This window comes from Mercenaria mercenaria, chromosome 6 (assembly GCF_021730395.1).
Source record: "Mercenaria mercenaria strain notata chromosome 6, MADL_Memer_1, whole genome shotgun sequence".
NCBI classification, from domain to species: Eukaryota; Metazoa; Mollusca; class Bivalvia; order Venerida; family Veneridae; genus Mercenaria; species Mercenaria mercenaria.
The window spans coordinates 52,950,206-53,238,563 of NC_069366.1; the positions used below are offsets into that span (position 1 = coordinate 52,950,206).

Sequence of the window (288,358 nt, forward strand, 5' to 3'; positions counted from 1 at the left end):
ATGTTCACACTGTTACGGTGTGTTACTCAGGTGAGTGACCTAGAGCCATCTTGGCCCACTTGTTTATAAAAGGATATTACTAATGAAAACCACTTTTCCATTTGTTGGAAAAGTTATCTTAAATCGGACATAAAATGTTAAATCCTATTTTCTGACATTTAAAACTGCTTACACAAAATGCAACTGATTTATTAGGCACCATAAGTTCTCACTCAGGAGTACATGAGGATATTACCAAGTATGCACTGAGGTAATTAAGTGTTTCTTGGTCTGAGTATGCTATGACCTTGACCTTGTGATCCTCAAAGAATAAAGGTCATGACCTACTAACCTATATTTTATGAAGATCATGTAAAGCTCATTGAATACATTGACCTCCAAAACAAAAGGTGCATCTATTGATAACTGGCAATGATCCTGTGGCCAACCATTCTCCAATTATTAATCAGAACCAAATTTTCCATAGATGGGCAATAAATGGGAGTAGCTCTTCAAAAGGGACATAATAAAATCAAGAAAGTGAGATTTTCTGCATACTCCAAAATGTAGTAATGCAATACAATGGATTTTCTGAAAAGAAACAAGGCCATTTTTTCTTCAGTTATAATTTTAATAAAATTTCTGGCTCATTACATATTATGAAATTTTACATTGTAAACAGTAAAATATGAATGAACACAAAAATTATTATACATTATTTTTTTTTTGTTTTGATATTGTCCGTATTATGTAAACATTTGTCTGTTTCAAGACAAATGATTTTTTTAAAATGCAAAAAGGAAAACGTAGGAGGACAATATCAATTACTCATTAAATTATAGTCAAATGCAGTATTGTTTAGCATATTTTCAATTTCAATAATAATACATATTTTCTCAATCCAGTATTTGTACAAGATCATTTCAAATAATTACACAGGAAATGATCGAATATGAAATTAACAAAGCAAAATATATTAAGTAAAACAAAAATAAAGAATGCTAATGCAAGATGCCACTTTATACATGAAATGCAAGAGTCTTGTACTAATTACTGGTTTCACAGTAAGGTGAATCATTAATCTCAGGCAAGACTAGAGTCCTATTTCCAAGTGCTGTAGATCTGGATTGTTATTTTATGTGACACACAGAGCTCAGACAAATTGCCTTGTGTATTTTTTGAGAGGATGAGTTGGTAATTATGACAAGAAAACTGCCCTGAAAAGGTCATTTTATATTAAAATCTATTCCATTTATTTAATGCCATCTACTATAAACTGGATAATATCATCTAGGGTTTTACTTTTTCCACTAATATTTACAAACAATGTAACTCGCAAATTTAAGCTCTTATACACTTGCAAGCTATTCAATAAATGTTTTATTACATGACAGAAATCAGTTTACAGTTTTTTTTCTGCTTTTCAGAAATTAATTTTCACAATTATTTTACAATTTTTCACTAACTAGCCATCATGCATTGAATATAGACCTGTCATATAGCACAACCTATGAACTGGCAATTTGTACACAGAGTCGTGTAATAATTGTGAATATAAAGCTGCATTATATACAAAATGAGAACTGGCTGAGAGTTGAGTTTTTAAGAATTGGCTGAGAGTTGAATTTTTAAGAATTGGCTGAGAGTTGAATTCTGAAGAATGGGCTGCGAGTTGAATTTTTAAGAATTGGCTGAGAGTTGAATTTTTATGAATATGTGCATTATGTGATAAGGCTATTTATCATCATTTCAAACACTACTCAATCTTCACCATTCTGCAGAAAATAACCACTGCTAAAGAGCACAGAAGATACTTGTGATAAAGTCATTTGATCAGCAGACAGTCATTTGATACAATATCCTGCTGAAGATACCGATGATGGAGAGTAGCAGACAGTCGTATAATTAGCAGACGGTCATGTGATATAGAATTCTGTAGAAGATATCGGTGATAATGAGTAGCAGACGGTCATGTGATACGGACTTCTGCGGAAGATATCACTGACAAAGAGTAGCAAATGGTCTTACGATACAGAATTCTGCTAGGATATCACTGACTAAGAGTAGCAGACAGTCATGCCATACAATTCTGCGGAAGATATCACTGATAAAGTGCAGCAGACAGTCGTGATATAGTATTTTGCAGAAGACACCGATGATAAGGAGCAACAGACAGTCATATAGTACAGATGTCCTGTTATTACTGGTGTAATATATCTTCTATATCTTACTCAATTAAATGAAAGAAGATGAACAGACTGAAAGTTAAAAAACCTTCATGTGATCTACATCCTTACTGCACTATAATAATGAATAATAACAAGAGCTGTCCATAAGACAGCCAGTGCTCGACTATTTGAATCGTTGTCACAATAGAGTTTCAGCCAAAACTTTAACCAGAAGTTTTCTAAGTCCAAAAGGGGACATAATTTGCCCAAAATACAAGTCAGAGTTATGAGACTTGATGCAATCAACTAGTTTTATAACCCCAAGGGCACATGTGAAGTTTTAATTTGATATCTGCATTTGTTTTGCAGACGCAAAACTTTAACCAGAATTTTTTAAGTCCAAAAAGGGGCATAATTTGCCCAAAATACATGTCAGAGTTATGGGACTTGACCCAGTGAGGTTGGTAACTGACCTAGAAAAAGAAAAAATAAGTTTCAAAGCTATATGCTTTTAAATGATAGGCATATGTACTTGCATGCAAAACTTTAACCAAAGTGTGACGCCAATGCCGAAGCCAGGGTGAGTAGAATAGCTAGACTATTCTTCGAATAGTCCAGCTAAAAACAGGAATTCTGAATGAAACAAATAATGTTAGTTACATGGACTCAATCTCCTATCCATTGTACAAAACGGCATCTTCGTTTTAGCAACTTCATTACAGTATTTGCTATATACAATTGAAATAAACACTCCCCATCCAGGAACATGTAATCCCATAGAAATACATGTAAAACATCAATATATGCTTTCCCGACCATACTTGTCAGGACTAGGTGGACCAAATGTTGAGCTCTTGAGAACTGCTAAATTTCAGTCATAATTTAAAAAGAAAAGTTTGTTGATTATGGTAGGGAGTTTTAATGCTTTTAAAGATGATTCCGTCATAAACGATTCAGTTTTCCCATTTTCCGAACCACTTCTTCAAAAGTAAATGACCACCCAATTGAAAATTTTCTGCTATAAATTTGACAGAATATGTCCCTACCAAGGAATATAATTTTTGACTATGACAAAAAGAAAAGGTTTCAGGTTTCATCAAGAACAATCTAAAGATATCCTACAAATAAAATCCAGTTTTAAGAAATAGTTTACATCTCAAGTTTGAATTTCTGCATGACTTTCAGCTGAACTTACAAATACGTTTCTAGATTTCTGACAAAGTGTTTGCGTAAAAGTGTAGCTTGTGTATCCAAAACTCCATATACACATATGCGTTCCTGTGTATGACATAATTAACCCTTAGCATGCTAGATAAATTGTCGTCTGCTGGAAATGTCGTCTGCTAAAATTGTAAAGTTCATTCAATTTGCTCCAAAATTGGAAGAAATGGCTGTTAAATTCGCCTGCAGCAGGCTAAGGGTTAAATTGTATAATACATGTAATAACTGTATGCTGTGTACACTTGCACACAACTCTTATTTCTAAATGTACAAAATTTTCTTTAAAAGGAATCAAAATCTTACATAATCATTCATAAAATATATGAGCACATTTTCATTCATACAAATGTACAATTAATAATATAATAATAATAAAAATCCTTAATAGGGATTTTTCATATGCACCATTCAATAGAATAAATAAAACTTTTTATACATCTTTGTAAGTTTGGGCGGGCCCAGTTATGACATACGATGAAGTCAAGCCAACAATTTTCCATGTTTGCATCCTATGTGTTCACAACAAAACACAAACCTAATTTACTAAAATGAAAGAACAAAATTTAAAATACAAACATGATTTTTGCCAAATATATCAATTTTTCGGCAGCTGGTTCCCCCCCCCCCCCCCCCCCAACCGAAATGTGAGACTTAACTCAAAATAAACTTGGCATGGCCTTATATGTAACAAAACAAATGCATTCTACAAGAAAACATAAAATAATATACAAAAGATAAACAAATAAACAGGCAAAACAATACAAGGACGTAACTGTTGTTTCAGCCAAACAAAAACAATATTTTCAACTGTCTAACTTTCTTAAAATGAAATGCATGTTAAAAGTCATACATCAACCCTTATTTACTGGACTTTTTTTTTTAATATCAACATCACTACCAGGTATGCAGTAGCTGCTGACAAAATATTTCCTTTTTACAAAAAAAATCAAAATAAATGTCTTTACATTAACAGCATTTCAAAAATCAAATTAAGCTATCTTTTTCTATAACACATGGAATGAAATATTGATAAAATTACTTGCACAGTACTGGTTACACTTATCTAAATTCATTACCATGGTTACTGAGAAAGAAATAAAAAAAAATCTGTGTGAAAAAAAACATGACAGAAATGTTAATTTAATCTGAATTATTCTTTAAGGTAATATTTTCATTTACTCATCTGCGGCCAAAAATATAGTTTTGAAAATTGCCATGTGTCAGCAAATTAGTTATAAAAATATTGTTTACATTCGTAAATTAGAACATGATGAAAAATTTCTGAAATAAGTTGTAACAAAACACACAATAATTATTCTTAATATCTTCTTTAAAGATATCTGATTACCAAGTTACTTTCAAGACCAATGTAGATTGGTTGTAATTTATATGAATTACAGAAGAAGATAAAACCATTTTGCATATGTTTTACTTTCTCCACAAACTGGGAAAATGCTGTAAAATTCAACAAAAATAAGTTGTTTTTCAGACTTTCTGCAGAAAAACTCAAGGTTTTTCTCCGCTATATAGAACAATGGCACCTGGAGGTTTCTCCGCTATATAGAACAATGGCACCTGGAGACACAATACAATGCCACCTAACCAATTACATTCAAAGTTAAATGCTCTTCAATTTATTTCTTTAACATGACATTGCCATAAATGTTTATAGAACACAATCAAACACTTTCTAGATCAGATTATTATAGAAATACTGGAAAATCATAAATATTGGTGGGTGATGACTAATTCTTGTGGACTTTGTTGTTGTGACAAGCCACAAAATTAAATCCAAACAAACATGTAAAACTCTAATTTACTGCACCTTAAAACTAAAACTCCATCAACTGATGCCTAAAACCAGTCATTATTAAATTTTGTCAAAACCATTTAATCTTGTGCTCGAAGAATTAATATTTAACATAACTGTTTGTTACATTAAATTGCTATATACAATTATAGAACAAACATAATTAAATACTTAGAAGCAGTTTTTCGACTTAGGCATACATACAGACACACAAATTGATTATGATGAACTACCTATGTCAGAGCAAACATATGCTATCCATCTTTTTTTGTACATATGCAGATAGCACCTTTTTACATTATACCATAGCTCAGTCGATAGTAGAAACTATGGTTTTTAGAACACTTCGATAAAGCAAATTAAATTAGCAATTTTGCTTTACCAGGAATATGTGGCAAGACATAACATTAACTGCCCAGTTGCTAAATTTCTATAATGAACTTGTCCACCTTTCAATTTGGACAGTACCATTAACTGTTAAAAGGGGTGCTTACCAAAAGATACTGACTGAATGGCGAACAGTGCAGATCGTGATCTACACTGGTCGCAAAGGCAGAATCAATCGTGTCCAGCATGATAAGGGTTTATAACTGCGTAGGGTTACCATTACATTTGTCTTTAAAATGTTTTAGATATTTTTTTATAATTATAAGATATGCTTGTCATTTCTCTGCTGAATTTGTATAGTTTTTATAATGTTGTCTACATTTAAACTTTGAGGACAAACAATAGTAATCAAAGTGACTCAAGCATCTTGTGTCTCCCTTAACGAAATTTCTACCACCAACTCCCTCCAACCTGCCAAATGTTTTTTTTTTAACTGAATAAAAATTCAACATCATGATCTGAAAGATCTGAAGTACTGTTTTTAACAGTCAGACACTTCATTAGTACATGATTTTATTTTAGATATAACATTATTATCTGAATCAGGCAAAACTGTATGCAAAAATAAGGTAGAATTTCCAGATGAAACACTGATGCAAGAAAATTTTCAATGAAACTTTCTTCATTTCAAATACTCTTTGAAGATTTCAGCACATGTACTTCTCATGTACTGCTGTCAGAAACAAAACATCCAGCTCTTAATATCATTTCTATGCCACAATGGCGTACACTGCTTTCAATCCTTGAGTCAGTGGGAATGTCTCATATAGAATGACAGCTGCCTCGAGTTCATGAATCACTTCACAGCAAATGCGTTAGAAGGAACCTGACGGTTTGCAACCCAGGCTGTGAACACATCTCTGAAAAAAACATCAATAAATATATCTTCAATAAGACTGTATGTCAGGGCTAATTGCATATGGGTTTTAGTTCATGAATATTGATTGTCTACACACTCATTAATATTCATGGGAACAAATTTTTGTGGATTTCATGGTTGAATCAATCCACAAAACAAGAGCTGTCCGTAAGACAGCCAAGCTCGACTATTCGAAATATTGTCCCAGAAGCAGGAAAATATTACCCAAAAAGGTTAAATATCAAAAGAATTTTAAGTTAAAAAGGGGGAATAATTTGACCAAAATGCATAATTATCAGTTATGGGACTTGCTGCTATCAACTAGTTTTATAACCCCGAAGGCACATGTGAAGTTTCAATTCAATATCTGCATTAGTTTTGAAGATAGAAATTTGCATGTAAAACTTTAACCAGAATTTTCAAAGCCCAAAAGGGGGCATAATTTGCCCAAAATACATGCCAGAGTTATGGGACTTGACCCAGTGAGGTTGGTAATTGATCTAGAAAAAGAAAAATTAAGTTTCAAATCTATATGCCTTTTAGTAATAGCTGTATGTACTTGCACGCAAAACTTTAACCAGAATTTGCTAAGTCCAAAAGGGGACATAATTTGGCCAAAATGAAGGTCAGAGTTATGGGACTTGTGCTATCAACTAGTTTTATAACCCCGAAGACACATGTGAAGTTTCAAATCAATATCTGCATTAGTTTTGGAGATAATAACTTGCATGTAAAACTTTAACCAAAATTTTCTAAGTCTAAAAGGGGGCATAATTTGCTCAAAAAACCTGTCAGAGTTATGGGACTTGACCCAGTGAGGTTGGTAATTGATCTAGAAAAAGAATAAATAAGTTTCAAATCTATATGCCTTTTATAAATAGCTGTATGTACTTGCACGCAAAACTTTAACCAGAATTTGCTAAGTCCAAAAGGGGGCATAATTTGGCAAAAATGAAAGTCAGAGTTATGGGACTTGCTGCTATCAACTCGATTTATAACCCTGAAGACACATGTGAAGTTTCAAATCAATATCTGCATTAGTTTTGGAGATAGTAACTTACATGTAAAACTTTAACCAAAATTTTCTAAGTCTAAAAGGGGGCATAATTTGCTCAAAATACATGTCAGAGTTATGGGTCTTGACCCAGTGAGGTTGGTAATTGATCTAGAAAAAGAAAAAATAAGTTTCAAATCTATATGCCTTTTAGAAATAGCTGTATGTACTTGCACGCAAAACTTTAACCAGAATTTTCTAAGTCCAAAAGGGGGCATAATTTGGCCAAAATGAAGGTCAGAGTTATGGGACTTTCTGCTATCAACTACTTTTATAACCCCGAAGACACATGTGAAGTTTCAAATCAATATCTGCATTAGTTTTGGAGATAGTAACTTGCATGTAAAACTTTAACCAAAATTTTCTAAGCCCAAAAGGGGGCATAATTTGCTCAAAATACATGTCAGAGTTATGGGACTTGACCCAGAGAGGTTGGTAATTGACCTAGAAAAAGAAAAAATAAGTTTCAAAGCTATATGCCTTTAATTGATGGCTGTATGTACTTACATGCAAAAACTTAACCAAGGTGTGACGCCGACGCCGACGCCGACGCCAGGGTGAGTAGAATAGCTAGACTATTCTTCGAATAGTCGAGCTAATAAACCCTTACCCTGCTAAATTTCTATAATGAACTGGTCTATCATTCAATATGGACAACACCATTAACTGTTAAAAGGGGTGCTTACCAAAAAGATACTTACTGAATGGTGAACAGTGCAGGTCATGATCAGACTGCACGGATGTGCAGGCTTACCATGATCTACACTGGTCGCAAAATTTTGTGCACTCTAAACTAACTTCTTTTCTAGAAACATCTAAATGAGGCTTGTAGAGTCTTCAATTCAACAAATAGCAGGAAAAAGATAAAAAGTATCTTCCATTCTCTGCTCAAAGCCCAGACATCCACACTCCACCTCCCCATCTCAAAAAAAAAAAGATGATGAAAGAGCATACCTGCAATGTGAGACAACACATTCGTTGCTGCAGTACTCACTGTCCCAGCCTATGTTGTCTATTGCCCTATTTCCACAACCATTTCTGATACACATACCGCCTGCCATGATACGACCTGCATTGCCCTACAATATTACAGTCATATTGTTAAAATCATTACGTCAATCAGGCTGAACCAGTCCCAATGCCCTACAATCAAAATCAAGGGATGCAACTCAAGTGGGGTCTGGCATCAAGTTGTTCTATGAATGAGTTGTTTGAAGGTTTCTATCTTTTTACTCTCATGGCCCCTAAAAGGGATCAAGGGGATACATTCTTTAAAACAGACAGTGGTCCACACAAGGATGCTAAAGAAAAAGTTTGTTGAAGATTCATCCAGTGGTTTATGAAAGGATGTCAATAAACACTATTTGAATAAAATTTAAAAAAGAACATTCAAGGATTCTACAGACAAAGACTAATGAACATCGATTCAGTGGTTCATGAAAAGATTTAAAGCTTTTTCTATTTATAGTTCTGGCTGGCCCCTACAAGAAGCCAAGTAAAACTATCTGAAACAAATATAAGAGAAAACAACACAAAGATGCCACAGACCAAGATTGGTATTGATCAATCGAATAGTTAATGAAAAGAAGTTTTTCAAACTTTTTTACTATTTTCACTTCTGGTGGCCCTTAAACGGGGCCAAACAAAACCAATCTGAATAAATTAGAGAGAGAGCCATGTCATGATGCTACTGGCCTAGTCTAGTGCAATTCTGACCAACAGTTTAAGTATTGAAGAGAAGATTAAGATAAAGTGAAAATGGTGATGTGGGACAACTGACATCAGGCCATCCACTTAGATATACAGTTCACCTTGAAGAAAGCCCAGGTGAGCTAAAAATGAAATAATTAAGTATTGCAAAGCTCTGGTTATATGTGAAAACTATTTTTTAATTCAATAAACATGACTTTGTTGCTCTAAACTACCATATAGCTGCATAATATCAGTTTATGGAATATAGGTATTTATCCGACACTGAAAAAAAATGGAACACAAAAAAGCTATTTACCCTTTTAATGCCATTTTTATTTAATATTGAGTGACATATGTTTTCAATATTGAGATAATAATGCTAATGAACAACTGCATTAGTAAAATCAAGATTTTTTTGTGTTATAATGTCAAACATTAAAATGATTTACCGTATAAGTACTTTATTCTGTGGGAACTTTATTTCTGCGTTTTCTGCAGAAGACAGTAAGACCGCAGATTTAAAATCCGCAGAAAATTTTGTCCTGAGATGCTGTGATACGACCATACAAGCCGCCATTATAATCCGGTTAAGTATAAGACAATGTCTGATAGTGTTATCGACTTTTGTCTAATGCCGACGAAGCAAGTTGAAAATTTAGTAGTAACGGTAATGTAATAGAACCGTTTTATTATTGTTTTACTGATAAACCATAATAAAAACATAGAATTTGTTTTGATTTTCGTTCACCATTTAGCAGTCAACTGTTAGTTTTAATTTTCTTTAATTATGTAACAAACACAATCTATTGCATCTTTTGTGTCTATTGTCAACCGATCCGTCTGGCGATGGTCATGTTTATCGTTATTTGTATGGGACTTTAAAAAGGCGTGATTAACAAAAATTATCATACCGTTACAATGCACAGATGAGAATGTTCGCAGTATATAGATTCAGAGATTTTCTTGTTTGGCATGATCGTATTCATAAAATGACTGTTTCTCCTTGCATTTAACACGTACATTATGTGATGAATAAAATCTTGTTTTAAGTGTCAATAATTCATTTCATACAGTTCTTTTTTTTCAAAAATGAGTAAAACATTTTTGACATCCTAACACATAGTTTTATGTTATACTGACAAATAACAAAAGCAACAAAAAATTTTATTTAATAAAGTAAAAAATCCTTCACAGAAAATCAATTCAAAAAATATTTTTTCTTTATAAAAAATCTGTGAAAAAGCAGCACTAAACTTGGTGTATGTAAAACCTACCCCAGTTGGTGGTAGTGGTTGAGAGTCAAACCTCATTCCACCATTATCTACCATGTCCATAGATTGACCGTTGTTATATCCACCCATATTATACTGTGGAGGCGACTGCGGATTGTACATGGTGTTGTGCTGTGGACTAGTCACATGGTGACCCATCATGTTCTGCGGACTAGGGACATGATGTGGACTTGTCATGTGATGTGGACTAGGGATATGCTGTGGGCTCTGAGGTACCATTTGAGCCGGGCTACCCATGTGAGCAGGAGAGCCCATGTGTGCAGGTGAGCCCATATGAGCTGGGGATCCCATGTGTGCCGGGCTGCCCATATGTTGTGGGCTGATACTATTCATGTAGCCTATCATGTGCTGTGGAGACGTCCCCGTTGGTGATCTATGTGGGGGTGAAGGAGATTCTTCCATTCGTGTCTGAAATCAAAATGGCAACATATTACAATCAGAGCTAACAAACATTAGAAACAAACATTCAGGCATTGGAGATTGTGGCTGGTCTCCACTGATTCAGATTGATTTCAACACATTAAATTCTAATATCTATTATGTTCATTAACTGTTTCAAGTGACATTTAGATCAATCAGGAACATTTCATATTTGATTGTGAAGAAGAACATGTACTATGTTCCTGGGTCGGCCTTCCCAAAATCAAGTTTAACAACTTCCTCACATTAAAGAATCAACCTAAGTGAAAAGAGGCTCCTACAATGTCTACCCTAGCTACCTAAGGTGTGAAAACAGATTCATACTGACCATCTTACCTCAATGTGAAATGCAGAAGATAAGAATTATTTGTAAAACGCTTTATTTTCAGTTTTAGTTGTGGACTGCCTAACTGGACAGCTTGTCACATCTTTTCATTTTGAAGCAAGATTTTCTCTCTTTTGGTAAAATGGTTTCTAGCCTACATAAATTACAAAGTTGAAAAATTTTTCCTGTTAATGTGTTGTTAACCTTGTATAAAACTATGATCAGTTTCTGTCCATTAAACCCAAACTTGTCATACAATATATCTATTGATATAAAATATCTGATGCCCCTCTCCTGATAAAGAATTACCTCGGGCTAATGTTTTCGTGCAAAGCATCAAGTTGCTCAAAACATGACTGATGGCACGCTTTTATGTAATTGTAGCACGCGTTGCAAAAAGGTGACCCTTATGAAAAAAATAGGCAAAAGAATTTGCTAAACTAGAGGGCAAAGTTAAAAAGTAAAGACGCACCACAAAATAACTGTATTCTTTTTAGTTTCCATGAAGGTGATTATACATGATATGCCTTGAAAAACATGAGAAATATATGTTTTTACATTTATAAACTGCCAGTAACATATAAAGGCCAAGACAATGTAGTTGATGTCTAAATATTTTATTGAATTAATGTAGCAGTCTGCACACTACTTATTGTATTAGATCATACCATTTTCCACTGTGTAAGACAGTTTTATAGCTAACAGATAAGTTGTGAAAAAAAATGATTAAGGTAGGGCCTTAAATTGTTCACCTGTAATCTTTTAGTATAGCTTATTTTACTTGTATTATCAGAATGATTTTCACAGTGTGTGTGTGTGTGTGTGTGTGTGTGCATGTGCGTGTGTGTGTTTGGGAGGGGGGGGTGGGGGAGTAGGTCACTAGGTTGTAGCTGGTCTTTAAGTTCTAATGTTGTATTGGGTTTCAAGTCAAACCGAAGTTATATTATATGGCGACTTTAAAAGTTGATGTCCCCAAATCCCAAAAAGGCTGAGTAGATTAATTTAAACAAAGTCAATGTGATAATTACAGATCAACTTCAGTGATAATCAACATAGCAAAAACTGAGCAGGAAAGATTAAATAATATCACTATTGGCCCATTCAAACAAAGTAAATCATTAAAACAAATTTGAGACACTTTAAATGAGAATATTACAAGAAAATAGAATAGACAGCTTTCCTAACTATTTTAACAGCTCTTCATGACACTACAGAACTGATGAATGCGAGCGAGCTTACAAAAGACAAAACAAACAAGGCAAAATGACATATGCAGAAAAAACATATAGCAAATGTATTAAAATTACTCTTAACTATTGCATATAATTTACTCAAGACGTAACTTTATTCTGGTATAGTCACCTAGGATCTACTTAAATTGTAACTGAAACATCTTATATCACAAAACAGGTTATAGATTTACTTGAAATTTAAGGATTGACTGTTATTCACCTCGGAATTTATATGTATAACACATATTAGACTGGGACCACACAAAATTTTGCAATAAAAAAAAAATCTGTATATTCTTTAAACAGTTTATCAAAAATAAATATTTAGAGAAACTTGAATTGTGTCCATATGTGTCCCCACATAACTGTGCCATGGTCTATATTGCAAAAACTATCAAAGGGCCATAACTGCAGTAAAAATATTCACAGAAAAAATTCCTTCCTTAATGGTCATCTGCACATCAAGCTTGTTCATCTGTGAAAGTTTTAAGCAAATCAGGCTAATAATAGTGCGGGAGGAGTTGGACACACAAGATTTTTCTCTATATTTCATACAGCAAAAACTATCAGAGGGCCATAACTGCAGTAAAAATATTCACAGTAAAAAATCCTTACTTTATGGTCATCTGCACATTAAGCTTGTTCATCTGTGAAAGTTTGAAGCAAATCAGCTAATATTGTGGGAGAACACACAAGATTTCGGTTCATATGGACAGACGGATAATGGACAGGAGCAAAGCTATATGCCCCCAAAATAAATGTGAGGGGGCATAAACAATTTATCAAAAATACAGTTAAACAGGTAGCACACTAATAAGCTGCATCCATGCCATTGGATAAGGATTTCAACTGAGTATGGTGAATACACTAAAGCCTACCCTACATTTGGCAGTATTTTAAGATTTGATCACATTTTAATGCTCTCACATCTTTCAAGTAAATGCATTTAATTCACAGAAAAACTTTGAATTAAGAAATACCTTAGAGCGTCATTTTATTGATGAAAACCTCCACAACAGAATTAATATCCATTAATTTCAGCACCATTTCAAAAAGTAGATACCTATCTCACATTAAGGATAATTTCAATTAATCTTAATTGAATTAAACCTTTGTTCCATTAAGGACATTAACCTAATGTTTGATTGTTTTAAGACACTTTCATCTTAAATAAGATGTTTGTAAAACATGTGACAAAACGAAGAGAAAATCATGGCTTTTTTGCTCATGGGATCAGTGCAAATTTGTTCAATTTTCTGAAGTCCTAGACTTTTACCAGTCATAGTTGCAAAAAAGAGAAATAAATGCAAAATGAAAATAAATCAACAGAATGATTTTCTAAATTCAAAGCAGACTGACCATAAATATCATAAATGGTTTTTTAATAGCATATTCTTTATTTTACGATATCGTTTAAGTGTGTATGCGGTTGTCGATTCGGACAGTTTATTGATAACTCAAGCTGCTTTGTTTTTCACCTGTTACTCCATATTTCTGATAAATTTTGATTGGCTGAATGTGAACAAACAATACTATTATTTCAGACAGAATAAATCATAGTAGCTACTTAGAAACCTGTTGAAAAGTTTCAAGTTCAATACAGAATCATCATTAGCCGTCAATTAGCCATATTCAAAGTATCATGCCGTATTAAACACGGGACTTTTCGTGAAAGTAATAAATCAAAATTTCTACCAGTCTGTAATTTCTTGTACTTAACAATAGACGATAAAATCGTCCTGTTTCAAGGAGCTGCTGACATACATTGACTCTCGGATAACTTCGTCACATCTTAATGTTACTTTATTTTCATTGGAACATATAATTAGCGTTCACGAATGATAAAGCAGCCAATATTGAGACTACCTAGCGACGATTGTCACCTGTCGTACGCAGCAACTGCCTCAGGATCAGTTTGCAGTTTGCCCGGCCAAGCGAGACAGCCAATTACTACCTCCTTTTGAGATACAAATCAAAACTTAACAAGACCTTTTATGGAATAGATTACTTCTAAAAGGTTATTATGAAATTAATGCATATTTTCTTGCATTAAAATCGATTTTTGAAAATTAAGTATTCACAGACAAAACACTTCCCACAGTGATCCACCAAAAAAAGAACATTTGAATCTTCTATGAATAAATTTTGTTGTGTTAATCAACAATTTCTATACTAACATGTAGCGCTCATGGTGACATTTTAGGTTAATTTCAATGTATTCAGGTTTGGGTTTTTTACTATGAGGGGAAGGAGCCCATGACAGTAATTTGGGAGAAAACTAGTTCAAGATTTGGGCAAAGGTGGATAAAAAAAAACCTGATGTGAGTCAAAGTAAGGGGAAAATTGCATGATTTGAAAGGATCTTTTCTGAGGGAAAGGCCTAAAAATTGCCCCTTTTACAGAAGAAGAAAATGCCCGGTATTCAAGAGATACATTAAGGGACGATTTACCCATTTTTAATTAATCACACCACACCTATAATATACTTATAGTGAAGTTTTTTTCAAGTAAATTTTAAACTGGCAGTCTTTTATTTACCAACAGTTACTGTAAGTTGAAAAAAAACAAGAGCTGTCACTAATGGTGACAAATGCCCCCACAGCACCTTGACCTTTGACCTGGTGACCCCAAAGTCAGTATAGGTGGTGTACTCAATAAGTACTATCAGCATGTGAAGTTTGAAGGTCCTGGGTGAAGTGGTTCGCATGTAAAAGTGCCTTCATGCAAAAAGTTAACGTTGGCCCCTGTGACCTTGACCTTTGACCTGGTGACCCCAAAGTCAGTAGGGTTGGTGGACTCATAAAGTTCTATCAGCATGTAAAGATTGAAGGTCCTTGGTGAAGTGGTTCGCGAGTAAAGTGCCTTCATGCAAAAAGTTAATGTTGGCCCCTGTGACCTTGACCTTTGACCTGGTGAACCCAATGTCAGTAGGAGTGGTGTACTCAATAAGTACTATCAGCATGTGAAGTTTGAAGGTCCTGGGTGCAATGGTTCGCGAGTAAAGTGCCTTCATGCAAAAAGTTAATGTTGGCCCTTGTGTCCTTGACCTTTGACCTGGTGACCCCAAAGTCAGTAGAGGTGGTGTACTCAATAAGTACTATCACCACGTGAAGTTTGAAGGTCCTGGGTGCAGTGGTTCGCGAGTAAAGTGCCTTCATGCAAAAAGTTAACGTTGGCCCCTGTGACCTTGACCTTTGACCTGGTGACCCCAAAGTCAGTAGGAGTGGTGTACTCAACAAGTACTATCAGCATGTGAAGTTTGAAGGTCCTGGGTGCAGTGGTTCGCGAGTAAAGTGCCTTCATGCAAAAAGTTAACGTTGTGACTAACGAACGAACGAACGAACGGAAAGTTGAAAACTAATATGTCTCCCTTCGGGGGCATAAAAAACCAACACATTTTGTATTCAAAGTGCTTAGAATTTTGCAACAACCTAATTATTTTTTAAAGAATTGTTGGTAAACTTTACTAGTCAGAGTTGTTTTCCAAACTGAGAAATAAAACTGAAAGAAAATTTAAGTTATTTTTCAACACGTTCGTGTATAACTACAGGTCTGAAAATTCCTATTTATGATATCGGAGTAAAATGTAATTACCTCAGTTGCTATAGATACCATACGCAATATTAAATAGCATAATTTTAAGACAACTGTTTTTTCTGATGCAAAATTACAGACATATTGCTTATATGAATGAATTTTGTAAAAGCACACACAATAATAAGGGCTAAATATGCCCCCTTATATTTTTGGCACATTACATTTTTTTTATAGTCTTTTTTTTTTTTAGACAATATTATTTACTGGATAAAATGAGTAGGTCAACAATTACTGGTATTTTGAAATATTGCTGGAATAATGAAACTCAGTCTATACAATGATCAGTATAGTAATCGCTATGATAAACTTAAAAATTTTAAGTCCCAACATGAATGCAACAAAATATGAGAAAAGATAAAATAAGATTAACAGTGAATATAAATGAAATGGTTAAAGGCTGTGATCTTTTTATTTCCTTTCTGTACAATTACTGGCAGTACACAACACTGAATGCTTACCTTAGACTAGCCACTAGACTGATAATTAAGATATTTCTATGTTTTTTTTCTTTTTTATGTTATATTGGACATGGGATATAGACTGGCTCAGTTCACTACATAAAATCATAAAAATGGGGAAAAATATATCATAGTCTAGGAGCTAGTCTATGCTTACCTGAGAGATGAGACTAGTCCTGTATGCTGCCAACTGGAGTCCCCCCAGAATGCTTACCTGAGAAATGTGACTAGCCCTGTATGCTGCCAAATGGAGACACCCCACCACCCCCAAGAATGCTTACCTGAGAGACGAGACTAGCCCTGTATGCTGCCAACTGCTTCAAATATTCTTTCTTTGCCATCTCTGTCTTCTTTTTGTACACCTACAATTAAAGCAGGAACAACTGTGAGATAATTTCTAAAATAGACTGGTCTATCATTCAATTTGGGTAATACCATTTATTATTTGAAGGGATGTTCACTGAAAATTTACTGACTGAATAGCAAACAGTGCGGACTGTATCAGCCTGCACGGAAGTGCAGGCTGATCTTGGTCTGCACTGGTCGCAAAGGCAGAATCACTTGCCGCCAGCAGGCTAAGGATAAACTTAATAATACTTGCTTTTCCTGAATAATGAATTCGAGGGTTCAACGCAATAAGGGCATATCTACATTATGATTATTATATGTAGATACGCCCTTATTGCGTTGAACCCTCGTGATGAGATTTGAATGAAAAAACTTATTTCAGATCTTAATTTGAAACATTTAGCAATCAAATATAAAAATATTCATTCTGATAAAGATACCATACCGGTCTCGGTGGCACACATAATATGGTGTTTACCTATTTAACTTCTTCTTGTTTTGAATTACTTTACATTTTTAATATGTTACTGTTTTTTGTAATATTTCCATTTTTAATATCCTATATACCCCTATATTTATTACTTTGCTTTTTATTAAAATAATAATCTCTTTTTTTACCATCTAATATTTTCACATTCTATGGATATTAACTGTTTTCTATTTTGAATATTCTGATTTTTTTCTTTCAATTTCAAATAATATCCTATGGTTTTCAACAATATTTATATCCTGTGAACTTAAAAGTTTTTAGTAAAACTTATACAATATCATATGTTTTTCAATTCATTTATAATTCTGAAAGTGCCAAACTTTTACATTTGAAATATCCTACAGTTTTTAGCATTGTTACAATTTAATTTAATGTCAAATAATCTTTAATATTCTTAATATTTTCAGCTTTTTTTTTCAAAATGGCTACATACTGCAATATCAATTTTACTCAATTTTTCTCAACACTATGTCAGTTAAGGTAATGCATCCATAATCACATTTGGCAATTTCTGTTTGGGTATGTATTCTTCATAAGCAATTTAAACTTTCCCTTCAGGTATGGAGAGCCAAGTAACTGTCGGTCAGCTACATGACTGAAGAATGCAAAAGTTAGCATAATATGGAAAATACATAATCTCACAGTAATTGCCTGATTTTCACAATCCGTCCGCTACCTTAAACTATTAATTCTCACAAACTTACCAGAAAACCTCTTGATTTACTAGATGGTTTATGAGTTTTGTAGCTTTTTTAAGTTATATCACCACCTAACCCTGTCACAATTCATCAAATTCTTTATTCCAAAATAATGATCACATTATCATCCTGGTGAAATTAACAACACATTGTTACCATGGCAATGAAAAAAAATAGATGAAAACAAATATTCCTAATAATGAAGAATAATTTTCGAGTCACGTCAATGAGTCATTTATGAGCTAATGTAAATTAGGAGACACTTTGCAAATAAATCATCAAAATGATCGGCAAATATTTCTTCTTCACATTAAATATTCATGGCAAAAAATGTGTTAATTAAAAATATGAAAGTGATTAATAATTTCTAAAACAAAATGTCTTCATTTTGTTCTGATTTCTCAAAGCTTGACTGATTGACACGTTTCTTTTCTCCGACTTAGCACTAAATAACGTTTTCATATAACATTATTTTAACAAAAACTAAAATGTAAAAAGCATTTAAAAAATAAACTTTGAAACAAGACTGGCAGAGACTTAATACACACAACGTCTCTAGTCTCTGTTTTCTTTAATGATCAAACTACACCTGTGAATTCACAAGTTCAAAGATTTACACCAGGATTATATACACACAGACATTTTTTTAAAAATATTTATGTAGAAACAATTTTAAAACAAATAAGTACCCTGTAAAACTCAGCAGACTATTCATTTGTCAATAAATGCTCCCCACCATCTTGGTTTGAAACTCACTGGGATTAGTTTTCTATCATTAAATGAAGCCGTCCAGCTGGCCTGCAGAAGGTTGGTAGTCCTACCCAGGTGCTCAGAAATCATGTTCTGCAAAGCAGCTGGGGCCTATTTTATGGGGGAAGTTTCTACGATTCTTCCCCAGTTCTCACCTAAATATGGATTTCTGTAACTCATTTTCCTAAGGTTGTTTATCACTTAGCACTAAAAATGCCTAACTGCAATGACAATTGAATAGAGAAGGACTTATACACCTTCCGCACTGTGGTGACAATGTTACCTTTTCCAAAATATGTTTTCAAAGTAATGGTTAATCAAGTTGGTTGTATTTTTATTTCAGCAGCTAAACTGCTCTGAAAACCCTTTCACTACATATATATGTTCAGCAGGCTGTGTCCTGGACTACTTAACATTAAAACTGGAAATCTGTCTGATAACTTTCCTTGTTGGCGTAACTTTAAAACACAACAAATTTCTTTCTGTAACTTCATTAGTGTTACAGTTGATGCAATATAATTAAGACCTGGATAAAGTGGAAAAAGATAAACACTGACACTGCAGCTGATTAAAAGCGAATGTCAATGTCTACTTCCGCAAAGTATATTGTCATGTCAAATAGCTACAGTACTATGACAATGCTCCAATACGCTTAATGGAGAGCTATTTTAAGTTTTACAGTAAAGGTCTGTGAGTAATGGTGTTTTTCACCTCAGACCCTGATAAAAATGTGATGTATTATTGCACTTTTAGACTAATTAACTTTCTGCGGTTACAACCAACAAGCAATAGAATGACTGCCAGGAACCGCTTATGTGGTCGTAAAATTTGCGATCTACTGCCAATTTCATTGCAGCAAATTATGCATATCTCACAAAATATACATATTTTCCATAAACTATAATGTCATCAAATTGCTTATTTATTATTCTATCATTGTAAGGACATCATCTGCCCGGTCTGAATTGTTCCGAACAATTTCTGCCTGAATAATCGGCCCTATTATCGTCATGTCATTTTAATCTGCACAATTTATTTGACAACAATAATCACTCTAGAATTTCTATGCAAGCCGCACTGAAAATAATGCAGAAATTAACATGATTGGAAAACAGTCGAGAGCGCACATTTGCCAGCGATACAGGTCTGACAGGGCACGTATACTGCAAGGGAAAAATCGTAAAAATGTTATTACATAAAAGTTACTGTCAGGAGCAAGTCCTATATTGCAATAAATAATTGTGTGAATATATATCCTGAAAAACGTGTAAAACAAAAATGCCAGAAAAACAAAATGATAGAAGTTTAGGTAACTGGATATTAATTAGTATATTAACATCAAATTTGGCAGATTAAAGGTATTGGACTCGTAATGACACTGGGCAACATCTGTGGTATTAAGTATTTTTCTGTATCTTCCTTTTCCATTAATCTCTGATCGTAAATAGATAGCTCATAAAAACCACAAGCCACTGAATTGTTGAAATGAAATCATATACAGAGGATATGAGCTGTGCCATGAGAAAACCAACATAGTGGCTTTGCGACCAGCATGGATCCATGCTGTTCGCTAACGGTTTCTGTAATTGCAATAGGCTTTGAAAGCGAACAGCATGGATCCTGACCAGGCTGCGCAGATGCGCAGGCTCGTCTGCATCCATGCTGGTCGCAAAGCCACTATGTTGGTTTTCCCATGGCACGGCTCATATGTATATATTAGTCATCATCCGTACTGTTTTACGGACAACAGAAAGATTTGACGGAAGCATCAGTGTAATCTAACAGCAGTCATTTCTTTTTAAATCTGCTATTTTTTCTGCTTGGATGAAAATATTGCTCAGGCATAAAAACATGATAGAATTGTATTGTTACATTATGAGGTATCTATTAAAATTTGATATGCACCAAAGAAATCTTTCTTTTAAGAAGTATTTCAAATTTGCATGTTTGTGTATCTGCAGAGAAATATTTTTCATATCAAATACTGCAGGGATGAGCAGGGATAAGAGACTGTACTTATTAATTTTCAATTGCTTTAACTTTTTTTTAATTAGACCTTGAAAAAGTAATATGATACATGTAGAAAATATGAGATCGCCCCACGTATCAAACGTATAACAGTAACTTGAAATAAAAAGGCCAACTACATCAGAAAGAAGAAAAAAACACGCACACTGAAAAAAAAACAATGCATTAGTGACAGATCTAAATCAATAGGAGCTTGATTGAAGTTGTTTCAAATTCAGTGGCATCATGAAATTATAACACGTTTTTTTCATTACGTAATTGCATCCATCAATAATTAATGTAATTTGTAATTTATAAATTAATTAGAATAGGGTTGTAAAGCAGTCCCACTGTGAGACATAAAGTTTTATTATGAATAAATCAAACAAAATTTCAGTTTTCCTATTAAGAAGAATCACTTTTATACATGTTCATAAACTTGTAAAAATTTTCTTGCAGCTTTAAGTTAATATTGTGTAATAATTAACACGACAAACTGTTGTCAAATTACTAAGTAGTCCCATGGACTTTCGGAGAAGACTTTATCACATAACATAAATGACACTACCCATTGCCATTTTCCGTTACAAGACTCCAAGCATGAAACAAAGGCTTAGCGGGTTGTGAAAGTTACTGGGCTGGTCGCACGAAAAAAAGGGGCTGGAGACTGATTTGATATTTTGCCCTTTTTTCTTACATCAAATCACCATGTTCACATAAGTAACAATAGTTTTTTTGGTCAAGTCAGGCCAAATTTGCAATAGCGATCAATAGTATCCACAGGAGTGCATCCAAACTAAAACACGGTCAAACTTGTTCTAACAACCACCTGTTAAAACAAATCACATGGCTTTTAAGACCCTCTACCTTCAATTCAAGTGTGTCTCCTCACTGTGAATAAATATCATCCTTATCCTTTACCCTGCTAAATTTCTAAAATGGATTGGTCTATCATTCATTTTGGGCAGTACCACTTTATGATCAAAGGGGTGTTCATTGAAAATTTACTGACTGAACAGCAACCAGTGCAGACCATTATCAGCCTGCATGAATGTGCAGGCTGATCTCGGTCTGCACTGGTCGCAAAGGCAGAATCACTTGTCGCCAGCAGGCTAAACCATTTCATTTGTACCATAACCTCATAACAGTCAGCTGCTTATAAATTTGAACAAATACATTTAAGTATTACAAACAGAATAATTGATTCAAATATTTTGACGTGCAAATTGATTCAAATATTTTGACGTGCAAACATTCTAAATCTAATAATTTTCCTCTTCTTGAAAACAAATTTATATCAAGGCATAAAACACCTGTATTACAGTCAAATAAAATTTCAGCAGAAATTTTGATAGTAAAAATTCAAGATAAAAAGAATATAGCATTTCACTGTTCAAATGAATTTGTCTGAGATCTTCTTGAAAATTGCTCAATTTCAATCCATTTGTGGCATTATATTTGTATTTCATTTCTGCATAAGACAAAAGAGTTCTGTAGGATAAGCAATTCTGCTAGCTAAATTAAAATCTATTCTTCTGGACTTCAAAAGAATTCTAATGTAAATATATTTACAGTAAGATATGACATTCTATATTATCAATAATTCATTGTTATCAGTCTTACTTACTATTTTATAATTGTAAATAACTGGAAAAAATAATAAAATGCCAGTTTTTACTATTTTCGAGAAAGTATTATGTTTTATTTTTTTTGGTTTCTACCAAGTAGTAGAGGTTTATTTGGATTAGTATCTTTATCTTCATTTTTTGTATGGGGATTTGATAAACAAATTATCACGGTCTTCAAGCGATCTGTCCCCTGATTTATCACGGTTCAGAGTTCATATGCGCAGGAATTGAACCATAAGGGTGTTGGTCGAGTGACTAAATATCTAAGCATCTGTACGATGAACCCTGGCAAAATAGATGATAAATCACAAGGAGATCTGGACTTTTTTCATTCTTAGGAGTTCGCTGAAATATTTTGATAAACATTAAGCTTGGTTTCATTTCTCTGAGTAGTGATAAACCCAACATCATGCAACAATTTGAAGTCATAATGCTTTTTTAACCACACTGCTTGTCAAAGTTCCGTTGTTTGTCACAGAATATAAAGAGCTTGACCTTTTTTTTAACAGGCTGTCAAATCGAACCATGTTAGGATTTATTACAACACTAAACAATTCAGTTTAACGAATAATGCAAATTGGTAGAGAACTGGTTATCCAGGCAAAAATATTATTTTTCATTTAAAAAATACTATCAGTGAAAGTTATTGGATCGTAACTTTCATCAATCCGGACACTAAAAACAGAACCATACTCTGATAATTTGATTTACTGCTACACCTCTACAAAATGGATGTGCTTTTAACACACTAAAAATCAGTATTTCTTAACAGCCATGCTGTGAAAGCTATATATTTCATTAATAATGGACTTCATTTCATCAATTTCAATCCATAGTAATCTGTATAATCAGGAATATTTCCATGTTCATCTATATCTAATGGAAAAGCAATCAATCAAGCTGGTACTTAATCTTTTATAGTAGTAAGACAATGCTTTATAAAAATTCTACATTTTTTATTAAAGGGGCACACCTCCAGCTGAATGTCAGAATTTCAAAATGTTTGATACACGTAGCAAATCTAACCAGTATTCAAAATCAACTAAATTCTCAAATTTTAAAACTTCAGATGCACAATTTCACATACTGAATGATATTCTTAAAATGTTTTCATGACTGTTAGGGTCAAATACTTATTGAGTTTGAGGTACATGCTACAGTTTAGGCCCTCTATGCACATTTTTTACTAAGTCAAGGGCTATCATTCAGATTTTACTGAATGAATTCTAAAACAAAACCTCGGGTTCACAACTTAAAGGTTAAATACTACGTATGCGCAACACAAACTGTCAGATGGGAAGAACTAAATGAAAGACCAAAATCTTATGGAAGAGTAATAATGTGACTACTCTTTTGTTCTTTTCTTTTTTAATTCATTTTAGCCACAGTTTTTATTTTAGCCACATAAAATCAACTGAATAGTAAGAATTCACTGCTATCTTTTAGCCACTACTCTCCTGTATGTGCGGATGGTAAGTGTAACTAAATTTCTGTTATATCAAATTTTTTCTGCCTGATTTTCTCTTCCGAGTTGTTGTTTTTTTTAAACCAATTATACAGATTACGAATATGTTTTCATTCTAGTACAAGCTTAAGCATTTTCTAAATTTTGAAATAATCTGATATACTGATATATATCAGTCAGCATGCCCCTTTAAGCTAAACAAATATCTTCTAAATTTCGAAAAATTTGACACACCTCTTTAACACTGCACACCACTTTACTATATTGTAGCAACAAAATTTTAATTCTGGCATTACGATGGTTAAAAAATGAACATCATAAAAACTTAAAATATCAATTGCAATAAAATACAAAATCAATGCTTGGTCTTGTAATATGATCGCTAAAATGCCAGGTACTCCTAAACTCCTGGTCCCAGGGCACATCATTTAATGGATCATCTAAAATTTATGAATTGTGCATTTTACAATTTTTCAAATAAGAGAAAGAGGCATCTGTAGCAGATCGGTGCATTAATCTATCCTTTCAATGAGCAGATAAATCGCTATTTAGTCTATCAAAAACCACTTCTTCGTAAAGCAGATAATTACGAAAATACAGTTCCAAGTGTCTATGCCAAATTGACTGATTTTTTTATGTGTGCCCCGGTAACCAGTTTGTAAGCAATAAATTATTTTTTTGCAAGAATGAATTAATGATAGGTGATATTTCGTTCCTTAATTTATATAGATGTCACTTAAAAACACCATCCCTTACGAATGCTGTTGAAAACTGGACAGTGAGTACTAGTGACTGAGCCATTCAAACTGCTTTTAAAAATGTTGAACAGAATTGCTAATATCTGTGATTTTTACATTGAAACTTGCATGAGCATTATTTAATATATTCGAGATATCAATTGTGTTACATAACAAACTTGTATTAAGTATGGCAACCAAAAGCCAGAATTTTCAACTAGCCCTATAAAACTGGGTACTTACATTCTTATGATCTGGATCGAGGCCTTCCCACATAGAAGCAACAATCTTTGAAACTTCTCCAAATGTTGCGTTTGGGTTCTGTCCTTTAATGGCCGCTTGTGTGTCTCGGAAAAACAAGGCATATGCTGACACCGGCCTATAAGCACAAAATCGGAAATATTTTCTTTAAATTCTTTAAGCAGGCAGGCAATGTGATCAACAAGAGGACCATGATGGTCCTGAATCGCTCACCTCTTCCCACATGACCCAGTTTTGAGTATGACATCCTTTTTTCTATTATTTGACATAGTGACCTAGTTTTTGAGCTCATGTGACCCAGTTTTGAATTTGACCTAGATATTATCAATATAAAAATTCTGACCAATTTTCATGAAGATCCATTGAAAAATATGGTCTCTAGAGAGGTCGTAAGGTTTTTCTATTATTTGACCTATTGACCTAGTTTTCGAAGGTATGTGACCCTGTTTTAAACTATACCTAGATATCATCAAGGTGAACATTCTCACTAATTTTCATGAATATCTCATGAAAAATATGGCCTCTAGAGAGGTCACAAGGTTTTTTTATTTTTATACCTGGCCTAGTTTTTGACCGCACGTGACCCAGTTTCGAACTTGATTTAGATATCATCAAGGTGAACATTCAGATCAATTTTCATGAAGATCATTTGAAAAATATGGCCTCTAGAGAGGTCAAAAGTTTTTAATAATTTTAGACCTACTGACCTAGTTTTTGAACGCAGTTGACCCAGTTTCAAACTTGACCTAGATATCATCAAGATGAACATTCAGACCAACTTTCATACAGATCCCATGAAAAGTATGGCCTCTAGAGAGGTCACAAGGTTTTCTTTATTATCTGACCTACTGACCTAGTTTTTGAAGGCACGTGACCCAGTTTCAAATTTGGCCTAGATATCATCAAGGTGAACATTCTGACCAATTTTTATGGAGATCCATTCACAAGTATGGCCTCTAGAGAGGTCACAAGGTTTTTCTATTTTTAGACCTACTTACCTAGTTTTTGACTGCACATGACCCTGTTTCGAACTTGACCTAGATATCATCAAGATGAACATTCAGACCAATTTTCATACAGATCCCATGAAAAATATGGCCTTTAGAGAGGTCACAAGGTTTTCTATTATTTGACCTACTGACCTAGTTTTTGAAGGCATGTGACCCACTTTCAAACTTGACCTAGATATCATCAAGATGAACATTCAGACCAACTTTTATACAGATCCCGTAAAAAATATGGCTTCTAGAGAGGTCACAAGGTTTTTCTATTATTTGACCTACTGACCTAGTTTTTGATGGCACGTGACCCACTTTCGAACTTGACCTAGATATCATCAAGTTGAACATTCAGACCAACTTTCATACAGATCCCGTAAAAAATATGGCCTCTAGAGAGGTCACAAGGTTTTTCTATTATTTGACCTACTGACCTAGTTTTTGACCACACGTGACCCATTTTCGAACTTCACCTAGATATCATCAAGGTGAACATTCTGACCAATTTTCATGAAGATCTCATGAAAAATATGGCCTCTAGAGAGGTCACAAGGTTTTTCTATTTTTAGACCTACTGACCTAGTTTTTGACCGCATGTGACCCAGTTTCGAACTTGACCTAGATATCATCAAGATGAACATTCAGACCAACTTTCATACAGATCCCATGAAAAATATGGCCTTTAGAGAGGTCACAAGGTATTTCTATTATTTGACCTACTGACTTAGATTTATATCGCACGTGACCCAGTTTCGAACTTGACCTAGATATCATCAAGGTGAACGTTCTGACCAATTTTCATGAAGATCTTGTGAAATATATGGCCTCTAGAGAAGTCACAAGGTTTTTCTATTTTTAGACCTACTGACCTAGTTTTTGATGGCACGTGACCCAGTTTCGAACTTGACCTAGATATCATCAAGGTGAACATTCTGACCAATTTTCATGAAGATCTTGTGAAATATATGGCCTCTAGAGAGGTCACAAGGTTTTTCTATTTTTAGACCTACTGACCTAGTTTTTGAGGGCACGTGACCCAGTTTCGAACTTAACCTAGATATCATCAAGATGAACATTCTGACCAAATTTCATAAAGATCCCATGAAAAATATGACCTCTAGAGTGGTCACAAGCAAAAGTTTATGGACGGACGGACGGACGCACGCACTGACACACGGACGGACGACGGACACCGCGCGATCACAAAAGCTCACCTTGTCACTTTGTGACAGGTGAGCTAAAAAGACAGAAAATGTGTTAAGCAGACAGAACAATTAGATACATGGTAAAGTAGATAAGGTGTTTAAGCTTAGAGATGGGCACAGACTATTTGTTCATCATGACATTCGGTAATTTCTGGTATGTATGGTGCTTTGGCATTGTTCTGACGTTAACATGTCTGATACAAGACCATGGCTTTCTGCTGCAGAGAATACTAAATTTGCATTCGAACAATACGTAACTGCGCGGAAATTTTCATCTGTCAGTACTGGTCCGCTATAGTAAGTAAACAAGAAGTGTTTACTTAGAAAGACAATGTGTTAACCTACAGAAAACATGAATTATAAGTACTGTTAAATCATCAAAAGGTCATTTACTGATTGAATAGCAAACAGTGCAGAGCATGGACGTGCAGTCTGCTCTTGGTCTGCACTGGTCGCAAAGGCAAAATCACTTACTGCCAGCAGGCTAAAGGTTAAAGATGTTTAACTTTTTACTTTAACCTACTGAAATTATCTTTTTTAATTTCATCAAAGGCACTGCAATGTACTGACACGGCTCTAATAATAAAAATGTTGATTTTGTTAAATTTTCATTATCAAACATATGAATACTTACTTTTGTGGTTCATTTGGATCTTTCTTCTTCTTTTTCTTCTGCATTCTTGATTTCTTAACCCCTGCTGGCTTGGGTGCTGGCTTTGGCGCAGGAGGGGCCTCATCTTGAGCTTGTCGTTTAACCAGCTGAAATGATATACAATCAAACCTGTCTAAGTGGTTTCAAGCAGCCACTAGCATTAAGCAGCTTAAAAGTCAACTAACTTCCCAATTCTAATTGTAACAGCCATTTGTCTCATGCGACTAGAATGGGTCATTTCCTATGGTGGCTGTTTAACACATGCTTGATTGTATTAAATACCCATCACCTATGAGTCTACCTTAATACAAGTTCAAGAAAATTAAATAAACAGATACATGAGATTTTCTTTAAAAAAAAACTCATTCAATGTCATATGTGCAGTGACAATCTTTGCATAGTATAAAACATGGATTAGGTATTTCCAGACATCTCTATCATGTCTATTTCATGTTTTAGTTTGCTGATAATTTCTTCTATTGCACCTTCAAGGAAACAAGGTCAGTATTTCAGTCAAACAATTCTGTGTTTTTTTGAAAATAAACATGCAATGTTGAAAAGATACTTTTTAATCACACTTTTACAATATTATAGAGCATTCTGAAGGGGCTGAGATGGTTTTCATGTTTATATTCAAATGATGGCAAACTGTGTATATCTAAGCCAAAATTAGGGATTTAATGTGCAAATCGGTGACCCTTAGCATATAGACCACCTCTGACTCTTATTTAGGAGTCTTTTATGAAAAGTATATAGTAATGCTAAGAACAAGCAAATTCAGTGAACTGGTATCCCCTGTTGAAAGGTTTTATTCTTGAACACTCTAAGTAATGAATTTCTATTAATTGGCTACACAGTTTATGTCAGAATTTAAGGATTCTGAAATAATTCAAGGGCAATAACTCTAGAGTAAGTTAAAACATCCTGATAAAAATTGCACATACACAACAGCCCTTCAATGATCTATATTGTGATTTAAATTTAATCAAGATCCAACGATGGGTTACTGTCTTATATGGGAAATTACGAATTTTAAAAGAATTAAAGGGCAATAACTGTACAGTAACAGTAGAGATCCTAATAAAGTTGTGCAAGCACCACTGCCCTATAGTGACCTATATTTATATTAAGTTTCATTGAAAATCCATCAATAGGTTAATTAAATACTGTCAAAAATTCCTATTTTTTTACAAAATCAATGGGCAAAAGTTTGCTTTTACTGGGTCAAGGGGGATAATACTAAATGTGAGCATAGGTCATGTGGTAATTAGTAAGTATGTGAGGTTTGGTGATTCTAACTAGAATATGTTTTTTAATTATAAGCATTTTTATTTCAGATGGAGGCACAGACAGTGCAGACAGTCTCAGGCACGGATGGACAGCCAGATGTACAACACCAAAGCTTTATCCCTTTGCTCTCAGCAGGGGAAAAAGGTTAATATGTTCTCTAAATGTGAAGTGTAAAGCAGCTCTGAAATGAACTATAGGATTTTATTTAGCGGCCCTTAACTTAGCGATAATGTCCTTTTTACACAATACTGAAGTCATGTACTCCAATAAAGTCATATAAACATTTCTTCCCCAAAACAAGACTTTTTTTATAAAATTCTCTAAGACTGAAATACGACTGACAATCAATAATACAAGAGCTGTCCGTAAGACAGCATGCTCGACTTTTCTCAGTCTTGACTCTGAATTAGTGCTTTGCCAGTAAAAGGGGCATAAATCTGTCAAAATTGTTTCTTATGGTGTAGCCTTTGACAGTAAATAACTACTTTAAGTTTCAGTCAATAGCTTTGATAGTAACAGAGATATTGGACGCTATATAAAACTTTAACCAAAAAATTCTAAGTTAAAAAGGGGCATAACTCTGTCAAAATTCAAATCTAAGTTATGGGGATAATGTTTCACCTGGTGTAGACTTTGAAAGAAAATAACTATTTCAAGTTTCAAGTCAAAAGCTTTGATAGTAACAGAGATATTTGACTTTATCAAAAACTTTAACTAAAAAATTCTAAGTTAAAAGGGGCATAAATCTATCAAAATTCAAACAGAGTTATGGGGATTGTTTCTCCTGGTGAAGACTGTGATAGTAAACAACTACTTTCAGTTTCAAATCAATAGCTCTGATAGTAACAGAGAAATTTGACTTTATCAAAAATTTTAACCATACGTGCACCGGCTACGACGACGCCAACACCAACGCTGACGCTGGGGCGAGTGCAATAGCTCTACATTTTCTTCGAAGTTAATAGCTCTATATTTTCTTCGAAGTCAATAGCTTTGATAGTAACAGAGATATTGGACATTACAAAACTTTAACCAAAAAATTCTATATTAAAAAGGGGCATAACTCTGTCAAAATTCAAATCTAAGTTATGGGGATTGTTTCTCCTGGTGTAGACTGTGGTAGTAAATAACTATTCTAAGTTTCAAATCAATAGCTCTGATAGTAACAGAGATATTTGACTTTATCAAAAACTTTAACCAACAGGGACGCGGACACTGGGGCGAGTGCAATAGCTCTACATTTTCTTCGAAAAGTCGAGCTAAAAAATAGTTAATAATAAGACATTATCATCGCAAGTTTCAACATTTTCAGTCGTCAGTTCTGCATATTCTTTTGCACAGACCATACTCCTACTTATAAAATCAGTCCATGTTTCAGTTCATGTAAGCAGATTATTTCCGAACCATAAATGTCAGAAATTTTACAGAAAACTTGATAGAACTGTGAGACAGTAAATTAAATTTTTTCCAAGACATCACTTCTGATTTTCGGAACGTCTTGAGAACAAAACATGCATTTCTTTATTCTATTCTTCTCCAATTATCATCTAAATCAGATGAAATGACAACCCCTCAAACATAATTTTCTGTTCATAAAACTGATTACATGAAGATATTGATCGGAAAACAAAACAAGAAAATTATGAAATATGGTGACTTTTACGGAGATGATATTCCAGGAATTTGTTTCGTGAAGCTCTAAGTCATAGTACTGAAAACAAGCTGCAGCAAAGTAACACCTTAACATGAGCTTATAACTTATAAAACCTGATTCTTTTTCTTTCCTCTACTGTTAAAGTATATTTTTAATGAAACTTTGTATGAAAGTGCATTCTGCAACTAAATATAGCTCAAGAAAATTTCATTATTATTATAACTTGCTCAACAAGAGCTGTCTGTAAGACAGCACGCTTGACTCTGAATTAGAGCTAAGTTGCCAATAAAAACTTTATAAAACTTTAACCAAAATATTCTAAGTTAAAAAGGGGCATAACTCTGTTAAAATTCAAATCAGAGGTATGGGGATTTTTTCTCATGGTGTAGACTTTGTTAGTTCTTTGTCAAGTCAATAGCTTTGTTAGTAACAGAGATATTTGACTTAATCAAAAACTTTAACCAACAGCGACGCAGGCGCTGGGGCGAGTGCAACAGCTCTACTTTTCTTTAAAAAGTCGAGCTAAAAACGTACTATGGCATATTGAAAATTTGGAGTTCTTGAGTCTAATGAATGATGAACAAAGACCCAGGGCCCACATTTGTCAACATTTCAGATATGGTCTTTAACCTTTATCCTGCTAAATTTCTAAAAGTGACTGTTCTGTCTTTCAGTTTGGATAGTACCATTTATTACTTGAAGGGGTGTTCACTCAAAATTTACTGACTGAATAGCAAAGTGTGCAGACCAAGATCAGCCTAAAAGAGACTTTATCACACATTTTAGGCCAAAATCTTATCTATCAAAAATCCATAAAATGTGGGTACTGTGAAAATGATATGTGGTACAAACTTATAGATATGTGATTTGTGCACGATATCCTAAATAACCAAAAATACTGTGCAGAAGCGAGTAAACCATTGAAAAGCTTTCAAAATAATGGAGAAATCCACATTCATCCTTTTTTACCAATAATTAACTAACACTTGTTTTCACTCACTTTACCATTTTTCAGTGTTGTGTACACATTTTATGCCAAACTTGATGAAAACAAACTCCGCAAGTAACTGCCAACTTCCCCACATGAATTATCAGAGGTGGAGGACTAATGATTTCAGACACAATGTCGTTTATCAAATAGTCACGGAGAACATACGCCCCGCCCGAGGATCGAACTCGCGACCCCGCGATCCGTAGACCAACGCTCTTACCTACTGAGCTAAGCGGGCGGGGTTCACATTGTTAAAGATATCAAATTCAAACTGAATTAACCCATATCATACTGGGCATGATTGATTCTGCCTTTGCAACCATTATAGATCATGATCAGCTGGCATGTCCATGCAGTCTGATCATGATCTGCTCTGTTCGCCATTCAGTCAGTATCTCTTTTAACAGTTAATAGCACTATCCAAATTGAAAGATGGGCAAGTTCATTATAGAAATTTAACAGGGTAAGGGTTAAGTATTCAAAGCCAGCACAAAGAAAAACTGCAAATCTAAAAGTTCTGAAATTAAAGACAAAATTTATTTAAAGGTTAGCATAAGATCTGGAAATTTTTTAAACCTGTTATTTGAGAACTGCATTTCAATCTTTCTTGTCTTTGACATTTACACAGCCACATGGTAATATACTTTTGCAATGCAGGTGTGAAAAAAAATCTGCATCTTTCTGTAGTCCAGGTGTTGTCTGCCATAATTGTTGCCATGGTTACAAACATGTCATAACTAAATTATAATGCTTTTCATGCAGAAATTTTAAGGCAGGGGCTAATTACTATTCCAAATCAAATACTTAAAAGTACTCAATTAAAACAATCAATATCCTGAATCTCCTAGTTTTGAAATATTTAAATTTATATGCATTGAGGAGGCAGCAACAAGGTCTCATTATGTGTAGGTTCGTCTTGACATTTGTATTTAAGACTTTTTGGGGGTTTTTTTTTTTACATTTAATACAAGATATATTGTGGCAAACTGGCAAAAATGACTTTTTCCAAAAATTTTAGGCATAAAATACGTAGTGTTTTCATTCTATGAAAGTATGGGAAATTACTAATTTGATAACATCTTCATCCTTCATTAAAAGAACATATAGAGCAAAGGAGGCAATTATCGACCCCTTAAGACCAAAATCTATCGTACATATTCTTACTTTCACTTTCGGAGACAAAGTGACACATATATTTGAGACAAACTATCATTGGTCGATTTCAACCAATAAAAACACTTGTTACATTACAGAATACGGTATGGTCTAATATTCTGTCTCGTGACATGTGTCTGCCATTATCGACCCACTTCTGCTATTATCGACCCCCTAGTTGTTTTTTTTTTAAATTGAAAACACTGAAAATCAAGCATAATATTATTATTAACTTAATACTAAGTTAATTTTTATTTGTCCTTTATTGTCATAATTGCAATTTGAAATTACGCAACTGAGCATATAAACAAAGCATAACTTTACTACGATTTCATGGAAAATATTATTTCATGTGTGTTTTTTTTTATTTATAAATTTGGTCTTTCATACTATCACAGTTTCATATTTGGTCTTTTGACTGACAATTGTAAATGTTAGATAATAGTTATTTGTAATATAACATTAGCCACACACAAGAGATAAATAATTCAAACATTCAAACAAAGTTGATTATCCATTATTATCTACAGCCTTAACAACATATTTTAGCACTCAATTTTTATACATTTAAAATTAACTTTTTTTAAGTCCTCTGGAGTCAACAAGTGAAGTTCTGGTTGCTTAGTACATTTAATGTGCCACCTTCCTGGGCATTCGTCACAGCCTTTTCACTCATTTGGCTTCCCATTAGACTGACCACACCCCTGACATTGGTCTAAGCTGTCTGCACTGTCCATCATCATTTTGTCCATCAGAGGAATCGTCAAAATCGTCATAACTGTCACTATCATCATAAATGATAGAAACATCAGACTATGACGAACTTTCAGAGACTCTGCGCTGTTTTTCTTTTTATTTTAGGAGATTTTTAATCCTTGTGATCAACTAAAATGTGCATTCATAACTTTATCATGAGTCATCACAGAACATTAGGGTTTCTAACTGACCAATCAGAGAGCTGCATTTTAGAGTACCTGCCAGTTTCCACTTTGGTATAACAAAGTATATTTACAATGAACATAATAGTGACTTTAGAAATAAATATCACACTATTTTAAAAATAAAATCAAGATTTTTCACTGCACATGCTTCAGATGATGCTACAAACAACAAAACTTTGAAGTTTCATTGAAATGTTTTATTGATTTAATACCTTTATTTTAGTTAAAAGTTTGAAATTTTACACTGAGAGTCTATGATAAGTCCGAGTAAAATTTAATCAATACCCAAGTGAAATAAGTATCATTCCACAATGTTTTGGACATGTTAAAGTTATGAATTAAGTGCTTTTCTCAAAGCAACAAGAAATTATATAAATTTAATTAATTGGGGGTCGATAATAGCAGAAGGTCATATTTTCAATCTGCTATTATCGACCCCCACATAATCTTTCCAGAAGTTGCATGAGACTACAAAAATGGCTGATAGAAATGAGTTCTATATGTGTATAGTAGGATTAAATACAAAATTAAACTGATTCGATCCATAAAAACGGTAAATTTGATTTAACAGAAAGATACCTACCTTAACGGACGATGTAGTGGTTGGCACTGAAATTTATCTCATGCAGTCACACTGTATGTAAACATTCAAAATGGCGCATGAAGAAAATTTGTGACGTAAAAATGACAGTGAATGACATGATCACATGATTTCTAGTAATAAATGTGATTAAGTATCAATTAAGGGTGGGGGGTCGATAATAGAAGAGGGTCGATATTAGACTCCTTTGCTCTAGTGAGCTTATTTTTGAAAAATTTGTCATTCCTGATTTTTTGATAATAAATGACAAATTGTCTCACATAACAATATTTCTAATGATGTAATTAACTTTTATATGAATTGTAAAACTGTCACAATATATGCCTGTCACAACAAATTTCTTTAGACTTTTAAAATACTCTACTAGTAGTCATTTTCTTTTTAGTTTGGGCTTTAATATTCAAGGGCCATAACACCTGAGCAACAAAGTTATCTGACCGGTTATCAAACTTGGCCTAGATAATATACCCATAAACCTTCTAAGTTTTATGAACACTGGATAACTACTTAAGTTGTTTTTTTATCTTACTTGTCTGAGATATTATACCCATAAACATTGTGACAAAGTTTGGTAAAGATCAGACACTGTAAATTTTTATAAACTGTTGGTAATGCAAGTGCTGTAACTTCACAGCCACTGAGACAATCTGGCTGGTTATTGAACCTGGCTGACATAGTGTATTCATAAACATTGTGACCAAGTTTGGTGAACATTACATAAGAACTACACAAGTTTGAGAGCAGACACTGTCAATTTTTAAAACTGAGTTTGTTTGTTTGTTTTGGGTTTAACGCCGTTTTTCAACAGTATTTCAGTCATGTAACGGCGGGCAGTTAACCTAACCAGTGTTCCTGGATTCTGTACCAGTACAAACCTGTTCTCCGCAAGTAACTGCCAACTTCCCCACATGAATTATCAGAGGTGGAGGACTAATGATTTCAGACACAATGTCGTTTATCAAATAGTCACGGAGAACATACGCCTCGCCCGAGGATCGAACTCGCGACCAAGAGGTCCGTAGACCAACGCTCTTACCTACTGAGCTAAGCGGGCGGGCTCTAAAACTGAGTGAATAAAGGGACATAACCCCAGAATGATTTACATAATCTAGTTTGTTATCTAACTTGACTGACATAATATTATGCCCATAAACATTACGACCAAGTTTGATGAACATTAGATAAGAACTGCTCAAGTTACCTGAAAGCAGACAATGTTAATTTCTCGATTTTGAGTAATTCAAGGGCTACATCTCCAAACAGATTTAGAGGATCCTGCTAGTTCTCGAGCTTGACCTAGATATTATACCCATAAAAAACATTGTGACCAAGTTTGATCAAAACTGGATAAGAAATGTACAAATTAAAAAGTAGACAACTTCTGCAAACGTAGCCTGCCTGTTCCCATATATGAAAATGTATAATACTGCATTACAAGCTGAACCCCATAATGCATGCAAAAAAAGTGTCTGTGATGTTTTTCACAAATATGAATTTTCAAATTATAGCACACAAAGATTTTTTGTTATTTCTCAACACAAAGTCATACTCTGCATAAATGGCAATATTCAACTGTCCACAAAACGGTTAAATTTATCTTTTTTCTCCACATCCTTCATTGGATAAAAAATGTCTTTGCCCCAAGTATCCTTTGGATGCCCTTTCACACCATTAATCATACTAATTAAAACATGTATTCATGACAATTGAAAATATTAGTTTGGCAATCTGTTTACATTGACAAATATAGGGGATTGGACAGACAATATTAGTGGAGCTGTCATTAGCAAACCTGCAAGAATGTGCCATAACTGTTATAGCTCCGTTATAGAGTTACAGATCTTGTATATGTGTACTTTGAATACCTAATATTTTTCTTAGTAAAAACTTGCTAGAAATTAACGCTTTTAGCATGCTGTAAGTATTACAATATATATATTTGTTACTTTTTGGAAAAAAGAAAGGGATATATAGACCTTTCTTGCCAAACACTTCTGACCATTGGAAAAAACACTTTCTTCCTATTCCCTAAATTTTTGCAATTTGATAATTTTTCTTGAAATACTATTAAATCACAATATGAAAACTTTTTTATGTAACAGAATTTTTAGTTACTAGCCCTGTTCCAATGAATCAGCAGCCATTTTTGTAAAATTTTACAATGTTTACAACTCTTTTTATTGCTGAACCAATTTAGAACTTTATCTAAAAGACTATACTAGGCTTAAACAAGGTAGTGGTCAGCCAGTTTAGACTACAATCCTTGTGACCTCGGTTCGAATTCCTTCTTGCGACTGATACCCCGACTACTGTGTGATTACTTAAACTGTTAAGAGTTTCAAATGGTATTGGCCAGACTGGACACTGGCACAAATGACATTTGTGCTCGGCTCAACTGGAAATAAGCTGTCCAGCCCATTCCATACTAAATAGAGTTGAAATCAACAAGTTCTGAAGATACTTAAGTAATATCCTTCATGATCTTTTGCTTCATTAACATCAACTGATTATCAAAGGAATTTTCCTTGTGCATCAAATAGAATAGGCTGAAATGTTGACAGCTACCTGAACATTTTCATAATAGAAAATGTTAAAAGACTCTTCACAATTTACAGTCAGGTCTTTGATGTCTGAAAGTAATATTCTGATGTCTGCAAATGATAGTGGCACCATTTGATGGATTAATAATTGATGATTCAGAAATAATTTACGTGGACAATATTTCATTTTTGATAATCTACCTAAAGGGCATGTCAAACATCTGTAGAAGACACAAGAGCAATTAGACAAACTGTAAAACCTGACTTCGCAATATCAATGGATCTTCTAATCTGATTTCTTGGTAGTGTGGAGAGCGTTGGCAATGATGCAGTTTAAGGAAAGAACATGCTTCTATGTGCATTTTTATATTTAAATGCTAGATGTAATTTATGCAAAATATTTCGAATAGGTCTGTCTGCTAGATGTAATTTAGGCAAAATCTTTCAAATAGGTCTGCCTTATCTTTTTTATTAAAACTAGAATGTGTCTGTAGGACTCAGGGTGTGACCCCACTGGTACATTTGTCACAAATAAGAGGCAATAACAAATGTCTGCAGTCTTAAGGGGGTATAGCCTCAACAAACATTTTATATAAAAGATTCATTATTTTTTGAGCTATGAGAATAAAGAAAAAATCACTATTTTGGCTATTTCAAAGGCCATAACTCTGTAATAAGTGCTAAGATTCTCAAGAAGCATGCCAAGTGTGCAAGGTCACATCATGATATAGACTCATGCCAGGTTTCATGAATTTACATAAAATACTTTCTGAGCTAGGCACATCATTAGGTGAAAATGTGCATTTTTACTGTTTCAGGGGCCATAACTCTGAAAATAGGGGGGCGGAGCCAGATGTAAAATAGGAGGTGCACAAGTTCATATCATGATAAAGATTCATGCTAGGTTTAATCAATTTATATGAAATACTTTTTGAGCTAGGCATGTCACAAGGTGAAATTGTGCATTTTTGACTATTTCAGGGACCATAACTCTGGAAATAGGGGGCAGAGCCAGACGAAAAATAAGATGTGCGCAAGTTCATATCATGATTAAGACTCATGCAAGATTTCATAATTTACAACAAAAAATTTTTTGAGCTAGGTGTGTTAAAAACTTCGGATGGACAGACTGACAAGACCAAATTTATATGCCCCCACCTCTCATGGGGGGGGGGGGGGGGGGGGGGGGGGGGGGCGCGGGACGGGACGGGACAAAAACATGCTTTCCTGCCCTTTTTCTTTTCTTTTTTTTTTACCTTTTAGGTTGAAATTTCTGCAGAATAAACCTAGCTTACAAGTTAACTGTTAGCTTTGATGAAAATTTGCTCCCTTAGAAACCAAGTTGAGAAAAAGTCTCTAAATACAAACTAAAATAGAATGCCAAACATTCACTAGAACCTTCAGCTAGTAAGGCTGAACACTTCCTCCAGAAAACTGACTTCTCACCTGAGCAAGTGGTACACTATCATCACTATCTTCGCTACTTTCTGCTGGTACAGATACATTAGATGTGTTTGATACGGAGGAACTTGTCGGCGACATCGTTGTTGTACGCGCAGGCAACACTGCATGCATCCCAATATCTGGATGAGTCCTTGGTGAAGTGTTCATGTTTGATTGACCGTACATCTGACCGGACGAAAATCCTGAACTTAAGACTGATGACGATGTTGTTTCCGTTCCGTTAGCAGAACTAATATCTGGTATATCTACATCCTGCGGCGGGAACTTTGGAGTTATATTTTCTAAAGATTCAAAAATAGAATCTCTCTGCGATGCCATTGTGTAAAGTCTTTGATTATGTGGCACCGATGTTTTCAAATCATATATCTGCTGTTGTAATGTTTGTTGTTGTTGCTGTGGTGGTCGACAGCTGACCGGCTGTGAATTACTAATACTGTTGGTATACTGTGACCTTGACACTGTCGTCAGAAACGTTGGCTGTTGCTGACGGAAAAACTGCAGATTTTGAGAGAAGTCAAAGTCAAAACTGTTTGAAAAACTTGACGTGTCTGTTACATTTATTTCCTGACCAATCGATGGCTTTAAACCAATGACAGGTTTCTCCTGAAGGAAATCGTAATCCTCTTCACCAAAACTAGGTGTATGGAACATCTGGAAAATATACAAAATACTTTTTTCTGATTCAGATTTTGTTTGTGCTAGCCCCATTAAAATTGTCATAGGAACAACACTGAGTCATAAAGAATGGACTAAGAGAAAAAGTTCAACAGGTAAGTTCATACTAAATATTTAGATAAGAGATATCAACATGTGACCAAATGAAGTTCTAAACTTAACAGGAGATGTTTATACTGGATATATGGAAGACATCAACATGACTGTGTGCACTTTTTCTTATCCAAATTAAGTTCTGGAATTTGAGTAAACTTGCTAGAAAATTCATCTAAGGGTTGGGAGAGAGAGCTTTTACACAGCACATATGGTAGATTTCAACATGTATTAAATTTTACTTAACCAAATAAATTTTTAAAATAGTATAGTATCCATCTGTCTCGCATATTACCGTTTTGTTTGTCTTGTAAGTTAAATGCCATTTCTCATCAAAATTTCAGATATGTAAGGCAGCACAGTTCCTTGATTCCTTACCACTATAAACTTATTTTCAGAAAGAAACTGCATGACAACTTCTCTACATAAATCAAAGCAGAGGACCAGCAAAATTAGACTTAGTGTCTACAGTCAATCATCACAGAGAACAGTCATACCCAGTCCAGAATTTTAACCCTTAACCTCCAAACAGAAAAAAGCTTTATTTTGTTCTACCAATAATACTGACTGAGATGGCCTAATCAGTAAACTGACCTCCATACCTGGCAACAAATGGAAGTTAAGAACAGATTCCATTATACCATCGATTGTATACATGTGTTTTCAAACAATAACAACATAAAACTGCACAACATGTAAAATATTCATGCAAAAGCATCCATAATGATTAATAATTAATCAAAATTGGTTTCAGTCCATTACTTGACAATATTGTCAGGCTTAAATCAAAGTCTGAAGCCAGGTGCAAAGGCTTTTTAGAAACTTTGAAACTTACAATGTTTGTCTGTTTGTTTACGGTTTAATGCCGTTTTTCAACAGTATTTCAGTTATGTAACGGCGGGCAGTTAACCTAACCAGTGTTCCTGTATTCTGTACCAGTACAAACCTGTTCTCCGCAAGTAACTGCCAAATTCTCCACATGAATCAGCGGTGGAGGACGAATGATTTGAGACACAATGTCTTTTATCAAATCGTCATGGAGAACAATTACGCCTCGCCCAGGGCTCAAACTCAGGACCCCACAATCCGCAGATCTGCACTCTCCCTACTGAGCTAAGCGGGCGACTAAACTTACAATGTACCCGGTTTCATCTTACAACATCACAACTCAAATAATTACTGGTAGGCAGTGATGCAATTGTTGTCACTTAATTCCTATTTACTTAAGGCGGCAAACTACTCTTAATATATGTGATTACCTTTGGGTAAAATCAAAGTCACACATCACCTGTTGATGCAGTTTCATCAAAATGTGACTAGTCATAGAGGAAAAATAGTGTACTGCATAATTGAAATTATCAAAGGGCAATAACTCAATGATAAATTATCAGATAGTATGTGTGGTTGCATATCAATGCTGTGAAGTTTCATCAAAATATCAAAATTAGTTTGCTAAAACTGGTCTGAATTTATAATTGTACTACTAATTTATAATAATACCTATGTACCAGTAAAAAAGACATGATAATTATATTATCTGAAGAGTGTTAAACCTAAAATATAAATAGAAGGATGAATTGATATTATGATGGAAGCTGGACAGACAAGACAAAAACAATATAACCCCAATCCTGCCTCTACCTCCAATAGAAAGGGACATAAACACATTAAATCTGATTAAAATTTATACAAACATATTCTAAGGTGACATACTTGCTTGTAATGTTTAATATACATTTTTTTTGGCATGCTCTGTTACAAGAGTTACAGAATCCGGTTCTTCATTTATCAGAAATTAGTGTAAAACAATTTTTTTTTCAACAGTATTTCAGTCATGTAACGGCGGGCAGTTAACCTAAACAGTGTTCCTGGATTCTCAACCAGTACAAACCAGTGTTCTCCGCAAGTAACTGCCCGGGGATCGAACTCACGACCCCGCGATCCGTAGACCAACGCTCTCCCTATTGAGCTAAGCGGGCGGGCTGAAGTACTTCTTAGTACAAAGCAAGACGTGTGTATAAGCATATTATTTCATCTGTAACACTTTTACAGGAACTCAGTCTTTTTATCAGAAGCATAAATATAACATTGTATGCATAGTTTTATAGATCTCTTTTGTACTACAGTGAAATATATCTTGTAATTTCACAGAAAGCAAAAGAAATATATTTTTCACTGGTCATGTGGGCCAAATAGGTAAAATTTGGTTAAAACCATTGTAAAGACATAGAATAAAAAGAAAATGTAAATATGTTAAGTTTTACATGTATTACATGCAGGTCAACATATTTTTCATTGTATATTGTGTTCGATTTTGATCTTCCAATGAAACAAACAAATATCCTTCATATAATACATATAAGTTGTGTTTTTTTTTCCTTTTTTACTGTTTTTGGAAACCTTAAATTTCTGTTACATGATAACAGTTTCAAAATTAAAATTCTCAAATAAAAGTGTAGCCAAAACATTTTTCTCTAACAGAAATTATAGTTCATATACATTAGAATGAAGATGAAAAACATTACATGCCATATATTATATATTTCTTCAAATGAAACAAAAACTGACTTTTAAATAAAATCTTTATTTCAAGAACTATACAAAACCTTTAACATTAAGCTGACATCTTCATTTTACTACTAGTATACTAATTACATTAAGTTTCCTTGCAAAAACTCCTTCTTATTATCTAAATTAATATCCTAATATAATAGAATCACTTCCGCTAATTTTGTGTTTTCAGGGTTTTCCTATTTCGTATTTGTGGTCGTAATTCATCAATGATTTATCCCATGGCAATAATTTTATCCAGGTAAAATTATACATAAAGGCAATAAAAAACACCAAAAAAATCAACACACCTGTTCACTTTGAATATTCCTCCAAATTTAGAAACATACTTATTCTCCAATAACTATTATAAATGCACTTTTTGCAGCCAGCAATGAGAGAAAACAAACTTAAAACTATTAATACAACACCAGCCCTCCAAACAAGGTACAGTGTTTATAAAAATGACACACCAATGAAAGTCAATATGATGTTCAATGCCAGAAATAAAAGCCAATAAAATCCCGACAGAGATTCTCCGATACAACCAAATTTGAAGCTATGTCTTAACTTCCACTGTCAACTTTTAAAATTCAATATGATAAAATCCAGAAATTTATAAATCCAGAATATTTTCTGTGTATCTAATTTTATCTAAAAAGTTCACCAAAAAAAATCCTCAAGCTCAGAAATAGTTTTTTAACACAAACTTCCACCAGAAACAAATTAGATATGAGATTTCAAAAGATGTTGACCAGTCACTGCTTTTCTATATCAAATCAAGATTTTTTTTATGATATCAAACCTAATTTTAAAGCTATTAAGAAAATTTCAATGGTTATATTTGGCCAATTTTCCTGGGATGGTACATTAAGCAATCTTTAAACTAGTGAAAACAGTACTGCATCTGGCGTGTGTCGGTCGCGTGGCCAATTATTGTCGCCTTTGTCCCATTCATTCACGATTCACTCCGTCGCACAAGAAGTCATTTAAAATTGGTACAATTTATATGTTTTTAACACGGGGTAAATAGTTACTCGTGATCATTTAGTGCCAGAGTTTCTTCTCCGAGGTATAAAAATAACAATAAAGATATATATGGATTTACTATGGAATGTTGCTATAAAACTTTACTGTCTTACAACAAGCATGTTATTACATATTTTAAGTATACATATGAATATAAATTATGGTATTAAAAACATTTTTCACCAGTATCTACAACAAATAATTTTTCATTGAAAATGCATCTACCCTTATTCAATGCCTAAATACAGATATACATACAACAACAAGAGAGGTCTGCAGTAAGAGAGAGTACCCTCAGAGTGGAGTGCCCTAAATTGCCTTTGGGTTAGGGCTTAGGGTTAGGTAAATTGCCTGTGACCTTGACCTTGGGAGTACAGACCTTCTTGTCAAGCATACCGTTTGTGCAAAACAAAAACATAACATCTTAAAATGTAATTCTACTCAACCTCCATTAGAAATAATTTTTTGATACAAGCTCCGGACTTTCATCTTAAACAGAAACGTCTAATAAAATACAGAATAAACTAACCTTTTCTTTTTTAGAATGTCCTTAAAACCTTTAGATACATGTATACTTTTATGTAACAGAACATGGACTAAATGTTACAGAACAGATTTGGACTAAATGTAACAGAACAGATTTGACTAAATGTTACAGAACAGACTTGGACTAAATGTTACAGAACACATTTGAACTAAATATTACATAACAAACTTGGACTAAATGTTACAGAACTGACTTGGACTCAATGTTACAGAACAGACTTGAATGAAACTTGGAGTTTTTATGTTACAGAACATGGACTAAATGTTACAGAACAGACTTGACTAAATGTAACAGAACAGACTTGGACTAAATGTTACAGAACAGACCTGGACTAAATGTTACAGAACAGACTTGGACTAAATGTTACAGAACAGACTTGGACTAAATGTTACAGAACTGACTTGGACTGAATGTTACAAAACAGATTGAACGAAACTTGGAATTTTATGTTACAGAACATGGATAAATGTTACAGAACAGACTTGGACTAAATGTTACAGAACAGACTTGGACTAAATGTTACAGAACTGACTTGGACTGAATGTTACAGAACAGACTGAATGAAACTTGGACTTTTATGTTACAGAACATGGACTAAATGTTACAGAACAGACTTGGACTAAATGTTACAGAACAGACTTGGACTACTAATGTAACAGAACAGACTTGGACTAAATGTTACAGAACAGATTTGGACTAAATGTTTCAGAACAGACTCAGACTAAATAACAGAGCAGACTTGGATTAAATGTTACAGAACAAACTTAAGCAAATTTGGACTAAATCTGAACAAACTTGGACAAAATGTTACAAAATAATAAACTTGGACAAAGTGCTACAGAACAAATTTGAACTTAAACTAGAGATGCTTTTGAGAAAAGCGCATATCTCCCACAACTGCCTAATCATCTAAATAGTAAGTCAGTCTTTATATACTGTTTAGTACTTAATCCACATGTGCATGTGCTTTCTTGACACCAAAAGGATGCCTATACTACTACGGCGCCGGTTTGGGGGCAAAACTGCGCAAGAAATCTGAGTGTTTTTGGTAATTCAAAGGGCCATAATTCCGAAAATGCCTAGGCCGATTTTTGGGTAGTTATCGAACTTGGCCAAGCACTTATTGGCAGACACATTTTGTTGAAGTTTTGGGGAAGATCGGATGAGAAATGTTCGACTTAACGGACAAGCTTTGTGGAGTAAATCAATATGTCTCCCACATCACTGTGTGGTGGGAGACATAATAAGCTTTATTTACATTCCTTGTTGACAAATAAATCTAGCCATCAACCTTAACCACAAATATTGGGTACCTGTTCCAACAACATCAAGTATATTTTCCAATTGTTCTATATCAAGTTAAATATACTGTTAAAAATAGTGTTACCAAGTAAGCTGAAAGAACTGCTTTAGCAACAAGTTTCATTCTCCAACTGTTCAACATCATTCTTGCTGTTGACTACAGGGTAATCCGGCAACCTAAAACCTGCTTCTTGCTAACAAGAGACTGTATTTACCGAACTCCTCGAGTTGACAACAGATTCATCAGGCAAGCTAAATGCTTCCTCTACATACAAAAGCTTCTGCTTTAAATGGAACACTAGCAGATGATTTCAAAACAAATACATGAAACTTTTAAACAGAAGACAAGCAGTGACAAGTATATTTACCAACTGTTCTACATCATTCTCCTTGTTAAGTACATTATCATCTGCTGAGCTAGAAACTTCCTCAGTAACAGCAATGCTAACATCGGGCTCTTCGTCTTCACTTATCTGTAATAATACAAGTTAAAATTTATCAATACATAGCTCTTTAACAAAACTGAAATTAATTATTAACTTTATCTGTTCCATCCCATTAAAAATGTCTATTCAAGTTGATTTTATCATTTTTGTTTGTTTGTTTGTTTTGGGTTTAACGCCGTTTTTCAACAGTATTTCAGTCATGTAACGGCGGGCAGTTAACCTAACCAGTGTTCCTGGATTCTGTACCAGTACAAACCTGTTCTCTGCAAGTAACTGCCAACTTCCCCACATGAATCAGAGGTGGAGGACTAATGATTTCAGACACAATGTCGTTTATCAAATAGTCACGGAGAACATACGCCCCGCCCTTTATCATTTTTAAAACACCTGGTTTTAAAATTTTCTCAATAGAAATTATCTGTAATCAGTTTAGATTATGTTAAATTATTGATATGGTAGGAGGCATGCTATGTTTGATAAAAATACTTTTTGAACATTTAATGTTGATTTTAACTAAACTTTATTGGAATGATCAGTGCCCAACCTACTTTTTTTGCAGAATTTTCTGGCATTTCTAGAATAATGCTGTTGGCAGTGTTATATCCCTCTATATAAAGGATCCTTTAATGGCATTACTTTAGCTTGTTGAATTTCAAAAAATCTATTTTTGCTTATTGCTGGTATTTTCTAATTTAATGAAATTTAGTTGAGTTATGGTAATTACAGTTCTTTGTCAAAAGGTTTTTTTACGCTGTACTTATTTGGACTTTAACCTGCTGTACTTATTTGGACTTTAACCTGAGCAGTAGTTTTACATATATCTCTAGTTTATTCCTGTTGAATGATTTTTTTGCAGAGTTTAGTTCTGAAAAGACAAGAAACATATCACAAGTACGAAACAGAATAGAACTAAAGAAATCATAGAGCCTTGAAAGGCTTGTTTACATATAGATCTCTATTCAGACTAATATACCAAACCTTACTATGGATATTGGTATGGAAATATTTTCTATGCAAGCAAGTGTAATGTCATATTCCACTGAAGAGAAAGTGTTTGCTTAAGTGTGCTTTTACTGAAAGCAGGTTCTTTTGTCATTTTCATCATTTAAAGTGAAGTAAAGGTTGCCTCTTAAACTTCATTTCCTATTTCCAATTTCATCACTGTTAAAGAGCCTAAGCCTAAATTAACAGCAGGAGAATCTAACAATTCAAAGAACTCATCCTGGTTTATAACCAACTACAATTTAAAGGTAAGTACAGAGTTCCTCTTTATGAAATTAATTTAGCATTTCCCTGATTTTTTTTGTTTTATTATGTATCCAAAATTTAGTTAGAAACGTTCTATGCCGTATCTTACTGGTAAACACTTACTGTAAAAGGCTGTTACTAAATATATGTACAAGTAAATTTGTGAGGATGAATGATACAATGGTAGGAACCTACATTCCAAACAAAACTTCTGGCAGAGTTATTATGCAATCTAGAAATAATGTGATTGACTTACTGATAATATTCGTGATTGACTAATTGATAATTATCTTAAAATCTTAGATCTGTAATCAACAAAACAGAAGTAAGTTGTCATCTGCACTGTGTCCCTCCTGAGAAACACAATTATTAAAGCTATCAATTAATTAGAATAAAATGACAAATAAAAAAAGAAATATCTGTGGGTGTTTTATCAAGATAATTCATTTGATTACCTCAGCCTTAATGTACATCCCAATATTTTCAAAAAAGGCAACACTTTAATTATTCAGAATCCAAAAAAATAATATTGATCAGTTAATTATCCACATTGAAAGAAAACACAACATATCACAGTGAGTTAATTAACTGCACACATGAATGCACCTTCACGACATTGACCAGCTGTCTTCTGCAGTGCAAGCACCTGGATAACCTCGATCAGAAGAGAGGTCATGTGATCAAAGTTGTGCACTTTGGAGTTGTAATTTAGTCAGAAATTTGCCAGGTGAAATAAGGAGATTGACATGTTGTGATTTTGACAGGTTTTGCCTTAAGCATTTATCAATATTGTAAAAAAAAGTTGTTTCTTGGCTAATGGTTGATGCTGTTGATCTTTATGATTTTACTGATGTTTTTCTTCCATTGATATTGTTGGTTTAGACACAGTAGATTAACATCAGCTAACAGAAAAGTGTTTTTTCTCCTACAAATTTCCCATTTAAGACAGTAAAAGTGTCTATTAAAGCACCATTACAGAAATACTGAACAGATTTTGTTACTGCAACACTTGTTCTTGAACAGTGGTGTTTGAATGATGGTGACTGATCTGGTACGCTTACACTCAGTATGTGTTATGGTGCACACCTCTATTGGAACTGTTTTATTTTGTTTACTTTCAAGTAGCACCAAAAATTAAGGTGACTTTTTAGAATTTTAATGGTGAAGGAAGTCTGTGATATTCCTCATTAGGAGCAGACATCATGGCACATCCATGGATCTTCCTAAGCCACCAGGATGGTTTCCTAACATTTAAAGGAATAATTCCTTGTAAGACTAAATTAACTCATGGCAAAAGATTGGAGGTCAGCAAACTTTTTGCTCATAAACATAATTATGTATAATAATATATATCAAAGAAGAATTTTACCCTCTCTTGTGAAATTAATGGCTATGTCAATACTCACAGAGAGGAATACTGGATTTTAGAAATCTATGTCAATTATGTCCTCTGGCAATGGCCTCTTATGAACTCTGCACTCAGAGGTCAATGGATGACCTATATCTGTGACAATATTATATAATATCTGTCAGCATAGAAGGTTCATCTGTCGGTTTACTAATTGGACATTAATTGTTGGCATATTAATATCTATTGCATGACAGTAATTTTAATAAATTTATTAAATTTCTTAGTACAGAACACTACTTAAATCTGTACTTTCCTCATAAATGGCGAGCTATAATTAAGCTAAACTAAAATGCATTACTAAATTGCATGTCATGCTAAAATGCCCTAAGTTGTCTGGATATTTTTGTTATAATACGTATTCCTTCAAGCACTTGATAAAAGAAGATTTTGAATCAAGAACTGTCACAGGACACAGTGACTATTTTGATGCTAGATAGTGAAACTAAGGGCACATCTGAGGAAGCTGGAGCTGTCACTGAAGTGTTTAATGACTCCAATGTGGATGACGATATTGGACAATAGCTTGAGTCTGTGTCAAAAGTATTAAATAACTAGAGCTATCACTAAAGGTGATGAATGTACCCCCCGCATGCACTGACACAGTACATTGCAATTTGACGCACACAAGATTGCATAATTATGTGGACTGTATGTATATAGACTGTATGTATACAGTATAGTAACAAAAAACAAAGTCCCATTACTATGCAGAATATTTATCTAAAAGAATGTAACATGCACCATGCACAACTAGGGTTGGTACTGATTACTTGTGTGAAGTTTCATTAAATTGTGTGTAAGGGTTTGGTAGATTAGGCACGCACAAGATTGCATATGCAGACTGTATGTACATAGTATGTTAACAAGAAACAAAGTCCCATAACTCTGCAATTTTTGTTGCTGAAAGAACCTAACATGACCCATGCACAACTACTGTTGTTACTGATCACTTGTGTGAAGTTTCATTAAATTGTGTCAAGGGGATGAGGAGAAATGGTGCACACAAGATTGTGTCTATGTATATAGTATAGTAACAAAAAAACAAAGTCCCATAACTCTGCAAAAATTTTTTCTGAAAGAACCTAACATGCCCCATGCACAACTACTGTTGTTACTGATCACTTGTGTGAAGTTTCATTAAACTGTGTCAAGGGGATGAGGAGAGATGGTGCGCACAAGATTGTGTCTATGTATATATAGTATAGTAACAAAAAAACAAAGTCCCATAACTCTGCAAATTTTTTTTCTAAAAGAACCTAACATGCCCCATGCACAACTACTGTTGGTACTGATCACTTGTGTGAAGTTTCATTAAATCGCGGGCTTAGCGCAAAACGGTTGTAACTCCTTCTTTATTTCATATAAGTTACAACCGTTTTGCGCTAAGCCCGCGAAATTGTGTCAAGGGGATGAGGAGAGATGGTGCGCACAAGATTGTGTCTATGTATATAGTATAGTGACAAAAAAACAAAGTCCCATAACTCTGTAAAAATTTTGTCTAAAAGAACCTAACATGCCCCATGCACAACTACTGTTGGTACTGATCACTTGTGTGAAGTTTCATTAAATTCTGTCAAGGGGATAAGGAGAGATTGTGCGCACAAGATTGCGTCTACGGACAGACAGACAGACAACCTGAAACCAGTATAACCCCCCTTACAACTTTGTTGTCGGGGGGTACAATAAGAGAGATAAAGGTAAAGTGTATCAAAACATTAAATAAGTATAATTCAAAGGAAAAAGGGGGCATAGTTCATGAAATATTGGTGCAAAAGTGATGCACCTTGTGTCATATGATGTGGGTGATGATGTGGAACAGCTACTTTAATTAAGTTTCAATCAAATCCATTTAGTAATTTAATAACTGAGATAGAGTGAAACTGCACCAAACCTTTAACCTGAAATTCTAAGTAAAAGTGGGGGGGGGGGGATAATTCATGAAATATTGGTGTGAGAGTTATTGCCCTTGTGCCATATGATGTGGGTGCTGATGAGGAATAACCATTTTAAGTTTGAAACAAATCCATCAAGTAATTACAGAGATAAAGAGAAAGTGCATCAAAACTTTAACCAAGGTGCGGACGCAGAAAGACGCCGACGCCAGGTAGAGTAGGACAGTTCTCCATACTTCGTGTAGTCGAGCTAATAAAATTTCTGTTTTCACCATTATCTTGGAACAATAAACATCATTTTAGCCCAAAATCCTATACACCATTTGCACTTAAGAGAGAGATTGGGGTTCTCAAGAAAGAAATGTTTCAAACTTTACCTAACTTCACCCTGAAGAACTTAATACAAAGCAGGAAAGATACACACTCACTAGCACAATACTGTGTGTATAACTGATAACTGTGCAATAGTTGTTTAGCACAACTAAAGCAAGTAACACACACTGAGGTTAGAAGCTGTATGATGTACAGGATCCAGAGTGGCCATGGTGGCACAATGCTATGATTTTTCCCATACTTGTGTCCTTGACCTTGGAGGTACAGACTTACCTCTTACACATGACACACCTTTTTAACATGCTTAATATTTGTGTAACATTTCATTTGAAATTGTTTTATCATTTTAGTTATCTTAGTTATAACTGAGAAAATAAGTGTTTCAAACAGACAGATGCACTAACTAACACACAGATGGACAGCATGATTATTATTTGCTTCCCTTTCCGATATAAAAACAAATTCAACACACTTGAACAACAACAACAACAACATATCATTAAAGCAAAATAAACAACAGCCCTTTAAGATCTTTTGAAACAAACTGAATGTCAACAAGGGCAAATCATGTCCAAAAACTGACCACTTAATTGGCAATTAGTAATCTTCTGACAGATGTAATTGACAAATGCAGGCCAACACAGTGCACAGAGCATGTAACTTGGACAGTCATATCCTTGTTATTACTAATACACCGTAATAAATTGTATAACTTAGTACTCTTTAATTAATTAACTACTCAAAAAACAAAAAATATTTGTGATTTTTTTTCTTCCTTTTTTATACATAAACAAGTTGTTTACAAAACAAAAATCATAATGGTTTCTATGGTGAGAATTATACAAACTTAACTTTGCCACGGAATACCAAGCGAAGAAGACAATTTCAAGCTTTATTCACATTATAAATGCACTTTTTCTGACTCAATAAAACTGATACTGCATGATATTGCATGGCCGTGATTATATTACGCTAAGTAATATTTATAGTAATCTTGAGACATCAAAACTGTATCCTTCAGTTCATCAAGGTTTTTTATCTTAACTAACTTATTACCCAGAGAATGGAACTCTTTTTTTAAGCTCAAAACAATCCTAATCACTCTTTATTGCTTTTAAGTACTGGACTCAAGGTTGGAAAAATTCATTGTTTTTAAGTTGTTTTAGAAATATGATATTGAGTTTTTGTAGTTTCAGTACTGAATTTATTGAACTTATTGAATAACAGACTATGACACTCACCAGAGGCTTGTTCAGTAACTTTAGCACTGAATTACACTCATTTGATATCCTCTATATTAAAGCCCTAGGGACCTACCTTTACTTCCATTCAATATCATTATCACATAAAGAAACCACAAAGCATTTACTAGAAGAACCATAAAATCTCCAGTAGAAGAAAAGCACTAAAAGTAATATTGTTAATTATTTTAATGGCCTGAATTTAAGTATTGACTCATATTAAATTGTAGAATGTTTAGAACAAAAGCTGTCACAGGAGACAGTGCGCTCGACTATTTCGATGCTGGATAGTGAAACTGGGCACATCTGAGGAAACTAGAGCTGTCACTGGAGTGTTTAATGACTCCAATTGTGGATGAAGATATTGCCTGAGTCTGTGTCAAAAATATCAACTTAAAGTAATAAGAGAGGTAAAGATAAAATGTATCAAAACACTATATAAGTGTATCCTAAGCAAAAAGGGGCATAATTCATTAAATATTGGTGCCAGAGTTATGCACCTTGTGTCATATGGTGTGGGTGATGATGTTGAACAACTATTTTACGTTTGAATCAAATCCATTCAGTTATAACAGAGACAGAGTGAAAGTGCATCAAAACTTTTACCTAAAATTCTAAGTAAAAAGGGGGAATAATTAATGAAAAATTGGTGCCAGAGTTATGCACCTTGCTTCATATGGTGTGGGTGATGATGTTGAACAACTATTTTAAGTTTGAATCAAATCCATTCAGTAATAACAGAGACAGAGTGAAAGTTCATCAAAACTTTAACCTGAAATTCTAAGTAAAAAGGGGAATAATTCATGAAAAATTGTGCCAGATTTATGCATCTTGTGTCATATGATGTGGGTGATGATGTTGAACAATATTTTAAGTTTGAATCAAATCCATTCAGTAGTAACAGAGGTAGAGTGAAAGTGCACCAAAACTTTAACCTGAAATTCTAAGTAAAAAGGGGGAACAATTCATGAAAAAACGATGCCAGAGTTATGCACCTTGTGTCATATGAGGTGGGTGATGATGTTGAACAACTATTTTAAGTTTGAATCAAATCCATTCAGTAACAACAGAGACAGAGTGGAAGTGCATCAAAACTTTAACCTGAAAATCTAAGTGAAAAGGGGGGATAATTCATAAAATATTGGTGCCAGAGTTATGGCCCTTATGTCAGATGATGTGGATGATGATAAGGAATAAGTATTTCAAGTTTGAATCAAATCCATCAAGTAATTACAGAGATAAGTTGAAAAAAGAGAAAGTGTAAAAAAACTTTAACCAAGGTGGGGGACGCGGAAAGACGCTGACGCCGAAGCCGGGGCGAGTAGGATAGCTCTCCTTATAACTCGTATAGTCGAGCTAAAAATTAATTCTACTACACCATTATATATATGGACCGCTCCATGAGAAAACCTGTATTAGTGATATGATATTATTACTGCATAATAAAGTTTAAAATACTCGAAAATAATTATTTCTTTTATATTCTTGCAGAAACTAGAAACTAAATTACTGTAATTAACTTATCTAAGGCAAATCAAATTCTACCATATTTTACAAATAAACCTTATTACCTTATTTGTGTTGTCATGGCAACCGAAATTCCAAAGCACCCATGCACTATGAGAATATAGAGGTGTATAGAGAAAATGCCTGTAAGGAAACCAAAAATACAAGGTTATATTTTATCAGTAAAGTAAATGAAAACTGTTTCTAAATATTCAAATTTACCATATGTTTAGTTAGTGATAAGCATAATTTGTAGCATAAATGACATGAAATATACAGGCCATGCACAACAACGTCATACTGCTTTCTCTAAGTTTTTAGGCCTAAAAAAACAAGAGCTGTCTCCATAGGATGACACATGCCCCCGATGGCACTTTAAATGAATAGTTATGGCCGATGTTAGAGTTTAGGACCTTTGACCTACGGAGCTGGGTCTTGCGCGGGACACGTCGTCTTACTGTGTCACACATTCATGCCTAGTTATTTTAAAATCCATGCATGAATGACAAAAATATGGACTGGACACGCCCATCAATGAACTATCATGAAAAATGACCTTTAACGTCTAAGTGTGACCTTGACCTTTGAGCTACGGACCTGGGTCTTGCGCGCGACACGTCGTCTTACTGTGGTACACATTCATGCCGAGTTATTTGAAAATCCATCCATCGATGACAAAGATATGGACCGGACACGCCCATCAATGCACTACCCTTTAATGCCTAAGTGTGACCTTGACCTTTGAGCTACGGACCTGGGTCTTGCGCACGACATGTCGTCTTACTGTGGTACACATTCATGCCAAGTTATTTGAAAATCCATCCATCAATGACAAAGATATGGACCGGACACGAAAATTGCGGACAGACTGACAGACCGACAGACTGACAGACCGACGGACGGACAGACGGTTCAAAAACTATATGCCTCCCTTCGGGGGCATAAAAATATCAAAACCAAAGCTGATCTACTTTAATAGATATTTGAAATTACCTACCCCTACCCCATGGTAAATCTTACGTCAATTTTAGGCAAATGCCAGCCAAAAATAAGGGTGAAAATTTTTTTTTCGCAAAAAGCATAATATATTTGGTTAAACGGTACATTATTAGCCATATTTTAATTATTTAGCATTAATTTTTGGCAAAACTTTTGTTAGAAAGCAATATTCGAAGAAACATTTTTCAAAATGGCGGATATCCTGAAAAAAAACGCTGGTACATCCTTAAGCATTGTAAGTTTTGAAATAGTGAAGATAATTTCTTCAAATTTTCACATTTGAAAGAAAAAAAATTATCTTCTTCATATTTTGTTGTTCGATTTTTACTTTTTGTCACTAATACAGGTTTTGTCATGAAACATGCCATATATTAGAGGGTTATTCGAACAGACAGTAGCTGCATCTAAGGTGAATTTAGAGCCTTACACTTAAGAACTACAAATTTAGCAAATTTACATGAATGTGATTTGGCCAAGCTGTTTGAAGCTATAGAATGCATTTTCATGCGAAGTTTTTAAAAACAAGAGGGCCATGAAGGCCCTGTATCGCTCACCTGACCTATTGACCTGAAGATCAACAAGATTAACATTCTGACCAAGTTTCATTAAGATATGGTCATAAATGTGGCCTCTAAAGTGTTAACTAGCTATTCCTTTGATTTGACCCCGTGACCTAGTTTCTGACCCGACATGACCCAGATTCGAACTTGACCTAAAGATCATCAAGATTAACATTCTGACTAAGTTTCATGAAGATACAGTCATAAATGTGGCCTCTAGAGTGTTAACAAGCTTTTCCTTTGATTTGATCCCGTGACCTAGTTTCTGACCCAACATGACCCAGATTCGAACTCGATCTAAAGATCATCAAGTTTAACATTCTGACTAAGTTTCATGAAGATACAGTCATAAATGTGGCCTCTAGAGAGTTAACAAGCTTTTCCTTTGATTTGACCCCGTGACCTAGTTTTTGACCCAACATGACCCAGATTTGAATCTGACCTAAAGATCATCAAGTTTAACATTCTGACTAAGTTTCATGAAGATATAGTCATAAATGTGGCCTCTAGAGTGTTAACAAGCTTTTCCTTTGATTTAACCTAGTGACCTAGTCTTTGATCCCAGCTGACCCAGATTTAAACTTGACCTAAAGATCACCAAGATAAACATTCTGACCAAGTTTCATTAAGAATACGGTCATAAATGTGGCCTCTACAGTGTTAATTAGCTTTTCCTTTGATTTGACCGGGTGACCTAGTTTTTGATCCTACATGACCCAGATTCGAAACTGACCTTAGGATCATCAAGTTTAACATTCTGACCAAGTTTCATGAAGATATAGTCATAAATGCGGCATCTACATTGTTAAAAAGCTTTTCCTTTGATTTGACCTGGTGACCTAGATTTTGACCCCAGATGACCCAATATCAAACTCGTCCAAGACTTTATTAAGGATAACACTCTGACCAAGTTTCATTAATATTGGGTCAAAACTGTGACCTCTAGAGTGTTAACAAGCTTTTCCTTTGATCTGACCTGGTGACCTAGATTTTGACCCCAGATGACCCAATATCAAACTCGTCCAAGATTTTATTGAGGGTAACATTCTGACCAAGTTTCATTAAGATTGGGCCAAAATTCTGACCTCTAGAGTGTTAACAAGCTTTTCCTTTGATTTGACCTGGTGACCTAGTTTTTGACCCCAGATGACCCAATATCGAACTCGTCCAAGATTTTATCGAGGGTAACATTCTGACTAAGTTTCATAAAGATTGGGCCAAAAATGTGACCTCTAGAGTGTTAACAGTCAAATTGTTGACGACGGACGGACGGACGGACGGACGGACGGACGACGGACGACGACGGACGCCGGACACAGGGTGATCACTAAAGCTCACCTTTGAGCACTTCGTGCTCAGGTGAGCTAAAAATTGTTGGGTTTATGTCACACTGACACAATTATAGGTCATATGGCGACTTTCCAGCGTTGATGGTGGAGAAGACCCCAGGTGCCCGTCCGTGCATTAATTCATCAAGAGCAGGCACCTGGGTAGAACCACCGACCTTCCGCAAGCCGGCTGGATGGCTGCCTCACATGAAGAATTCAATGCCCCAAATGACTTCATGCGAAGTATCATCACAGACATGCAGATTTATAAGACAATTTCGCATTTTAAAGTCTAAGTTTCAGACATAAAACTCTGATATATATGTGCCCAACATTCATGAAATTTTGCAAGGCCTGGATTGCATGAGGCATGCAAGTGTCCTTCAAGAAGCAGGGAAATTGTAAACCTGTGATGTACAGTATCACTGCATTTCATCTTACTACTATAATCAAAATTTTAAGAATCACTCATCTATTTTAAATAGTGTGATGCATATAAAGTATAACAACTAAATACACCAGTTTACCTCTTCCAAAGGACTAGGACTATTCCATCTATAAGACAGTCAACATATCTTCCTGTCACACTAACACTGTATAAAAGTCATCTCCTGGATTCTGTAAAAGACACACAAAAAAACTGTATTGAAGACTGTAATTTACACCCTCTGACGTCCTTCCTTTGTAAAACTTAACTAAAATGTTCATTATATACATTTATGCCAATATTGATATCAACTTATTAATTTACTTTGTATCCTTGGAACTTAATCTGATACTTTATTTTTGTTCTTGTATTGCCCATACTGAACCTACATGTCATTAACTTAATATACTTTAGTTTCTTTGGATAGCAATACTGATTGGTACGTATGTATAATATCAAAGTCAACAGAAAGATACTAAGTAAACTATACTTTGGTATATCAAAATTACAATTCTAACATGATCCGATTCATTTTCCTATTAAACAAAGAAGGCTGAAAACAGTGAATTATTATACAACAATTTACTGTTCTGACGTCACAATTATTACGTCAGAGAGTTAAACGACGTAGCCACACCCGGGAAAAGAAACCAATTGAAAATGGGCGAATATTTAATGAATGCCATCAAGGATGTACTTTAAAGTCCTTGGTATCGTGTTAGAATCGATATTTGCTCTTGAATAAAATCATTGTCGTTCAGATGTGTATTATTATATAACTCGGGCTGCGCCCTCGTGATATAATTCCTTCACATCTGAACTCCAAACAATGATTTATTCAGCAACAAATCACTAAATGAGATATATTATTTCTTAATTAACAAAACTGATATCAATGGGCACAAAGTAACGTATATACTTGGTACCAATGGATATAAAGTAAATAATAAAGTTGGTAATGATACACAGTAAACTACAACCTGACAGTAGTTTGAAGTTGATATCAAAGACACAAAGTAAATTATCAGATGTTATCAAAGATACAAAGTAAACTATAAATTATAATTTTGGTTTCAATCCAAAAGTTGGTATCAAAGGTATAATGTAAACTATGAAGTTGGTATCAAAGCTGTAAAGTAAACTAAAAACAAGAAACGCGGCAATGCCACGAAACCAGGTTTTCAACACTTTTCATAAGAATAAACAAGAGTGCCAGAATGTCACAATATACGCCCGTCAAAGCAAATTTCTTTACTCTAGCACCTGTATTTGCAGATGTAATTTTAATTTTGTGGTTGTTTAGTAATCATTGTAATTCTTTTGTTTTTCTAAGTCCACAAAAAAACTCCTTACCAGGTAGAGATACCTTAAAATACACCTAAAATTAGAAAGTAACAACTATGTTGTACCACAGAAAAGTGGTCTTGGTTTTTCCCTACGGTCAATTATAAAAAAGTTACAATATAAGTTATTTATAGTAACAACTAAGGGAAGTTAATCTTAAAAAAAAAAAAAAAAAAAAAAAATACAAAAAAAAAAAATTGTAAGTCAACACAGAAATCCTTACCAGGTAGAGATTGGTCAAAATACACCTCAAAATTGGATGTAACATGCATGTTGTACTACAGAAAAGTGGTCTCGATTTTTCCCTACGTCTAGTAATGAAAAAGTTACAATATAAGCTATTTAGAGTAAGAACAAAGGGAAGTAATTCTAAAGAAGGGAACTTCGCAAGACACTTCGTCTCATGATGGTGTATAATTGTGCCAAGTTACATCAAAATCCCTCTATGCATGAAGAAGATATGCTCCGGACAGTTTTCATTCTTGTATCCTTTGACCTCTAAGTGTGACCTTGACCTTAGACCTAGGGACCTGGTTCTTGCGCATGACACTCCGTCTCATGATAGTGAACAATTGTGCAAACATTTTTATAAGTTTTCTATACATCAAGTTTCATCATGATAGCTCATTCCTAAGTTAAGTTATTGACCAGAAACCCTTTTTCTATTTTAAGTAACAGTGACCTTGACCTTGACCCCAGAAACCCCAAAATCAATCCCAGCCTTTGTCTTGATATAAGCTACATACATACTAAGTTTTATTCAAATATCTTTACCGAAACAAAAGTTATTGACTGGAAACCCTTTTTCTATTTTAAGTAACAGTGACCTTGACCTTGACCCCAGAAACCCCAAAATCAATCCCAGCCTTTGTCTTGATATAAGCTACATACATACCAAGTTTTATTCAAATATCTTTACCGAAACAAAAGTTATTGACCGGAAACACCAGTTTGACGCCGCCGCCGCCCGCCCGCCCGACCAACATCTACCCCAATCTAATAACTCAGGTTTTCGACAGGTTTTCGTTGAAAACCTGGTTAACTAAACTATAAAGTTGGTATCAAGATCCAATGTAAACTATAAAGTTGGTATCAAGATCCAATGTAAACTATAAAGTTGGTATCAAGATACAATGTAAACTATAAAGTTGGTATCAAGATACACTGTAAACTATAAAGTTGGTATCAAGATACACTGTAAACTATAAAGTTGGTATCAAGATACAATGTAAACTATAAAGTTGGTATCAAGATACTCTGTAAACTATAAGTTGGTATCAAGATACAATGTAAACTATAAAGTTGGTATCAAAATACTCTGTAAACTATAAAGTAAGTATCAAGATACTCTGTAAACTATAAAGTAAGTATCAAGATACACTGTAAACTATAAAGTTGGTATCAAGATACTATAAATTTGGTATCAAGACACAATGTTAACTATAAAGTTAGTATCAAGATACACTGTAAACTATGAAGTTGGTATCAAGATAGTATTACAATGTAAACTATAAAGATGGTATCAAGATACAATGTAAACTATAAAGTTGGTATCAAGATACAATGTAAACAATAAAGTTGGTACAAAGTAAACTATAGATGACATGTTGGTGGTATCAAAGATACCAACTAAATAAACTTAAAGTCAATATCAATAGATAAAAAGCAAATTATCATCAAGCAGTTGCAATCAAATGATACAAAGTAAACTTTAAGACATATCCTCTGCCACCAACAATCTAAAATTCTGATACCATATAATTCATCTTGTATCTTCTGAAATCAATGTCCTTATATTACTTGCATCTTTTGAACACTTAACATTTTAGTTCAATAATATGCATTTATGAATATCTATTTCTGAATGAAATCAAATTAAAGTATCATTTTCTACATATTGTAGCCAGGTGGTATAAATTAAGAGTTTAATAAAGTTACCTTAATGCCATTAAAGCTAGACAAAATGCCAATATAGCAAGAAGTAAGCCATTTAAAATCTGTCTCAGTCCTTTTATAACAAAAAAAAGAGGGCCATGAAGGCCCTGTATCGCTCACCTGACCTATTGACCTAAAGATTATCAAGATTAACATTCTGACTAAGTTTCATTAAGATATGGTATAAATGTGGCCTCTAAAGTGTAAACTAGTTTTTCTTTTGACCTAGTGACATATTTTTTGACCCGACATGACCCAGATTCAAACTGGACCTTGAAATCATCAAGATTACCATTCTGACCAAGTTTCATGAAGATACAGTCATAAATGTGGCCTCTACAGTGTTAACAAGCTTTTCCTTCGATTTGCCCTAGTGACCTAGTTTTTGACCCCACCTGACCCAGATTTAAAGCTGACCTATAGATCATCAAGATTAACATTCTGACTAAGTTTCATTAAGATATTGTCATAAATGTGGCCTCTACAGTGTAAACTAGCTTTTCCTTTGATTTGACCTGGTGACCTAGTTTTTTACCCTACATGGCCCAGATTCAAACTGGACCTTGAGAATATCAAGATTATCATTTTGACCAAGTTTCATAAAGATACAGTCATAAATGTGGCCTCTACAGTGTTAATAAGCTTTACATTTGATTTGACTCGGTGACCTAGTTTTTGACCTGACATGATCCAGGTTCGAACTTGACCTAAAGATTATCAAGATTAACATTCTGACTAAGTTTCATGAAGATACAGTCATAAATGTGGCCTCTAGAGTGTTTACAAGCTTTTCCTTTGATTTGACCTAGTGACCTAGTTTTTGACCCCACCTGACCCAGATTCAAACTTGACCTATACAGCCTCAAGACTTAACATTCTGACCAAGTTTCATTAAGATATGGTCATAAATGTGGCCTCTACAGTGTAAACTAGCTTTTCCTTTGATTTGACCTGGTGACCTAGTTTTTGATCCTTCATGACCCAGATTCAAACTGGGCCTTGAGATCATCAAGAATAACATTCTGAAGATTAACATTCTGACCAAGTTTCATAAAGATACAGTCATGAGTGTGGCCTCTACAGTGTTAACAAGCTTTACCTTTGATTTGACCTGGTGACCTAGTTTTTGAACCCAGATGACCCAATATCAAAATCATCCAAGACTTTATTGAGGGTAACATTCTGACCAAGTTTCATTAAGATTGGGCCACAATTGTGACCTCTAGAGTGTTAACAAGCTTTTCCTTTGATTTGACCTGGTGACCTAGTTTTTAACCCCAGATGACCCAATATCGAACTCATCCAAGATTTAACTGAGGGTTACATTCTGACCATGTTTCATTAAGATTGGGCCAAAACTGTGTTAACAAGCTTTTCCTTTAATTTGACCTGGTGACCTAGTTTTTAACCCCAGACATACATGTGATAAGTTCAGAATCCCAAAACTGGAGGTTTGCCATTTTTCAGCTGGAGTTGGGGTCTCAAAACTGGAGGATTTTTATCGACATAAATTAAGCGCGCGGACACATAACTTATAGGCTAAATCCAACATTTTTGGCCACACAATAATGTATACAAGTGTACATCAGAAGAAACAATCCTCATAACTCTTGATTTGAATTTTGACAGAGTTATGCCACTTTTAACTTCATTTTTTTTGTTAAAGTTTAATATAATGTCTAATATCTCTGTTACATAGAAAGCTATTGCCTATTATGCCCCTTTTACTGGCAAAGCTTTAATTCAGAGTCAATCACTGAGAAAAGTCGAGCATGCTATCTTACAGAAGCTCCCTCTTGTTCTAACTTTAAACTTTCTTAACAGATTAAATTTGTAGAAACAAAGTCTCAATTTAGGTCTGAAATGAAGGTGAACATGCATTAACATTATTCTACTCGAGGACTTCAAAAAACGAAGCTCTAAATTGGTCTGAACACAACTCATAAATTATGTAAATTCCTTACCCCACCCACTTTCGTATAAAAATACTCATGATTTTGACATGAAAAATAGAAAACAGAAATGTATCAGCATGTATTTACCCGTACCAGAATAATGTAGATTGATGTTATCAAATAAATGAGTGTGTGTTTTCATCCAATTTTCAATGAAATAAGTCCGATTTCGTAGCAAATTAATTTGGTAAACATTGGAAGAAAATGGCGTAACTCCGTAAGGGGAAATAACACTCATGTTCTAAAAATAGTAATGGGTTGGTTTTTCCAACAATTATTTGTGATTTTATTACCGAGCAAAATTTTTCTTTGAATAATCAAAATTCATTTCAGTTGGGAATTATTTCTTATGACTGGGAGTTTTTTGCTTCAAATTGGTAAAAAAATGGAGCTTAATTGGCATTGAGAATGGGCAGGTATTCGGCCCCGTGAGACAGGTGGAAAAGGCCCTGCTTGTCTAATCCCTTATCAAAACAAACAATTAATAATTTACCTGTGAAAAACAACTCTTTCCTCCAGCTACATGTGTGTCAAACATGTATAATACACAACAGTCGGTGACACTTTGATTTACTGTGTAAACATGTTTGGCACTCCTCGGTAATTATCAACCCAGTCATAATACTGATTTTTATTTCTTGAAAAGCGGGAGAAATATGGTTTTGGTCGGGAGACGGGAGGCAAGGTGAAAAAATCGGGATTTTGACCCTCCCGCGCGGGAGATCACATGTATGACCCCAGATGACCCAATATCAAACTCGTCCAAGATTTAATTGAGAGTAACATTCTGACCAAGTTTCATTAAGATTGGGCCAAAATTGTGACCTCTAGAGTGTCAACAAGCTTTTCCTTTGATTTGACCTGGTGACCTAGTTTTTGACCCCAGATGACCCAATATCAAACTCATCCAAGATTTCATTGAGGGTAACATTCTGACGAAGTTTCATTAAGATTGGCTCAAATTTGTGATCTCTAGAGTGTTAACAGTCAAACTGTTGACGACGGACGACTGATGACTGACGACGGACACATGGCGATCACAAAAGCTCACCTTTGAGCACTTCGTGCTCAGGTGAGCTAAAAAGCAAGGGTATGTCATACTGTGACCAACCGTGTAATGACTGTCACTTGAAACAGACCCCAAGTGTATCAATCCCCAAATTCATTTAGTTATTTTAAGGGGACATAATCCATCTTCAGATTTTATTTTTTTGCTCTTTTATATTGGGTTTAACGTCCCCACTAACACAAGTAGTGCATGCCAGGTGCCCCTCTGGGTATTATTTCAGGCACAAGCATGCACCTAGATAGAACCACTGATGTTCAGTAAGCCAGGTAGATGCTTCCTTACATGAAAATTCTCCTACCCAAGCAAGATTCAAACTCACAGCAGTAAGGGTCAAGTGATTTAAAAGCAGCAACCATAACTACTTGGGAGGCCCCACTTTATAACTTTAAATGAGCCGTGCCATGAGAAAACCAACATAGTGGGTATGCGACCAGCATGGATCCAGACCAGCCTGCGCATCCGCGCAGTCTGGTCAGGCTCCATGCTGTTCGCTTTTAAAGCCTATTGGAATTGGAGAAACTATTAGCGAACAGCATGGATCCTGACCAGACTGCGCGGATGCGCAGGCTGGTCTGGATCCATGCTGGTCGCACACCCACTATGTTGGTTTTCCCATGGCACGGCTCAAATGTTAATGGAGGAAGTCAGGACTGCATTTGGAAACAAGCAGGCACCTGGGCAGAATCGATGACCAAAAGCAAGCAAGTTAAAAGGCTTATCCGTCCTTTAAAAGGCTCTAATGATGGTCAGAGAATTGAGCAACCTTTAAACTTTTAAATGGCCACCAAGTACCCATAACATTTTGTATAATTCAAAATGCAACCATTAAATTCAGTAGTACACATATGGCATTACAAACAACTTCCGAATTAAACTTCTAAACTTAGTAATCCTCAACAAATGACAAAGGTATTAAATGTAACTGAGCACATAACACATTTGTATCTTTTATGTCTTTGGTTTCCTGGTTACCATCTAAAATAACAACATAAAACTTACAATTCTTGCACCAGCTGTATTGTCTATAAATATTTCAACTAATAAAGAAAATCATTTCTTTGCAATGGGTATACATCAAACAGAGTAATTTCCTGACAGAGATTTTTTTCCCTTATTTTATGTGATATACAATAAATCTTTCCTGTGTCTTCTTCCTGGATTTTTTAGAGCAAGGAAATAAAAGAAAGTAGTCCTTCTCCTGAATTTTCAAATGGGCTGAAAATGATCAGTTCAATTTCAATCAAGCAAATATGTCCATTTCAAATCTATTTCTTTTTTATTTCATAGGGTCACATGGGAACTTTCCAGCTTTGAAAGTGGAGGAAAACCCCAGGTGCCTCTCTGTGCATTATTTCATCGCAGGTGGGCACCTGGGTAGAACCATCGACCTTCCATAAGCCACCTGGGTGGCTTCCTCACATGAAGAATTCAATGCCTCTAGTGAGGCTCAAACCCACACTTGGTCCAGTGAAAGGACAAGTAGAGGCTCAAACCCACACCTGGTCCAGTGAAAGGACAAGCAGAGGCTCAAACCCACACCTGGTCCAGTGAAAGGACAAGTAGAGGCTCAAACCCACACCTGGTCCAGTGAAAGGACAAGTGATTTGAAGTCAGAGACCATAACCACTCGGCCACAAAGGCCCTGTTTCAAATCTATTTATAACGCATCTTAACCCTTACCCTGCTATATTTCTATAATGAACTTGTCCATCTTTCAGATTGGACAGTACCATTAACTGTTATATGGGGTGCTTACCAAAAAGATATTGACTGAATGGTGAACAGTGCAGATGGTTGCAAAGGCGAAATCAATCATGTCCCACATGATACGGGTTAAAACTGTTCAGCTTTAATAAATTCTTGACAAGGTTCTTTGCAAGCATATAATACAACTACGCAAAGTAATAGCAGACTCAAGTTTATTCACGAAAGGTAATGAAATGTGCAACACATTACACGCCCCCTAGCACCGGCTTAAGTCACGCTGACAAAATTAAGGTCGTATGACTTATTTGTTTTAAAAGCAGAAAAGATAAAACTCCAGAAATGTATAATAATATGGTAAACATAATACAAGATTTGAATGAAAAATGACGAGTGAAATACGTCTTAGATACATGAACGGTAATTGAATTTCAGTTAATTGAGCTGTTGCATGTCCATGGTGAATTTTGATTTTTCTAACCAGTATTGTTCTCTAACTTAGTGCAACATAACAATATTTTTGAATTTTCGCAAAAGCCTTTTCAAAAACTCCGATCCCTTGTTGATACCCTACAGTTCACATGCAAATCCTTGAAACGCCGTAACAAATATATGCATCACAAAAAATGATTTTTAACATTTAAAAAAAATACTGATCTCTTTAAAGAGGTGTTAATTACTAAGTAGCGACCATATCTCACCTCATTATTAAAAAAAAAGAAAGAATTTTCGAACAGTAACGGGATAAATATCATCTTCCCATTACAACTGCAAGCTGCCCTTTTCTTCTTTTCCTCAAATTTCAGTTTGATTGTATGGTTACTGTTTTTAATTTACAGATCATTTAAGATTTACTCCTTTCAAACCTCCGATGATTTACGATATTTCTGCGGCAACTCATTTAAATCATTAGGAATAATAAACTCCAAACAGACCATCATCCAGTGGTATTGTCTGATGACTATCGAATAACACTTAATTGGATTCACATTCAAAAATGCTTTGTCATGCACATGTGCATATTGAATGCACTTTCTCCGTTGCCTTTTGTACGAGGATAATCAACACGATTTATACGACCAAGCTCCAGCAGCTGAAACCCCTACTCCCACCTGCACGGGTCATGCCATTTCAAGAATATGGGTCATAGTTCAAATGGTAACCAATGCCTCTTTATGAATTAGATATTCAATTAAACAAATTTTATAAAAAGTTTGCAAATGATATTACAGATCAAAACAAGCTACTTAAGGCAGTGAGTAAACAAAATGAAAAAATGTCATTGATTGATTTTGTTGACTCTGGTGCATGGAGTTTCAAAAACTACTTGATATCATTATGTCATGTGCCAGCTACTGATGGCTTTTCATAACAAACATTTTTATCAGCTGGGACTTTTTAAAAGAAAAACATTGTGACAATCTTTAAAATTAAACAATTTTTTTCTGATTTTGAAAGTGAAACTGTAACAGTTACTATAGCAGAAAATATAAGTACATCGAAGAAAAAATTCTTAACTTCTATAAGACAATAAGTAAACAAGAACCGTTAGATTTTAAGTAACACATTTATGGCCTGTCAGTAGGTAACACAGGCTCAAATATGAGCCGTGCCATGGGAAAACCAACATAGTGGGTTTGCGACCAGCATGGATCCAGACCAGCCTGCGCATCCGCGCAGTCTGGTCAGGCTCCATGCTGTTCGCTTTTAAAGCCTATTGGAGTTGGAGAAACTGTTAGCGAACAGCATGGATCCTCACCAGACTGCGCGGATGCGCAGGCTGGTCTGGATCCATGCTGGTCGCACACCCACTATGTTGGTTTTCCCATGGCACGGCTCATATGTTGTGACCTTTCACTGTACATTTGAAAACAGGTTATACTGTACAGATAATGAAACTCATCTCCTAGCTTATTTTCATAGTTGCATGTTCTCTATTTTAATGGTGTTCTATATTACTATTATTATTGTTATTAAAAAATATCGGACCAGTAAATGTTCACAAATACAAGATGAGAGATTTATTTATAAATCAGTGGTATTAAATTCATTCATTGAAAATTCAATGGTACTCAAAAACATCATTCATCCTAGAGAAATTTCTATCCAATACCCAAAACTATTTAGTACTTATGATTATGATAAATTTCATAAAATAACCATAAACTATCTGCTGAAATTGGAAATGGGACAAAATATCATTATACCAAAGTATATACAACAGTTAGGAAAATAAGGTAAGATCTTTTGGATTGTAACCTGTTTTTAGATGAACAAAATTATTTTTAGCAAACTGCATTTTTTAAGAAATCCAATTAATTAATGTATTTAAACTGAACAACTTTTAACAAGAGGGTCATGATGACCCTATATCTTTCACCTGTTAAACTTGGCCATGGAATAATCAGGATAAACATTCTGATCAAGTTTCATGAAGATAGGGTCATAAATGTGGCCTCTACAGTGTTAATAAGCTCCTTTGATTTGCGTGGCGACCTAGTTTTTGAACCCACATGACCCAGTTTCGAACATGGCCTAGGAATCATCAAGATAAACATTCTTACCAACTTTCATGAAGATAGGATTATAAATCTGGCCTCCAGAGTGTCAACAAGCTTTTCCTTTGATTTGAGCAGGTGACCTAGTTTTTGACCCCACATAACCTAGTTTCGATCTTGGCCTAGAAATCATCAAGGTAAACATTCTGACAAAGTTTCATGAAGATAGGGTCATAAATGAGGCCTCAAGTGTTAACAAGCTTTTCCTCTGATTTGACCTGGTGACCTAGTTTTTGATCCCACATTATCATGACCCAGTTTCTATCTTGGCCTAGAGATTATCAATATAAACATTCTGTGCAAGTTTGTATCAAATCAAAGCATAAATGAAACCTCTATATGGTTGAAAGGGCCAAAATAGAAAATTTTGCACCTTTCAGGGGCAAGAACTCTAGAACCTATGATGGAATCTAGCCGGTTTTTGAACCGAGATCTTATTGTGACTTAAGTTGTGTGTAAATGTGATTAAAATCAAATGTAAAATGTTGTTGTTAAAGATATTATGCAACTTTGTATCAAATCAAACTATAAATGAAGTCTCTATAATTATATGGCCGCAAAAGCCAAAATAATAAATTTTGGCCCTTTAAGGGGCCATAACTTTGGAATCCATTGAGGGATCTGGCCAGTTTTCGAAAGGAAACAAGATATTATGGCAATACAAGTTGTGTGCAAGTTTGATTAAAATCGGTTGCAAAATGTGGTCTCTAATCGTGTTCACAAGAAATTCTGGACGGATGACGCCAACGGACGGACGATGGACGAAGGGTGATCACAAAAGCTCACCTTGTCACTACGTGACAGGTGAGCTAAAAACTAACAAGAGGGTCATGATGACCCTGGATCGCTTACCTGAGTAATATGAGCTACTAGTGATGGGACATCAGTTGGAAAACTCCAACCGATTATCGGTTGGAATCGGTTAGCAAACCGATGCGATGTATCGGAAAAATAATCGGTTGAATGTTATTTATTTTCTTACTTGTTTATTCAGATAGTCATGTCTTTAAAGTGACTGTTTTACTTAAAATTCATATGCTCTTTTGAAAAATAAAGAACTACCATTAATCAGATGTTTTAAAGCTGGTTCATGGTAAACAGAAACTTGTTTAGTAATGACTAATTAGTTGCAGACAGGGAAACAACAATAAATTGCAATCTGGTTTACATACATGTATCATAGACTCATAGCTGTCATTTGTGACAGTTGATTGGTATATCTGTACCTGTAACATATCTAGCATACAGCAAGGAAGTACAGATATTTCAGTCTTTCTCTGGCTGACAAAAATAGTGATTGTAGAAAATCATTAAATGAATTCAGTTATTTTTCGGTAATATTAATATTTTCATACAATGGTTACCGTAGCCTCACACTACTGAGTAGCCCCATGTTCCAACTACTTGTTGCTGTGGCATATAACAATGTCATGAAGCTAGGTAAAAAATGATCAGATAAAAAGTCAGAGTTAAATTTGTTTCCATATGTACACTGGTCAGCGATACTGGGTAAACGGAATTTTGGCAGAAAAAAATCATGACAACTCGATGACAACTGCAACTGCATAAAAAACACCAAACTTCTTTCCATTGAAATTACATCATGGACACGGAAATTTGACGGCATTAGTGTCCAGTTTCAACAGATAAATTCCCTCGGGCAAACCGTTGTAAAATACGAAAATTTATCAAAGTTTAGCTAATTTTTTTGGCCCCACTTTTATTGACGCAATGGACGCCGCCATGTTAACAGCTGATCCTAACTGTAAGATGTTAAATCCATTTTCACTGGATAACTGAAACGAAATACTAACGTTTGATTATCGGCATACTTCTGTTTTATCCGTTATGCATGCAGGTAGTCCATATTTCGGATATTTCTAAGGTAAACATAAATTCTCACGCACCGTACCTTCGTTCATACCCGTGTAGATTCGTACCCGCTATCGACTCTGAGAAAACATAATCGATTATCGGAATCGGTTGGACTTTTCTAGCCGTCAATCGATTATATCCGCTAATCGGCCCATCACTATGAGCTACATGTTTCAAATGTCAAACTGATGATAAAATATTAAGAAAGTCAGTAGGTCAAATTCATTGTCAATGAAATTCAATTTTACGACTTGTGTGCAAAACTGTGAGTGTCATCAAAATTTCAATGCTGTATCTTAAAAAAACAAGAAAGTAGGTCAGTAGGTCAAGGTCACAGTCAAGTGACATCATATTACTTAGGGTCATCTGGTAATTATAATTAAACAGTCTTGGAAATAGGATCAGATGATTTTTTAAGTATTTTTCTATATAACTCACATTATAACTAAGTGACCCCAGGGCGGGGCCTCTTTTAACCCCAGGGGCATAATTTGAATAATTTGGTAGAGGACTACTAGACAATGCATCATACCAAATATCAAAAGCCTAGGTCGTATGGTTTCAGACAAGAAGATTTTTAAAGCTTTTTCCTACATATGTCTATATAAAACTTGGGACCCCCAGGGCAGGACCTCTTTTCACCCAAGGGGTACAATTTGAACAATTTTGGTTGAGGACCATAAGACAATGCTACAAACCAAATATCAAAGGTCTAAGTGTTGTGGTTTCAAACAAGAAGATTTTTAAACTTTTTTTCCTATATAAGTCTATGTAAAACAAGGGACACCCGGGGCGGGGCCATATTTGACCCTAGGGGGATAATTTGAACAACCTTGGTAGAGGACTACTAGATGATGCTACATACCAAATATCAAAGCCCTTGGCCATGTGCTTTTGTACAAGAAGATTTTCCAAGTTTTCCCTATATAAGTCTATAGAATAAACCATGTGACCCCTGAGCGGGGCCATATTTGACCCTAAGGGGATAATTTGAACAATCTTGGTAGAAGACCACTAGATGATGCTACATACCAAATATCAAAGCCCTAGGCCATGTGGTTTTGTACAAGAAGATTTTCAAAGTTTTCCCTATATAAGTCTTTATAAACCATGTGACCCCCGGGGTGGGGCCACATTTGACCCTAGGGGGATAATTTGAACAATCTTGGTGAGGACCACTAGATGATGCTACACACCAGATATCAAAGCCCTAGGCCCTGTGGTTTTGGACAAGAAGATTTTTAAAGTTTTTCCTTTCGGTTGCCATGGCAACCAGAGTTCTGCATGGAATTCAATTCTTTGAATAATTTTGAAAGGGGGCCACCCAAGGATCATTCCTGTGAAGTTTGGTGTAATTCTGCCCAGTGGTTTTCAAGAAGAAGATTTTTTTTAGAAAATGTTGACGGACAACGCACGACGGACTACGCACGGCGGACGACGGACATCAAGCGGTCACAACAGCTCACCTTGTCACTTCGTGACAGGTGAGCTAAAAATGAAATAAAACGGTCATTGACCCTAAAGTGCTCAACTGTGTTCAAGGCTTCAAGTGTGTATGGTACAAGTACAGAGTTAGGTTTCTTCTAAGTTAGCCTATATTATATACATGTCACACACATTTTTGAACCTAGGGCAATAATTTGAACAATTACAATAGACAGAACAACTCTGATATCACACTATGGCCAAATTTCAAGGCTCTAGCTATTATTGATTAAGAGAAGAAAATTTTCGAATTTTCTTATAATTTTAATATAATATATAAGCCTATATTAAGTATAATCATGTCACACATAGGGGCGTGGCCATTTTTGACCTTAGGGCAATAATTTGGACAAGTATGGTAGACAGTCAAACCCTTATACCACATGCCAAATATCAAAGCTCTAGAGAAAAAGATTTTTAAAGTCTGATTGCTGAAAACCTATTTTTAACCAAAAAGATCCATATGTTCAATGAACCGGAACCATTTGAACACCTTTGAAAGAGATCATTTGTGTGATGTTTCATCAAAATCCATTCAGTGGTTTTGGAGGAGATATTTTAAAGAAATTGAACAATGTTTGTAGACGGTCACACAAGGACAATTTGTGTGAAATTATTTTAAAATTGGGCTAACAGTTTTATATAAGATTTTCTAACTTTCCACTTAATACATATAGGGAAAAATGACCACACCCCCTTTTGACAAATCAGAATAATTTGAACAATCTTGGTAGAGGGTCACACAAGAACCATTAATTTGTAAACAACTGACTTCCTTGAAATTTTCAACTTACTGCAACTTAGACAAACTTGTAATATTTCATACCATCAATGCAAATATGAACTGGGGCTTCACACTTGTCAAAAACCTATAAGTAACAAACCCAGTACAAAGTTTGTGAAACAGTGGAACCTCTCTAAACCAAATGGCCAAAGCTCCGTTCAGAGAGGTTTTCTGTTTAGAAGGAATGTGTGATATATTACATAAATAGTTATACAATTGCCAAGCAACCCGATTCATTTTAAATCCTGATCTTGTCTAGTTTATGTTTGAAACAACACAATTAAAGTTTTTATGGACATAAAAATGTTACCAAATAGAATGAATTCTGGTAATGCTGATATAAAAGAAGTGTCAAAATTCTGACTGCCTTCAAAATTGTTTGGTTTTCAGGCGTAATTTTGCTTTCACAAAGTTAACGAAGATTTGGTCTGAATTTTTTTTTTTTTTTTTTGTTTCCAGAATACAGGTGTTCCAGTTTACAGTGGTATTTTTCTAAAAAATTAGAAAGCTAAATTTCTGGACCATAACATTTGTTCAATTTGGAGAGGTTTTCAGGTATTCACAGATTCCAGCTCAGAGGATTTTTACTGTACGTACTAAGTTCAAATTTAAGTGGGTTTCATTTAACTGACCTAATAATACTAAACAGTGAAGACATTAAAGTGCAAGAATAACGTTGCTTAGAAACCAACTAGCTATGTTGTTTGTCCATTATCTTCTTAAATAGCAAAGAGCAAATTCATTACTTCATCTCAGCAGCTGATGGGCTTGTATTTTGTCATCTCAAACAAAGTAAGCAACATTTAACTTTTTATCTCTTTTTCAAAATGGGCTAGACAGATTAGGTAACGAAATAAAAATTATTAAAGCAGCATCAATATTTTTGTGTCAAAAAAAATCTAAGCTAAGTGACGTGCAGACACGCATTTAAGCTTAAGTGCATTAGAAATGGTGTCATCATTTTGTGTTTGATTTAACACAATTTAGGCCAAGAAAATAGTAACTACCGTAACAACTTTTTCATTGCGGGTTATTTTTTTTCAGTCAGAAGAGATTTGTAACATTTATGATTTATTACAAAAAGGAATGTGTGTGTGTGTGTGTTCGGGTTTAATGTCTTTTTCAACAATTTTTCAGTCATATAAACGACGGTGTCTACTTGTAGCAGTGAGCACAATGCCCAACTTTATAGTGCTGCCTCACTGGAATATCACAAAACTGCCAACCAACCTTCCAATTTTTTTTGTCAAACAATCCTGAACTTTTTATGCCTTTGTAAGTGTCAGTTAACCAAATCCGTGTTTCTGGATTGCGTACCAACTAAGACTTGTCTGTACTATATAGTTAGTTATAACTGGAGATTCAGACATTTATAAGGACTCCTGTTAGATCATCAAAGACCATAATATTATTCAATGTGCTTCTAAATGTACAAAGAAACAGGCTCCCAGCTTAACCTCAAACACAAATATCTTGAACATCTGAACATTCACACAGCTTTATCTGACATTGTGACATAAGGCCTTAAAAAAAAAATTCTTTGTTTCCGGTAACATACTCAAAAAAATTAGGGCAGGTAGGTAGGAAAAAAATTTTTTTTGGATTTTTTTTTAATTAAGGGAGACTTTTCGGAAATTATTTTTGTGTCAAAAAATGAATACAAATAAGGGGGTTATGCCTTTAGAGCATCAGTAAGTTGATTTCTAACATCACTGGCCATGTTTAAAGCATAAAAAGTGCAGTTTTTCAACTTTTTGTTGAAAAAAATATACTTTAAGGCCATAAAAATATTTAGGGTTGGGCAAAAAATTTAGGGTAGGTCGGGATACCGGAAACAAACAATTTTTTTTTACGCCTAAGGAGGACTGTGATTTTTCAAAAAAAAAAAAAAACCTGCAGTAGGTTTATTTTGTTCAGCATTTCAAAAGCATTAATGAACCGCACCATGAGAAAACCAACATAGTGCATTTGCGACCATCATGGAACCAGACCAGTCTGCGCATCTGCGCAGTCTGGTCAGGATCCATGCTGTTTGCTAACCGTTTCTCTAATTGCAATAGGCTTTGAATGCGAACAGCATGGATCCTGACCAGACTGCGTGGATGCGCAGGCTGGTCTGGATCCATGCTGGTTGCAAATGCACTATGTTGGTTTTCTCATGGCATGGCTCATTTCAGATACTGAAGTGTCCCTCAATTTGTACCATTGGTTTATAGTAGTTTGTAAAACTTAGTATATCAAAAATACCAAACAAAAACTTCTACTCAACTAAAGACATTAACAAATTTTGTGAGTATTTCATAAACAGGTTCTTAAAAAGCATAAGGCAATGGTAGAAGTGCTTCTGTATGTATCTAGACAATTGAATGTTGAAAACATTAGAAGAGTCTTTGCTAACAATGCAATTTACGAAAATAGAACATGCAACCTCTAAAGAAGGACCACAATATGGATGCTTGTATGTTGCTTTGTTGATATTATTCTAATAATAATTTTACCTAACAGGAAAGAAAATATCTAATTTGGAAGACAGGTACATGCTCTTTTAAGGTGTCATAAACAGAGATAATTTGCTGTCAATGCATTACTGTGAAATCGTTTAATTTTGTGCGCATGAAATTGCATGGTTTTATCCAAAACAGTGAATTTGCAGGAAAATAAACTCCTGGATTTTCCATTATCAACATAAAACAAATGGATTTAATTTACTAGTAGTGGATTTTGTCACAAACATAAAATGAAAATAAAAATTAGTCCTCCAAAAATATACACTGTCAAATTTAATTTAAGATTGTTTGCTAACAGTGTGAACTTTTATTTTTGGAAATGGAAATTGTCATCCTTATATTTTCTGAGCAAAAATCTTGTTCAGCAATGAGAAAAAGATGAAGTAATTTAGCCTGACAGGCCTGTCAGATTCAGACTGTTATAAATTCATCAAAGCAAATATTGGTAATCAAAGTGGCACAATCAAATGCCTTTATTGTGCTGGTAAAATTAATCAGTTCTTTCATTACCATTCTACATTTATATTTGACAGTTCCAGCAAGATGGTTTTGTCACTTTACTAATTTAGCACCATAACTGTGCTCCACTGAGGGAAGAATATAAGGACTTTGATTTTACAAACTTTGGGATATTTTTTTATTCAGAGTATAAACATATCATGACAAGCACACATAAAAATTTGCATTTTCTCGAAAATGAAAAGCTTACATTTGGGCAATCTGCTAAAATCAATACTTTTAAAAAGCCCCAATCATGCTTTCAATGGCTTATTGTTTAGCAAAAGATGTTTCAGTTTACAGATCTGAGGAAAAACCACTCCCAGAGACTGATAGACTAAGAACAACCATTCTAAACGTGGTCCACAATACTGAGTTACAACAGTTTCCAAAACACATGTGAAACAACTGTTACCTTAATACGTTTAAAGCTGTTTTTAAAGAGAACTGCAATGTCCTTAACTTTTTTTACAACTTTTAAGCAAACTTTCAACACAAACATGAAATTAGGTCTATTGGAAGGCTTGAATTCAGGAAAATGTTTCAGTGATGTGTATATACAGTTAACCCTTACCCTACATAATTTCTATAATGAACTTGTCCATCTTTCATTTTGGATAGTACCATTAACTATTAAAAGGGGTGCTTACCAAAAAGATAATGACTCAAGTGGTGAACACTGAACAGTGCAGATCATTATCAGACTGCACTTCATTAGTACACTGGTTGCAAAGGCAGAATCAGTCATGTCCAGCTAAATCCGTATAATGCAACTAGCCAAGGGAGCAAAACATGCAGGTGGCTGAGTATTTATCAAATATGGTATAAATTCATGCACGTAGATAATTTGAAGCTTAACCCTTATCATGCTGAACACAATTCTGCCTTTGCGAACAGTGTAGATCATGATCAGCCTGCACATACATGCAGTCTGATCATGATCTGCACTGTTCACCATTCAGTCAGTAACTTTTTGGTATGCACCCCTTCTAACAGTTAATGGTACTGTCTAAATTGAAAGATGGACAAATTCATTATAGAAATTTAGCAGGGTAAGGGATAAGTGACTACTAACTACAGGCAGCTTCTCACTGTACACTACAAACTATCCATAAGGTTGTTGCAAACATCTGTTTTCCAGACAAGACATACAACACTCAGACTTATGAACTACTGTAAAACAAGTGCCACTGCAATGACAAAATCCATTCATACTGAATTAATTTTGTCACCAGAAAATGCAAATTTATTCATATTAAAGTGCATGTTTAACATGCTAAACAGGCATATCTGAATGTTAATCAAAATCAGTGCCTAGAATAATGCTTGCTCCATTGACCACATGCAAATAAATTTCTTCTTCATCTTATCTTTTTTGCCCATCCAAAAAACTGTGACAAACACATGCTAAACTGTGAATAACAAATTTTTCAATGAAGCACCTTAAAGGCTGGTAAATCCAAGAATCGCTGTTTCAAAAAATTCATGCTTTCTCGGGATACTGTAAAAATTTATCATATCTTTGAAATATATTTCATGATTTATACAGGAGTACTGCCTGTGGGTGTCAATGCTTAGCATTATTACTCTCCTACTAATAATGTAATGTATACATCTTCAAAACTATATAAACTTACATATTATTCAAGAAACGTGGACCTTAACAAAAATTTTAATAAAGAAATTCCAACTTTCTCAATATAAAAAGGCCCATAATGTTAACAAAATATAAGTGAGAGTCATGGTTCTTTGCTTTCTTGCTCATTTAATGATGATAAACATGTGTACGGAGTTTCAAAGCTATAACTGACAGCACTCAAGAAAAACTGGACCTAAACAAAAAAATTTGATCAATACAATTGCTGTCAATCAAGTTTTGAAAATATCTGGAAGATTCTTTTTAAAAATCAGACAAGCCTATTTGTTCATTTGTTTCAAAAGGGATTTAAAAAGCACCTAATCCATGAAAATTAGTGAAATCATTTTTGTTCGCACAGACAAACGTTCGTATATTTCAAGATAGGAACAATGCACAGATTTAAGACCACAAAATCATTAAACAAGCAGCTACATAAACAGTTAAAAGAATTTATTTCCTGTCTGAAATATATGTATGCGTTCTAATGCTTAACATTAATCGGACATACTTTGCTTTACCACAATCTGATTATTTATGCTATTGTACCATCTTCGACATCCCCTTACAAGTCTATAAAACTATTTAATATGCTTATTCACATGTGCCGTTATTGCTTTAGAGTAACTAGATGAGCGTCATTTATAACAAGAGCTATCGGAGGACATCAACACTCAACTTATCAACAGTCTTGTCAATTCAATGAAAATAAAGTAAACAAGAGGGCCAACATGGCCCTAGGTTGCTCACCTGAGTAATACATCATAACAGTGTAAAACATGTTTGACCTAGTGATTTCATGGAGACAAATATTCTGACCAATTTTCATTAAGACTGGACCAAAAATGGGGCCTCTCGAGTGTAAACAAGCATTTTCTTTGATTTGACCCAGATTCGAAATCATCCAAGACTTCATGATAACAAACATCCTGACCAAGTTTTATAAAGATAGAATAAAAAATGTGGCCCCTAGAGTGTAATCAAGCTTTTTCTTTTCTGATCTGACTTGGTGACTTAGTTTTTGACGCCACGAGACCCAGATAAAAATTCATCTGAGATTTCATGGAGATAAACATTCTGACTTAGTTTCATGCACATTAAATGAACAAGAGGGCCATGATGGCCCTATATCGCTCACCTGTTATCATTGCACTTGAGACAAGAAGGTCCTCAAACAAGAGGACCATGATGGTCCTGAATCGCTCACCGGTTCCCACATGACCCAGTTTTGAGTATGACGTCATTTTTTCTATTATCTAACATAGTGACCTAGTTTTTGAGCTCATGTGACCCAGTTTTGAACTTGACCTAGATATTATCAAGATAAAAATTCTGACCAATTTTCATGAAGATGTATTGAAAAATATGGTCTCTAAAGAGGTCACAAGGTTTTTCTATTATTTGACCTATTGACCTAGTTTATACCTACTGGCCTAGTTTTTGACCGCACGTGACCCAGTTTCGAAACTGACCTAGATATCATCAAGGTGAACATTCAGATCAATTTTCATGAAGATCCATTGAAAAATATGGCCTCTAGAGAGGTCAAAAGATTTTTCTAATTTTAGACCTACTGACCTAGTTTTTGACCGCAGCTGACCCAGTATCAAACCTGACCTAGATATCATCAAGATGAACATTCAGACCATCTTTCATACAGATCCCATTAAAAGTATGGCCTCTAGAGAGGTCACAAGGTTTTTTTATTATTTTACCTACTGACCTAGTTTTTGATGGCACGTGACCCAGTTTCAAACTTGACCTACAGTCTAACCTGTACTAACGGTCACCTCCAATCAGCGGTCACCTCCGTTCAGCGGCCATTTTATGACGCCCCCAATGGATTTTCCTCTATTTTATCACTTTATTCAGCGGCCACCTGCCGTCCGCGGCCAGCGGCCACCCAAATTGCCTCCCGACCGCCGTATTTGACCCCTTTCAGCGGCCATTTTTCTTCTAAAACCAATTATTTTTAGGCAATAATCGCCGAAGATACCCGATTTTGAGAAGAACGTGGTTGCTAAGTTTCGCGTGACTTCACCACGAGAACGACAAAATGACATGAGCTTCTCAATTAAAACTGATAACCAAAGGTGTAATCCCCTTTTGCTATGATCAAATGGCCAGTAATTATCGGTAATTAGCGTGCCACCTCGTGTCAATTTTGTTGTTTACAGTTTGACCTCGGTTAAAGATAATACTCGATAACTAATTAGTAGCATAATATTTGTGATTTTTTTATACTTCTGTCATGACAATACTATTAAATTTATACGAAATTAATTGTGTTTGAAAAAAATAATATAAACCACTCTTATCTTTTATGGAACGTAACGGCAATCATAGACTTAGCGTAGACAATAAGCGCCGAGAGTAGCTTCCCTTACCAAAATGGCGAAAATTGTAAATAAACTTGTTTTGAAGTTGGAAAATTGTCTGTAACAATTTTTGTGGTAAAAAAAAAAAACACGCCGGAGTTTTAGATTGCTAAGAAGACCATTCGTACTGCGAAGGCAAATGCACGTCATTGTATTCTGGTAAAATAATAATGGAAAACCCAAAAAGAAATGGGCCTAAAGGCTATAGACTGGTCAGAAGTCTGAAAAATACATATACTGGCTGCACCTCTGATCGGCGGTCACCTGGCTTAAGCGGCCAAATTGTCTGCTTCCCTTGGCTGGCTGCTTAAGACAGGTTAGACTGTAGATATCATCAAGGTGAACATTCTGACCAATTTTCATGAAGATCCATTCAAGGGTATGGCCTCTAGAGAGGTCACAAGGTTTCAAACTTGACCTATATATCATCAAGATAAACATTCAGACCAACTTTCATACAGATCCCATGAAAAATATGGCCTCTAGAGAGGTCACAACGTGTTTACATTATTTGACCTACTGACCTATTTTTTGATGGCACGTGACCCACTTTCGATCTTGACCTAGATATCATCAAGATGAACATTCTGACCAATTTTTATGGAGATCCATTCACAAGTATGGCCTCTAGAGAGGTCACAAGGCTTTTCTATTTTTAGACCTACTGACCTAGTTTTTGACCGCACATGACCCTGTTTCGAACTTGACCTAGATATCATCAAGATGAACATTCAGACCAACTTTCATACAGATCCCAGAAAAATATGGCCTCTAGAGTAGTGATGGGCTGACAATCGGCGACAATCGAATAATCGTCGGCGTTGCATTCATGACCGCGATCGCCGACTTCACCTTTCCCTGACTGATTTATTACTTGGCACCCTAAACGGAAAATTTTGTTGTTTCTGACCTTTTTCTTTCTGATACTTACTGTTCTTTGGGGCAAATACGCCAAGGGAAACTACTCTACGTAAAAATGGCTTCCTCTAAAGTCTTGAAAGAAATTGAGTTCATCTGTGATCACCCAGATTTTGGAAGATATATGGCTTTTACAAAATAAAGCTGGGAAAAGCATCAATCTAAACTCTTGACATTAGTATGGCAGTATGCATAGCATGCTGTTAGACTTACGCAAGCATATTAGCTAAGGTAATTTCAATTTTTGATTTTATGGGATTGAAATCATTCTAGTCGTTAATACTTTTTTTTGCTCCATATGATTTTAATTTGATAACACAGTATATCAATGGATAAGAGTCTCTGGTGAAATTGAGACCGGTACCTGATTTGAAGTTTACTATCTTCACAAATATTTTATTTTTTAAATTTATGCTGTTAACTTACTTATGTCTATGAAGGGATAAAATAGAAATAGGATATTTGATGCATGTGTGGTTCATTTCTTAAGTAATGACATAAAACATACACTGTGAGGTGAACTTATAGATATGCAACTAGAGTAACTGATTATCGATTATATCCGATTAATCGAATCGGTTAGCTTGTCCGATTATGCCGATTAATCGGTTGGCAAATCTAACCGATTTGCCCATCACTACTCTAGAGAGGTCACAAGGTTTTTCTATTATTTGACCTACTGACCTAGTTTTTGAAGGCACGTGACCCACTTTCGAACTTGACCTAGATATCATCAAGATGAACATTCAGACCAACTTTCATACAGATTCCCAGTGTGCGACATTAACTTTTTAACACCGTAGCCAATGGGGCTACGGACTTCCAATTTTTTGTAGCCCGACAGAATTTTTCGTAGCCCCACTAATTTTTCGCTCAAGAATGAACAAGACTTTCATTCTAGTAATATTTAATTTCTTTCAATATACTGCTGCAGGTTGGTGAATATTGATATATTTCAGAAATTTGTATGAGGTTTTCAGAATTGATTTCAAAATCTGAAACAGTGTTCACAAAATTGTGCAGAAAGTCAAAGACACAGAGTCATGAAAAGAGACCTAAACAGCTTTGTAGACATGGTAGACAAGAAATAGCTTGGCAGTAGACTGACCAGGGGTCTCGCTAGGCCCATTATTTTTTTGGGAGAAGTCAATTATCCCTCGAACTGATTTAAGGAGAAGTGGGCAGACTTTAGGGAGAAGTTGGAAGACTCCATTAATTTTTATATTTCTACCTCGCGGCGCTGATTGGCCTATTACAATTGCCTCTGGTGAATTGCTTTCACACTTCTCGCGAAAATCTCACAAGTACCTGAAGTAGGCGGAGCTTAAATTATGCTATCGGCGAGTGTGTATGTGTATTCAACGCACATAATGACGTGGTGCAAATTGTCAAAAGATTAGCGGGTGCGCATCCAAAAAAAAATTCGGACGACTTGAATTCGCTTTGAGATTGGATTTGAGCGAAGTTTGAAGCTTCAAAGCAACTATTTTGCTCCCACGTTTGCATTGATCTTTTTGGTAAATTTATTCCTCAGAATTTTTCATAGCCCGACGGGCTACGGTCTGCCGATTTTCTGTCGCCCGAGCCGAATTTTCGTAGTCATTGGCGATCGGGCTACCGTTAATGTCGCACACTGGATTCCATGAAAAATATGGCCTCTAGAGAGGTCACAAGGTTTTTCTATTATTTGACCTACTGACCTTGTTTTTGAAGGCACGTGACCCACTTTCGAACTTGACCTAGATATCATCAAGACGAACATTCTGACCAATTTTCATGAAGATCTCATGAAATATATGGCCTCTAGAGAGGTCATAAGGTTTTTCTATTTTAAGACCTACTGACCTAGTTTTTGAACGCACATGACCCAGTTTCGAACTTGACCTAGACATCATCAAGATGAACATTCTGACCAATTCTTATGAAGATCCATTCACAAGTATGGCCTCTAGAGAGGTCACAAGGTTTTTCTATTTTTAGACCTACTGACCTAGTTTTTGACTGCACATGACCCAGTTTCAAACTTTACCTAGATATCATCAAGATGAACATTCAGACCAAATTTCATACAGATCCCATGAAAAATATTGCCTCTAGAGAGGTCACAAGGTTTTTCTATTATTTGACCTACTGACCTAGCTTTTGAAGCCACGTGACCCAGTTTCGAACTTGACCTAGATATCATCAAGGTGAACATTCTGACCAATTTTCATGAAGATCTTGTGAAATATATGGCCTCTAGAGAGGTCACAAGGTTTTTCTATTTTTAGACCTACTGACCTAGTTTTTGACCGCACGTGACCCAGTTTCGAACTTGACCTATATATCATCAAGGGGAACATTCTGACCAATTTTCATAAAGATCCCATGAAAAATGTGACCTCTAGAGTGGTCACAAGCAAAAGTTTACGCACGCACAGACGGACTGACGGACGGACGACGGACGCTGCGCGATCACAAAAGCTCACCTTGTCACTTTGTGACAGGTGAGCTAAAAAAATATCTAAATCCAAAGGACAGGAACAACAAAGGGAAGAAATTTAACCAAAAAGAAGAAAAAAATTCTTACAAGGTATAGATATGTCAAAAAACACCTAAAAATTGGAGGTACCATCCATGTTGTACCACAGAAAAGTGGTCTCGGTTTTTCCCTATGGCCAATAATAAAAAAGTTACTAAAAATAAGCTTTTTATAGTAATGTAAAAGGGAAGTAATTAAAAAAAAAAATATTGTAAGTGAACAAAAGAAGGATCTGCCAAATAAATATGTTGGCATAAATGAAATTTCAGATCAGTATCTTCATTAGTTACGGAGATATACCCATTTTAATTTGAAATAAAGGGAGGTAATTTGACATAAAATCAGTCCATGGTTATCTACCCTGATTGTCTCAGTCCAACTAATAACAATAATGAAATTTCAGATAAGTCCTATAAGTACTTACTGATATAAATCCATTTTGATTACAATCAGGGGAGGTAATCAGATATAAAATAACTCTGGAACCTACAACTGGATCTGATTTGTCATGGAATCCAAGATTTATTGTTGTTGAAGATATTTTGGAAGTTTGTATCAAATAAAACCATAATTGAAGTCTCTATATGGCTGCAAAAGCCAAAATAGTCGATTTTGGACCTTTAAGGGGCCATAACTCTTGAACCCAAGATGGAATCTGGCCAGTTCAAGAAAGGAAGCATGATCTTGTGGTGATACAAGTTGTGTGCAAGTTTGGTTAAAATCAAATCATAAATGAAGCTGCTATTGTACAGACAAGGTCGAAATAGCTAATTTTGGCCCTTTCAGGGGCCATAATTCTGGACCCCATTACGGGATCTGGCCGGTTCAAGAAAGGAACCAAGATCTTATGGTGACACAAGTTTTGTGCAAGTTTGATTAAATTCAAATCATAAATAAAGCTGCTATTGTGCAGACAAGGTCAAACAAGAGGACCATGATGGTCCTGAATCGCTCACCTCTTCCCACATGACCCAGTTGATAAACATTCAGACCAACTTTCATACAGATCCCATAAAAATATGGCCTCCAGAGAGGTCACAACGTTTTTTCATTATTTGACCTACTGACCTACTTTTTGAAGGCACGTGACCCACTTTCGAACTTGACCTAGATATCATCAAGATGAACATTCTGACCAATTTTCATGAAGATCCATTCATAAATATGGCCTCTAGAGATGTCACAAGGTTTTTCTATTTTTAGACCTACTGACCTAGTTTTTGACCGCACATGACCCTGTTTCGAACTTGACCTAGTTATCATCAAGATGAACATTCAGACCAACTTTCATACAGATCCCATGAAAAATATGGCCTTTAGAGAGGTCACAAGGTTTTTCTATTATTTGACCTACTGACCTAGTTTTTGATGGCATGTGACCCACTTTCGAACTTGACCTAGATATCATCAAGATGAGCATTCAGACCAACTTTCATACAGATCCCATGAAAAATATAGCCTCTAGAGAGGTCACAAGGTTTTTCTATTATTTGACCTACTGACCTAGTTTTTGAGGGCACGTGACCCACTTTCGAACTTGACCTAGATATCATCAAGGTGAACATTCTGACCAATTTTTATGAAGATCTCATGAAATATATGGCCTCTAGAGAGGTCACAAGGTTTTTCTATTTTTAGACCTACTGACCTAGTTTTTGACCACACGTGACCCAGTTTCGAAGTTGACCTAGATATCATCAAGGTGAACATTCAGACCAACTTTCATACAGATCCCATGAAAAATATGGCCTCTAGAGAGGTCACAAGGTTTTTCTATTATTTGACCTACTGACCTAGTTTTTGATGGCACGTGACCCAGTTTCGAGCTTGACCTAGATATCATCAAGGTGAACGTTCTGACCAATTTTCATGAAGATCTTGTGAAATATATGGCCTCTAGAGAGGTCACAAGGTTTTTCTATTTTTAGACCTACTGACCTAGTTTTTGATGGCACGTGACCCAGTTTCGAACTTGACCTAGATATCATCAAGATGAACACTCTGACCAACTTTCATAAAGATCCCACAAAAAATGTGACCTCTAGAGTGGTCACAAGCAAAAGTTTACGGACGGACGGACGAACGCACGGACGACGGACGCTGCGTGATCACAAAAGCTCACCTTGTCACTATGTGACAGGTGAGCTAAAAAGCTAATTCTGGCCCTTTCAGGGGCCATAACTCTGGAACCCATAATGGAATCTGGCCAGTTCAAGAAAGGAACCAAGATCTTATGGTGATACAAGTTGTGTGCAAGTTTGGTTAAAATAAAATCATAAATGAAGCTGCTATTGTGCAGACAAGGTCAAAATAGCTATTTTTGGCCCTTTCAGGGGCCATAACTCTGGAACCCATTATGGGATCTGGCCAGTTCAAGAAAGGAACCAACATCTTATGGTGATACAAGTTGTGTGCAAGTTTGGTTAAAATAAAATCAATAATGAAACCACTATCGTGCAGACAAGAAATTGTTGACGCACGGACTATGTGACAGGTGAGCTAAAAATGCAGCCCCTATTGCAAACACAAGCTTTTCCTTTGATTTGACCAGATGACCTAGTTTTTGGCCCCACATGATCCAGATTCAAACTTGATATAGAGGGCTTCAAGAAAAACTCTCTGACCAAGTTCCGTAAAGATCGAGGCACAACTCAGGCCTTGAGTGTTCACAAGCTTTTCCTTTGATTTGACCAGATGACCTAGTTTTTGACCCCACATGACCCATATTCAAACTTGACCTAGAGGTCATCAAGACAAATATTCTGACCAATTCTCACGAGTTTCAAACTTAAATTGTGGGCAATAGTGTTAACAAGATTTTCCTTTGATCTGGCCCAGTGACCTAGTTTTTGACACCACACAACCCAGTTTCAAAACTTGACCTAGAGATCATCAAGACAAACATTCTGACCAAGTTTCATAAAAATTGGGTCATAACTGTGGACTCTAGAGTGTTAACAAGGCAAATGTTGACGAACGACGCACGACGACATACGCCGGACAATGAGCTAATTAATTATCATTTTTTGAAATTAACCTGGAGGAAAGACCCTTGAAAAATGTTTTTTTTCTCAAGTTCCATAAAACATTTTCTAAAAAGTGTCAGTGAAAAAGACAACATGTATACCATATATTTAAGATCATAACCTTCAAAAGAGTAAAAGATGTCTGTATAGCAACAAAAATAAAAAAATGAATACAAAACAAATTAATACAACACAGTGCAGCTAAAAAATGATTATACAATTTAATGCCTAAATGGCTTTTTTTATTTACACAAGATTCCTCTTCTCAATGCTAACAAAATCAAAGGGGCACAACTCTCACTTTAAATGCTTTAAACCAGCACAGGTTTATAATAAAAATTCTGTCCTAAATAGCAAATAATTCTGCATAATAAGGCTCAGAAAAATTCCTATATTTTTTCATCAGTGTTCTACCCTATAAATGAATTTTCTATCTATTTACATATTTGACACAACAAGAGCTGCCGATGAAACATCCTGCTCCACTTCCAACATTTTCTAAGTCAAACAAAAGGCTTTATCTTTTCATTACAGGCAGGCGATACTTACAAAAGATTATTACAATATTAAAAGTAGTAATATTAGCATTATGAAGCCTCTATTATCTATAGTATAGAATTTTATAAAATTGATTTCCAATTTCTGAGAAAAATTACACTCTCAACATAATTGTACACCAGTACACAGACCACAAAGGTCTAGTGTCAATTTCTTCCTTGATAAGTATCAAACCATTACAACATCAATCTGGTTATCTACAGGAAATCTCAAAATGCAATATGTCAGGCTATTCATTACAATGCACAAAAATCTGTTATGCAATTGCACTAATTGGATATTTAGCAGACAAAGACTTGTGGTTATATCCTGAGAACATCAAATTCATCACCACTAAATTCTAATCACATGCATAAGTGTGCTTGTTTGAATTCATACCATCAACCACTACTGCAGGTAAACAGAATCTAACATGGCTCTGACAGTCCATTCTTTCATGAGAGCAAGCTATCAAGCTGGCTAGCAAAAGGTCTGTGGTTCTACCTGGGTGTCTACCCCTACCTGGAATAATGCCTGGAGAAGCCATCTGGGTATCTGTCTCCAACCATTTACTACAGTTATTTGCTATTTAAGGCACTGACCTCAAAATTTTCGCAAAAAAAGATCTTTCTTTTAAAACTGAAGTTTTGTCATACAATGAACAGTAGAATATGAGTTTTTGTTTCTAAACTATCTTAAAAATGCAACATCAAGTAAAAAAATATGCCATAGTCGGGATTCAAGCCTGGCCCGCCGCAGCAATAAAAACTGTCTCGCTGTCTTTAACAATACCATATTTTGGTGTGTATATGTCGCGGTAATGTATAGTACGCATCTAATTTTTGCCCTGGAAATGGTCGGAAAATTGAAGTTCTAGCGTATTAGTCGCAGTTAAATTTCGGATTTTTACCGGCAAAAAAGTTATGGCGGCGTCCATATTGCTGCCACGAACTGAATCATTATCAGAACCTGACTGGTGGAAATCGCACAGTGTTATTTTCGATCCCAACCGTTTCGTACCAACAGTAGTATCGGTAATAGACTGTACTACAAATCAAAGAAATGCGGCTTTTTGACACTAATTGGCAGCAGTCGGTTTGTGTTTACATTCTGCAATTATGCAAGTTAAAGTGTGAATTGTTTGCACAGCAATTATCAACACCTTTCCGCGTCATGTAATTAACCGCGGTTTTTTTATTCTGAGTAAAAATATTAACAAAATATCTCTTTTTGGAGCTTTTTTTTTTTTTTATTATATAAAAATTAAAAGTAAAAAAATATCTTTTTATTACGCTAAGAATTAGTATAAACAATGTTTGGAATGGAGGACGGATCTGTCCGGATTTTATCCAACCCGGAGTACATGTACCTGTCATAGCGTCCAGTAAAATGAAAGTAGAAACTAACGTAATTCAAACTTCAAAAACATCATTAAATTAAAGTCATTCGTAATTTCAATAGTCTGTATGGGTTATTTACAATATATTTTATTGAAAATAACCGCTACTGGTTGAAAAGCAGCCAATATTGATACTTTTTATCCATTTTGTTCGTTTGTAACAAATGCACATAATTTTGCGAGAGCTACGGTCAGAAAATTGGCCTGAAAAAAAATAATGCTGGCAATGTTCTGTCGTATAGGTCGCAGGAACTTTTTCAGGCAGTAAAATGGGTAGAAAAAGTGCGACCTATATGCACCAAAATACGGTACACCACACAAGAATATGTATTTAACAACGGTAACTATAGATATTTACCTCGAGTAAAGAGTTAAAAATGCTTTCCAAATTTCAGTGTAAAAATTAGTAAAAACAAGAGGGCCAAGATGGCCCTAGGTTGCTCACCTAAGAAACATACCATAACAGTGTAAACATGTTTGACCTTGTGATTTCATGGAAACAAATATTCTGGCCAATTTTCATTAGGACTGCACCAAATATGTGGTCTCTTGAGTTTAAACAAGTATTTTCTTTGATATGATCTAGTGCCCTAGCTTTTGAAGCCAGATGATCCATATTCAAATCTGACCTAGATTTCATCAATGCAATCATTCTGACCAAATTTTATGAAGATCAATTGAAAAATACAGCCTCTATCGCATACACAAAGTTTTTCTTTGATTTGACTTAGTGACCTACTTTTTAATCCCAGATGATCCATATTCGAACTCAACCTAGATTTCTTCAAGGCAATCGTTCTAAACAAATTTTATGAAGATCTATTGAAAAATACAGCTTCTATCTCATACAAAAGGTTTTTCTTTGATTTGACCTAGTGACCTACTTTTTGAACCCAGATGACCCATATTAGAACATGACCTAGATTTCACCAAGGCAATCATTCTGACCAAATTTCATAAAGATCAATTGAAAAATACAGCAACTATCGCATACACAAGGTTTTTCTTTGATTTGACCTGGTGACCTAGTTTTTGACTCCAGATGACCCATATTCAAATTCGACCTAGAATTTATTAGGGCAATCATTCTGACTAAATTTCATGAAGATCAATTGAAAAATACAGCCTCTATCACATACACAAGGTTTTTCTATGGTTTGACCTAGTGACTTACTTTTTAACCAAAGATGACCCATATTCGAACTCGACCTAGACTTTATCAAGGCAATCATTCTGACCAAATTTCATGAAGATCAATTGAAAAATACAGCCTCCATTGCATGCACAAGGTTTTTCTTTGATTTGACCTAGTGACCTACATTTTTGTAGTTTTTGACCCCAGATGACCCATTTTTGAATTTGGCCTAGATTTCAAGGTACAATGTAATCATTCAGACCAAATTTTATGAAGATCAGTTGAAAAATACAGCCTCTATCGCATACACAAGCTAAATGTTGACAGACGACAGACGCCCGACATCGAGCGATCACAACAACGCACCTGAGCATTGCTCAGGTGTGCTAAAAACTAATTCTCATGTGTTTCCGTAACATATTATCTGTCAGCAATTAAGTTTCAAACCCTTCTAAGAAAAATGGCATTAATTTCCTTATACCTAAAAATTTTCTTTCTTTTTTGTGCCTTTAACAAGGAATGAGCCATGTAGAAATTCTTTCTGGAAGGGGCAAGCACTGGATATAAAATCTGACCTTCAACAACCCAGCTGTACCATTTTCCCATGAATGTGAAAGATTCTCTTGGCTAACCCAAATATATAAATTTAACAAGAGGGCCACAGTGGTCCTAAGTTGCTCACCTGACCTTGACTGTTTGACCCTGAATATTATGTATGATACACTTAATCATGAATGGTAACAAATGTGTTTATTACAATCAAGTGGCCCCTAAAACGGGGCCAAGTGCCATCATTTCAACAAATTTGGGAGAGGATCTTACAATGATGCTAAAGACCAGGTTTCATGAAGATCCACTCTGCAGTCAATGAGAATAAGTAATTTAAAGATATTTCTATTTCTTGCTCTAGCAATTCAGGGGCCAAACGCCCTCATCTGGAAACAAGAAGACCATGATGGTCCTGAATCACTCACCTCTTCCCACATGACCCAGTTTTGAGTATGACATCGTTTTTTCTATTATTTGACATAGTGACCTAGTTTTTGAGCTTGTGACCCAGTTTTGAACTTGACCTAGATATTATCAAGATAAAAAATCTGACCAATTTTCATGAAGATCCATTGAAAAATATAGTCTCTAGAGAGGTCACATGGTTTTTCTATTATTTGACCTATTGACCTAGTTTTCGAAGGTACGTTACCCTGTTTTGAACTTTACCTAGATATCACCAAGGTGAACATTCTCACTAATTTTCATGAATATCTCATGAAAAATATGGCCTCTAGAGAGGTCACAAGGTTTTTCTATTTTTATACCTACTGGCCTAGTTTTTGACAGCACATGACCCAGTTTCGAAACTGACCTAGATATCATCAAGGTGAACATTCAGATCAATTTTCATGAAGATCCATTGAAAAATATGGCCTCTAGAGAGGTCAAAAGATTTTAATAATTTTAGATCTACTGACCTAGTTTTTGACCGCAGTTGACCCAGTTTCGAACTTCAACCTAGATATCATCAAGCTGAACATTCAGACCAACTTTCATACAGATCCCATGAAAAGTATGGCCTCTACAGAGGTCACAAGGTTTTTTATTATTTGACCTACTGACCTAGTTTTTTATGGCCATGACCCAGTTTCAAACTTGACCTAGATATCATCAAGGTGAACATTCTGACCAATTTTTATGGAGATCCATTCACAAGTATGGCCTCTAGAGAGGTCACAAGGTTTTTCTATTTTTAGACCTACTGACCTAGTTTTTGATCGCACATGACCCTGTTTCGAACATGACCTAGATATCATCAAGATGAACATTCAGACCAATTTTCATACAGATTCAATGAAAAATATGGCCTTTAGAGAGGTCACAAGGTTTTTCTATTATTTGACCTACTGACCTAGTTTTTGAAGGCACGTGACCCACTTTCGAACTTGACCTAGATATCATCAAGATGAACATTCAGACCAACTTTCATACAGATCCCATGAAAAATATGGCCTCTAGAGAGGTCACAAGGTTTTTCTATTATTTGACCTACTGACCTAGTTTTTGATGGCACGTGACCCACTTTCGAACTTGACCTAGATATCATCAAGGTGAACATTCTGACCAATTTTCATGAAGATCTCATGAAATATATTGCCTCTAGAGAGGTCACAAGGTTTTTCTATTTTTAGACCTACTGACCTAGTTTTTGACTGCACATGACCCAGTTTCGAATCTGACCTAGATATCATCAAGATGAACATTCAGACCAACTTTCATACAGATCCCATGAAAAATATGGCCTTTAGAGAGGTCACAAGGTTTTTCTATTATTTGACCTACTGACCTAGTTTTTGACGGCACGTGACCCAGTTTTGAACTTGACCTAGATATCATCAAGGTGAACGTTCTGACCAATTTTCATGAAGATCTTGTGAAATATATGGCCTCTAGAGAGGTCACAAGGTTTTTCTATTTTTAGACCTACTGACCTAGTTTTTATGGCACGTGACCCAGTTTCGAACTTGACCTAGATATCATCAAGGTGAACATTCTGACCAATTTTCATGAAGATCTTGTGAAATATATGGCCTCTAGAGAGGTCACAAGGTTTTTCTATTTTAAGACCTACTGACCTAGTTTTTGACGGCACGTGACCCACTTTCGAACTTGACCTAGATATCATCAAGGTGAACATTCTGACCAATTTTCATGAAGATCTCATGAAATATATGGCCTCTAGAGAGGTCACAAGGTTTTTCTATTTTTAGACCTACTGACCTAGTTTTTGACTGCACGTGACCCAGTTTCGAACTTGACCTAGATATCATCAAGATGAACATTCAGACCAACTTTCATACAGATCCCATGAAAAATATGGCCTTTAGAGAGGTCACAAGGTTTTTCTATTATTTGACCTACTGACCTAGTTTTTGATGGCACGTGACCCAGTTTCGAACCTGACCTAGATATCATCAAGGTGAACGTTCTGACCAATTTTCATGAAGATCTTGTGAAATATATGGCCTCTAGAGAGGTCACAAGGTTTTTCTATTTTTAGACCTACTGACCTAGTTTTTGATGGCACGTGACCCAGTTTCGAACTTGACCTAGATATCATCAAGGTGAACATTCTGACCAATTTTCATGAAGATCTTGTGAAATATATGGCCTCTAGAGAGGTCACAAGGTTTTTCTATTTTTAGACCTACTGACCTAGTTTTTGATGGCACTAAACCCAGTTTCGAACTTGACCTAGATATCATCAAGATGAACATTCTGACCAACTTTCATAAAGATCCCATGAAAAATGTGACCTCTAGAGTGGTCACAAGCAAAAAGTTTACGGACGCACGCACGCACGGACGGACACCGCGCGATCACAAAAGCTCACCTTGTCACTTTGTGACAGGTGAGCTAAAAAAAATGGTGAAGAGAACCTTATAATAATGCAACAGACCAAGTTTGATGAAGATCCATGAAATGGTTCACGAAATGAATTTGTTTAAATGTATAACATTTCTATTTTTTAGCTCTAGACTAGCAACCCATAAAAGGGACAAAGCACCCCCATTTAGAACACAATGTCATGTGGCAGAGGAACTTACATTGATGCCACAGACCAAGTTTGATCAAGACCCATAAAGTAGTTTATGAGAAGTAAGATATGTCTATTTTTAGCTACAGTGGCCCAGGTGAACAAATTTGGAGAGGACCTAATAATGATGTTACAGACAAAGTTTCAAGAAGAACAATAAAATGTTTCATTAAACTTTAATAAAGTTTTTTCCCCCTATTTCTAGTTCTAGTGACCCCCACAAGAGGTCTAGCAACTCCATTTGAAGGAATTTTGGGGAGGCCCTTATAATGATGCAATAAATCCAGTTTGATCAAGATCATCAATTGGTAAATGAGATTAAGTTACTTAAATGTATTTTTATCTTTAGCTCTAGCAGCCTCTAAATGGGAGAGCAGCCCTTTTTTGTAAATTTGGGGAAGGGTACCAGGTCCCTTTTGGAGGGGAAATTTACGTCGCAAAATCATTGTTTGGAGGAATATATTTGCTGAAAAGTTGTTAAAATCAGGATTGAAAATGAAAACTAATTTCATTTTTTTTTGCATGGGGAATTTTTGGCCAAGGTGGGGAAAAAAGTATACTTTTTAGATTGGGGAATGGGGCCGAATTTCGGCCCTAAAATCAGCATAAAAAAAGGCCTGGAGAGGGACTTAAAATACTACTATAGACAAAGTTTGATGTAAATCTATCAAAGAGTTTATAAGAGAAAGCTGTTTAAAGGTATTTCTGTTTCTACTTCTTGTGGCCCCTTAAAGAGCCCTAAGTGCTCTATTTGAACAAATATTGGATAGGACCTCATAATGATCCTACAATTTACAAAATATGTTTGATGAAGATCCATCAAGTGGTTCATGAGAAAAAGTTGCTTAAAGGTCTGTGTTTGAGCTAGACTGAGATTTGAGTGAAATAGTTGCTTTGGAGCTCCCAATTTGTACTTCTTTTTTATACTTTAGTGGCCCCTAAAAGGGGCTGTCAGTGCTCCCATTTGAATGAAATTGGGAGAGGACCTAAAAAGAATACAATGACATACAGATCAAGCTTAATGAAGATCCATCAAATGGTTCATGAGTTGTTCAAAAGTATTTCTATTCTTAGCTCCAGCAGCCCCTGAAAGGTATCCATTGCTGTTTGAAAAAAAAATTGGAGAGGACTTATAATGATGCTACAGATTAAGTCTGATGAGGATCATAAAGTCGCTCATAGGAAGAAGTCATTTAAATGTATTTCTATTTTTAGCTCTAGCTGCCCCTAAAAGAGACCAAGCCCCTCCACCTGAATAAAATTGGGAGAGGGCTTTATAATAATGCTACAGACCAAGCCTGATGAAGATCCATCAAGTTGTTAATGAGGAGTTGTTTAAAGGTTATTTCTATTTTGAGCACTAGAGGCCTCCTCAAGACCTCATTATAATGCTACAGACGATGTTTGATGAAGCTCCATCAAGCGGCACATGAGGAGAAGCTGCTCAAAGAGATTTCCATCTTATGTTTTTACAGCCCCAAAAAGGGGCCAAGTGTTTCTGTTTGAATAAATTTGGAAGAGTGTGTAACAATGCTACAGATTAAGTTTCAGGGCCTCCTCTGGGTTTTTCATACTTGTCGCCAACCTTTTCGCCAATTTGAAAAAGTTGGAGCCACTTTAGAGCCATTTTTGAGCCAAAGTTCTGAGCCACTTTTATTTCTTTTAGTTGGCTGTCATAGTGTGCATAGAGAAATAAAATATTGTAAATAATTTCATTAGGAATAATAACAACTTTTGAAGGTGTATTAGTTTATTGTAGAAGTAAATCCAGTTTATAGTTGGATAAAAAATGACACAAATCATTTCATATCTATCCATGTCAGAATTACCAATATTTCAGGACTCATTTATTTTCAGAAAGGAAAATTCGGATTTTTTTCTATTCTAAAAGGTCAAGTTAAACACTCTTCTAATGATTTTTAAGAAGCCACGATAGCAAGTGATATCATCCAGTTTCTGAACATTTCAATTTCAAAGAAATTAACCAGGTCCAGGATGCAAATTGAGGCCGATGTGTTTTAATTTTCGGATCCATCGTTAAAATCTTTTATGAAAACTGAGGAATCAAAAATTATCTTGCAAAAAAGTAACAAATTAGATGTATCTTTCGTACTTATTTAAAATTCGTCAGTCCAAAGAGCTATAAAAAATAATTTAATAATAATAATATTTTATACTTCTTTGCACAAACATGACAATCTTTTTTTTGTAAAAAAATCGCAACACATAAAGTACACCGTAATTGGCATTAATTTTGGTGAATTCTCGGCAGAGGTCAAACATACAAGCTGGCAGATGTTTTGATTACTGATTAATCTTCAATTCACACATTATTACACAATTATCTTCTCAAGGTTCCAACCAACTTCAATAGTCGAATTGTCAAATACACCGCCTAGACTGGTTATCGATTTTATTCACTACCAGCGTCTAGGTAAACATGTGTATCGGGAACCAAATCTTGGGCCGCTTATATCACTACGGAAAAAACAAATGCAGAGGAAAAAAACTATGCGCCACTTATTTTCGCCAGTTCGCAAAATTTAGCGCCAAATTCTTAAAATTATCGCAAATGGCGACATTGGCGATCGGCAGCGGAGGCCCTGAGTTTGATGAAAATCCATCAGACAATTCCTGAGAATAAGTCAATGAAAGGTTTTTCTATTTTCAGCTCTAGCTGCCTCTGAAACAAACTTGAGAGAAAACCTTGCCAGACTGCTACAGACAAAGTCTGGTATAATTCTGACCAGTAGTTTCAATGACATTTTATGTAAATTGTGGACAATGGACAAAAGACCATCCACCTATACTACTAGCTCAACCTGAAACACTGGTTAAAACACAGTAACTGCACATGAATATCACTGAACAAACATTTTCATTTTCAACATAGCAATGATAATGATTATGATGATATTACTGACACTGGTGAAAACTGTAGAAACAGCCCATGTCAAATATCTGAATATGCAGTACAGTTTTTATGATTCAAGTCTGTATCTAAACATAAATAAGGACTTGCACATTATACTGTATACAAATATGAATAGCTTCAGTGCAAACACATGTATCTTTTAATGAAACAGACACTCAAGTTTTTCTCCAGTGTCACAAAAACTTCACTTTTCCACAAGATTTCTAAATGCCATTCTTAAAAGATGCCATAACCCTAGACATCACGATTTGTCTAAAAATTATTTTCCATATAGCAGAAGATCTGTTATGGGATTTAATTTTTCCAAAACATCAATCGGGAAATCCATTTCGTGAGCAGAGATTATGCTTGTAAATGGTGGTGGTGTGTGATCTACTACAGAAGGCTCTCCTTTGAATGCTACTTGTCTGCACACCGATACATCATCCAATAGCTTTTCAATATGCCATAACGACTCTTTTCCAGCAACCGTTTTAGTACTACGATTTTGTACCTTAAATTTTTCAGAGGAGTGAATATAAGATATATCACCATGATAAGTCTCAAAGTTCAAATCATTTGATCCGTACTGACACTCAAAAAGAACAAACATCTCATCTTTCCTGTAATCTTCACCTATCACCACAAATTTATCCTCGTCTTCCAAAATGCATGTGGGCAATGACCAGTATTCCTTCTCAATCTTAAAAGGTATTGTTTTACATGGAGCATCTTCTTTAAGATCAAAAAGCACTGCAACATTATTATCCCTATTTAGAGTCTGCACAAAAATCATCTCATTTTTCTTGTTCACCTTCAATGAACAGTAGGACATTTCTACAATATTAAACTCCATTTCCTTATTAGTGACTGGGATCATTTCGGTCCTGAAAACTTCATGAAATGTTTCATCTTCTTTCCCATATCTAGCTGCTATGAAGTAGAACCCATCAAGTATGTTGTTTTCTTGTAGCTCATAAACATCATCAAACTCCTTTATATCATTTCTCCACCTAAGAACTTCCACAACTAAGTACATGTCACCTGATGGTGTAGTGGTGAGATAAAGATTACTGTGGTGTTCAAATTCATCATTTAGAACCAAATCGGATATAAAATCCTCCCAGTAGTACCAGACCCTGTTTGTGTAATCATACGTAGCCATATCTCTCCGATAACCATCCATTAGGTAAAGCTTGCCACGTGCATGCACTAACGTCAAGTCATCCTCCATCAAATTTATGACAGCATTTTGTTTGAAAACCTTCTTTTTAAATGTTGTGAGGAGATACCAAATGCCAGTTTCTGGATTGTATACACACAAGTCATATACATATTTCTCAAAAAGATATCTCTTTCCCTCAGGCATATCTCTCAATGACAATGTTACAAGTACAGGTGTACTCTTCTTCTTGTCTTCAGACATTTCTGGGAGTTCTGGCTCTGTGTATAAATTAGACATTGTTCTTCTGAATAAATCTAGAAATTCGTCAGTTTTTACCATCTTCTGTTCTTTTTCCAACAATTTTTTAATTTTTACAAGATCTTCTTCAATTGATAGCTTGGGAATGTTTATTTTTGGCCTCTTTTGTGCTTCAGTATTATTAAGAGAATGGAGAATATGTGTAGAAACTTCAACCATACTTTTGTCAGGAATTTCATTCCCAATTTCGTCAGGATACCTTTCAAGCCATTTGGCAATAAATTTAAGAATACCAGCCCCCGAACAGAATTTCAGGAAACTGTTATCAAATACATGCTTTAGCATATCTGGTGTAAAATTCAATGAATTTTCATCTTTTATGACACAGTCATGAAATCTTGCTTTAAGCATTATGCCAGCCTTTCTCTCTACTTCCTTAAAACCGTACTGCCAGCACAAACAGTAATATTTCAAGCAAGTTTTAACACTGAGTGCCTCAAGCAGATATTTCACCAAGTACTTGTCGAGCGAAGACACTGACAAAAAAGAGGACAACTTCATTATATCAGTCAGATTTTCATTGTCCACCAACATATCACCTGTATACATGAAAGACACAACAGCTCTGACTTCTGAAATATTTCTGGCGATTTCAGACAAATCAAGCTCATTCTTTAAAGAGTCCCTATACTGTCCACAGAAAAGAGCTTTACAATATTCACTGTGTTCTACGAGCACACTCTTGTGAGCCCTAATACAATCAGCCCCAACTTTTACAACTAAATCGTAATCTTTACTTTTCTCTTCAACAAAAAGATCCATCTCAAAAGCTGAAATTAGAAATACCTATGTTGGTAAGGGATGATCAATATAACGCTGATACTTGTGTTTCTCTGACAGACATCACAATATCACAGTAACATCGATACATGTATGTATTTCAATTGCATATACAAAATTCATATTTCAAAAACAAGTATGTTGAGTATCAATGAGTTGAGCACCAGAGCAGGACTCGACCTTAGTCAACCTAAGGACTGCCTTATTGCCTGGGGCAGGTAAAAGTGGAGTGCGGGCAGGCTAAAAATCATACTCAGTCACCCATTGGGCAAGTGAAATACAATTAGATCCCAAGAAATACTTGTAACAAAATCTTGTACTACTGCAATACCTTATCACCATGTTTCATATTGGGTACAAGCAAGTAACAAGTATGCCCACGGGCAGAATGTCGTGCCCGCCAGCTGTCAAATGTGACCTTGACCTTAGACCTAGGGACCTGGTTCTTGCGCATGACACTCCGACTCATAATGGTGAACATTCATGCCAAGTTACATCAAAATCCCACCATGCATGAAGAAGAAATGCTCCGGACAAATTTCAATTTGACCTCCAACTTCGACCTTGACCTTTGAGATCGGACATGGGGTTTGGGCATGACAAGCTTTCTCATTGAGGTAAACATTCATGCCAAATATAAACAAGATTGGTCCATGCATGTCAAAGTTATGGTCCGGACAAAATCGGATGGACTCACGCAAAGACGCACGCACATACACCGAACCGCCAAAAGTGGCGACTTAGTCGAGCTCTCACAAGCGAGCTCGACAAAAATATAGTTGTAACTGCCCCATGGGCAAGTGCTCTACAGAGTCAAAGTCGAGCCCTGCAGAGCTCACTCAAGCATTTCATGAGATCCCATGCATTTTTCCATATTTTCTGCTTGAATCCCTCAAAAGCAACTCAAACTCAGCATTCTGCTCATCCCCTTACAACCTCAATCAATACTCTTTTACTGTTTAATGTAAAAATGATCTTAGCATCCAAAGGTATTTGCAAATTTGATAAAATATCTTTGAAGATTATTTTGATTTACACCAAATTCAAGTAAACAGCATTTGCCCTATAACCTTCAATACCGGAGCAGGAAAACTTTTAGTTTGGGCAGTTAAAATTCCCAATACATTTTTTGTAACTGTTTTTAACACAATGTGTTTTTTTTTCATTTTTCAAAACTTCTTGCCCTATTTGTACCAAAATGTAAAGTAATAAAGGGATAAAGCATTTTTTTGTGTTCTATCAAACTTCTAAAGAATCCTGTGGGATTGGACTGCGCTCGATCCAGGTAGAGCAAGGGAACAAACATTACAATATCAAAATGGATCCTGCAGAGGCTATAGTCAAAACAATTTGACGTTCACATTGTTTTATATTTGTGACAGGGCAACCTAAAAGTCAAAACTTCGAAGGACCAAAATAATGGAGGATAAATTAGTTTTATCCCTTGTGCATATTGACATGTAGACACGGTAAACATTAATCGTGTACAGTACAGGGTCCTCCCCAGGCCCTTTCAGCCGGGCGCCGCGCCCGGCTAAAATATCTTAGCGCCCGGCTATAAAATTTTAATATATAAATTTTCATGTACAGGGGTGTGGAATTCGTATGTCCGACTTGTCTGACTCGGGACTTTTCGACGGCGGACAAGTGAGTTTTTGCATTCCATTTGTCCGTGGACAAGCACAAATTTTCTGGTTTGAAATGAAAGAAGGAAAAAATTATTTAGAAACGCTGAACACTGCTTCAAGTTTACGCAGTTAATAAAATAATTTGACATACAAAACGGATGTTTCACCCGCCGAGGGCCTCTCGATTTCTCCAGTTTTGGGAAAACCATACTGTGTCTAAATTTAGCATCTCTTTCTCTGCGTTTTGATTGGTTCCATGTCACGCACTCGGCAAATAGAAACCGGAAACGTAAACAATTATCACAAAGTTTTGGACAAACTCGTTGTTACGACCTCGTCTGCCAACAAAAATGGAAGTCAACAGTCAAAGCACAAAGACCTCGCTAGTATGAGTCAGGAATTTTCATGTTTTCTAACTGTAACAGTCAGAATGTTTCATGCTTTCTTACATGATTTTACATGGCATGATGGGCAGTCTTCCAGATATTTCTGTTAAATGTCCGACAGCCTCGCGGACGAACACAACCTAAAGTGCCGAAAGCTTAATTTTTGAAACAGCTACAGTATTACACTTTATTATGTTTGCTTTTGTTACTACTTGTAGATTTTGTCCAAAATAAAGAATTATTTGCATGCTAAAGTGTTGAAAATCCGGGCAAGTAAGTTTTGACTGCGGACAAGTAGATTTTTAAGTCTCATTTGTCCGTGGACAAGTGAAAAATATTGGGATTTCCACACCCCTGATGTATACATTATATCACCTGTAAACATAACCAGTCGATAATTACCTGTTTTAATCATGCCTGGAGGCAAACTTGATAATGATATAGTCGCGGAACGTCGTCACGGACAGAGTTACAAACAATCCGCTCATTTTACCGCCAACTGTCAAATTGTACTTTCTTTTCATGCACGACATTTTTTTGCAAACCACATTTTGTTTTGAGCAGAAATAAATAGGGCTTAAATACTTTCATATATCAAACAAATTTTGATATTGTATGTAATTAATTTTGGCATATATTTAAAAAATGAAACAGGTCGACAGAAATTGACAAATCTGTTCAGTTGCAACCAAAAAATAACGGATGCTGGTAGAACATGCCGAACAATTAATATTGTACTTTCCATATCCAGCAAGTAATAGATAGGCTATTTCAATAAAACTACCTGCAAAACTTGCAAAATTGCAACTGCTATTGGCGAAAATTTGGAAAAATCGTACCTAAAGTGCAGGATATTTTGGATGACAAAAATCTGGATAAGTCAATGCATAGTATTAGAGAAGGTAAACAGTGTTCGAAATTCACGGTAGTCCGACAGCCCGTGGCTACCAAATTTCAGCTCGGGCTACCGATTTTCCACAGGTAAAAGCCCGACTGGGCTACCGAATTTTCCTCATTTGTTTAAAAAAAACATGCTAATTAAACGAGTACTGCATCGTGATTTTCCAGACTGAGAAACGCTTATGGAATTATTGGTTTTTGCACTCTAACGTGTTGACAATCAAACACAGTGTCAAAGACGTAACCGCAGCGCTAATTGGCTGAATACAATCACCTCTAGCGTAACGGATAATTTGATTAGCTTTCACACTTCTCGCGAAAATCTCACAAGTACCTGCAGTAGGCGGAGCTTAAATTATGCTATCAGCATGTGTGTAAATGTGTATTCAGCACTCGGTATTACATCTTACAAATTGTCAACAGTCCGAGTTGCAGTAATTGGCGAGTGCGGATCCTAAAAAATCGGGCATAACAGTTTAGATTTCGTTTCGGCAAGGAGTGTCATGTCCGACGCTTTTGGACTCTGACGATGCTGATCTGGACTGGAGTATTTCGAGTTAAAATTTTTCAAAAACATGGCAAACATGTACTGTATGTCTTTTTTTTTACTTCAAACATGCATAGAGATGTCTGTAAAACAAGATGTTATATGGTGCAAAAATTATGTATTTTAAGGTGTTAAAAGTTCGGGCTAGTGAAATTGGTGTCGGGCTTGGAAAATTTTTAATCTGGTAGCCCGAACGGGCTATTGGATTCAAATCTGAATTTCGTACACTGGGTAAATAAAATCAATAATTTGATTAAATCACTTTTACTTTAATATTCTTTCATGAAATAAGCTGCAGATTCAACTAAAACACGAAACACAGAATTATTGGAGATTGTATTTGACACTACATGTATAAGGACCAAATAGTTCCTCTCAAAATTGTTATGCTTCTGTAAATACGCAATTAATGCAAAAAAAAAATCACAATGCATATTTTCTTTAAAACCAGACTTAAAAAAAGAAAATCAAGTAGAAAATATTAAATAATGATTCTTATATTGATTTTTTCTTGATTTATTTTTTATTTACTTAAGCTACCTTTGATATATATGCTACAGTTTTAGAAGCTGTTTCATATTATTCTTATAATTCATCACCTCAGTTTACTTACCGTATTTTCCCGAATTAAGGCCCCCCCTCTAATTAACGCCCCCCACCCATTTTGGAGGGGAAAAAATCAACAAGAACGGGAAAAAATCACCTACCTCATTTTTATAAGTCCACATAATAAGTAATTTACAGTACTAAAGTCCAATGTATTAAAAATTAAACACACTTTTAAACAATCCATGTACCGTAAGTCCAAAACATTTGTACTAAGTACGGTATGTAACAGAAAATTAAACGGTAAATACATTTTTGATTTGTTTTTACACCACTCGCGCACACGCTTCCTGCCGACTTTAAACAAACTTGCAGCAATGTGTTTACGATATACCCTTTTCTTCGGCAGTTTTAAGAACTTTTAATTTAAAAGCAGGCACAGCAGCGTGTCAAACCATTGACATTTTGTATTGCGCAATTAGCTACCCGCATGTACTAAGGAAAATGTTATCGGAGTACACAGCTGTTTGGGTCATGACGTAATGTGTAGTGTCGCGAGCGTGTCAAAAAGCCAGACATGGAATACACGAGGTACCGTATTTAAATGCATAAAAGACACACTGCATTAAATTGGATGCCAAATAATTACGTTTTGGGGGGATTAAACAACACAGAAACACTTTACAGCTAGTTTGAACGATGTTTTTAAGTTTTGTAAAAATTTTCATTTTTTATTTTTTTACCTCAAATAAACGCCCCCTCTTTGGAAAATGTAACGCCCCCGGGGGCGTTAATACGGGAAAATACGGTAAATGAATAATATGTATATCGCGATAAACCGCTAAAAAGTGTACCCGGCTATAATTCCAGAGCCCGGCCATAACAAAATCCTGGGGAGAACCCTGCAGTAAATACATAGGTTTAATTAACTGCCAGAAAACTCTAATTTTGGATATTTTTTGATAATTTTTACATAAATCAATGAGGAATTGAATCCCCTTTTGATACATGTATGTTTTATTTGAATTTATGGCTAATTTGTGACATAATCGGCATTTAAACATATAGCATGTAAAGTGTTGGCAGCGATGAAAATTTCATCAGAAATTTCCTCCACTATTTTGGTCTTTCTAGTGTTTGGCGCGAGTGGGGATATTGCCCATATGAAAAAGGCAGTGGCTAGGGATCCGGTAAGCGGACCTCTAGACCCGGAGTCTAGAGGTCCGATTACAGGACCCCTAGACAACATGTGTAGGGCTGTCTAGAGGTCCGGCAATCAACATGAATAATGAAAACTTTCATTTATCAATCAGTCAGGGGTGTAACTGTTTTAAGTTCTGTAACCTATTTCAGTTACTTTTTCAAGCATTTTGTAACCTGTATTAGTTATAAAATATAGTTAACTCAGGTAAGTTATTCAAAAAAAGTCTTTTTGCTGTTCTCACAAAGTGATCTTTAAAGTGAAATTAGTAGCAAACTGTGGTTAATCGAATTCTCTTTTAGTCTGAGCATGACCTGATAAGTATAATGGGATATTAAGAGATTTATAGCTTAAAAACGTTTTGCTAAAACTTTATCAGCCTTGCGAATAAAATTTACTGCCTAGCTGGAAAGATAAAAGGTCAAGGATTCGAAAAAATAATTGCATTAGTCTCATTCATAATGAGGAATTGGCACAGGAGGGCTTTGTAATATTTTATGATAAATGAAACAAGTTATGAAAGTTTAAGCAATAACTCAGATGGGTTATAAACTGCGATAACTTGAAACAGTTACACCCGACTGTCAATCAAGACAGGTGTGATAATGATCCCGTTTTGTTTTCAATGTTTAAAATAAATTGTAAGTGACCGGAAACAGAAGAATTTATAATCCTTTAATCCCGAGAGAAACACCACTGCGATTTTAATATATTAGTAATAGTAATTAGCCATCTGTGTAGTACGAGATTATCTTTTATCAATTTAGTGTTTTTCTCGGGATTGCAGGATTAAAATAATAAACTAATGCTAATGCAAAAATCGTTTATTGCCAGAGTACAGGCCTTTTTTTCCTCAATTTGGGAATGCCACCAACAGCAGTGGAATTGGGAAAATGCTCTCGGAAATTGTCTTAATTGGGACAATTTGCAAATTACCAAAAATCTACATAAATCTGTTTTAGTGTGAAATATTAATGAATTGCATTTCAGTAATAGTTCAACAGTATTATAATTTACCTAAATATACATACAATTTAGCAAAACTATCTTAAAACAGCAAAAACCCTAAAAGGTATAATAATTTGGGAATTTTAAATTCAACTTTGGGAAAAAAAACATACTTTTTTGAATTGGGATTACCTCCTTTTACCAGAGGTAGATTTATTGGGGAAAAAAGCCCTGGAGTAAATAACAGTGACTTACAGAAATCACCGACAAAATTTCATACTCAATAATTATAATTATGTCTCCAATCTGAGTGAGAGCTGTTTACAAAAAAAACAACAGCATAATAAAGGCAACTTTATAACAATAAATTAGTTTTTCATGTCAGTTAACACACAGTACAAGTATATTTATTACCGGACCTCTAGACTCCAGGTCTAGAGATCCGGTTAACAGACCCCTAGCCACTTCTTATGAAAAAACTATCTCAATAATGTTATTAATAAATATTTCCTAGGATCATGTCAAATGTGTTGGACTAGCAGAGGTTATAACATGAAATAAACATTTGATAACACATTTGATTTCCTTTACCGCAATTCAATAGTGAAAGATTAATAGGGTTTTTTAAGATTATCAATCTTCATTTCAACATTTGGTATTGCTATCTGGCTACTCGTACTGTCCGGCTTCTCATTTACTTATCGGGAAGAAGAGATTTATTGTTCTTTACAACACACTGGTGCATTTAGCTGGACCATGGGCATGGTGTGCTTACAGAGAATAGTCCATTTTTGACACTCATTTGTTGTTCAATACATTTTAATAAACTTACGAGATAAACAGGCAACTCGCTCTACCACGGAAACGCACGCGACCAAACTACCATGTACGAATAACTTTGTACAAAATCTTAATCATCTCAAACTCCATCCATCCAGCGAACCGTCGCAAACCGGTAAAGCGCACACTATTTATGTGGGACAAAGCCAACACAGATACCATTAAGATGAAAAGCAAAGAACTTTCAAACTCTATTACTGAATTAACAAAAAACGTTAACATCATCTGGGATATTTTCAAAACTGACTGCCAACATATAGTGGATGAAGAAGTTTCCTCAGTCAGCCCTGGATAAACAGAGATATCCGACGCATAACTAAATTAAAGCGCCGATGGTCCAGGAGAGCTTAGAAGTCTAACTGCCCTTCAGACTGGGAAAAGTATGCAGCAATTAATTAAGTGTGAAGTCCAGAAAGCCTGCAGAGCAGCCCATGAGTCACATGTACCCTGTAAACATAAAGTCATTGGGCCAACGACGGAAAACCGTCGAAGGATAATCGTTGTTGGGCCACTGTTGGCCCAACAATGATTAATAAGTATTGTAAATACAGCTGTTGGGCCAACGTTGAACCAACTTTAAATTTCAGTCACAGATATCTCTGCATTTGCCCGATATTGATTTTCAGGGAAAGACTTATACAGAGAAACCATCGTTGGCCCAACGTTGGCCCATTAGAAGTAATGATATAATAATTGTATATTTTACAGGTCACTGTTTTATCACAAGCCCCCACAGGTTTACACGTTGTGTAGGTGTAACATGCAATATTTAATTAATAATGAAACATTTTTCTGCACCAATTCGTAATCAGTTAAATTTGGGCTTATTAAACTTAAAACTTATCTGCAGCCGTAATGATATTTTGAACTATTTCAAATCTACTAGCTTGAAAAAAAATGAAAAAAAAACTACTAACTCTATAACACATATCTAATTTTATACAATCATAAAATGTTTACAATAAATCTGTTGAATGTTCCAGAACATGAACTCTCGTTAACCCGAGTTATGTAAGAAATCCCAGAAAATGTGGTTAATTTTACTCTCTAGGCCATATTTCTAGCTTTATAGACGTGTGAAGTAAAGGAAACTATTATACATGTGAATGAAATATTAGGTCTAGATTTAACAAAAACTCGGTCTTCCAGCTATAAACTGTAAGTAGAAGTTCTTTTTATAATATTTTTTGATAAAGTTGTGAATCTTAAAGAGAATTTCTTTTTATATCCTGTATGCATGTAATATACATGTGACTTGAACATATGTTAAATACTTATATCTAAAGCTGGCGGATGGCACTTGTGTTGAGTATTAAATTCTGTAAATAAAATGACTAATATTCTCGTTAATTCTAACATATTATTCTCGGTTAAATACAGACAAAAATTAATTTCATATATTTTACGCAAGTTTATGTCCAGAGGTTTATGTGCATTTCTTTAGTTATTGTTATCAATTTGACGTAGATGGTTTAATCAACATTATGATTTTTTTTACAGGGTGCTGTTCAAGAGAGTAATAATGGAGTGCCTAGCACTGTGGTGCACAGGAAAAATTCAAAATATAAAAATCTGCAACTTCAGTGAGAAAAGAAAACAATCAAACAGAACTTGGATATATAATGAGTTAATATACAGACAGTTATTCACTTTAGTAGGATTTAATCAGTGACTGAAAAAAGAAAAATGTTTAGATTTATAAAACTTATATATAACAAACTTTAAATAAATGTTAGATTTATTTTTGTTAAATGTTAACAAAATCACAACTATTTGAAAATAAAACGTATTAAATAATGCTAGTTTTAGTCTTTTTTCAATTTCGTAATCGTTGGGATAGCGTTGGCATCCAACTTTGGCCAACAAAGAAACAGAGTTGGCCCAACGTTAGACCAACCATGATAGACGAAAAATTGCTGTTGGCCCAATGGAGGACCAACGACGAGTGTAGGATATCAGTTGTTGGCCCAATGGAGGGCCAACGATAGGTGTAGGATACCAGTCGTTGGGCCAACGTTGCGCCAATTAGCAAAATGGCACTGGGCCAACGTTGGAACACTTGGGCCAACGCATGTCTGCTATCTGGGTAGCTGCCATGTTAGCTGAGGACCGCGTAAACCCAAAAGTCTTCTGGAATTATATCAAATCCAGGAAGAAGGACAACTTTGGTGCGTCTCCTTTGAAGAGAGATAGCATCACATACAGCACATCCAAGAAGAAAACTGATATACTAAACCAACAATTTTCATCTTTGTAATCCAAGGAAGATGAAACCTCTCATCCCAACCTGCCATCTAGTAAAATCCCCTCAGGTGGCATAATTAACGTCATAGAGAAAGGTGTTTTTACTACAGGGGCTCAAACCTAACAAAGCTGCGGGGCCAGACAAAATATCTTCTAAACTTCTGAAGCTTGCCGCTGATAAGATAAGATAAGATAAGATAAGATAAGTTTTATTTAAAGTCGGCAAGAAAGCAACATTACAACATAAGCTCTGAAGAGCCTTTGAACCGACTGTAACATTAAGAACATATTTTATAAAAGCTGTAAAAAAGAGAAACAACTCAAGCAGGTCATAATTAAAGCTATGCTGGATTTGCTGATCTTGACCCATGGGTCTAAACACTGCTATAAAAAGACCTGTGTAAAATCAAAGTACTGAGAGGACTGGTGGGGGCAATGCTTTGTATTTTCAAAACTTGATGTAACCCATTCATGTCAGGGAAGTACATGTTGGCATTATGTAATGCACAGAAATGATGTGGTCACAACTTTTACAGTGCACAAAAATAAAATTTATTAACTTTGTGTTCAATACACTTCTATATTTTGTTCTAAAGGTAAAGATAAAAAAAATCTAGTCTTGGTCAATAGCAGTTGTTCATTGACAAACAAAAACCTTCCATTTCCAGGTTTGATAAAATAAAAAGATAAAGCTATACAATGTATTTCAATTTCTTCAATACTTCTGTTTGCACTCTATGTCCGGACATCATGTGTTCTTGACAGTCTTACAAAAACAGGCAAATTTTGTAACACTTTATGAAGGTTTGGAAAGAAAGTCAAAATATTCCACAATGTGAAAGTTTAAAGGAACAGGATTTCCTTGAATTGACATTGAAAAAAAAACAACAACTAGGCTATGTTTTCTAATGTGTACAATACTTATCAAATTAAAAAGTCAGGAATGTTTTTTTTTTTTTGTTACAAATAAGCATCATTTTAATAAGAAGTCGTCATACGTTAACACACAAACACCTCTATATTTTTATAGATCTACCTTTTTCCATTTCAACTATTGCTAAAATTCAGTAACTGTTTCTTAAAAACATACATGACATATGATGATATTATTATTCATATTGTTTGCTATGTTTGTTGATCTAAATAACATTGTCTGTTTCAATTTTAGGTTATTTAATATACACCTGTATTTCAAACTATCAATATCATAATATAAGAAAAACAATGAAAACCGTGATTCGTCATATCAATGAACCTACCGAACTGGCGTATACAGTTAGGTTCGAGTAGCCTGGAAAGCCGTTGATAATATTTGTGCTTTGTCAGAAAAAATCATACCTAATACTTATGCATTAAAGATGCTACTTAATTTGCGCTAATTAGTGTTATTGTGCATTCATCGAGTTTCTGATATTATCAACGCCTGGGGAAATCTGAAGGAGTTTCCATGTCACTACTGATTATCGATTTTCTATAATTAGCCTAATTAACATGTGATCATATTTGCGCTGTTTGAAACGAAAACGAGGCAATGATGCCGAAAATTCGGCAATATTCGTAGATTACTAGGTCTGCATTAATATAACATCTTGACAGCTATGACGCAAATTTAAGTTTAAACTTACATATTTTCAAGTTGTTACAACTTGCTGGAAAAGCTATGGGAGGTACAAACTGGAATTTGTTTATGGCCCGGAAATGTTCGGAAACCTTCGGAAGTACACGATTCCGATCTGTCTTTTCCGTGAGAATTCCGTTTCTATTTTTAGCCATGGATTATTGCTTTCAGAAGTTATCGTTCTTTATTAAACACCCACATATTTCGGGTGTAATATAGGTGGCGCTGCGATCGGAAAACAGGTTTCCCCAGGCTGTCAATTTGTAGGTAAAAAAAAGGTTAGAAATTGTCAGACTGGATTCCCAGGCTAAGGTTCGAGTAATTAGGATACGAAACGCCCGTGGAAAAAGAACAAGATTTCTGGTGGTTCTGCCTTCGAATATATCCATCAGAAACCATTTGCACCCTCAGAGAGATTAAATATATTAAACTGGTAATATAAATGTACATCTGCAGGGATAATTACCAAGAAAATGAGGCCAAAATATAACGGGCACCTGCGACAAGTTATCATCGCGGAATGACGGATTACCTCCAATAGCAAAAATTACTCGGTCTGAAAAATGATAAAATACGTATATGTACGCACGCGCAATTATAACAGTATTTAGCGCACTCTTAACGTTAAACGATAATTTTCCTGCAGATAAATACCAGTTTGATCAGCGTATATGGCGATTTTGATATAAAAATCTGGGAATGAATTTTTTCTTCGGTCTTTTTTCAAGGATTTCCCGAACATTATATGTTAAACACGTCATATACATAATGTTCTGATCTTTCGACTAAAGAATCGGGCACATGCTCAGTTTGGGAAATGCCGTACTTTTCCAGAATAAGCGCGTTTCTATTGGCCCTATAGTGAGGTCGGATTTCTGGAAAAAGTAAAAAAAAATATCTCCCCTGATTTGCGGTGGCGTGGTGGTTGCTATTGAAATTTCTGCATGCCCGCAAGATTCTGATGCCATAACGTTTGACAACATCTCCATGGATACAAACTTTCCCTAGATGACATGTATATTCAGGATGCTCTCTCCAATTAACAGTTCATATCCATATCGACAGACTCTTTGCGAAATCTACTATATCGGCGGTTTCTTTGCGTAGGCACCGGCTATTCTTTGCTATAAATAGTGCCCAGCTTGGTATGGGAGGCGAAAAATCGAGCTGCCATCCGTGATCATACGTATGCTGCTCAAAAATATGTAGAGCACGGAACATTAGAATGTCTTTTCTATATTTTGTAGTGTTTACTTTTTAATTTGTCAGCGATTTTGCTCGCAACTCGATGAAATTTGTTGATGGTGTACTGACATGGAACACTAGCCCGACTTTTTCTACAGTTTTTAACCAGTTTTTGCTTTGATATCATACATATCAAGCGCACTATTTGTATTCATTTATCAATATTCTTCCAAATAATAAAGACAAATAGGCCGAAATGTAAATGGAATTTTTCAAAACCCCTTACTTTCGGTTTTGTCGGGGCACCGGCGGTCTCTCTGCAGACCTGTTTTTTTTTTTTTTTTTTTTTTTGATGCACAGGCAGGCTCTCTGCATTACGCACAGAGAGGCTCTATGCTAATGACTATCTGGAAACATTATAGCTTAATTAATTTGGTGTGTATATCTGACTTTTTATAATGCCAACCTGTTTATAGCAAAGAATCGCCGGTGCCGACGCAAGAAACCGCCGATAAAGCATATTTCGCAAAGAGTCCGCCGATATGGATATGCACCGTGCAACTGTGTATTAAATTTTAGTAACTATTTGAAATTAAATTCAAAGATTCGCCTACTGATAGACGGTACTGATCGCCGCAAACTGATAAAGTTTCTCCATAATACACATCCACAACGGTGTCGAGGCACGGCAATGAAAAAAATCAATATTCTTGCATACCAGACGGGGATTTCCGGTATTTTTACCGGTGCTGGAAAAACCCATCTTACACCCCGGGGTGTAAGATGACTCTCGTGCTGTAAATGACGTACTAAGAACTACATATATGTAGAAGATTTATGTAGTAATTTATATTTTATTTAAAAAACGGAATAAAAATTCAATACCTTGACAGTTCCTATTGGTTCCTGATAGTATATTTCTCGATTCAAATCACGTTATTTTATCAAAAATTCATAACGTTACGCTGCAACTGATAAAACAAAACCGGAACTAAACATTGTTATTCCTGATTACGGGCGTTGGTTTCCCGCGCTTTGTTTAAATACACTGCTATAAGAAATAGTTCTAAAAAGAAAGCCGTTCGACTGATTTTATTTTCATTATTTTATCTTGATATCGGTATGCAAGAAAAAGATTCTGTCACTGGTTATAGGTGCAGATGGGAATATCCGGCTCTCGGGTAACTGTTTAGGCGGTAACTCGGTAGGAACCTCGTTACCGCCTAAACAGTTACCCTCGAGGCCGGATATTCCCATCTGCACCTACAACCAGTGAAAGAATCTTATAATCTACCGGCTTATCAGTGGCGTTGCTGCTATTTTCACGCAGAATCAAGAACACATTTTTTGAGCGTACTGAAACTAGTTATTGGATTTCAGAATAGGTCACATGATCAAAACAAGTGTCGGTTTCAGAATCGATCACGTGATCAAATGAAGCGTCTTTATTATTCTTACGCTTAAGTAGATCTATTAGAATTTATATTTACAGTGTAGTTTAGTTTTCTTCAGATACTGTTGTTAATATAAAATGTGTAGATCTATTTAATCATATCTGGATCAAAAATATAATTGCAAAATGCAATATTAAAGTTATGTTTGGTAAATACCTTGGAACTTGTTTTCTTTTTGTTGTCGGGTTGGTCATAAGCTCGACAAGAAAATTGAAAGACGGTTTGTTAAATCTGGGGGCATTGCCCCCAAAAACTGAAGAGAAAAACGACACAATCGTGTAAAGCTAGAAAATGGTTATAAAAGACCTATTATCACCCCAAATCAGATTTGGGGAGAACTGATCAGCAACTCCCTCAAAGACGTACAAATCACAAACATTTAAGGATAAAACAAAGGCAATAGACATTAATTTTAAGAACGAACACAAGAAGCAATACAGGCTGTTTAAATGATACATCTACAAGTACAAGCAGGTGTTACGGGAACATAGGCAAGCACATTGAAAGCAATCAATAAAAGAACATTAATCAACAACATAATAATGATGATGATGAGCTGACACCAGGGCTTACAAAGTTCTTCCAACTGCCTGTCGACCAGGGTCAAATACCATCTGACTGAAAAACCTGCACTACTTTCCCATGTGCAAGAAGGGCAACTGCTCCAATCCTTCCGACCACCGTCTAATCTCCTTTATCTTTGTAACCTACAAGCTCCCGGAACACATCATCTTCAGCCACATCATGTCTCACTTTGATTCCAACAATATACTCACTGATTTCCAGCATGGCTTCCGAAAGAAATGTTCCTGTGATACCCAACTTATTCTCACTATAAATGACCTAGCTAAAGGCACTGACAAAGACCAGCGAATAGATGCTATTCTTCTAGATTTTAGTAAGGTATTTGACAAGGTTAGTCATCACCGCCTCCCTCAGAAGCTAGATCACTACGAAGTCAGGGGCAGCAGTCTCTTCTGTCTCATCTAGTGTCCAACGGGGCAGTGTTCTTGGCCCTCTTTTCTTCCTTACATACATCAACGACTTGCCTTCGAGATCAACAGTCCGCCTTTTTGCAGATGTCTGTCTAATGTAAAGACAAATCAGGAGCCAAGAAGACGCCAGACAACTCCAATGCGATCTTAATTATTTGCAAAACTGGGAACGTGAGTGGCTCATGTCATTTAATCCTGATAAATGTGAAGTTATTCACATAACCAACAAACGAAATCCATTCGACTTCACATACAACATCCACGGAACCCGGCTGAAACCTACAGAAGGCGCTTAATGTCTCGGAGTCACCATTACACTCGGCCTCTCTTGGAAATCCCATAAAAATAACATCACCAAAAAGACCAACTCCACCATGGCATTCATCCACAGGAACATCCGCTCAAGTCCACCAAGTGCCAAAGCAACAGCCTACACGACATACGCCCGTCCCACAGCCACATCAGCCAGCTAGAGATAATTCAGCGAAGAGCTGCAAGGTTCGTCAAAAATGACTACCAACGAACAAGTCCAGAGTAACCATGTTGTACAAAATTAGGCATAAATTTGTTGACATTGTTCCTGATCCTCATCTACGGCAGTCTATGAGACAATATTGTTAGGCATTCAAAATATCTCGACATTTGTCCACAAAATGCTTTGGAACTTTTCCCTAGGAGCTTTATGAATACGGGCCCATAAAATGGCATCTGAATTCTAGAATAATTATGAACTTTATGTTCACATTCGAAATATTCGGAATCACTCCGCTCACTCAGTCTTTTGAATTAGTTTTTCTACATGAACCCACTCTCGTGCATACCTTAAATTCTACTCGTAATGCAACACGCATAAATAAAATTCCGTGCACTTCGATTGGTTAACAGCATGGAGAGACGGCGTTTTCATTGGTTAACAGTATAAAGTGGCGCCATATTCTAGGAAAGTTGAAGTTAACCCTAACCCTAACCTTTGAAGAGAGACAGCATCACATACAGCGCAGCCAAGAAGAAAACTGATATACTAAACCAACAATTTTCATCTTTGTAATCCAAGGAAGATGACACCTTTCATCCCAACCTGCAATCTAGTAAAATCCCCTCAGCTGGCACCATTAACGTCATAGAGAAAGATGTTTTTAAATTTCTACAGGGGCTCAAACCTCAAAAAGCTGCGGGGCCAGACAAGACATCTTCTAAACTTCTGAAGCTTGCCGCTGATAAGATAAGATAAGATAAGTTTTATTTAAAGTCGGCAAGAAAGCAACATTACAACATAAGCTCTGAAGAGCTTTTGAACCGGCTGTAACATTAAGAAGCTGTAAAAAAGAGAAACAACTCAAGCAGGTCATGATTAAAGCTATGCTGGATTTGCTGATCTTGACCCATGGGTCTAAAAACTGCTGTAAAAAGACCTGTGTAAAAAAAACTGAAGAGAAAAACGACACAATCGTGTAAAGCTAGAAAATGGTTATAAAAGACCTATTATCACCCCAAATCAGATCTGGGGAGAACTGATCAGCAACTCCCTCAAAGACGTACAAATTACAAACATTTAAGGATAAAACAAAGGCAATAGACATTAATTTTAAGAACGAACACAAGAAGCAATACAGGCTGTTTAAATGATACATCTACAAGTACATGCAGGTGTTACGGGAACATAGGCAAGCACATTGAAAGCAATCAATAAAAGAACATTAATCAACAAAATAATAATGATGATGATGAGCTGACACCAGGGCTTACAAAGTTCTTCCCAACTGTCTGTCGACCAGGGTCAAATACCATCTGACTGGAAAACTGCACTAGTTTCCCATGTGCAAGAAGGGCAACCGCTCCAATCCTATAAGAAAGTTGAAATTAACCCTAACCCTAACCCTGAAATATCACTCGATAAGCACTGATTATCAGTCCTTTCAGGGCTTTGATTTTTTTGTCGAGGAATGGTGTATGAGAACCCTTCTAATTATCGCAGATGGACATGGAAGTTTGTACCTGGCTGGTGGCAAGGAACAACCGTATTTTAAGAACGAGACTGTGACAGATACATCCAATTGAAATGTAGACACGTGTAAGCAAGTCCAACAATGCATTCACTCTTTCTGCAGAAGTGCAACACATTCGGTATTTAAGATAAGGAGTTGCGATGGTCGGAAAGAAATTTGTATTTTATGTTCCATATTGATTGGATTGGAATCCATTCAACATATTTGAGTTCCGCTTAAGCCGGTGCTAGGATTCATGAGAGGTGATGCACATTCCATTATCTCTCATGAACAGACTCATTCAAACTCAGTCTGCTATTATTCTGTTTTGCTGCATTCTATGCTTCCAAAGGATCTTTTTACAAATTTTATTTACTATCACAACAACAGTCTTTAAGTGTCGTGTGGCGGCTGTAAAAAGTCTCCCCGTACTTCAGTTTTGTTATATTTTCTGGCCCGGTCATGGAGTCTATTCAATAGACGTGTATTAGAGTTCCCCTCAAACCGGCCCGTGGAGGAGGGGGCGTGAGAGGTGTTGCACATTCCATTACCTCTCATGAACAAACTTAATCAAACCGAGTCTGCTATTATTCTGCCTGATTGTATTCTATGCTTCCAAAGGATCATTTTACAGATCTTATTTGTATATGCATTTATAGTGTACAATTTGGATCGCTTTGCTAAGGAAGGATATAACTAATTCTGTTTTAGAACTCGCAATATAAACGAACATGATAGGAAAGAGGAATTGAAAAACTGGAGAATAAAGACATTGAAAATGAAGGCCATGAACACGAAAGAAGAGTGTGACAGAAGATTTGTTTGTTTGTTTTGGGTTTTACGCCGTTTTTTAACAGTATTTCAGTCATGTAACGGCGGACAGTTAACTTAACCAGTGTTCCTGGATTCTGTACCAGTACAAACCTGTTCTCCACAAGTAACTGCCAACTTCCCCACATGAATCAGAGGTGGATGACTAATGATTTCAGACACAATGTCGTTTATCAAATAGTCACGGAGAACATACGCCCCTCCCGAGGATCGAACTCAAGACCTCGCGATCCGTAGACCAACGCTCTACATACTGAACTATGCGGGCGGGCGTGACAGAAGATGATGTGGAATATAAGGTGAGTGTTGCCAATGAATAGGAGAAAAAGAACGCAAGCAAGTTGATTGTCATAAAAAAAATAAATAAAGAACTAATGTTTAATATTGAACGTTTGAAACGACAGGACCGAGACGACTATGATTACAGATATGGAAAGGCATACAACAATACTAAATCAACATTGGCAGCGAACTTGCCATGTTTCACACTCTTAGCCCTCTTCTCTATTCTTCATGGTTCGTCTTCTAGTTTAGGTGAAACTTCACAATCTCCTTCTCTTTGCCTCATGCCTTTTCCTCTTTCTTTAACTTATTCGATTTTAAATGAGAGAGACGATGATAGAATGGATGAAGATATGGAAGACAAATGAAAGAACAATACAAGAATACATCAAAATAAGTTCAAAGAAAACAAACGGATAGAGAAAAAAGTGAAGTTGATCTAGAACAGGAAATCCTTGACGGACTAGGAGAGTTTGAACAGGATGAACAGATGACCGATGATGAACTGATGCAACATGAAGACGATATTGAGAGTGATGAATTTTATCAGGTTGAGTTAGGGGCAAAATTCAAGCAATCTAAAGAGAAAGATGAAGTTACAGAAATAATAAACAAGAAGGGAAATGATATTTACACTGCGGCAGACGTTTGAAATGTTCCTAAAATCGGCAGACGAAGCATTGGATTTTTGAGAATAATGGCAAAGTTGTCACGATTGAATTTGATGGAGCTATTTCGTTGAAGTACAATCTTATGGGTAAACTACTGAATACAAAATACATTCAAACAGAAAACAACATGGATCTTTAGAGTAAAAATGCAAGGATTTTAGGAACATTTTAAACACCTGAAGAAAAGGTCATGCAATTCAATAACAAGGATGACATGTTTACCAGCTTGAAGCTAGAAACACTTTTTTGGTTGTAGGAGGTACCCGTTTATGACGTTTAAGAAAATGCAAATCGTCATGCCTACGCAATAAGGAAGATGGAGAAGTGTTACGATTAAGACTTCGAAGTAATTAATATCACTCTGCAATATTTCAAAATAAAATTGCATACATTGGCTATAAAGTAAGAGCGAACGCCACATAGTTAGTACCTTTATAACTATATACAGAACAAAAGTACTAACAAACTATTTGCTATCTAAAAACTGCTAAAGGCACTTTTTTAAATTAAGTAGACATTTAGATCAATCTGTTGTTAATAGCATATCAACAATTTAGAGGTTTGAATCACATTAGTCAACTGGTATACACCATTTATGAGAAAATACAGCGATGTAGATTGTTTCTTTTACTAAAAAATGGATGATCATCACACAAATATCCAATGCTCTTTACGACAGGACACGACAATGACGTTTTATTGGTTTTGTCGTCATTTTCTTCCATTAAAACCAGAAAACCGTTTTTGCAAGTTTGTAAATTTTAGAGATTGTGTCATGCCCAATTATGTTCACTCTACTGTACTATATTTTTATATATTAATGACTCATCATTTATTGATTAAGCCTGTCCTAGTTTTGAAAAATCATGCATGTCAATAAGTTATTTTAACGGTTTTCTTGAAGGTTGCATAAAAATGGTATTTACACTTAAGTCTGGGTAATTCTGGATTTTTCCAGAATCTCATTTTCCACGGCGGAGGAACTGTTACACGGGACCCGGTTATGGAGGATATGATGTTACAGTTTGGATGCTGATACTACAGTCTTCCCGGACAACGTTACAGCATATGAAGGATAATAATCGCTGGCGGTGGTTTGTTCACAAAAGAAATTGTAAAAACTTATCTCCTTTTTGCAAAAATATAAATTGTATTTCTAGATCAATGGCATGTACGTCATTTGAGACATGACTTAACACGCGAAAGACAGTATATTGAAGTCTGTCAAGCTTTTTATGACAGAATTCGAAATTTTGATACAAAATTATGAAAAAGGAATTTATTAAAAGATATTTCAACCAAAATTTATGCTCATTCATAAAAAAAGCCCTTCAGGCATGCACTTATAATACGAGGTAACTGTGAAACAATATCAACAAAATATTGATTTAGGCTAAAGATGATTTTTTTTAATGCATTTTTTTAAGATATGTGCAGAACAAAAAATGGCTCTTTAGCTGTTTTGTACGATATTATAGAATTAATTACCTTTTGGTGAGGTCGATAGGTCGATAAATTCACATATCGACCGAACTTAAAAGGCAACAATTGTTTTATTATTAAATCCAGACTTCTCGTAAGTATAAACTTTAAATACATATCTGCAGCCTTCGGTCATTTTTCATGGTAAATTGTGTACGACGTCGCATTGTTTTGACCTCAAACCGTGATGACGTCACAGCTGGAGGTCAATACGTGTTTTTGACTCCGCCTTCGAGTCAATACGACTTTTTATCATTGATCATGTGACTACATCTAGACCAATGGAAAGGACTATAAGTGAAGATTTAATAATAGATCATAAAATCATATAGTTGCTGGTTCTTTACACAATATAATGATGTGGAATATATTACACAAGGCAACATTTAGCTTTATAGATTCATGTATAGATTTTATTTCTTCAAAATACTGTTGTTGTTGTTGTTGTTTTATTGTTTTGTTACTCACATTTCAGTAGACTGGCATCAGTCGTTAGAGTCATTAAATGTAAAGATGAGATGAGCCTAGAGAGAAAATATTTTTCTGAGAAAATATCAGTGTCAGTATGAAGAAATTGATATCATTACAGATTATTTGATCTCAACAGACTTTGTAAGTCTAACATTTCAGTTAACAAACGATTTTGTAAGCTTTGGAAAGAGCTATTGTTCTCAATAACATAAATCTTTTATACAATGATGTCAAATGATTTACTTTACAATTTGATGAGTGACAAACCATACCCTAATGGAATATTACATATTTACAAAATATACACCATGTATAAGAGCTGTATTGTAAATCGGAATGATTAATCATAATATAATTCCTGTCTGTCTGTTGATACAATGTTTTAGACTAAATCGTCAATTAACGTCGACTGGAAAAAACAAACGTTTCACACAAACGCACGCATTCTGTGAGCAATATCTGATGAAACTCGTGAATCTCATGTGACGGCGCGACATATGGAATGCTCCAATGCTAGGGTTATTAGATATCTTGGGAGATTGATCTTAACTGTTGTAGATAAGTTGCAAATATTTGTCACTAGATATCAAAGTCAAATAATATTTTACAGCAATAATATACCACCGCTTGAAATAAATCCGTCACCGTTATCTCGTTACTACCGTAAAACCTGAAGGATAGTTTCTGATACGGTGTAAGGAAGACACATACACATTGATAATCTTAAGGTTTTGTGGTTTTATTTTAGCTTGATGATTTATCAAAGGCCTTTCAGATCGATTCAAAATTGGAATTGCCAACTGTAAACGATATACACACTAAGCCAAAGTCCTAAATATCTACGTCAATTACGTAATTAACTTAGCATTATTCCGTAACACAATGTTGAACATGCCTGACTCCCTACACATTGAAATATTACTTCTTTCGGTGAAAGAACAAGATAGGAATGTAAAAGCCTCGCCTTATATTTTTTCGTAGACGAGCCTAATAAATTTAAATTTATTCAGACAGTAATCTAATATTCTATTTATCCTACCTGTTCAGAAAATTAAGAAAAAAATCGTTGGAAAGAGCAACAACATGCAGACTTGACGTCGTATAATTTGACGTTTGCTAGTGTAAAATTGAAAAAAATGCAATAAATTTTTTGTTTCTGGATAAAAACCTTTGATTTTACCACTTATTTTCTTAGAACATTTCCAATATAATGATAACAGTTTCAATGAAAAATTCAGAAAAAGAATTGTTTTCAAAATTTCCGGCTGAAGTGCTGTAAAAGTGAAAAATAGCAATAACTTTTTTTGTTTCAGGATAAAAACCTTAGACTAAATCGTCACTAAACACTCATTTTCCAAGTTCAGACATTTCCAATACAATGGTGATGATTTAAATGCAAAATTTTGATAAAATAAGTGTTTTCAAAAGTTCCCGCAAAAGTGATATCTTGACACTGACTAGATAAAGCAAAGTTTATTAGGTAGGCCGATATTGCGCTATATCTTATATGAGGGTAGGATAAATATTAATATAACACGTTGGGCAGTGTGTCTTTTAAGGGACGACTTTGGATTATTTTAATCATAGGCCGAAAAGTGGCGGACGAAATGCCCAATTTGAAATTGACCTAGAGGAAAGACCCTTTAAATTTTATTTCCTTCAAGTTTCATAAAACATTTTCTAAGTGTCAGTGAAAAGGTCAATGTGCCATATATTAAAGTATATTAAAGATCATATTCTTCAAAAGAGAAAAAGATGTCTGTATAGCAACAAAAATTACAAACGAATATAAATCAAATTAATACAACAAAGTGCAGCTAGAAAATGATTATTATTTTTTTATCACAATTTCATGTCTATATGGCTTTATTTTTTATATAGGAAGTCCTTTTCTCATGTGCTAACCAAATCAAAGGGGCACAACTCTCACTTCAAATGCATTAAACCAGCACAGATTAATAAAAATCTGCCCTAAAAAGCAAACCGTAAAACTGCCATACCTCTGTCTGATCATAAACAAGAAATATCGGTAAAACCGATGGATGCTCCCCGAAATTTGCATATTAAAAGAACAAAAGTGGAATTTACTGACTGGGCACATATAGTTAAAAGGACAATATCCCGCTTTAAACTCATTCCAATGGATAATGAAGAAAATATCCACACCTCCTCTTGAGAGTGAAGCGTCCTATGAATCTTTGCTGAATTCCAGGCAGTGGTTGATGAGAAATATTCCTGGCTATGATGGCGCTATAGTTTACTAATGTTGAATAATCAAACGGCAATAAATCAGTGAAAAACAATCCGACCACAACACGAAGACAATATGTGCATCTCCTCTTGATAGAGAAGCTTCCTATGAAGCTAAATTCAAACCAGTAGTTGCTAAGAAATATCCCGGACAAGAATTGTACATTAGTAGGCTACTAGTTAGTGATGCTTCTTATGAAGTTTCGCTACATTCAAACCAGAAGTTGCTGAGAAATATCCCGGACAAAATTGTACTATAGTTTACTATTGTTGAATAATCTAAGGGCCACTACTGGGTGAAAAATCATCCAACGGAACACGAAGATAATATGCGCATCTCCTCTTGATAGTAAAGCTTCCCATGAAGTATGGCTAAATTCCAACCAGTGGTTCCTGAGAAATACTTCGGACAAGAATTGTACTTTAGTATACTACTGTTGAATAATGAAAGGGCAATAACTCTGTGAAAAATCATCCGACCGGAACACGAAGACAATATGCGCGTTTCCTCTTGATAGTAAAGCTTCCTATGAAGTTTCGCTAAATTTTAATCAGTATATCCCGGACAAGAAATGCGGGACAGCAATTTACTGCTACAACTGCCAGCAGTTACAACAGTCAATACAATGCCTCAAAAAGGGAGATTAATCACAAAGAATTCCTTGTAATTGCATCCCCTTATAATTATCTTTTTCACTAAAACGAATTTGTAAAGTGGCATAGAAAAGTTATTGTGGCCCGAAAAAAGTTTCGAATAGTTTCGTACTGTCCCGGGCACAAACTTTATATATAAGGCGTATATGCATTTTACATGCATTAATATTCAAGTAGTTATTTAACATAATAAAAAAACAAAGGAGATGTAAAAGGAATAAAGAACATGTATGAGAATGAACCCAATGAGTGGGGGTACGTGCGTCAAAGTCGGGTCTGAACGGAAAATAGCGAGTTTTGGTGTCGGAGTCCAGTCCCGCAACAGTAGAAGAAACTGGGGTGCCACCGGGTGGGCGTTGTAGAGAGGGTGGACGCCCACCACGCCCGGGTGGTGGCCATCCTGGCAAGGGTCTGGTTTCCTCTATAGCTGATATCAAATATGTGTATACAATTATTTTGAGTTGATATTAATAATGGAATGGATTCTACTGGAATGATCTCCAATTATTAGTAACCGCTATTTACTTAGTATTGTATAAATTATAATTACTTTCCGACAGGTATTACCGAAAGTGCGATGAAACAAGCGGTATTTAAATAAATCATAACTTTTTCATGCATATAGGTAACTTGAACATTCAAAATAAAATTGAGACGGAAAAAAAGAAAATATTGAAATCTTGCCTTATGAGGTAACGTCGAGCCAATCAACATCCGATGAAACTCAAAATTTGCAAATTTTCACTCTTTAAAGAGTACTTACTGTTTCTGTTTTTTTCTCTTAAAAAATTATATGTACAACATAAAGATGGCACAATGTAGCCTTCACATGGGAGATTACAATTTATATATTCCTATGTAGTAGTGAAAGTAATGTGTGTAATTTGTTTACAGGTGAAAGTTAACAATAAAAAACTGCATTAAAATATCAAGCTCTTTTTAAAAGAAAACTGGTCAGAAATTATGCCGCTGTAGCTTTTTTTTAAGATCGAGTGAAAACGTATATTTTTTTTAAATTACACTGAATATAGGAATAACTACAATGTAGACGTCATCGGCATAGCGCCCTGTAGGCACCGCAGACCCCGTTCTACACTTTTCCAGCAAAAATGGGAAAAAAATATTATAAAATGCAAGCAAATTTAAGGGATGTGTATATGGGGCGGAAAGTTAACAGGCTATGCCAACTTAATTTAAGTAATGCCGTTTAAATACTGCATGCGACTGTTGATACTGGTAATTGCGGGAACACTTTGAAACTAGCAGGCTTTACCGGGTTTTGTAGAAACGTGTCATCAAATGACAGGGAGGGACAAAATCACAAGTCACTGTAGCCCGGGATTGAAACAGGCTTGTAACGCGAATTTCGTTCCTGCGTTGAGTAGTATACGCATGCGTTTTGTGAAACCACTGCACTGTACTCAAATTGTAGATCACAATCTTAACTTCAAAGATATTCCTTTAATGACAGGGAGGGACAAACACATACGTCACTGTAGCTCGAGATTAAAACAGGCTAGTAATGCGATTTTCGTTCCTATACGGATGCGTTTTGTGAAAGCTGAAAAAATTAACTAGTGACATATATCTTAGGTCACAGTAGCATGAATTACTAAGGCTTTTAATATCGTGTGAGGTCCTCATTTACGTTAAGCCCTATAGGTTTTGTGAAAGCTCAAAGTAATCACCCGGTACCATATATATTTTCATATGCAACGTATAGGAAATATTTGATCTGAAAATATATCATTTTACTCCGAATTGATACCGCCACCCTACCCTAAGCAATGCACCGAATCGGCCATGTAACACCTCAAAATGTAGATCACAATCTTAACTTCAAAGATATACATTCAATGACAGGTAGGGACAAACACATAAGTCACTGTAGCCCGGGATTTAAACAGGCTTGTAATGCGATTTTCGTTCCTGCGTTGAGTCGTATACGGATGCGTTTTGTGAAAGCTGAAAAAAATTAACTAGTGACATATATCTTAGGTCACAGTAGCATGAATTACTAAGGCTTTTAATATCGTGTTAGGTCCTCATTTACGTTGAGCCCTATACGGATAGGTTTTATGAATGCTCAAAGTAATAACCCGGTACCATATATATTTTCATATGCAACGTACAGAAAACATTTGCTCTGAAAAGATATAATTTTACTCCGAATTGATACCGTCACCCTGCCCTAACCACTGCACCGAATCGGGAATGTAAACCTTCAAATTGTAGATCACAATCTTAACTTCAAAGATATACCTTCAATAACAGGGAGGGACAAACACTTATGTCAATGTAGCCCAAGATTAAAACAGGCTTGTAATGCGATTTTCGTTCCTGCGTTGAATCGTATACGGGTGCGTTTTGTGAAAGCTGAAAAAGATTAACTAGTGACATATATCTTAGGTCACAGTAGCATGAATTACTAAGGCTTTTAATGTCGTGTTAGGTCCTCATTTACGTTGAGCCATATACGGATAGGTTTTGTGGAAGCTCAAAGTAATCACCCGGTACCATATATATTTTCATATGCAACGTGAAGAAAACATTTGCTCTGAAAAGTTCTAATTTTACTCCGAATTGATACCGTCACCGTGCCCTAACCAATGCACCGAATCGGCAATGTAACCCCTCAAATTGTAGACCGCAATCTTAACTTCAATGATATACCTTTAATGACAGGGAGAAATAAACACATAAGTCACTGTAGCCCGAGATTAAAACAGGCTTGTAATGCGATTTTCGTTCCAGCATTGAGTCGTATACGGATGCGTTTTGTGAAAGCTGAAAAATTTTAACTAATGACATATATCTTAGGTCGCAGTAGCATGAATTACTAAGGCTTTTTGTATCGTGTGAGGGCCTCATTTACGTTGAGCCCTATACAGATAGGTTTGTGAAAGCTCAAAGTAATCACCCAGTACCATATATATTTTGATTATTTTCATATGCAACGTATAGAAAACATTTGCTCTGAAAAGATATAATTTTACTCCGAACTGATACCATCACCCTGCCCTACCCTCTGCACCGAATCGGCAATGTAACCCTTCAAATTGTAGATCAAAATCTTAAGTTCAAAGATATACCTTTAATGACAGGGAGGGACAAACACATAAGTCTCTGTAGCCCGAGAATAAAACAGGCTTGTAATGCGATTTTCGTTCCTTCGTTGAGTCGTATACGGATGCGTTTTGTGAAAGCTGAAAAGAACTAACTAGTGACATATATCTTAGGTCACAGTAGCATGAATTACTAAGGTTTTTAATATCGTGTGAGGTCCTCATTTACGTTGAGCCCTATACGGATAGGTTTCGTGAAAGCTCAAAGTAATCACCCTGTACCATATATATTTTCATATGCAACGTGAAGAAAACATTTGCTCTGAAAAGATATAATTTTACTCCGAATTGATACCGTCACCGTGCCCTAACCAATGCACCGAATCGGCAATGTATCCCTTCAAATTGTAGATCACAATCTTAACTTCAATGATATACCTTTAATGACAGGGAGGGACAAACACATAAGTCACGGTAGCCCGAGATTAAAACAGGCTTGTAATGCTATTTTCGTTCCAGCATGGAGTCGTATACGGATGCGTTTTGTGAAAGCTGAAAACAATTAACTAGTGATATATATCTTAGGTCTCAGTAGCATGAATTACTAAGGCCTTTTTCTATCGTGTGAGGTCCTCATTTACGTTGAGCCCTATACGGATAAGTTTGTGAAAGCTCAAAGTAATCACCCGGTACCAAATATATTTTCATATGCAACGTATAGTAAACATTTGCTCTGTAAAGATATAATTTTACTCCGAATTGAAACCGTCACCCTGTCCTAAGCAATGCACCGAATCGGGAATGTAACCCTTCAAATTGTAAATCACAATCTTAACTTCAGAGATATACCTTTAATGACAGGGAGGGCCAAACACATAAGTCACTGTAGCCCGGGATTGAAACAGGCTTGTAATGCGATTTTCGTTCCTGCGTTGAGTCGTATATGGATGCGTTTTGTGAAAGCTGAAAAAAAAACTAGTGACATATATCTGAGGTCAGAGTAGCATGAATTACTAAGGCTTTTAATATCGTGTGAGGTCCTCATTTACGTTGAGCCCTATACGGATAGTTTTTATGAAAGCTCTAAGTAATCACCCGGTACCATATATATTTTCATATGCAACAAATAGAAAACATTGGCTCTGAAAATATATAATTTTACTCCAAATTGATATCGTCACTCTGCCCTAACCAATACACCGATTCGGCAATGTAACCCCTCAAATTGTAGATCACAACATTAACTTCAAATATATACTTTCAAAGACAGGGAGGGACAAACACATAAGCCACTGTAGCCAGGAATTAAAACAGGCTTCTCTATTTATGACAATATTATACATACCAAAATTTATGACAAGAGGGATGATTTTAACTTTAGTATTGTATATTTTCCCCATTTGGATGGGGATGTACCTCAGGCTACATCTTATGTGGTATATATTTCTCAATTAATTCGGTTTGTCAGAGCATGTAGTCATGTCAAGCATTTCAATGAACGTAATCTATATATTACAAGTAAACTTCTTCAGCAAGGCTACCGTTATTACAAATTGCGTAAATATTTTGCTAAATTTTACTATCGTAATTCTGATTTAGTTTTAAAATTCAATAGTAATTTAAAGACACTTCTGCGAGAAGGTATTTCTAAACCCGTTTTTTATGGGGATGTGGTTTACAAACTTCGTAAGATCCTGGGTCATGGTAATTTTCCAAATGTATTTGGTAAAATTATAAAACGTTTTATTAAAAGAGGTTACGACCCAACTGTTTTGAGACATACCGCATGTTTAGTGTTCAACCCGTTTACAGTTGGACACTACGCTTCCCTCTTTGATTGTGTCTGACGGAAGAGGGGGAGGACTCTATGATGAGCAGTTTTTAAAACCTACCAGGACTGAACTGTTTTGATATCTGTCTTCTGGCCTGTTTCGTCGGGCCCTTAAGGGTGTTTCTCTTGTTGCTCTGTCTTCTGAAAAGGCATTGAGTATATACGTTTTTGGTTCTTAAAGTTTGCTTTTTATATTTTTATACACGAGCATTTTTGTGTTTTACATGCCATGCCTTTTTGTTTCCATTACGTGTGTTAGAGATTCACCTGGAGGGGATTACTTTTATTTACACTGTCCCGTGTCTTTGGAACATGGTGGGGGTAAGAGTGAGGTTGGGTGCGCACAATAAACCGGTTTAAGCTCCCCAGTGGTGTTTTTGCCACTGACCGTTCCAAGGCGGTGCCCCACTGTGTTCCTTTGTTTGTTCGTTTTGTCCTCTTGTGTAGGCTTTGCGTATGTGTGTGTGTTCCTTTGTTTGTTCGTTTTGTCCTCGTGTGTTGACTTTGTGTGTGTGCACGTGTATGTGTATATGTGTGTGTTTGTGGTGTGCACGTCTGCGTGCTGTAAGTTTCGTTTTGGGGAGGCTGCGATTTTGGTGCGTGGCATTCCCTGTTTGATATTTGTCTTTGTTGTAATGCGATTTTCGTTCCTGCGTGGAGTCGTATACGGATGCGTTTTGTGAAAGCTGAAAAATATTAACTAGTGAAATATATCTTAGGTCACAGTAGCATGAATTACTAAGGCTTTTAGTATCGTGTGAGGTCCTCATTTACGTTGAGCCATATACGGATAGGTTTTGTGAAAGCTCAAAGTAATCACCCGGTACCATATATATTTTCATATGCAACGTATAGAAAACATTTGCTCTGAAAAGATCTAATTTTACTCCGAATTGATACCGTCACCGTGCCCTAACCAATGCACCGAATCGGCAATGTAACTCCTCAAATTGTAGACCGCAATCTTAACTTCAATGATATACCTTTAATGACAGGGAGAAATAAACACATGAGTCACTGTAGCCCGAGATTAAAACAGGCTTGTAATGCGATTTTCGTTCCAGCATTGAGTCGTATACGGATGCGTTTTGTCACCGTGCCCTAACCACTGCACCGAATCGGCAATGAAACCCCACAAAGTGTAGATCACAATCTTAACTTCAAAGACATACCTTCATCGACAGGGAGGGAGAAACACATATGTCACTGTAGCCCGGGATTAAAACAGGCTTGTAATGCGATTTTCGTTCCTGCGTTGAGTGGTATACGAATGCGTTTTGTGAAAGCTGAAAAAGATTAACTAGTGACATATATCTTAGGTCACAGTAGCATGAATTACTAAGGCTTTTAATATCGTGTGAGGTTCTCATTTACGTTGAGCCCTATACGGATAGGTTTTGTGAAAGCTCAAAGTAATCACCCGGTATCATATATTTTTTCATATGCAACGTATAGAGAACATTTGCTCTGTCAATATATAATTTTACTCCGAACTGCTACCTTCACCCTGCCATAACCAATGCACCGAATCGGCAATGTACCCTCAATGACAGGGAGGGACAAACATATACATTGTATAGTATATACAATGTAATAAAAAAAGGAACAATTACCACCAATACGGTCAAACAAGTAAAAGTGATCTTATCTTTATGTTTGTGTACAATACATAGAAAACTATGATTTTATCATAATTAAAGGTTAAATCTCATCACTCTAAATCAGTATACTCGCGATTTTATGATTGGGATATAACACAGTCTGACGGGATCAAATTATTGTGTCTCATCTCTAGTCCGATAATAAGTTCGCTTTATTATATTTTCATTTGCAGGTATAATGAACTTTAATTTCAGTAAAATATTCAATATCTGGCTGTATTATTTATCTATATAACGGCTGATTCACAAACAGTCTATTCGGGTATTCCGAATCAGTCTAAAATGCGGGCCACTCTAAACGTTTTAAGATACAGCTGATGGCAACAAATGCTACAACAGTTATGTTGGTAAATTTTAAGTATCTTTGTACATTAAATAACCATACATTATAACCTTTATAATACGTACTTTTTTCAAGCGATAAACACAGTATAAGTACTTTACACTCAATATGTGCGTACATCCATTAAGGGCGATTGAATGCGTTACCTCTCATATCACAGACCGTGTTGTTGGAAGTGGCCAGGATCATTAATCTTAACTAGATAAAAAGGTTTTAGAGAAAATACATAGACACTTTATTTTAGTTAAATGTAAATGTAAAGTTCTGCATTTATGAAACTATCATACATTTCTCAACACTTGTTCAAACTCTTCATCATAATGTCCGTGACATTGTTTTGCCATCACTTGAAAAGTGCATTAATAAAATAATAACAGGCCTACTTCAAATGGCGCGGACGTAAAACTATATATATATAAACACCAATAAATCGTTGTACGTGGCCGTGCTCCGACGAACTTGTGAGAGTATGAAAACATGTTGTGGCTATTCAAGTTCAGCGTCAGTTCAATTAAGAAATTCCAAATACGTTTAAAAACATGTCCAGTCATTATTATGGACATGCCACGCCAAACTTTTCGGATAAATTGACCACCAAATTTAGCTTTAGACGGTTCTTAACGTTTCCAGAAGTGGTTATAAATTAGCCGCATTGACCACTGGTAAGACCCTCTTATTGTTTTCACCTGCTAACTGTCCCATACTTTATCACGATGTTTGAACGTAGCATAGTATAAAAAGGGGTCGAATTATTATCGTTCTCGTCGCATTTCTAAGATCGGCAAAAACCCAAGATGTTCACACTTGCTCTTCTGTTCACAGTCGCTAGTAAGTTATATTTTAAATTGTTTTTCCATATATTTAAGCTGTTTTGTTTCCATCTTTGAATTTTATGCCTTTATGTATGTTAAACTGTAGCATTTTCTATCCTCAAAATATTTTCTTGTCTTTGTATTTTGGACTAGCGTTAAAGCTGCACTATGCTTGATCAAGACCTTTTCAAAATCCGGTTTAAAAAACAAAACTGATTCTCAGATACAACCATTAGAATGTGGTTCATATTTTTTTGTGTGCTTAATTACTACATACAGTGAATTAGATTAAATTTTGTATTGAAGTTATTCCACATTTAGTCTCTTCTTCTACATTTTGCAAACAACTACCTGAACTGTTCTTGCAGTACGTCATACATCTAGAGTATATATTTCAGATTTTTCTGATTTTCGGTATTTAGAAAGTACGTTTATGCATAAGTAAAACACACAAATCCGTTGGTAGTAAAACGGATAATAAATATTTCTTCCATGTCAGTCACGCAGTAACAGTTAAACATATATCAGCGTAATTGGTTAGATATATTTGCATATCAGTTAAAAATATATTGTAATATGAATATGGAGACAAGCCCCTTTAGCAGATAAATAATTACTTATCTATTTTAAGCTGTTGTCGCCTCTGATGAGGCAGGTTCCCGAATCCTAAGCAAGCCAATGGGCGTGTCCAGAATCATTAATGGGATCGAAGCTACGCCCTACGAGTTTCCCCACCAGGCGGCGCTACTTTCCATGGGAACGACAGGGGGATCACACATGTGTGGTGCATCGGTAATCGCACAGGACTGGGTGCTTACGGCTGCCCATTGTGTAGATGGAAGGTATGTATTTGTTTTTGCAATTATATTCGTACAGATTAAAAACAAGTTCCAAGGTCCCAAACGCTGCGATTTTCATCCATTTTGCCCGATGCGTCTCCTAAATTTTCGAACTTACTTGTTACAAGGACTGAAACATGCAATAACCAGACAAAGGTCTGTACGGAGGTTAATTTACGTCAGCAAGATTGTAAACATCTACAGGTACGTTTCAAAACTGATTGTCCCAAAGACTTTATAAAACACTCACCGTTGTGATACTTATTTCTGGAAATGATGTTTAGCATGTACCTAATGTATAGTTGTACGAAATATGCCTTAGCATTATCAGCGTATTTTGCATCATTTGTTTTCATTGAGTTAACCAGTGATATACTGGAAAGTCAAGAAGCTCTTATTTACAAAAATGTATTTCATATCAAGAAAAAATGTTGAAACTAAAATTAACGTGTTTAATGAAAATAATCATGATTTTTCATATAAGAATTATTTCTGAATGCATGGAGGGTTTTAAGTCAATATGTACATGTTATAGTATATAATAACAATATGTGTATGAACTTTTAATTGGAGGGTCAATGTCATTAATGCCTTAGCATGCAAACAAATGTAACAACAAAAAGCGCTTCAACTAGATTCTAAAGTCTACAAATGCAATATAGGCGCATTTTGGGTTTTTGTACATCTTTCATATTTTAATAAAACAATATATCACAGTTACAAGTTAAGATGGAAAAGGTCATCAGGAAAGACAAAGCTTCAATCATTACTTGAAATATGTTGACATCATTCATTTTTATCGCAGAACTCCATCATCGTTGGCAATAGTGGTTGACCTTCACGATTACACTAACCCAGGGAACTACATCTGGTTTGACATTGACGATATTATCATGGTAAGATTCCAATACAGCACCACTGAATTTTGTTATATGTCTGTTTACATAGTGCTTTGAAATAATCTTTAAATCTAAACAATACATTTTTCACTTTTGTTTCCTAGTCAACTTTTGAGTAACCGTGTGGACATGACTTGAGCTTGTGTTTGTATTCGATTTTATCATTGCCATTAATGTAAATTTGACAGCTCTAGAAATGAATAAAAACACAAAGAATCCAAGCAAGCTGCAGATAATAGAGGGGAATAATGATATTGCAGCACAGTATTCCGACACTATTGCAATAGTTGGTAACTTCTCCAGTTACTTAGTATAATTGGTTTAATATAACAGCAGCTCGATCTGGGATGCTGTATTCGGCTCGAGCGAATTTTTGCCATATCGGATCTCACGAGATCCGTCCTTGCAAAAGCCACGACTGCCGAATACAAAATCCCAGAACGAGCTTATGTTGTAATGACCCATTTGTTATATACTTCCACTTTTTTTGTTGTTTTGTTATTGAACGAACTCTTTAATGTTTGTCAATGTTAAGATAGAAATGAGAGCACAATTTATAGAACTGTGGCAGGTCATGCTTGAAATAAAAATGAAATGAAAGTAGCTCGGCAACAAAAGGTACAATACGGATTTTTCCAGCCTGTTCATATTAACTTGTGAAATATAAGCCGTAGTTTTGACAGAATGTATATAGGGTATATAATAAAAGTTGATAATTTGAATTTGGGTAATATATCACTTTTTGTCGTCAGTCGAACTTTGCATAACAGGACAGGGGAATGCGGTCTACCTTGTCATACGTTTTTTGTTCGTGAATTCATTTCTATATTGATAACGTTTTGAAAACACCTAAAAGAAGGGGAAAAAAACAGAAAACATTGATGAAAGACAGCTCTATTTAAAGATATCAAATATTCATCTTTCATTGAAATATTTTATCTCAGTTACTTTTTATGTAAATCATTATCAAATGTATTTAAATTTACCAAACTTAATTATCAATTAATAATCTAACTATGTATGTTGAGCTACAGTTATAATGAAATATCAAGGAGTTACATGCGTTTGTTAAAATACTTCCAGGTTTTAGTGGTAGTACATATTTTTACTGCGTGTAGCTATCTATACATGCATTACGTGATTACTACTTTAAGCATAGCACTGTGACACAAACTATATTTAGTGTTTGTTAACCCGTTGTCTGCTAAATTTCTTTAATGGACTAGTCCATCATTCAATTTGGGCAGTACAACTTATTGTTCAAAGGGTTGTTCACTGAAAATTTACTGACTGAACAAGTACATTATTTGGGTCTAGTATACCTTTAAGCAACAGTATGCTTTTGTGTAGAATATCGAAATCATCACTAGGGAACTCTCAGCAGTAGTTACTGAATCGTAACTTTCATCATTGATGCACATTATCAGGACACAGCAATTACAATAAATATATACTTCGCTCCATCATTACCCCTCTAGCAGAAAAGGGGGTGGGGGCGGGGGTAAAAATTAATTACAAAATTATTTTTTTAAAGTTGTTTTGCGATCAGCGGCATCCCTCCGTCCTCAAACCTATTCTTCCAGTTTATTTTTTACAAAACCGTTACATATTTTACTACATGTTTTTTCTACATAAATGTCTTATAAGTCATATTTTTTTATTAAAAGCACAATAACTACAACCAAGGATCTGGAGGATTTCCGAATGACGTTGCCCTACTTAAACTGAAACCCAATGGACAAGACATCACAAAGAACATAATCAAAATTGCCAGCGGAACCAATGATTATGCTGGTCAAATCTGCACCATCAGTGGGTGGGGTGTTAAAGGTACTTAAAAGTATTTAGAAATGTTACGGCTGCGTTAACAGAGGACAAACAATTTTAAAAAATCCGATTTACGTCTAAATTCTTTCATCAGTAAGTACCATTTTCTTTGAAAATATAATTATTCTTACAAGAGATTTCCTGTCTGCTCAGGCATTTTGCACATAATTGTGAGTACTGGTACTGATGATAAACCCGGAAAGATGATAAAATCGACCACATTGGAATTATTCTATTGCAATCGGTTATTTATAAAATTGAACACACCATCTAACAGCAACCACTTACACCAACTGGTGTAAACAAAAACAAAATAATTATTGGTAAATATTTCATATAAATAAATGACTTTCATTTATCTGTATAACAAAATTTTTACTATAGTATCCAAAATTACTGGGGAAGATGGTGTTTTTTTACGCGTGCTCACTGTCAACGCATAAAGGTAGTGACATTGGGTCACTTTTCATTATTTGATCCGGAATGACTGTTGCTGCATTTTTGGGAAAGTTTCAATATAATACTATGAGGAAAAATTTGTAAATGACAAAGTGGTCGAATTTATCATCAGTCAACGTTCGTACAGTCCCCATTTTACATACCCCTTTCAGGGCCCCACTTCATGTGAGTTTGCTTTCTAAATATAAATTTGAATTATGTGAGCCGTGCCATGAGAAAACCAACATAGTGGGTATGCGACCAGCATGGATCCAGACCAGCCTGCGCATCCGCGCAGTCTGGTCAGGCTCCATGCTGTTCGCTTTTAAAGCCTATTGGAATTGGAGAAACTATTAGCGAACAGCATGGATCCTGACCAGACTGCGCGGATGCGCAGGCTGGTCTGGATCCATGCTGGTCGCATACCCACTATGTTGGTTTTCCCATGGCACGGCTCATGTAAAGTTTTCAGCAAATCATAAGCTTTATTTTGATACCAATCCTTGATAACAATTTGCAGAAATTAAAAAGTTATAGGAAAAAACCTCATTTTCTGTCCGGGTTTATTATCAGTACCAGTATGCTACATACATTTTTAACTTGTACTCTGGTGTGTGATGACGACATGACCATACGTTTGCTTTAGAGTCTATGCGATGTAGCGTCATGCGTTTTACCGAAGGACGTAGACGTTGACACTATAAATCGATTTAGAATAGGGTTTATAGCTCATCTGTATGGCCGAGTTATAATAGAAACTTACCAATTTAGGTCGAGTTAAACAGATATTTTTCTTAACGTTCAAATATTATTGTTATCACTTACGACCGAGCTAGATTGTGTATCATTTACGACTGAGTTGAAAAGGTAATTATCATTGATGACTGTGTTAAAATAGCTAATTGTCATGTAAGGCCGAGTAAAAAGATAATTATCATCTAAAACAAATGTATGCACATGTGATGACTTACAGTTGATGGGTCTGGTGCTTCAAAACTGAAGAAAGCTGACGTGTCAGTACTCAGCAAGAGCCAATGTGTGAGCTACTGGGGAAGCAAAAACATCCTGAATCAACATATCTGTGTGAAGGGTTATGATACAACCGAAGGGAGCGGATCTTGCAATGTTAGTAATTATCATAGATCGTTTCTTTGCGATTATTTTAACGTGCGGAGTATGCAACTTCATGAATTTGAAATAGATTTTTCTTTAAAAATACAACTCGTTCTTGCATGAGGATACTTAGTACTCACTTGAGGGCAGATTTTCATTTTTGTTACTGTTTTGGAAGTATTACATTTGAGCGGCGCCATGTGAAAACCAACATAGTGCGTTTGCGACCAGCATGGATCCAGACCGGACTGCGCAGGCTCCATGCTGTTCGCTTTCAAAGCCTATTGCAATTAGAGAAACCGTCAGCGAACAGCATGGATCCTGACCAGACTGCGCGACTGCGCAGGCTGGTCTGGATCCATGCTGGTCGCAAACGCACTATGTTGGTTTTCTCATGGCTCGGCTCATTTGGTTTTCTCCTTTGTATCGTTGCTATACGCAACAAAGCAAGAACAATTTTAATTAAGACTAAGTTACTATTTCCTTGTATTAATCTAAAACTAAGCTTAACTTTTAAACTGAAACTCAACAGTATGTTTACGAACGGCCAAGGAACATATTAACGACACTGTCATTTTGTTCATTGATATAGGGTGATAGCGGCGGTCCTCTGGTCTGCGGAAGTGAACTAGTTGGTGTGACGTCCTGGGGATTCTCTGGTTGTCATGACAACGGTGTGGTGACATATCCCAGTGTATACGCTCGTGTTACGTCATTTTATGACTGGATAAACAGCAACTGTGGAAACTGCAACGTCTAAACAATTTTGTTGTTAAAGTTATAGCGAATGTTACAAATAAAAGCAAAAGGAAACCTAAATATGTAGTTTCTATTTATTTGTTTGAATTAGGCCTTATAAAGCCATTTCAAACACACAAAAAGGTTAAAAAATATTTTGTATATTATCTGTAGGACTACAAGGAAATAACCAATGTATGTTATGAATTGTGTTTTTTTTTTAAAAATAAGTACATTTTGCCATGTAACATACATTTCTAGTGATCATGGTCTAAATTGTACAAAGTTTACTCTCCTTCTTTTTATTCAATATAATTTTTACAGTGTACTGCATATTCAAGATGGCATATTTTCTATGTAGTTTTACTTCAAGTTGAAACAGTGTTAGAATTATATTTAGATTCATTTTTTATTGTTTTGTACAAATTTTATTCCTTTAATAGTAGTTAATGTGTTATATATTTTGCTTGAAATGCGATTAAAAACTAGATTAATAATATAAACGCAGTAGTGAAATGTACACATGTTATAGGATGAAATGTGATAAAATAGGTCATTTTAATAGTAGCTCGAGGATGCTGTATTCAGCTCAAGTTAATTTTGGCAGATCGGATTTCACGTGGCGTATAAAAGGAACAGAAATTCAAGCACTCGAATTTTCATAAACACAGTTAGTGGTGAATGTCAATGATGTAAACAGGGGGTCATCTCATTCGCACGAAAATTACTTAAATAAAATGTCACTATTCATACGTTTTTCGTCCGATATTTTGGTAGAACTAAGATAGTTCTTGAAGCACTTGTAATTAGATATACATGTTTCGATGTATGGAATGCTGTACATGCCATAATGTTACAATGTAAGTCTATGGGAAAACAATTGGTGGTCTCTAACCTTTAATGGAGAAAAAACATGGAAATATGCTTGTGATAAAAGAAAATGTCTGCTTGAGACAGTTCTAGATGATTACAATCATCCACTGCTTACACATGAGGGACAGCAAACTGCACACTTTCAAAAGAAAAGAGAAGAGATTCAATGGCTACAGTCATCAAACATGAAAGTTTCCATATAATGGTATCCTGATGTTCTAACTTCTATGACATGCATCTAATGACACTAATCCTGATATTACTCGGGACATTTCTTTTTCAAAAGGACTTAAAAACCTTCTGACTGATGTTTCTGAAGACATACTTTGAGCTTTGTTTTCCTCACATGATAAATACTCCTTTCTATCAAGTACAATGTTGTTAATAGTACTCATTTTTAACGTAAGAAGTGTCAATATATAAATATCATATGGCAGCCTGTGTGACATTGATATTGTCAACCCGAGGGCAGAATGTCACCCAAGGCGAAAGCCGAGTGGTGACATTCTGTTTCGAGGGTTGACAATCAATGTCACACACACTGCCATATGATATCTATTTTATTATACCGAACAAAATTTAGTAGATAAAAGTTTTAAAATGTTTTAAATTCATTTAATTCTAGCCTGGTAATCGCCTGTGTACACATTGAAGAGTGACGTCACTACTATATGTGTACAAGGGAGGCAATCGTTCGGCTAAAATTTAAGCAGTTAATTGCCCTTATATGACATACAAAAAATTAGCGTGGTCACATGACCTGACAGTCACTTTCGCTTGGTTACGTGTCAAATTGGTTGAAAAAATGTTTTTGATAGTCAAAATATCTCTTTCTCGGGTAATGGGATTTTAACATTGAAGACAAAAGAGAGGTATAATATAAATGAATATAGTATCTATGTAAGGTACTCTTTATATAAACATTTTTATGGTTATTTTGAATTTTTAGAACAACTACCACCGGGTTGTAGACGAGTTCCATGTACTCCACCTCAGATCCTCGTCAAAAGCACCCTCTTAAATAACTCAAAGAGTCTTCTGTGAATAGTAGCTGTGCTTGAGTCATGCTTTTAGTCTTTTTGATAAATTTCAAAAGTCTGTTTTGAAGTTTATATTTACTTCATTCCTCTCCTGTCTGTGTAATGTAGTCCCTTATTTCTGCTGCTATAGTTTGATAAACATAATGTTCCCTAAATATTCTTAAAAGCAATGAATGATACCTTATTAAACGATTCTTTTACCTCCGCCTGTTGACTCGATTAGAAGCTAAAGTCCTAATGACCTGTCTATGGTCTTCAAATATAAGAAAGTCTCGTTGTAAGACAATGATAGATTGTTTATATAGTCTTCTCACGATTTCAGTGAAGGCATCTATCTGTCTTGAACTTAAATTCTGAATTAATTGACGTTGAGTCCGTCCATTTGAATGTCCTAAGGTTATCAAATAGTTTAATTCTTGAAACACTTTCGATCGATTCATAACAGGTTACTCCTTGACTAAATGTTTAAATGTGAAGAAAAAGAGATCTAAAGATTATACTGATGACATTCATTCCATAAAGTGTGTCCACAATGTAAACATTGCCAGCCTGTATCAAAATGTGGTCCTAAATCTACTCCAAAATATGATCTGATGATTAAATAGTGGACTGTTTTCAAAGAACAAGTGTAATAATATTTTAAAGAAAAACAGGTTTTATCCCAAAATTGTGTTTTAAATGTCATAAGTCCACTCTTTAATGATCCTTATAAACACAAGTAAGTCCAACCGGGTACACAAATTAAAAACCCACAGTATACAGATTACTGTCGTGGTATATAGTCTTCTAATCATAAAATTGTTTGTTCATAAGGAAAGGTATAAACAAACAGTGTTCTTCTTGCCAGTGTATGTCTCTTGAACGCCTTCTTGCTACTGTCGTATACCTATTTGGATAACTTCGTAACATACCCAACATAAATCTATGGCTCTGATAAGCCCACCAATATATGTTTAATACCTCATCATCCAGCACCCAATGCAGCCTGTTCCCTTCTTCGTCATAAAATGAATCAAACATGCTATCAGATGGAACATAAGGTCTCAAATCCATGTTGTACAAACAAGTTAAACTATCTAAACATCAAATAGAAAAGAATGTTTCCCCAGTAAAATATTATCACTGTGCACTTGTAACACTTGTAACAAAGCCTCCAAATCCAGCTCCAAAGCAAGCTGGTGCACGTGGTGGTGGTTTTTCCACCCCTACCACTTTAAGATATTCACAGTTAGGTGACCACTTTAAATGTTCCCTCCATTCATCGTTATACCTGTCCCATGAATGTGCGTGAAATTAGCCAGAGCAGCCAGAGTAGCCAGAGTGATTAAACAATACCCAAGGCTATGAAAGCGGGAGTATTGGAACCACCCAGGCCGAAATTGTCATGTTGAGAAACTAAACAGTACCAATAACACGACATAAAAGTCGTGCTGAACGATCTGAGAAGATCGAAATATAACAGCCCTGATTGAATGTACGGGGAGACATTTTACGGCCGCCACACGGCACAAACAACGCTGCTGCGATAATAAAATAGAGAAAAGTGGAAACTTCACAGGTCGCTCAACATGACAAAGTTACATTAGGTAATAGTCTGTTCTGTATACCTTATGTAATCATTACTCAGGTGGATGTGTTGACTGTGCAAATGGCAGCTAAAATTTTAAGCTCGCTTTGCTTAATAAAGTATGTAAAAAAGATCCTTTGGAAGCAAAGAATGCAACCAAGAAGAATAATAGCAGACTCGGTTTGATAGAGTAGTATGATGAGTACTATAAATACCACACAGAGTATTTGATGAGTATTATAAATACCACTGAGAGTAAATGAGTAAACACTCCTTGAATATTATGCAAAAGTACCAGAAGTTAACGTCCTTCTAACCAAAAGCCCGAATCCGCTACTGAACGGTGCCATATTTTCCATTGAAATTTTGGTATTTAAACATATATGTACTTCTTCTTATTAAATTTCACAATAGTGATTCTTATCGCAGGTATTCTGTCATGTTCTAGAATACAATAACACCATTTCGTCTTTTGAATTACTAAATACAAAACTGTTCAAAAAATTTCAGATTTTGAACCCTTAACTCAGCGTGAACGCAGAAAAACTTTTATTCCATTTTTTGGTCTCATCACCAATTTTGGCTGTGGAACTACCTCGTGGCTTGTGTCTAGTTCTATACGAAATCTGAAAGAATATACGAGTTTTTACAAAAATAAGTACATTAGACTGATTTTAGTTTGCTGGACTTTTTGGTCAAAACAATATCTTATGTATGAGAAAATATTCTACTTTTTATAGCATGTTATGACGGAGCTGTCAAAGGCTGCATACACAGCCGATGCAACATATATATACTAATACAAATCTATCCAATTTGTGTTGAACTAATATTGTGTTTACGCAATTCTTTCGCTGAGTTTTTCAATTATGGTCTCCCTTGCACTGCAGAATGCATAATGAAATACATAAGTTGATATAAATATAACATAAGGACCTGATAAGTACCTAAAAGAAGCAAGATTTATCGTTATTTACAATAAATAGTCTGGTATATCAGATATTACAAAAATGCTCATTTAAATAAATCAATGATACAAAAACTATGTACACAAATAAAAAATAGTGTTTGAAGTTTGAAAAATAATTTCTGATAGTTTGAATGATCTGAAATTATGATTTATAAGGTGATCCTTTGAAAGCAAGTCAAGGATTTGTGAGAGGAAATGCAATACAATCATAGCACTTCTTAGTCGCCTAACCGACTATAACGGAATTCTGTTTACACTGAAGGTAGTTAATGATTCCAAAGAACTAGACAATGTATACATACTTCACCCTTTCCTCACCCTTTCCCTACCTTTAAAGTTTTAGGTACTATTTAATTATGTATTTGTATCAACGTGTGGAACTGACAGTCAAGTCCGGCTATGTTACTTTGTTTTAAAGGAATACCTTTTTGTTGCTAAAGGAACTTTCACCTTCAATACACAACTGGAACTTTTGGCTTTCTGCATCTTATTCTAGATGATTTGAATTTAAGATCATAAAGTATTTTTTTATATATTTTTATGATTTATACATCAAATTAAATTGAATTGAAAATTGAATCAGAATAAAAATATAAAGGACGTACGCTTGCACGAGACGAGACAGAACAACCTTTAGCTCATTCAAAGCAAAGTTTTGACCAATACAGTTTCTGAAATAAAAATAGAATTAACTTTAATTTTGTCAACCTAAGTTGCCGTAGATAGGCCTACATGTACGTTGCGAATGAAAACATAAAACGTAAATTAAAACGGATTGTAAATGGTGAGCTAACTGAGCTAAGACAGAATACTGGCTCTTGGATACATGGGCGTATGACATTAAGTACTTTAGAAAGAAAATAACCCTTATCAAAAATATTGACAAAAACAATTAAACTTTATGGAATATTCTGTGAATTCGACATTTAAACAGTTGGTTACGGTTATCTTACCTAGTCCCTGCTGAAAATGGAATGAAGCTGAATGGATCTCTCTCTGGCTCAGATTCTGAAAACCTGTCCGGTCTGAAATCCTATGAAATTGTGTAGACAGTAACGATATTGAGTAGTTTTCTGTTTTACTAGAGACGGTTTGCTAATTATCAGGTTCAATATGTATATAATCGTATGAATATACGTTACATATAAAATATATAATTTAAGTTTTCGAATATGAAAATCAACTGCACTCGAATATAATCATAGAATAAAACCTTACTGTCTGACAGTGTTTAGGTTATTATGTTTAAAAAAGTACTACATGCCTATATTTTGAGATTCTTTTTTCGCAAACTCGTGAAATTTTCGTTGTTTTTTGGGAAAAAAAACACATTCGTTAATCTAGGCGAAACAGATGTAAGGAGCTAGGGATAGTTCTATGAAATAAAACATTATTGAACTTTGTGATTTTCACTATTTGCAAGATAAATCTTACCGCAACGATCCATTAATTACCTCATGGTCCGACCAAACTGCTGGATTATGGTTCATCGTGTGAATGTTGATTTCTATTAGTGCACCAGCGGGCAGTGTGACTCCATCTATTGTTAAAGGTTCTTTCAAAGATCGTCCTATCACTGGTACAATACTGTACATGCGCATTACCTCTTTAATGAAGAACAGCATGTATTTCAGCTTACTCAAATGGTCCCTAAAACAATAAAAGAGGACGAATAAATGGTTAATGGTGAACATATTCGAGATAAATAAAGGACCTTCTATCATATATCATACCAGATTTATATAGCGCCCTTTTCATAACACGTTCAAAGGCGCTTTACATAAAATAGTGGAACCCGCATGTAATTAATATCATTAAATCACCTTTTATCCTTGTTTCATTATCATTGTTCTTGGTATAAAAATCTTTTCAGGTGAAAATATATTTCACCTTTTAAGCAAAATGTAGCAAATAGAAAGGTCTCGGTTGGACGCATTTGCTTATACGCTTCATTCGCCCTTTGCACACCCCATGTAAATTTGCGACGAAATAACAAGTAGGATATCAAGCTTTACAAAAATTGTTGTCGTATTTGATATTATACTTCATGTATTCAAAATATGCTGCATACGGTTCTACATTTTTCGTCCCAACCACTTGCATGACCTCTTCATATATCTGTTCTTGTATTTCCGGATATTGTCCAAGGGTGTAAATAGCCCAGCTTATTGCAGAACTTGTGGTGTCATGGCCTGTTGCAGTGAAATATAACCATTTTAGCAGACTACATAGAATCGTCAATTTATCATAGAAACCTGTTTTTTCTCAGGATCTTTATACAAAGAATTGGGACGCCAGAACAAAAGTTAAGTACGTATTGATACTGAATTTAGAAATAAATTCCAAATTGGAGCATAGAAATCTATCGCCAGGTTCAGATTAACAACATAACATACATTGATGGTATTAAGTCATACGCTAGTATAAACAATGTTTAAGAAGCCGACTCACAAGAAAGCACAGTTGACCACTTCATTGATTTGTTAGACACACACAAAAAACAAAAGAAACGCACTGCTTTTAAAATATAATTCATAAACACATGGAAAACTTATCCCTTTTAAGAGCATTATTGCCAGAAACACATCTTTGACAAATTTATGTACTAACAAAGGCCATTCCTTCATTGAAAATATGGAATCATTCAAACAAAACACACCCATGCAAGAGGCGGCGAAGTTTACCTCAACAACAAAGGCGGGCTGGTTCTAGGAACAAACATTAGAAATGCCATGTTTGAAGTTATACATACAGAAAATAACTAAGGTCAAATCACACAGAGGTAGAAGCCAAAATAAAAATCACAATTTTCACTAGGCACACTGCCAATGAATGAGACAATATTATAAGAACAAGAAACTACCGCCACCAAGGAAACAACTAGACCAGATACACTAAGATATCTCGAGGTTGGTGACATTTCGACCAGCGTGGTTTCCAATAACTTATAAAGGCATATTCCAACGGCTGAGGTTTTAAACGGACCTCACATTTGATATCTAATCTATTTCAGTTATTCGTATTCAGAACTGGATAAAATGAAAATGAATATATCTCATCAAACTGTTGACACAATGCGTTTTTTATGAAACTTTTTTAAATGACATCTGCAATAATAAAGAATTTCAAAGAGATGGCTACAACTATTAAGGCTTGATAAAGAAGCAAATAGAGGGCTATTGTAATTTATGCAAAGAAATACATTAACGTGCACGAGAAGGGTTAATCTTGATTCAGATTTATTTAAAATTATTTGGCTCGACATCTTATTCTGGATACAAAATCATTTCTACATTTCTACATAAACAGACCATCTTCTTCAACCTAAACCGTATTGAGAAGAATTTTGAGAATTCACTAGTCAGAGAGTACTAAGTGATTGATGAATTGATTCAGAAACTTAAGTGGCTTTCTCTCATGAGCTTCTATAATTTGTAGCCAAAAATACCGCCTACTCATATACTTTGATTGACCATACTTATTCATGCTTATTCGAATGTCCTTACTATTATATTACTGACCATTTTCTTTTTTCCTATTTGCATATTTCAACATGTGATAAAAAGTACAACATAGTCAGCGTTTACCAGCGAATAAAAATGTGTCAACCTCCGCACGTATTTCTTTGTCGGTGAGTCCGACACCATTTTCATCTTGTGCCATGAGTACAATATCCAGGAAATCTGTATATTCATATTCTGTGTCTTCATGATCTGTTTCCTGAAAAACGTGTGATCATGAATATTTTCCGTGACGTAAACATGAATCAATAATTGACTCCAAGTGCTCGGAATATGTAATTACCCCATTTGGCTATTTTAAGTCACGAAATAACAATAATACTGTAATTCGTAGTTGGAAAAGAGTATACTTTTTGAATAATTATCTATTCCCTAAACGTAGAATGTGACGTTTATGTTTATGTTTAACACGTTTGTTCTAATATCAGTCTGTGAATGCTTATAACATATTTGAAAATAAACAGACGTTTCACAATTGACAAAATAGATCAGTAACATCTCACCCCTCTCAAAAGCAAATAAGCCAGACAATAGCAAAATTATTGTAAAGAGGGAAGTAATTAGGTCGTTATGACAAATTTTCCGGGAAAATATGGAAGAGGCCGATTTGACAGGAAGCGATAGGTCTTGTATGCGACAATGTAAGTTACTCTTGTTGACTCAGTAAAGCTCAAGAAATGCAAACTCATGAACTGACTCAATCAAAACGAGTTTGCTACTATTTTGCTTGCTTGCGTTCTATGATTCTAAAGAATCTTTATATAGAATTTACTATTTACAACGTCTGTGTAAACATAAAAGACGCATTAAACCATCTTCCTCCGGATTCTTAAATACAAAGTATTTCAGTATTTTTTATTTTAAAAGGAAACATTTCGTTTTGTGTTCAGTAACATCTTCTTTAAGGCGAATGAAGACTTACGATGGACTTGCGAGGGGTGGGGGACGACTTTCATACTATATCTTGCTTTAGGATTATACTGAGTTAAATTTACCAGAATATTTCTACGTGCTTCAATTATATCGTCTGCAAATTCATGAACATAATTGCACAACTGATGAAACCGCTTTCCCGTTCTCGTTCTGTTAAAAATAAAGTCTGGATGCAACACCGGATTGCTGAAAATATACATAATAATAAACAGAAAACAGACTGTCAAAGCCATACGGTACAGGTTTTAATGATGTTCTTAAAAGAATGTTCTATGACTCAAGTGAGGTAACAACAACACTAGTTTAACGTCGTTGAACAAGAGTGATACTGATAAACAGCGATGCGAAACTGTTATTCTCGAATTATTAACTTGCGATATTCAGTAATAAAAATGCAGCTCCTTCAAACATAACCTAAGCAGTGCACTGACAGATGTGTGCGCAATTGATTTACAAAAAACAAACCTCGTAGACAAAATGTAATATATTGAAAACGATGACATGACAATCAGAGGGGGTGGAGGTAATTTGCGTTAAAAGCAAAATTTACTGCTCATCTTTAGGCCACACAATGCGGCAATTCCGCCTGTATTAGTTTTACATTCAACGTATATGACTGATCTATATTCAACACAATGTTTACTTGGCTAATAAGTAAAACTGAAAAAATAAAACAGTGAAAATTGATTATAAACAGTTATTGAATGATTTACTTGTCAATACTCAAACGCGATATTCAGTAATAAAAATGCAGCTCCTTCAAACATAACCTAAGCAGTGCACTGACAGATGTGTGCGCAATTGATTTACAAAAAACAAACCTCGTAGACAAAATGTAATATATTGAAAACGATGACATGACAATCAGAGGGGGTGGAGGTAATTTGCGTTAAAAGCAAAATTTACTGCTCATCTTTAGGCCACACAATGCGGCAATTCCGCCTGTATTAGTTTTACATTCAACGTATATGACTGATCTATATTCAACACAATGTTTACTTGGCTAATAAGTAAAACTGAAAAAATAAAACAGTGAAAATTGATTATAAACAGTTATTGAATGATTTACTTGTCAATACTCAAACGCATTGGCCCTTGGACAATGCTTTTGACTTAAGATCGACAAGACATTTAATAAGACTTTGTATAGAATATATATATGTGTGGTAAACATCACAAAGTCACGTGATAATCGTGGAAAAAATTGCAAGTAGGCAATATTAGACATGGAATTATTAAAATAAAATTGGAAGAGAAGAGCCGATTTATAGTGCTAAAGAAAGTTTGGATGAGATAGTGGATGCAATGAAGGACAAAGAAAACATTTACACATGCCTCATTCGCTTGACACAGTAGCTTGATAATTCCTGTACTGCTGAAACGTATGGATGGTCTAGCCTGAAAAAATAAAATAATCCATAAATATCTGCTTTAAGTAACAGGGACTTCCCATCAATATACTGGTCCCCTGTAAATTTTCTAAACTGTACGACTAAAACGTTTTCTTGTAACGTCACGAGAAATCAGTGTCCAAATCGGGAATTCTTAGCATTAATCGAGGATCTAAAAGGTTAAAAAATGAGATGAACACTTTACCCCAATTCCTGAATATGGCCGTCGTATGAGAATGCACACTGTAGTAAAGCGTCTAGTGTCGAAATGGACACAGGCTGGCATATTTCTATACTTGAATTGCGGCACTGGGACAATCGAATCTAAAATTGTAAATAATCTACACGAATGCTATTCAGAGATGTAATGTTAGTGCATTAAATAACATAATAAATTAATCATTTTGGCCTGTTTATTGATATCAATGCAAATTATCAAGGAACAATTCACAAACACAGTGAACACATTTGTGGCAAATTTGTTTTTAGTCCTTGACGATTGGTCAATATTATCCATATAATTCGTATATGAGTAGCCTGGATTACAGGCTTCACGCGTTGAGAACCAGACTAGAGAGTATATGACATGTTCCACCATAAGCAATTATTTCACTGATATTTTCTTTCTGGTCTGGTCAGACACAATACGCTGCTTAAAGGGAATGCCTGGATTGATTAGAAAAGTCACGTATAGTCGCAGTAACCTCGCAAAAACTGATTTATTCATTTGGTATTTAAAGTTCTTAAAGCATTGTGAATTATCATCAGAAAAGGTAGGGACAATTTTCTGAAGAGGTTGTCGTCTTTTGAAATATATATTTTGTCCTAATAACAGAATCTTTTATCGACAAAGTCAAATTTATAGTAAACACATACTTCTTTTTCAAAAATGCTTTCATTTTGTTTATAATCTAGCATAGGTCTCCAGCTTCTTCAGGTGTTGAAAATCATGCAAAAATGTATGTTTATTAGAACTGCAAACAATCTAAATTGAAAATGAAAGAAAAACTGTAAAAAAAAGCACCAAAAGATAATGCTTGACAAAAAAATGTCATCTTCCGTTTCCAAGACTACCTTTGCCGCTATTTTAAACTAACCTAATCTATCTGTATTCACAGTAATTTTGAATTTTGCGAATAGATCTATAATATTCATATAATACACCTGGCTACAGAAGAATTTCTTGAAAAGTCAGCAAAGATCAACAAGATAAAACTGTTTACAAAAATTACCAACAGATCTTCAGCAACAATATTGAACTTCATGATATAGTTGTTAAGGATATCAAAATGGAAAGCTGTTGTTAGAAGACGTCTGTTACGGGCCCATTTTCTGTCACCGATGCTCGTAAGTAAACCGTCACCTGCAGTATACGCATTTATTACATAACTACAAATTTTATGTCTGACGTAGAGATTATATTTTACTAATGAATACAAAGGCCCGGTATGTTCAACTGCCGTCGTATATGGAAAAACAGGGCGGATGGGACTACTTGTTTCAGTTGCAACATTCCGTGCTTCAAAACGTTCACCGCTTCAAATGAGTTTTTAGCCTCATTTTGGCTTATACTACACCAGAAATAGGGAATAGGTATATCATAAATGGTCATTAGAGCAGTACCTTGATCCGTAATGATGCATACGGCTCACATGGATTTTGAAAGCGCCCTGTGGGATCCAGGCTTGGCAAAATCTATTATTGCACATCAAGGAAGTGTTATGATAACAAGTTTCATTTTTATTCAGAAGAATGGAAAAAGGTAATGTAGATCATCTATATGATAATCAATATTATGTAAGAGTAAATGTGCATGTAAAAAAAAAAGATTGTTAGCCAAGAAATATGTACTCGACATATTGCGATTCTGAAGCCGCAGTGTTTGCCCCGCAGAAATCGGCACACGGTACGTTAACGAAGTTTGACGGAAAGAGTTGAGAAGTTGCAATTGTATCGTCTTGCATATGTGGCAAAAATAGTAGATCCTTTAAAATTGTTAAGGTCACCACTACTGCCAGAAAACTGTTGAACGTGAAAATTGCAAAAGCAATTTTATCTTTTTAGATATTTTGTACATGATAAGAAAAACGGGAAAAGTGTAATTTGGCGAAAAAAGGCATAACTGTTAGTTTTTCGTTTGTACTGCATTTGCTACTTACGCTTTTCTTTTACAAAAATGTATCTTTTCGGTCGCAACGAAGCAGGATTTGAATACCATATCAAGGTCCGTAAATCAGAAAAAGCAGTGAATTGTGTCAGTGTGACAACAAGAACTTAAATGCTGGCGGTTAAATAACTTATAAATATGTAGCCAGCCATTTATATACCTATCCATGGTTTAAGTATAGTATAGCCACTTCCTATATGGCTGTCCTTCGGTACGGACGCTTTCAGTATCAGCTTCACAGTATCCGGATGGTTCAGACAGTAGAAAGGATAGAAGAAATACACCCATATTTTGTGCATCTTGACGCCAGTTGACTGGACGAACTTTAACGTTTTCTCCATGTAATCATCATATGATTCAACCTGAGGAAGCAATGAAATAAAGTAGCAACTACTGTTTTATTGATTACTCCTAATCATTTTAAAGTTTCTGTCATTTTTGTTTTTTCACTTTACTTTCAGGTACTGAGAAAATTCAAAAGTAACGTTCTAACACGACTCGATTTGTTTTCCTATTAAATAAAGAAGGCTTAAACTGTGTTTTGTTATTCATCAATTCATTTGTCTGACGACACAATTATATTAGGCTACGTCATAGTGTTAGACGGCATAGCGGCGCGCTTGAAAAGAAATCAGCAGAAATCAGGCATATAGATCTATTTAGATAGATATCGTCAAGGACGTACATAATAATCATTGATAACGTGTTAGAACTTAGAATCGAAATAATAAATCTCAAACAGTGATTTGCTCATGAATAAAATCATTGTCGTTTAGATCCAGATGCGTATTACTCTATAGAGCTATGCAATTTGTTCGCACCTAAACTCCAAACAATGATTTTATTCAATGACAAGTCACTGTTTGGGATATATTATTTCTTGAAATATATAAGGATCTATCCTAACCTAAACAGTGAAAATTGCATTACTTTGTTATCAGCATAAAATGACGCATAATGGTCGTATTTCATGAAAGAAAATTGTAACCTAGATCTATCAAATCGATGTTGAAACTCTTAACATTTATTCCAAATTGTATTGTTTTTTCAACTCAACGTATTTCTTGTTACATAGAAACACATGGCAAAGTTTTACAAGATATGTGAATCAAAGGTCAGATACCATTGACATGCTCAATATTGGCCAGGAATGATAAATCAGTCCTTTGTCGTTTACTTAAATGGTAACAGAAGAGACTGATTTCAACTCATTCAGTTATTTACAAGGGTAGAGAGCCGACAGAAATACGTTCAAAGAACAAAGCGCCTTTGTAGGCAATGCAACCAAAAATACAAACTTCAAGTAGGCACTACCTATTTAAAATATATGTGTAGCTTACTGCATCGAAGTACACAGTCTGAAAAATTAATAAAAATATCATTATCTGAAAAAGAGTAATTTGAAATGATCCCGGGTAAAGTATTTGGGGGAAAAAGTGGAGACAACTTCTTTATTACAAAGTCTTTATTGTAGGCTTAGACCATTGAATTAGTACCTCATGCAAACTATGCATAATTTTTCTGTAATCATGAAAAAAAATCATACATAATTTTTACAAGGATTAGCATTCTGAAAAAAAATACAGATCAAATCAGCTGATGTCCTAGAAAAAGTGTAAATTTTTTCGTGGTGAAATATGTCAACACACAGACGATATTTTTGGGGAAAAAATTAAACCCCACAGAATTTCACAAGGCATAATATATTGAAAAAGGTATAATTGCTGGAAAGAGAGCAATCTCTGCTACCAATATATATATATGCGTGTCAAAGTATGGAAAAATATATGTAGAAATATGAAAAAAACAACCACTGTCAGATGTATGACTGTGTTATCCAGGTAATGCAGATAGCTTACTTTTCCATTGCTTTGATATAACATAGACAGGATTAGAACTGACAAACGGTGTTCACGCAAAAATATCACTCTATAAACAGATTCAAAAATATCACTCTATAAACAGATTGTTACCCTAGTGTGAAAAGAGCTCAGGGTAAGTTACTAACCTTAAAGACAGTTTAAGTTATATATAGAAAATATGGACAATGAGGACGCTTAATATACGTATAATACTTAATATTAGTTAATAACTTTGCAGAGAGACACAAGAAACTCTATTATACCATGTTTGGTAAAATCCTGCAAATTACACCACATATGGCTCTTTTTTAGAGACTGGTGAGAGGTGTTGCACAGGTGAGAGGTGTCGCACATTTTATTACCTCTCATGAACAGACTTAATCAAACCGAGTCTGCTATTATTCTTTTTTGGTAGCATTCTATGCTTCCAAGGGATCATTTTACAGATTTTATTAATAGACGGTAGTCGTTTTTATCGGGCATTTCATTACAAATGATATGGACAATCGTAAAGATGTAGTTCTGAAATATAAACAAAACAAAATTATATTCAATAGAATTCTTTTACCATAAATTACTTTGTTTCGAATTGTAATTACAAATAAAATTATACATGTATTTTTATTTCGGTCAGAAGCTGTTACTCGTATTGATAAGAAAGTATTTAAATGTTTTTCCCCAACATAAAAAAGGAAAGAAATAACGCAACTCAAATTTATCTACCATAAAATGATATTTCTTATTCTAACACGACTTGCAAAATAACCTACATACATGTAGAGCAAAATCTATCTCGGGTTATTCTGCAATAAACATCGCGTGCAATGACGTCATCCGATCCAGGTGCGTAGTACGGTCGTAAAAAATAGTTACCATATTTTCTAACACTGTTGATACTAGCATGTCGTGTTAGAATCGAAATAATAAGTTCCCAAGTGTGGTTTATCGTAGAATAACCCGACTTTTTCGTTCTTATGCGAAACAATATATCACTCAGGCCTACGGCCTTCGTGATATATTCTTACGCATAAGAACTCAAAACTCGGGTTATTCTACAATAAACCACGTTTGGGAACTTATTATTTCTTAAATAATTATTGTTTAGGCTTGATGAACTCCTCAACACTTGAAAATGGACATACATTCTTTTATAATGTGATTTCTGATCGTTTTGCCCGTTTTCTATGCTTTAAGAAAATTTTAAGCAAGTTATAAGTAATATGCAAGATTAAACAGAAGCAAAATGTAAAACTTTCAAAAAGTGGTCTTATTCGTGAAGTTACTGGGTCATTTGGAACCAAGACAGTTGGCGTTATTTGCGATTAGCGAGGTGGTCTTTTAAACATGTTAGCAGCCATAAAATAATATAGAAGAAAAACGACCCTTCTGGAAAAAAAGATCGTCTTAATTTTAGGGATGGCCTTAGTGTGGGGTTCTAGAAATAATCACTTGAGACACCACAAGTGACCTTGGTATCGGGATATGAAATAAAAGAGAGGTACACACAGTTAATACAGTGTATAAAACTAGAGATAGTCATACAAGATAAAACCGAAAAATCTTAACAGGTACTAGTTTCTATTTAAACAATTGATACCAAATAAGATAAATACATGACTTGTAGATAGGTATGTATGTAGAAATTTTAAAAGAAAATATTATCAACACAATTCTGCTAAGGTGACATCAACAAAAACCGGCTGCATAAACAATAATGAGAATTCTGACTGAGAGAGTGGGTTATAATGTACAAACAATGAAAAAAATATCGATTTTCAAGTTAATATCTTGACGATTAAGAAAACTGTATTGTTATTTACCCATAAGTCACCTTGAATAAGACGAGTGTCTGGAAATCCTGGAACTTGTCTCGCAAGCCGTATGGTTTGTAGATAACAGTAAAGCACAATAACTGTCTTGTGAAGGAGAAAAAGAGTGAAAACCGTGCATAGTATGAGTATTACAGACACCATTATACCTGAAAAGTAAAAACTTAGTATAATATTTACCAGGTATGTGTACTGCATGTTTACTATTTATAACGTATTTTACACGTATATATGTAAATATGGAATAAATAAGTCCCTGATGGTCTTCGTACGTTTTAGCAACGAATATTATCAATTATCGGTGAATAGTTTGTAACAAGATTATAATGTTTTAGCCATTAAAAAATGGGGAAAAGGCATTTCTTAATCGTTGAAATAGGAAAATAGGTAATAATCAAAAGGAATTATATACAAAACAAATCCAAAGTAACTGTTCCTGTTACATTGACATTGGTACACTTCCATTCATTCAATAATCCTTGAAAATAAATAAACAGACGTTTGCTTTCAATATGAAACGGTGACAGTGGGGCTTTTAAAAAAGGCTACATCCATGATTCGAACATTTTAAAATTCAATTAATCCAATATTTAAAAAAAAAATCTTATGTCACATACACAATAGTAAATTAATAAAACGCCTAATGATTAAGGCTGAGAATCAAAATACTTTAAAATGTCTTATGCCACATAAAGGAGTAAGATGATAAAAAAAGACTAATGATAAAGGTTGAGATAAATGGGTAACGAAGTGCCAAGTTACTTTTAGGCAAGGCAGAAATAGCTTCTTAACATTACAACTACATGGGTAGTTCATGCTTGAACAATCTTAGACCTTTATGACTAGACTTGTTGTGACTGGTGTTAATAGCCAGAAACTACCTTGAGCCGATACGACCAATCACCCAACATAGATGACAGAATTACTTTTTCATTTTAAAACTCCATGCTCAGTCAATGCTTGAACAATCCTGACCAAAAAGACTTAGAACGAAATTAATGGACTGGAAACACTTGGTCCTATACGACCAGATACCTTTACTGGTGGCATATTTCGTTATACCTTAGTATTATTTTTTGGGCTGGAATGAAATATTGAGGTTGAAAAACTCTGGTAACGACGTACTAGTAACAAATTACCTGTCACTGAAAAGAGAATCCGTTTTACATGTTACAAATGCATGAATTGTTAGCGACTGAGCAGTTCTGAATTGAAATGACTGACTAGGGCCGCCACAATGATTGGACAGATATAATCTGGTGCCGAAATAACCATATACCTGTCACAAATTTTATTTTTACATCCATCACCGCTCATGAATACCTATGTGGTTAAGAAGCATTACTATAATGCATCGAGGAATATAGAGAACAGAATGCGAAATGTTATGGAAAAGAAACTGTATAAACAAACGAAGACTTGCAGAACGAAACAAAATACCTATTTCGCCGTTGTATTCATTGATGACACAATGTGATATAACACTTATTTGCATAGATGTAACGACTATACATGTAGGGAAATACTTATAGATACAGTATCAACTGTCTATACATTTTTGTGTATCAAAATAAAAGCTTACTTTACGTATACGGTAGTAGCAAATTAGTTTACTACCCCCAGCGTACTACACACATCACCACAATACTTGAACCATTGTCATGCGACAAGGAAAAATCTAGGTAAGACGGCTCTCAGAATTCAATCTTACTGGTCAATCAAAAACAGCTCTAAATAACAAATGAAATGCTGGCGCTTTATAGACTGATCAGGCTCAATCAAAACCGAGCCTGCAACATTTTCATTTTAGTCGTGTTGAGGTACCTGTGGATTTTCCACTGTTTCTATTTTGCCACTAAATAATGTTGTGTAAGGTACGTTTAACGACAAGACAGAATGCTTTTATATCTTAAAACACATAAATTCCCGTAATGATATCTGTTAACCATGTACCATTCAAGTAGGTCTGTACTCGTACGATATAATTAAGTTAAACTGTCGAGCGAAAAGAAAGACTCAACTCCGAGTGTGTTAATTTCTGTAAGAATATACATGTCAGGTGTATAAGCGTGTTTAATCATTCGTTCCAGCGTGTGTGTGCTTTCGTTGGCGTTGAAGATATGAAGATATGTCTCTCAACGGTAATCAAAGAAAATCATTGCCATTCTTAATACTGACTACGCCCTCGTGAAATTATTACGCCCGATGTATAACCGCCCATCGTACATAAATAGTGTTGAAACACTCTTTTGCTACAAATTATTTCGAATCTAATATGCCCCTAATATAAAACAGTAGATAAAATATAGTAGCGCTATTTCTTGGTCGCAACAAAAACACTGACGTCACCGCACGTTAATGTGACGTCATTGTAGCGTAAAAGTGTTTTAACAGAGAAAAGCATATTAGAATAGGTATTAGACATTAGTAGAAGAGGTGACGTTGTAACATCTGTATTTGTACACTAAGGCTAAGCGTAAATTTTTATCAGTCGTATCTTTATTTGATAAGTGAAATGATATAGATATGTTTGGTGACGTAGAAGAGATAAAGTAATTCTGCTATACTTAATGACAAAAATGTTAATCGCTGTTCAAAACTACTTTGTACGCCAGTTATACAATAAGAGTGGCTAAATCTGCTTTCAGAAGCATACCATACCATTAGAACCACGGCAACAAAAGTTTTACATCCATAATACAAGCGAAACTACAAAACTATATCCTTTTCTCATTTCTTCCACAGATATAAATCCAACTTCACAAAGTTTTGAAACTTAAAATAAAATAAAATCATTTACCTTGTACTGACTTTCCAACTAAGTGTATCTATACATCTTCTAATCAGGTTTTGATAAAGTTTATCACTATAACTATAATCAGCTATTTTGCCCTTACTCTTGCATGCACGTGTATTGATTATTTTTTTCTGATTCAAAGTAAAGGTAGGCTTTTTGTTCATCTTTACCTATTGTTTCTGCTCTCTCTTTTATTAAGTACGTTAAATTAAGGCATTGAATGCTTTCAAACCCCTTCAATTTATGAATATATGGGAAACTTATGAGGCGTATGCGATTATGCGATACAATATGGTGACAACCTGAGAACGTAGGTTCTTGCATTTAATGTGCAATTCGCGTGCCATAGTGGCTCATTGTTTAATCAATTTTTACTTTAAAAAAGACACTTTCAAGTATGTGCGAATGTATGTCTACTCTATGTGTCCAATATTTTCTCCGAAAAAGTGACGAATATGATTAGAAATATACTTTATTCATTAGTTGAGGTATTATAATGGCACATTTTGCATTTGCTAATATTTTCAAAAGTACAACACCGTCAAGACAGGACAATATGTAGAAAAATCTTTATCTTCTGCAGGAACTGGCCTGCTATCAAGCTAGAAGAGCCTTACGACTAAATTTGAACTTACGATGACTGAAGACTATAGCGCAAAAGTCTTGAAAGAGAACACCAGTGATGATAAAACTGAAAGTGATGAAGAGAACGAAAACATCGTGATTACAGTTGGAGAAACATCAGTGAAAGTAAATAGAGAACAACTAATACAAGGTAGCGATTATTTCAAAGCATTGTTTGAAGGTGACTTTGCAGATTCCACGAAGAAAGAAGTAGATATATCAGAAGTGGTCAACAGTGCTGATATTTTAAAAAATGTTGTTGCTTTCTTATCCAGTGGCGACACTGCTATCGAGCCAAACAATATTGAAGATTTATTAAAGTTGTCTTCTTACTTTCAGTTCCATACACTACTAAAAAAGTGTGGAAACTATATAAATGATACATTAACAGTTGAGACATGTCTGAGTTATTTCATTTTAAGCAAAGCATATAATCTGATAGAAGCGGAAACAGCCTCTAGTAGACTTTTACGAGCAAGGTTCCACGATTATATTCTTCATCAAGAAAGTACCCTTGACATTTCTCCAGCTGTTCTTGCAGATTTATGCGATAGCGGATTTTTGAAGTCTTGTGAGTGTTTCTCTTTACTGAAGTTCATTTCACAATGGGTTTGCAGGGGATTGTCAAAAGACCATGTAACAACAGGTTTGAAAGTATTGAGATACATTGATGGAGCACTGTTACAGGCTCCGCTGCATGTAAGTGTTCAAGTTCAGTTTGTTGGGAAAATTTTAGTTGATCTGGAGAACGCTTCAAAATGCAACGAAGAGGTATCCGAGCTGCTTAGACATCTCGAAATAACAATAAACAATATAATAATCAAGGCTGGTAGAGTAAACGTAGAAGAGAATGAAACAGTCCTTCTAACTGTCTCGGGTAGGAAAAGTGCGCCTACAAAGTCTGGTCCAAGCATAGCTATACCGTGGATCGTTGGTGTTGACTATGTCGAATCTTTGACTGGTGAGAATGAGCCTGGTGCTGTAGACACAGGTAAATTCAATGTTGATATTTCTGAAGACGACCTCGATGTATCAGAAATGCAGGTGCTTGATGTCTGTGTCTATGAACCAAGGTGTAAAGTATGGTATCGCTTAACAACCTTACATAGAGATTGGATAAAATCACTACCTTCTGATATTCACAGTACGCTGCTAAAAGGAGCTTTTGAGTGTGACATTGTCTTATTTGAAAATAAGGTATTTCTAGTTGACGATTCAGCCGGAATGCTTAGTTTTGATTTAGAAACTTGCGTTTGGTCGGGGATTACATCTGCTTCTAAAGAATCTGCTTGTGAAATGTTACAGGAGATATATGGAACCATAAGTTCTGACGGATACGGTAGTTCCTTGAATGTATTGAATGGAGACCTATATTTGTCATATGAAGACCCTTTCTCCAATGGGGGTATAGTATTTATCAAAATGTTTAACAAGGAGACACGGCTATTTGAAAACATCTGTACTACTGAATTTGATATTGACATATTTCATGACACTGTAGTCAGTGAAAGGGTACGCACGAAAAATTTGTGTTTATTTACACTTTCACAACTTTCAAGAAAAAGCAAAGGACTAATGTCATTCATTCTAAATGATCACGACAATTTAGAAATGTTCTTTAGTTCGTGCGTTGAAGATCCACAACAGCCACGTATTATAGTACGCAATGAAATGTTTTATGAAAGCGATGAAGAACACATAACTGAAGACAGGGTTCATTACAAGATAAATGATATCGGCGCGGTAGACACAGATAAGACTATACTGTTTGTGGTCGTTAAGGACAGCATGGCGGAGGCAAGCGAACTTACACCTGAAACACATGGAATTATGAAAGGGGCTCCTGAAAATACTGTAACTGTAACTGAAAGTGGAAGTACGGTTGGAACTACTGAAATTACGACAGAAAGAATTGAAAGTGAGAGTATGGTGACACCTAGATGTAAAGCAGGGTCAAATGAGAGTGAGCCTATGATAGGGGCGACTGGATGTACGACAGAAGCAACTGAATTATACACTGGAACAGAGACATTCCATGTGATCGGAGAATATGACTTAGATACGCGTAAAATTAAGTTTAGAAATGGTTTTCCAAAGAAGGACATAAGCGAAATATGCATCCATATGAAGGCTGAGCGGGACGATGGATGCAGTGAAAATGTACGTTCTGAGACTTTTGGGAGGCAAGATGGCTTCTGGCGTATAAAGACTACCAGTGATGGAAGATCATGTTGTTATAATGTCACCTCTGAAGAATTCAAGATTACCCAGCACGTACCACCTCCATTCTCGCATATCATTGCTGGGTGTGAAACTGAGTTACCAAGGAAATTGCTGGCAATACTGGAACCTATCAACTACTTGTCAGAAGAGTCTTAAAACATACAGAAATATTCTGCTTTAAAACTCACAGTTTCAATTTTGTTAAAAGTGCTGTGTTCTTTTATCAAATGTGTTGTTTCAAAGAGTGCACAACCCCATATAACAGAGCGATGAAGCAAGGTGCTCAAATACTGCAAAGATTAAATAACGTCCCCTACTTGCTGTAAATGAAGACTTACATCTCTTTCTTCCGAAATCACCATATTTTCCCCAGAATTCGGTGGAGATTAATTTCCTAATGGAACTGTGTCATCATACCAAATATCACTTAAATATATGATTTGCTAATATGTTGCAAACAGATTTAGGGACAGATAAGCATATGGTTTCTAGTCACAAAGATTGATTAATTGTAAATATAATCTGGAAAGTAGATCCCTCGGAAGCACTGAGAACAATGCAAACAGTGAATTTGCAGACTCGGTTTGATTGAGTCCGTTCATGAGCAGTAAAGGAAAATGCAACACTGCCCACGCCTCCTAGCACCGGCTTAAGCAGTATTCAATTTTCAAATCTAAATGAGTTGAAATCGATGATACCGAAGGACCAGAAAATATAACAACACTGAGATGAAGTCGGGGCGACATTTTACGGCCGCCACATAGCACTTAACACCCGCTGTTAAACATTAAATTCTCATAGTTCCTTATAATCTTATTTTCATGCTATCTTACGTATTTTATATCATTTAGTTATTGTAGCATTCGCATTGTACTTTGTCATGTCTATATGTTTCTTAAGGAATTTTTGAAGACTTTTAAAAAAGCACAATCCCCATGTAGACTTCTGCCAACTTACATTAAAATATTAAATGCTTCAGAAAGCATGCTAGGATCTTCAATACTTGCTGATTTTACCTCTTTCTAATTTTATAGTAACCACAGCTGCGGTCAAAATATAATTAGAAAAATAATCCGCTAATGGTCCACTCTCACAATATCAAGTTTCATGAATGTTTAAGAAATCGCAAAATCTAGATTTTGTGCGCAAGTCTATAGGTTTTATATCCACTTTTTATTTCTAAAGTAACCATAACTGTAGTTCTATTTCATATACAGTATGTTATAAACAAAACACTTGGATTAAAATTTGTATACATAAAACCCTATAGTTGTTTTCATATAGCATTTTTTGGCCAATTATAAAAAAGGTATCATATAAGTTATTTATACTAAAAAAAAATATATATATATATAAGTCCACACAAAACTCATTACCAGGTAAAGACAGGTCAAAATACACCTAAAAATCGGATGTAACATGCATGTTGTACCACAGAAAAGCGCCTTAACATTGACAAAACTTGAGGCCCGACCCTTTTGGTTTTGTGTAAGCTGAATTATAATTATACATATTATACATATATTAATTCGTTAAGATAAGCTTGCCATTTCTACATATTTGACTGAAATTTGAATCAATAAAATGTCATTTGAAAGTATTCGGCCTCATGTCTTTTTGTTAGCCCGGGTAACTCTGAACAGCAATGTGACTTTAGTTGACAATTTTGTAGTTTCCGAAATAAAATGCCTCATTTGATCATTTAGTTAATGTTGAAGAATGAGAACATGAAATATTAATCCCGGTTTATTAGTAATTTCTAATATTATTCTGTTACATCTACATGTATACATGCTTTAAACATGCCGAAATCATATAAGTTGAACATGCCCAAATGCCACATTCTAAACCATGATGCTTTTTCTGAGTGCATTTCCTTTGAAGAAACCATATTCATCCATTATAGTACGACAATGAGGTGTATAATAACTGTATATCCAAGTTTATGAACCTGAGGTCAAGGCCTATAGGCTTACTTTTATTACTAATCACAGAACACCTTGTTATTCTGAACCGGAAGTGGAAGAATGACAACTCTGTATAAGATATTCCCTTTTCTTTAACAAAGTGATAATTTACACGTTTTATATTTGAAATTGACATAATTATCTTTATACATTTTAATACGACGCTTCTCACTATGCGAATAGCACTCTCAAAAGTTGTCATATATCACAAAGTATAAGGAACAAATGGGCCATCGCTCACCTGAGTAATTGGGTCTACAACCTCTGGAGAGTGAATAGGCTTTTCCTTTGATTTGAACGATTTACCTAGGTTTAGACCCTACATGACCCAGATTCGAACAGGGTGAAGAGTTTATCAACATGAACATTCTGATCAAGTCTCTTGAAGATTTGATCATAAATCTGGCCTCTAGAGTGTTAACAAGCTTTTCATAAGATTTGAGCACGTGATCTAGTTTTTGACCCCACATGACCCAGATTCGAACTTGTCTTAGGGATCACCAAGATAGACATTCTGATCTACTTTCATGAAGGTTAACAAGCTTTTCTTTTGACTTTACCGGGTAACCTAGTTTTTTGACCCAACATGATCCAGATTCATACTTGACCTAGAGGTTATAAAGAAAAACATTCTGACCAAATCTCGGGAGATTCAAACATAAACTTTGGATTTTAGAGTGCTAAAATCCTTTTATCTATTAGATTAGTAACCTACTGACCTAGCTTTTACCCAACATAACCCAGTTTCAAAACTTACATATAAACATTCGGACTAAGTTTCATAAAGACTGGATCACAACTATGACCTCTAGAATGTTAACAATTCAAATTCACGCATCGAATGGTACACTACATTGACTGACCGGGTCAATGTGTATAGCCAGTGTTTCCTTTACCAAATTGATTCCAAAGGGTCATATTTGCCCCTCAATAACGACCAAGCTGGACCGTTCCGGCTTGAAAATATTTGAAATCCGCCGAATTTTTACGATTTTGGGCTTATAGCAAACATAATAATTACTGCTTTATTGAAAATTTGCAAGTTTACACCGGCCGAACTAATACATAGAACATAAAGAATGCAAGAAGCTGTAAAGATACTTTTTATCAGCATGATAATGGCTAACTGAGAAGTGACCCCCCCCCCTCCCCCGAATAAAGACCACCTGTGAACAAAGACCACTTTTGCTTGTTCCGAAGAGTGGTCTTTGTTCACAGGTTTGACTGTAGTTCTTTTTCAAAATTTTAGTTATTTTGTATTTTTGTACAAAATTAAACGCATCCTCGGTGCAAAATGTAACGCCCCCAAGGGCGCTTAAACGGAGGGATACGGAATGTAGCAACCAAACTTTTACAAGATGATCGTTATATATTTATATAGATGTGCCCTAGAAGGAACTTTTGCTATGCTTTAACTTGTGTTATGTTAGTAATTAACAAGACATAAGGAATCTTGCGAAGATAGTACTCTAAATATTACATTCATCTAACATAAGACAGCTCTGGCGTTCCATAGTTATATATATGTAAACATGTAATTAATAAGACCTTGATGGTCTCTGTACTTGACAGCAATGACGGCCATTGTTAGATAATTTGTAACAAGTTTAGAATATTTTAGACACGTAAAAGAAATTGGAATAAGGCAGTAGGATGTGTGTCAGCTTATTACAGTAACATCAAATTTATGCTTTGATGCAAGGAATTAAAGTCTTTCTTAATCGTAGAAATAGACAAAATAACCAAAAATCATGAAATATGAACCAAAGTTAGAAGTAACTGTTACTGTTACATTAACAAAAGAAAATTTTCATTATTTGAATAATCTTTGTAAGAAGAATATGTGTAACTGAAAATAACCAGGCGCTTGCTATCACTATGAAACGATTGGCAATATCCATCAACTCGAACATTGTCAAACTCGGTTAATCTAAAATTTCATAAAATGTCTTATGCTACAGACACAGGAGTAAATTAAAAACATTAATATAAATATTGCAATAAAAGGATAAAAATTACCTGATGCCGAAATTACCAGTTACTTTAACGTGAGGCAGAAGTCGCACCTTCCTATTACAACTCCATGTGCAGTTGGTGCTTCAACAACATAAGCCGACTAGACTTACCGCGATTAATATGAATAGACTGAAAGAACCTGGAGCCGACACGACCAGTCGTATATCACAGATGACAGAATTAGTTTTCATTAAATAACTACATGCTTAATCAGTGACCAAACAGAGTGACTAAGAACGAAACTGATAGACTGGAAAAACTTGCTCCGAAATGACAACATGCCTAATACTGGAGGCAGAATTCTTTTAAAGTCATTATTTGGTCCGAAATGACATATTGTTGCCGAAACAATCTGGTAACGAAACGATTAGTTACCTGTCCCCGAAGGGAGAATTCATTTTACATATTACAAATCCATACATTGTTAGTAACTGGATAATTTTGGACCGATATGACTTACTATGTCGCCAAATGAGTTGGCCGAACTAACATAGTGTCGAATTGACCAGTTACCTATCACAATCTTAATAGTACAGCAATCACCGCTCATGTATATGTATGTGTAAAAAGGCATTACTTTAATGCATCAAGGAATATGCTAGAGAAGAATGTAAAATATGTGGAGCTTCAAGCAAATACACAAACAAACACTTACAGAGTGAACTTACTAAGATGTCTATTTCCCTGTTGATATATATTGATTACACAGTTTGATAAAACACTTTATTTACGATCTTTTTAACGACTATACATGCAGTGAAAAACTTATAGATAGTGTATCAACCGTCTATATATCAACTGAAAAAGTTTACTATACCGTATACGGTAGATTTAAAGCTTAGTCTGCCCCCCTGCGTACTATCTACACCACCACACCACCAGTACTATTGCGAAGCGATATGGGCAAATCATTTAGGTTAGATGAGTCACAGAACCCAATTTTGCTACTGGTAAATTTAAAAAATCAGCTCAAAAAGCAATAAAATGCTGGTGTTTTTGAGACTTGTCTCCAAATAAAAGTCGTTAATATTGTCTTTGTAAGGACAGGACAGAGGGTTTTCATTGCCGTTTCTAATACTGGTTATGATTAGTAATTAGACAAAGACAACGGTAAATACAAGTGTTAATTTATTAGATTTTGACACTGGTCCAAGGAGTAATATCATTTTATTTCTGAAAAAAAAAAGTACAAGAGGTGAAGTTGTAACATTATCTGTGTTTGAACACTTAGGTTAATGCGTAAATTTATATCAGTCGTATCTTTACTTGATCAGTGAAATGATATAGATATGTTTGGTGACGTATACGTGATACAGTTATTCTGCTATACTTAATGACAAAAATGTTAATCGCTGTTCGAAACCTCTTTGTACACCAGTTACACAAAAAGAGCAACTAAGTCTGCGTTCAGAAGCATGTTATATAGTAAGAACTGCGGCAACGAAAGTTTTAGATCCATAATTTTGCAGCGTTTGAAATAAGTACAAGAGAAACTACAAAACTATATCCTTTTCGCATTTCTTCCACAGATATAAATCCGACTTCACAAAGTTTTGAGACTTAAAATAAAATAAAATTATTTACCTTGTTCTGACTTTTCAACTGAGTGTATTTATACATCTTCTAATCAGTGTTTTGATAAAGTTTATCACTATAACCATAAGCAGGGTGGTACGTTCGCGTTTTTGCTCTTACTCTTGCATGTATTAATTATTTTTCTGACGAAAAACGTCGGCAGCACAACAGTGGATTCAAAGTAAAGGTAGGCTTTTTGTTCATCTTTACCTATTGTTTCTGCACTCTCTTTCATGAAGTACGTTAACCTAAGACATTAGAGAGTTTGAGATTTCAAACTTCGCCTTCCCCTTCAACGTCTCTCATATATATTTTGGGTAAAACATCACCGATATGCGTGTAGTTTATTTATATCACACGTTGCTACTAAAGTTTTCCATGTAATATCACGTAAGCCTAGGACTTCTCTTTATTACTATGCGAAATAAAAAGCTTAGTTTCAGGATTTCTGCTTATTAAGTTATTTGATTATCCATATATATAATTAGACTAAATTTGATGCGAAACACTATCAATAGGTATAAGAATAATGAAGTTTTGTATGGCTAAGGATTTTAACTAAATACATTGAATTGAACCTGGAAGTATGAAGTTATCAACTGATTTTGAGAAACTTTGAGATTTTGTTCAAACTTTAACTTCTACGGCATATTTGTGTCCCCAGGCGGTATCGATTATACCAGATGGGCCTTTTTGTCGTATGAAGTGAAGTTCTGAACGTCCGAATATGTGATATCACGAAAGTCGAAACTTCATTCTTTTTACATCTACTCTGTCCACATACTCGGTATCAAAGACTGAAATCTTGATGGAGACACATGGCATGACAGTCATTTTACTTGAAAAATAAATAATTACGCGCGATTATCATTTGGTGGAATATTTTATTTTCACATCCAAATAAAACCAATCTGTTTCTGTCGGACACTTAATACGACAATTGCGTTTTAATTATAAACATAAAATGGTACTAGTAAGACGGAAAATTCTTCTGAAGCATCAGACAATTTCAGATCTATGATATCATGATGAGAGACGTTTCCTGTTAGCCGTATGGGATAACTCCATTCTTGAAATGCACGGAACCAGAGCCTGGCAGAAGAAAATTGTGGGTTAATTCCCCCTTTGATTCTTACATTTTACAAAGAAAGTCGGTCTTGAAACTCGGTGTGACCCTACCCTACCCCTACCCCCCTCCCCCTTCCCCACCCTCTCCCTGAAATGGGTGATCCCCTCTTTAATGTTGGTGTCCCTCTAACCAAAATTCCTGGATCCGCAGATGCTTTACTTATAAAATAGTATTATATTAAAATCATATTGTGCTGTCTGAGAGTTTAGCATTATACAGAGTCATACATAGTGTCATTATCACGTCGATATGATCATTATAGATTATTAACTTTGTATGTGGATATATGCACGAGTTCCAAAGCGGTAATATTGCGCGACTTTAGGAGCGCAATATTGTCCGCGAAAGAACGATGATAACCTTTTTATTACATATCCACTATCAAATGATTAACTCATATCTAAATTATCGTTCTGTCACGAAAGACAGGAAAAAAAACGGAAAAAAATTATCCGAAAACGCAATAAACAAATCAAACTGACGCGCATTAATATTTTCCGCGAAAATGACGTCAACTTGTTGTCGCAACGTGCGCTCGGACGCCACGGACGTCACGCGATTCTTTCCATTACAACTTAAGAAAACACTCCACGTCCTATATTAGTCCAACTCATTTCAGTCTGATAAATTACTACGTGCCAGTATCTAATAGGTCAGATTAATCAAAGTGTAAAAGTAAACAAAATGTTGCATAAATTACAAATTAAACAAACACGCAATAGCAACAAAAATCTAAAGAAACGAGATCCCGCAATGGACGGACCGTCAGGGGAGGTAAATAGAGTCACGGATTGCGACTAGTCCGATATGAAAGCGTTCAACGTCATGATATGGAAAAATATTGCACGATCGCGGTCCATTGAAACCCAATGGAAAATAATTTTAGGTATGTAATAATCATTTTTATTTCCTCTCATGTATGATTTACAATCGTGCATTGTATACTGACTATACTGACATAATTTTATATAAAACCTTAATGTTTGGAGCAACACAAACGAGTTTTTACATTGTTCGAATTGTTTTATCGTTTTATTTATTCATTTATTTATTTATTTTTGTTTGTTTGTTTGTCTGGGTTTTTTTTTTTTTTTTTTTTTTTGGTAATCTTTTTTTTTTTTGGTAATCGCTCTAATATAATATCCATGCGATGATTATATTAATTGAAATGTTTTTATTTTTTCATTTTTAAAACCACTTGTAAAATTCCTGCCATTTCGGATTTCGGAAAATTGGTATCAATATGCACGAAAAACACGATCATAATTACAGATAAATTGAATGGGCGGATTAAAAGAAGTAAGGTTCATTCTAAAGTTTGAAATCTCAAGGAATCTTAATCGAACTTCAACTTCATACGTTAACTTCGCAAGAGACGTTGAAGGGGAAGGCGAAGGTTGAAATCTCAAACTCTCTATTAAATGCTTTCAAACCCCTTCAATTTATGAATATATGGGAACCTTATGAGACGTATGCGATTATGCGATACAGTATGGTGGCTCATTGTTTAGTCAATTTTCACTTTGAAAAGACACTTTCAAGTATGTGCGAATGTATGTCTATTCTATGTATTCTTATTTTCTGCGGTATGTAAGTGACGAATATGATTAGAAATATACTTTATTCTTTATGTGAGGTATTATAATGGCAGATTTTGCATTTTCCAGTATTTTCAAACGTACAGCACTGTCAAGACACGACAATATTTAAAAAAAATCTTTATCATTTGCAGGAACTGGCCTGCATCCTTTCTTTTCTTCGTAGAAATAAAAAGAAGCCAGAAGAGCCATACGACTAAATTTGAATTTACGATGACTGAAGACTATAGCGCAAAAGTCTTCAAAGAGTACACTAGTGATAACAAAACTGAAAGTGATGAAGAGAACGAAAACATCGTGATTACAGTTGGAGAAACATCAGTGAAAGTAAATAGAGAAAAACTAATACAAGGTAGCGATTATTTCAAAGCATTGTTTGAAGGCGACTTTGCAGATTCCACGAAGAAAAAAGTAGATATATCAGAAGTTGTCAGCAGTGCTGATATTTTAAAAAATGTTGTTGCTTTCTTCTCCAGTGGCGACATTGCTATCGAGCCAAACAATATTGAAGATTTATTAAAGTTGTCTTCTTACTTTCAGTTCCATACACTACTGAAAAAGTGTGGAAACTATATAAACGATACATTAACAGTTGAGACATGTCTGAGTTATTTCATTTTAAGCAAATCATATAATCTGACAGAAGCGGAAACAGCCTCTGGTAGACTTTTAAAAGCAAGGTTCCACGATTATATTCTTCATCAAGAAAGTACTCTTGACATTTCTCCAGCTGTTCTTGCAGATCTGTGTGAGAGGGGATTTTTGACGTTTTGTGAATGTTTCTCTTTACTGAAGTTCATCTCGCAGTGGGTTTGCAGGGGATTGTCAAAAGACCACGTAACAACAGGTTTGAAAGTATTACGATACATTGATGGAGCACTGTTACAGGCTCCGCTGCATGTAAGTGTTCAAGTTCAATCAGTCGGGAAAATTTTAGTTGATTTGAAGAACGCTTTAAAATGCAACGAAGAGGAATACGAGCTGCTCAGGCATCTTGAAATAACAATAAACAATATGATAACCAAGGCTGGTAGAGTAAACGTAGAAGAGAATGAAACAGTCCTTCTAACTGTCTCGGGTAGGAAAAGTGCGCCTACAAAGTCTGGTCCAATCAGAGCTATACCGGGGATCGTTGGTGTTGACTATGTCGAATCTTTGACTAGTGAGAATGAGCCTGGTGCTGTAGACACAGGTAAATTCAATAATGATATATCTGAAGACGATATCGATGTATCAGAAATGCAGGTGCTTGATGTCTGTGTCTATGAACCAAGGTGTAAAGTATGGTATCGCTTAACCACCTTACATAGAGATTGGATAAAATCACTACCTTTTGATATTCGCTATACGCTACTAAAAGGAAATTTTGAGTGTGACATTGTCTTATTTGAAAATAAGGTATTTCTAGTTTACGATCCAACCGGAATGCTTAGTTTTGATTTAGAAACTTGCGTTTGGTCGGGGATTACATCTGCTTCTAAAGAATGTGCTTGTGAAATGTTACAGGAAATATATGGAACCATAAGTTCTGACGGATACGATAGTTCGTTGAATGTATTGAATGGAGACCTATATTTGTCATATGAAGACCTTTTTTCAAATGTAATATTTATAAAAATGTTTAACAAGGAGACACGGCTATTTGAAAACATCTGTAGTAGTACTGAATTTGATATTGACAAATTTCATGACACTGTAGTCAGTGAAAGTGTACGCTCGAAAACTTTGTGTTTATTTACACTTTCACAACTTTCAAGAAAAAGCAAAAGACTAATGTCATTCATTCTAAATGATCACGACAATTTAGAATTGTTCTTTAGTTCATGCGTTGAAGATTCAGAACAGCCATGTATTATAGTACGCAATGAAATGTTTTATGATTGCGATGAAGAAAACGTAACTGAAGACAAGGTACATTACAAGATAAATGATATCGGTGCGGTAGACACAGATAAGAGTATACTGTTTGTGGTCGTTAAGGACAGCATGGCGGAGGCAAGCGAACTTACACCTGAAACACTTGGAATTATGAAAGAGGCTCCTGAAAATGCTGTAACTCTAACTGAAAGTGGAAGTACGGTTGGAACTACTGAAATTACGACAGAAAGAATTGAAAGTGAGAGTATGGTGACATCTAGATGTAAAGCAGGGTCAAATGAGAGTGAGCGTATGACAGGGGCGACTGGATGTACGACAGAAGCAACTGAATTATACACTGGAACAGAGAAATTCCATGTGATCGGTGAATATGACTTAGCTACGCGTAAAATTAAGTTTAGAAAGGGTTTTCCAAAGAAGGACATAAGCGAAATATGCATCCATATGAAGGCTGAGCGGGACGATGGATGTAGTGAAAATGTACGTTCTGAGACTTTTGGGGGACAAGATGGCTTCTGGCGTATAAAGACTGCCAGTGATGGAACATCATGTTGTTACAATGTCACCTCTGCAGAATTCAAGGTTACCCAGCACGTACCTCCTCCATTCTCGCATATCATTTCTGGGTGTGAAACTGAGTTACCGAGGAAATTGCTGGCAATACTCGAACCTATCAACTACTTGTCTTGCCAGTCTTAATAACATACAAAAAGGTTCTGCTTAACCTTTACCCTGCTAAATTTCTAAAATGGACTGGTCCATCATTCAGTTTGGGCAGTACCATTTATTATTTGAAGGGGTGTTCACTGAAAATTTACTGACTGAATAGCGAACAGTGCATGATCTTGGTCTGCACTGGTCGCAAAGGCAGTCACTTGCCGCCAGCGGGCTTAAGATTACAAACTCACTAAGTTTCAATTTTGTTAAAAATGCTGTGTTCTTTTATTAAATGTACAAAAGTTTTGTTTCAAAGAATGCCATATCCAAATATAATAGACCGATGAAACAAGGTACTCAAGTACTGCACAGATAAAACAACGTCCCCTACTTGTTGTAAATGAAGACTTACCTCTCTTTCTTCCAAAATCGCCATATTTTCCCCAGAATTCGGTGGAGATATTAATTTCCTAATGGAACTGTATCACCATACCAAATATCAATTAAATCTATGTTTTGCTAATCTGTTGCAAACAGGTTGAGGGACAGATAGTCACAAAGATTTATTAATTGTAAATATAATCTGGAAAGTAGATCCCTCGGAAGCACCGAGAACAATGCAAACAGTGAATTTGCAGACTCGGTTTGATCGAGTCCGTTCATGAGCAGTAATTGAAAATGCAACATTGCCCACGCCCCCTAGCACCGGCTTAAGCAGTATTCAATTTTCAAATCTAAATGAGTTGAAATCGATGATCCCGAAGGACCAGAAAATATAACAACACTGAGATGAAGTCGGGGCGACTTTTTACGGCCGCCACATAGCACTTAACACCCGCTGTTAAACATTAAATACTCATAGTTCCTTATAATCTTATTTTCATGCTATCTTACGTATTTTATGTCATTTAGTTATTGTAGCATTCGCATTGTACTTTGTCATGTCTATATGTTTCTTTAGGAATTTTTGAAGACTTTTAAAAAAGCACAGTCCCCATGTAGACTTCTGCCAACTTACATTAAAATATTTAATACTTCAGAAAGTATGCTAGGATCTTCAAAACTTGCTGATTTTACCTCTTTCTAATTCCATAGTAACCACAGCTGTGGTCAAAATATAAATAGAAAAATAATCCGCTAATGGTCCACTCTCACAATACCAAGTTTCATGAATGTTTAAGAAATCGCAAAATCTAGATTTTGTTCGCAAGTCTATAGGTTTTATATCCACTTTTTATTTCTATAGTAACCATAACTGTAGTTCTATTTCCTAAAAGAATTACGAGCATAATGGTCAGCTGTCACTGTACCAAGCTTACATACTAGAATCCAGGTTTTTTTTTAGCTTAACGCACGAACAAGCTGAGAGGAAAATGTTCACAAAACAAACAATTTCAATCTCAGCTGAGTTGGATGATGAAACTTTATTTGAGCCGCACCATGAGAAAACTAACATAGTGCGTTTGCGACCAGCAGCGATCCAGACCAATCTGCGCATCCGCGCAGTTTGGTCAGGATCCATGCTGTTCGCTTATGGTTTCTCTAGTTGCAATAGGCTTTGAAAGCGAACAGCATGGATCCTGACCAGACCCGCGGATGTGCAGGCTGGTCCGAATCCATGGTGGTCGCAAAAGTACTATGCGGGTTTTTTCCTCAGGGCTGGGCCCTCATTTGTCCGTTTAAAATCTAAATGAAAGGGTAGAAATATAACGGGGGCTTTTTCACAGATTTTGGGGCAATGGTGCAATGGTGAAAGGGGGGCCCAAGGGAACAGCGGGGCTTTTTAAAAAAAAAAAAATCCGACTTAATCCCAAAGGGCCACATAATCCCTAACCCTTTTTAAAAATCCCCTCCAAAACGGGGCTTTGGGGCCGGCGGGGGAAAGGCGGTTTGCTAAACGCTTTTGGAGTGGGGTTTCAAAATTTCAAGACATATAGCAAAAATATAGAAAAATTTTTAATTTCAGGCAAAATTGCCCCTAAACACAACCTAAGGTGCGCCGCCCTTTTTTCTATTAATAAACTGATACGGTCACCTTATCATGAAGGGACTGAAAAGAAAAATCCCCTCCCGACCTTGGCCCGTCTGGGGATTTTTTTTTTGGGGTTTTTTCCCCTTTTCTAAAAAAATTTTTAAAAAAATCTAACACAAAAGTTTAAAAAGTCTTTTCTGCATAATACAGTACAAAAAAAAGCATTCAAAAATGAAAAAAAAAAACCACAATGTTAACCTTAGAAGACAAAAACCTTTAAATTTTAAAAGCGATAAAGGGGGTAATCAAAAAACAATAAATTTACTAATATTTTCCCAACAAAGGTAAAAAACCATTAAAACCCTTTTGGCGGGTTTTCCCAACAGAAAAGAAAAACTTTTTAAATTTTCCATGTACATTTTTTTAAATTTCCTTTTCCCAATACTTATAATGATTTTTTAGACCTCAAACCAAAATTTACCCTCAGAAAACAAAGGAAACCCGAATTTTGGCCCAAAATATTTTTAATATCAACCCCCGAACGTATAATATATGCACTTTTGGGCCCGGGTTAAAAAAATTTCCAAAATTTTTTAATATTTTAATTTTTTTTTAAAAAAATAGCTTGTTGCTGAATTGTTTTTGTTTAAATTTAACAAAAATCTTTATACTATGGATACCCAATATCTCAGATCCGTACAAAAAAAGGAAACCCCAATAGAAAAAAGAAAAAAGTTTTTTTTTCATATTCATTTTTTATAAATAAAAGGGTTTTTTTTTTAAATTTTTTTCCCTTCCTTTTTCAAAAATCCCTTAATCCCCTTAAAATGCGAAAAAAATTCTTTTTACAATCGGGTTTAAAGAAAAAAAACGCCCCCCGGGAATTATACCAAAAAACTAATCCTTTGTAAAAAACAATAAGGGGCTTTCCCAAAATTTAGAGGGATCACTACCTCTTTTTGAAACCCTTAATCGTAAAAATAACACCGACATATATGGGCGAAAAAGTAAATTTAAAAAGGTTTAATTTTTATGTAAAACTTCCTAAATTTTTTCCCTAAAAATCTTAACAACTGTCTTTAGAATCCGTCCCTTGCTAAAATTTTTGGTCCCCGAATTCTTTTACAAGTTTGATTTTTATTTACCACTTTTTAAATCTTTTCCCTTATTTTTTTTCCCCATTATTTTAAGTGTTTGAAAAGAACTTCCCCTTCCCCGAGGGGCCGGGCCCCGGCCGATTTCTTTTTTTTTTGGGTTTTTCCCCTGCCCTAAAAACTTTTTAAAATTTCTAACAAAAAATTAAAAAAGTCTTTTTATTTGCTTAATATAGTACAAAAAATAGCAGTCAAAATGAAAAAAAATTAACAACAATTTTAACTTTTGGGAAGACAAAAACATTTTATAAAAAACTTTTGTTAAAGTGAAAATTTACTACGATATTTTCAGTTTTTTTAAAAACTTACCTAAAAAAATAAAAACCCCCCAACCCGGGTTTTTAAAAATATCTTATTTGCCGGCCCCCCCTTAACATATTTAAAAAATCTTAAATGTATTTTAACAATTTTTTATAAATTAAAAGATACCTAAATCTCAATCCGAAAAATAGTAGGGAACCCAAAAGAGATTTCAAAAAATTTAATGTTTTGTTTTTATATTAAATTTTTAATTTTATACACAGATTTTTGTTTTTTTTTTGCTTTTATTCTAAGATATTTAATCCCCTTCAATGCGAAACTCGTTGAAAATTGGGTTTAAAGAAAAAAAGTCCCACCGTAAAAACCCAAAAACAAATCTCTATTGTAGAAAAAAACAAAAGGGGTTTTTTCTGTATATAAAAGGATGATCACTCCCCTCGGGTTGTAACTTTAAATCGTAAAGAAACCCACCGATATTTTAAAGAAAAGGGGTAAAGAAAAGTAAAAAACATTACAAAGTTGTTCTGTAAAACAAAATTATGTATTAGTATTAAAAAACAATACAAAAAATTTTTTTTAAATAAAAAAAGCGTTGAAGGGCAAAATTTAAACTAAAAAATGTTTTACGCAAAAAACAAACGCAAAACGTATTTAAAGTAATTTAAAGGTCGTTAAAAATGCTTAAAATTGTAAAACAAAAATTTTTTGGCTGGTTGAAAACCAAAGCGTTGAAAGCAACTTTTTTTCCCTTCAAACTGCATACTTGAAAACCAAAAATTTATTTTCTTTTGTTTTTTCCCAAAACAAAAAATAAAATTTTTAACTTATATAGTAAAACATTCTAGAAAAACCCTGCCCCTTTAAATCATTAAAATCTGACAAAAGGGACAAAAGCGCTGATCAAACAGGTAGATCTTCATATCTTTCCGGCTAAAGGGTCTGTTTGGGGTGCCACCCCCACATCTAAATTTACAAAAGGTTGAACGATTTTTTAAAATGGAAAAGCTTTGTACAATATTTTTTCTTCACCTACCTTTTTTAAAAAGGAAAATTTATGTTCTAAGCTTTTTAACCCCCCCTACCGGTGACCAAAAACAAAAATATTTTCAAACAACCATTCTTTTTTAAAGGGGGGGGGTCAAAAAAACCCGGGGTTTCAACTGATTTTAACAATTAACACTTTAGACATAGGCCTGTCAATTAAAAGAATACATACCCGGAACCAATATCTTTAAAAGGTTTTCTTTCACTAAAGACCAATTTTTAATAGTGTTAACCCCGGTTTTTTTGGTGAGTCGGGGGAGTAGTTATTTCCAAATTATTTAAATAGCCCATCAAAAGAAATTACAACGATATTAAAATTATTTACATAAAATGACGTTTTTCAATTTTTTTTCTAACAGTTTTTTATTAGGGTTTTTGAAAAGGGTCATAAGTATAAAAAATAAAAACCCCAAAGGAGGGGATCCCCTTTTTAAAAAAAAAAAAGGGAAAAAAAAAACATTGATCTAAAGAAAGATTTGTCAAAATGGGCTGTAAAAAGGAAATTTAAAATACTCCCCCCCTGTCATCCTTTAAAAATTTTTAAAAATTTTTAGGAAAAAAGCTAGGGTAAAAGCGTGGTTTGAAAATAGCCCACGAAAAAATGAAAAGGTTATACTTTTAAAAAACCCAAAGCGCAAAAACGTACTGAAGAAATTTTAAAAAGGTGAAACGGGTTTAAATTTTAATTACCCATTTTAAAAAGGGGAAAGTTTAGTATAAAACCCGTTGAAAGTACTTTTTTATTTCGGGTCGGAACACTTTCCTCGTTTTTAAAGGGGAAAATCTTTATTAGAAAAACTCGGTCCCCTTCTACGCTTATAAAACATTAAAAATAGTAAAAATAAAGTCGAAAAGTAGGGAAAATTTTAAATTCACTAAGGGGAAGAAACCTTTTGAAAAAAATCAATTTGTTAGTCTTTTTTTTTTTTTTTAAAAATATTTTCTCATATTATTCTGACCCACATCCTTTTTGGGTTTTTTTATTATTTTTTTTGAGAAGGGTCATAAGAAAACAAAAAAAAAAATTGCCTCAAAAAGTGATCCCCTTTAAAAAAATAAAACAACAAAAAAAAAAAGACATTGGGTCTGAAAAAGACTAGTCAAATATGGGCCCCAAAAAAGGTTTATGAAAGAACTCCCCTGTCTGTCTATTAAAATTTCAATATTTTAGGTAAAAAAACCTGAAAGCGTGGTTTGCGATAGCCCACAAAAGGCTAAAAATGTTATCCCGTTTAAAAAAAAAAGCCTAAAGGGTCTGAACCAATTCAAATTTTAATCCCGTTGAGTGTAACCAATCAAAAAATGCTTTATCGTACTCTAAAAATTGTAGTATAAAATAAACTATTTTACCCTCTTAATTAAAATCCGAACGTATATTATAATGGACGAACCCAAATTTTTGTCTCGCCAACACCAAATTTTGTGTTACCCGAGTTCTCTTTAAAATTTAAAAGTATGCTATTTACGCCCCGTAGAAAACGCAAAGAACCTGTCCATTTCATCACCCCCTTGTCTCGGGGGTGAAAAGGGTTGGCTGCCCAAAAAGGGATCATACTTTTTGAATAAAAAAACCGACGTGCAACCCAAAAGACCCCTTAAATATCGTAAAAAAATTTTGGGTACTCAGAAGAGAGAAAGGTAAGCGTTTACTTTTATGGGCGAATCATAGACGGAAATTGATTTACAAAAAAGCGTTTGTTTGACTGGGGGACGGAAAAAAAAGGTTTGGCCATGTATGCACGACATATAGACATGTTCCCTGTTAAAAGTAAAATGAAAAAGGACTATGAGAATCTCGCATGAAAAACAATCCCCCGCCTGGGGGAAAAACGTTTTTGGGGGCACCCCCGAACCCTTTTCACCGCAGCACGCAGCTAAAAAAAAAACAACACGTAAATTAAAAAAACCCAGTTGCCCAATTTTTTTTTCCTCACTGGCGAAAATGACGGAGGAACTTTAGTTTAAAAGTAAAAAAAAAATTGGGATAAACCCCTCAAACAAAGTTTAAAAAAAAAAAAGATTTTTCTTTTTATAAAACCTGTAATTGTACTTGGAAAATGAAAACCCCGTTTTTTTGCCGGGGGAGACGGAAATGAAATTTTTTTGGGAAACATGTAGGGCCCGAGCTTTAAATAGCCCATTTTTAAATGTTACAAGTGAAAGGAAAAGACTTTCGAGAATTTTCCATGAAAAACAATCCCCATCCCCGTTTGGAGGAGAAGCTTTTTTTGAGGGAGCCAAAAGCTTTTTCTAACCAGCACCCCCCTTTTTAAAAATAGCGAATACGAAAAAAAACCCTAACAAGAAACTTTTTTTTTCTAACGGGGCCAAAAATGACGGGAAACTTCATTTTAAAAAGTAGAAAAGTGATCACCAAAACCCCCGGAAAAAGAAGAATCTATCAAGTAAAAACCCTTTACCTAAAAATTCAGGCAGAACCCTCCAACAAGGAACTTTTTTTTTTTTTCCAATATGGTCTTTTACCTTCTTCGGGTCCAAAAATCATTTAAACAGTTTCTATAAAAACGTTTTATTGCCATGAAAGAACAATTTTGGTCTTTCTATAAATTTACTGTAACGAAATTTGAATTATACCCCAAATTTTTTTTAAAAGAGTTACAATGCACGGGGAAGTTAAATAAACGGGAAAAAAAATATAAAAAAAGTGCGGTCAAAATATCAGTAGATCTTTTAAGAACCGTTCGTTCAAATGGCGATATATTTGGGGGTGTTAATTTAAAAGTTTTTTAAACCCTTTTTTTCCCTTTTCCCTTTAAAAAATTTTATATAAAAAACAAATAAATATTTTGGAATTAGGTTTTCCTAAACAGCTTTTTTGTAATATTTTAATAACCGTATTTTTTTAACGGACTTCTTGGTTACAAAATGCCAAGCTAATTCAAATATTGATACATACTGAAAAATTTTGAAGGGTTTTTAAATCAAAAGCGTTGAAATTATTTTTTTTTTTAATTTATTTCAGTCGGAGAAGATCTTTCTTGTATTTAAAGGGAACATTAATATCCCTTTTGTTTTATAAAACCCAAATTTTTAAATTTTGTTTGACAGAAACGATAAATTTTTTGGTTTAGCGTATTGTTTTAAAAACAAAAAAAATAATCTTTTCCCCTTTTAATCGTATTTTATTTTTTCAACATTTTTTTAAAAAAAATTGATATCATGTTTTTCCCAAAAAGCTTTCTCTAACATTTTCAAAATTTAAGAATTGCATCAACGATATTTTACTTTTTTTCGTAACAAAATAAGATTTTTTTTATTTATCCTTCTCTAAACGGGAAACCAAATTATATTAAGTTTTTGGGGCCACCCCCTCGTATCACATCTTTTGAAAATAAAGCGCTTTTTCCTCCTCATTCCTCAGGAATAAAATCATCCATTTACTTTAAATGATTGCCTCAAAAATTCAAATTCATCTTTGAAAACGAATCATACGACAAATGTTTTTAAAAGATATAAAGGCTCTTTTTTTAAGCCATTTGTTTGCTTCCTTTGGGAAAATGTTTGGGCGTTATTTGGCCAAGACCATTTTAAATACGGCTCGTATCCAACACGTATATAACGGAAAATGAGGGTCTTTCAAACACAGTCAAAAATATTTTCCACAAATTTCCAATGCTAACACCCATCATTTAAAAATGCCTCTTCGGCCTTTTTTCATAAAAATTTGGGCGTGTATTTAAAATGAACAAAAATCAGCAAAAAGCTATTTCTGTAATGAATAAAAAAATATTTCCTTTTAAAAACAAAAACCTAGAATAACACGATAGTAGGTATAAAAGGGAAATGCTTTTACAAAACACATGCGTTTCCCAAAAAAAAAATTAAAAAAAATACATTAAAAACGTACATAGCACCCGGAAGGGAACTGTATTGTTAGTTTAAACCGGGCAACGGGGGACATTTTTTTCCAATATTCTAAAATTAAAGTTAAGTAAAAAATTTTAAAATTTATAATTTTAAATAAGGGAATATCTTATTTTTATTTTATTTCAAATTATAAAAACCGCGGAAACCCGGGTCCTTTTCCTTCTAAAGGATTGCTTTTTGAATGACTGGTGGTTCTTGAAACACTCCAAAAGGGGGCTAACCCTCTTTAAAAAAACATAAATTTTGGGTTTTATATCATTTTTTCATATTACATTTAAACACCAGAGAAAAATAGTTCTTTAAAATTTTCCCGTTTTCCCCCCCGCAATTAAACAAACGGGTGTTTCACGTTTTGCATAGCATAACCGCATAGGGTTTTAAAAAATAAGTAGAAAAAAAACAAAAAAAACATTCACTGGTGACCCCTTTTTTTTCGTGCGTATTTTCATGAGAATCCGTACTTGTTTATCTGGTCCCCGAATTCTATGAAAATTTGTACGTTTTTTGTTTTAAAGTTTGTCTCGTTTTTTTCATAAAAACCAAAAAAATGAGTGTAAAAAAAATGAGCTGTTGAGAAACATTCGACCTAAAAAAAAATTTATTTAAATCCCTTAAAAAACCCAACACTTTAAATTTTCTACCCCCATGTCTTTAACTTTTTTATTTGGATATTATTATTCTTTGCTGAAAACCCCTACCATTTTGTTTTCGCTTGAATAGATTATTAATTTGGGCCCCTGGGTTCTTTCAAAAACGGGAAAGGGGTTTTTTGCAAAAAAAAAAAATAAACTTAGCGGGGTGCAAAAAAATAAAGCCATTTACCTTTTTTCAAAAAACCTTTTTTTTTGTGGGTATATCATTAGTTTTCAATTTTAAAATCAAATTTTCCCCTTTTCAAAAACTTACTTAGGGTTTTACAAAAAATTGATTTCGTTTTTCAAAAACTTACCCGGAGGGAATTAAAATAGGGCCTTAAACCCTTTTTAAAAAATTCCTTAAGTTTACAAAACTGCCCCGATTAATCCCAAAAAAACGGGTCGACAATTTCCCAAAAATTACCCCCCCAATCAAAAAAAACTGGGTTTTTTAACATAAAATTTAACGGGGTTAACAATTTTTTTTTGACTATTTGCCAAAAAAATCATTATCCCCTTTTCAAAAAAATTCTAAAATCTATCAAAAAAAATTTTATTAGCGTTTACAAAAACTTACCCGGATGCCTCCCAAAAAATGCCCTTTTTTTTTAACCAAAAAATTTCCCGAAGTTTTAAAAAAAACTGACTCATTAATAAAAATTTATTGACCCTGACCAAAAATTACCCGAATGCAACAAAAACTCTTTTTTTTCACTATATAATTTAACGGGATTTAACATTTTTTTGTGACTAATTTTTTGGGGGCAAAAACAATTTATTTGGGGTTTTTTTCAAAAACCCTTACTTAGGTTATACAAAAAATTGAAATTTCGTTTACAAAAAATTACCCCAAAACAACAAAATATGGGCCCTTTTTTTTTAAAAAAAAACTTCCCAGAATTTAAAAAAAACTTTACTCGATTAATACAAAAAAAAGATTTGCATTTTACAAAAACTTCCCCGAAAAGCAACAAAAAACGATTTTTTTTTAAAAAATAATTTTTAAAGGGATTTAAAAAATTTTTTTTAGGGTGTTCCCCGGGAAAAAAACATTAGTCCCACAAAACCCTTTCTAAATCTAAAACAAAAAGTTGATTAGCGTTTTTCAAAAACTTCCCGAAAGCAACAAAAAAATGCCATTCCCCTTTTAAAAAAAAATTTTCCCGAAAATTTTTCAAACACCCCCGGAAATCGATTTAAAAAAAAAAATCGATCGCCTTTACAAAAAATTACCCAATGCAACAAAAACCGATTTTTTTTTTTCCCCTAAAAAAATTTAACGGGGTTTAAAAATTTTTGAGGGTGTTCCCGCAAAAAAAATTTTTTTTTTTTAGCGTTACCCAAAAAATTACTTAGGGGTTTTAAAAAAAAGTTGATTTCATTTTCAAAAAATTACCCGAAGGGAAAAAAAATATGCATTACCTTTAAAAAAAAACTTCCTGAAGTTTTCAAAAAATGGGCTCGATTTTAAAACAAAAAACGTCCCACAAATTAAAAAAAACTTACCCCCAATTTCAAAAAAAAAACTCGATTTTTTTTCACTATAAAATTTTAAAAAGGGATTTAAAAATTTTTTTTTAACTGTTCGCGCAAAAAACCAATTTGTACTTTTCCAAAAAATTACTTAGGGTTTTACAAAAAAAAATTTATTACTTTACCCAAAAAATTAACCAAATCCAAAAAAATATCCATTCCTTTAAAAAAAACTTCCTGGGGTTTTTCAAAAACTGGGCTTTGATAATACAAAAAAACGTCGACAAATTTACAAAAATTTTCCCGAATGCAAAAAAAAATTTATTTTTTACAAATAATATAATTGTAAGGGGATTTAAAAATTTTTTTTTAGTCTGTTCGGGCAAAAAAATCCTTATTTTTTACAAAAAATTATTAGGGTTTTACAAAAAGTTGATTAGCGTTTACAAAAAACCTTACCCGAATGCAACAAAATATGCCATAAACCCTTTAAAAAGAAAACTTCCCCGAGAGTTTTTCAAAAAATACTCGATTTTAAAACAAAAAAATCGATCCCACATTGAAAAAAAACTTACCCGAATGCAAAAAAAAACCCCCTTTTTTTTTTCCCCTATATAACTTAAAAAGGAAATTTAAAAATTTTTTTTAATTTTCCGCAAAATATCAATTTTCGTTTTCAAAAAAAACTAACCTATACAAAAAGTTTTATTAGCGTTTACCCAAAAACCTTTACCCGAATGCAAAAAAAATATGCCATTTCCTTGGCCACTAGGTTACCCATTTTCGTCAACTCTCCCTCTCTTGGAACTGCTTCGGGGGAAGGCACCAGCAAGCCCCTGGTCACGTAGCTTATGGGTAATGTTCACACCCAGGGCGCTTGCTGGGGCCTTACCGAAGCAGTTCCAAAGAGGGAGAGGGCCAAAAGTACTTATGGTGTGAAATTTTACACCCCGGGCCTTCTTGGGGCCTTGACCGAAGCAGGGCCAAGAGAGGAGAGTTGACGCAACTCGTAACCATAGTGTACCCCAAAGGGAAAAGGAAAATTTTGTTGCATTCGGGTAAATTTTTTTAAAAGCTAATCAACTTTTTTTTATAGAGTTATATGTTTTTTGGGAAAAACTAATGATATTTTTGCCGAAAAGTCCCCAAAAAATTTAAATTCCCGTTAATTATTTTAGGGAAAAAATCCCGTTTTTTTGCATTTTGGGGAATTTTTTGGGCAATGTCGAAACGATTTTTTTGTTTTAAACGAGTCAGTTTTTTGTAAACCTCAGGGAATTTTTTGTTTTAAAATTTTTTGGGTATTTTTTTGCATTCGGGTAATTTTTTTTAAACGGGTAATCAAATTTTTTTATAACCTAATTTAAATTTTTTTAAAGACTAATGGGTTTTTTTCCGAACAGAAATCAAAAAAAATTAAATCCCCTTAAAAATATAGTGTAAAAAAAACAAGTTTTTTTTTGCTTCGGGGAAGTTTTTTGTCAAAGTCGAAAGGCTTTTTTTTAAATCCGGGCAGTTTTTTTAAACTCCCAGGAAATTTTTTTTAAAGGGAATGGCATTTTTCTTTGGGATTTTGGGGAAGTTTTTTTAAACGCTAATCAAATTTTGGGATAACCAAGTAATTTTTTGTAAGTAATAAAGCTGTTTTTGCGCGAAAAAGCTTTAAAAAAATTTTTAAATGCCCTTAAAATTTTATAGTGAAAAATTTGAGTTTTTTTTTGCATTCGGGGAAGTTTTTGTTCAGTTTTTTTGATCGTTTTTGAATTAAATTTTTTTAAAAAATTCCATTTTTTTGCCTAAAAAAAAAAAAAAAAAAAAAAAAAATCCCCTTCCCAAAAAAAAGGGAAGGGTTTTTTTTTTGTTAAAGGTAAAAAGCAATTTAAAAAAAAATTTGGTTTTTCCCAAAAAAAATTCCCGGGTTAAAAAAAAATTTTTGTAAAAAGCTTATCAACTTTTTTTATAACCAAAATAAAAATTTTTTTAACTACTAATGAAATTTTTGCGTGAACAGCCTCAAAAAATTTTTTAAAACCCGTTAAATTATTTAGTGTAAAAAACAGTTTTTGTTGCTTTGGGGAAGTTTTTGTCAATGTCGATCGATTTTTTGTATTAATCGATTTAGTTTTTGAAAAATCCAGGAAGTTTTTGTTTAAAAGGTAATTGGGTATTTGGGTTTCATTTGGGTAAAATTTTTTTTAAACGCTAAATTCAAATTTTTTTATAGATTATAAGTTTTTTTAAATCTAAGCTATTTTTGCGCGAACAGCCTCAAAAAATGTTAAAAACCCCTTAAATTAATAGTGTAAAAAATCATTTTTGTTCATTTTGGGTAAATTTTTTTCAAGTCGTCGGGTTTTTTGTATTTAACGAGTCTTTTTGTAAACCTCCCGGAAGTTTTGTTAAAGGAAAGGGGATATTTTTTTTGCTTTTTGGGAAGTTTTTGTTTAAAAAATAATCAACTTTTTGTATAACCCAAGTAAAATTTTTTTTAAAGACTAAAATGTTTTTGCCGAATGTCACAAAAAAAGTTAAATCCCGTTTAAATTTTATATGTAAAAAAACATTTTTGTTTCATTCGGGTAAGTTTTTTTCATTGTCAACGTTTTTAAGTATTTTTCGATCATTTTTTTAAACTCCTAATTTTTGTTTAAAGGTAATGGCAATTTTGAGCCCCCGGGTAATTTTTGGGGAAACCCAATCAACTTTTTTATAAGTTTAAATAAGTTTTTGTAAAACCCAATGTGTTTTTTGCGCGAATAGTCCCCAAAAAAGTTAAAACCCCTTAAATTATATAGTGTAAAAAAAACCATTTTTTTTTTGCATTCGGGGAATTTTTGTCCCAAAGTCGCGATTTTTTTTTATTTTAAAAACCGGGGGCAGTTTTTGTAAACTCCCCAGAATTTTTTTTAAAGGTTTAAAGGGTATTTTTTATGCCTCCGGGGGAAATTTTTTTTAAACGCAAAACAACTTTTTTGTATAAACCCAAGTAAGTTTTTTGTAAAAACTAATGAAAATTTAAAGATCTAAAGATATAGCCACAAAAAGAAGGGTTTTTTTTTAAAGGAAAGGGGATATTTTTTTGCACCGCTAATAAATTTTTCCCTTTTTTTCAAAACCCTTCCAGATTTTTAAAAAAAAGCCACGGGGCCAATAATAACTATTTTAAGGGGAAAACGAAAATGGTAAGGGGTTTTTACTATACATATAATATCCAAATTAAAAATGTTAAAGACCTGGGGAAAAAAAATGAATGTTGGCTTATTTAAGGGATTTAAATTTTCTTTTAGCGTCAAAGTTTCTCAACAGCTCATTGTTTTATACACTCATGTTTTTTTTTTCATGAAAAACGGGGACAAAATTAAAAACAAAAATCGTACAAATTGTTTATAAATTCGGGGGCCAACACAAGTACCCGGGTTTCCCCATGAAAAAACCACGAAAAAACAAAGGGGTCACCAGTGAATGGTTTTTTTGTTTGCCTTTTTTACTTATTTTTTTATCTCGTATCGGTTATCTATGCCCTACGTGATCACCCTTTTTTTTTAATTCCGGAAATCGGAAATTGGAAAGAACTATTTATCTCGACGGTTAAATGTAACTATGAAAAACAATGAATATTCAAAAAATTCATGTATTTTTTAAAAAATGTTACGCTCATCTGGATTCGTGTTTCCCAAAAAAACCCCACAGTCCCTTGCACAGCAAACCTCAGCCCGGAAAGGCCCCGGTTTCCCCCGTTTTTATAATAGAAATAACTAAAAATAAGTATCTTTCATTTTAAAGTTTTTAATTTGAATTTTGTTTCTTAACTTACTTCTTAGAAATATTGGGAAAAAATTTCCCCGTTTTCCCGTTTAAACTAACAAAACATTCCCTTTCCCATTGGGGTATTTTCGAAATTTTTTTAATGTATTTTTTAACTGAAATTTTTTGAACGCACTGTGTAATGTAAATGCAATTTAAACCATTCACTACCTACTATCGTTTTTCTAGGTTTTTCTTTTTAAAAAATTTTTCTTTTTTTATTTCATTCCCGAAATAGCTTTTTTCTGATTTTTTTTTTCTCAAAAACACGCAATTTTTTAAAGAAACAGGCCGAAGAGGCAGTTTTTTAAAAGATGGAAGGTTAGGGATTGGGTCTATGTGGAAAAATATTTTCTGACTTTTGAAAGACCCTTTCCAAACCCTTATATTCCCTGTTGGGCACAGCCGTATAAAATGGCTCTTGGCCAAATAACGCCACAAACCCTTTTTTTCCCCGAAGATAAAAAAAGGTCTTAAGAAAAAGCCTTTTAAAAATTTTTAAAGACACTTTGATCGATTGATTCGTTTTTATAAGAGAAATTTGAATATTGAGGCAAACAGTTAAAGTGACTGGGGTGACTTTTTTCTGAGAATGAGGAAATAGGGTTTATGTCAAAGTTGATACAGTGGTGGCCAAAAACTTCAATAAATTGGTTTCCAGTCTTAGAAAGGGTAATAAAAAAAATCAAAATTTTGCTTACGGGAAAAAGTGATATCGTTTTTATTTCAATTCTTTATTTAGAAATGTTTTGAGACGCCTTTTGAAAGCCCTTATAACCAAATTTTAAAACATGTTGAAAAAAAAAAAAAACATAAAGAAAAACGATTATTTTATTTTTGTACACCAATACTCAACCAAAAATTTTATCGTTTTTGGGCCAAAAAAAATTCAAATTTATGGGGTTTTTTAACACAAAAGGAAAATTTAATTTTTTCAAAAAACAAGAAAGAACTTTTTCCGACTGAAATAAAAAAAAAAAAAAGGAATTTCAACGCTTTTTTAAATTTAAAAACCCTTCAAACTTTTTTCAGGGTATGGATCAAAATAGAATTAGCTTGCGCATTTTTTCAACCATTTAATGTCCCGTTTTAAAAAAATACGGGTTTTTAAAAATTACAGAAAGGCTGGGTTTTGCGATCCTAAATTCAAACAAATTTTCTTGGTTTTTTATAAAATTTTGGGACGAAAAGAAAATAAGTTGAAAAAAATTTTTAAAATTAACACCCCAAAAAATTTTCGCTACTTAGAAACGAACAGGTTCCCATATGACTATCTGATATTTAGACCGACACTAAATTTTTTAAAATTTTTTTTCAGTAACATTTAACTACACATGCTATTAACCCCTAAAAAATCGGGGGTATAATTTAAATTTTGTTACCCGATTATGGGTAGAAAGACACGTTGTAAAATTCATGTTCAAGTAAATGCGTTTTTAAAAGAAACTGGAAATGATGGAAAATGAATGAAAAAGGAAAAGACCAATTGGGTTTAAAATTCCTTGTTGGAGGGGCCCCCCTGAATTGTTTTGGTTAAAAAGGGTTTTACTTGAAAAGATCTCTTTTTCCTCCGTGTGGGGATCACCTTTCCCACTTTTTAAAATGAAGGGTTTTTCCCTCCCTTTTTGCCAGTGAGAAAAAAAAATTTTACTTTTATTTTTTTTACGTATTCGTCTATTTTTAAACATTCGTGCGGGGTTTTGAAAGCTTTTGGCTACCCTTTAAAACGCTTTTCCCCCCGCGGGATTGATTGTTTTTTTATGCGAGTTTTCGATAGTCCCTTTTCTTTTACTTTTTAACATGAAAAGTCTATAAAGCTCGGCATACAAGTCCCCCAAACCCCCTTTTAAATTTCCCCCCTCCCCCCCAGGCAAAAAACAGCTTTTTTATTTTTTCCCAAATACATTACAGGTTCTATAAATGACAAAACTTCGTTTTTAAACTTCGTAGATGGGTTGATCAAAAATTTTTTTTTTTACTTTTAAAATAAAATTTCCCCCCGTCATTTTCGCCATGAGGAAGAAAATTGTCAACATTTAATTTAATTTTCGGGGTTTTGTTTATTTTTTGGGAGCGTGCGCGTTAAAAACGCTTCTGGGTGCCCTCAAAAAGTTTTTTCCCCCGGGGGGGGATTTTTTTTTTATGCGAGTTTCTTAGTCTTTACATTTTACTTTTTTTTTTTTTTGGGAACATAAAATGTCTAAAAATGGGCCCGGGGAACATGTCCAAAAAACCCTTTTTTTCCCTCCCCCCGTCAAAAAACAGCCTTTTTTGTAGTCAATACCGTCTTGTTTCGCCCTAATAAGTAAAAAGCCCTTTCTTACCTCTTCTGATTTCAAATTTTGTTTTTCGATATAACGTTTTTGGCTTGCACGCCGGTTTTTATTTAAACAAGTAAAAATCCCTTTTTTGACAGCCAACCTTTGTACACCCAGACAAGTGTGATGAAAAGCGACAGTTTTAGCGTTCTACGACGTACCTTCCCTACTTTAATTGTAAAGAGAACTCGATATACACCCTTTGGTGTTTTTCGAGACAAAACATTTTTCTTCGTCCATTATAATATACGTTCGAATTTTTTAAAATTAAAAATAAATAGTTATTTATAAACCTTTCCAAATTTATAGAGTAGATAACGCATTTATTGATTGGGGACACTCAACGTATTCCCCCCTTTTAATTGGTTTTACGTTTAGCGCTTTGAATTTTTTTTTGCATAACATTTTTGCCTTTTGTGTGACTATCGCAAACCCGCTTTCACCGAAAAATTTTTTCCTAAAATATTGAATTTGAAAAGACAGACAGGGAGTATCTTACAAAATCCTTTTTAGGCCTTTAAATTTTTTTAGTCTTTTTTCAGACCCAAAGTCTTTTTTTTTTTGTTTGGTTTTTTTTATTTTTAAATTAAAAATCACTTCTGAAAGGGATTTATATTTTTTTTTTCTTTTGACCCTTCTCAAAACCCAAAAAAACCAAAGACGGATGGGGTCAAATAATATGAAAACTATTTTTTAAAAAAAAAAGCAAAAAAATTGACTTTTCATCAAAGGGTTTTTTCCCTTAGTGAAAAAAAAAAAAAAAAAAAAAAAAAAAAAAAAAAAAAAAAAAAAAAAAAAAAAAAAAAAAAAAAAAAAAAAAAAAAAAAAAAAAAAAAAAAATTTCCCCCTCACTTTTTTGACTTTATTTTTTACTATTTTCATTACCCGTTTTATACGCCCTTAGAAGGGCACCGATTGCAATAAGGGTCTTCCCTTTAAAAACCAGGAATGGTTTCTCCGACGAAAAAATAAAGTACTTTCACGCTTTTAAAACAAACTTTTCCCCTTTATAAAAAAGAAATAATTAAATTAAACCTTTTTTTCCCCCTTTAAATTTCTTTAGTACGTTTAGGGGCCCTTTATTTTTTTTAAAGTAAAACATTTTCCCGGCTTTTGTGACTATTTCAAAACCCCCTTTTAAACCTATGCTTTACCTAAAATTAAATTTTTAAGGAAAACAGCGGAGTTTTTACTTTTCCTTTTAACGCCTATATTTGCCCCAAGTCTTTTTTTTAACCAAAGTTTTTAATTTCCTTTTTTTTTTTTTAAAGGAAAATCACTCCTTGGGCTATTTATATTTTTGATACTTATGACCCTTTTTAAAACATAAAAAAAACTGGAAAAAAATTTAAATACTACATATATTTTAAATAATTTTTTTAAAATCCCTTTAAAATTTAAAATTGGGGGAGACTATTTTCTAATCGGATAAAAACAAATCCCCTGACCACCCCAAAAAAACCGGGTTAAAAACTATTAAAAAAAAGGTACTTTTTTTTAAAAACAATTTAAAATATTTGGGCCGATATGTATTCTTATATTGACAGGCCTATTTCTAAAGTGGAATTTTAAAAAAAATTTTAACCGTGTTTGTTTAACCAATTTAAAAATGAATGGGTTTTTAAAAACATTTCTGTTACTGGGGGCAAATCCCGTAGGGGAGGGGAAAAAGCTTAAACAAAAAGTACCTTTTAAAAAAGAGTATGGTGAAGAGAAAAATTGTACTATCTTTGGGCCCTTAAAAACCTCGTTCCAAACCCTTTTTAAAATTTTGATTGGGGGGGCAAACCCAAACCGACTTGAGACCGGAAAATAAGAAAAATCACCCCTTTAAAACAGCGTTGTGCCATTTTTTCAGATTTTTTGATGAGGGAAAGACATGTTATTCTAAATGTTCCCTATTGAAAACTTTGATTGATTATGTTTGAAAAACAAAAGAAATTTCCCAAAAGGGTTTTAAGCTTTGGGAGTTTTTAAGAAAAACTAGTTTTCCCTTTTAACGCTTTTGTTAAAAACCAGCCAAAGGGTTTTTTTTTTCCAATTTTTAAAAACATTTTTTTAACGGGACCTTAAATTTTCAGTAAATTTTAGCGCTTTAGTTTTTTTTGGGGTATAACATTTTCAGTTAATTTTAATTTCCCTTTAACCTTTTATTATTAAAAATTTTCGTATTGTTTTTTTATAAAACTAATACAAATTTCGGGGGCTACGTAACAAATTTTTAAATTGGGTTTTTTTCTTTCTTTACCCCTTTTCCTCTCCTAATAAACGTGTTATTCTTTTCGATTAACGTTACAACAGAGGTAATGTACATCCCATATATACAGAAAGCCATTTTAAATTTTTTTTCTAAATAGAGATTAGGGGTTTTTGGGTTTCTACGGTTGGGACTTTTTACTTTAAACCCAATTGGGCAACGATGCGCAATTTAAGCGGATTAGGTATCTTAAATAAAAACAAATAAAACAAAAAACTGTGTATAAGTAAAAATTTAATATAAAAACAAAACATTAATTTTTTGGGTCTCTTTTGGTTTTTCCCTACATTTTACGGGTCTGAGATATTAGGTATCCCTTTTAAACTAAAGATGTTGTTAAACACATTTAAAAATTTTTTAAATATTTTTAAAGGGGAAACCCAAAAATAAATATTTGTAAAAAAACCCGGCCCGAGGGGGTTTTTGTTTTTGGGAAGCTTTTTTAAACACGAAAATATCGTACGTAATTACCTTGGGCAACGTTTTATAAAAAGTTTTCGTCTTCCTAAGTTTTCGATTGGTTTTTAATTAAATTTTATTTTGACTGCTATTGTTTGACAAAATTATGCGAAATTTACTTTTTAAAATTTGGGGGTTAGATTTTATAAATTCTTATACAGGAAAACCAAAAAGAAAAAAAACGCAGACCCGGGCCCCTGGGGGGGGGTAAGTTTTTTTTCAGTCCTTTAAAAAAATGGGGAAATAAATAAGATAATGATAAACGTGGGAAATAATAATCCCAAAATTGTCAAAAAATTCGGGGCCAATCTAGCCCGTACGGATTCTTTATGACAGTTGTTAAGATGTAGTAAAACTCAGAAATTTGAAAATAAAACATTAAACCAATATTGCACTTATTCCCCCTATATGTCGGTGTTTTCTTTTAAAGATTAATGTTTTCAAAAGAGGTATGTATCATCCTAAAATAGAATTCCACTTATTGTTTTTCTACAATAAGATTAGTTTTCGGGCTAAAAATTTGGTGGGGGTTTTTTTCTTTAATCCCCATTGGCAACGATTGCGGCCCTTGAAGGGGATTAATATCTTGAAATGAATGCAAATAAAACAAAAACCCTTTTATTTATAAAACTGGGGAAAATGAAAAAAAAAACTTTATCTTTGTCTATCCCCGGGTGTTTCCCCCTTTTTTAAAGGGACGGATCTGAGATATTGGGTTTTCCATGTCCCTAAAGATTCTGTTAAAAAAAAACAACCCCATTTTCGCAACAAGCATTTTTGTTTTAAAAAAAATTAAGATATTAAAAAATGTGATAATTTTTTTTTAACCGCAAATGTGGGAAAATATTATACGTTCTGGCCCCTTCGAATTTTAATATTCGGCCAAAATTTGTGTTTTTCCTTTGTTTTTCCCGAGATAAAATTTTTGGGCGAGTTCTAAAAACATTATAAATATTGGGAAAGAAATGGGAAAAAAAAGTACATGGGAAAATCAAACGTTCCTTTTTTGATGAACCGCCAAAAATTTGAATGGTTTTTTACTTTGTGGGAAAATATAGGAAAATTTAAATTTTTTGTGATTCCCCCCTTTATCGTATAACTAAATGTTTTCCCTCTTCTAAGTTCACATTGTGGTTTTTTTTTTTCATTTTTTGACTGCTTTTTTTTTTGTACTGTATTACAAATAAATGACTTTGTAACTTTTTGTTAGATTTTTTTAAATTCTTAAAACAAAAAACCCAAAAAAAAATCGCAGACGGCCAGTCGGGGGTTGTTCTTTTTATCCTTCATTGCATAAAGGGGACTATCAGTTTTTATTTAAAAGAACAAAGGGGGGCAGCACCTTAGGGTTGGGAGTTTAACAATTTTTCCTAATTAAAAATATCCAAAATTTTTGCCCAAAGATCTTGAAAATTTTTTTACCACACTCCACACGTTTAGCAAACCCCCTTTCCCCTGCGCCCCCCAAACCCCCGAAAAAGGGGGTTAAACCGGAAATTTGGGATTATTTCGGCTTAGGGATTTAGTCGGATTAAAATGCCCCGCTGTTCCATTGCCCCATTGCACCATTGCACCATTGCCCCAACTCTGTGAAACGCCTCGTTATATACTACTGATGCATGTTTAAAATTAAATGGTAAGTTAATGACTACTTTCAAGTGTCTTTTCAGTACTAACTGTAAGTCTCAACCAGAATTTAATCGAGAAATTCAAGTAAATTTGCTATTAAAATTTCAATTTTAAACTCAGTTGAGACTAAAAAATGTTTGGAGAAAATGGGGCCAGGTCTCATCGGTAAAAACCGGAAGTGGACTTGATATTAAGTATGTTTATAAAAATTATAATGCTCGCGTCTGATAGAATTTTAAAATTGGATGTTTTTTTTATGGTCGATATGAGTGAAGAAAATGAAGTAGAAACAAATTATTGATGTATAACAAATCATTTACTTATTACTTAGGACTAAAATATGCGATGTCGTATTTACGAGTCTTCAATTACTATGAAGACAGTCTTAATTAATGAGAACTTGTAAGCAAACAAAATGTAATCGTAATTAGTAATTGTAATTAGATATAAGTATTTCTTCAAGTTTAACGAAATCTGTATTTGGTGTATAAAATATAAATGTGTATTGAAATATATTTTTTCTTGCGTGTTTGATTGCATTCCTGTAAACGTCGTCGTAATCAAATGTAATTGATTATTTCTGACAAATCTAATTACATCTAATCGTAGTGGGAAAGGTCATACAGCGCCTTTTGGTTTTGTGTAAGCTGAATTATAATTATACATATTATACATATATAATTCGTTAAGATAAGTTTGCCATTTCTACATGTTTGACTGAAATGTGAAGCAATAAAATGTCATTTGAAAGTATTTGCCCTCATGTCTTTTTGTTAGCCGGGTAACTCTGCACAGCAATGTGATTTTAGTTGACAATTTTGTTGTTTCCGAAATAAAATGCATCATTTGATCATTTAGTTAATGTTGAAGAATGAGAATATGAAATATTAATCCCGGTTTATTAGTAATTTCTAATATTATTCTGTTACATCTACATGCTTTAAACATGCCGAAAACATATAAGTTGAACATGCCCAAATGCCACATTCTAAACCACGATGCATTTCCTGAGTGCATTTCCTTTGAAGAAACCATATTCATCCATTATAGTACGATAATGAGGTGTGTATCCAAGTTTATGAACCTGAGGTCAAGGCCTATAGGCTTACTTTTTTTACCAATCACAGAACACATTGTTATTCTGAACCGGAAGTGGAAGAGTGACAACTCTGTATAAGATATTCCCTTTTCTTTAACAAAGTGATAATTTACACGTTTTATATTTGAAATTGACATAATTATCTTTATACATTTTAATACGACGCTTCTCACTATGCGAATAGCACTCTCAAAAGTTGTCATATATCACAAAGTATAAGGAACAAAAGGGCCATCGCTCACCCGAGTAATTGGGTCTACAACCTCTGGAGTGTGAACAGGCTTTTCCTTTGATTTGAACGAGTGACCTAGTTTTTGACCCTACATGACCCAGATTCGAACATGGTGAAGAGTTTATCAAGATGAACATTCTGATCAAGTCTCATGAAGATTTGATCATAAATCTGGCCTTTAGTGTGTAAACAAGCTTTTCATAAGATTTGAGCACGTGATCTAGTTTTTGACCCCACATGACCCAGATTCGAACTTGTCATAGGGATCATCAAGATAGACATTCTGAGCTACTTTCATGAAGGTTAACAAGCTTTTCTTTTGATTTTACCGGGTAACCTAGTTTTTGACCCCACATGATCCAGATTCATACTTGACCTAGAGGTTATAAAGAAAAACATTCTGACCAAATCACAGGAGATTCAAACATAAACTTTGGATTCTAGAGTGCTAAAATTCCCTTTATCTATTAGATTAGTAACCTACTGACCTAGTTTCTACCCAACATAACCCAGCTTCAAAATTTACATATAAACATTCTGACTAAGTTTCATAAAGATTGGATCACAACTATGACCTCTAGAATGTTAACAAGGTAATTGTTGACGCACGACGAACGCCGCACGACTCACGACGCACGACGAAGACCGGTCACATTAGCTCACATTGAGCAGGTGAGCTAAACATACTGGTGAAATAGTCATTTTCTTTTCGTTTAATTTTCAACTTGTCGATATGCTTTTCTTTAAAATAAGCCATCCAAAATAATCAAAAATATCAATTGTCGACTCAAATTAATTCCAGTCACTCTTTCCACTCACCCCACCCCCACGAGTATCTGGTGACGCGTAGATAAGCATCTGATTCATAATATATGCTATCTTTTTTTTAAATTAGCCATCCAAAATAATCAAAAATATTAGATGTCGACTTAAAACAAATCATTCCAAAGTCACTCCTTCCACTCACCCCACGAGTATCTGGTGATGCGTAGATCTGAATCATAATAGTCCTCGGTCATATGACGCAAACTGACGCGCATGTCGCTTTCTCGTGGGTACCTTCTTACACATCGTGACTTGCAGCACGTGTATTTCTTGTTGGACAGGCTGTATAAACGGCGAATAAGCAAGCACCGGTATAAGGGTATTGCTGTTGGGAGATCGCGTTCAATCGGCTCGGGCATCCTGCTGTGACCGATGTTACATACACAAGATCTGGGACATGAAATCTCGTAATCAGATTGCTCGCTTTGTGCGTCAGGTGACTCCTCGTCTGATATATCTTTTGAAGCGCCCTCTACAGGCTGCGAATGTGAAATGTCTCTAGAATCTGCAGAGTCATAACAAATGACAGAACTGTCATTGTTCGGAACGTTATTGCGTCCATCGCTAGAAGTGCTGCTGGAGACTGAAGGCTTATTTTCAGTTTTAGATTGCACGATTTTAACTTCCAATGGTGTCGCTTTGAATCGTTTTCTTGGTTGCTCTGAATGATCAGAAGCAAATTTACGTTTTACTCCACGAGGTTTTGAAGTATGCGTACAACGGCATGCTTTTTGTCGTGTGTATGTAAGTGTCTCGTTTTTATATTCATCATATTTCCGTTTGACGCCACGTGCCGGATCGTCTGCAGTGCATTCATTGCTGGAAATGTATGAACCTGAAATGACGAAAATGAAAGACCGTGTATTCATTTTATTACTTCAAAACAGAAAGTTCTTGATGTAATTTTTATGAATAAATATCTTAATGCGTGCCTCTGTTTTTATAAATAATTATATTTCATGGATACAGTAGTCATAATAATAGTTTTATGATTCGATAAATTCTAATTTATTTGCTTTGAGGTAATGGACATGTAATGAATATCGGTAATTTCCGTGTGATTTCGTTTTCTCCATACAGGGCTTCGGCATTGTCCGTCTGGTTGCTCGTATGAGCTGATTTAGCAGCCGGAGACTGCCGAAGAAGCACCAGAAGGTTACGTAACCTCACGTAAATTGTCAATGTCATTACGTATACGGGTCAATTACCTTAATTTTGAAAACATATTAGCAAGAATTCATCTCGAGGTGACAGTCTAACACAAACGAATTTTGTTCAAATTACAAACATAAAATTTTGCTTATGTTATTGAACATAATTCGTTATATGATTCAGTTAATAGCAGAATGTCTACAATCTCATTCACATGGTTTGTTTTATCGTAACGACCGACAGATATAATAAAATGTAAAATATACCAGGTATATGCAGATTTTTAGTAGAAGTTGAAGGGAATGTGGACGTTCCAGGTCCTCTTTGCAGGGGCGGAAGCAAATCATCGGGATATTTAGCATTAGTCTCGAGTCTGTGTGCGCCCGCACTAAATCAAATACAAAATATATATTTGAGCCGTGCCATGAGAAAACCAACATAGTGGCTTTGAGACCAGCATGGATCCAGACCAGCCTGCGCATCCGCGCAGTCTGGTCAGGATCCATGCTGTTCGCTAACGGTTTCTCTAATTGCAATAGGGTTTGAAAGCGAACAGCATGGATCCTGATCAGACTGCGCGGATGCGCAGGCTGGTCTGGATCCATGCTGGTCGCAAACCCACTATGTTGGTTTTCTCATGGCACGGCTCATTTGTTACTCTAGCTTGATTAAGTTCAGGAGGACTATGACATATCAATCGTTGGAATATTCTATATTCAGTCTTTTATATTTTTTTATATCATGTTTCACTTTTTAAAATATGTGTAGCCTCTATCTAATTAGCTATGCAAAGCGCCTTTGAACATGTTTATCATGAAAATGGCGCTGTTTAAATCCTGTATTATAATAGTAATAATTATGAGCCTTGGTGCGTTGCAAACACTATTTATTTGATATTAATATATTCTTAATACACACAGGATATTGCATGAATGTCTAATAAAGCAATATTTATAATATTGAAATCATCAATCGAGTTGAATGAAATAATAGATTTCGAGGATCTGCAGTTGGAAATACACAACTGTGGTATTCTTTTCATCATAATAATTATTATGTTTTGCTGAAGCATCAAAATAATCAAAGACACTTGGTGAATTACGCTAGCGTAACACTATGGGAAGTTACTCGACATACTTGTAGAACATGACAAAATCAGAGTTTATACAAATGCAGCCTTTACACGAACGCACTTTCGAAATATTTAAACTGTCCCAATAAGAATCGTAGCTGCCTTGTTATATTGAGAACTATGATTCTTTCACATACACAAATCCGACAAGAGGCATACAGATCAGCAAAACTAACCTTCAAATACATAGCTACCAAAGGATTGAGTGGAATTATTCTGAAATCGAACATGCGAATGTTCCTTCGATGATACTACCAAAATTGTTAAACCCATTCTCTCTGTATACATTGGACACTTTCTCTCTGTATAAGATCGGCACTTTAAAACATGTCTGGATTGAAACAGCCTGTTCCATTCCAGAACAATTCCATGTACCTAGACCTGGATTTAGCTTATAAAACGCTTTCCCTCTTCAAATAAAGAAAAAAACAAAAGAAAAGAAAAAAAAACTTTGCAAGTGTCATTTGTTCTTTGAGTCAAAAGATTTTGGTTATGTTATCTAAAACTATTTATTCTTGTAGATACAAATGAATAATTGTTCATAATGACAGAATTGTACACTAAGCAGCTTAAAATGTTAAGCTTTCTGTTTTGCATCGTTCGAAATAAATGATATTTTAAATAAAATCACGAATGACTGTAAATATGTTTACCTTGAAGTTGAAAAATTTCTAGTTGATATTGGTAAATCGTCCGAAGATTTATCCATTATATCGTTCGGATAACGATCATACTGTGCTGCAGTTCTATGGCTTCGGTTGTCATAAGATTAATTGTGACGTCATGACGCCGGCGTCGCGGAAATCGGCGACAACAGAATACGGAAGATAACGAACAAGAGGAAAACTCTGTCACAAAACAATATCGATGGTATATTGCTGCACCTTATTTGACATACTGCTGCATTATTTATCTAGGTCGTTCAATAGCTATACATAGCTAATGTTGTCTGTACTATATGTAACACCGACTTTAAATAAAATTTGTATCTTGTATCTTGTATCTTGTAACACTGCGTCACCTTATACTACATACTGCAGTAATTTCTGAAACTCTGCTCCGTCTAAATGCTATACCGCTGCACCTAATAATGACACTGCATCACTTTATATGGCAAACTGCTGTAGTTTATGAAACACTGCACCATCTCGTATGCTATACTGGTGCACCTTACGTGGCATACTGTGTGGTAAGGGGTAAGGCAGCCTGTGTGGTAAGGGGTAAATGTTAAAGTGCAGCATTTCGTGGAAAATTCCAACATATGGTATCGAGACTTTTTGTCGAGTGATCAAACATAAGTTGTATTTTTCATGAGCATTGATTCATAAATGTTGATGTCATTATTCTGAGAAGCAAATAAAAGACCAATCTTTGATAAAAGGAATGAATTCTAAACTCACATCGAAACCCTTTAAAGATAAAGGGTAAGGGTAGATTTCAGTTTTTAAATTTATCCAATTGTTAACTAGTACCAACAGAACCGAACTTATTAAATTTGGCTTTATATATGTTAAGAAGCATTGTGTGCACGTTCTAATGTTCTAAATGCTGAAATTTAAATTTGTTCATCTCCATCGAATATCCATATACAATGTTTATAACTGAAGCTTTATACAATTTACTTATTCATTTTCAATTTTTATTTATATAATGTCTTATTCAAACCGTTTAAAATTGCCCGTTGACACTATTTATGAAATCTATGTATAGTTTTACGTTGATATTATGTATGTAACTTATGAGTTATAGACAATGTACAATGTAGATGTCTTCAATAAAATATCTGCCTGTCTGTCTGTCTATTATATGAAGAATATGTAAATAGAATATCACGCAGATATTCATATGACAGTTCATCAGAACATGAAAAGGGCATCCTACGATCAACATTTGACCTTTCATAGCGTCCGGTTTCTATTCTGATTGGGGCAGAATCAATTCAAAAATTTGAAAACGAAGTTCTACGAGTTCGGAGGAGAATCATTGTACAATAATTCTCGACGAAATGCTTGCATAACCTATTGTCGTGTCGCAAATCAATTTATGACACTATCAATGATGTCGAGTTCTTTTTTTAATTTTTGTGTTAAACATTCAATATAATTATGTTACACTTTATATGAATAATTTATGTTGAGATATTCATCATATATAATTGCGAGTACAAAAACAATTGATAGCAAAAGTACCTCGATTCCAGGCACATCATTAAATACTCAGACTTGAGCAAAAGAAAAAGACCTAACAATTTTCAACTGTAAAGATTTTTTTCAGAAATTTTAGAAATAATAAATATAACAGACTGACAGGTTTGCTATGTTTCTCTGTATCATAGTTTAACACAACAAGCTCTCCCCGTTTCAAAGAAAATTGTAATACAAGAGGGCCAAGATGGCCCTAGGTCGCTCACCTGAGAAACACACCATAATACACCATAACAGTGTAAACATGTCTGACCTGGTGATTTCATGGAAAAAAATATTCTGAACAATTATCATTAAAATTGAAGCCAAAAATATTGAGAAAAATTAAGTATTTTCTTTGATTTGACCTAGTGGCCTAGGTTTTGACCCAATATGAGTCATATTCAAACTTGGTCTAGACTTTATCAAGGCTATCATTCTGACCAAATTTCATGAAGACCAATTGAAAAATAAAGCCTCTATCGCATACACAAGGTTTTTCTTTGATTTGACCTAGTGACCTAGTTTTTGACCCCAGACTATCCATATTCAAACTTGACCTAGATTTTATCAAGGCAACCATTTTGACTAAATTTTATGAATATCCAGTGTAAAATGCAGCCCCTATTGCATACACAAGGTTTTCCTTGATTTGACCTAGTGACCTAGTTTTTAAACTCAGATGACCCATATTCAAACTTGACCTAGATTTTATCAGGGCAATCATTCTGACTAAATTTCATGAAGATCAATTGAAACATACAGCCTCTATAGCATACACAAGGTTTTTCTTTGATTTGACTTAGTGACCTACTTTTTGACCCCAGATAACCCATTTTCAAACTTGGCCTAGATTTTATTAAGGTTATCATTTTGACTTAATTTCAGGAAGATCAATTGAAAAATACAGCCTCTATCGCATGTACAAGATTTTCCTTTGATTTGACCTAGTGACCTACTTTTTGATTCCAGATAACCCATATTCAAACTTGACCTAGATTTCATCAAGATAATCATTCTGACCAATATTCATGAAGATTAATTAAAAAACACAGCCTCTATCGCATACACAAGGTTTTTCTTTGATTTAACCTAGTGACCTAGTTTTTGACCCCAGATGACCCATTTTCGAACTCGACCTAGATTTTATCAAGGTAATCATTCTGACTAAACTTCATGAAGATCAATTGAAAAATACAGCCTCTATCGCATACACAAGCTAAATGTTGACAGACGACAGACAGACGTCGGACGCCGGACATCGAGTGGTCATAAAAACTCACCTGAGCATTGGTGAGCTAAAAATGCATCACATCGCTTTTGGACAGAAAGAAAACTACGGCTTCTATAAATAATTAAGGTCTTCCAAGGCACAGCCTTTAAGCACGAAACACCCAATGTGCCTTAGAATACCACAAATAGCAGAAAATAATAACAACGCACAAAGCAACAGCATAGAAAATGAAGCTTGAGCTATTTTTCAAACAAAAAAAAAAAGAAAGAAAACAAAAACAAACAAAAAACTGAACAATTTGTTATTTCTATTGTTCAAAGGCTTGAAACTTTTTCTAACAATACACTCATTACTCAGGATGTCTATCTACTGTATTACTGTAAACTTGTTCCCTCATAAAAACATTATAGGATGTCGTGATATTATTTATATACAAGGAAGCGAGTCTTTACGGTCCAAGGGTAAAATACAAAAATGGACCTATCAACTAGATTTAAAAAAGAAATAAAAAGATAAATAGAAACGTGCCTAGAGATATGGATCTACAGTATATTATATAATATAATATGGCAGCGTGTGTGACACGGATATTGTCAACCTGAGGGCAGAATGTCACCCGAGGCGAAAGCTGACATTCTGTTTCGAGGGTTGACAATACCAATTTCACAACGCTGCCATATGATATGTATTTTATTATACCGAACAAAATTAAGTACATAAAAATGTTTAAAAAAAGTGTTTAATTCATTTAATTAAATAGTTTCATCTTTTCAACATCCTCGTGAGCAAGTTCAACAAAGTAAACAAAATTCTACATAACACTTTATGTGTACAAGGAAGGCAATCACTTCATGATTTGGCTAAAATTGAAGTAGTTATTTGCCTTTATATGACATTCAAAATGTCAGCGCGGTCACATGACCTGATAGTCACTTTCACTTGGTCACTTGTCAAAAGGTTAAAAAAATGTTTTTGATAGTCAAAATATCTCTTTCTCGGGTAATGGGATTTTATCATTGTAGACAAAAGTGATGTATATTAAACAAGAGGGTCATGATGCTTAATTGCTCAACTGAGTAATATAAGCCACATGTTTCAAATGGAAAACTGATGCTAAAATATTAAGAAGATAGGTCAGTAGGTCACATGGTAACTGAATATCAGTTTTAAGATCGTTGTGCAAAACTATACATGTCATCCAAATTTCAAGGCTGTATCTTAAAAAAAAGGCAACAAGAAAGTAGGTCAGTAGGTCAATATCACTGTCAAGAGATCCCTAATCGCTTGGGGTCATCAAGTAATTTATAATTAAACAGTCTAGGAAATATGATCTGATCATTTTTGAAGTATATTTCCTGTATAACTCATAATTATTACAAGTGACCCCCAGGACAGGGCCTCTTTTCACCCTTCACCCAAGGGTCATAATTTGAACAAACTTGTTACAGAGCCAACATCTACATACCAAATACAAAAGGCATAGGCCTTGAACTTTCAGACAAGAAGATCTTTATGTTTTTCCTATATAAGTCTATGACGAACTTGGCAACCCCCAGGAGAGGGCCTGTTTTCACCCCAGGCATATAATTTGAACAATTGTGGTAGAGAAACACTAGGAAAGGCAGAAAGGCAACATACCAAATATCACGTATATATAAGTCTATGTAAAACTTCAGACCCCCGTGGCAGGGCCTCTTTTCATCCCTGGGGCATAATTTGAACAATTTTGGTAGAGGACGACAATGCAATGCTACATACAAAATATCAAAGGCCTAGGTTTTGTGGTTTTAGAAAGAAGACTTTTAAAGTTTTTTCCTATATAAATTTATGTAATACTTATGCACCCCAGGGTCGGACCTCTTTTCACCCCATGGTCACAATTTGAATAATCTTGATAGAGAACCATAAGAAAATGTCACATGCCAGATATCAAGGCACACGCCTTGCGGGTTTGGACAAGAACATTTTTAAAGTTTTTACTTTCGGTTGCCTTGGCAACCAGAGTTCTGCATTATTAAATTCTTTGAACAATTTTGAAAGGAGACCACCCAATGATCATTCCTGTGAGGTTTGGTGTAATCCTGCCTAGTGATTTTCAAGATGAAGATTTTTTTTTATAAAATCTTGACGGACGCACGACGCACGACGGACACTGAGCGGTTACAAAAGCTCACCATGAGCCTTTGGCTCAGGTGAGCTAAAAAACATATTTTAGGACATCATAACGCATATCGTTACTTTAGAAATGATGTAAACCAGATTGATGGGACAGTCTTTAGTACAAACCTGCACGTAAAGGCAATATTTTCACTTCCCACTTAATTCTAAACAATGCAAATTTACCCGTGGTGTTGAGAGATCACATGTGAACACAAACTCTTTTATTTAACTGTGGTGTTGTTTTTGGGCGAACGCCGTCTAAATTCGTTTTTGTTACCTATGCCACGTGACTTCAGTTTGCAAATCAAACTACTTGATAACGCATTATAGATAATTTATCAAAATGTAAGATTTATGCAACACTCTGCCTGATTGGACGAGAGTGTCAATTTCTTTCACTCTGTTGATTGTGCTACGCTGAGTGAAATGTAGACAAAGCGTTTATCCTAAACGACGCTGTTCATAGTTTTAAAGCTAACTTTGGCTCAGTATATTTAGCAAGAATATTGATATATCTCAAAATGATAAGTAAGTTTAATAAATATGATAAAAACCTGTTCAAATACCAACATATATCAAATTAAAGAAAGAGCTGAATACGGTCTGCGTATCACATGAATAAGGGTGTAATAAGAGCCTTTTATGTAGAGAAATGCTTTTTAAAAGATTTTCCTTGTTACAATTGTCGTCTGTATATGAAAAGGTTTCTTGCTTTGTGACTTATTCAGATTGCATATTAAAATGAATACTTGTTTGCTTTGATATATTTGTTATAAATTATTTAACTGATTTATTATATATGAATATTTTTCTTTAGTATGGTATGCAAATATTGAACTCAGTTGAAATCTTTTTTATTATATATATGCTATATAATGACTGAATCTCATTACACTGAAATGAAGGTACGCTGCATACAGTTTATCTATGTAATATGACTACGGTCAAATTTGCTTATGAAATAGAAATATTGAAATAATTACAATTGTATGTTTTGCTTGACCTTCACTTTTTTATAGGTGTGACGTCATTATCCAAAGATTCATGAATAGCGAATATGCATTTGTTAAAGCGGGATCAGTTGGCCTATTTTAGAAATAAATAAATATAATAAATTAAAAAATCCGTTAATTGATTTTTTCTCATGTATTCTAATCAAACTTGATTTGTAGCATCTTTATTAGGCCCGCAGCCAACTTTGTTCAGCTGGGACATTTGACCCCTTTTAGGGGCTGCTAGAGCTAAAACTAGAAATGCCTTTGTACAGCGTCTCATGGACAGCTTGGTGGATCTTTGTCATACTTGGTCTGGAGCATCATTATAAGGTCCTCTTCCAAATTTATTTATATAGGAACTTGGGCCCTATTAGGAACCACTATAGCTAATAGTAGATATGCCTTTCTTCGCATTAACCACTAAAATGTAATGGATTTTTTATCAAACTCGATGTGTAACAATATCGTAAGGTCTCCTGCTATTTTGTTACAAATGGGGATAGGGACCAATTTAGCTAAAAATATAAACACGTTTAATGACCTCTTCTCATGAACCGCTTCATGATTCAGACCTGCCTGCGCATCCGCGCAGTCAGGTCAGGATCCATGCTGTTCGCTTTCAAAGCCTATTACAATTAGAGAAACCGTTAGCGAACAGCATGGATCCTGACCAGACTGTGCATTCGCAGGCTGGTCTGGATCCATGCTGGTCGCAAATGCATTATGTTGGTTTTCTCATGGTGCGGCTCAAATGTACAACGCCCTTCATGTAACGCCTAAGCGGAATATTGCTTAGACTCAATGATCCCAAGGGGCCAGAAAATATATCCATATGGTAGATTATTATACAGTTATTGACTTATGTTTCGGACTGCGTCCTCGGTCAATATCATTTTTACAGGTCCGTAAAACACATATTGACCGAAACATAAGTCTATTATTGTTATATTATATGCCCTTTTCAAATGCATTCATTTGACTGGCCCATATTTCATACATATAAGAAAAAGTGATACCACAAGAGTCATTATCACTTTTGCAGGTCAATATCGCTTTTTGCGGACCCGCGGGTGCACTCATTTCGACCAATCAAATGAGCGCATTTTAGAATGGTATATAATATTTCCTAATAAACTTACGAAAGATTATATACTATACAGTACCCACGTAAACTAACGATAGATTATACCCAAGTAAACTATTTTTAGTTTAAATGTAATACGTATGTAATACGTATATATCACTACAAGCAAAGCAATTAATATTTTTAACATTATTAGGCTAAATGTTTATAAACAAGAAGCGAAAGAAAATGTGTTTGTCCGACATGTGTGAAAATTGTTGTTTTCTTGATTTAATTTGTGACGCCACATGTGAAAATATCATATGAAATGTTCAATCCATTAATTTTTTTTACAGTGAATGTTGTTTTCTCTCGTCTGTGCCACATGCTGCTTTGTCAGTCTGTGGGTATCTGTGGATTTCATCTCCATTTGTGAACAAAGACAGTTAACATTTACCCTGCTAAATTTCTAAAATGGACTGGTCTATCATTCAATTTGGGCAGTACCATTCATTATTCGAAGGAGTGTTCGCTGAAAATTTACTGACTGAATAGCGAACAGTGCAGGTTGATCTTGGTTTGCACTGGTCGCAAAGGCATAACCACTTGCCATCAGCAGGCTAAAGGTTAATATACCTAAAGAAAATTAGGAATATAACCGTTCTACTTCAACGTTAAGAAAGTTACATGAACTGTCCTTACAAATAGCTTGAAACTTACAAAGTAACCGAAGATGGACAATATGGGAGGAAAACGTTGGGCGGACAAAAATCATGTTTTGACCACATATATCTAAAACACATGTTTAAGTGCTTAAATGCTACGTCCATTAAAATCCTTTCCTCAATAACTTCAAGATCCACTGACCAAATTACATCGCTAAAACTTGTCCTTTGTAAATTATCTTCCCAGTGTTGTGCATAAAAACCGCTGGCCAAACAGTCTGATTCACAAAATCACCTTTCCTGTCATAAACGTCAAAGAAATCCATATTGACTCTTTCCGTTTGTTGCTGCCAATAAAGCCGCATAGGAGGATCTAATGTTGTCATTAGCCAAACAAGTTCTACAATCTTCTGTATATATCGCCTCATGTCTCTTCGAAGCTGACTTGGGTCAATTATTGCTCGCAATTTTGAATCCATAAACAGCTGAAAGGTAAGTAATAAACACGCTTGGTAAACTTTCACACAGTCAAAATAGAGCTATTTCAAACAAAGATTCAACGTTTTATGAAAAATGAAATTCAAGTTATCCTGTTAACAAAAAGGCAACAGTGGACAGCCATGAGTTATATCTTTATTTTCAGAATATTCACACTAAAATTTGCTATGTTGGTTAATTAAACTCTGCAAGAGCACTGGTTTTTCAGAATAGATCTACATGATTAACAAATCTGAGGATATTTAAAAGAACAGTCATGAATTATTCGAAAGTACCAGAATGCCACATAACATTCGACACTCTATCAGTCTGAAGGCATATCATATATCAATAAACACAATAACGTTATTAAGGATAATGTTTTAAACAAAACGACATCCAAGGATAATGAAACCAGTCATATCAGAGACAACATCGACAACATTAAACATACATTGATGAACAGAGTTAACACAGAGCGAGGTAAGGAATCGCTTAGTGTAATCGAAGAAGTACGTGTAATTAAATAAACTTAAACACAGCTGAAGATCTGAAGACACCTATCTCCTACTCTTCAGTCTACTATCAAGAGTACCGAGCAGTAATCTGCTAGGTATAATACAGAAGGACAATATTACATCTATAACTGCTGGCACCGATGCTTCTGCTCTTTCTATTCTGTATTCAGTTGCATATTTTTCTGCCACCTTCATGCCGTCAGAATAAACACCCATGTGGTCCTGAAATATCTAGAACAATAAATGGTTACCATGAAATTAATGTTGAAAATATTGTAACGTATACCTCTGATGGCCAAAACTTCCCACGACCCTAGAATTAAGAATTATAAGGATAAAAACTCTAGACACTCTGGTGTGTAGATTAGGTTATATCGAAAAACAGCTATTAAGACCAAAATACAGTTTGAACGCCGCTCAGCCACACTGTTGGAACAATACTACTAAATGCAGATAATATGCTTGATTATGAAAATAACTGTCAGATATGTAAGAATGTATAAACTTGTCTTTTTTTTTAGATATTTTAACTGGTTTACAACACTGTATCATCTGACGGTGGTCCCATTACTTTTTTCAATTTTCCTCCCTTTCCATTGAGTGGATCTATCACGCTCTCCTCCATGCTCAACAACATCCTGTCCATCTGGTCTTCAGCAAGGTTGATACACAAATCACATGCATTCTGTAACAAAATGATCTCTGTGTTAAAACATAACAATCTTATAAAGGTGTAATCATATCGTACTTTGAAACATTCAGTATCAGTATCATTCTGTGTTTAAAGTAATATATTTTAGCTACAGGTTTAGCAAATATATGACCACTTAAGTTTCTGGAGATGACCCCAGACATGACATTCCAGCAGCTTTTAACAATAAAATAGAATTACATAATAGTGTAGTCGAACTGATCGCTGGTTATTGTAATGTCCCAGTTTTTTTACTGGACTCTTTTCTGGACGAAACCATAAAACATAACTAGTACTAGCACAGAATGTGGACATTATTTTAACACTTTTTTATATCAGCATTCTGTGTAAACATGTTATGATCATTTTAATGTATGATATTCATATGGAAAGCCGATCCGGACAAATATCAAGCGACATCATACTTACTCGAACAACTCTCATAAGCGAATAGACACACTCAAGATCTCTCCATCTCATGTTTGACTGAAGTTCAGAAAATGCGGCTTTCCACTCATTCTCAAATACTGAGTTGAACTTATCCGCTAGATCAAACCTTTTTGTCATATCCCTTTTCTCTTTGTCAGTAAGCAATGGGTGTTTAGGTGTCTCTCCACGGTTCATCTGATTCACCCTGCTCAAAAGATGAAACATATTTTATTCATAATATATACTGAATAACTATTTTAGTTTTAACAAATATGCTGAAACAATCACGTTCTTTGAACGCTCTTTAAAACGCACTTTCCCCCGATTAGATGTGATGAGATGACTATTAGTGCGAGTAAAGTGCGAGTTTTGCAGGATATCATGTTAACCCCTTTATATTTTGTTTATGTTTTCTCAGCCGAAATACTTCTGACTTTGTTACCTAAGATCAGGTATTTTCACTTGACCTTTAGGCTAAAGAAACACACGTTCTGAACATATTTGTGAGTGAAATTGCATGAGAGTTCAAAGTATCTAGAACTTATTCGAAAGCTTCCAGAAGTTTACAGAGATATATAAAAACTTGCATAAATAAAGTTCATTATATTTTGCAAGTTTTAAGTTTAAGCTTATTAATAACGGACATATTTTATGCCAGGACATGCTAACTTTGCAGTATCTTAATACATGCAGCTCATGTATGTATATACATACATACATGTATTACGTACAATTTAGAAAAATCGAGAAAAAAGTTATTGTCCTGGTACTTGAAAATTTCTACTTAATTTGTTTGGTTTGTAAAAGTTGCTGTATTTATATCATATCCTTATTTTGTAAAAGTTACAGAACTTAAATACGTACCGTTCAGTTATGTCCCGTATTTTCTTGTCCTGATACTTGATGATTTCTCTCATATTTTCTACTTCAGCCCTTCTCATTGTAACCATCTCCCACTTTGGAGGTCGATTATATAAGTCGTCTAACAGTCCTATTTCAACATTTTAATGACATATTTGATCATTGAAGTCTTCAGTTTATATATACGGAATCTACTGATAGAATATGAGTTTGAAAATATATGGTAATTGTAAAGGTTCTTATGACATTTCACGTTCGCTTAAGTAATTCTGTTCAAATTTACCCATACGAAAACAAAAACTGGTATATAGCTGATAACATTAATTTTTGGCATAAACTTAATCATAAATAGATCTGTGTATTTCAATGTTGTTTTATTTACAAATCTGCGACATTTTGAATTTAGAAATTATATGTGATCTTTACGTATACCTTCAAATTCCCGAATAGCCGCTGAAGCCACATGTTTATCCACTACAGAGCCTGCAAACGCTCTGTTTAACACCTCCATAACCTTGCTTTTCTCACCAAAATCCATCTTCAGGTCTAAAGCTAACGGCAGCTCTGAAACGATTCATATACATATAACTTTATAAAACGGTGTTCTCGAGTTTTTATACAATTTTAGTTTATCATGTCCCCAGCCAACAGTAGGCCTGGAACGATTCTTATGATATAATTAGCTTCAGATCCCTTAACTTGGTGCTGCGATGCACAGAATTCCGTCTTCATGTCAATAACTAGAAGTATCCCTATAAACAAAAACAAACTTCTTTTTGTGTTAGTCATTTAATTGAACAAATTTTCAAATTGTTATACTATCGCTTATACAGATTCAGTTGTTCTTTTGATTTAATCATTAACGATGTAGATCTACGCTAAATATCTGATATTTTATATGGTCAGCCTGAGTTACTTTGAAATCTGTCGTCTGGCCTCTTTCACTGGGCTCTTGATGGTGCTTCCCTTGATGCAACATGCGTTTATGGTTCTTTAGGCCCGCTTGCAAGAGCAGTTTTATGTTCTTCATATCATGTTCATTGCAAGTTTGGGATTATCATGCCGGGAAAATCTCTATCTATTGGAACATGTTTGCAGTGAAGACGATGTCCCAATGTTTTCCTGTATCTGTATTTGTTTCCGTCCTCGTTGTCTATATGTTTTAATTTTGTATACATGTTAATCATGTATAGATCCATACAAATACTGCTATAATAGCGTTGCTACTTTAGGAGGCGCTCCTGAAAAGATACTTTTTTTCCTACTAGATATTTTCCTTGCTTTTTTAGCCTAGACGTATGTTTGAATTTAGTGGCTTATCATTATAATGCTAAATTTCACTTCATCAGTAACTTATAGTATGGATTCAGAAACAGAAACATCATATGAGCCGCGCCATGAGAAAACCAACATACTGGCTTTGCGACCAGCATGGATCCAGACCAGCCTGCGCATCCGCGCAGTCTGGTCAGGATCCATGCTCTTCGCTTTCAAAGCCTATTGCAATTAGAGAAACCGTTAGCGAACAGCATGTATCCTGACTAGACTGCGCGGATGCGCAGGCTGGTCAGGATCCATGCTGGTCACAAAGCCACTATGTTGGTTTTCTCATGGCGCGGCTCATATGGCTGCAGTGAAAGCGACAGCTGGCCCCGTGTTCACAAAACGTTTTTCGGTCTCAGCTGAGTTTGAGTTTGAAATTTTAATATCAATTTTACTAAAACTTCAAGGTTAAATTCTAACTGAGACTGACCACCATTACTGAAAAATCGTTTGAAAATCGTTAGTAACTTCAAATTTAGTTTTGATCATGCTATCTAGATATAAATGACAAATAAAGTTTCATTATCAAACTCAGCTGAGACTGAAAATGTTTTGTGAACACGGGGCCTGGACATTGACACCGAAGTAAGCAAATATGTTATAAACTCACTGAGAAATCTTATAGATCTATAACGTTTAATAAAAAATATCGCAGTATAACACTGAAAGAAATGTAAATCTTACCCTGTGATTAATTTAATAGAATATCATGTAAATTTAATCCATAGTTCACTTCGGATTTTAAACGTTTATTGTGTGAATGTGCTCCTACCTCAGGTATCTCCTTTTATCCTTTAAACAGTGACTACTATATCTCCTTCTTACATTTTGTCCAGATCTATATCTTGCATTTAAATTTTCTTTACAGATCAAAATTGATTCATTTCCATCATCTCAACAAAATTAAATGTTTAGCCAAAGACGCAAATAGCCAATTCAGTTTTACATAGGTAGAGATGATTTAAGCTAAGTCGATATTGGCGTTCGATTTTTAAATACCTGCGTTTGACGGGAAGTAAACAAAAGAATTAAACGGTTTTAAAAATGTATAAACAAAAATACAGCTACTGTAATGTTAAAGTTACCCAAGAATACCGTTATCTGGTTTGCATCTATTCATTGGGAAGTCAATTATTCTTAAGATTTGGTTGGACGACAGATTCGGTGTTTTTAAATTTATGATCGTGTTCACTTATCTTTGAAAGCATTTTACATTAAACACTATCATCAGTTCCGAGTGGTCTTTATACAGTCTTAAAATGTTGACGACCCGAGTATTTGAGCCACGTGCAATGTACTTTAAACTCGTTTCTACTTACAAACCAGTTTTCAGTCTCACCCTTTGTAAAAATGTGAAACAATCTCCTGTCCCCTTTCCAAACCAAATAAAAATAAAGATAAGAAACCGCTCATTTCCTCTTGAAACAGTTCAATTCTGATGGTTAGCTGTGAAAATAATTTGTTATACCGTTTTGTTTTTTCTTTTTGTTTTCCTTTTCTTTTTTATATTGTTACAATGGTACGTATGGAAAGAAAAACAATATCTGGTTCATAAATTAGCAACTTAAATTAATTTTGAATGTAACTAACCGTCCATGAATATTTAGTGTACTTTAATCATAAACAAATATGGTCCAATTACCAATTGACATAAATCGTGACTTCTAAATTCTTTACCAAGGGATATTGATCCCTGTGATCTGTAGTTGGTGGTATTTTTATCATAAATAACACAGCTATTCAGTTTTGAATTTTATTTGATCGATTCAAGTTTGTAATTTCCTTTGAATACGATTCAGAAAGGCAACTCAATATTTTGTATTAATTTTACAGGGTTCAGGTATACTGCTGTGAAAATGAAGCGAGGACCCACTTCAAATATTTGGAAAAATTGGCAAGCACAACGCAACTAAGTATAAAACTGCAGACTGTTTATCAGAGGTAATGAAATGCCTGCTAAAATTAGCTCGAAAGTCCAAGAATTAAGTCACGGAAGACCTGTCATTTGGTGATCAGCTGATGGGCTTTTGATTTTTCGCGATGCCATGGATTTAGGTGGGCGTAGTATCGGCATGTAACGGAATCACCTTCGTACTATCATTTTCCATTTTTTCTTTACACGTCTTGTCACTATCCGAGACTTGCCAATGCTTTTGTAATTGCTCGCACAGAAAGCAAGGTACAGAAATCCTCCATGGGATTCGAAAACTTCGGTCGTTTTCGTTGTTTTTTTTATAGAAAAAAATTAAAACCAAATCGTAATACGAACCCGTATAAAGTCGTCTGCTCAATATGATAGTTTTATCATGGAAGTATACACAGGACTTCGTGTTTTATGGATTAATCTACAATGCCCCAATTATCTTTTTTAAAGATAATTCTTGTCTGAACAATGTTTGCTATAAGGAAAACATGAAAAAGACTACTTATAGAGGGAAACAGATGTACTTCAGATCAAAATTTTAACTTGTGCAATTTCAGATGAAACAGGAACTTGCATACATGTAATCTAGATAGCTTAAATGCAGTTAGTGATGTTACCACGAGCTGCACTACTTTATCATTCATAATTCATTCGCCATATTCATGGATTAAACTTTTTTTGTAATTATTTCAATCTTTAATATTGCTGAAGCTAATTTTAGTTCATTTATATGTATGTCTAAGGTATATCTGCATAGACATGGTGGAAACTGGTGTTTTATGGAGGGAACTTGCAATTTTGGAACTTGTTTTTAGTGAGGTAGAAGGGTGGGTTGTATGTTTAGTCTTAATACCATTGCCTGAAAACTGAGAATAAGTCTGTAAACGGCCCTAAAACTGTCACGGATTCGTATTGATAGGTATAATGTCCTATATACAATTTATGTTTATTTGAAAAATTAAGTCGTATGTAAAAAGCACGCGTTGATTTGGGAAAAGGCTTTGATACTGTAGAAGTATTGATGAACCGCTATTAAAGATGTAATTGAAGAAATTTAATGGTTTTATACATGGATTAAACACGCGCTGGATTTTAACATACGAAATTTCTATCATTTTAAGCTGTGTTACAAAAGGTATAGGGAAGGTGTTTTTATGATTCTTTGATTTTTTTTAACAGACACTCTTTCGATTTGTGAATATCTCGACACAAACTGTATTCAGCATGAAAATACAATTATATTTCCAACAAAAATAATCGTTTGCTTTATAAGAAAATTCTATAAGAATTTTGGGACATTTAAGGCAAACGTTGACATGATGTAATTGTAAACACCCATGTCGAAAACCCAAAACGTCGCGGTTTTAAAGAACCACCGGTGCAACTCCCGGTGTCTAAAATGGTGGTGGGGGGGGGGGGGGGGGGGGGGGGGGGGGGGGTGCAGGGGCGTATTACCGTGATTAGTAAAATATTGTAAGCTCAGCCATTTTTATTGCAGGTTTATCTAAAATAAAGGAATTCCTCTCAGGCTAATGCAGAGGAAATGGAAGTGAGGAATGTGAATGTAAGGTAACGATTAATTAAGGGGATGTCAAAGCTAGGCGGCATGGTCTAGAAACGGTATTCGTGATATTACCTCAGCCATGTATAAATCTAAAAAGGGGTGTCTTATTTGCTGCTGTTATTTTGTTGTTACTGTTGCAAGAAAAATGTGCAGTCTGTTCAAACTGATTTGAAAGTTTGCATAAAGAACAAATCGAACTCATAAAAGCACATAAAACACCTTTCATTTTGGTTCAAGAATACTATAGTTGTCTAAATTAATATGCAATTCTTTATGGACCGTAAAATTTTACCTGTTTTACTGGCATCGGACTGTGATCCCCGGCTACCTGTTCCATCAGCCATCATGCATAATATAGTCTAACTTTAATTAATATTTACAGACACTTTTGTTAGCCTACAGTACTCCAAAAAAAATCGATGCTTTTAAGAAGCCACTAACATATATAGTCTTTTTCCAATTGTTTTGGGGATTTTTACTGACTGAATACTGAAAACAATAAGTCTCAAAGTTGTGTGCAATGTTTTGAGGTATCAATTGATGACTAGTCACTGTATTGTGGTGTCCGATGTACATTTTTCGTGACAAAAATAAATATTTATTATAATAATCAACAAAACATTCAATACATTCTCCTGGCAAAGGTCCTTAACAAAGACAATTTGAAACCCTGAAAGAAATTTGAAATAAATATGAAATTAAGGTAGTGGACCCGTAATGACAATCGGCAAATTCGGTATTCTCCGTATGTGATTTCGGCATTCTTCGGTTTTTTACGGAAAGCTTTAAGTGCGTTGAGCTATATTTACGACCGAAGAATACCACATTGCAGACTAGATTACGTTATTACACGGAAATTGCCGAGTGTCATTACGGGTCCACTAGTACTACCTTAAAAACATTATTATGGGAAACAGACCACTTTTGAACAATGAGCATCCGGTTTTTATTAATGACCACTACTTTTATTTCCAATGTCGCATTTGCAGTTTGTTTTTAACCTGTGGATTACGGCCATCTGACATAAAAACCACTATTATGGCTTTCTCAAGTATGGTCTTTACATACAGGGTTGACCTAGATAAGAGGTTTATGGTAATTGTTTCGATAACTCAATACGATGCCTATATTTACAAAAATTTCATGTACGAAGGTCGGTCGTATTTATTTTTAAATATATGACATATACATTTGACATTCAATACATTATGCAGGTTATCATAGGGATTTATTAAGACAGATAATGTGTTTGCAAGTCATACTGTTTGTTTAGAAAGGTACCGAATCAACGTGCCAGATGAAATTGTATGACTTGCAAACTAATCCTCTTATCTTAAACTCGTAATTTCCATTCCAGTCACATAAAATATGTGAAAAAAAAATGTAAACCAAATATCAAATGCACGAGTATGTACGTTGCTCACACCTTGATACCCACTCGGCAAAGATAGATCTTTAAATTGCCCCCACCCCTCACCTCACTGTCCAAACATTTGTTGTCCGATTTTTCACCTACCTTCTCATCTAATAGTCTGGTAGCCTATATAACCGCAATATTTACTAGTGTTTTGTTCCAGCACCGCAAATAAAAAAAGACAGATAAGTAATGAAATGAATATACGAAAAGAGTTTGAAGAAATCTAGCAGCGAATTATTATAATTAATGGTACGAAAGCCATCAGTGCAGTAGAGCGTGAAATATATATTTTCGCTTATCCTGTAAGAAATTTTCCATCTGTAAGGATCTGTACTTCTGTTCAGAATGACAGTCATGATTGTTTCAAACTAAAAATGTACACTCATTAAAATTTTCAATCAATTCCATTTTAACTATTTTGATCATTAGTGATTTTTTATGAAGACTGCAAAATTAGCCGCTTTAATGTCACTTGTGAGAGTTATCGCTTGTTGAAATACAACTGTGAAAAGTCCCTCAATTACATGCCAGCTGTATAAAACTGGAGTTTTCGTTCAAAAATTATTTATTGAATTGGAAAACATAACATTTTTAATGAAAAATTTTCGACCCATTTTACTGGAGCATGTTTTGAAATGCAAATGTTTCAAATTTCCTTCCTATGAAAATACGTTAGAAATTCCATTTGCTGTGCAGCAAAAACTGCCTTTCATATTTAATTTTATTCTAAAACAATTTTTTTGCTAACAGAACTTTATTCAATACCGCAAATTTGAAAACCTTTTGAAATATATTCTTAAATTTTGGTTTATAAATGGGTTTGCGGTTTGTGCATCTTTCCACAGCTCTTTTGGAAATAAGGCAACAATGTATTATGCTGATTTTTATGGGTGCTTCATGGGTCTCATATGAAGACACATTACAAGTGTTACCATTGAGAGTAAATAACTATATTATGAATGGAATGTTTCCATCATAGACAGAGAATGGCATCATTACAAATGGAATGCTACCGTTCAGATTTTTTAATCATGCGCAAACTTAACTTCACTACATTTCTCATTCAAAAACTAAATCTAAACGAAAATGTTCACAGACTATAGGTATATATATGTTCGATAGTCTGTGTTAAATTAATTGAAATAAATGCCAGATGATATAGTCTAACAGTATCACAATGCTGAACTTAAAAACTGGGAACGGAAAATATGCAAGGTGCTAATCAAATGATGTAAAGAAGACGAAATTGATAAAATAAAAAAGGCATGACTTCGAGAAGCCGTTAAACTTTGCCGCGACCGAATCTGCTTACTGTAAAGTACATTTGTATAAGTTTGCAACAAAAATGCTTTTCAATTACTTGGACATATAACCTGCGTAACTTGCAGAGCCACTCATAAATATGATTCTTCACAAAACTTATTTCTGTGCAATTTAAAGGGGTCACTAGCGTATGTGCATGCCAGTTTGACAACGGTCTAAGAGTGAAATGACATACAAACCCACTGTTACTTGACATTCACTGAAAAACAACCGCAAGTGAGTTTATTTACACGATTTACGTCTTTTTTTATCAGGTTTCCAACCATTTCTCTCACTTGTACAAGGTTCGTAAACAAAAAAAACAACAAAAAAACAAAAAATAAAATTCACGCCCTGTCCGGCTTTTGTGTAACCTTTATCATGTTGGTTGCTTTCTGTGTTTTCATTTTTTTTTCTCTATACTAATTGTTAAATCACAGTTTCACACGTTTTTTGTTGTCTGAGAAGAATAAATTTTAGCAGCCGAAATATAAAAGGAACAGATAAATAATGAATGTACGAAAATATTCACTCCGAAGAAATCTTGAAGCGAACTGTTAATGGTACGAAAGTTACAAGTGCATTGGACCGTGGCGGCTGGTTTCCAGTATTTTTCGCTTTACATTTGATGTGTACACAATTCAAGGTACCATCAGTTTCAGCCATGGCAGCGATCGGAAGGAAATTTGTGCTATCTGCAGTTCCATCACGAATTGCTTCAAGAAATAGCTGCAATAAAACATTTTCTAGTATGCATATTGTAGATAATACATTTAAGTTTTAATCTGATACAAAAGCAGTACTTGTCAACTGATTGATCTTCTTATTTAATGTATTTTTATTGGGTCACCTTTGTAGTTCACGTCAACAAATTATGACAATTTAGCGTATTTAACTAATTAAGGTACAACACCTTAATTCTGTCAGTAATATCTCAAAATGCAAAATATATAAAAGGAAGTGTCCAGTGCAATAACAATTGCAGCGCTTCTTGTAGGTGTCCTCGGTAGCTCAGTTAAGGTAGAGCTTTGGCACGGTAAGCCGAAGGTCCGAGGTTCGAGTCCCGGTCAAGGCTGCACATTTTTCCTGAGACTTACATTTGGAGGTTCTACCCAGATGTTCACCAATGGTTGGCAAAGCAGTTTGACTGGGGCATGCATCTGAATTCTGTTAACAGTCTGCGGCAGACTTTGGCCCGTAGTGCCAATGTCTCGCAATAAGAAGGAAGGTGTTTAGCGGTTCTCGTATCGGGTGGCCTCGGTAGCTCAATTGGTAGAGCGTTGGCACGGTAAGCCTAAGGTCTGAGGTTTGAGTCCCAGTCAAGGCTGCACATTTTTCCTGAGATTGTTACACAATAATAAAAACAAGCCTGTTCTGGAATGTCTTTGAGGAGCTCTTTTTTCTAGATATTCAGGTTTAATTTTTACCTCTTTAATTTGGTTGCAATTAACATGATTAATGAAATATCAAATGAGATACCTTTAAATGTTTCTGTTACAACTTAGAAATTTCAAAATTCATGATTGTAGTAATTATTTGGTATTTTTGTCTTGTCTTTCAGGTTCTTCCAAAGTAATGGTAAGACTTTTTTATCTCTAGTTATTTATGCTTGGAAAAATAGATAAACTTCACTTTATGTAGGGTAACATCTGCCTTGTTACGCTACATCATACGTGAGTGCGTACTGTTACTGTCTGTAGGGTTGCCTTCCACATGAAAAACAAACAGCCAGTGTCCATATGGACATATCCCAGTTTCATATAACCAGTCACCATCTTAGTATCTGTATGGTAAGATTCTGTTGGTTATATAGCCGGTCAGTGTGTTAAAGGCAACGTCTTACTTGTAATATAGCTAGGCACTGTTTACATGATAACGTCTCGCTTGTATTAAATACTGTCAATCACTGTCATATGGGTAACATCCGACTTGTATAATGTAGACAATCATTGACTATACCATGTCAACTAATTGTCTATAGGGTTATATGGGTAAAATTCCACTTGTAATACAGCTATTCACTGTCAAACGTCCCACCTTTAATACTGTGTAAAGGAAACATCCCACTTGTGTAATAGTCAATAATTCTCCCTAGGGTAACATCCTACTGGTTATGTAGCTAATCACTGTAAGGTAACATGCCAGTTGGAATGTAGTCAGTCACGGTTTTTAGAGTAACATCACACTGGTAATATAGCTAGTCGCTGTCTATAAAAAAAAAGGGAAATATTCCCTTGGTTATATGGCCATTCCCTGTCTTTAGGGTAACATCTGGCTTGTGACATAACCATTCACTTTTTAATGGGTAATATTTCACTGATTATATTGTCAGTCTCTGTCTATAGTTAACATGTCTTTTGTTTAAGCCATGCATATATGGTTACGTAGCCATCTGTCTTTAGGGTAACAAACTACTTGTAATATAGCAGATCACTGTCAGTTGGTTAATGTCCCATAGCTAATCACCTATAACTCTCACCTAAGTTCAGCTTTTACAAACTTATCAATACTGTGAAAGAGTAAAATGGAATTGGCAAGTGCTGTAAGTTGACTTTTTGTACGCAAGTCCTTGAAAGAGCAGGGCATATAATGTGAACACCCGTGGCGGCGGGCGGTTGGCATCCAAAAACATGTCCGCTCTTTAAGTTGAACAGTTTTCATCCGATCTTCACCAAACTTGCTGACAACGTTTGTGGGCATAATATTTCAGCCAAGTTCGATAACCACCCAAATCGCCCCAGGCATTCTTGGATTATGGCCCTTGAATTACTTGAAAAACTGCAAATTTAGCCTTGTTCGCTCTCTTAAGTCGGAACAGTTTTCATCCGATCTTCATCAAACTTGCTGACAATGTTTTTGGGCATAATATCTTGGCCAAGTTCGATAACAAACCAAATCGCCCCAGGCACTCTAGGATTATGACCCTTGAATTACTCAAAAAAACTGCAAATTTAGCCTTGTCCGCTCTCTAAGTCGAACAGTTTTCATCTGATCTTCACCAAACTTGCTGACAATGTTTTGGTGCATAATATCTCGCCCAAGTTTGATAACCACCCAAATCGCCTTAGGCACTCTTGGATTATGGCCCTTGAATTACTCGAAATCTGCGAAATTAGCCTTGTCCATTCAAACAGTTTTGATCCGATTGCCTATTTCATCCCACATGGAACCTCACAAATACCTTGATTCCTTCTTACTCTTTTTGGGGGGTAAGAAGGCATACAACATCAACATTATTACCTTTATGATATGTATCAGAATACATGTATTTAGATGGGCATATTTTGTGACAGTATGGCACTCTAAATGTTAATAACTAAATTCTTTCTTTAACCTTTAGTCTGCTAAATTTCTCAAATGGATTGGTCTGTTATTCAGTTTGGGCAATACCATTTATTATTCAAAGGGGTGTTCATTGAAAATTTACTGACTGAATAGCGAACTGTGCAGACCATGATCAGCCTGATCTTTGTCTGCACTGGTCGCAAAGGCATAATCACTTGCCACCAGCAGGCTAAAGGTTGAAAAAAGTTAGTAACTTTCTTTTCCAAATGGTTTTGTTGTAGCTTGATTTGTTTCCAGGCCATCTTCTTCTTCTTGTCGTTCGCATCTACACTGTCAGACCAGTAGCCTCGATGAAACTTGTGGTTTGCGGAAGATCCTCAATGCCTCCATACAGTTTCTGGTGGATTATCGGCCAAGTCGCAACTCGCTCCAGATCATGCCTTTTACATCTCTGAAGTATATGCTCCGCAGTCTGATCTTCTTCACCACATGGACAAGTTGGCGATGATGTCAGTCTATATTTCTTGTACATGTGAGCATTGAGGTTGTTGTGCCCTGAGCAGAGCCTGACCATCATCACTTGTTCAGCCCGATCAAGGAGATGAAAAGCATCTTCCTCCATCCTTGGTCTCGTTAGTGCCTTGATGATGGTGACTTTCTCCTTGTAACTCATAGGTTCTGTTGGTTGTTCTGACTGAGCTCCCAGCTTAGCCAGTTTGTCTGCCTCTTCATTGCCTGCAAGTCCACAATAGGATGGAATCCAATGAAGTGCTACTTTGCAGGTTATACTCAGGCTCTGCATTCTCCTGGCTAGCTGCGGAGCTTTATTGTTGATCAGAGCTTCCATGACAGACAGTGCATCTGTGAGAAAGACGACTGAGGAGCTTTCTTCTGCCAAGTCTTCAACCATTGAGACGGCCTTCATGAGTGCTTCAGTCTCTGCCTTGTAATTGCTGCAGTGTTTTCCTGTGGCTGCATGTAGTGTTTCTCTCTTGCCAGATGAGTATTGAATGAAAACTCCTGCTCCTCCATCTTTGACGGCGCATGTGGCTGATCCGTCTGTATAGACATGAGTCCATAATTCCGGAGGATAGTCTTCATTGATCATAGCAAGTGTGAGGCTCTTTCGAATGCCTTCATCCTCTTGCTTCCCGCTCAAGACGAGGAACAGCAAGTCTCACAGTCACTGAGGACAGATCATTCGCTAGTGGGTTTATGATGTCTTCGCTACCTAGAGGAGTCGTTGGTATGCTCAGCTCAGTTTTGAACTCCAGACCATATTACTCTATTAGCTTATATTCAATTCTAGTAAAGATGTGCCTTTCAAATTAGCTTAGGTTCAATAACTATAAACATCATTTTGGATTTTCTATGTACTTTTAGGCACCAGGAAAGGTTGGATTTATTGGGCTTGGCAATATGGGTGGTCACATGGCCAGAAACTTGATAAAGAAAGGCCATAAACTGGTTGTGTACGATGTTTCTAAAGATCTTGTCAACAGTTTAAAGGAATCTGGTGAGATTTTACTGTTTGATATGTGCAATATACTTTGAACCACTTGCCACTCGATGGTTGCTGATCAGGGTTAGACATTTTGTTAATGGTGTAGAATTTCTCATGTGAGGAAACCATCCAGCTAGCTGATAAAGGAACCGTGGTTGAATCCAGATACCCACTGTGCCTAAAAAGCTGCCCAGAGGGGTACATAATGTCGTTCTACCCAACTACAATATGACATATCACTGTGGTTTGTGATGTTAAACCAAATAAAAAATTTTAAAGAAATAATTGTGTAACAACAAATCTCTGTTTTCGTATTCTCACTACATATCCCTTCCTTTTCCCAAAATCCAAGAACTTTAACACTGGTCTGATTTATTGATTTCAGGTGCTGCAGCAGCCGGCTCCCCAGCAGAGGTCGCCTCAGAAGCCACCAAGGTTGTAACCATGTTACCAGAAAGTGCTCATGTACAGACAGTCTACACTGGAGACAACGGCATTTTCAGGTAATCTCTCGGAGTATATAGTTCACATTAAAATCCATAACTCTCTTAAACTTCTGGTGTGATTTGATTGAAACTTAAAAGGAATTATCAGTATGAAGCCTTAAAGTACATATTCTATTTGCTTTACAGTAAGTTAGATATTTTAGTGGGTGTTTTCAGCCTATGATCAGGACATAATATTTACAAAATGAACAAACCCGCCCGCTTAGATCAGTAGGTAGAGCGTCGGTCTACGGATCGCGGGGTCGCGAGTTCGATCCTCGGGCGGGGCGTGTGTTCTCCTTGACTAGTTGATAAACGACATTGTGTCTGAAATCATTAGTCCACCACCTCTGATTCATGTGGGGAAGTTGGCAGTTACTTGCGGAGAACAGGTTTGTACTGGTACAGAATCCAGGAACGCTGGTTAGGTTAACTGCCCGCCGTTACATAACTGAAATACTGTTGAAAAACGGCGTTAAACCCAAAACAAAAAAAAAAAAAAATGAACAACTAAAAGTGACATGACTGTGTTGTCCGAGGTGCCTGGTTCTTAAATGCATTTTACATGAAGTAACATGCTCTCTTACCTTCTAACTCCTGTGGTACAATATGTGTACACCAGATACTTTCTCGTTTTCAGTGCCTTACAGAAAAACAGTCTTCTTATGGATTGTAGTACCATAGATCCATCTGTGTCACAGTCTATGGCAGGAATTGCGGAGGAAAAGGGTTCTTCCTTTGTGGATGCACCTGTGTCGGGAGGTAAAGCAGTCTTTCTGTTGTGTAATCAGTACAAATTTTTGGTCTTTGCAGTGAATTTTTAAGACAACATAAGATTATATTCCCAATATTTGAAAGATTGTTTTCCCCAAAGTACTGACAATGTTTAAAAAATATGATGCAAATCTGGCAGATTTTTCAAAAAAAATAATGTAAATCTGACAAAATTTCAGAAATTAATGGAAATCTTGAAAAAAATTCAAAAAGTAATGCCAATGTGATGAAATTTCAAAAATTAATGTAAATCTGAGAAAATTGACATGAAGTCAAGCTGCTTAAACCTTTACCCTGCTAAATTTCTTAAATGGACAGGTCTACCGTTTAATTTGGGCAGTACCATTTGAGCTGTGCCATGAGAAAACCAACATAGTGGGTATGCGACCAGCATGGATCCAGACCAGCCTGCGCATCCGCGCAGTCTGGTCAGGCTCCATGCTGTTCGCTTTTAAAGCCTATTGAAATTGGAGAAACTATTAGCGAACAGCATGGATCCTGACCAGACTGCGCGGATGCGCAGGCTGGTCTGGATCCATGCTGGTCGCAAACCCATTATGTTGATTTTCTCATGGCGCGGCTCATTTATTATTCAAGGGGGTGTTCATTTAAAAATTTACCGACCGAATAGCGAACAGTGCAGACCAAGATCAGCCTGCAGGGATGTGCAGGCTGATCTTGGTCTGCACTGGTCACAAAGGCAGAACCACTTACTGACAGTAGGCTAAAGTTTAAAATGTTGGATATTTTTCAGGTGTGAATGCTGCACGAGATGCCTTACTTACATTTATGGTTGGTGGTCCTGAGTCGGCGTACAAAGAAGCAAGTGAATATCTCAGTTTAATGGGGAAAAATGTTGTGCACTGTGGGGCGGTGGGCACAGGACAGGTAAACATCTAATCAGACCCTTGATTAATTCATTGACGAGTTTTCACAGTTGCATTGCTTTAATTAGAGAAAGTTATCACTACTAAATCTTGAGGATTGAATGGAAATCTGTTGTACTTCCTTTATTTAATGAAAAATGACAGTTTTCCTTCAAACCTTTTGATGTTTTTTGTACGCTTTAACTAGTCTTTGTCTGATTAATAAACACGATTGATATAATAGCAGACTCAGTTTAATTATGTCTCCCACCAAACAGTGGTGTGGGAGACATATTGATTTACTCCTGTCTGTGTGTGTGTCCGTGTGTCTGTCACAAATCTTGTCTGTAATCTAAGTTGAACATTTCTCATCCGATCTTCACCAAACTTGAACAAAATGTGTTTGCCAATAAGTCCTCGGCCAAGTTCGATAACTAGCGAAATCGGCCCAGGCATTTCTGAATTATGGCCCTTGAATTACCGAAAATCGCTCTGTGCACACTTGTCTGCACTCTGAGTCGAATATTTCTCATCCGATCTTCACCAAACTTTAACAAAATGTGTTTGTCAATAAGTCCTTGGCCACTTTCAATAACAAGCCAAATTGGCCCAGGCACTTCAGAATTATGGCCCTTGAATTATCGAAAATCACTCTGTACATAGAAGCCAGTGATACATGTATTGGTGCATGGTTGACTCAGATACGTAACTATTCAGATGATTAGGCAGTTGTGGGAGACATGCACTTTTCCTAAAAGCAGCTCTAGTTTGAGTCTAAAACATGAAACACCCCTAACGCTCCTCTAGCACAGCCTTACCGGTAAGTAGAACTACTATAGTAAAACTGAAAGGACTCATGATCCCAAAACATGTGATTAATTGCCTCTGAGCTCAAACTTAAAATTGCCAAATTGCAAAAATGCACTCTTAAGACTGACCTTCATCTAAAAAGATCTTGCTAAAATAAAAAAAATCTGCTCCATTTGCTGTAGGTCTGCAGATATAGCAAGCCACAAGCACCACAGTGTGTTTTGTCTAGAAACTGTCACCCAGTTTAAAAAAAAAAATAGAACACAATGCACATTTTGCACAGATTGGGCCTCCACTTTAGGTAGTGGACTCAGCAATTTCCGTACAGTTAAGTATTCTCTCACTCTCTGTATCCCATTTTGTCATTCTTTGGCAGTCATGAACACATAGATTTCCATATCTGTCAGGGGGAAAATGTTGAAATACCATTCGGAAAATACATAATCAAACAGAAATAGCGAATTGTCTTTATGGGCCTCTACTTTGAAGACAAGAAAACTGTGCTTTTAAAGGGAGATATGTTTTATGAAAGAGAATGTTTAAGGAAACAGAAAGAAGTCATTTTATCATCAGCATATTTGGCGGGATTGTTAAGTTGCAAAAATATAAAGTTGTCAAAACTTACTTAGTTAGTGGTGAAATTAAAGAGAAATTCAAGAAGAAAACTAGTTGATTTTATTTTATAGCAGTTCTAGGCAGTTTTTCACTAACAATTATAGTGTGCTAATTGAAGAATAAATAGGCAGTTATATTTTTTTCAGGCAGCAAAGATTTGTAACAACATGTTGCTTGGCATTTCAATGATTGGAACTTCAGAAACAATGAATCTCGGAATGAAGTGAGTATCAAATGAAATGCCCTCTATATACAAGTAGCATTCATTACACTGTGAATACAATACATGTATATTTACAAGGGACATATTTTCAGATTTATGTCCCTTGTATTTATTACTACAGTAGAACCTCTTTTAATGACACCTTAAATACCTCTCTACATAGGCAATGCCTAAGGCAGATACTGTGAAGTTATTAATGGTCAAAACAGCCATTTCATTGGGACATGAATTTGCGAATTTTAAATTTTGAAGATGAAATGAATGGTAAGTTTTGAAGATAAAACAAATGGGAAATTTTGAAGGTAATATGAATGGCAAATTTTGAAGACAATATGAATGGGAACTTTGCAAGTTATCTGGGATTTAATTTTATGGATTGATTCAACCTGTGTGCAAAGCCAATGAAAATTAAGTCCCCAGGAAAAATAAAGATTTTACTGTATTCCTGCTTCTAATAGACCAGTTTCTTGGTAGATTAAGTGGAGAAGTTGCACTATTCATTGTAATTGTATGAAATAAAAAATCCTAAGGATTCATTGAATTCTTGATGTATATATGTATTCATAAAATAGTAGAGCTATTGGACTCGCCCGTGCGTCCCCGTAAATGGAGCTAATACAAATCTTACAGTTTTGAAAATTTCAAATGACTGTGTAATTCATTGGAAACATAGTGAATTAGTTGTCTTGGTTGTCTAAATTGAGATTAAAAGAAACTATTAGACCTGAAGTCAGCAGCCAGCCAAGGGAGAAACACCTGGCTGCTTAGAGCATGTGGCTTAAGACAAGTTTAATTTAGAACAAAAAGTCATTTTTGCGAGCGTTTAACATTTGCTAAATTCCCGAGGCCATACATCTCGCGAAAATTAATCCTCGCATAAATATTCACCATTAGTATAATTTTCAAATTCAAGTATGACACCATTTTTACAATTTTGCAAATATTAAACCTCGCGAAATACTCAAAATTTTGAATTTGCTAAATTTTGACCGAGCAAAAATATTTGCTTTTAGGTACAGTAAATGTATGATGGTTTGTATTTGTAGGTTAGGGCTCGATCCTAAACTCCTGGCAAAAATATTGAACATGAGCTCCGGGCGATGCTGGTCATCAGAGGTATATAACCCATGCCCTGGAGTATTGGAAGGTGTGCCATCCAGTAATGACTACAAGGGTGGGTTTGGAACAGCTCTCATGACCAAGGTATATAGTTAAAGCATTTTTAGGGTTTTGAAAAGGATAATTGTAGTCAAAGGTCAAAAATGTGATTCAGAAACTCAGGAATTCTGTGTTAATGCTATTTAAATGTACATTTGAGTGCTCAAGTTCAATTAAGGTTTTGTAATTCTAATGGGAATGTAAATGGACTGCAGCATATAAACTCTGGCGTTCAAGGTCCGTATTATTTAATTTACTTACATAATTTTACTATGAAAGATCTGTCACTAAAACAATGACAGTCAATGACAGTATGCAGCTCTCCATTCATTCAGTGCACTTATTCGCTACATTGACAATATGCAATTCTCCATTCATCAGTATAGTTATTATGCCCCCTTCAAAGGAGAGGGTATGTTGTTTTACAGGTGTTGGTTGGTCCGTCCAATCAGTTTCCGGATGATAACTCAAAAACACTTGAGCCTAGAATCATGAAAGTGTTAGGGGGGTTGGTCATGACCAGCAGATTACCACTATTGATTTTGAGTTCAGTAGGTCAAAGGTCAATGTCACAATGACCCAGAACAGTTAAACGGTTTCTGGACGATAACTGGAGAACGCTTGAGCTTAGGATCACGAAACTTATAGGGAGGTTGATCATGACAAGCAGATGATCACTACTGATTTTGAGGTCAGTAGGTCAAAGGTCAAGGTCACAGTGACTTGGAACAGTTAAACCGTTTCCGGATGATAACTCAAGAACGCTTGGGCCCAGGATGACAAAACTTAATAGGGAGATTAATCATGACCAGTAGATGACCCCTATTAATTTTGAGGTCAGTAGGTCAAAGGTCAAGGTAACATTGACCCGGAACAGTAGAACTTTTTTGCCAAATAACTAAAGAATGCTTTGGTCTAAGATCAGATTTGATATGGAGGTCACTTATGACTGGTAGATGACCCATAATTATTGATTTGAGGTCAGTACGTCAGACGTCCAGTGCACAGTGACCAAATAATTTCTGTTCCTTGTGCAGTTACTGAATGCATCAAGGGGGCATTTTGTGTTTTACGAGCTCTTGTTCACTTACTGTGACAATATGCAGTTCTCCATTCTTTCAATATAGTTATTCATTTACTGTGACAATATGCAGATCTCCATTCATTCAGTATAGATCAGTCTGAAGTTCTCCATTTATTCAGTATACTTACTCACTTACTGTGACAATATTCAGTTCTCCATTCATTAAATGCACTTATAATTTGCTTACTGTGTGAAAGGTCATTTAGTAGTAACTTTATTTCTCCACGTTGTCAAGAAGTTGTCCCTTGAAATATTTACAATATTAAAAGTTATGTGAAAGCTAATTTTGACATTTTTCCCTTTTTCATACCAGGACCTGGGTTTAGCCCAGAATGCTGCTACGGCGATGAAATCCCCGACACCAATGGGATCCCTGGCCCACCAGATGTACAGAACTATGACAAACCACGGATATGGTGGCAAGGACTTCTCATCAGCATTCATGTTCTTACAGGACCAGAAAAAGAAATAAATAGCATTCGTGTGATTTTAAACAAGAACAATGAAACCACCTCAAGTTTTAATGAAGTAATTCAAGTTTTTCCTAAATTTATTTGATAAATTTGTACCCTTAAGGAAGTACATGCATAGGACTCATTAGGAACATGACATCCAATAAACTGATTCATGTTAACTTACATAAAAAATTATTGAATTTTTACTTTTTGATATTTGAGGCAGTATCTTTCTTGATTTTATGCATTTGAGTGAACCTTGAAACAGAAAAAAGTTTATTGTAGTGCTTGTAATTGAATTGAATAGGTTTGAAAATAGTTAAATCCTAACATATAAGATATGTAAACAAATATGTAAAAGATGTCCATGACTTTCAATCTAGTCACTTTTCTTGAAAATCTCAGTTTTGTCTGCTGTTGTTTTTTTTTTGTTTTTTTTTTTGTAAAAAGCACTTTTTAAGTTCTTACTTTTGAAAAAAAAAAACAAATCTATTAATTGGCTTCAGTAGAAAAGAAGTTGAGAAAAGGAAATGTTAATATATAATTTTACCTGAAATAATTACTCAGTACACTTTACTATTTGTGCATGTATTTTTATATGGTTTGGTACTAAATGAATTGATTGTTTGTGTGTCTGTGTGTTTAACCAAGAATGGTTTTTTGTTTGTAAGTATAATGCAGGTTTATATAGTGTGAACTGGTGTATGTGTTTTGTGGGTTGTGTATAGTAAATCTTGACGCAGGGGAAGTAATTACAAATGAAGTTATTACTGGTACATGCCTTACCATAAATTGTACAAGAAAATTCCTGTTTACCATGCTAGGGAGTCACAGGAAGTGTGCACATTTAAAGGCGTACGTTAGAGTCTCTGTATATAAGATGGGCGAAATTTTTCCCGATAATAGAATTTCTTCAAACTTTGGATATTGAAGGACAATCATCTAAAAAACAAAGCTATGCAATAAAAGTCAAAGGTCACCAGTATTGAAAAAGAGTTATCTGCCCTTGAAAATGGCATTTTTCAGGTATATAACAAATAGCTGATTAAACAGCTGTGCTGTGCCTTAAGTGGCCCTTGTGCCAGTATATGTTAAGCCTGGAGGCGTATTACTTCATGCCAACAATATAAGCTTCTTTATATTTGTTTCAGGGATATTTCTGAGTATGATTATAGAAAGTTTTATGTCATGATGTGTATTACTTGAGCATTTGTAGTTAAAACCTCCCCTCATATATATATATATATATATATATAATCAACCTGGGTTTTTTTCATGTAACATTACCATAAACATGTTGGTGAGCTGCAATATGAAAAGAAGGTATGCAAAGTAGAACAAATCCCCCTTGCTCATTTTGACCTAGGCATACAGCCGATCCATTTGACTTCGCTGTTTTTGTTTTAAAATATCAATTTGCATCAACATATATTGAAAACTAATTTTAAATGTGATAATTATCGAATTTCAACTGGTCTGAAAATCGGGATGTTTGGTGAAAAAAAGTGGTGGGAATTTGTTTGCATTGGATAAATTACACAAGGTGGATTTTGTCTGTATTTTGAATGATCATGTTAAAATTTTTTAGACAATCATGATTATTTTGAAATATTGAATTTTTATACAGTGATTATATAGATAAGTACAGTTATTGATTTTTATCTATAATTAGAAAGTGGTTGTTTGATTTTTGTATAATAACATAAGTCAACTTAACTGTTTTTAAGCAGAGAATTATCCTGCAAAATACTCAGTTTTGAGATGTGCAAAAGGTTGATACAGACTAACAGTGGGATGGAGTTATTGTGTAAATTAAACATGAACTTATTGTGCATTTTAACAATGGGATTAACTATGCAATTTTTCAGTGCGTACATGCATGCAAGTTAGTTTTAATTCATGTTGAATTGAACAACAAAATTGAAATATAGTACATTGTCAACAAAAGGATGAACTAGCTGTGTAAATGAACAATATAGAATTAATATGTTGTACATTATCAACATTGGGATGAACTTAGATAAATAATTGTTGAAATTAACAACAAAATTCAAATATGGTGCATTATCAACATCACAATGAATTTACTGTGTTGTAAATGAACAATAGACATAAATATGTTGTGCGTTATCAACAACAGGATGAACTTACAGTGTGATGGGATATTTGTGCAAAACAACAATAACAATACGATGAACTTTTTGTGCGAAGTAACAATTAGTTTAATATGTTGTCCACATAGAAAATGGAATCCACTTTCAACAATAATTCAAATGCAAGGTTACAGTGTAATGAAATGAGTGTTAAGAAACCACAAGACCTGCCGTCATACATGTATTGCTTACCATATTCAAATGTCCCAGTCTTTAACAAACTGTGTAATTTTGAAGTGAATTGTAATAAAAACATGCATTTTGTGACAACTATCTGTTTTTGTTAATGGCAAATGTTTTTAAAACCTTTATCATTGGTCTGGACCAAAACTTACTTTTTGTAGTAAAAAGGATTTGAAAGGTTGTTTGCATTATTATATATTAGTGGGTCATAAGATTTTGTTAAGACTCATATTATAATGGCAAAGTGTTTTACAAAAAAATGGCTGTAAATAAAATGTATCACTCAAAATTCTTTTCTTTGCATTTCTTGAAACATATTTATGTTTCATTTTTAGCCCACCTAACCCTTGAGGTACTAAAATAGGTGGATTGTTGGCCCTCCATCGTCCATCATTAATATTTCACTTGAAATTTATATCTGAAACTACTGGTCAGAATTGGTCCCTGTGTTTTTAGGGTCAATATGCCAAAGGTCAAGGACACAGTGACATGGAGACTGAAAATGACTAGGTACCCATTAAAGATAATCCATGTTGATTTTGGGATCAAACGACTTGGTTTAGTTTTAGTGTAGTTTATTAGTCCCCAGCTGGGACTATAGGATTGCGTTTTTCCATCAGTCCATCATTCCTTCCGCCTGTTTGTACTTCCGCGTCCGGTCCAAAACTGTGTTGTCCATTATAGGATTTCAACATTACTTGGCAGAAATGTTCCCGTTAATAAGACAATGTGTATAGCTAAAAGATCAGGGTCACGCTTGGAGGTCAAAGGTTATTTATTTTATTTTGTTGGGTTTTACGTTGCAACGACACAGTTATAGGTCATGCTTTGATGGTGGAGGAAGACCCCAGTTGCTCCTCATTAAATCACGAGCGGGCACCTGGGTAAAACCTTCCGTACGTCAGCTGGAGCCACCCCTCCGTCACACTTCACTTTCGATCAATAACTGGAGAACCATTTGACCTAGAAACTTAAAACCTCATAGGATAATGGGGCTTACATGTAAATGACTCCTATTATTTTTGGGGTTACTCGATCAAAGGTGAAAGTCACATGGACCTGAACATGGAAGTCCGTTTCTAATCAATAACTTGAGAACCACTTGACCCAGAATGTTGAGACTTAATAGGATGATTGGACATGTAGATTAGATAACTTCTATTGACTTTTTGGATCACTTGATCAAAGATCAAGGTCAAAGGGGCTAGAACATGGAAAACCGTTTCCGATCAATAACTGGAGAACCATTTGGCCCAGTACCTTCAAACTTTACAAGATGATAAGACTTACAAAGTAGATGACCCTTATCGTTTTTGCGCTCACTTGAGTAAAGGTCAAGGTCACAGGGGCCTGAACATGGAAAACACTTTCCGATCAATAACTTGAGAACCGCTTGACCCAGAATGTTAAAACTTCATAGGATGATTAGACATGCAGAGTAGATGACTCCTGATGACTTTAGGATCACTCGATGAAAGATCAAGGTCACAGGGCCAGAACATGGAAACCCGTTTCCAATCCATAACTTGAAAACCACTAGGCCAAGACTGTTGAGACTTCGTGGGATGATTAGACATGCCGAGTAGATGATCCCTATTGCAGCCAACCATCAGTGTCTCTTTGACTTTCGCTCCTGTCCCCTATTGAATTCTTGCCTATTACTATTATGCATTGGGGGAGACATGCTTTATTACAAAAACATCTTCTAGTTATTATCTCCTTTTGCATATCTCTTTGGTACATTTATTATTCTTTACCTTACCTTCACACTTAGTTGTCCCTATCGTTGTTTCAATTGCCTCCTTAGTTTCCAGTTGCCTTGACCTTTCTTTTAGTACAGTTAGTAACGGCCGCAAACAGTCTATTTGTATCAGTTTCCATTTATCTTGTAATGAACCCTGTAGTCAATTATCGTTTATTTACTGTTGAAAAAATGAATTAAATATTGTACTGTAACACACTGCTGTTCTACATCATCAGCTCATGGCCTGAAAAGCTTTTCCAACTTGTCGTCCTCATTTAGAAGCATTGGCATAAGCTGTTTAAATGTAAGTAAACTCAACATTTCCTTGCATAATTATATGTTCAGCATCTTCAAATTCATCACTAAATACGTTGAATGTTTTCGTAAAGTCTTGTGTAGTTATTAAATTTTCTCAATTATTTAATGCAAATCATATATAATTACCATCATGGAAACACGAGAATACGCAGTTTCTCAGTGGAGGATAGTTCTTGGTGGTGGCCGAGAATAAGTTTTGAAATACTAGTGGTATCATCACAAACCTGTGAATATGTGACCAAGCTTGTGGGAGGAGTAAAGATAAAGGTAAATTTTATTTACCGTCGCTTTGTGAAACAAGGAACAATAAGCTATGTAGAGCTTTTAGGACGACCCTATATTAAGAACAGTTAAAACCAATTATACCTTACCCCCAGCAATGTGCCGGTACCCATTTACAGTTGGGTCTACTGAGGCAATAGTGATAAAGTGCCTTGACCAAGGACACACCGCAATGGGAGTAGCCAGGAATCGAACCCGGTGCCTTCACCTCCGTAGGAAAGCGTCTTAGCCCTCTCGACGTCAGTGGTGCAAGTTTAAGATTTGTTACATGGTAAATGTGTTTTGTGTGTGTTTTATCTAGATGTAAATAGGTGACATATGCCTACGTCCAAATGTTAAATAAAATAACCCACAAACGGCGGAGACTACCTCAACCCTAGTTGGTCGAGTCCCGCACCAATTTTATTCTTGACAGGGTATAAAACAGAAAATGCATGTAACTGTTTAGGAAACATACCAACATAATGAGGATTATATATAACGCTAAAGCCTGGTTTATCATAAAATTATCTGAAGACATGTATACATATACTGAGTATGTGCCCCCGTTACCACCAAAATTAGTGAATGCATTTATATATGCCCACCACTTCACAAGTCATTCGTTTGTTATTTAATCCGATGGCATGAATGTGGCAGAAAAAAAGTATGATATAGGCATGAAAAATGAACTGTTAATTCCTCCAAATGTTTCAAGTGTTTTCCTATAGACATAGATAATGAAACATACAATAACTGATCACAGTTTTCAAGCAGCATGCCTCCAGATTTGGCTAAAAAGTAATCTTTCTTTCAAATTGAAGTTTGGTCATATTATGAACATTAGAGTATGAATTTTTGTTTCTAAAATATTTTAAAAGTTCCAAATCAAGAAAAAAAGATGACCGCGTCGGAAATCGAACCCCGGACCGCCGCGGCAATAAAGACATTTTCTCGTCGTCATAACCAATAGCGCTATACGACAATTTTAAGCATACCAAAATTTATGACAAGAGGGATGATTTTAATTTTAGTATTGTAAATTTCCCCCATTTGGATGGGAATGTACTCCAGGCTACATCTTATGGGATATATATTTCTAAGTTAGTTCGGTTTGCAAGAGCGTGTAATCATGTTAAGGACTTCAACGTAACCTATATATTATAAATAAACTTCTACAACAGGGCTACCGTTATTATAAACTACGTAAATACTTTGCTAAATTTTACTATCGTAATTCAGATTTGGTTTTGAAATACAATAGCAATTCAAAGACACTTCTGCGAGAAGGTATATCAAAACCTGTTTTTATGGGGATGTGGTTTACAAACTTCGTAAGATTTTGGGTCATGGCAATTTTCCAATAGTATTTAGTAAAGTCATTAAATGTTTCATTAAAAGAGGTTATGATCAAACTGTTTTGAGACACACCGCATGTTTGGTGTTCAGCCCTTTTACAGTTGGACGCTACGCTTTCCTTTTTGATTGTGTCTGACGGAACAGGTGGAAGACTCTATGATAAGTAATTCTTAAAACCCACCAGGACTGAGCTATTTTGATTTCCGTCTTCTGGCCTGTTTCGTCGGGCCCTTTAGGGTGTTTCCCTCGTTGCTCTGTCTTCTGTAAAGGCATTGAGTACGTGCGTTTTAGGTTCTTAAGGGTTGTATTTATATATATATATAGAAGAGCATTTTTGTGTTTTACATTACATGCCTTCTGTTGCCTTTGCGTATATTAGGGTTTCACCTGGCGGGGATAACTTTTATTTACATTGTCATGTGACTTTGGAGCATGGTGGGGGTAAGAGTGAGGTTAGGTGCACCATAAACCGGTTTAAGCTCCCCAGTAGTGGTTTTGCCACTGACCGTTCCAAGGCGGTGCCCCACTGTGTTCCTTTGTTTGTTTGTTTTGTCCTTGTGTGTTTGCTTTGTGTGTGTGGTGTGCGTGTGTTGATCGTGTGCGCGTTTGGGGTGGCTGCGTTTTTAGAACGCGGCTTTCCCTGTTGGATATTCTTCCTTGTTTTTATTACTCAAAACGTATTTAAGTTGGCATCACCAAACTTTACTCATTTTTTAAAAGGCATGTAGTACTATTCCCTTTTGATCCAGTAAAAGCAGATATTTTCCCTTTTATTTGGTTAGAAATAGGTATTTTTGACTGTATCTAACAAACTTATTGATGTATCTTCATGAACTTTTATACACATTTAGATCACTATATGATAGTGGTGCTTGTGCAGCTTTCGTCAGGATCACTTATTTAAATAATTATAGACTTATTGCCCTTTTAATTGTTTGACAATCCATGATTCCCCACATAACAAAATATTCCATTGATATATCCTCGTGAAATTTAACACAAACATATACATGTATCACTTTAGGGCTTTGAAGGATACATGCATCGCTTTCCACGGGATCTCTTCAGTAACTGCAGAGTTTGTGCCCTTTTAAATGTTTTAAAATGCAAGTTGTTTTCATCATATTAACATAGTAACCAGTTGATAGATTTTGAAATGAGCCGCGCCATGAGAAAACCAACATAGTGCGTTTGCGACCAGCATGGATCCAGATGCGCAGGCTGGTCTGGATCCATGTTGGTCGCAGATGCACTATGTTGGTTTTCACATGGCGCGGCTCAAATGTTAAACAAATATAGGTCACTGTAGGGCAGTTGTGCACATAAACTTTTTTCAGGATATTTTAACAAATATTAGAGTTATTGCCTTTTATGTTGCCTTAAGAATGTTTACGTACTTAAAAATTTGTCACGCTATACTAAAATCAGTCAGGGTACCTTCAAACCACAGCACATCCCTATTGTACATAACTTAGTGTATATCTGGAAACTAATTTCCTCGGTTATGTGTGACAAACATCTTGGTGTCTACTTTTCTGATGATTGCTCTTTGCATAGAATTTAAATTAACTCCAAGAGCGGACATGGGAAAGAATAGATATTACGATAATTCTCATGTTTCAACTAGACGGCTAAGTGAGTATGCTTGTGTGAAACTCGAACCCCAAAAAATAATCAGCAAGAAGATGCACGTTTTGTTTCTTGGGGTGCTAAACTTGTATCTCTTCATGAACCACATAGATACACTCGGGGCGTTGAATTCTTCATGTGAGGAAGCCATCCAGCTGGCTTACGGAAGGTCGGTGGTTCTACCAAGGTGCCCGCTCGTGATGAAATAATGCACGGAAGTGCACCTGGGGTCTTCCTCCTCCATTAAAGCTGGAAAGTCGCCATATGATCTATCATGTGTCGGTGCGACGTTAAATGCAAAAAAAAAAAAAAAAAAACACACACACACACACACACACAAAAAAAAAATAACAAACAAAAAAAACGTTCCTTGAGAATCGCTTGAAAGTCGAATACAAAACCATAAGGCAATTCTTCTCTACAAAAATGAAGAACAACCTCCTCCTGATTATCTTTCTTCTCAATTCCCGCCATCAGTTGAATAAACTTCTAGACATACTTTACGTAATGCCACTGATTATTAGCACATCTCTTTATTACAATGCCTTTCTACAATGGACTCTTAGGGGTTAGAATACGTTTTAATATATTAAATTCGTTAGTTTCCTTAAATATCGACTCCAGAATGCTCTGTTACTATTACATAGGAGACTGGAAATGGCTGGTAGATTCTGTTTCAGGATCGACTCGATACTGAGAGCAGTTCTTGAAACCAGATTTCTTTAGAGAAAGCATTTCTTTAACATCTTTTTTAAATGTGGTCTTTCAGAGAGTAATAATCATTTCTTCTTTGACTGTCACCACTTTAGTGTTATCAGAGTTCGTTTCAGTCTTGAAACTCCTTCCAACTATTATACGATTACACTTCACACTCTACCGAACAGAGACCAAGATCTCACTACAGAACAGAGACCGGGATCCCAGCGATTGAAAAACACGTGTAAATACTAGTATATCAGCAGTTCAAAACTACATTCGGGAACGCAGACAATCTTCTTAATTTATTTATCCTTCCATCGTCCTTTTGTTCTTCTATTTTAATATCATTTAACTTACTCTCAAGACCTTAACAATATGCTTATTTTCCCTTACGTCCCTTTACATACAGATGCATATTTTGTACTTCTGTTTGAAAAACATTTTGTTTAAACTAAACTGTCGCAGTTTTCACAAAATGGTAGTACAACTTATGACATTTAAACAAGGTAAAAATATACTTTTGTAATAACGCTACAATAGGTTATTGTTACTTGTTTTACTCGTCACATTTTGTAAAACATATAAGGTTTACGTGAATTGTGGAAACAAAACGTGATTCGGATTGTAAAATACACGTGTTTCCTGTGGCACGAATTTAGAACTTCGCAAACAAATTGAAAAGGCCGTTTTCGCGAAAAAAGTACTAGTGAATTCGTTCTACAAATAAAATTGCAAGTGGAAGGCGAAATAAGGGACATCAATTGAGTTACCTCCTATAAGATTCTAGCATTTTCATTGGTTGAAAGGTAGTCACGTGGTGACCTCCTATATTTCTGTGGAGTGTCAATGTGGGGTCAGTATGATAAATATGGGGACTCAGTTAACGCCCCCTAGCCCTCCATTTATCCTACTGTCCCCACATATTTATGTGGAGGGTCACTAACAAACCCATTAATAATAATATACTCATATGAGCCGCGCCATGAGAAAACCAACATAGTGCGTTTGCGACCAGCATGGATCCGGACCTCCACATCCGCGCAGTCTGGTCAGGATCCATGCTGTTCGCTTTTAAACCCTATTGCAATTAGAGAAACTATTAGCAAACAGTATGGATCCTGACCAGACTGCGCGAATGCGCAGGCTGGTCTGGATCCATGCTGGTCGCAAACGCACTGGTTTTCGCATGTTGGTTTTCTCATGGTGCGGCTCATATGTATATTGGAGACATTAATCATTGATTGATGTTAGCCTCTCCTAAAGTGAATAAGACGACCCATGAGTGATTACGCACTCGTTACGGCGAATATAATATAATGGCTCGCAGCCTAATAGAACAAGTAGCTGTACTCCATGGAGTATCAATAATTTGCATTTGGTTTTCTATATCTGGGCTCTAATTGTTATGAAACTGAGTTTCGAGTACAACCTTGCCATTTGTCAATTTCAAATTGAGCTCAGAGCCATTCAGTCTGATTGAAAAGTGGTTGATTTTGGGGACTATCACTAAATACAGCTATTACCCTTAAACCATGGAATTTATTTTACAGTTTTACGAGACCCAGTTTGTCAAAACAATCACCAAGCCATTGGAATAAGTACAGAAATAGATGTATCTTTCAAAGGCCAATTAATAAATACGAGAGGACGTGCTGAAAACGAATCCGAATGTAGACAGCGCTGCATTCAAGACGACAGATGTAACACGTGGTTATTTTCTGTTGGAAACAATGATTGTAAATCTGGTACTCATGTACAATATATGGAGTATAAAATACTTAATCGGCTATCTGGAGAAAAAATTTGCTTAGAGGGTAAGTAGTATTCAGAGAGTTATTGCTTTGTCTTGTTGGGCTAAATTTATAGGGTAACAGGTTATGTTTAACTCCATGTTTGTGCTTGTATTTTACTACATTAAGATTTTCTGTAAAAGTAACTCATAATTACCCCACATAAATGAAAGGCGGAGAAAAAAATAATTTCAAAGAAAATCAGATACACTTTAACTAACAAATGTTTTAACAAATACAGAATGACAAGACCACATAAAAATATATTAATCTTTACATAGGAATAGGCTTTGCAAATCCATGTCACTTTGAACTAGACTTTTATGACCCGTTATACGTTACGAGTCCAAGCTACCGAGTTCATTCCCCAACAAACATGAAATGTTCATGGAAAATAAACTTTCGGAATGACACAGAAGCTGCAGTGAAGGTCACTTTTCTTGATTTGAAAATACCAACTCCAAAACGCTCTCAAGTAAGTATAACATAGAGTATTTTCATCTTTTCAAAAACTGGAATTAATTGAATAAAATCTAGTTTAAACCTCGGTACCAATAAAGTGTTTCTACCTTTTCTGTATGTCTGGGCTAGTATTCATAAAGCTCCTAAGGGAAAATTTTCCCTAAGGGACTAATTAAGGGAAAAGTTCCAAAGCATTTTGATGACAATCGTCAAGATGGTTGGAATGTCTAACAATATTATCACATACAGTCTGGCATAGTAATTAAGATTAACGATAAATCTTATCAAGTCTACACTTTTCTTTTGTTCTTTGTTGTTCAGGAAATTTTAGAAAGTTAAGGATTTTCGAAAGTTTTCTCCTTAGAACCTTTATGGATACGGGCCCTGAACATTTTCAGTCAATGGCCTCCTAAATGGAGTACCAGTAAATCTTTTCAGCTTCCACATGTAACGTGGAATTAATGAATGGAAAGTGCGATAAAATCAAGGGTGGTTTGTCGTAGTTTAATGGTTCCTGTCCTGACATTTGATTTCTACATGTTATATCAATGTTTAAAAAAAAAGATGCTGCTTTACGTTTACTTAGTAGAATCTCAATATAACATTAAAATACGACGAGTTGGGTTATGCCTAACGGTTGTTGTATTGAATACTTAGTGTAGCAATTTTCACCCATAACTTAACAAAGTAGTTTCAGGAAAGATGTATTAATTTCATTTAGTAATACTAGTATTTCAATTTCATTATGTTTTGCAGTCCGATAACGAAGTTGACACATGTGTAGATTTCTTGTCACTCGGAGAAACAGTAAAACGTACGACATATCGACCTCATCTTATACTTACTTATGAAAACGCATCATCTTTCGAACACTCCGTAACATATCTCGGAAAAGAAAAATACCTTTACATAAACTATATTACCTGTATGAATGAGTACGACCATATAACAGAATTTACTGGATTTGCGCTTAAAGTTGAACAATTGGGTAAGAAGTACTTCTCAATCTTTTCAGAGATTTTCTACTTTGATTTAGTATCCACTTTGTTTTTATAGAAATTATGAAAAAAGGATGAATATCTAATAGGAAAAGTCACGTTAAAAAACGCAACCTCTGTAAACCCCAAAACAAACCAAAGACATGATGACAAAACGAACAAATAAAAGAATAAAGTCGAGCACCATCTTGCAACGGTCAGTGGCAAAAAGACCGCTAACGGAAGCTTAAATGGTGTGCACGTTTCCTCACTCTTAAGCCTAACCATGTTTCAAAGTTATAGGACGGTACAAATAAAAATTGTAGGACGGTACATATAAAAGTTATTCTACGCAAAGGCAACAAAAGGTATGTCATGTAAAACACAAACAAAAGCTCGTATAGAAATATATAAAACCTAACCTTAACACCCTTAAGGGCCTGACGAAACAGACCTGAGAACAGACATCCAAACAGCTCAGTCCTGACTTTATTAAGAACTACTCGCCCTCGTGGTTCAATTCCTACGCATCTGAACTCTGAACCGCGGTAAATTAGACGGTAAACCACTTGAAGGCCTTGATTATTTGTTAAATATATTTCCCATAAGATGTTATCTTGGGCACTTCCCCGTCCAAAAAGCGGAACTCTATGATAGGAAGATAAGAATCAACCTTCTTGCTATAAAATCTAGTCATAAGTAGAGAGATGTAGATCTAAAAATGAAGCGGTTGTATCTCGGGGATTAATAATTTCCACCAGTTGTACAAATAATGAATTTTCCATATTGAAAATATCGTCTAAATGGCGCGAAGCACTGTAAACTGCAATAATAATGTTTGAGTGCGTATCAACATAAAATCTATCTCGTAACAGTATAAGGAAGTTCTTACAAGGTTGGCTAAAGCTCCCCAGTGGTATTGTGTCACTGACTATTCTAATGCGGTGCCCCACAGTGTAATAATGTTTTGAGTGTGTATCTGGAGAACTGCCCAACATAAAATCTATTTCATAACAGTATAAGAAAGATTTTACAAGGTTGGTTAAAGCTCCCCAGTGGTATTGTGCCACTGACTATTCTGAGGCAATGCCCCACAGTTTTCTTTCGTTTGCTCGCTTTTGTCCTCGTATGTTTATTTTGTGTGGGAGTGTGTGTGTTGTTCGTGTGCACGTCCGCTTGCTGAGCTGCAGTATGGGAAGGCTGCGTTTTTGGAATGTGGCTTTCCATGTCGGATATTTATCCTTGTTTTATTTGTTGTTGTTGTTGTTGCTGCTGCTGTTGTTTTTTCGTGACAGGTCCACTTTGTATACGTTTTGATTTTGTAGGACGACAATGATTGTATGCATAAATGTGATATAACAGTTAGATGTTCACATTCAAAGGCTTTGTCAAATCAATCATTATTCTTTTTTGAAAACAAGAAACTCGATTAAATCAGGTACCTATGCCAGATTCCTCATTTTAGTGCTGTTGCCGGAGACGATTGCTCGATGTCAACAATAGCCAATGTTGCTACTACTTAGCATTTGTTTTGACTGTTTCCCTAGCAGCCTTGAACATATCGAAAATAAAAGCACATTCATCTAAATAAAACAATTTGTGCTTCGGAACGCTTCGGAACGCTTCACGGCGAAACACTGTTAGAGAAATATACCAGCAGCGGGCGACAAGTCATGTAGGATTAACTTAACTGCGTTTATAATTAGCATTTATAAACTATAAGTGTATGACTGATAATTACCCAGATTTCTACAAAAACATGAATCAGTTGATTACATGATCTTCAAAACTTAGTTACTGACATACGGCATAAATAAATCTCCGTTTTCAAATCCATACTGTTTTTGTTTGTTTGTTTGTTTGTTTGTTGTTATTTAATTTGATTTTGGAGACAGACATACCATGAATTTTGATTTGTCCTGTAGAATGTATGCCGAGAGCACAAATTGAGTTCAGTGTAAGGTAGTACAATATGTACCATTAACAGGATTCAATGCATTATTGTACATAGCAAGAACTCCTTTACAAAGTACATGTTGTGTGTATTAGCTGCAAAAAGGGACTAGCATGCTACACATTCTTGAAAGTGTCAAAAAAGTGAGAGACGTAATTTACTCAGTTTAGTTCTTGTATGAAAACTGCTAATTAAAACATGTTAAGAATCAGACAGAATTATTCGTCATCTTTAAACGAATTACGAGATAAATTGCATTTGATACTGTACTTATAGAAATTTGCAAGTTTATAATAATTGACAACTCTTTTTATGATATTGTAATTTTGCAATAATTAAAGGGAGAAGAATCCCCAATAAAACTAGCTTTATTCATTACAATCAATTGAAAAAAAATCTAAGAGAAAAAATGATTCACAGTCATTGCTATTTCGTAGAGTAAAATCCATAACAACATAAGAGTCTAAACCTTTTATTGATTTACGTATCACATCCAGCTGTATTATAAAGCTCTAAGCAAATATTGCCAAATAAACCAAATGGGTTACCAATAAAATTTCAAATTTCAGAACCCTGTATACTTCTTATACGCGTCTCTATATGAGCCGTGCCATGGGAAAACCAACATAGTGGGTTTGCGACCAGCATGGATCCAGACCAGCCTGCGCATCCGCGCAGTCTGGTCAGGCTCCATTCTGTTCGCTTTTAAAGCCTATTGGAATTGGAGAAACTGTTAGCGAACAGCATGGATCCTGACCAGACTGCGCGGATGCGCAGGCTGGTCTGGATCCATGCTGGTCGCAAAGCCACTATGTTGGTTTTCCCATGGCATGGCTCATATGCATATGTATTTTTGTATTGTCACATGAGTCTCAGATCTTCTGGATGAAAATGAATAAACTTGAAACATGAAACTTTCTTTTAAGATAGTTATAGATACTTTTTCTTGCAGATTGTGAGGGATGTAGAAATATACACACAACTTGCAGAAGCCAGGGATCACAAGACCATACTCTATGCAACACCGAGCCTAAATGTGGATATCTTTCTAGCCTCAACTACCTCGGGCTCTATCGTAAATATAGCAAAACATATAGCTTGACACATTGACAACACCAATGCATCGTGTAACAGACAACTTCAAATTGATAACATTAACACGTTATGTAACATATAATTCATATGTATATCAATGAAATCGTCATATGGGAAAATTAGACCCATCGCGAAAATCGCAACAAAAGCCGATAATATGTTTGGCCAGGTAAATCTGCTGTCGAGACTGTTCGGTAGTTTTCGGCCTACTCCGTATTTTAAGCCGATGTCTAACAAGTAATCCCTTCTTCGCCAATGTACCGTTATATATATATATATATATATATATATATATATATATATATATTCTCACAAACATGTTAAAACAGAAAAAAAGTAAAAGTATGAGCATAAGTTAGAAAATGCATTTATAAGTATTAGTATACACTTTGTTTTTGTTTTTATATATCTAAATGGATAATTATATAATGTTAATGATATACGAGAGAAATATTAACATTACTGCATATTACAGGAGGGATGAACTATATTACATATGATTTCAAAAATTCGTACTAATCTAATGTACAGTTTATGCAAATACAGGATTTTACTTAGCAATTTTGGGTGCTAATAATACATAATGTGTTTTAAGAAAATAGAGACAGATCTGATAGCATCATATTACCCCTTACTCTTATGCGAGAATATACCTTTCAAAATTATAATGGGATATTAAGGGGTTTTGCAACTGATATCTTGATTTAGGAATTCATTCATTGTTTGTCGAAAGTCGAAATACAAACAACAACTGCTTCCATTTTGGAAAATTATACATTTGCGTATGTTGAAATGAGGTCCTCTAAATTGATGATGTATTTAGAGTTAAACATATTTCACAGCTTGTGTAGTTTTTGTTCTTGTTTCTAGGTATATAACGCAAATACCTATTACAGTTTTCTGAATTTTAAGACATGAGATCAAATATTTATATGATACATGCAGAAATGATTTGTGACACTCCATATTGACAAATGATGCAAGAGTTGTTCCTAGCAAAACTTGATATAGCATTTTATCATTTAACATCTGCATTTCATACATCAAACCATGAATGTTGAGTCTGGTAATGCTATTATAAAACATCTGTCTTTTGAAGTAAAGTTCACTACACTGAGTCGTCTTATGAACATATATATCTTGAACATGCAGATTACATAAGTCACACTCACAAATATTTCTGCTTATCACTTTTGTCCATAGTCTAGCAATTTCACATGCTTCATGTGGCCGGAATAAGTCGTCAATACAGTCATAAATAACTGCCGTTCTTGTTTCTACATGTATTTCTTTGAAGCGGTCAAAATCAGAGCATTTATTCATTCTGTCATGTAACGAGGCTGAATGTTTCTGTTTCACAGATTTATTGACATTTGATTTCCATTCGTATTTTGTAGGAAACATTCCAGTTTGAGCATATTCTACCAGATATATATGCAAGTCGTATTTTACCATACATTTGTATATATCTGGTACTACACCGGTCTGATGCGGAGATATTCGTGTAAGAAAGTGGCACAGTCGGAAGTCAAATATCTTTTTTGTTAGTAATTTCGTGGGCATATCACACAGTCTTTGGACGAAAAGTAATTTTTGTTTGTCGATTTCAGATTCTATACTTAACCACCCAAGCATTGTTAAGCACATATCAGTGCGTGTTCAGATATCCATACCCTGTATTGCTTTTGCAAATAGATAAATTGTGACCTTAAGAGTTGACAAGTCCTCTTTAGTCAGATTGCACCATAATTCACTGCCGTATAGAAGTGTTGGATAAACAACTTTTCTGACAAGGTTTGCAGATGTCTTAGGATTCGTCGATGTAGGCTTTATTCCGACACTTAAGAGCGAAAAGAATGCCGATTTTGCTTTGACACAAGCATTCTTTATATTTTCATTGTTTTTCAGATATTTATTTAAATTGATTCCGAGGTGTGTTAAACTGTTAGTCACTGATATTTCCTTCTTACCTAATTTAAAGTGTAGGTTTTGTTTCGTTTTCTCCCTGTTTGGTTCAAAAATGATAATATGACTTTTTTCTGCATTTATATTATATCGCCAGTTACATCGGTAGGATTCTACTTTGTCTAACATTATTTGTAAGCTTGTCGGAGATAGGGCTGCGAGAGTTAAATCATCGGCTAGTGTAACATTTCCACAATAGATATCCCCAACCTTTAGTCCTAGTTTACTACTTTCTAATATATTCAATAATTCATCGAGAAACAGTGTATATATCCAAGTTGACATCTTCCCGCCTTGTCGAACCCCTTGCATGACCGGCAGCCAATGTGAATCGATTCCGTTCAATGTGATGCGACTTTTCATATTCTTATGCGCTTCATATGTTATCTTCCACAGATCACCTTTCACGCCTAATCTATATAGTTTGACTAAAACGCCTTCAAGCCAGGTAGTGTCGAAAGCTTTTTGTGTGTCTAGGCTAGCGACGTATACTTTACTCCCAAGTTCAAGTTGATGGCGAATACTCTCCTGGAGGTTAAAGGAGGCAGTCACGGAACCAATGTGTTTCTGATATGCATTTTGTTGTTTTGATGGGAAAAGGATGTTATTTGCTTCCGTAAATGATTGTAATCGTTTATGAAGTGTACTTTCAAACAATTTATAAATAACGGGTAGCAGTGTAATTGGCCTGTAGTTATTTGGGTCCTCCTTTGGTTTGCCGTTTCCTTTGTAAATAGGAATGATCACGCCTTTCTTGCAGTCAAGTGGTATGCAATTATGTTTTGCCGTTATGTTAAACAATGTTGCTAAAATATTTGATAAGGCTTTAGCTCCATATTTCAGATGTTCATTTGTTATTCTGTCGTGTCCGGGTGCCTTCTTCACTTTTATTTCGTTACAATATTTTTCGATTTCTGTTGGAGTTACAACACCAAAGTTAAATTTCGGGTTATATTCTGTGTTAACGTTCTCTTTTATTTTGTTAAATTCTTGTAAGACTTCTTTTCTAAATGTTTCGTCAAATTCTGGGGAAGTGAGCGGTGTGTACAGTTCTTGGTAGAATTGTCTAAATGTATCTACAATGTCTTCAGGGCTTTTGTAGTTTTTACCATTTACTAGTAAACCACTACATTTGCGCTTTTTATGTTTTCTCTTTTGGTTTACCAGATTCCAAAATGTTTTTGTATCGCATTCTGTCGCCGCCTCTAGTTCGTTCATATATTTTATCTCTATATTTGATATTTCTATCTTTTGTATCTTTCTAAAGTTTCGTTTGAGTGTTTTATAGGTTCTCAAGCTTTCAGAAGTAGTTTCCCTTGGTCTGCCTTCATTTATCCAAATTATTCTCGCATCTCTTTGCGCTTTGTATGCTTTCGGTATATTTTCGGTCCAATACGGTTTTGCGTGTCGATTGTATTTCGAGAACGGTAGTGTTCTTGCTGCCGCAGACTCTATTATTGTTATGATATTTTGGTAGAGAGTGTCGATTTCATTTTCTGTTATTGGGTAAATCACCTTAGGCATACATATATCTGAGAGTAGATCCTTTAATGTATTGTTATAGTTTTCAAGGTCGCCTGAAGTACATTTATGCCAAGCAACCGTTTTCTGCGGTAGCTTATTTAGTATATATGTTGTGACAGGGATGTTTAATTCCGTATAGATTGGTAGATGGTCAGAGACAACAGTTTCATCATCATCAATCACTTCTGTATTGCCAGTGAGACCAGTAAGTTCGGCGTCGATCACAATATTATCTAATTTTTTCATAGTGGGTTTAAATGTAAAGTTTGGTCCTTTATAGCTGGTTTTATTCAGTAAAGATATCAGGTTATTTCTGTTCAGGAATTCTGAGAATGTTCTATTTCTTTCCGAATCTGTTTTTGTGAGGTTACTTTTTATGTACTCAGCATTGAAGTCACCGAGGAAGATAGTAGTTCCTAGTTCTGATTAGGTTTGATATATTGCTTGAATAGTGTTTATTGTTTCATCATAGTCACACATTGGGTAATTTACGGATGGCATATAGACACAAAAAGCATATAGTGGTTCACGTTTAGCTACTGATATTTCAACTCCTATGATTCTGTTACTCCCCAATGTACTAATTTCATTTATAGCAAACGCCAGCGTTTTCTTAAAAATAATCGATACTCCACCTTTACCATGTGACAAGTTTCTCAACGTGTGACTTTTTTCTTCCGATTTTGTAATACTTTCGTACTTTTTATGTACCGTCTGCATAAATGTGTTTGATTGCGGGAGCAATTTATGTTCAGTTATAAATGCTAAATCTACATCATACTTTTCAAGAAGTTGACTTACACTCCCAGCTGAAGACCTTATTCCACGTACATTCCATGTAAGCAATGTGAGTCTATTGAGATATAAAGGGCTTATTGTGTTATGTTTTAGTTCCATGGGTTAGCGTAATTTGAGTATTCACGAGATCTGGGACTATAACTGTGTTCATCATTGTACCCATCGTCTGCTCTTTCGTTGAATTCATGGTATGCGTCGTATTCCCAATTGTTATAGCCTTTATAATTATATTGTTTGTTATTGATATAGTCCTTCCATGTTTCTGTACCATACCATGGTCTGCAATAAGTAAACATTGGCCAAAATTCACGGTTTTCAATCTGCTTTCCCTGGTAGGCCGGTATAGTAATACGTGCAGACAAATCTCCATGTTTGCTATTAAATATGTTGATGTCAAACAATGTTATGCTTCTTTCCTCAAGGTATTCTCGTATCCCTTCTTTCGTTGAGCTTGTGTCTATGCCTCCTACAAAGTATCGCTTTTTTCTGCCATGAAAGACGCCTTTAAAAGTATTTGAATTTTTTTGAGTTTCGTTCTGTTTTTGGCTATGTGAGTTTTCTTTGTGTCCATTTCTGGTTTTCAGTCCTATGTATGTTGTCCGTGTATCATTTCTATCCACTGGTCGAGACTTGTCCGTGTTTCTACTTTGTGTTGCTGTCTTAGGTATTTGGCATTCATTTGTATTAACACTACTTTTATTTGTAACTACTGCATTTTCATTTGGTATTTGACAAGTATCTTGACTTATTCTGTCTTTTTCTTTGTCATTGCGCTGTTTCGGGTTAGACATACTTTTGTGCGTGCTGTCATTTGTTTGGCTTAGTCCACTTATCTGCGAGTATGTCTTATTTGTTGAATTTGTGACTGCTTCGGCAAATGTATACGGTGCTTGGTTTATTCTGTTATTTCTATTACATCTCATTGAGTTTGTGTTACTTTGTGGGTCAAGATCGTTATTAACTGTTTCATTGTTTTGGTGTTCAGGCAATATTTGGTGGTCTGCAACCGCTTTCTGTTTTGGAGATATTGTCGTTAAGATTTTCATTCTTTCCTCCAATTGCGTAAGTCTGTTTAGCATTGTGTACATTTCTTGAACTTCCAAGGTGTATTGTAACTGTGTCTGCGTTTGTTCCATTTTTAAAATCTTGCTGCTTAGACTGAGATTTTCAAGGCTAAGTCTGTTAAGTACTGAGGATAAGCTTTCAATTTTAGCTTGATCATTTTTTGAATTTGTTTTCAGTTCCTTTATTTCTTGTTTTATTTCTAGTAGTTCTGACATGATCTTTGCCACATTTAACTCTGTGATAGGGTTTTTTATTTCAGAGCTATTATTGTCATGTTCTATCTCATTATTTGTTACTTTCCTGAACATGTTGTCAATTTCTGGTGATTTCTCTCCCTTGGTTAACATATACAATAGAAAACAGTCTTTAGCTAATTTAAAGGCCAGAGGACACTTGTCTGATCCTCGTCTGTTAATAAGTTTTCCTTTTGGGCATAACTGTAATTGCTTTGCTCTGGCAACTAAAACATTACGGTAGCTTTCAAGTTTGCTATTGTCGCGGTCAGTGAGGCGCAGTAAATTTTCAATATACAGTTCTTTTGGTTGATTTTCTAGTTCTCTATCCAAACGCTGACATGGTTGATAGTTGCTGATGTCTTGTGACGTTGATAAACCTGTGCTACATATTCTGTGTATTCTTCATCATATATCTCATTTTCATACTCATCTTCTGAGTATTGTTCATTATTTTCATACGTATCATCGTCATTAAAGAGATCATTCATAAAGCTGTGTGTATATTCAGATATATTTTCAGTAATTTGGCTTGCAGTATTATCTCCCTTACTTGTTTGTTGTCCATTTGCAAAATTCTGCTGCGAGCTGTTGTCGTAGCTATTATATTGGCCATTATGTTGGCCATTGTAGGCTTTTGTTACCTGTTGACATGAGAATACTTGTTTACAATATGTTTTATCTTCAATATAAGTAGGTGTTTGCTGGTCGCGAAAATCGCAACAAAAGCCGATAATATGTTTGGCCAGGTAAATCTGCTGTTGAGACTGTTCGGTAGTTTTCGGCCTACTCCGTATTTTAAGCCGATGTCTAACAAGTAATCCCTTCTTCGCCAATGTACCGTTATACAATATTGCCAAGTCTGATTTACAGTGATTGCAAATAAATTGGAACTAATCGGAACCTAAATGATTAATCAGAATACCTGTACAACGATATTCTTAATAATATTATTATAAAACCGAACAATCACTTTTGTGTAATCAAATAACTGCACATTTATTGTTATGTCGTGAATTTTTTTAAAGTCAGTTATCGAGCAAGCAATTAGTGTCGAGCCAGCTCGAAAAACGTACTTCAAATTTTGAAAAGTTGATTTTCAAAATAATTCTGAAACTGCGATCTGCTCAAGATCATAATTCAAAGATTAAAAATCGTGCAAGATCAGATATATTGAAATTCAAGTTTTTAAAAAATCTTAATAGATTATTCCCGGTATTATATTTCAAGCCTGTTCAAATTTTCAAAGCAATCGAAGTTAAAACTGGGATTGAATTTGAAACAGCTGGATTTCGATCTTGCATCAATCTTATTCGCTCGACGTTTCGAAAATCTAGCACTGAATGTCGAACAAGTTCGAAAATCAAAGTCAAATTTTCAATCTGAATATCGAGCAGGTATTGAATTAAGAGCCAGTTTAAATATCGCAATTTAAATTTTCTTTAAAATGCCGATTGACTAGAAATGCTTGCTAGCTCAAAATATTTAGTTTGGTTTATACTTATTTGTTTTAGCTGGATTGTGACGAAGGCTTCAAGCTTATAGTAACCGCTCTCGAGTTGACTTCCTGGAAAAACCAGTACTGATGTCATATGAGAAGTCATGATCTTGATCCCAATGGCGCTCGAACCCACGACCCCTGGGTTGAACGGCCGACACAATCTCCGCTAGACCACTGCTTTTCTCAAAATATTTGAACTTCGATCTTCCTGCTGGTTGTATTTTCAATTCTGCCTCGAATTTCGATGATTTCTTTTGATTTGAATTTCGTTTTCCGAGTTGGTGCGAAATTCAATCTAAGCAAAATTCAACGTCATCCTTTTGAAAATTTGAATTTCAATTTTCTACTTCTAACTTGCCCAAAATATACCGCCTCAAATTTCAACGTTTGAAACTTTTAGCGGTCTTTTGTCTTCTTACACTCTCGAAATTTAATTCGAAATCAATTCCTTAAGATTTCCATTTTCAACAGACTCGATGTTCAATGCTCGAATAAAACACTGAACATTTCAGTTTCGAGCTGCGAGCTAGATCCAAATTCGATGCAAACTCAATACAATACAGTACAATAGAAATTTTATTTAAAGTCGATGCATATATGTAAACAGGAAAACATTAGCTATGTATAGCTAGTTACCGACATTCTTCTTTCTGAAATTTTAAATTTCGATCCTCAAGCTGTTTAAAATTGACTATTGGTTGTAAACAAAATCATATTATGGAGCGTCCACTAATTTATAAATCCGTACACGTGTGCAGTTAAGCGGGTAGGAAGAAATCAGTCTTACCGTTAAGGAGCTTAAATTCTGTAAGAATTGACGGAAATATACGAGAATGTTCGAGTCTTTTCGATAACGATAAAAAACCTATACTCATCTGCAGAATGCTTAAAAAAGACCATTTTCTTCTTCACCTATAAAACTTAAGTTAATATGAAACAATAGCTAAATGAATATACATTACTAAGTCGTTTGCAATAGTCTTCAAGGGCAAATAAGAATCTATTTAATTTGCTGAAATTTCTTCTGTTTAACAAAGAATATCCATATTTTACTATATATCTAATTGTAGATAGACAGACATAAAGTATACACAAAAAGACCATTTTCTATTTAATCGATTTTGAAAATAAAATGTTCATATTTTTTAGACCATGCATTGAATATTATCACATCGTTTGCAAAGCTAAAATACCTATAATACTTTTCCCATAAGGGGGGGGGGGGGATTCCCAGTTAGGTGTCTGCGCAAAATGTTTTTTGATTTTATTAATATTTTGTGGTAATATACCTACATGTATTAAGTTTCATTAACAAGTGTTATTGTTACCAGTTTTTACTTACTTCTATAGATATTCACATTTAAAGTGGGTGGGGTAACAAAAAAAATCCCATTTTATACATGTGTGTCATGGAAAAAGCATGGACCTTGAACATGACATGTAGACAAACCAAATTAACCCTGAAAGCTCAAAGTATTTAACAAATTGTTTTGCCTGAGGCAGTATATTTTGAGGAAAGCTATTGTTCAAATTAACATTAAATTTTCTGCATTGATTTCATGGCACACATGTATAAAGTCTTATTAAAGTGAAAAAAAATTGTTAAAATTTATCAACCAAGTCTGTATTTAATAAAACTAGAATGTGTGTGTAGGACACAGGGTGTGTCCCCATCCCCACCCCGCTACCCCTCGCATGGTACATTTGTCACAAATAAGGGGAAATAATTCAAATGTTTGCAGTCTTAATGGGGTATAGCCTCAAAAAACTATGAAAAGGATTTATTATTCTATACCATATACTTTATGAGCATCACAAACGAAAAATCGACTATTTTAGCTATTTCAAGGGCCATAACTCTATAATAAGTGCTAAAATTCTCAAGAAGTTCCATGTGTGCAAAGGTCACATTATGATAAAGATTTAAGCAAGGTTTCATGAATTTACATTTAAATACTTCTGAGTAAGGCACCGAGAATACTTCTGAGTAAGGCACATAATTAGGTAAAAATTTGCATTTATCAGTTACTATTTCAGGGGCCATAACTCTGGAAATAGGGGGCAAATCCAGATAAAAATAGTATATGCGCAAGTTCATATCATGATAAACACTCATCATTTATATCAAATACTTTTTGAGCTAGGCATGTCACAAGGTGAAAATGTGCATTTTTGACTATTTCAGGGACCATAACTCTAGAAATAGGGCGCGGACCCAGATTAAAAATAGGAGATGCGCAAGTTCATATCATGATTAAGACTAATGCAAGGTTTCATGAATCTATATCAAATACTTTTTGAGCTAGGCATGTCACTAGGTGAAAATGTGCAATTTTTACTATTTCAGGGGCCATAACTCTAGAAATAGTGGCGGGGCCAGACGTAAAATAGAAAATGTGCAAGTTCATATCATTATAAAGACTCATGCAAGATTTCATCAATTTATATCAAATACTTTCGAAGCCAGGCGTGTCAAAAGGTGAAAATGTGCGTTTTTTACTATTCCAGGGGCAGTAACTCTAAAATTAGGGGGCGGAGCCAGATGAAAAATAGAAGGTGTGCAAGTTTAAATCATGATAAAGACTCTTGCAAGGTTTCATCAATTTATATCAAATACTTTTTGATCTAAGCGCGTCACGAACTTCGGACGGACGCACAGACGGATTGACGGACGGACGCACGGACAAATGCAAATCTATATGCCCCACCACTCTTGGTGGCACAATTAAGATAGTAACAGACAATCTGAGGCCATTTCGTAACAACTGCACAATTTTTGTAGTGTTGCTTCGAATATTTATTTACCCCACCCACTTTTTCCCAGTTTGAGAGTGTACCACTCAACCAATACTAATCAGAGTATACTGATACACTGTCATTTTAATGTTTATTTAGTTTGCAATATCTGCTGAAAATAACACCTTAATATCTCAACTAATGAAAAATGTTTTAGCTTTTTGGTAAAGTTCGTCCATTGAAAATCAGTAAATTTGATTAGACCACTTTGTGGCTCTGTGATTAAAAAAGCATTCAGTACAATTTAAAATGCAACATGTTGCGTGAATCTCCATTGCATAGTTATTTTATCATGAAAGTTTCAGGTAAAAAGTTAGAACCATTTTTAAAAGAATAACAGAAATTGTGTTCCTGGCTGGTCACATGTCAGATTACCCCACCCACTTTAAATGTGAATATCTATAAAAGTAAGTCAAAACTAGTAACAACAATACTTGTTAATGAAACTTAAAACATGTAGGTATGTTACCACAAAGTATAAATAAAATCAAAAAACATTTTGCGCAGACACCTAACTGGGACCCCCCTTTGAATAAAGTAAAGGGCTCCTTCTTTGCGTTATATAGAATATTTTCACTCGTGCGAAAAATCGATGGGTCTAATTTTCCCATATGCCTCAAAGTTTGTAGTTTATTAAATTTATATGTATAAGTAAGACGTTTTCTTTCAGCAAGGAATTATAATGGGTATGTTTTCTGACAACTTGGCAAAAACTATTGTAGACAACATTATCTTAATCTCCAGTCTGGGGGTATCCGTGACCGAGTGGTTAAGGTCGCTGACTTCAAATCACTTACCCCTCATCGATGTAGGTTCGAGCCTCACTCGGGGCGTTGAATTATTCATGTGAATCTATCTATCTAGCCTACCCTAGAGTGTTCAGGGGGTATAAAAATGTAGCGCATGAACTATCTGAATCTGTATATTGCTGGACTACTGTTTGTTCGAAAGAAAGAATAATCTGTAAAAAGAAATTTAACCTATTAACTGTGCAGCAGAAAAGCGAAAGTAGTTCGTCAAAACGAATAACTATGGTGATACTAGTTTAGAAATACCTTGTCATTTATAAAACAATGCTGATCAATTGGTCTGAAAAAAGTCTGTATTTTTAACAGAAAAAGTATAGATAGACAGTAAAACTCTACATCCTGTATACCGGATGACTGGATATAAATTTACAGTATTGCCGAAAAAGCTTGATTTACAAAGAATTTTATATAAATTAATGTTTCTTTTTCTGTTATTGAGAAACAGGTAAGTACAGGTATAAATGTCTGTAAAAAGAACTCATGTCGAATGTTCATTATATTCATGATTTCGAAAGCTTCTCAAATGCACGAAGCATCCATTTTTGTACAAAATATAGAAGTGAAAGTTAGTTTCTACCTTTGACACTCATTTGACGTTTATTGTTTTTGAAGTCATCGCAATTAAGTACAATTATTTTAATCCAAAGAGATATCACTTGATGGCACGCATATTTCATTTACTTTTTTTTTGTTCGTTTTAGATAACAAAATGACATGTCGATGGGTCTTTGAAATGCAGGATCCAGTGAAAATCGAGATTCTCAGCTTTGATATTCCTGGTGGGAACGAGTGCAAGTCAGACAATTTTACGTTGTCCTTATTGGTATCGGAAGGTGAACTCGATTTCTCAAACAGAGATATCTGGAAAATTCAAGGCGTGTAAGGGAAATTTCTTACATAGTAGCTATATTTACCCGCAAGTACAGTGCAATGTAGAGGCAGCAGGGTAAATGTTCATTGTTAGACAAAATATGACTTTCTTAGAAATTGATTTCAGAGTCTGAAAATTATTAAAATTTATACTATAAACTTATATTTTGTTAGCTGATAAACCATGTTAAACGTCTGAGCTGGAGAGACCTATATATATCTCATATATACAATTTTCCTTCGCACACATTACTAGTAAATGCTTTTTTATAATGTGCATGCCGATTTCATAGTTCAGGTCAATTACCCAATGCTTTGAGCATAACATTTTTTAGAATTGGGGATCACATATCAGTCAGTTATTTAAACAAATTGAATAAAGCTTAACTTCCTGTCGGCTGAAACTACAACTTGACTGGTCTTTATGTTGAAAATCCTTTCAGACGATAGCATACGGGTCCTACCGTACGCCTGTTAAGCCATGATGACTAGATGCTCGCGTATATCCATGTATGATATCATTAGTTGACGAAAATATGATTAATCACCTTAAAAATGTTTGTCATGGAGACGAATTCAGAAAGTGCACGATTTAAAATCTCGACTTCTTGAACGGTATAACTAAATAGAGCTTATGCTGTTGGTCAGCCAAGAACAATATTAAGTATTAAATATACAACAGTGTTAGTTTAAATAAATTTGCAAGTCTTCGCATATCCTGTTATATTAACGATTGTTAACTATTTCTTTAATAACATTTTCACTGACTCACAATGACTGTTAAAAGACTAAAATGTTAGCTAAATTTTGTCATTTTCATGACACATTCTTAAATAAACAATTGTTTAACCAGTTTTGTTAATATGGAATCTGCAAAAAACAGAAAGAGATATAAAAAACAACAACTATTACGTACATTTTAAATCGTAAATATTACATTGACTTTGACTGATGCCTTAGGGACCTTTGATGATTATGATAAAATTTTAAAGATGTATTAACCTTTAGCCTGATATGGCGGCAAGTGGTTAAGCCTTTGCAACCAGTGCTGACCAAGATCAGCCTTGTCGCACTGTTCACTATTCAGTAAGTTAATTTCCAGTGAATAATAAATGGTACTGCCCAAACTGAATAATTGACCAGTCCGTTTTAGAAGTTTAGCAGGGTAAAGTTTAGTTTCTTTCACGTTCATTTAGAAATATGTTCCAGGTACTGCAATGCAAATCGACCAAAAGCCATTTGGTACCTAAACACTGACTTCGGAATCGAATTTTCGACTAATGAAAGTATGGGAGGGACAGGCTTTCTACTGAGATGGCAGAAAATTGAATATGAGATGCAAGCCTATTATAGACACGTATCTATGGACACAAATTGTAAGCATGGCAATCTTTTACGAATAATATAGACTTCTTTGTCACTTTTTTGAAATATTATTAACCGTGTTCTTGATAGTTTATTTTTAGTTTTGCGATGAGATCTTTAACTTAAAATGGTATGATTTAAGTACAGTATATCATACTATTTTAATAGCATGTTAGATTAAAAGTAAACAATGTCATCTGGTTATTAAGCGTCTGTTTCCAACACTTCATCGTTCAGATATTTGATATTTAACCACCCGGGTTAAACGACGCCATCGTGGTTTAAGTCTTACGCATCCGAACTGTGATCTGTGGAAAAAAAGCCTAGAGATACCACTCCGAAGGCCTTGGTTATTTAATAAATCTACGTAATCTGCAGCACCCTTGGGGTTCAAAAATGACACCAAGTCTGCCGAAAAGAAATATTGACTAGTCGTTATTATTTTTACGTAAAAACAATCACTCTAAAGCAAAGGATGACGGGATACCTTCGTGATGCATGTGCATATTAGTCTACTTGCTCATCGTGTCGCTGGAGTGTATAGTAATTAGCTGTACTGTGATTGATTAACACGCGGTGTCATTCCCAACATTCTTGTTTGTTTAAAAATGTTTTTAACATTTTAAAACACTCCACGCTTGTTATTAATTTTTTTGCGTCGATCTTCATGACCAACGCACTTTCCTTGTTGTTCCTGTTGCATGCATGATCTTCACTAGGTTAAGATGTCGCTTAAAATCTTACGGTTTACGATTATTTTGACTTGGTCATTTTTTATTTAAAATTCACAGACTAACGCTTTAAGATTAATTGATACGAGTAGACATGTTAGAAGTGCATTTTCATACCGCCAGAGGAATAAATTTATGCATTGACCAGTGTCCTTGCTTTTAAAATTTGCTATAGAAAGAGTCTTGACATAACGCCTCGCAAGACTTAAATCATTTTCCTTTTGAGCTTCCCGTTTTTACTCCTTAATCTATGCAAAACTTCGACTGGACGAGTGTTGTCATCTTTTTGTTTTTGAAAAACAAAACGGCTGGCGGCAAATATAACGAGAAACTTGCAGAACAACATGTAAGAATAAAAGATAAACTAAATGTTAAGCGATATAATGCATAAACCAACCATACCTTTTTGTTAATATTCTTTTAGCTTGACCAGTGAAGCAATGTGATGTAATCATTCAATGAACTGTGACATTTGAAGCTTCATTGAAACATTTCGTAAGAATATGATTTAAAGAAAAATGCGTCATTTGAATTTCATTACAGGATTTTGTAAGTATAATTTTATGGTTAAAAGAGCAAGACGGGTAATTTATTGAGATTGTTTTTTTTACTCCGAAGGGAGAGATGTTCTTGTGGCAAATGGTATAGAGGCAAGCGGAAAGGAGTCCTTCTTTCAGGAAAACCGTAAGCTTATTTCTGTTAGCATTTACATTATATTTTAGAAAACCGTCCGCAATAGAAAAAGTATTTTCTAATTCCGAATTAAAATATATCAGTTGGAACTTCTTACGTCCCTTCGATATTTTTGGCTATATATTTCATCATTCTAACTGTACATTTATAAAATTCCTTACACATATATATACCCAAATAATAACATACTAAAATTTCAACAAAATCAAATTTTTGCAAAATAAACATTTTACTTAATTTAAGATCTGTATTTCAAAACGTCACAAAACTAATGATTTTTCAGATAGAAATAAAAACATTTTTAAGTTTATTTTCAGGCGTATAGATAGTGATTTTTCACTGATATACGGTCAAATGTCAAACAAGTGTCAGATTCATTTCCAAAATATGACAGTATAAATAGGTATAAGTTATCGTTTCTGTCAAAATGTGCTTGCAATTTAATGAAATTCGCTCGTTTTAACTTGTAGACATTCGTGTGAGTTTTTGTGACTTTTTGAAATTGGGTCAAGGCCATAGAATAAATAAACTGATATCATAGCATCTTTTCATTTCGTTGAAATTTTCATAATTTATTTTTAATATGTATTTTCCATTATAGTTTTCTACACATGTGAGAATTTCAAGTATGCACTATTAATTATATGAATTTTATTGGCAGAGATATCGACTGGCGTCAGAAATTTCGTTAAATATAATGCACGGCATTATACCATTTTAAAGTTTTCAGTTTACCAATGTTTTGAAATTATTTACGTAAAAACACTAAAAGGCGGCGCTATTTTACTTAGCATTTTTCTAAACATCATTATTGGGGTCTTTTACGTTTGTTTATAGTAATAAAAAATATTTTGCTATACTACATTTTTGAATCGTTATGTTTACATATTGCTAGTTGACACGGATAGGAGTCTACAAAAGAATGCTTCATTGATAGTAACTATTATTGGCGTATCTGTATCAGCATCAACGCATTTAAGTTGGAAAAAAAAGCAGTATGGTTGATATAGTCATTGGATGGTAAAAACTGCTGTTAGGGTTAATTCATCAAAGAAAATATAATATTTTCAGATATACATAACATGAGTTTTTCCTAAACAGTAAGTCAAAACTACCGGCTTAGATTCCTAAACAGGTAATGCCCTCTTCTGAAATTTGTCTTGAAATAGATTGTTTGTCTCAAAATATCGGTATTATAACCATTTTATTCCGTGTGTCTGAAGTTATAGAAATGTAAGTGATGACTTTAATCAACTAATGGTAGGTTATACTATAATGTGTAGTAATGTTTATTACACGACTCGCTATACAAATCGCGGACCAAGTTAATTTCCGATAGTTTTGACAAATGACTGTGCAATATCAATAACGAAAAGTAAAATTTGTTTTGCAGAAATACATGGAACCCGCCATTCGAAATTTGGGTTTGTTCCTACTTAATTTTAATACGAAATACGAAAATACATGGTCATCTTTGCACAAACCACGATCGCTTTTAAATAAATTAACCTTTTGCCTGCTGGTGGCAAGTTATTTTGCCTTTGCGACCAGTGCACACCAAGATCATGGTCTCACTGTTCCCAGTTCAGTCAATACATTTTCAGTGAACACCTCCTTGATAAACAGGTGGTACTGTCCAAATTGAATGAAGGACACATCCATTTTAGAAAATTAGCAGCTTAAGGTTAAAAGGCGATTGAGACCTAGCAATAGTAATTGACAAACATCTTGCATATTTTTCCTTTCAATAGCCAATCATCAAAATGGATATAACATAACAGATCTTATTCTTAATTCGACATAAATTTCTATTTTTAGCATCGTTCCATTTCTGTGGTAAGGAAAAGGATGGCAAGGAAAAGGACGGCTACAGATTATACCAGGATTATCCATATAAATGTTACCTTAATTATTTTGACTTTAAATACTATATTGAGCCGACCACTTGGAACGAAGCGAGAAAAAAATGTGAAGAGGTAAATTTAAAAGTGATTCCACGTATTACAAAATAGGGGATGGGGAATGAGGAATGATTTTGCGGGCTAAATAGAAATTTATACTTCGCATGTCATCTTGGTCATATCTGAAAAAAACACCACATTTTATATACTTTCTTTACTTCAATTAATAGATTTTTTTGTGAAAGACTTGAATACAAATATATTCATACCATACAAAATATCTAGGTTGTACACAAATATATATGTTGTAGTATAAAATTTTATCTGAAAAATAAACATGGTAACGTTCAAATCTCCCTTTCCTCTTCGCTCATCGGCAAGGGAGATCACTGCGTTGGAGTTTGGGTAACGTTATGACCATTAACCACGTTATATGTATGTATTGATGTCTCCCATGAGTAATTATGAATTAATATGTGATATAAAGCCAGTTAATTTATTTCTTACTTACAATATGGGAATTGTTTTTTTTTAAAAATGCTGTTACAGTTTTGCGATTTAAATACCTTCAGTAAAGTACTGAATTGAACAAAACAAGATTTGTTAGAAAACCGGCCCATCACCTTTAACATTTTTTTTAGTTTGGCGGAAAATTGGCGACAATTTCAAATGTACAAGAAGATGATATCATACGTTTCCTGACTGAACATTACATCGTGAACCATATATATATTGGTATTTATTTCTATTTTTTTTCTCCACTCGTAACCGGGACGATCCGTGAGTTCAACTTAACTAAAAACAGCCCGAATGTCATTGTTTCGAATCTCGTAAGTGGTGAAGTTTGACTACAGCCCCTGTCCTTGAAAGGGTATAAATATAGATTTGTAGCATTCTTGTCGAGATTCAGAGAGAACTCTCATTTGTGATAAATTGTTAATAAAAAGTTAAAATCAAACAGATTCAGTTAGTTCTTAGCACTTTTATTTGCAAAATGTCAAATGGTGTAATGTAAGTAAAAACATTCTAAAACATTAAACGCGCAGAAAATTATTTTTTATCACATGTTTGACGTCGCGGGAGTGTAATGAAGCCATTGAATAAAAATGATAATACACTAGTGTAATAAAGCTTTGACCGTTTATAATATCGGAGACGTTGGTCAAATTGGATTATTTATATAGTAAATGAAAGTAGAAGTTTTGGTGTTTCGACAGGAATGGCTAACATGTGATAAAAAGAATATTACATTTGTGACTTCCCACATTGAATTTATTAAACTGGTTGAATAAAATTGATAAAATGCTCGGCAGAGCCTCGCATTTAATTATTTTATTCAACTCGTTTAATAAATTCAATATGAAAAGACACTCATGTAATATCATGTATATTCAATATATAGACGATATTATATGAGTGTCTTTTCATATTTAGCTTATTAAACGAGTTGAATAAAATGATAATGAAAAATGAAAATATTTAATGTGGAAGACATAAATGTAATATTCTTTTTTTATCAGATGTAAGCTTTTACTGCTCCTTCTCTTTTATCTATTTCAAACCAAGTAAATTCGCCCAATGTCTCCTATACTTAACGACGTTAAATTTATGTAATGGCTTTATTTCATTCCTTGACATTAAATATGTCTTGATTAAAAGCAATGTTTTTGCTGAATTCTACGCCATACTCATCAGGTATCATCATCAGGTATCAATTTAAGGTCGAAGACTTTAAACTTGGCAATTTCCGTGTGATTAAATATTGCTGAACGTAAATATAACTCAACGCGCAAGTAAGTGTCTGTAAAAACAGAGAATGTCGAAATGTCTATTACAATGACGGGTCTAGTGCGTTAAATAATAACGCACATAATACTCGCTCATACATTCTAAAAGTTATGATATTCTGACGTCCGTCTCGAGACGAGCCACTTTAAGGTCAGCGAAAATCAGAATATGAACAGGTTATCTCCAAAACATGTTTCCATCTTTTAGAACGGACACGGTTAGAAACATACCAAGTATATTCTTTCTCAATCTTTCATTTTTGTTTTCTTTTTGCTCATTTACTCACTCCTTTTTAAATTGTGTAATTCGATACGGTAGGAAATAACAGATTGTCTACAGAAATTTTCAATATGTTGTTCTCAGGACTGCAGCGGAATCACTCTAATGGACGACTATACGACGCTGATAACAATGCGTATTTGTATATGAACTGGTAAGTTTAATAGTATTACCCTGAACTGTAAGTAAATCATTTTAAAATTTGTATATAGTAATTAGTATTGTAAATACGAACTAAAAATAAAATGATTCATTGCGTTCTGTAAACCTAAGATTATCCATAGATTTTTAATTATATAAAAGAAAATTTAAGGACTGTTTGTATTATTTTATACGTACATTATTCCCAAAATTTGAAAATGTATGTACTGACAGTATCATGTCAGTAGAACCAAATGGATATGATTTGAACGCCTATACATAAAATTATATTATATATCACTACCTGTGATACTGCTGTTTCAGGGGATTTGACGACAGTGTCATGTCAGTAGAACCAAATGGATATGATTTGAACAACTGTATTATGCTAAGAGACCTACTGCAATCAACCGGATCTTCTATAAATTCAAAATGGGCGGATGTTAACTGTAACGAAAAATATGATGCTTTAGTGATATGCGAAAAACCAATGCAGTTTCCATGGGATGGTAATTTTGTTTTCATTCTTTCAGCGCTGTAGATCTATCTTATATTTGTTCAGATAAATATGTACCAATTATTTGCGTCATAGTTTGCAAACTTTTTCTAAATTATGGTTAATTAAAGTTAAGTTCAAAACACACAGCCCCCTCAAACCAACTTTATTTTATATTTTTATTTTCATATGATTGTATCACTTTAAGTATCAAATGAAGTAGACTTCAACATGAACAGAAGTGGATTATCTATGACAAGAGACAACTTTTTCCGGTGTAATAACGGAGAATACATACTGCATGAACTACGATGTGATATGGAGTCAAATTGTTTAGATGCTTCCGATGAATTTAAATGTGGTAAATATTGTTACGTTATTTTGGGCCTATTATGTTTTGACATTATACGCAAAATGTGAAAGGAATGTCAAATGTGTTTTCATATAATAGTCCCCTTACGGTTGGCTTCATATTAGGTCTGATCAATAGTGTAACCCCTTTTCGCACGGTACACCTATTTGGCCCGATTTGCACTCGTTTTAGTCGGGCTGGTTACGCGTGCATCATTTCGGTGCATCTGCGGGACATGCCAAATAGTCTGACCGAAACCTCACGAGTTCATTGCGGAATACCGATCTAGTGGTCGAGATATCCCATTGTGACTTGAATCATGCCCAACTATTTAAGCAAACTGGGTGTTCATGTACATTCGGACGCGGTGTCTAGACTGAAATTACTAGTAAGCATGATCTACTTGATTCAGAAAACAACTAACTTTATCATACTTTGAACATACGTTTTGATGTGATGTCATCTTGTTAACTATATCCCTGATCATATGAGCACTTTCACGCCAAATAGATATTAAATATGTGTTGTTTTTTTTCGAACGTAAAACCAGGTTTTTCAAATACTAACCTACTTTTTCGAGCGAAAACATAGGATAACGTCGTAAACCATAGTTCACGCTCGTAAACCTAGGTTCACGTTCGTAAACCCATGTTTACGGTCGTAAACATAGGATAACGACCGAAATGCATAGTTCAATCGAGAAACCTAGTTTATCGAACGTAAACCATGGTTTACGATTGATATACTAGGATTATCGAATCAACTATCAATTTCGGCCGTAAACCTATGTTTACGGTCGTGAACCTATGTTTACTAGGGTGAACATAGGTTTACGAGCGTGAACCTAGGTTTACGGCCGTGACCGTAAACTATAGTTTACGAACATGAACCTATATTTACGTGCGTGAACGTAGGTCTACGGGCTAGATTTCTCAAACAAAACTATGATTTTCGGTCGTAAACCTAGGTTCACGTTCGTAAACTATGAATCACGCTCGTAAACCCAGGTTCACGCCCGTAAACCTAGGTTCACGCTCGTAAACTTAGGATAACAAGAAACCTAGTTTATCAAACGTAAATATGGGTTCAAGAACGTAAACTATGTTTTATGACCGTTATCCTGTGTTTTCGCTCGTAAATATAGGTTAATATTTGATAATCCTAATTTTTCGACCAAGAACGTAATTATTGGATAATTGACTTGCCGTGAACCATAGTTTACGGACGTGAACCTATGTTTACGAGCGAGAACCTATGTTTACGACGGTGAACTTGGGTTTACGAGCGTGAACCATAGTTTACGAACGTGAACCCAGGTTTACGTTCGATAAACTAGGTTTTTCGATTGAACTATAAATTTCGGTCGTTATCCTATGTTCACGTATGGCACGCCAATTGTCCAATTATTACGTGAACCCTAGCTTACGGTCGAAAAACTAGAATTAACAATCGATAAACCAGGTTTTTCGAACGTAAAACCAGGTTTTTCGAATACTAACCTATATTTTCGAGCGGAAACAGAGGATAACGCCGTGAACCATAGTTCATGCTCGTAAATGTAGGTTCACGATTGTAAACCCAAATTCACGGTCGTAAACATAGGTTCACGTTCGTAAACTATGGGTTACAAGCGTGAACCTGGGTTTACGAGCGTAAACATAGGATAACGATCGTAAACATAGGATAACGACCGAAACTCATAGTTCAATCGAGAAACCTAGTTTATCAAACGTAAACCATGGTTTACGGTCAATATATTAGGATTATAGAATCAACAATGAATTTCGGGCGTGAACATTGGTTTACGGCCATGAACCTATATTTACGGACCTGAACCTATGTTTACGACCGTGAACCATAGTTTACGAACGTGAACCTATATTTTCCAACGTGAACCTATGTTTACGAACGTGAACTTGGGTATACGAGCGTGAACTTAGGTTTACGTTCGAAAAACCAGGTTTTTCGAACGTAAAACCAGGTTTTTCGAATACTAACATATTTTTTCTAGCGAAAACATAGGATAACGTCGTAAACCTATGTTCACGCTCGTAAACATAGGTTCACGTTCGTAAACCCAAGTTTACGGCGTAAACATAGGATAACAACCGAAATTCATAGTTCAATCGAGAAACCTAGTTTATCGAATGTAAACCATGGTTTACGATTGAAATACTAGGCTTATCAAACCAACTATAAATTTCGGCCGTAAATCTAAGTTTACGATCGTGAACCTATGTTTACGAGCGTGAACATAGGTTTACGAGCGTGAACTTAGGTTTACGGCCGTGAACTAAAGCATAGTTTACGGACATGAACCTATATTTGCGTGCGTGAACGTAGGTTTACGGGCGTGAACCTATGTTTACGAGCGTGAAACTAGATTTCTCGAACAAAACTATAATTTTCGGTCGTAAACCTAGGTTCACGCCCGAAAACCTAGGTTCACCCTCGTAAACTTAGGATAACGACCGAAATTTATTGTTCAATCGAAAAACCGAGTTTATCGACGAAAATATGGGTTCAAAAACGTAAACTATGGTTTACGACCGTTATCCTGTGTTTTCACTCGTAAATATTGGTTAATATTTGATAATCCTAGTTTTTCGACCAAGAACGTAATTATTGGATAATTGGCTTTCCGTGAACCATACCTTACGGACGTGAACCTATGTTTACGAGCGAGAACCTATGTTTTCGACCGTGAACTTGGGTTTACGAGCGTGAACCATAGTTTACGAACGTGAACCCAGGTTTACGTTTGATAAACTAGGTTTTTCGATTGGACTATTAATTTCGGTCGTTATCCTATGTTCACGAGCGTGAACCTATATTTACGGTCTAAAACCCATGTTCACGGTCATAAGTCCAAGTTTACGGTCGTTTACATAGGTTCACGTTCGTAAATCATGGTTCACACACGTGAACCCAGGTTTACGCTCGTAAATATAGGTTCACGCACGTAAACTTAGGATAACGACCGAAATTCATAGTTCAATCGAGAAACCTAGTTTATCGAACGTAAACCTGGGTTCACGAGCGTAAACTATGGTTTACGCCCGGTATCTTATGTTTTCGCTCAAAAATATAGGTTAGTATTTGAAAAACCTAGTTTTACGTTCGAAAAACCTAGTTTATCGATCGTTAATCCTAGTTTTTCGACCGTGAACCAGGGTTCAAGTAATTATTGGACAATTGGCTTGCCATATTCACGAGGCTCAACCTATATTTACGGTCGTAAACCAATGTTCACGGTCATAAACCCAAGTTTACGGTCGTTAACATAGGTTCACGTTCGTAAATCATGGTTCACGCTCGTGAACCCAGGTTTACGCTCGTAAATATAGGTTCACGCTCGTAAACTTAGGATAACGACCGAAATTCATAGTTCAATCGAGAAACCTAGTTTATCGAACGTAAACCTGGGTTCACGAGCGTAAACTATTGTTTACACCAGGTATCTTATGTTTTCGCTCGAAAATATAGGTTAGTATTTGAAAAACCTAGTTTTACGTTTGAAAAACCTAGTTAATCGATCGTTAATCCTGGTTTTTCGACCGTGAACCAGGGTTCAAGTAATTATTGGACAATTGGCGTGCCATACGCGCTGCTATGACGTTTGACAGTATGACATAATAATTGTGAAGTACAAACTCTGATTTACAGTTTCAGTCTTCTTCGTATGATTTGAAAATAAACAGGGTTGTGTTAGAATACAATAAAGTCGCATTTAGACGTTATTTACTTATAATTTGTATCATATTTTAAGAAAAAATCAAATTTTTTCTACTTGGCAGATTCTGGTGTGTGCCACACAGATAGGTTTTATTGCGGTGATGACGAACCACGTTGTATAAATGTCAACCTTACTTGTGATTTTTACAGAGACTGTCATAATGGGGCAGACGAAGTTGATTGTGGTATGTAAGAACACAAGTTGAAACGTGACATAACAAATCTTACAAACATCAAAATAACCGGGATAAAGAACAAAACATGTCCAAACATCACTGCATGTAGTTAGATACACATTAGAACTGACAGACGGCAACCGTCTCGAATAAGAAAAAAAACCTCCACTCACCCATGTCGAAATATCTCTAAAATGTCTGCAATAACTGATTTTATAGCGTCATTTGCACTATGCTGATCTAATTCTTAATCGGTTCATTCGTGTAGATATAGATGTAGGATACTACATACTGAATTTATTAATCGAGTTGAATAAAATGACAAAATGTGAGGCTTTGTCGAGCAATTTATCGATTTCATTCAACAAGCTTTAAAAATTCAGTGTCTAAAAATAGTGCCGTATGGATCGTACATTTGGAACCTTCCGTTAAAGAAATAAGTAAGTACCTTTTCAATTAAACTTTTTCCATGGTATGAAAGGGTTAATTTCTAGTGTCTATGTACCAGTAACTGACGTCAAGTTTAAGTATATATTACAACTTCATATTACCTAAATATTACCCAATACAAATTTTTTCATAGATGAGAAATGTTGCAGAGACACACTTTACAGCTTTTATATCAAATGTTTAGTAAATTTTATTTATTGCAAAAATATGCATACAAACTCTATTTCGACCAAATTGACTGTACTAATGACACGAAATAATGAACTCTTTCATTCGAAATGTCTAACAGAAAACAGTAATCATACATAATACCGCTATATTCATAACTTCTAACAAACATATCAATGTATAATTAGTGTTCTGTGCTCTCTAAAAAGTTTGCTATATGTTTATATAGCAGGTATTGACCAATAAGGGTATCAGGTTTTGATTAATATCAGTATGTGTTTCCATGTAACTACATCAATGTTCTAGTCCTTAGGTGGTCCTCTTTGGCCGCGAGTTGTTAGGGTTGCTGGTTTTAAATCACTAGCCGATCGCCGTTGTTGTTTCGAAACCTCCTTTGGTATGTGACGAAGCCATCCCACTGGTGTACGAAAAGTTGTTGGTTCTTCCAAAGTGTACCTGGTGTCCCCCTCCACCATCAAAACATAATTTATTAGAAAGGTATCAGTGACATGTACAATAAGTTCATATTTATAAAACATTTGAAAAAAAAAACAGTATGTAAACAAATTGCTTAACTGTATGTATTGCAGTGTTTCCGACTTGTGAAGACGATCAATGGAGGTGCCAGAACGGACAATGTATTCCAAAATCATCTTGGAACAATAACGTCTTTGACTGTGCAGACAAGTCTGACGAGTTACCTGAAGGTACTAATATTTTATTATTTTGTGTGATCTGCGCTCTACTTTTTGTTTTGAAGGATTGGTAAATAAAATCTGGAAAGTAGATCACTCGGAAGAACCGAGAACAAGGCAAACAGTTAAAATTGTAGACTCGGATTGATTGAGTCTGTGCATGAGCAATAATGGAAATGCAACACTGCCCAAGCAGAATGATTGGTAAGACTTAATTGAGGATCCTCTAGGCTTTTTAAAACAGCATTTGTTAAGATACTCTACAAATATCACAGTAGTTGATATAGATATTTTAAAATATGAACATGTAGAGGTAATAATAAACAGTTCAGATCATTTATTGCACTCAAAAATGTTTAAAGACGGTTGAAAGGGAAACATTAACAACGGCTTGAAAATGAGAAAACATTAAGCATCATATTAAATTGTTGTCTGCTAATTTCAAATGTTTAAAAACTAAATATTTTACTTGTACTTTATGTACGTTTCACCCTTTCTCAGTTGAGTTGAATATATGCATGGCTATTGGTTTGCATGGTCTACTAGGGTTGTTTTTCAACGGAAATTTGGTGATGGCTTTTTCTTGTTAAAGATCCTAAGTCATAAAAAGGGAAGAATTTCAATTAATGTATTTTAAATATGTTCACTATGCACTAAGGATTAACTCAGTATATAGCCGATACTTTGTCAATGAATCATACCGATTATCATTCAAATGCAAGTGTATCTCCACTTAAGTATACAAAGTATGGTGTATATTTGTGCATAAACGACGCTCATAATTCGGGAGTGGGTATCCAAGTTATGGTGTTTAAGCGTTGCAACGATTTTATAAATTTTCTGCCGAACATAGCTGTTCTTTTTATATGCTTGTAAAGCTTCTATGTACACTTCAAACCAAATGCCAGGTGCTAAATCCAATGAGTATTGCTTCATTAGAATTCTATGACTCATCCTGCAGAAACCACAAAGTACACAGAAAAAACTGTGTAACATGTGCGTATACAAAATATCAATACCGTATAGTGTTTGGTTTGTCTTAGTCTCGCCCCTCTTTGAAAGAACTTGTCATTTCAACTTATGAAACACATTTGCTTAGTTATTACATTTACCTCTCAAATCCTGTCTTCTAATGCCAGGCAGCAGTCAGAAGAGTTATCGGTATTCATTGTACATCTAGCCTGTGACGTTCAAACGCTCATCCCCGAGGTAGAACCCTTAATCGCTAGGACACGGTGTATGCAAATGTTAAAAGTGTTTTTTTATCACATGTGAATGTTAAAGAATAATTATGTTCCTGTAGTCATTTTTACGAGAATTTTAGTATAGTAATGTTCAATATAAAAATGTTTGCATTATTGCAAAAATAGAAACAACGTTAAAGTCATGTGGCACAGTCACATGGTTCAGGACTGAACTTCAAAAGTTGAACAGTATTTACTCTTGACAGTTATAGCAGTGCCGTCGAGAAATGTTCATATCTGTTTAAAATAGTATTTGTTTTTGTTTTTATATGTCACAAAATAGGCTAGAACCCCTGCTACTGCTGTAATTCACATTGTTCAGATTTGACGATGCATCGAACGATGTCGATATATGCTTGCATTAATGTTATGAATAAAGTAGACGTTACAACGCCCACGTATTTTCTAGACGCCGGTGGCATATGTTCAAAGAAGGCCTAATAACGACATGATTTTAACATGATTTAAAGATCAGATACTGCTGTAATCTGCACCAACATTGTGAATTCTAGCGATCATTTTGTCCACTTAAATCATCATCGGGGACTGTTTGGAACATTCTATGAAATTGTTTGAAAAAAAAACAACAAATGCCACATGTACCGAGGAAAAACTTTTTTTTTTAATTTTGGTCATTTTTCATGTAACAGGAATTATTTTCAAGTCTTTGTTTCTGCTGTAATTCACAACGTTCAGGACGGATCGATAATGTCGATATATTGCTGGTATGTTTGTTTAATAAATAGTACTTATTACATAGCCAACATAGCCAACGGATTTTCAGGAAATCGGCTACATACGTCAACAGAAGGCTAGATTTCGAAATTGAAACATGTTTTAGTGCTTAGATACATCTGTATTATGCACCGAAACGATACACTCGAGACAAGATTTGGTCACATTCGGCCATCGTCGGAGTCATTATGAGATACAATATCAAATATTTTTATACAGATTTTATAAACTATCAAAACAGCGATCTTTAAGTGCCGTGTGGCGGTTGTAGAAAGTCTCCTCGTACTTGGATTCAGTGTTGTTATATTTTATGGTCCTCTGGGATCATGGAGTCCATTCAACATATGTGTAATAGAGTTCCGCTTAAGCCGGTACTAGGGTGCGTGAGAGCTAGGTGTTGCACATTTCATTACCTCTCATGAACAGACTCAATCAAACCGAGTCTGCTATTATTCTTCTTGGTTGCAATCTTTGCTTCCAAAGGATCTTTTTACAGATTTTATTAGCTATTTATGCATTTTGCGTTGACGAAGAACGATGGAGTATGTTGAAAATCGTGATCATTTGAGCATTTTCAAGTGTCCGAAATGGGCGCCGACTGTAATCCATAGCGCCCAGGAAAGCTTGAGTATGCCATTTACCATCTGGATATAATGCTAGAATGCATGTCCAAAACATAGTACATATTTCATAACCGGCGGATTCTAGGATGCCAGTTGCATACGTCCAAAAAGACCACATTGCGAAAATTGAACATGTTACTACTGTCTTCTGCACCGAAACGATCAGCTCCAGCTAAGATTTATTTACCTTAGGCTTAGGTAACCATTGGAGTCTTTTGAGATACAATATGAAATCAGATTTGGCAGTTTTTATCATCTTACGCGTATATATACAAACAAAGGATTGTCTTTGAATGCTTTAATAACCTACCCATAACACACCATAACATTGGTAGCAAATGAAATTTTGGGCATACAGACGTTTTTTGAACGAGTTAATTTTTTGTTCACAGACAGGAAAGAAACTAGTGCTCAGCATACAGGAAATACATATTATGATGAACTCTACCTACTTTTGATATACAAGTCTTAAACTCAAACCGCCTGTTTTTGTCTAAAACCACAACGAGCTAACAGCAAAATTTGTAATTTAAACGTTCACAGTTAGGCTGTTTCAGACTAATTACCCAAAATGTTAATACCTTTTCAAACCGAAATCAAGGTAATGTAAAATTATGCCGAGTACTGGTACTATTATTCTGATATATATTTCTAATGAATTGATCACTTGCTGGCAACTAATGATCAGCAACATTTTATTATGACTTTTATATACAATATCAATAAAGTAAATGCATTAAATAACAATGTTAATTTTAAACAACACCTGTAACTTAATAAAACTTCAACATAAAGTCATAGTTACCAGAAACTGTTTAGTTCAGCTACTTTCGGTAAGGTCTGATAAATTGTACATACATTATACACTGAATGTCTCAGTTTAGCTTTGTTGTTTAAAGATTAACACTTGTTGACACACTCACGCTTTAGTGGATAGCTCATAACTTCATTAAATACGTTGGTATAGTTCGATTCGGAGATGTCTACTTCTTAAAACGGGGTTTCTCTCGTCATCTTGTTACTGTCTCGTTCTCCGCAACGGCAACGGCGCCATAAATAGACAGCTTTTCCAGTCTTTGTAGAATAAAATATGAAAGAACGAAATATTAAAATGACGACTGTAATGTCATTTTTTCAGCTTATCGCATAACCAACCTTTAGTTACCTGGAAACTTTTAATTCAATCCAGCGGATTTAAATTTATTGTCTTAAATGTTGATTTAAGTACAAACACATGGAAAAGAATTCTGATTTCATAAAAAGATAAGGTGAATGATGTTGTAAATTTTATTTCCTCTTATGAACAGTTTGAATTAGTCCTGTTCAGCTAACTTGTGCATGTTTGTGACCTGCTTTGATGTAAACGATGTGCTTTTCCATCTGTAAATCTTGTCCAGATTTTAACAATGCCTGCTTAAATGGATTTAAGACGTAAATACCTATAAAGGATTGTTTGATTTTGGAATAAAAACTTTGTAAAGTTTTCCGGTATCCTATGCTTGGTTCTGTCCTGTAAAGAGAACTTTGTAAAAGCTACTTCTTTTGTTTATAATTTCACTTTGGTCAGTACATTGCAACTGGACACCAAACAGTGATCATTTCTCTTTACCTGGATATTACACATATAGCAATATCAGCGCCAGGGTTCCCCTCCGTTTCGTTTCTTGCGGGAGCAATTCGATTCCTTTTAAAGAACGAAACTAATCTTGCTTTAATCGCAGCTCGGATTTCGTTGATATATGCTGTATAAAGGATAGGATTGATCAACGAGTTGAGAGCCTGAAGTTGGGTTGTTGTAAATACAATTTCTTGGTCAGTTGAAAACGGTACAGAAAGTATCATAATAGGCACATTCGTGATGTTTACGACCAATAAAAACTGCGATTAACTGCTTGAAAGCTCGTTGCTGCAAATTTTGCATGCGGCTGTTGAAGCCAGTGGTGCTGTTCCGCTGATTCAAACGCTTTAGAGTTATCGCTGAAAGGATGGTGAATGCATTTAGAAAGAGTAGAGTGCCAAAGTATATGACACCTGCTAACCTAAAAATATTTAGGGAGTTCTCGTAGAGGTCAGGTACCATGCAGCCATTAACTGAAGACTTTCGAGTAACCGCTCCAACAGTGACTAGTAAATGAAACAGAAAACTTACTAACCACATGCACAATGTGTAAATTATTACACGGAGTGCACTTAGTTCTGTCCTTGTAGTCGGTTGGGCTGCTTTTCGTAGCACGATCCATCGTCTCAATGACAGAACACATAGGTTCAAAAAGACTGCATATTGTGCGGTAGCGAACATTCCGAAAATAGCGGCACAAGCTTTACTGTCTCTGTTAACACTTTCTATCAAAGTTAAACACTCCGTAGCAGGTGTAAGACCGGCTAGGACGTCGCATACACTTAGACTCAACAGTTGCAGGAAAATCACTTCCGGAATTTGGAAACGATTTGTTTGTAAAACTCTTATCATAGTACCGTTAAGACTAACTGTCAGAAAAGTTATGGCAACATTTATTATTTGCGAAACAGTGCTGATCGAGTAAATGATTTCTTGTCTTTGATTTATTGTAGCGTTTGTTGTCCAGTTTACAGATGGCTCGTTTCCATTTTCATTTTTATCCATTTTTTATGAGTACGTATTCACTTCATCCGCAAATGACAAGAAAGGTTTTGCGTCTTACAAGTTCATCTGTTCTATAGAGTGTAGTGCGCACACTTCGATATTTATATAGAAGTGGGTGTGGCCAATATGTTAGGCCATGATAAATCAGATATATTTTCAGCGTCCTCGGGGTGATATTTTCGGCAAATACTTGAACAGTAAACCGTCTTACGTTTAGGATGCTGAAAATATACATTATAATCTGTGAAACATGTTTATCATACATTGTATTTTTATCATATTTTACAGATTACTATCGAAGTTTTAAGTAATTTCCAGTAGAAAGAGAGTCTTTGTATAAACGGCATTAGTAGTTAATTCGTCTAGTTCTTTCAAAAGCCGTCAGTCGGAAAATCTCAGAAAAGGCCATATTAAAAAGCTTAATGTTGTTTTATTATATATCTCTTTTTTTCCTTTTATACTTTCTTATTTTTAAACAGTATGTACTGTTGTCTCCACCGATGTAAACAGGGGTTCACAAGAACTACTCGATTATTTTTAACATAACGCAGTAATGTGTTCATTTACTGTGTTCTTGAAAGAACTTAACATTAAACGCTACAATTAGTATATTTATATCTGTTAACGAACGAAATTTTCCTACATAGAATTTATTCTAACACGACACGATTTAATTTCCTATCAGATAAAGAAAACTGAAAAGTGTGTTTTATTATGAAAAGAAATCATTGTTTGTACGTCACAACCATTACGTCCTAGGGTCAAACGTCATAGTTATTCGCCGTAAAAGAAAACCATACAAAACAGGCAAATATTTTAGTTATAGCTCAAACTTATTTTTTCACGGGAGAGATCACAACAGATACTTTAAATTAACATTGGGTACTGGGTACTGTATTTCTACTGGAAGGTGAGAATGATAAGATATCAACTCATAAGAACAAGACACTGTCGCGTGGCAACTTGGTACTGTCGCATAGGAATTTAGAATAGTGCATTAGATTTACGAAAATATTAACCAAACCAAGGAAAAAAAGTACAAAAATTAAATATTTATTTTTCGAGGCGAGAAACCCTGTACATCAACAGAAAAAAGAAAAAGTAGACATATGCATAATTTTTCAGTATAAATTTTCAAAATATTTCTAACACAATCAGATCGGCGCTACCGTAAACAAATGTAGGCTGAAATAAACCGTCACTTCGTAGCATTTTAGGTATACAATATGATGTTAAATTACCCCTATGTATACCACAATAGAAAAATTTAAATACATAAATGTTTTGGGGATATTTGTTTCGGCTAGTATCAAAACGTCTTGTCATTTCTTAATATTTCGGATTGCAATGCTGTTTTCTATGTGCTTCAAATGGGAAAACCAACATAGTGCGTTTGTGACCAGCATGGATCCAGACCAGCCTGCGCATCCGCGCAGAGGTTTCTCTAATTGCAATAGGCTTTGAAAGCGAACAGCATGGATCCTGACCAGACTGCGCGGATGAGCAGGCTGGTCTGGATCCATGCTGGTCGCAAACGCACTATGTTGGTTTTCTCATGGTGCGGCTCATATGATAAAACAGGTATATAAAAATTAATTTATTATCAAATAAATGTATTTATGGATACGTTTAACCTTACTTCTTAACCTTATTATAATAACGCGAATAATAGGTCGAACCATTCTGAGGGCGAATCATGTTACAGACAAGTATTAGTAAGCACAATAAAGTCCGATTAGTATTATCATAATTTATGCATAAATCGTCAGCCATCTTGTTGGATTAAAACACAAAGGAAAAAATTCATTGATCTTACCAATTAAACGGTAATACCATGCATAATTTTTATTTGAACTTTGCAAAAAGTACGGATTAATATTTCGGATACGAATTATTATCTGTTCACACATGGACTTAACTGGTTTTGTGAATGTTTGCAATATAAATATGAAATAACTCCGGACACGAGGTGCGTGTGTGTTGGGACTTTGTTAGTAAACAATATTTCGGAAGTTATCAACTTATCAGAGAAGTATGTCGATCCTGGTGTTTGGAACTTCACACATTCGTTGGCTTGAAATATACTTGTCACAAACAAACGGCGCCAATATGTTTAACCTCAATCCAACACCAGAAATCAATTTTTCAAGTATAAGCGGAGGAAAAATTGAAAATAGAGCACACTTAAGACGGTGGGAGACTACTATTTCATCACAGCGTCCCAAGTACTTAATTGTATTTTATTAGATTCAGAAATACAATAATTTTACTTCTATTTCAAGTGCAAATCAAAGGCAAAGTTAATGTACATGACGGAAGCTTAATGAACGGTCATTCTTCGGTAAATTAAAGACAAAGTTAATGTATATGACGGAAGTTTAATGAACAATCATCTGGGTTTAATGACATGAAAATAACATAACTGAATAGTTAAAAGAAATTGACAGCGTACCGTAAAATAGGAAAACTTGTTTATCGGATGAGCCCAATCTGACTAAAGTACATCTCCTATTACGCTACGCATAGGATCTGAAAACGACCTATTCATTGCCTCGTTCTGACGGCCCTTTCACTAGCCAATCAGAGCCTAGCTTACAACATCTTGCAAATCTACCTGTAGCATTGACTTTTGATATTTACAATTCTTATATCGTAATGTATCAGATAGCCGGTTAGCTCAGTCGGTAGGCCACTTGCTTTGTAAGCGAGGGGTCCCGGGTTCGAGTCCTAGAATAACTGCATATTTTTCTTACTCTTTGACAATCGAACAAGTCGTCTGATTGGATAACATAAAAATAGCAATAATGGAAATCCAAAATATACAGAAGACGAATGTGAATGGGTCGTTCTCAGATCTTCGTTTAGAAGATCAAGTACTTCAGTCAGATTGCGGATGAGCCGGGCATCAAAGGACATCTAAATGGATTTTGATATGAATAATTCAGAATAAATCTTTGAGTACACCACGTCCGATTTTTATTTTCATGCACATATTATTACTTTACATACTATACAAAATTAGTTTCTTTAAGATACTCATTCAGTCAGCAGTAAAGCAGTAACAACAGTAATAGCAGATTTTACGAGAAATATAATAAAATCACTTTTAACAATTAATTAATGTATCATGTGCCGACGAAATACGTTCAAATCTATTTAAAATAGCTTTTTTGTTATTTTTCATATGTCAAGAAATAGGCTCGAATCTTTGTTACGGCTGTAATACTCAGAGGAGGGTTTAAGGATGCATTGAACCAATATCGATATGTTAACTCTTAACATACTAGCGGCAATTGTATCTGCCTTTGCGACCAGTGCAGATCAAGATCAGCCTGCACATTCGTTCAGTCTGATCATGATCTGCACTGTTCGCTGTTCAGTCAGTAAACCTTCAGTGAATACCCCTATGAACTATAAAGGGTAATGTCCAAATTGAAAGATAGAGTAGTCCATTTTAGAAACTTAGCAGGGTAAGAGTTAAAAATACAGTAGATGATATGTTGCCGGTGAATTTTTTGATAACGACAATGTTTGGGGTGCTCAGTTACTGCTACAACTACCGTTGGCAATGTCGAACGTACAATATTTGGACATATGTACCAGCAATACGTCTACACGGTTCAATGCATTGAAAAGCTTTCCTGAACGCTATGAATCACAGCAGTATCATGGATTTGAGCCCATTTTCGAACACCTGAAAAATACTCAACATTATGATTTTCAATTTATTTCGTTATTCGTCGGAGCATAATGCATACATTTCTGAAAATGATTTCATAGTGTAGCTCATAAAGACTCAGATGACTATCCAAGGTGACCAACTCTTAGGTCGTGTCCATCGTTTCGGCGCAGAATACAGCAGTATTTAAGCACCAAAACGTTCCAGTTTCGTAATGAGACCTTCATTGGACATTATGCCGTCGGTGTCCTGAAAATCCTTTAGCAATGTAAAATGTACTATTATTTGAACATATATTCCATGAATACATCTGCATGGATAAAAACCCGAAAAACCAACCTGAACGCTGTGAATTACATCAGTAACAAGGAGTAGAGCCTATTTTCGTTCTGAAAAATGCCCATAATTTACTAAAACTTATTTCATATTGTATCTCTTAAAGACTCCATTGATGACCCAAGGTGACCAAATCATGGCTCGAGTCCATCGTTTCAGCGCAGAATACAGCAGTATTTAAGCACCAATACATTTTCCAATTTCGTAATGAGACATTCTTTGGACGTATGCCGTCGGTATCGTGAAAATCCGTCGGTATTGTAATATCTACTGCTTTTTAACAGACATACCAACGATATATCCAGATGGTTATTTGCATCATCACTTCCTCCTGAATACGGTAAATAACAGCAGTAACAAGGATCCGAGCCCGATTTCGTACATCTGAAAAGTCCTAAAAATTAAGATTTTCAACACATTTCACCGTTCTGCAATAGTAGCTAAAACTAATTTCGTATAACACGATGACCTAATGTGACTCCATTCCCTCGTTTCGGTGCATATTACAACTGTATGAAAACACTAAAAGATGTTCCTATTTCTTAATGTGGCCATCTTTTGGCGTGTGACATCGACATCCTGAAAATCCGCCACCTATGCAATGTGTACTGATTATTAAACAAATATTAAACAAATATACCAGCAACATATTCTTATTGGTCAGTGCATTTTCAAGTCCTTCTTGAATGTTGTGAATTACAACAGTAACAAGAATTTGAACGTATTTCCAGTTACATCTAAGATGACAAAAATGACAATTATAAACCGTTTTGAACGCTTTTCCTCGGCATATTGCTCATCAGTTTCTTTAAATGGTTTAATTGAATGTTTCATACAGTCCCCGGCGATGACTTAGTAATACGTGGATTTGCTCAAATTCACCGTACGAAAAAAAACCAATAACTCTGTCTTAATGGATTACACGGGAGGATGGGGGCAAGCGTAAATTTTGGCTAAAAACTTGACAAGTATCGGTATGTCACATCTAAGCAGTGCAACACCTTAAACATATGGAATTCCTACAGCCCAGCCCCCACAACTCCACAACAAATGATACATATAACAGCGTGAATATTTTATTTTTTAGGATTTAGGTGGCGTGTTGTCATTCAAAATAGTGCTGTTGTAGCAGTTGATGAAGACACCATATCCGACGACTTTATTCAAGTGTATTCAGAAACTGGTCGTTCCCAAAATATTTATTTAGATAGAGATACGTATCATGTAGATGGATTCATGATATCGACAGAGACAGTGATTAACATGACAACCCCATTCAAGATTAGAGTAAGCCGCTATGATCCGGACGGCCGCTCTCAGTGGTATTTAGATAGGGTAAGTACTGCTTGTAGAGCTGCAATATTCCCACCTGCCACAAAACCAGGATAAGAAATCATTGGACAATATTTGCGTTAAATTGCCACGTTCCTATATACGTGTTGCGATTTTAATAATAACCTTATTGTGCTCAAGGCAGTAGAACCGTAATTTTAATCGGCAATATCTGTTTGATTACAGATTTCTCGTGCGATTTTAGTGGTTCCCGACTGCATGATGTTTGTTTGAGCTAGAATAACAAAGTAGAATTTGGATATAACGCTCGTTAATTGCCGAATGCTATTTACGGGTCTACTACATTATCTGTACTTAAAAGCCATTTGCCAAAATCTGCGACATAACGGCATTAGTTTATTTTAGATTAAAAAAAAAAGCAGCAAATAGCAATATTTAATTTGTCAAATTTATGGACTACGACTATGTTTATACGAAGTACATCATTGTTGATTATCTGTTTATTTTAGTTTTAGTTTTCCGAGTATATGTTTGTAATTGGAACCCCAGTGTATTAAAAAAAATAACGTCCACTTAACAACTAGATAGTTTAGAGATGAAAGGAATAAGTTACTTATACGTATACATCCAAAGATTCCGTATTGTTATCCCTCCCATCTGTAGTAGCTTAATGGCGTACAACATTTCAACAATTCATTTTCTTGCAAGAAATGACTTATCTTAAAAATTGCTTGCATTTCCAAAACATTAAATATAGAATCATTGGTACGTTGTCTATGACTAATATGAATAAATGAGCCGCGCCATGAGAAAATCAACATAGTGCATTTGCGACCAGCATGGATCCAGACCAGCCTGCGCATCCGCACAGTCTGGTCAGGATCCATGCTGTTCGCTTATAGTTTCTCTAATTGCAGTAGGCTTTGAAAGCGAACAGCATGGATCCTGACCAGACTGCGCGGATGCGCAGGCTGGTCTGGATCCATGCTGGTCGCAAACGCACTATGTTGGTTTGGCGCGGCTCAAATGACAGTTAGAGACAATTTCATTACACGGGGCATTCATCAAAGTAGTTACACAATGTATGTTTGGTGAAGCGTTAAAAATGATATGCTTAAAATATATACAAACCAAATAAACGTATTCCAGCTTACTTTTGTATTATGAGTTTAAGGCTGTTTTTCTATACTTCTTTTCTAGGTAACACTGTCCAGTGAAGAACATGGTACCTTCACCTTTGACTGTAGTTGTACTATTCCAGACTTTGTCAATACCTGGATACCATTCCGGGACATTTCAGTGAACAGCCCAGATAATTTACTAGCTTTGTTAGGTATAGCTAACTCATAATGTTGTGTTAATATATGCATAATGCCACAGTAAATTGATTGCATACACTATTTTAAAAGTCTGAGGGTTCGAATTTAAAAAAAAATCTATTCTCAAAATTCTAACATGTGACTGTAAACTTTTGAAGGACCAGTGAAAATGCAGTATTCTGAGAATGGTTTGCGAGTTCACTTTCGTTGTAACCTCATCGTGATATATCAAAAGACATGTATAATATACATGTATATGAGTATGATATGCAGAGCGGTTACATTTCTACTACTTACATTTTATTTACGCATTGCGACTATCTAATTTTCTACAATTCACTGAACTATATTGCAGTAACAGTTGAATAAAAAAAAATACCTTCTAATTTGAAAACAAAATACATTGTCGTATAGCTGTTTTTTCTACGTATTTTCAAGACTGGTACTAGAACACAAGCTACCTATAAGTCATTATTTGTCTGAAATATTTTGGCATACACACTTAATGAGAGTAAAGTGCAATTCATAGCTAAGAAATCTAGGACATATTCATTGTCTAAATAAAAACTACAGACCCTCAACGGCAAGATTTTCAAGCACCAACATTTCCTCTTAACATTAATAACTTGTATTTACAGTATTTTTGATCATTAATGGACGTATTTGGCCGTTTTCGAAATACCCTTTGCAGGTATGACCACCTATAAGATACAAGTGAGAACAGGCATGGACCAAGATTCGGGAACAGCAAACAGAGTGTACATAGCAATATACGGTGAAACATCAGACACCGGAATTATTGAATTAAAACGACCATCTGGATATGACAAGCAACCTTTTCAAACAGGACATGTTAGTGTTCTCTAAAAAATCAATTAAATGTTAAAACTTTTAAAGTAAAGAAACGTTTTTTGTTATTTCTCAAATATTAACAAGCATGTTAAAAAGTTTTCTTTCAAGTAAGTAAAATATCAGACATATTGACGAATACTGTTAAGTCATTTCGTGGGGATATATATCCGTGATTTTTACTTTCATAAAATAATTTTAAATGGGATATCAGTCAGTCAGTCAGTCAGTGTTTAAGTTTGATAACGGTCCATTCGCCCTTTCAAACACAATGGACCGTTATTACATTAAAGCACTGGCTGACTGACTGATATCCCATTTAAAATTTAGTTGGGATATTAATTGTTCGTTTGGATTTAAATTCTTGGAGTTGCACGACCATGAAATCTCTATCCCATGAATATTAATAATTTCACAGTTACACATCTTTTTCTCAAACGTAAAAAGTGACTGTGATACAGCAACTGTTTTATCTTCAGTCGAAGTAAGGGGGACAAATAGAATCATGCGTTTATAATCTTTTGATTTTAACTGCATAGCAAATATCTTATTTGGACCGTCTTTATAAAAATGATAAAAAACGGTTAATACGTTCAGTCTTTTCTTTCATTTAGGTCGATGAGTTCACATACGAAACTGTTCACATTGGAAACATAACAATGGTCATGCTGTATCATTTTGGTACTTATCTTTATGACATGTGGTACCTGGAGGATGTAACAGTTCAAACGTCTGAGTCTAACCAGTCCACGACATTTGTTGTCAAAAGGTAGTACTAAAAGTGTCTCCCTTGGTCCGGTCGTCCGTATATCTGTCAGTTTCTAAGAGACTTTAAGATATACCGGTAATAGAAAGTCGGTATCTCTGACTCGCTCATCTCAAAATTCAAGCTATTTCGAATTATCAAAATTAAATTTCTGTCAATATTCTTTTTATTTATGTATTTACAGACAGTTTAAGTCAAATTCCAAGTGATGATTTTAATTTGTATTTTGGTTCTCTAGACGTAATTGGTAACGATAGAAATAAAACGTTTGTTCTCTGTTTTCGAATTCATATACCGAGTTTCAACTGAACATGAATACAGGACGTGTTAAACTTTCAGTCATGTTGATTAATAGTCAGGGAAGACGACATTTAAAGCTCTAGACATGTCAATTGGTAGTATACTAAAACTAAAGTTAATTAATCGTGCTTTTTGCACTCTCCATATTGTAAAACCCTGTGTACAATTTCCTGTTATTGGCAAAAACGTTTCCCACAATTAAAAATGCATAAAACATAATTTTCAGTCAAGTCAGCTTTGGGATCAAATTAGTAGAATGAAATCAAAGATGTAACAGGTGTTACTATATGTCAGTTGCATGTCTTTTGACCCCATTAAGTTAGAGGATCTATAATGACAAACACGCCGTGTGCAAAGTTCAAATTTCACTTATGTTGGTTTATGGTCATGTTTGTTCTCAGACTTGCAGAGTGTTCTGTGTGTCTGTTTACAATCGCTTTTAACATATTTTTATTTTGTTGATTATCATCAGTTGATCGGCAATTACTACCAAACTGTCTGTAAGATAGTACATGTATTCTATAATATGAACGGTGGCAATGATTGATTTGATATTATTACATGTATGAGGGAGTCGTTTATTTATATAAATATTTTTACTGAATGAATATACCCGATGCAATATTCCGAAAAAAATGACGCAATTAATCGGAAATAATCCTGCTGGTTTATGGGCTGTCGGTGGTTCTATACAGGTGTCCTCATATCCGTGTCTAGTATGACGACCGGAGATGCACCTGGGGTCTTCCTCTACCACTAAATGCTAAAAATTCGCCATGTAAATTAAAAATGTGTCAGTGCTATATGTAAAATCCAACAAAACAAAAGTGTGCAATCTGATGTTTACGTGCGAAACATATTTTTTAAGAAAAAATATCCCTACGAGAATTTTGGATGAAAAGGTCGTATATTGCGCGTTCTTGTAAGTTATCTACGTCTTTACTGATGTATATCTTTTTTAGTTAACATCTGTGATCTTCCGCGTTCAAGTGCAGTTCCAGTGAAATTATATTTAATGTGAAATTATCAAACATAGTTACCATTACATTTCAATACACTAATAAAAAAAGTGTTAAATAAAATAGAAATTCATTGGCAGATTTACAATTACAGCAAAATGAACTGAAATATGATTTGTGTTTGATCGGGTGATTGGTATTTTTAGCTGGATCAAAAATGAGGTTGCTGACTCTCAGCTTGGTGTATCTCTACCTGCAAAAGGAAGCGTACAACCTTACTATGTAAACAGTGAGTCTCTTCTTTTATAATCTGCGTAATTGATATTGTAACATACATGTAACTAGGTTATAACGAGATAACTTACTTTATGAACATGCTAACTAAATTAATAGAATAAAACACTGTTAAGTGTAAATAAGTCGTTATGAATCCTAATTAAAATGAACTTATTGATTTGTTTTATTTAGCTGTTTGATCTGGTTTTAAGGCATTGGAAAATTATTTTCATGTTAAAGAACGAAGCTGCTCGGAGAACATGTTCCAGTGCTTGGACGGTTACTGCATCTCAAAAAGCTTGTACTGCGACCATTCAGTACACTGTCATGGTCCTTTCCACGAAGATGAACCTTTAATCTGCTCACCAAGAAATTTACCAAGGTCTTGTCTGGAAGTACTCGTTGACTCCAATTCGAGGGAAGATTATTATGATATTTTGTTTAGGAATAATGGTATGTATAGCAATTCCCTAAACTAACATTATTTTAGTTATGAATCAAAACATGTCAGATTATTTCTAGTCGCGATAACGGTATCAGTCTCTCTTCTGTTTCGTTTCACCTTCCGATTAATGTATCCGCTCCACAAATAAGCAAGTTCTATACAACAGTGCTATTATGATGGTCTAACAAGTTTTCGTGGTACTTACGAAACTGACAGAAAATTGGCAATCAAATGTCATAAACTATTAACACTTAAAATAGAAAACATGTGAAATTAGTTATAACCTACTTACCTATACCGTCTTAACTGTCTTTGTGTTTCAATTTATTACAAAGAGGCGTTGTTTTAATCTTGGTCACAGGTGCAGTGGTATACCGGTGCAATGATAGATTGATAACAAACAAGGATCGACTCAAAACATACATTGTGTTGAAATTCTCGAAATTGTGTCACATGTTTATCTTTAGAAGAGTTAATATTGTCATAATAAAGCTTTTATTTTTCAACAAAAAATTAAACTGTCCGACAATAAACACATATTTACATTTTTTTCAGCATAGTATATCAATTAGTTTTTATACTGCTGCGGCATGGGCAGAAGAATTTGTCATTTCGTCTAAGCACACTAGTTGGTGTGCAATATTTCAGGTGAACCCAGTGGATACATTCATTCACATCACACTGACCCCAATTCACAAGACTTAATAAAGTCGTGTTCTGGTCTATCAGGGAAGAGTTTGTTGCAAACGCAACATGTCTCGTCGTAACTGTCTGAGTCACTTGAACTGTAAAGGCTGCAAGTGTCAGAAATAGTTGCAGTCCTTTTGATACTTACACCTGAAGGGCCTAGGATTTCATCAGACAAGGCTTTCTTGACAAGAACTTGAAATCGTTTTGTTTCATTCACTGTTTTATCAAGTTTGGGTTTCTTTACTGACACTAGCTTTGCAGCTTATTGTAAATCGGTGTTCTCTTTCCCAGATGTACAAATAATACTGGGTGGATTTTTTTTCTTAAGAGGAGGTACAAACTTTAGTATCTTTTTCTTGAGAAAGCTTGATACTGAATCAGATGCTTCAGCTGTGTCCTTTTCAGACATATCTGTTTGAGAGGTAAAGCCAGGTTGGGTATCACATGTGATTTCACTGGGTAAAAATTTCTCGGCAGACAGGTCTTGACTGTTAAATGGTACAATACCTGTTTTCCTGAAAGCATTCATAATATTTGCAGAAGTGAGAGCCTAAGTATAAGCCTTACAAGCTAAGTCACAAATATCACATTTGGTTATTTGTCGACCAACATTGACCCTGAGAAATTTTTGCAGGTTCTGTTATATGCAGATTTGAAAGGCTTGAATAAACCCACATCAAGTGGCTGTAACAAATGGGAACTGTGAACAGGCAATACCATCAGAACTACTTTATTTTCTAAGGCCCAGTTTATCAATAATGGACTGAAATGGGAAGAAGCACCATCATATAAAATTAGGGTAAAGTCATTGCCTAGAACCCCAGGTATGAACTTTGAAAGATATTCCATTATATACTGATCGAAAATGGAACTGTTAAACCAACCCTTATCAGACATACATGTACCAGTGCCAGGTAAAGCTCCTTTTACTAATTCTTTACTGAAACGTTTACCTTTAAACACAAAATAGGGTGGCAAAGGCTGACCTGTTGCACTACAACAAGCAATTACAGTGGTTGTTCCAGAGCGAGCGTAGGTGATAGCTGATATTGTCATACCCATGGGACCAAAAGCGTTGGGCGGTGTATGTTCAGGAGTAATAACAGTCTCGTCAATGTTAAAAATTCTGTGAGACTTTATGAGAAGGTCATATTTTTCCAGAACCTACTTAAGTTCAGTATAGTATGCTGACACATTTTCAGCTCTGACAGCCTTAGCACGTACAGGTGAAAGAGAACGCGGTTTCAGACCCTTCAAATCTGGGTGTCTCTTCAGAAATCTGACCAACCACATCTCACTCACAAGCTTGCTGTTTTTAGGTAGCTTTCCAGAAAGCACTGCTGTATCAGTAGCCAGAACTCTGAGCTCCATGTAGGAGTAGCCTACCCAAAAAGTGCCATTTTCTTTACATGATCACATATAGTTTGCACTTCTTCAACTGACAGCAGGGTTGCAGGACCTGATTTGGTAACCTCTGGTTTAATAAATCCATTTGCTCTATCTCTCAATGTTTGTTCTGGAATGCCATATAACTTAGCTGCCTTATAAAAACAGAGTTTACCATCTTGCCATTCCTTAAATGCCTTCTGCAATGCTTCAGAATTATAATTTCTGTACTTGGTCCTTTTACTTGGATGTGACGGAAAAGTTAATGTTTATTATACATGTATGTTGTATTTCATGATATAAAAACAGCCCATGTTTTATTTTATGTTATCAATAAATACCAGTCCATGTTTTATTTTATACTATCTAAAACATTTTGAAATGGCCCCTATATGTCGTAAGTTATTCCCCTTTTGCAATGAATATTCATGAGACATCGGCGACTTTCTTAAGGAGAAAATGGGGAAAACAGTGAAGATACCATGGATATTTAAGTGTAATGCAAATTTTTTGGTAAATGTTGATGGTTTTTGCACAATATCATTTTCTGTTAAGTATACCTGTTTAGTACGCATTTTTTCTCCATGAAGTGAGAGGTCAAAATTTACGTGTCGTCTGTTAACAAACAACCGGCAATCTCGCGCATGCTCAGTCACAAACGCTGTTAATGTAAACTACCACGAATACTTGTTATACCACGAAAACATGTTAGACGACCATATGAAATATTGATGCCTGAAAGGCTCATATAATTTTGTCATCATTTGAAAGTGCATTGTCTACTGAAAAAGAAAATATACACTATATGACTAAATATGTTATAGATTTTTTTTTTACTTTATAGTTTTCAGTGATACTTCATTAGAAATCCAGTTATTACAGTGTAAGATTTATCATTTTGCAGCCACAAAACATGGCTGTACAGGGTTCAAATTTAGATAAGCATACAAGCTAAATGCTAGTGGAATTTGAGAATAGCTAGTGGGCTTGGAATGTACTAGCTAATTTCAGCTAGTCAATAATATACCAAGAAAATTTCTTCAAAGGTTTAATAAAATTTGTTCAGCAGGTATACATTTTTCTGCATGAAGGGAATGTTATCATTGAAGTTTAAAAATGATATTTTATTGTTCAACAAAACTCGGATATAATGCATGATTGCAGCTTGCATCAAGTTAACATGGAAGGCTTTGACTTTAGCTTGTAAGTGGACAAAAATGGCACTAGCTATTTTAAGCTTATAGAATTTTTTTTGTGACTGGCTACTTACAGAGATTAATCAGTAGGTTTTGGCCAGTAAAATATTAATAAAGTAATTAAATATTATTGTTTAACATTAGCCGGTATCTTTTCATTTTAGCTAGTGAACAAAAAAGGCACTAGCTACTTTTAGCTAGTAAAAAATGTTGCTAAATTTGACCCCTGCTGTAGTGATTCGTGCATATTATTAAATACATGGTCATCTTACTTACCAATTCTTGTTCAGCAGACACCACTCTTTCAAATGATACCAAAAAGTCCTGGGGTCACCAGGCATTTACGTTCGCGATTTTGAATTCTCTGTTTCATATTACGTCCGAAGACAACCGAAATGTCTAACGAGAATACGTATTCGTTCGCAAGTTGCCGAGTGTCATTATACGGGTCGCTACCTTTATTAATAGAAGCTATTGATACTGGCCAAGCAACTGTTAATAACATAGCGTAATGATGAACACATAACACAAAGTTTCATTTCTGAATGAAAGTGGACACACCCTATTAACCTATATCATCCACGCCGGGTGATACGTCTATCACAGAGTTACAAAATCAATAACGCTGAGTAATGATGTTATGTTAGTTTTATTAGCTTTAATTCTTCATTTCAACTTCCCATTACGAAAATTCTAGTGCATGCACACGTGTAAATGCCTAAATGTATCATACAATTAATCCTTATCGCTGTCTTTGTGAAATAAAGAAGAATGAATTCAAACGTTTATATTGAACGGTTATTGAAAATGATACGGAATTTGAATTCAACGGTCCATTTCAAAGTGTTTACAATAAAGTTTTAACATTTTACCTTACACGTCAAACGATCTACCATCTTGGGATAATCCTGACAAGTTTCAAGTCTGGCTGTACTTCTACAAAGGCTGTCTTGCCCTCCAAAGTGTTCCGGTTATGGACATGTATGATAAACTTTACCGCAGAGGGATTTTTTAAATGGTGTCCACCACGCTGAGGACGCGAAATATAGGATGCCGTTTTAGACGGAGGAAAATTGGATGTAAATACATCGAGTACAAATGAGACTGATAATCACTGTTTTATAGATGCACTCGACATTAGGAAACGCCCTTCATCAAACGTAGGTATAAGCAATGCATACTAAAACTAATTCCACGAACTTAAAGGTCTTAAACGCGAAACAAACAGCCAAACTTCAACGTTTTTTGCATCACATTTTCCTCCGTTTATCATACATGGTTATACCCTGGTCACTTTGGAGGTCCAGAGCGTCGGTGATGAAGTACGGACAGACTTGAATGGTTGGTCGTTTGACGTGTGAGGCAAACATGTTCAAAAGTTTATTGTAAATTGTGAATTGAGCCGTTGAATACAAATTTTGTATCATTTTAAATAAACGTCCAATATAAACAGTTGAATTCTTCTTTATTTCACAAAGATAGCGATCAAACTAACTGTATTATATATTTAAAGACCCATCACGACCTATATAGTGACCTGCTTTTTCCTCCTACATGAACGTTGTGCAAATCATTCTGATAATACTTGTATGATAGGGTCTACAACTATTCCACAAGATGACAGGCGGACAATTTAGGCCCTCCCTGAATTAATATGTTTTCACAATTCAATCATTCTCTTTTCAGTACAGTTTTATAAACATAGAATAATATTATCTTACACTATAGAAACAAAGTGTGGTCTAAACTCACCTTAATACATCAAATACTGTGCATACTACTACTTTACCTTAACGATATATTTAGACATTAAAAACATTGTCTTGGCCTTATATATGCTACTGTCAGTTTGTAACTAGATACTTGTTATTTCTCATTTTCTTCATGCAAAACATGTATAATTACCATCATGGAAATACAAAAGAATACAGTTACTTTGTGGCGCGTCTTGAAGCATTTTCATGTGTGTATTCACTATATTATCTTAATGGAAATTCGAAAGGAAAAAAATAAAGCTTAAAAAACATCACTACACGGTGTTAGTGATTTTGTAACTCTATGGTAGACACGTCACTCGGCGCGGGGGACATCAGGTAATATGGTTTGGTGGAATTTGTATGTACCTATAAAGATATTTTAAGAAAGATATTATGCCAGATATTACTCATCAGTACTAAAACTATGATGTTTTTAGACTTTTTTAGTGGATACTGTGATTGTAATAACTTCTAAATAAAACGGTATGATTTCATTGAAAGTAAAATCTTTCTTGCTTTTGTCGCATTTAATTATAAAAGATTTTTTTTGTGTATCGTTATTAGATAAGCCATACAAAATTCATTGCTCATTCCGGGATGGTAAGTCAAATGGTGAAGTGGTTTCAAAAATTCACAGTAATTTTGGATATTTGCTAAATGTAACAAGTGATTTGGATCTTACTGCTGCATACGACATTGATGACCAGGGAATAGATATACTAAAACAGAATTCAGGTCAGCCGTATTTTATTTATGATACGCATATTGAACTGTTTTTTTTTTTAAACTTTCCTTATTGTTATTCAGTGCCCTTTATAAAATTATTTACCTCCATTATCATTATATTCTTAATGAAACACATTAGCAAACGGAGGTTACAAAATATCATTCTAGAATTCGATATACAGTTGAAACACGATATTTCAAACTCGCTTGTCTCAAAATTCCGGCTATCACGAAGACATTTTCAAGACCCGTCCCGAAAACACGTGCATGAATATCATTGTATGTCTAGTTTCGGAGTAAAACGCTCAGTCCCTTACATTTGGAGATACCGCATTTAAAATGTAAATGATACATGTATATATAAAAGTTCTTTTAATAAATTATGCTGTCAAAAGAATCATACCGTCTGTTTATTCTCAGATTTCTGTTTACAAAGACTAGAAGTCGGGTGCATGTTTTCTTCATCCGATGATCTAGGCCAGGCAGTAAAGTTCAGAGGTAACAACGGCAAATCATTCCAGCAATTTACAAGTTATTGCAAAACAGAAGAGTAAGTAAAAACAAAGTAAACAGACGAATGTATTGTAATGAATCAAAGAGCAGAAAATGACATCATGAACCATTTTTTTCGGAACAGTGTTACAAAATGCAGATCTATCTAATTTGGAGAATAAGGAAATAATTCAGTCAGCAGACATTTTTTAATATCCAGTGCGCACCTATCACCTAAAGTAGTTTATTTTATAAACTAGCTTTAAGGCGTCAACATGAATTCAATTTACTTGACTAAATAACATTAACTAGATGTGTTTGTAGAGATATATTCAAGATTAAATGTCATATATAACTACGGTGTTCCGTTAGGGCCATCGTGGTTTCTCGCTGTCGTGCTAAGGGCGAAATCGCGAAAACAGAATACATTGACGCGAAATCACGATGTGATAAAGCGAAAACACGATGCGATAAAGTGAAAACACGATGCCAAAAATATCGCGTTTTCGCGCTATTAATATCGTATTTTCGCCCTCGATCTCCCATCGTGCTTTCGTGTTTTCGCCTTAAATTCACGGTCAATAGGGTGAAAACACGATATTAAAAGCGATATATATTTTTCGCATCGTGTTTTCGCGATCTTATATCGTGTTCTCGCGTTTTCGCCCTGTCAACCGCGAAGGCGAAATCGCAAAAACACGATGTTTTAATATATATGTTAGAACTTTACAGGCATCCTAAAGGTATGGTCTGATATGCAGAGTGATTGCCGATTTATCGTAGGTAGTAGGAATTATGGCCCTATTGTTTCAATCTATTGTGTAAGTCTCATTGTATGCTTGAGTATGATAATAGGAATCACGTATTGTCGAACCTTAGTTAAAAGGTACATACCTTCTTTTGATACATATCATTTGGCACATTGTACCATTTAACCCTTGATATGCAAACAATTCAGGGTATGGGATCTCGTGATTATGCAATGACAGAATTTGGATACCATACATGGATACAGATGTACTGATACCGAAATACACTGAGCTAAAAACTTTCATAGGTCACCTGAGTGTGTTCATCATTGTCTGCTAGACAATTACGAACGATATAAAAATCATGGCTCCAGGGTCATATTGACCTCACCCAGGAGTCACTTAGTGCTACAGATGCTTATATTAGAAAAACTTGTCTTCTTTTTGTTTAAATGCAGTAAGCTGCATTTACCCAGGTGAGCGCAGGACCAGTTGGTCCTCTTGTTTGTTTATTGCTTGGCGTTTGTTCTTTCAGATAAACCGAAGTCTGGAGCTGTTTTATGCTGTTTCTTTAGGTATATCGCTTTTTAGCTTAAACGTCTTACTTAGTCCAAACACCTCAAGTGTTTGAACGAAGTAGAAAGTTTTAGTCAAAAAGAGATATATCGTCAGAAACAGCATAAAATAGCTCCAGACTAGGACATGTTTGAAAGAAATAAACATCGCAAAGCAACAAAAATACGACTTTTACCTCTGTGTATTTCGGTATCTGTATCAGTGCATATTAATCAGGTGATCCCTATTCTGGAATTAAGTCCAGTCAATCAGGTGATATTTCTAGACAGAAGACAAACGGGATCCGGTTTACAGATTTAATGAACTAAAATTTCCTAATTTCCTAATTAAAATTTATCATTGCTCTGCTAAATCCATACATGTGCGCCAGTGTTTTAACGTATGCATACACAGTTTTATTTTATGCTAACTAATGAAATACTGTATTCTATCAGTTAAATATTTTTTATATCTCATCACGTACACTGTGAAAATTGAAATCTATATTTAGTCATCCCTGGAGAATATTGTTTTTGCCGCCGTCTCCGTCCGTAGTACACTTATTTCGAGCAAACGTGAGACATTGACTGACTCAAACTTCATAGGTTGTAGGGCTGCTGTGATGACGACCCATGTTTTTGGAGTCACTCCAGTAAAGGTCAAGTCACAGGAGTTCTAATCATGATTAACCATTTCCGATCAATACTATAGAAAACCACTGACCAGATGTGAAACCTTCATAGATGACTGTCATTAAGTAAGACCCTATGTGATATAGCGCACTCCGTCAAGGTTCAACTCACAGGGGCCTGAACATTGATACTCATTTCGATCATATACCTGAGAACCACTTGACCAGAATGTCGAACTTTCATAGAATAACTGGTACTGAAAAGTAGATGACCACTGATTTGGGTCACTCCGCAAAGGTCAAGTCAAGGGCCTGACATTGAAATAATCATTTCGGTCAGTAATGAATACCACTTGACCTGATTTGACTTATGATGAATTGATCATGCCGAGAGATTGAACCCTACGAATTTTGGTACTCGTAGGTCAAGGTCCATGGCCTTGAAATTAAAAATTCTGTCAGTAACTGAGAACCATGACCGGTGAAAATTAATAGGTGAATGGTACATTGCAGTAGAACCCTTAGGAGTTTTAAGGGTCACTCAGTTAGTCAGCCAGACGCTGAACATTGGAACCATTTCCATTCAGTATCTTGATACATGGGGCTGTGTATACATGAAACATTTCGTACATTAACTTGGAACCAACTTTGATCAGAGTGAGACACAACTTCTAGGTTTGAAATCGCAAGTAGATGACCTCCTATCGATTTTGGTCATTATTAGGTAGTCCAGGCTGTTCAGTAATCATTTTTTGAATAACTTGAGTAAACATCATTGACTACATGTTAATTAATAGGTGATTATTGCAGAGTAAGCCCTATATAATTTTGAGGTCATTGATAAAGGTCAAGTCACAGAGCTGACGTGTTAGTACACTAGGCAAGTGCTGAATTTAGGTTGATGACATGCCGTAGATGATTCATTGCACCAACATTGTGTCTTTGACTTTCGCTCTGACCCTATTGAAACTTTTCTATGGACTTTGCATGGGGAGACTGTAGCTATTTTACCAGCATTCTATTCAACTGTTGAGAATATAGCTCGCCAATCGGAACTACTTTTCAGTGGTATGACAATACAATGGATCTCTCTTGGCAATACTTTAAATCTACACAAAAATAATAATAAATTATCGTATTTTAATTCTGTAAAATAACTTTAAAAATAGTGAGCATGACTACACACATTTAATTTACCCACAAACCTTGTGCATAATGACACCCTGCTTTTCCTTCGCACAATGCGTACTTTTCCATGGTATTTAGATTCAAACCATATAATTTATATAATAAAATAACACTCTAAGTAAAACAACTGGAACAGTATAATACACTTAATTGAACCCTGCAGTTAGGTTAAGTTAAGTTTGATTCTGTTCTATTCTATTCACTTGTTGTTGTTGTTATTTACTGAAATTTCTGATAAGAGTTATTCCCCTCTCATAACCGCCATAATCCGTCTGCTTTTTTCAACAGAACAGTAAAAGTTAACTTAAACTTAACCTAAACTTAACTTAAACCTAACTTTAACAACAAAAAAAGGGAAAAAGATACAAAATGGAACAAAACATTAATGATTTTTGGGAGGAAATTTATGAAGACACAGCAACTCAGATAAACTCAAGAGATTTATATTTTCCACCTAAAAATGAACAAAAAGACCAAAATAATGTTATAAAATCACTGGACTTCAAATTCAGAACTTGTGTAAACGAAACTTTCCTGACATAAAATCTGTAGCATAGGCATGATACACATTCTAACTCATTTACAAATGGTACCAGCACTCAGTGATTTCAGTTAACAGTGCATCTAAATTGTCTTGAACTTTGTGCAGTACAGCTGTCAAACCCATTTGGGTCGCGAAATTACATTACAATCACGAATAAATAATAAACGGATGAAACATTTACCACAATAAACAGATAAGATGTAAATCTATATCAGTACTTTTACTGCAACTACCCATTTTGATGTATCATTTTGTAGAAAATACACAATTCGCTGGTGTTTACATTTATCGGAGAAATTTAGCGGAAGCAAGTGCCGTTTCCAGGCAAACGACCAGAAACTACCGTAAGGCAACAAAACTACCTTAAGTATGTTCAGATGCTGTATCGGCTGCTCAATATCGGACTGTAAATAAATTATGCATTAATTGTATAAATGCAGAACAATCTTATTTTAGCGGATCCTAAGCGGATCTATCTTTTCTGAAGGCGTAAGAGCCATGACAGTTTAGCGTAACGTTTTGATTGGTCGATCGTTTCCGCTATCGTTGCTGATTGGACGAGAGTGCATTTGAAAGTTTTACGGCGGGACAATTTCGGTTGTATATTCCAACGCCTGAAAGCTGATAAATACGGGCACAGACGTCAGTTGTCAGCTTTCCATCCGTCAGACACGGACATTAGGTCACGTTGTAGGTCAAAGATCCGCCATCCGCCAGCATCCGCCAAAGCTCTAAGCCGCTAAAACAAGACTGCAGCTAAAGAACAGTTAATCCGCCAGTATATTTATTTACATTTGGTATGTGTAAACTCTGGTAATAAAATCCGCCAAAACGAGATCGCCGCTAAAAACTCGAAATCCGATAAAAGCTTACATTTCCTTAATAAACATACGTACTTTCCCTAACATCAAACATAGTAACACTGTGGGACATTGTGGAAGCTCATACCAAGGGTGACATTATATAATAAGTCTCATTAAATTAAAGCATTGTTGTATTTTATTTAGTTAATACAATATTAAAAGTATAGTCGTTAATATGTGAATATTTATAGGTAGTTTCGCATTCGGCCTGTATAAAAATCACTACCGTACCATCTCTATACTAAATAGTCCTGCCATTCTGTAACTTAAGCCTGGGCAATAGCAAATATAATAATAATCGTTCTCGAAATTAAGACCCGACGACGACGATTACAATAATGAACCTGACTTCCCTGATGCTGAATACACTGCAAATCCAGCTGGGACATTTGAACTGATTGAAAATAGAAACAAAATGTTTGCTGAGGTATCATCTGATGAATTTCTGTTATTGAATTTCTGGATGAGAATGAAAATAAAAATACAAAAAAGAAAACAAAGGCAGACATTCAAGTTGTCCAAGAATTCCTCTCCACAAAAATGAGCAGCGTAATATTAAATTCATACTGCCCACTGAGCTTAATGAATATTTGGCCGCCTTATCCTTTCTGTCAAGAAACGCGATGGTGGCGAGTATGAACCATCAACGCTACAGAGTTTTATGTCGTCTGTCGACAGATATCTCCGGGCCAAATGCTACCCAATACTAACTAGGTCAGTACTTCAAATGAAGCAGAAACAATTGAAGAGTTTGGGCAAGGGTAACAAGCTCAATGCTGCAGAGCCACTGGAGCAAAATCACATTGATAAAATGCTAGAATCAGGAACTTTAGGTGAAGCTAGTCCGTCTTTGTGGATAGTCTGTACCATTAATTTTGGTATGAGAACGGGCCAAGAAGTTCACAACCTGCGATGGGGTGACATCCAATATCGAGAGGTCGCAGTACTTTTGGAGTATCTGTAATACGACACGGAGAGGCAAACGAAAACAAGGACAGGGGCAAACATACGAAATAAAAGGTATATTTGCAATGTAGCAATTAGTGCAATAATTTTATACTAGGCCAAACAATTTGTGTTTCAGGTCTCCTAGGTAAAACAATTAAGATAAAGGTCAGTAATTTTTTTTAATTAATTAATTTAATTTATTTTAATTTAATTTTTTTAATTTAATTTAATTTAATTATTTTATTTTTTAATCTAATTTGATTACTTTTATTTACAAACAAGTTTGATGGCGGCTTCAGGTCGGGAGACCACTCCCGAAAACACACATTTTTTGGCACATCCTTATCACCAGTTTTTGCACTTCTGTTCGTTCTTTATCATTCATTTTTTTGCTCAATTTTCTAAATGTCCCTCAAGCATAGTTTTTGTTTTATTGTAAGTATTGCCAATTTTTAGGCACACGAAACAAGCCCAGTACTGCTGAGCCACTACAGCAATCCCGTATGTCTTTCTGTAGCTGTCCTTAAACTTCTTTTCTACTTGGTTTAGTTTGGATATTGTCAACTTCACTGCTTCTTTTTATATTTGAGCGACTTTGTTACCGAGTAGCCTGACAATATTTTCCAACTGAATTATTTTCCAACTTTTGATGCAGGTGCACCCAGTCACTGGTTCGTCGAGCAAAGCTATCAATCCCAAAAGATAATGCACTGTCACATACGTGTGATACCGGTGGTTGTCTGCAACTGGTTGTTGACATCCTGCAAGATAATACTTTAAGTGTCAGACATTTCGCAAAATGAATAATATAATTAGTGCAAGATAAGAAATACTTAATATACAGCATTTAACCTATTCATCGATACATTTCAACATATAATATTAGTTTTCAGCTGATTTAATTTTTCTTTTTAAAAAACTACAAAACCAAAAGCTTATGCAAGTCCTGATGCTCTCAAATGTTCCAGGCATCTATACAAAACCAGTAACATGATGATCCCCAGACAGCCCCCTTCTGTCCCTTACGTTAGCATCATGCCCAAACCGGACAGGCAGTGGTATAAAACATGCTATCGTCAGAAACAAGTTATATGCCAGCATAAGGCTGATTCACCAGGGATACCACTGAGAAAGAATTACAACCGACGGTACAAACATTTATCATAATAATACAGGTATTGTAGACAAGTGCGCAAATTTCAAACGACAAGATAGTTACCCTTATATCTATTCAAACCTTTGGCCTAGTTAGGCAAAAATCCTAAGATTAAAAATTATAGACTATAATAATAAATATACCTACATCTTTATATATTATAAATTTACATAGTAACAAATCCAAATA

At 34.9% G+C, this 288,358-nt stretch overlaps 8 protein-coding genes across 9 annotated transcripts; 3 read left to right on the plus strand and 5 right to left on the minus strand.

Annotated features, from left to right (window-relative positions):
- Positions 1–595: 595 nt before the first annotated feature.
- On the minus strand, positions 596–42,151 carry LOC123548876 (TOX high mobility group box family member 4-like). The gene is made up of 8 exons (XM_045336494.2): positions 41,999–42,151; positions 38,352–39,020; positions 27,716–27,840; positions 24,861–24,996; positions 16,776–16,856; positions 10,445–10,870; positions 8,433–8,557; positions 596–6,425 (listed from the first exon to the last, which is right to left on the minus strand). The coding sequence occupies exons 2-8, from the start codon at positions 39,018–39,020 to the stop codon at positions 6,362–6,364; spliced, it is 1,626 nt and encodes a 541-aa protein (XP_045192429.1). The 5' UTR covers positions 41,999–42,151; the 3' UTR covers positions 596–6,361.
- Positions 42,152–85,344: 43,193 nt separating this feature from the next.
- LOC123550491 (uncharacterized) lies at positions 85,345–103,037 on the minus strand. Its single transcript, XM_053545912.1, has 2 exons — positions 102,975–103,037; positions 85,345–95,976 (listed from the first exon to the last, which is right to left on the minus strand). The coding sequence occupies exon 2, from the start codon at positions 95,966–95,968 to the stop codon at positions 94,004–94,006; it is 1,965 nt and encodes a 654-aa protein (XP_053401887.1). The 5' UTR covers positions 95,969–95,976; positions 102,975–103,037; the 3' UTR covers positions 85,345–94,003.
- A 22,116-nt stretch (positions 103,038–125,153) lies between these two features.
- Positions 125,154–132,722, plus strand: LOC123550130 (fibrinolytic enzyme, isozyme C-like). Its single transcript, XM_045338568.2, has 5 exons — positions 125,154–127,658; positions 128,461–128,551; positions 130,222–130,384; positions 131,793–131,944; positions 132,525–132,722. Exons 1-5 carry the CDS (start codon positions 127,495–127,497, stop codon positions 132,690–132,692), a joined length of 738 nt encoding a protein of 245 aa, XP_045194503.1. The 5' UTR covers positions 125,154–127,494; the 3' UTR covers positions 132,693–132,722.
- Positions 132,723–135,550: 2,828 nt separating this feature from the next.
- On the minus strand, positions 135,551–151,602 carry LOC123548875 (ultra-long-chain fatty acid omega-hydroxylase-like). The gene is made up of 13 exons (XM_045336487.2): positions 151,485–151,602; positions 148,815–148,972; positions 145,293–145,494; positions 144,198–144,328; positions 143,171–143,289; positions 142,910–142,972; positions 141,637–141,760; positions 140,708–140,840; positions 139,192–139,312; positions 138,575–138,770; positions 138,074–138,153; positions 137,726–137,791; positions 135,551–136,776 (listed from the first exon to the last, which is right to left on the minus strand). The coding sequence occupies exons 2-13, from the start codon at positions 148,965–148,967 to the stop codon at positions 136,677–136,679; spliced, it is 1,488 nt and encodes a 495-aa protein (XP_045192422.2). The 5' UTR covers positions 148,968–148,972; positions 151,485–151,602; the 3' UTR covers positions 135,551–136,676.
- An 8,516-nt stretch (positions 151,603–160,118) lies between these two features.
- LOC123548874 (uncharacterized) lies at positions 160,119–166,482 on the plus strand. The gene is made up of 2 exons (XM_045336486.2): positions 160,119–160,212; positions 162,887–166,482. Exon 2 carries the CDS (start codon positions 162,966–162,968, stop codon positions 165,327–165,329), a length of 2,364 nt encoding a protein of 787 aa, XP_045192421.2. The 5' UTR covers positions 160,119–160,212; positions 162,887–162,965; the 3' UTR covers positions 165,330–166,482.
- A 20,873-nt stretch (positions 166,483–187,355) lies between these two features.
- Positions 187,356–191,330, minus strand: LOC123550129 (uncharacterized). Its single transcript, XM_053546813.1, has 3 exons — positions 191,275–191,330; positions 189,756–189,877; positions 187,356–189,172 (listed from the first exon to the last, which is right to left on the minus strand). The coding sequence occupies exons 1-3, from the start codon at positions 191,328–191,330 to the stop codon at positions 188,463–188,465; spliced, it is 888 nt and encodes a 295-aa protein (XP_053402788.1). The 3' UTR covers positions 187,356–188,462.
- Positions 191,331–197,842: 6,512 nt separating this feature from the next.
- Positions 197,843–207,156, minus strand: LOC123550122 (uncharacterized). Of its 2 annotated transcripts, none has more exons than XM_045338559.2 (7): positions 207,001–207,156; positions 202,330–202,461; positions 201,901–202,027; positions 201,037–201,241; positions 200,488–200,601; positions 200,037–200,147; positions 197,843–199,406 (listed from the first exon to the last, which is right to left on the minus strand). In XM_045338559.2, the coding sequence occupies exons 1-7, from the start codon at positions 207,053–207,055 to the stop codon at positions 199,128–199,130; spliced, it is 1,023 nt and encodes a 340-aa protein (XP_045194494.1). In that variant the 5' UTR covers positions 207,056–207,156; the 3' UTR covers positions 197,843–199,127. The 2 variants fall into 2 exon arrangements, with proteins under 2 accessions (XP_045194494.1, XP_045194495.1); XM_045338560.2 differs by lacking the exon at positions 207,001–207,156 and adding an exon at positions 203,993–204,188 and having other exon boundaries at positions 197,845–199,406.
- Positions 207,157–210,044: 2,888 nt separating this feature from the next.
- LOC123548872 (probable 3-hydroxyisobutyrate dehydrogenase, mitochondrial) lies at positions 210,045–223,311 on the plus strand. The gene is made up of 9 exons (XM_045336484.2): positions 210,045–210,176; positions 210,989–211,005; positions 214,096–214,228; positions 214,602–214,719; positions 215,342–215,463; positions 216,230–216,363; positions 217,913–217,989; positions 219,036–219,192; positions 220,545–223,311. Exons 1-9 carry the CDS (start codon positions 210,056–210,058, stop codon positions 220,701–220,703), a joined length of 1,038 nt encoding a protein of 345 aa, XP_045192419.2. The 5' UTR covers positions 210,045–210,055; the 3' UTR covers positions 220,704–223,311.
- Positions 223,312–288,358: the final 65,047 nt, after the last annotated feature.

Excerpts from the sequence above, each read along its gene's own strand:
- LOC123548872 (XM_045336484.2), top strand. The coding sequence starts at position 210,056 with ATGTGTACACAATTCAAGGTACCATCAGTTTCAGCCATGGCAGCGATC. Across the intron at positions 215,464-216,229 it reads GGATGCACCTGTGTCGGGAG|GTGTGAATGCTGCACGAGAT; the intron begins GTAAAGCAGTCT and ends GATATTTTTCAG. Across the intron at positions 219,193-220,544 it reads GAACAGCTCTCATGACCAAG|GACCTGGGTTTAGCCCAGAA; the intron begins GTATATAGTTAA and ends TTTTCATACCAG.
- LOC123550129 (XM_053546813.1), bottom strand. The coding sequence starts at position 191,330 with ATGGATAAATCTTCGGACGATTTACCAATATCAACTAGAAATTTTTCA. Across the intron at positions 189,878-191,274 it reads AGAAATTTTTCAACTTCAAG|TGCGGGCGCACACAGACTCG; the intron begins GTAAACATATTT and ends TATTTGATTTAG. Across the intron at positions 189,173-189,755 it reads TAAAAATCTGCATATACCTG|GTTCATACATTTCCAGCAAT; the intron begins GTATATTTTACA and ends TCGTCATTTCAG.
- LOC123548875 (XM_045336487.2), bottom strand. The coding sequence starts at position 148,967 with ATGGTGTCTGTAATACTCATACTATGCACGGTTTTCACTCTTTTTCTC. Across the intron at positions 141,761-142,909 it reads TACTGTGTCAAGCGAATGAG|CAATCCGGTGTTGCATCCAG; the intron begins GCATGTGTAAAT and ends GTATATTTTCAG. Across the intron at positions 138,771-139,191 it reads GGGACGAAAAATGTAGAACC|GGACCATTTGAGTAAGCTGA; the intron begins GTATGCAGCATA and ends TTATTGTTTTAG.
- LOC123550491 (XM_053545912.1), bottom strand. The coding sequence starts at position 95,968 with ATGGATCTTTTTGTTGAAGAGAAAAGTAAAGATTACGATTTAGTTGTA.
- LOC123548876 (XM_045336494.2), bottom strand. The coding sequence starts at position 39,020 with ATGTTCCATACACCTAGTTTTGGTGAAGAGGATTACGATTTCCTTCAG. Across the intron at positions 24,997-27,715 it reads GATCCAAATGAACCACAAAA|GCCGGTGTCAGCATATGCCT; the intron begins GTAAGTATTCAT and ends TTGTGCTTATAG. Across the intron at positions 6,426-8,432 it reads TGTGTTGTCTCACATTGCAG|AGATGTGTTCACAGCCTGGG; the intron begins GTATGCTCTTTC and ends TGTTTTTTTCAG.
- LOC123550130 (XM_045338568.2), top strand. The coding sequence starts at position 127,495 with ATGGGCGTGTCCAGAATCATTAATGGGATCGAAGCTACGCCCTACGAG. Across the intron at positions 127,659-128,460 it reads GCCCATTGTGTAGATGGAAG|AACTCCATCATCGTTGGCAA; the intron begins GTATGTATTTGT and ends TTTTTATCGCAG. Across the intron at positions 130,385-131,792 it reads CAGTGGGTGGGGTGTTAAAG|TTGATGGGTCTGGTGCTTCA; the intron begins GTACTTAAAAGT and ends GATGACTTACAG.
- LOC123550122 (XM_045338559.2), bottom strand. The coding sequence starts at position 207,055 with ATGATGGCTGATGGAACAGGTAGCCGGGGATCACAGTCCGATGCCAGT. Across the intron at positions 202,462-207,000 it reads GTCCGATGCCAGTAAAACAG|AGCTGCCGTTAGCTTTAGAC; the intron begins GTAAAATTTTAC and ends GAATCGTTTCAG. Across the intron at positions 201,242-201,900 it reads ATACGGGACATAACTGAACG|GGTGAATCAGATGAACCGTG; the intron begins GTACGTATTTAA and ends TCTTTTGAGCAG.
- LOC123548874 (XM_045336486.2), top strand. The coding sequence starts at position 162,966 with ATGACTGAAGACTATAGCGCAAAAGTCTTCAAAGAGTACACTAGTGAT.